The 275,082-nt window shown below is 44.0% G+C and overlaps 1 protein-coding gene across 5 annotated transcripts; it reads left to right on the top strand.

The window, feature by feature from the left end:
• Nucleotides 1–38,821: 38,821 nt before the first annotated feature.
• Nucleotides 38,822–267,759, top strand: RGS6 (regulator of G protein signaling 6). 5 transcript variants are annotated; one of them, XM_077927465.1, is made up of 18 exons: nucleotides 38,822–39,338; nucleotides 48,998–49,098; nucleotides 173,769–173,868; nucleotides 203,381–203,431; nucleotides 204,076–204,182; nucleotides 205,867–205,918; nucleotides 208,956–209,020; nucleotides 210,495–210,571; nucleotides 214,099–214,180; nucleotides 214,808–214,882; nucleotides 216,295–216,393; nucleotides 216,902–216,963; nucleotides 221,552–221,662; nucleotides 222,700–222,825; nucleotides 231,626–231,812; nucleotides 240,990–241,079; nucleotides 251,861–251,914; nucleotides 255,018–258,106. In XM_077927465.1, the coding sequence occupies exons 2-18, from the start codon at nucleotides 49,024–49,026 to the stop codon at nucleotides 255,099–255,101; spliced, it is 1,497 nt and encodes a 498-aa protein (XP_077783591.1). In that variant the 5' UTR covers nucleotides 38,822–39,338; nucleotides 48,998–49,023; the 3' UTR covers nucleotides 255,102–258,106. The 5 variants fall into 5 exon arrangements, with proteins under 5 accessions (XP_077783591.1, XP_077783595.1, XP_077783600.1 ...); XM_077927469.1 differs by lacking the exon at nucleotides 255,018–258,106 and adding an exon at nucleotides 252,824–252,965; XM_077927474.1 differs by lacking the exon at nucleotides 255,018–258,106 and adding an exon at nucleotides 262,156–267,759 and having other exon boundaries at nucleotides 38,825–39,338.
• The last annotated feature ends 7,323 nt before the right edge of the window (nucleotides 267,760–275,082 follow it).

Below are 275,082 nucleotides of genomic sequence, written 5' to 3'. Positions count from 1 at the left end.
ACATGAGCTCTCTGAGCATAATGCCAGCTGCTGCTGCTGCTGCTGCTGCTGCTGCGCTCCTTGGCTCTTCTGTTGCCATGCCGCTGCCTCTATAGATGCCTTTCAGGAAAATCTGCATTCTTCCCAATTCTGCTGCACATTTCATTATATACCTCTGGATCTAGGCCAACATCTGTGAGACACGTTGAGCAGATGGTGCTCCGAATAATTAAAGCAGATTCCTTGCCTCATCGATTTTTTCAGTACTCCAGGAAACCTATCCATCATCTCAGGCTGATACCTCCTCAAGGTGCAACTTCTTATGCAGTGCCTTACTAGCAGGCTGGAAGCAGATCCTAGTAAACAGCTGACAGGAAAGCATAAGCCTCTTGCCTCAGGGGCAATGAGGGAAGGGGATTCTCCTTGCACTTGCAGGTTGTTCTTTTAATTAAATCCCTCGCCCTCTGCTTCTAAAATACTGCTCTTTCCCATTTCTGCCAAATAAACCAACAACTAGATAAATGAACGGATACAGTGGCTAAGGGTGAGCTGTAAATTAGAAAATGCCAGTTTCTGTGTGACCTCTCTCTCTTGTGACTGGAGAGAAGGCTGCCTTTGGTTTTGGAGCAACTTCCAGGATAGCCTCCTAGAAGACTTATCCCAGTGGCATAGCATAGACTGCCGGCATCCGGGTCAAGGCAAGTGTCCTCTGCACTGCCCACCAATAGGCTGGAGAGAAGGAGAAATATCCCGGCAACCTACCTGAGTGGCAGCTGCCGTGTGAATGCTGAGCATGGCAGAGAGCAGGTATCTTTCTAAAGCCCATGCAGAGGGCACCCTAGCAACTGGACTGCCCAAATCCGCTCAGTCTGCCCATGCAAACATTGGGAGATTTTCCATGTGAGGAAGAGAGTGCTCTCTTTAAATTTTTGTTACTACTTTATTTTCCTTCTGAAAAAGAGAAGAAAAGCCTCTTCCTTCTGGCCCCGCCTCTCCTGCTCCTCTGTCTCCCAGGACCAAAAGAGGATTGAAGAGGGAGGAACAGAAGGTGAAACACAGGCGGAGTCTGCGCCTGTTTGTGCGCAGCTCGGATACGGGAGATACATAAGCCAAGGTCGGGGTTATCTGCCTCATCAGATGCACTCTCAGAAGTAGCTGAGACACATAGGACTGATGGACATACCTTTCCCTAACTTGTAAGGGTGCTTTTGACAATGAAGAGTTGATTCCTCCCTCTGGACGTTCTTGTCTGACAGTGCCGTGGCCATGCTGGCTGGTGCAGATGGGCACTGGAGGGCCAAGGGTTCCCCATCCCTGGCATAAGGAGCATGTGTTCTGTCACACACAGCATGTCCTGGGTTCAGTCCCTGGCACTGTGACTGGAAATACAGTGGTACCTCAGGTTAAGAACTTAATTTATTCTGGAGGTCTGTTCTTAACCTGAAACTGTTCTTAACCTGAGGTACCACTTTAGCTAATGGGCCTCCCGCTGCCACCGTGTGATTTCTGTTCTCATCCTGAAGCAAAGTTCTTAACCTGAGGTACTACTTCCAGGTCAGCAGAGTCTGTAACCTGAAGTGTCTGTAACCTGAGGTACCACTGTACCTTTTCCTGAAACCCAGAGAGCCACTTCTAGGTCAAAGAAGACAATACTGGGTTACATGGCAAGTAGCCTGACTTGGTACGAGGCATCTTCTTACATTTTTTTTATTTGATATAGCTCTTCTTACATTTTTTTTATTTGATATAGCACTATACACAGGTATGTATTTATTTGTAATAATGCTGACATTGCAGGGCAGGAATGGAAGGCAGGCTCCGCTTGAGCAGAAAATAGTGGTGCTGCTATTGCCTGCCAAATGTTTGTGCAGATTTGCTTGTCTTGTACTTCTGCTCTCCAATTTTCTTGAATGAGAGAAATAATTGCCGCTGACCAAGCTCTAATTAAAAGAAAATGGGCACTCAGGCAAATCCTGCAGCTCTCCCCCAAGACATTGTGGGTATAATAAGGTCTTGCCCATCATTTAAAAAGGTAAAGGGACCCCTGACAATTAAGTCCAGTTGCAAACGACTCTGGGGTTGCGGTGCTCATCTCGCTTTACAGGCCGAGGGAGCTGGTGTTTGTCCACAGACAGTTTTTCCGGGTCATGTGGCCAGCATGACTAAGCTGCTTCTGGCGAAACCAGAGCAGTGGACATTAGTGCCTGATAAATCTCTGAGCCCTTTTCAAGGAATTAGTTGTAGGGCATGGCAATAGGGCAAGGCTTTCTCCGTTGCACATCTTCTGTTCACAAACCTGGTTTTAAGTATCACAGGGCCTCTGCCTGCCTCCTTCTCCCTCCTGGCTCAGATTTCCATCTGCCCCATTCCCAGGTCTGAAGCCAGAGTGAAATTGGGATCAGATAAGGAGTATCATCCAAGACCGCCTGGTACTAAGCAGCCAGGAACACCTAGTTTTAAAAATATCAAAGGTTAGATATTAATAATTTACTTCTGATCTTCCTAGGTTACTATAGGCAGTTCAAATTATTTTTAAAAATCTTACATTTTTTTAAAAAAAACCATTAAAAACATACAATTGAAATCACAATAAAATAGAGTGTTTAAATACGTCTATAACATTCAATAAACACCAAGAGGGAGCCTCAGCAACAACCCTTTCAGTTTAAAGCTGAATAAAATAAGAGCCTGGACTGAAGGAGCTATAGCTGTATATCTCATAGGATAGGAGCCACCATAAGGAGGTCCAGTCACTGGTGCCCGCCAGCCTAACTGACCTTTAAGGTAGTTATGTGAAGCAATTCTCCAAATAACCTGCAACTAAACCAGTGCTTTGAACTTTAAAATGGAAAGCATAATGCTGGTGGTCAACAAAAGAGGTTTAAAGACTCTCAAGTCAAATCTTTAAAAAGGTAGTATAAACCCTGACAACTGGGAAGCATTGGCCTACGAGAGCTCCAGTTGGAGAACAGCCTTTACCAAAGGTGTCGTGGGCTTTGAAGATGCTCAAACTCAGGACAAAGGGAGAAACGTGCTAAGAGGAAGGCACGCTTGGCAAACCCTCACTGTGATTAACTCCCATCCAGAAACTTATGTCCCCACTGTGGAAGGACATGTGGATCCAGAATTGGCCTCCAAAATCACTCACGGACTCACTGTTAAAACCGTGTTTATGTAAGACAATCTTAGTCAGCTACGAGTGATCGAAGAAGAAGAAGACGAAGAAGAAGAAGAAGAAGAAGAAGAAGAAGAAGAAGAAGAAGAAGAAGAAGAAGAAGAAGAAGATGACGACTTTGAATTGGACCCAGAAATGCACCATCAGCCAGTGTGCAAACATGCACAGAATGATGTCTGCTCCCAACGAGGTCTCAAGCAGCTTTGGCCAGGTAACACTTCTTTACCATCTTCAAAGGCAGCTCCAGGCCAGATAGATTAAGTCAGGGGTAGAGAACCTACAGATATTGCTGAACCACAACCCTTATCTTCACTGATCACTAGCCGTGTTGGCTGAGGCCAGTGGGAGTTGTTGTTTGGCAACATCTGGAGGGTCACTAGATCCCCATCCTTAGTTTAGGCCTCTTAAGAAATAGCCTAACCATGCCCTCCTTAAGAAAGCCAGGTACTTGACTTCAGATACAATTTTATTTTTACATCAGTCATCCCCTTCCAACAAATTAGCACCAACCATGTCAGGCAAGCTGGTGAAGCAATAAGGATGTTATGCTGCTGTCACCATTAGAGTCAGGCCATGAGCTTGGCCTCTAACCCACAACCTCTTTGATTCAGTCCTTGTTTCTGCACCACCACATTTGCTGCTACACAGGCACTGCCATTTCACCACCCAAAGCGCCTTTCATAGCAAAGGGGGAAGATATTTGTGAAGGACACTGTGACAATGGGATTATTTTAAGGCAGCTGGCCCTCGCGGCAGAAAATAATTCTGGTGCCTCAACAGGTTAAGCATCTGCTGCCGTATTGGCACTTAAGACAAATGATCAAAAGCCTATTAGCCACAGACAATTCCTCATTAATGGAATAATCGATGCCAGAGTAACAGTAGCGCAGGATTGACTCGCCAATTAACTGGCTTGGACTCTCAACTGCATCAACACAGAGTGGCTTTTACCATTAAGTGTGACTTTCAGTAAAGTGTTTTCTGAATTAGCAACACAGATGCTAATTTTAATCACACTATTTACATTGGGTTCTGGGAAATCTCTATCCCTCCCTAGTGAACACAATCCAAAAGCTGCAGAGGCTTCATCAATTTGAGCAAAGGTTGCTAGCACCCCCTAGTGTTCACTTTGACACACAATATTTTATCCTTCCGAAGAAGAGGAAACTTAGCAAACACATATCTTTTCTGTTAAACATGTGACTAAGGAGAATGTGTGCTTGTGTGTCTGAGATATTCCTATTCAATGGAGGAAGAGATACCAGATGCTGCAGCTTCAGATTAGGGTCCAGGGTGGGTGATGATAATGTGATAGGAATTTTATGGTCTTAGATCTATGGAAATGTTCATAACAGCACGTACATAGACCAGCACAGGCAGGCCAACCTTGAACCATTTTGATTCCTAAACTGACCAAATGTTTTCTCTGCAAGGTCAAAATGGAAAAGCCTCCCCATTGTCTTTTCCTTCACAAATCCTGTCTTAAGGGTATGTCTGTGTTTGAATAAGGGTGTGAGCCTTATCATTACAAAAGACTGGCCAGGCTCCTCAGGAAATCCAATCAAGTAACCTGCTGGACAGGAGATAAACAACAACAGGAGAAAAACAATATTAAAATTTTTGTGATGTAGGTGGGATGTATCTGAGGGGTGGTCTTAGGTTACACCCCTCACGTGATGTATGTATGATGTTTCTGGGGGGTGGTCTTGACCTACAGGGTGGGATTTTCAAAAGTCTTTATAAGCCCTTGCACAGCATTTTTGTGGGTCCTCCTCCTTTCCTGCGAGTGAGGGGAGCACCCTGTTGCAACAGAGCAATAAAGATCAGGCTTACTAGCTGCTTTGCTTCTCAATATTCTCTGGTTGGCCTCTGTTATTTTCTCCTACCAATAGGGAACCTATGTAAGGACTCTATATGGGCTCTTGGATACCCCATAAGGGAAAAGGGCATATTTTTATTTACAACAATAGCTAGCTGCTGTTGTCAGTAATGTTGTCTTGCAGCTAAGTGCTAGGTTTTGGTTTTAAAATTGGGTTTGAACTGATTTGGGAATATGGTACTGTGTTGTAAGTTGCCTAGAGGCCTCTTTACAGTCTGAAATGGTGGGACAGAAAATGAAAATGATACTTTTAAATTAAAACAAAGGAATACCAACATCAATTTTCATTAGACACCACCACTTAAGGGCTCCCATTGGCCAGTCATAGTATAAACACATTAGTCTAGGGATCATAGCTGTTAACGTTTCCTGTTTTTTAAGGGAAATTCCCTTATTCCGAATAGGATTCCTCACAAGAAAAGGGAAAAGTTGACAGCTATGGTAGGGATGGGAGAGGAATCTGTTCACTTTATATTTAAAAGCAAACCCACTTAATTTGCATATTCCAAAACATTACATGAACCACAGCCATCCTTTGAAATTTCCACTCCACCAAATTTTGTCATGAGGTTCTTCAGCCAAATAAAGTGTATGAATATGCATATAATGGGGAGAGGTGTGCATAACCATGCAACATATTAAAACATACCATGCAACATACCATGCAACAACATATTAAAATGTATTCTATTGGGGCAAATTGCTTTGCCAAAATGTGCACATTCAACAAGATTGCATAAAACTATTGTGTATTAGGAAAAGTTCCCCAATGAATTTTCATGATGACATTTTTTAAAAAGTGAAATTGCAACCAGATGCAGAAATGTAGATAACCAAACTTAAGGCTGGGAAAATGAGACACTTGGGGAAACCTTTCTTTCTTTCTTTCTTTCTTTCTTTCTTTCTTTCTTTCTTTCTTTCTTTCTTTCTTTCTTTCTTTCTTTCTCTTCCTTCCTTCCTTCCTTCCTTCCTTCCTTCCTTCCTTCCTTCCTTCCTTCCCCCCAGCCACTCTAAGTGGCTTCCAACAAATTAAAACACAGTAAGGCATCAAACATTAAAAACTTCCCTATACAGGGCTGCCTTCAGATGTCTTCTAAAAATAAGATGGTTGTTTATTTCCTTGACATCTGATGGGAGGGTGTTCCACAGCCACTACCAAGAAGGCTCCCTGCCTGATTTCTGTAGCCTCACTTGTTGCAGTGAGGGAACCGCCAGAAGGCCCTCGGAGCTGGACCTCAGTTTCTGGGCTGAGCAATGAGGGTGGAGATGCTTCTTCAGGTATACAGTTATACTGTATGACAGCAGTTCTCTGGGTATATATATAATTGTTGCTAATTTATTAAAGGAAGAAAAACCCACAAAAGAGACTGGAAAGGGGGAGAACAAAACAACAAAACAAGAACAGAACCGTCTGCTCCCATTCACAGTACAAGAAACATCAATGCATCCATCTTTATTTACACACAGAGATTGACATATGCCCTCCAAATATTCGGAAAGGTCTCCAACTGCAATTGGTGTTTTAGAAGGTAGCAAGGGCATTAAGGTTTTCAAAGCACTGCATAACAGATGGTGGAAAATGTCCTTTCAGGCTCCAAAGTATAGGTCTCTTAGCAACCACATGGACTTGTAGCATCCATTTTTGTTGTCCTGCTGTTAGCCCCCATATTACAGGAGTATAACCCTAAAGGACAGGAACATCTGCAGCCATCAAGGAGTTCTCCAATGCAAGATTAATACAGACAGCAACTTCAGACTGAAATAGACACATTCTATGTGAGGCTCGCCTCCAGATTGTCAGGTTTTCCCCAACCCTACCTGGAGATGCGGACAATTAAACCTAGGAGCATTTGCTTGCAAAGTGTGCACCATTGCATAGTAATTTGCAGCGCATGCACATTCATCCACAGAAGCGTGCTTTGAGAGCACGGAAATCTATTGTAGAGTGGTACCTCGGGTTAAGAACTTAATTCATTCCGGACGTCCGTTCTTAACCTGAAATTGTTCTTAACCTGAGGTATCACTTTAGCTAATGGGGCCTCCTGCTGCTGCCGCGCGATTTCTGTTCTCATCCTGAAGCAAAGTTCTTAACTAGAGGTACTATTTCTGGGTTAGCAGAGTCTGTAACCTGAAGTGCCTGTAACCCGAGGTACCACTGTATATGGAGAAGATAGCAAGAAAGTAGTCTCTCTCCCCCGCTCCCCACTGACTCCCACCCGAGATGATCTCATCAGAAGACTGGCCAGGCTGCACAACACTATGTGCTGGCAAAGGCAGAATCACCATGGGGAATCAGGACTCGTTCAACTATAACTAAAGTAACATCTGTGGTTCGGCTGAGAAGTGTACCTGTGCATGAAATATGCAGATGCAGAATCGTTACTGAGGCATCAAGGCACACACTTCTTCATTTCTGCAAGGATTAAACTTCCAGTATGTGGAGCAGGGGAAGCTGTTCTGCAGCTTTGCAGACAGTTCCCTCACTTCAGAGGCCAAACATGTTCAAAACTTGTTACCCGTTCCTCTTTCACTAACTGTTAACTTGGAAGGATATCCGTCCAGAAGCTTGCAGCAGTTCTATGCAACACCTCCAGGGTGTCTCTGCTATGAAGTCTCTGCTATGATGTCTCCGTTATGATGCTTTAGCTGAGATTCCTGCATCGCAGGGGGTTGGACTAGGTGACTCTTACAGTTCCCTTACAGTTCTACAATTCTATGATTCTAAGTCCTGCAATGCAGAGAAAGAAGAAACTTCATATGCTAGCTGGCCTTCTGCTAGGCCAAGCTTTTAATTCAGAAGCTTTTGTTTTTCTGAAGAAATACCAAAACAAAAAACCACACAGTGTGATTTGCTTCGTAGGGACACTTCATTGCCCCATTACTCGCCATCATTTATTGTTGCTGGAAATTTTTTTGGTGGTATTCAATGCTAGTCCTTTATGTCCATTGAATTTAGGACTCACTTAGGTTCATTCATTTCAATGGGTCTGTTCTGAGCAGGGGCAATGTGTCCTAATTCGCTGCACAATGGAAAGTGCCACTTTGCCCTGCTGTACTCCCTATGTCCTGAACCATGGGGTAAAGGTAAAGGTAAAGGACCCCTGACAGTTAAGTCCGGTCACGAACGACTCTGGGGTTGCGGCGCTCATCTCGCTTTACTGGCTGAGGGAGCCGGCGTACAGCTTCCGGGTCATGTGGCCAGCATAACTAAGCCGCTTCTGGCAAAACCAAAGCAGCGCATGGAAATGCCGTTTAACATCCCACCAGAGCACTTTCACTTTGACGTGCTTTCGAACTGCTAGGTTGGCAGGAGCTGGGACTGAACAACAGGAACTCACCCCGTCATGGGGATTCGAACCACCAACCTTCTGATTGGTAAGCCCTAGGCTTAGTGGTTTAGACCACAGTGCCACCCAAGTCCCACTGCTGTACACAAGGACATGGCAGTTGCTAGCATGTAGTCTAATAGGCTAATGAGTCTAGAGTCCAGAGTCCAGTCAGGCCAGGTTCTCACCTCTGCAGCTGATCCAGGGATCAGGGCACCTGGAGATCAGTCCCATACACCCAGTCGTGATCTAAGCAACATGGGCAGTTGAGGAAACACAGCACCTCAGCTCTGCTTGCCTTTGGTACTTTGCCTGCTGATTGCAGCACCTGGGTTTGAAGAGGCATGTGACCCTCACCTGTTCTAAGCCTACTCCAGCTGAGGAATCACATACCTCCTCCCAGAGCTAGCGAGCCCCAACTGGTCAGCTAGGGAGCTGGGCTGTGGGCCCTTGCCTACCTCAGCCTCCTAGAGCATTCCTCCTACTGCTCCCTATGCCTCAGAACCCACCGTGGTCATGGAGACAGGGGCCCCTCTGGCTCTGGTGATGGGTCCTGCTGCTCTGGTTCCCATCCCCTCGCCATTCTCCGTCCTTCCGTGAGTATTTTCTACACCAACTTCTTCTCCATCCCCAACTTGCCCTGGTGTGTCCGAGTCATGATGACACCCCTCACTGGGATCCTCTTCCTCCTCCCTGCTATTCTGTCAGTTCATGACACCCTACCACATCTGCCACTGGCAGAGAAGCAAAGCTGCCATTGGCGCAGATTTTGGGCAAGATCACACAGGTTTCGGGTGAGGACTTGCCCCAAATCATGCATGCTCCACAAGATCTCACGTGGTTTCGGATGAGACCTCTCTCTGAATGGACACAATCTTGCTGAAAATTGGCGCCAATTGTGGCAGCACTTCAGTGGTGGAAACAGTGGGGCAGTTGGGGCACCCTGGAGAGCTTCTGCCGCCTGAAGCAGAGGCCTCATCCTGCCTAATGGTTGTGGCGGCTCTGGTTCCACTTAGTGGAATATCACCCACACTTTTTTCCTTGGCCATGCGCAAGCAAAGAACATGGAAAGTTGCCTTCAGTCTTTTCCACACTGGAGTCTATTGTGGATTTGAAGCTGCTTCTGTTTCGTGTTTGTATTGTTGTTTTTGCAGCATTCACATGGCATCCTCCTCACCCAAAAGGCAGTCTGTGCTTGCCTACGATTAAATTTGGATTTTTGCAATACATGGACAATCTGATAAGGGGGGAAAACTCAATATAAAAGCACATTACCTGATTGTGTATGACCTGAGCTGCATTGTGTGGGCAGGTTTTTTAATGTATATGGTTGCAGCTGGGCACCATCTATCACAACATCCCATATTTCCATTTTGTTTCTAAAGGAAGGGATGCAGCCTGCCTTTTCCCACGGGTTGTTGCTGAAGGGAGGTGAGCAGTATTTTTATTTTTAACAGCTCTTTTGCACAGAACTGCTCTTGCACAAAACAAATATATTAAAAATAAAAATAACATCCACCCCTAAAAATACAGGAGGCAGGAGAGGACAAAGGAAGTAAAGGAAGTGGCAACCTTTCCTGTGGGCAACGGTAAATTATTCCCTGCCTTGTGGAAACACAAATTTTCAAAGTGCTTTTTTGTGGCAAATTTGGTATATCAAAATAACTTGTATTTCAAATAAATAAATAAATAAATAAATGGGTACACACACACACACACACACACACACACACACACACACATGTGCATGCCCACACCAGAACTTAGGTCTCCTGTCTTGGGATTATTATTATTTTATCTGCTCTTTTGTGTAAATATGGTAGACTGAAAAACTTGTATTTCAAAAATACCCTTTTAAAAAAGTATTGCCCATAATGGACCTCAAACTTCTGTAACTTATGTTGGGCTGGGAAGTGCTAACTGAAGGGAGGGGCAACAACACACATTGCAAATGCACCCCACAAAGTACCGCCCATGAGCACACTTGATAGATTTCAGAGGCATAAACTTGAAAACACACATGCACACATGGAATCAATGACGCCTGCAGAGCCCAAGGCACAGTCAGACTGTTGGTCTACCCAGCTCAGTACTGTCTACTTTGACTGGCAGTGGCTCTTTCAGGAGGGGGTCTCCCCACTCCTGCCTGCTGCTGCTGGGATTGACCCTGATGCTCAATCACAGTGCTCCTTCCTCCTTCTTTTCGAATGAGGTGTGGATCATGGCTGCACAGCTCTCCTGGGAATTCATTAAAGCCGAATAGTAGTCGTGTCAATTTTATAGCTCCAGACGTCACCGTATTTCACAGAAAAGCCCTTGGCATTCTCCCTGTGCCTTGGACCACTCCGTTTTCCTCCTTCAAAAGGGCAACAGCCTTGGCATGTGCTGCATTTCAGCCACTGGGTGGCGCAGCCTACTGCATCATTGCATAGTGCAATAGCTCCCCCACCCCTCTCATTTTTGTGTCTAAACTTGGCTGCTATAATGTAGAAGAGAGAGTTTTGTTACAGAAAGTATTATGAGGAACTAGGAGTCGAAACCATCATGTAGCGCCCAGATAACCCACCTGTGGCAAATGTGTCAGCAGAAGAATGGGCAGTGGGGGTTAGTGGCACACCTGTTGGCCTCTTCTGCGATGTGATGCTGTGTGGATCCTGGCTCTGTAGCCTAGAAGAACACTTCTCTTTCATTGGGGGAATTTGTTCAGCAGTTAGTTAGATATATCACCTCGCCTTCTGATAAACATGATAAACTTGCACAGGGCTTTCTTTCAGCCGGAACTCGCAGGAACTCAGGTGGGTGTCATTGCCATTGTAAGAAAACGAAGGAGGCGTTCATGGTTAGTTCCAGCTCCTCTTTTTCTAGAAAAATAGCACTGTCTAGAGGAGCTATGTCTCCAAACATAAAAGCAGGGAAATAAGTTGGGTGTGATCTCTATGATGTAACTAATGGGCCTTTGTGACTTTGCTTGACATCCCTGCTGTTTTGGGGATATAGCTCTCTGTGTATGTGTTTGCACACACATGCCCTATACACTGAGCACAAGAATTCTCACAATCTGCTATGCCAGTGGATATGACTGTGGTGTTTGAGTGTGTATTATGTTGGGAGCAGGCAGGGGTGTCAACTTGAATAAAAAATTGGGGAAGTCCATGTAAGAACTGCCCCGCATAATCGATCACGATACAGTGTATGCATACCATTTTAATGACTATGCCTATCAACGGGGGGGGGGGGGAGGGGCTGGCCTCTTTTAGGGGGGTGGAAGACCCCTCAGACCCTAGGAGTTGGCTCCTCTGGAAGCAGGGATGGGCAACTATCAGTTTCGGTTTCTCTTAAGTTGAGTTCTCTACATTTCTGCATCAATTTACCTTTTGTTTTATGTCCCCATGAAAAGTCATCAGTGAACTTATCCTAATAAACACTCCCCCCCCCAAGCAATTCCCCTTATTCAATGCACTTTTGTATTATTTCCCCCCACTAAAGATGCATTTTTGTACACATGGCTTGGCTTGAGAACTGCACTACAAAATTCGTAGAGATGTGAATTTCCAAGGGCGGCTGTGCTTCGGTTCATGTACAGTTTTGGGAAATTGATTCACCTTTAAATGCAAAGTGCACAGAACTTCTCCCATCCCTCCTCAGGAGGAGCGGAGCCTGTGGGTGGTGTCAGGCTTCCATATCTGCAAGTAGAAAAGCCACATGGCATTATTCTGAGTTCTCTTGGGGAGTCCGTGCTGTAGACACAGTCTTGAGAAATGAGCCCAGAGTGGATTGCTTTTCAAACAGTCTGGGCTACACCTGTATTTTGCCCAACTTCACCACTGTTGTACTTTCTTACTCAGTTGTTAATATGAAAAAAAGACAAAGGTAATCAATGTGTTAAAAAAACAACCACAATGCAATTTCTTTCAATGAATCCTTCACTGATGAGCTCCTAATGAGACTGACCTTTAGAAGCCAATTAGCCTCGGTAAAACAGCATAATCACATTTAAATAATGCTTTTTCTTTATCCAAACGAAGCTCTTTGTCATTATGCAGGTTTAAAGAGCACAAGCTACCTAATTGTTCCACGCATGGAGGTCTGTTACCCTCCTGGGCTGAGTAAGCCACTAGGTGGTCACAGCAAAATGAAATTGGAGAGGACAGATGCCGAGTCTGGTTGGAGACAGGGTTCTTAAGTTAATTTTGATCTGCTCTGGTTCAACTCTCTAAAGAGATGTTTCTGCAAGGTGGGAAAGAGACTTGGTCAGATCAGGCTCGTTGCCAAATTTAAAAAGATTTGTCAGCATCTTCGTACTGGGCAAGGGATGGGGAACCTGTGGTCCTCCAGGTGTTGATGGCTGCAGCTCATAGCATCCCTGGTTGTTGCTCAAGCTGGGGGGGGGGGACAGGGCTGGAGCCCACCATCATTTGGAGAGCCATGAGTTAGTCATTGCTGCTCTGCAGAGAACACTCATCGTACAAGTTGTTGTATAAAATCTACGGTAGAAGCTGCAAAGGGGAAAATAATACAAAAGTGCATTGAATAAGGGAAATTTCACAGAACCTGCAAATAACCTGTAATCACTGAATTTTTCCGTGTATGACAAGGTTTTTTATTTTAAAATTATGTAAAAAAATTAGGGGTCGTCTTATACACGGATAGTGCAGAGGGTGGAAAGGCGATTGGTTGCTGCTGCGAGCAGGAGATTGTCAGCAATTATAGGGTGGGTGATCGGTGGTTGTGGCAAGGCTGCTGTCAATAGGCTGGTGCTGTGGCAATTGGGTGGGTGATTGGTGGCTGCTGACGGTGAGTGGGTAGTTGATTGGTGGCTTTGTCGGCATTTGCTATTGTCAGCGTTGGTTAGTCGGGTGAGCGATTTTAGGCAACCCCTCCCCAAAAAAGCTCAACAACTCTGGGGGCAATCCTCCCCCCCAAAAGTTTAACAACTCTTGGCAATCCCCCCCCCCATTTTCTTAATTTGAAGTCCCCAAAAATAGGGGGCGTCTTATACATGGGGGCGTGTTATACACGGAAAAATACGGTATTTTAAATAAAAGACTGCATCTTCAGGGCTTAGTTCCACCGAGTACTGAATGCTCTTATCTGCACACGTGAATCAAGAGCACACAGAGTCCAGTTTTTGATCACAATTAAGCTTACTTTGTCACTTTTGCCTTTAACCATGATACCCCCACCCTCAGGGTGTGTTGTAGATGCTTATTATCTGTCTTTTAATGATTAAAGATTATTCATATCCTGAAGGAGCGTCTCCACCACCATCGTTCAACCCGGACACTGAGGTCCAGCGCCGAGGGCTTTCTGGCAGTTCCCTCGCTGCGAGAAGTGCAGTTACAGGGAACCAGGCAGAGGGCCTTCTCGGTAGTGGCACCCACCCTGTCGAATGCCCTCCCATCAGATGTCAAAGAAATAAACAACTATCTAACATTTAGAAGACATCTGAAGGCAGCCCTGTTTAGGGAAGTTTTTAATTACTGATGTTTTAATGTACTTTGTTGGAAGCCGCCCAGAGTGGCTGGGGAAACCCAGCCAGATATGAGCGGGGTATAAATAATAATTTATTATTATTATTATTATTATTATTATTATTATTATTATTAATCCTGCTGTTGCAGATAAGAGAGCCAACAGGGTGTAGTAATTAAAGTGCAGGGCTGTAGCTAGGGGGTGGTGAGGTGGGCCCCCGCCAGGGGTGCAGGCGACTGGGGGGGTGCAAAATCAGCTAAAAAAATATGTCCATAAATATAAATATTGATTATTGCCTCATAAGAAATGGTTTGCTGAATGGGTGGAGGGGGGGGGGTTGGAGGAGAGACAGAAAGAAGAGCTAGTTTGTCTATGGCTAGGGGGTGCAATCTGGATGGTTCTGCCAGGGATGCAAGATCACCTAGCTACAGATCTGTTAAAGCATCAGACTAGGACCATGGAGATCAGGGTTCAAATCCCTACTCGTCCATGGAACTGACTGGGTGACCTTGAGCCAATCACTATCTCTCACTCTAACCTACCTTACAGGGTAGCTGGGAGGATGAAATGAGGTGGAGAAACATGTGCTTCACCTTCAACTCCATGGAGGAAAGGTGGCCTATAAAATGTAAGGAACAAATAATAATGAACAAAATCTTAACATCACTACCGGTGAATATTTGCTAGCTCAGACTAATCTCTGTGGAAAGGGTCATGGCTCATATGGCCTAGAAAGTGTCCTCAGCTGATTTTAAAGGTCACAGAAGGTCACAGAGAGGGCCATGGTCTCTGGGGATGTCCAAAGGTGGAATTCATTCTGAATGCTGAAGTACACTCCAGCGTTATTATTTTATTCTGGATTTCCCAACACATTCTGAAATGGTGGATCCACCCAGTCCTGCCATTCATCCAGATTTTAACTAAGCTTAGAGAGCATAGCTTGCCCCAAGTCATCTATGGAATTCAAGCCTTTGAACCCAGGTCTGTTGGAATCAGGAATACAGGAACCCATGCTGAGTTAGGCCGTGGGTCCATATAGCTTAGTATTGTCTACACTGACCAGTAGCAGCTTTGTAGGGTTTCACACAGGGTTCACAGCCTGACCTGGGACCTGCTGTAATACTCTTGCTAGTAGGTCACACCATTTATGCTTTTCCAGGCCACGTGTTACATTGGCATTGGGTTACTTGCTCATTCCTTGACCATCCACAAGACTCACACTAGACCACATCTGCCTTCACTTCAGCTTTTGTCCAAACAACCTGAGCATCTTGTGGATACCTCCAGGTCCTGCAGAGCTGTTTCTTTCCCACTTGAGCCAAAGACTCAGGGACAAGAAGAATGGTTGTTCCTGCTAAGGCCTCCAACACATTCTGCTCACAGTTTGGGGGACAAAGAGCCAGGGTGGCGTCCTTTGAGAAATCTTCCCAAGCATGATGGCATGAGAAGAGCAAGTCCTTCTGTCTTCTGCTTCCTCCTTTCATGGTATAAGGAAACAAGGAAATTTGACCCTAAAGGCTGAAGCAACAAGGGCGCAATGAAAGAGATGGAGGTGGCGTGAGGCTGCCATAGTGCCCATTGCATCCGAAAAGAATGATGCAACAGCAGTCAAGTCCCATCCTGTTTCCTTCCTCCAGCTGGGATAGTGCAGAAAAATCTGAAACTTGAAGCAGGCACACAGAGGAAGGTGACTCATTTGAATGGGGTGTATTAATACTTAATAAATGTGTCATCCATAATAAATAAGAACTAGCCCACCCACAAGGGCACCAACTGCTCATGAATACCAACGGGAAGCAAAAACAATCCCAGAGGAGCTGATCTGATGGTGCCCTTTCAGGGGAGGAAAGAAAGATGATGGCTCTAACATTGTAATTGTACAGAAAATAATTAGCGGAGAAACAAAAGGTGCACACACTTCTAACCACTGTTCTAGGCTTCCCAACAAACACCCCACCGCCACCGTCAAGTCTAGGAAACCTGTGTTGCTATCTGAAAAGTGGCACCTTGGTAAAGTGATTCATGATCTGGTCATGTCCAGACTAGACTACGTAGGCTACCTTTAAAAGACGGTTCAGAAATCTCAGGTGGTCTAGAATGCAGCTACCAGAGACCTATTGGAGCAGCCAGTCATGTAAATTCTCATTTCTCCACAGCGCTTAAAAGTGTTTAACTGGACTGTGCGCAGCAAATTTTCCCTCTACAGTATATATTTTACAAGTATTATGTATTCCTCACTACAGCATGTTTCTTTATTATCTCTGTGTGCACATTCCCCCCAGAACTCCAAATACAAAGGCACAGTGGCAGTTTAATCTCTGTTTGCCAATCACTGAAGACCTGACAGGCATTTCCAGAGGGAACTGTGCGCATTGAACTATAGCTCCTGCTACAACAGTACTGAGATTTTCATAGGAAGACAAGAAAGCAGTTTATCTGATGGTTCTGTGCTTCTCCAAAGAATAATAAGGGAGTAATTCCTCCCCGCAATCTTGTGATGCAACAGAATCTTAAGTATGGAAGAAATTTAATACAGAGGTGAAGGAACTTCCTTATCTGTATTCCTCCTGCAGTCCTTCAGATTTTAGTTCCCCCTACTTCACACACATAGTAAACCCATCTCTTGCTGAACATGTTCTCTCTCTCTTTCGGATCTTCTGGTTTTGCCTCTCTTGCTTTGTAATTTCCCTGCCTCATCAGTGGAGCCACCTGAAAAAGATACAGCAGGGGTCAGCAAAGCAGATTCTGAGAGAGAGCTCTTTCTCAAACATTTGTTTAGTCGTTTAGTCGTGTCCGACTCTTCGTGACCCCATGGACCAGAGCACGCCAGGCACTCCTGTCTTCCACTGCCTCCCGCAGTTTGGTCAAACTCATGCTGGTAGCTTCGAGAACACTGTCCAACCATCTCGTCCTCTGTCGTCCCCTTCTCCTTGTGCCCTCCATCTTTCCCAGCATCAGTGTCTTCTCCAGGGAGTCTTCTCTTCTCATGAGGTGGCCAAAGTACTGGAGCCTCAGCTTCACGATCTGTCCTTCCAGTGAGCACTCAGGGCTGATTTCCTTAAGAATGGATAGGTTTGATCTTCTTGCAGTCCATGGGACTCTCAAGAGTCTCCTCCAGCACCATAATTCAAAAGCATCAATTCTTCGGCAATCAGTCTTCTTTATGGTCCACCTCTTTCCCAAACGGAAACATTTTAATATTTCATGTTTGCACCCAAATCCTAAATATATTTACTCAGAGGAAAGTAAAAAAAAATGATTTCCAGAAGATATACATCAAAGTAAGTACATTAAGGGCAGGAGCCTTACTTAAAAGCTGATTTGCCCAGAAAAGTGGCATATAAATATGTTTTGAATTGAGCTGTAGTGCTTCAGTGCTGTCAGAAATGTGTCTGACCTCCACAAATTGAGCCACTGAATCAGCTGGCATACCAGGGTTCTGCCTAAGCCACTTTTCTCCCTCTGTATTTTTTGCTCCTTACACCAGCAGCGCTCCAGTGTGGTGTAGTGGTTAAGAGTGGTAGTCTCGTAATCTGGGGAACCAGGTTCGCGTCTCCGCTCCTCCACATGCAGCTGCTGGGTGACCTTGGGCCAGTCACACTTCTCTGAAGTCTCTCAGCCCCACTCACCTCACAGAGTGTTTGTTGTGGGGGAGGAAGGGAAAGGAGAATGTTAGCCGCTTTGAGACTCCTTAAAGGGAGTGAAAGGCGGGATATAAAATCCAAACTCTTCTTCTTCTTCTTCTTCCACCACTGGCACAGGGGTGTCCCTTTGTTAGGGTCTATTCCCCAAGCACTACCACTGTTCTACCACACCAGGTTCTGCAAGCATAAGAGCAGTGAAGGGCTGGAATGAAGAAGATGGAGAAGACAATTGCTCCAGATAAGAAACAAGAACCAATAGATGGAAATGGTAGATAATCGGATTTCTGCTAAATGTTAGCAGAAAGGTAAGAGATGTTTGACAGCTCTTCCTGTCTCAGGAGGTAGAAGTTCCTCCTTCATTGGAGGTATTTGAGCAGAGACAGTGTCTGCCAAGGATGCTCTACTTTCAGATCCTGCATTGTGCTGTGGGTTGGACTACCTCACCTCCAAGGTCCATTCCAGAACTATGATTCTATGACAGGAGTGAGTCTGACCCCATTCAGCAGGCGTAACTCAGGAAAAGAATCAGCCCACCAGCCGCTCATTATCACCACTGTCTCATGGCGACGAACTGTGATTGTGTTCCTCACGCTGACAACAATGCTTTTGTGAAACAAACTCATTCCAGATACATTCATCTGGTCCACAGCTTTTGTCCCTTCCCGTGTCCCCTGCTGCTGACAGAGTGTCTAAACATTTAATCATCCTGCCTTCTCCGGCAAAATATATGACTTGTCTAAGAGCAGGACTGATGCATCTCTGTGTTGTCAGCAGCGGGGAGGAAGTCAATTGCGCTAGCTATTTGTCGGGAGGCTTCCTGTTCAGGGAACGTACCTGCTAACAATAGCAAGCTTGCCTCAGAACGTAATGCACGTATGTGATCCTCCGGCATTGTGCACCTCTGGGCACCTCTCTGAACACTGCTTTCAGTTAAACCTTCTGCGTTTGTGGCAGTTGTTTTCTTCAGTTCAACTGAACTTACTGGCCTGTTCTCTGAAAGAGGCCCACACATATCTGACCCTATTTGTGTAGGTCACTTTCGCACCAGTGCCAATTTAGCAGCTGCTGGGTGTGTGTGGTGAGCAATCCCACTGCCTCCTCATATACTTAGTGAACCTGTGAAGGGAATCGTGATCTGAAGGACGACAGGCCTGGCCCTACCATGAGACAGGCAGCAACCTCGGGTGACAGGTACTGAGGGGCAGGAAGTGGACAGGCCTCTGTGGGCCCCCTAAGCTAACCTGATGCCCTAAAAAAGTCCCAAGACACTCTTTGGACTTGGGTACACAACACAAAAATTGCTGCATTGTTCAAGAGACCACTTTAATTTTATTTTATTTTTGTAAAAGAGCGAAAGCAAGCTGACTAGGGAAACACACTGAGCAAGGGAGTGGGAGAGGTAGGGGAATCTTTCGTTTTGAAGGTGAGGTCTAGCATACCCTCCAACATTTCTCCAGTGAAAATAGGGACGTCCCATTCCATAATGATAATTTTACTATTTATAACCTACACATCTTACTGGGTTGCCCCAACCACTCTGGGCAGCTTCCAACTTATATAAAAACATAATAAAACATGAAAAAAAACTTCCCCATATAGGATTGCCTTCACACAGCTCAGGGGTCAGATAACTCCATACCCTCCAACATTTCTCCTATGAAAATAGGGACATCCTAAGGAAAAGTGGGACATTCTAGGAACAAATCAGAAACCGGGACAGCTTCTCTAAATCAGCACTCGTCACATTGATTTGGGGGAAGAATGTTTAAATAAATATTTTCAATTGGCTCTATGCTGTTTTTTCCCACCACTTCCCCTTCCTCTTATCAACTTAAGGGAGAGATTGCTCTCTTTCCCTGAATTGTTCATTAGTTCAGTGGAACTAACTCCCAGGTTTGGGTAAGTGGGTATAGAATTGCATTTACCTGGGAGTTAGTTTGCCACTTTTATGGGCAATAGGAATCCAATTGCAGCTATTGCAGTTTTTAAAATGAATAGACAGATGCAATGTAGAAAACGCTTTCCTGTATGAAAATATTGTTAGAAAAAAGATATTAAAATGTTAGTTTAAAAATATAGATCAGAATGCGGCTAGTGATGGGAACTGTGAGTGCAGTGGGTTTGTTTTTATGTTCTGTTACAGAGATAATAGACATTTATTGAGGGTTGTAAATTTTAAGGGTGTACTGGGAAGGGTGAATTGTAGCTCTGTGAGAAGTCTCCTGACAACTCTTAGCATCTTTAGCAAACTACAGTTCCCAATATTGTTTGGGGGATGCCATGACTATTCAAGTGTGTCAGAGTGATTGAAGCCTATGGTGCGGATGTGACCTCAGTTTTTAGAACAGGCCCTTTTCTGGGGTTGCAAGGGAATTCACTACTTTTATATTTTAATGTTAACTTTTAACATGAAATGTGTTTTTTACTGTAATTATCACAAAAGCCCTGTTAGCTCGGCTGTGAATCCTACATTGTATATATACGTGACCCAGTTTTATTACTGCTGTGTATCAGAAAGTTTACAATATTGTGTTTATGTTGCAGCATATCCAAACTTAGTACACTGTTTTCTAGAATAGGACCAAAAGCTTTAAACATGTGAGTGTGTAAAACATTCGCTGCTCCATCAGCAAGTGGAATGGCTATTGCAATTAGTGAGAATGTAACTCTGGAAGTCAACCATAAAAGTGCAATTCCCAGAGGCCTTTCCCCAGTGAAAGTTTCATGCAGGCCATGCAATATTAACAAAACACAGCCACCACAAAGCATAGAGTCAAAAACCTCCATGTGTTCACTTTCCTTCAGCTATAAAGGATTTTACTCTGCAAAGCTCCTTCAATATATCTGAGAAAATAGCAAACAACAGGTTCCCTTCTGGCTATAGAAGAGGTTCATGGCCACTAGTAGCTCAGATGAAAAACCAAATAAACAGGGATTGCTGGCAGTTCAACACTGTTACAGTTAGTAGGGTTAAATTTGCTGATATACTACCTTAAGCAGATTATGGTGGCATGGAGCTAATTTCACTGTCATTGACATATAACCAGGAAGGAGATCATCTGGCCCTACAGATTTTGTTGAATGGCTGCAACTGGCTGAGCTTGATGATTGGAGTTATAGTTCAGCAAATCTGGCAGACCAGAGGTTTCCCACCACCACACTGTAAGATTGTCTGCTTCTTGTCTACATATGGTACCTACAAATCACTTTGCTGTACTAAGGGACTGGATATCTTGAGCCACCCAGTCTTGAAACGTAACTCTTCGGGAAGCTGTGGGCTCCTATCAGAAGTGATTAGCCTCCCTACAATCCCTTACAATATTCACCCCCGTCTGTTATAAATGTTTACAGGAATTTTGAGAAGTAGAAGGATAGCTATTTGTGTTCCTAAACTACTCCCTAGGTTTGGCTATTCCATCCCTGTAAAGCTTTTACTTGACTGCGGATGCATGCAAGGAATATTTGTGGGATGTGAAACACAGAGCAGTCAAGTACAACATCCCTAGAGTGGACATAACAAGGGGATGTCTGGAGCAGCCAGTTGGAACTTCCTGATTCCTCCTAGGCTGGGACAGACTTCCTCTACATGTGACCAGAGGTGGGCGTGGCCTCGCCTGTGCAGGTAACAAAAGCATAGGACGGCCGTCATCTCTCTCTGACTACATTCGTCGAAGAAGCAACATTTGCTTAACCGAAGATTTCGTGGACTACAATCTACCTCGTCAGATGCATGAAGTATCATCCTGGCTTACACAGAGACAGACTCAGGAGGTCAGAGAGAAATCCAATGCCAAAAAGTACAGACAATAATAATTATGGAATCACTAGTAGTGCTGTATTTTATCCCAGATCAGTTCACAAGTGACAGTATTGAACTTATTGATGTATTGTAATTCAGCAGTTTCACTTTTCAGTCTCCCTTTGAGATTCCTTTGCTTCGGGATGGCCACTCACTCTTAAAGTCATATATAGGGTGTCCTGGTGGTTGAAATGTTTTGACACACTGGCTTTTGAATATTGCCATTTCTGATGTCAGATATGTGTCCGTTTATTCTTTCATGTTTATCCTATCATTGCTGGCACATGTGTGACATGGGAAGGTGAGCAGTTCTGTTTCCTGTGCTGTAAAAAGAGCACTATAGTGGCCTTCTTTATGAGCCCTCTGATAATTCAATACACATCATGAAGTTCTAACTGAAAGAACTAGATGCAGCCTATCTCATGTCTCAGAGGGGCCAGCGCAGCATGGACAATCTAAGTTGTGACTGCAGGGATCTCACTTCTCATCCCAGCTCTGCTATCTTGTCATTACATTCATCTGTGACTAATGGTTCTGGTCTGATAGGCTACAGTCTGTCTCCCCTGCTCAAGGAAGCACAAAGAGGGTATTGGCAGGATGATCAGTGATCGACCTGTCTAGATAAGAGTGTATGTATCTATAGCTATATATATATCTGCAGCCAATGCCCTTGTTAAAAAAACAAAATACTGTTTTTGCAATTTAACCTCTACTGAAAACAGGAATTGTGTTCCTACCTTGTTCCCATTCATTTTGTTCCTTATGGGTTGCCCCACTACTTCTTTTGGCATGGCAGCCAACCCCACCCCCTGGCCCATTTATCTGCTCCAGATCTGTCTGCTCTGAATTTTCCTGCTCAAGGTTCTGCCCAAGACTCCTTCCCTGGCCCCAATCCAACCATGCCACATGGTCTGAAGACAAAGGAGGCTACCAACTCCTTGATGAAGCAAAGCCAGTCAGGGTCTGGTCATGCCTGGGAATCACATGTATACCTTGGGTGACTTGGGTTCCATGAAGGATGTGAGATAGGAATGTGAGAAAGTGAATCAACCAAAAGCCCTCGGTTTTGGGCATCAGTGACGATGAGGAGAGTCTTTGGGACTTGGCTTCCTCTGCACCGCTTTGCTGTGTTTCTGGTTTTGCATCACAGAACCCCAACCGAGAGTGTAGGAAGCAGCCATCTGGGCATGCTTGGAAAGCGCTTCAGAAATGGCAAGTAATATTCATAATAGATTTCACGGCAATTAATTACTCATGAGACTTCTAGTTTCCTCCGTGTTCTGTTCCGAACAGCAGCGTTGTGCAATATATCCTCATCATACTTCAAACGCTTACACAACTGGGCTCCGCAAGAACTAGGTCACATGGGAGGAAGATGCTTCTTCCAAGCCGGAAAAACTTTTGAGAGAGGTCAACAGCGCTTTCAAAGCTGAGATGCGGAACAGGATCATTCTTCTCCCAACCCGCAGAAATGAATGTGTACGTTCTCCGTTGCTTGCTCAATGGATCAAGGGTTAAAATGAAATATTTGCATGTTGGTAGCATGGAAGAGGCAACAGAGTCCGGCAACGGTTTGAAAATAGTATTGCTCCTGGATGTATTCAAACGAATATGAAACTTGCTTTCTTGTAAATATTTTTTTCTAATCCATGGCCTGTCTAATCCATGTGCTTTTAAAGGTTGTGATCCTATGGATACGCACCTGGGAGTAAATCCCATTGGAGTCAAAAGGACTTACTCCTGAGTGGACATTGAACTGCATAGAACCAACTGAGAACTGTTTATCAGTATGTATAGTTGCTGAGCTGCCTTGAGCCTGATATGTTAATAACTTTGCATCTGTTTCATTTGATTTGTTTTTAATTTGCATTTTCAAAGAGGTTTAATAAATGAAAAATAATTCTAAAAGAACTATAGTTTGATGGGAACCTCATTTCAAATATCTTCTAAAACATCAGGTTTCTGCATGTGTAGTTATCCAGTTTTAGACGGCTCCTGTCTTCCCCAATATTTTTTCCTATGCATTTGACAATCCAAAAGTGCTATTTTAGGTTGAAGTCAAGACGCAATTTTGTTGTTGTTGTTGGGGATCAAGCTGCTACTATGGAAAAATTAGAGGTCGAAAGAAGAATATGCCTTGCAATAACTCAGCTATTCTGAGTTAAATTCCTTTCATAGATCTGTTCTTTGCTGCATAATTCTTTACAAAGCTGACTCATCAGGACACAAGAGCACTTTGAGTGACGATATTGAGTCTGCTTTTGTACAGGCTGTGCATATTTTTGCAGCTAAGTAGTTAAAAGTCCTTTCCAATAAAGAAGTTTCATTATTATCAATTATTTACTCAGCGCTGTCATTATGACGGATAGGGCTGCCCAAGGCAGGACGACACCGAAGCTTCCACAAGGATCTTACTGTGCTGCACCAAAAAACAATCCCCACCAGTAAATAATGAGCGTGTGAAGCGCGCTGAGACGCGGAGACTGAGCCCAGATTGATTTACTTCTGCTTGCTTATCTAACAAGAGGCATAGTCTTAAGATGCAGGCTTCTAAGATGTTTAACAAGTAAAGCCATAACTACAGAACTGGCGTTTAAAGACCTGGTCCCCATTGGGACTGGTATGGCAGAAGGCAGGGAGAAAAACAGTAGATGAAGTCAGAGCAAATGAATTATAGAATTGTAGAGTTGGAAGGGACCCCGAGGGTCATCTAGTCCAACCCCCTGCAAGGCAGGAAACTCAGCTCAAGCATCCAGGACAGATGGCCACCCAACCGCTGCTTAAAAACCTCCAAGGAAGGAGGGTCCACCACCTCCCAAGGGAGACAGTTGCACTGCCAAACAGCTCTTACCATCAGAAAATTCTTCCAGATCTCCTTTCTTGTAACCTGAAGCCATTGGTTTGAGTCCTCCAGAGCAGGAGAAAACAATCTTGCTCCCTCTTCCATGTGACAGCCCTCAAGATATTTGAAGATGGCCAGCATATCTTTTCTCTGACATGCAGATCAGCCCACCCCTGAGTGGCTGTAAATAATAATAATAATAATAATAATAATAATAATAATAATAATAATAATAATAATAATAATAATAATAATAATTTATTTACACCCCCGCCCATCTGGCCTGGCCTCCCCAGCCACTCTGGGCTGCTCCCAACAGAATATTAAAAACACGATAAAACATCAAACAGGGCTGCCTTCAGATGTTTTCTACATGTCAGATAGTTGTTTATTTCCTTGACATCTGATGGGAGGGCATTCCACAGGGCGGGTGCCACTACTGAGAAGGCCCTCTGCCTGGTAGCAGGTTGAGGTTGGTGTGGGACTGCCCCTTTCACCCTAATGGAGCACCTTCCATTGATAGAGCCCCTTGTAGTTTTTAGGGTGGAAGGGATAGCCGCCCCCATCTCATACACCCACCCACACCCCACAGAGTGTTTTGGCTCATATGCTACTCACCTTTCAACCAAGAAGAGGAGGCCATCCTTCGATTCAGTCAACCCTTTGAGGATGCCGGGTACCTGTCTGATCAACCAGCTGATGGAGGTTCCTTGCAAGCTCCTACAAACCCTCTTGCAGTTTTTCCCAGTGGAACTTCAAATCCGTAAGTCAGCCAGGTGGCCCAGGCACCCAAGTCTAGAGGAAATGGAGCGGCTACAGAAAGTGCCCTCAGAGGTGGAGCTGGAAATGAGTCTACCCATGGGGGGAAAGCGATAGGAAGACGGTGGTATATGCAATTTGGTGACATATTTCCTATTCTGCCAAACCTTTTAGGGTGTAAGAATTTTTCCACTGAACTTGCTGTATGTTTTCACTGGTGTTTTAAGCGGTTTCGCTCTCCTTCTTCTTGCATTTTGTATTATTATAATAATCATATATTGGTTGGCACCTTGGGCTTTCTTTCAAATGAAGGGTGGGGCAAACCTTCACTGAAATAAATAATAAATAAGACAAATAAGAAATAAAAAGACAAATAATGCCCAACACATTTTAGTGCCTGATATGAAAAATCCAAGTGGAATTCCCCTACCCTTAAAATAGCACGCAGCAAAGTCCATGGGGATCTTTTCCTGTGCAAGTCTCATTGAAATAAGAGCACTCCTCATGTGTTCCATGTGTTGTCTATAGAACTGGGTGTCCAATTTATTTAAAATGTTATATATGGCTCTGTAGCAGGGGTCTTAATGCAGGCTTGCAGCGGGGTTTCTCTTAGTCCAAAAGCCAAATTAGGCAAGATTTTAATTGTATGGTTACAATCAGAATACCTAGTTTTTAAAATTTAGTTGTGTATATGTAGAGTGGGTCAGGAGTGGGATGAAGTGCATGGGGAGGGTTAATCCCCCTCCCCATATGCTATGACTCCAACAGAAACCACCCTTCCACCCCAAGCTGCTGTTAGCCTTTAGGTCAGGGGTCTGCAACCTTTAAGACAAAAAGAGCCACTTGGACCAGTTTCCGAAGGGGGAAAAAATTGGGAGCCGCAAACCGGGAAGGTGACGTCGGCACGGTGCGTGACTAACGCACGCACCGCCCCCATGCGACGTCACAGCCAGTACAGCGCCCGCCACAGTGGGGAGTGTCGGGGCGCACAATGCGCCTCCTCCCCTTGCTAGTATCCGCCCCGGAGCCGCGGCAAAGGTGTAAAAGAGCCACATGCGGCTCCGGAGCCGCGGGTTGCAGACCCCTGCTTTAGGTGGAAGGTTCAATTGATGCCAGTGGATTCCTATCTTTAATGAAAAGCAAAGTCATCCAGTAGAATTGTGTTGTGTGTTGAGTCCCCTGCTCTATGCTCTCTATACGTATGACTGTACAGCCATCTATTCCAGCAACAAAATCATCAAGTTTGCTGATGACACTACGGTGGTAGGGCTCATTTCAGGAGGGGATGAGTCCGCCTATCGGGACGAGGTGGAGCGGCTCTGTGTTTGGTGTGGAGAGAACAATCTGGCTCTTAATACGGCTAAGACCAAGGAATTGGTGGTGGATTACAGGAAAAAAAAGGCGGACATTCAGCCCTTGTATATCAACGGGGAACGGGTGGAGAGGGTGGCGGAATTCAGGTTTTTGGGAGTAACTATCGATCAGGGCATGACTTGGAGCGCAAATACCACTGCTCTGGTGAAGAAGGCCCAGCAGAGAATTTATTTCCTCAGACTTTTGAAGAAGAACAATCTGAGTGAGAGACTGCTGGTGTCCTTCTACCGAGGCTCCATAGAGAGCATTCTTACATACTGTATTTGTGCTTGGTTCTCCAGTTGTACAGCTAGGGAGAGGAAGGTGCTCCAGAAGGTCATAACCACAGCCCAAAGGATTATTGGTCATCCTCTCCCATCTTTGGAAGAACTGTACGGTTCCCGTTGTCTTAGGAAAGCAAACAACATCCTGCAGGATTCATCTCACCCGGGACACAGTCTGTTTGCACTACTGCCTTCTGGCAGGAGATATAGAAACATCAAGTCAAGGACAAATAGACTGAAAAACAGTTTCTATCCAAGAGCTGTGGCCTTTTTGAATGCTGTAACTCGATAGTGTGACCTGGGAGTTTGATGGGTGTTGGTGTGGGTGTGGCTGGAATGTGGTTTGTTTGGTTGTTGTTGTTGTTTTGCTTTTGTTGTTTTTAAGGGATGGCATCCAATTTCGTTGCACTTGTGCAATGTTGCACTTGTGTAATGACAATAAAGAATCTATTCTATCTATTCTATTCTATTCTATTCTAGAAAAACAACAACCCCTTTTGCTCTTCTGCACAGTACTGCAGCCTCCTGACACTTTTTCTCATTAAAAACAAAACAGTGAGGCTTCATCATTACATACATTTAAGCCCCCCACCCACTGCCCTTATTGTTTGTGCCCTAAACTTGTGGTTAGTGGACACAGTGAAATGGGCTCCTGCCATGCCTAGTAGTCTATGAACGTTTCAGATAATTTAAAACTCTGAAAGTGACAACCAGGGACAAAGAGCCTGAACCAAGTTTTTCTGTGAGTTGTTGTCACAACTTTGCATTCCAACATCATGTCAAACTGCCAAGCGGAGAAAGATGCATGCTTCATCCTGGCAGGCAGCGGAGCTGACATTCCTAATTTGGCCATGACATTTATAGGCTTTGCCAATCTGACACAGCTAATTGCAGGCTTGGCCGGTGTCCCAGGGCCACGGTGTTACTATGCTTGGTCTTGTAGCTGTGAGTCTCTCTCACAGCTCAACAGATCACTGCCCCCACCCCTTCTCGACTCTTTGTTATCAGATGCAGCACTCTACTCTCTGGCCTTTTCTGAGTTGTTGTTAGGGGCTGGGGTAGAGGGGGGATGACGGCACATCTTGATGCCTCCAGAAGATGGAAAGGCATTGAACTTGTGGATGAAATGAATGGCAGGGCTACGAAAAAGCATTGTCTTGTTTAAACAGGAACCTGTGGCCATCCAAATGCCGCTGAACTTTGTGGAAGCATTCACTCCAGACATTTAAACCATACCCCCCAATAATTGTGAGCGCTGCAGTTCACCCCAACAGAGCTATAATTCCCAGCATCCTCAACAAACTACAGTTCCCTGGAAGGGGCGTTTTGAATGTATAGTGTGCACACATCCTCTATCTCATCAGCCCTTGCCAGCATGGTCAATGGTGAAGGGTGATGGGAACTGTAATCCCAAAAACATTTGGAGGGCAACAGGTTCCCCACTGCAGCTGTACTTGGATATCCACATCTTCCGGGGCTGGCTCTTGTGGGAGCCAAGTGGCTTGTGAGAAAGCACGGCTCTCCAAAATGGGTGTCCTTGGGGGTCGCACACTCGTGGGAGCCAAAACAGAACATCCTGTGATCCAGTCAGAAGTCAGGATGGCTTCTGTAATTCCGGGATATCCCGCTTAAATCGGGACAGTTGAAAGGTGTGCCAGAGTGATTTGAGCCTTGTCAAAAGGACAGTCTCTTTACTACTGCTAGGACCATAATGTAAAAAGCTTTGCTTTGGTACAGTATAGCAGCTCATGGGATCAGACCAGAAGAACATCAATTGTTTGGCTTGAGTGTTTATGATGCTTCCTGTGCCCTCCAGGTTATGAATAACAAGTGCCCCCCCAACATTTCACTGCAAACCATCTGTGCTTTCATTCCTCATGTCACTCCTGAAGACTTTTTTATCTGGCCTACACACACACACACACACACACACACACACACACACTTAGTAGAAATAGTAGATTTAAACACAGTGCATTGTAGGCATTTATTTATTTTTTTAGTACCTCAAGCCAAGTGAGGGAAAGAGCTTTGTGTTAATGTGTAATAGAGCACAAAGAGGAAGAAAGCAAGCAGAAGGCTGCTATGTCTGGTGGGAAAGGAGAAGGAACAAAGTATATGAAAATATATAAATTTAGATCTTTGTATGAGGGAATGTTTGTTGCAGGCTTATCTGTTGGAATGATAAATACTTTTGAGTGTGGCTCTAAAAGACTGGTGATCTCAGCTAGCTGCCTCTGAAAACAATATATAAGGAGTGACTTGTGCTTCAGCCCCATTGATTTTCGCCCGATTTAAGCCTGCAATACACATTGCCCAGACAAGCCATCTTCCTAAATCAGATCTTTTGTAGCTGGCCTGGAAAAAACAGACCCCAAAGCCCTTCTACTCAAATGGAGCATCAGGGGATGCCTAGTAATTTCCACAGCCCAGTGAGGAGCAGCTGCGGCAGCAATCCCCAGGTCTCCTCTCAGTCTTCATTTGAGGAGGCCAATACAGCTCTTGTCTGTAAAGAAATTCTTACAGAGACATACATCTCTGGAGCACAGGGAACTGGGTAAGCTCTGATTGTGCACCAGGTATGTGGGGGTCCAGAAGATGGGTCAAAATGCCCATCTTCCTATCTGGCTACAAATAGAATAAACAAGAATTATTCCATTCTAAAATATTTTGTGGCTTCCAACATGGAAACAGAGAAAGGGTAAAAACAGGGACCTGGGGAACATATTGTAGTAACAGAGATGCTGCCCCATGCCTTGTTAATTTAACAAGGAAATTAATCAAGGCAAGCTTATCTGCTTTCCAAAAATAAAAATTAGGTGATATTTATTGTAAGATAGTCTACGCTAAATGAGAAAGAGGGAGGTAAATGTGCTACTCTGAATGGCACATAAAATCAGACATGGCTTGTATTGCCTGGAACTGTTTGTAGTAAACATAACAACTTGCTAGGAATGTAACCAGTTTCATTCCACAAAGACATTGCATTAGCTGGTTTCCCAAATAATTACTTAAGAAGGATGCCGTAAGGAACATGAAGGCGATTTGTTATTTTCTCTCAGCACGAGTGAGCTCCTCTCCCCACCAACACCTATAGTACAGGGCAAGATGCTGAGCATTTGTTTGACATATTAGGTGTTGGCATGGACTGAAGAAAGCCATTATGGCTCTAGCAGTAATGTATATAATGAATGGAGCATCTAGGTGCTGAAATGCTGCTATTTCAATTGGCCTCTTAAATCTCTCAAAACATGGGCAGCCTGAGACAGCATAACATTCCCATGGCCTCAAAGACTCAAAATAGTATTTCCTTCCCTGCCTAAGGCTACTTCAAGCCCTTGAACAAACATTCTCCTACTTACATGGCTGTGAGTAGAGAACTGAACTCATTTTTTATACGATTATGTTCTCACTACCCATAACCTCCTGCTGATAACCTGGGTTTCTGCCAGATAGAAGTCCTGCTTAAAATGTATAAAGAATGAACTTGCGTCTGACATTCAGCTCCCTCCGCATTTGCAAGTAACCAGAAGCGCTCAGTGCTTTTGAGGGAATGTCAACACTACACATGTAAACTGGTGTGACAGTAATTCCCTCTCCCCAGGGAACACCCTGGGAACTCTTCCTCCAAGGGCCAGAGGCTATGTTTTTGCTGGCAATGACCATTTGCCTGGTGGGTGGAGTTTGAAAGAGCGCCCCCAGTGGGCCAAAGCAGATGTGACATCAATGGCATGAAGTCAATGTTTATTCCAATAAAAGCAGCTGCTGGCCCGGGGGCCAGATCCGGCCCAATCGCCTTCAGGCCCAAACCGCCTGGCTTTCAATTTGAACTTAGCCTGATCTTTTATTCCCCTTCCTTCCCTCCCCTCCCCCTTTTTATGAAGATTACTTGCTCTGGGATCCCACAGCTAATTCTCCCATGGTCTCCTTGCTGGCCCAAATAGGACTAATTTAGCCAGCTAGACCTGGTGATCATCTAATGTTTATTGGATGGATTTCCCCCCTAAATTGATTTTTGAATTCTGAATTTATTGTTATTCACGTTTTATACTGTATTTTAAGCTATTTTTGTTGCATCAATTAAGTGATTTAAATTTGTTGTTAGCTGCCCAGAGCCCAGTTTTCTGAACCAGGAAGGGCGGGGTATAAATAAAAAATTATTTATTTATTATTTATATTCTAAATCCAGCCCGCGGACAGTCTGGGAATCAGCGTGTTTTTACATGAGTAGAATGTGTCCTTTTATTTAAAATGCATCTCTGGGTTATTTGTGGGGCATAGGAATTTGTTCACCCCTCCCCAAATATAGTCCAGCCCCCCACAAGGTCTGAGGAACAGTGGACTGACCCCCCTGCTGAAAAAGTTTGCTGACCCTTGCTCTAAGCTGTGGGCACCTTCTTTGATTCGCTTTCTCCCTGCCACAGTACCAGCAAATGCCATTTCTCCAAAGCTGCCATTTGGGTTTCATTTGGTGTCAGCGAAGGATTCCCTTGAAATGCAAATGCAAATAGCAGCGCTAGGGGGCAATTCTTTCTTGTTGTCAGGACTGTGTTAGGGAAAGAATTAAACTTCCCCTCCCCTTCAGTGCTGCTACATACACAGCAACAAAAATGCACATTAAATGTGTTAAAATTCCCCATGCTTTTATTTAAATAGGCTGTGAGCATCCAAACAGGACAATCGTGGAGGGGGGATGCATTGACAACTAAAGTCTACAAACTTTCCTGTTTAGCTAAGCCTAGCCAGACATGTGAAGTTGATACGTATTCTAATCTGTCATATTAGCTTGCAATGTATACTTTTGCTTTTTTAAATAAACTTGTTTTTAACATTGACTTTTATTGACAAACGTAAGGTATATTTTATATTCTATGTAAACCGCTTAGAGCTTTCATTTACATACATACCTAAATACATACATAATTTTATTTGCATGCCGCTTTTCCACAGTTCAAGCTATGCTCAAGTCAGCTCACAACATGAAAATAATGCATAACTATAATGTAACAAAAGTCGGCATAACAATAAATAAGACATTAAAAATACACAACCAAACTGAACAATGTCTACACAAATCACCATAAGATATAAAATAAAGATACAAAAAGCCAAGAGCAGCAACAGCAACTACCCCACCAACAACCCCAGCAACACCCCAACCCCAGTTAAATGCTACACAAATTTTTGTTAACAAAATAAAATACGTCAGTGGCCATTGCATGGCTGATACATGGCAACACGCATAATCACATGATAAATCAAGTGGGGCAACTGGATATGCTTTTCCACATTAAGTGGTTATATTTCTCATGCATAAAGCATGGTGAAGGTGCCATGGAGACGCAATGGGTGGTGACTTTTGCTAATGCTATAGAATGAGTGTACTGCACAACAATCAGAAGTGCTGCCTGTGTTGAAGAACAAGATGGCACCCGTAATCTTACCTCTTGAATCCGACCAGATTGGCAGTTGAATCTGACTTCCATACTGGCTACAGGACAGTCTCCAGTCTAGCTTATGGGGGCAGGACACTTTAAGAGATGCTGGCCCATCCACGGCACCCACTACCTGAGGCGCATGCCTCACTCTGCCTAATGGTAGGGCCAGGCCAGCCTGCATTTAATCTATCATTTAATTAGGTCCACGGATTCACAGGGCAGCTCTGTGGGGACATTTCTGTATTTGTGCAGATCTGCTCCCACCACTGAAAGCCGGCCTATGCGCCAGCTTGATCTGAGCAGCCAGAGTCCTGGCATGTGGGTAAAACAGACTAATAATGGAAGTTCCAAATCTGTCTTGAATCTAAGCAGAAAGTCGGAAGAATTCTTAGAGTGAAAGATTTGCTGGTTGCATTGTCAATGCTTCATAGAATGGCAGCATTCGGTGCTGCACAATGTAAGTACAATTTTTATCCTGCTTGTAAGATTTTCATCCCCGCTTAGCCAATTCATTGCCTAAATAGAGTTATTAAATATTTACAAAACAAAGAACCTTCTGCAAAGAGGTTGAGGCATTTGAGATTCTCAAATTTACAGCACAATGACAAGTCCAGAGTTATCTGGGCTGACATTTGAATGAAATTGACAATGTAGCGCAAGATGCTCAAAAACCTCTGCATAAATACAAAAGGAGATAGATGGTCATTACGGATGCCTTAAATGTAGCTGGAAAGAATAAAAATATCTCAGCAACCAGATTCCTGCTGTATTGAGCTTGAAGTAGCACCCTTTTTTCTCAGCTAATCTGATGCAGGAGGCCTAGAAACACAGATAAGATCTAGGAAGTATCTAGAGGTAACCATTCCAGTAGTGGGAGAGCTGGGAAGCTGAGCCCACTCCATTGGCTCTTCTGTGACAGGCCAGCTCCATCAGATCTCTTCTCCCCTAGGGGCAGCCATTCTATCAGGCTGCCTCACTGGGAGAGATAGAAAGCAGGGCTCATTCATCAGCTTTGCTACTGTGCTGGTTGGTCAATATAGGACCTACTGTTCAGAAACTGGTGCCTGATTTTAATTTTCCTCTTCCCTCCTTGTCCTTTTTCCCTTGTGTGTTATGCTTTTTTAGCTAGTAAGCCTGCGGTAGGGACTGTCTTGTTTTGATAGTATGTAAACCATTCTGGGAGGACACGGGTGGCGCTGTGGGTAAAAGCCTCAGCGCCTAGGGCTTGCCGATCGAAAGGTCGGCGGTTCGAATCCCCATGGCAGGGTGCGCTCCCGTTGCTCGGTCCCAGCGCCTGCCAACCTAGCAGTTCGAAAGCACCCCCGGGTGCAAGTAGATAAATAGGGACCGCTTACTAGCGGGAAGGTAAACGGCGTTCCGTGTGCGGCTCTGGCTCACCAGATGCAGCTTGTCACGCTGGCCACGTGACCCGGAAGTGTCTCCGGACAGCGCTGGCTCCCGGCCTATAGAGTGAGATGAGCGCACAACCCTAGAGTCTGTCAAGACTGGCCCGTACGGGCAGGGGTACCTTTACCTTTACCTTTACTAAACCATTCTGGGAGCCTTTCTAGCTGAAGAGCAGGGTACAAATAAATAAATAGATGATAGATAGATAGATAGATAGATAGATAGATAGATAGATAGATAGATGATAGATAGATAGCAGCATCTCTCCAGGGTTTCAGGAAAGAGTCATTCCTGGCCCAACTTGGGGACTGCAGGGACTGAACAATGCAAATGCTGTGCCATAGAGCTATAGCCAATCTGATGCAGGAGGCAAATTTGACCACTGGAATCCAAGTGAAAAGCGAAGTCATTCAACATTTCCTGCTGTGAAATTTAGGCCATGGGTAAATTAACTTTTGTTTTAAATTAAATACCCTCTCTTGATCAACTTCCTTGTCATTCTGATCTTCTGAAAGGGTAGATCTAAAGTTCTGCAGCAGTGGGTTCAAGAAATCCAGCCATTTTAAAGCATGATTCAACTGATTTGTTTCCGAGCACAATTCAAAATGCTGTTTTTGACCTATAAAGCCTTAAATGGCTCAGGGCTAGCTTACTAGAAGTACCACCTTCCTCTATAATCCAATCTGCAAATTAAGATCTCCCACAGAGACCCTACTCATGGTCCCTATGATTCTATGATTCTAGGTATTTGTAAGATAACAGCACATGACACTGACTTTTCTGTGGTGGCTCCCCCTCCTTGAGAACTCTCTCCCTCAGGAGATCCATATGGCTCCTTCACTGTTTGCATTCATGAGTGAAGTTAAAAACAACACACAATTCGTTTTTGGCTTTTGAACGCTCCTGGATATTTTGGCTGCTATGTCTCTGCTATTGTTATGTGTAATGCTTTATATATTCTTTGTCATTCTGATCTCCCAATGAAAACAATGCAGCACAAAAGTGTTTGTTTTATTAAAACTCCTTTACACCCTGCTCTCTCTGTGATGTTGGAGGCATTTCCCTGAGATTGGAGCGAAAGATTCAGTATATCCTATGGCCCCTGGGACACCCTTAAAGTGCATCTTAAAGTGCTTTAATTTGGCTGGATCTTTCCCATCACTATTCCCTTATTAGGAATCATGCTTACAGGTCAGTCAAGATAAGCCCCCCACCCATAATAGTAATAGGCAGTTTGAAGATCTGTCTGTCTGCTCCAAATAGTTTCATTGTAAATTTGCACAATGAGATCTCAATACTTTGCGGGAGGGGTTGTACTATTATGCTCCACACAGATTTTTCTTATGATGGGTAGGGGAAGAGTCACTTTATGGGAAGAATAATTTACCTGGATATGTGTGAGATTTAAGCTTTTTAACCGTGACACAGAAACAACAGTACTAACGTCTGTGTGATGCTTTGGGTAATACTGAATAATCATAAAGGACCACAGAGACCTCAAAAATAGTGAATGTGGTTCAATTGAGAAGGTCTCCAGAAAATTCACCATGCTGCTGTATTTTCCTAGCATTTACACCCCACTCCACTGAGAAAATACATTTTGTTTGGAAAACTGTTAAAATAATATGCAATGAAATTCAACCAAGGGGAAGCGAGGAAGTCACTTAACAATGTTAATAAGTGTAATTTTCAATAAGGCTATGTGTCAGAGCTGGCTCCAGGTCCCAGCTCACAGAGGACCAACGCTAGCCGGTAGTAATGTACAAAAGTCTTTATTGAAGTACAGTTTCCATTTTCAAGCCGCAGCGCCCCAGCTCTACGTCTTAGAGGCTAGACCGGCGAAGCTCCATCTGAGTCTCCACCCCCTGTACACCAGCTTAAGACTCTAACCTTACTCCACCTCTTCCGTCTCTCCTTTCTCCTCTGGGTCCTTCTGACCCCCGAGGTCTCCTCCTTTCTGGACTCTTCTGACGCTGACGCTGACCCCCCTGACTCCTCCCCCTCCTTTCGGCGGGCTTTGGGACCTGGCTCCCTATCCGGGCTGCCAACTGCGCCGCCCTCCTGTACATTTGAACTTGGCGCGCGCGCCCAGCCTTCCACCTGTTTCCTCGCTCTCCGATGGAGGCGTGGCCAATCCTGACTCCTCTCCTCCCGCTGGCGGTGAGCCTCCTGGTCCCGATACCTGGGACTCCTCCCCCCTACTGCGCTCTGGTGGGGAAGCTGGTCCTGATTTCCAACTGCTGCTCTCTGAGTCCCCTCTGGCCCCTTCTTCCTGGGGTGTCCCCCTAGGCACCCCCCTTGCTCTGACCATGGGAGCCCCTTTCTGTGAATCTTCCGATTCGCTGGAAAGACTCAGAGACCTCGGACCGCTGTCATCGCTAACATTTCCTTCGGATTCCTCCCCCTCGCTCTCTATCTCCTCCCTTTCCTGTGCCTCTGCTCCTGAGCCCCTGACACTATGATTTATGTTTGTTTGTCTTATGTGTTTGTTTGTTTATAATGTTGTGAAAACCAATAATTTTTTTTTTGGAAAAGAGAATACATTTTGATTTCACAAATGACCACCATTCTGTTACTCCTTGTGCATGTAGCGTCGTCTGTAACACACTAACTCCATCTAAAATGATGGGGTTATTTGTGACGGGGTCTGTGCATGTGTTAGGCATTTAAAAATCTCATCTAACAATCATTGATGTGTGTTTCTTGAACCTGAGGATGCCGGCTTGTCATGAATACTAAACGCTCCTTATTGTAGCAAAGTGCACCACAAGAAGAACTATGGCCTAAATGCATTCAAGCAAGTCTTCCTAACAGGTTCAGAACTCAGTGGTGGCCGGGGCCAATTGAAAATAGCAGGGCAGAAGACAAGGAGGCCAAGAGAAGGTGGAACCAGAGCCAATGGCAGACAGAGCCAACTAATTCCAGTTTGGCTTCCTCCCTCTTCCCTGCTGAGTTCTATAATGGCAACACTGAGACTAAGGAGGAGGAAGCTCACAGCCAGCACCACCACAGGGGCTGGAGGTAAGAAGGCAGGAATCTGGGGACAGTCAGAACTCCAGCCTGGGATTGTTGTGATGCGTGATGGTGATTAATGTCCACTTTGGAGAAAGTAAAACTAGTGGAGTCTTCTCCATTAAGGTGAATGGAGAAGTGCCCACCAAATTCAGCCTGCCTTAGCCAGTCCCCACCCAGTGGCAGACCTTGGTGTCTCAAATTTCAGTACTGCCCTGTTCAACACCAAAATCTGGTGCCCCCCCATCTCTTGCCTTCCATTGGACATCATAGTTGTGATGTCTGCTGTAGCGCCCCAGAAGCTCCACACTCAGTACTCGACAGTCAATTTTACAAAAATTGTATTACCACACGAAATGCTCACGTAAAAAGGTATCAGTGTTTCAGCAAAAAGTTTTCCAAACAATTTCATGAATGATAAAATCGGACATGATTCCATGCTCTAAACTTGCTCCTTTTCTGATTTATGAACTGGTATTTCCTCCTGCGACTTCCAATGAATTAATTACACAACTGATCATTGCTGTGAGACATGCAGTCGAGAAGCATGGGAGAAACTCTCTCTAGTGATATGCTGATGGAATGGACACCTCAAATTTGGCATCTCACACTGATGGAAACTGACTTTTGAAATTAGAGCGAGAAGGAAAAACAACACAGCAAAAGACTTTTATAAAGTTTGGGGAGACTTTATTTCATACGCAATGTCTAAGGAACATGGCTTTTGACCACCCGCTGTTTATGGAAATCTATGGAAAAGTACTTTGGTATAAAACAACAACAACAACAGTTTCTAGATACCTTTAGTCCTGAGCGGGAGTGGAGAAAAGATATGTTAGGGGAGGGATACATTTGTTTGTTATGTTTTGGATATAAGGGGGAAAAAACCAATTAAAATATTCTGAAAAACACACACCAGCATTTTAAATTGAGCCTGGAAACATATCAGAAGCCAGGCCAGAATTGGTGAGATGTGTTTGGGCTATCTGGTCCCTCATTCTGCCCCTCCCATTGAAGGTCATTTTTCAGGGTGACCCGGGCCAGTTCCATATCAACCCCAGGCTTGAACCCAGACTGGAATGGGTCCTATTTCCTCCAATAGTGACTGCAACTGAACTGCCACTACACTCTTAAGCACCTTACCCCAAAAGCGGGTATTAGAGACCGGACACTGTTGTCAAACCCTCAGGGTCTTTTTCAGGAGCAGGTGTACCATCAACTCCTTTAAGGCAGTTGGGATAACCCCCTCATGCAAAGATGCATTAACCAGCCCCCATCCTGACTTGCACCAACAACCAGGATGGGCAAGGGTCAAGAGGGCCAGGGATGGGGTGGGCAGCTAGAAGCACCTTGTCCACATCCTCAGGCCTCCGTAGCTGGAACTGATCCCACAGAACTATATATGACAGTGTGCTGGATGTCTCACCAGAGATTATAATAGCAAAGGAATCAATACAGTGGTACCTTGGGTTACAGACGCTTCAGGTTACAGACTCCGCTAACCCAGAAATAGTACCTCAGGTTAAGAACTTTGCTTCAGGATGAGAACAGAAATCGCGCAGCAGCGGCGCGGCAGCAGCAGGAGGCTCCATTAGGTAAAGTGGTGCTTCAGGTTAAGAACAGTTTCAGGTTAAGAACGGACCTCCAGAACGAATTAAGTTCTTAACCCAAGGTGCCACTGTATTGGTATGAAGGCGAATGGGTTTGTGCTTGAAGTGCCTAGCAAACGTATCACAGCCCAGGCCTTTGATGCTTCCAGTGCCTCATTATCCCAAAACTGCTTCACAAACAAGCCAATGCAGGCCTCTGACACCTCTTTGGGGCCAGCATGTAAAAGGCCCCGAAGCCATTCTGAAGAACTTTTGGCTGGCACTGGGAGGACACAATGGAAGCAGAGAGAAAACATTTCTTGGCTGCATTCATGGCCTCAGACCAGGCTTGACAGTGGGCACACATTTGTGTTTGATTGTATTTGAGAGTTTTCTTTCACGTGTTTATGCCATCTGAGGGAGAGGAGATGACGCTCACGAGCGATTGTGTCAATGACCTGGGCTGTCTTCATTATTCCTCTCAATTTTCTTGTACTGATGTGAAACGGGTGTTGTTCTTGTTTTTAATAATATAGTAGTGTGGATTTGGGGGAGATGTTAGCATTGTACCAGCGATTTAAAATGTGCACCGCCCTGACATTAATTCAGGTACGTTAAGCAAAACAACAAACAAACAAACAAACAAACAAACAAACAAACAAACAAACAAACAAACAAACAAACAAACAAACTTGCTGGGTTTTTTCTCCTGCACCTCCCTGGGGGCGGGCGGGCTGCGCTCTCTCTCTATAAGGCCTTCGGAGCCTTTGGAAACGAGGCTGCAGTTCCGCCCGCAGCCTGCAGCGGGCGCTGCTGCCACTCCCGCCAGCCCGCTGGCTCGCAAGGGACAAACCTGGGACTTGGAGCCTCTGTTTTTCCTTCTCCGTCCACATCTCCTCCCTCGGCTCCGCCGGGGTGGCTTCTTCTTCTTCTCCGCCGCTGGGCTGGTCTCCCCGCCACTGCCCGGCCTGGAGCGGAGCAAGACGGCGAGGGCGAAGAAGAGCGTGTGCCAAAGCCGCGGGGAAGGCGAGAGCGAAGGCGGCGCGCGCGGAGGGGGAATGCAGCGACGGGAGGCGTGAGCCGCCGAGCATGTTGAGCTGGGCTCCGCCGCTTCTCCCGGGTCCACCTTCGCCAGCGGCGCTGCCAGCCCTCCCGCGACCCCTTTGGCAGCCGGCAGGCGCCCTCCTGAAGACGACGGCGTCTAAGATCCCCTGAAAGGCGGGCGGGAGAAAGAGAGATCCAGATCCCCGGGGAAGCCGCCTCTCCTTTAACCCGCCCCCCCCCCGCCACTTCGGCTTCAACATGAATCAGGCTGCTCCCTGCCGCCCAGGGGAAATTTAAAAGCCGAAGGCGACCCACAGCAGATCCTTGGTTGCTAAGGTAAATTACGATCGCCCTTGCGCAGCGTCCTCGTTTCTTCACCCCTCTCCCCCCCCCCAAAAAAAAATCCCCAGAGCTTTGTGGGGCAACGATGCCTAGCAATGCATGACCCCCACCCCTCGCTTTCCCACGTTAAAGGGACACGGGAACTCATTAAATCGGTTCTTCGGTTCCTTAACCCCGAGCCCCAAGCAATGTGTGTGTAACTCCCTTTTGTGCAACGGGTGCGAAGAGGAGGAGCAGCGGGATTCGGATGAAGCAACCAGCCAGCTTCGCGGCCCCCTCGCCTTCCCCCTTTTGTTATTCTAGGGATGCAAATGAGTTGGAGGAGACGCACTGGATCGCGGGCGTCGCCGTTGTAAACGCGCCCTCGGCGCGGCGTTCCATTCGGAGCGCAGCTATTTGCATGCGGGGCGGTGTGCTTGGGGAGAGCGCGCGTTCATTTTAAGCGCGGGGAGCGTTTGCTTCCCCGGGGGGGGGGGGGTTGCGCCGAGAGGAAAGGAGCGGGGTTTGCGTGCTAAGCGGGGCGCTGCGAATCGGGGCCGCGGGGCGCGCGCGCGGAGGGCGATCGCTAAGCAACGGGCTGGGCAAAGGGATGGCGCTGGCTCGCTGCTGCGCCGCTTGCCCCTGACCCTTGGAGGAAACTTGGGAGCAGGAGTTTGCCGCCGGCGGTCGCTTCTTGCTACGCGCTGTTCGAATGCAGTCCAAGGGCGGGAGAGGTGGAGGGGAAAAACCGCGCTTGGAAAATGGTCGCGCTTGAATCGGCGACCTGCAGAGCTAGAGGTCGCAAGTTTCGCGTATATTCGAAGAATGGGAATTGATTTTAGAACTCAAAGCAAATAAATGGTTTTGCAACCAGGCCCCGAAGTACTTGGGGAGAGGAAGGGCCGAGGGGGGTCTTCCCAACACGACCTGCTGCGTTTTAGGCTGGAATCTACATCCACTTCCCTGGGAGTGTGCCCCGTTGAACTAAGAGGTGCTTACTTCTGAGTAAAGGCGCCTAGGTTTGCACTGCTAGTCTTTCAGCTGCTTCTAGTTGTTTAGTTGTGTCCGACTCTTCATGACCCCATGGACCAGAGCACGCCAGGCACTCCTGTCTTCCCCTCCCTCCCGCAGTTTGGTCAGACTCATGTTTCTAGCTTCGAGAACACCGTCCAACCATCTCGTCCTCTGTCGTCCCCTTCTCCTTGTGCCCTCCATCTTTCCCAACATCAGGGTCTTTTCCAGGGCATCTTCTCTTCTCATGAGGTGGCCAAAGTATTGGAGCCTCAGCTTCAGGATCTGTCCTTCCAGTGAGCACTCAGGGCTGATTTCCTTAAGAATGGAGAGGTTTGATCTTCTTGCAGTCCATGGGACTCTCAGGAATCTCCTTCAGCACCATAATTCAAAAGCATCAATTCTTCGGCGATCAGCCTTCTTTGTGGTCCAGCTCTCACTTCCATACATCACTACTGGGAAAACCGTAGCTTTCTTCTGAGTAAATGCACCTAGGGTTGCACTGCTAGTCTTTCAGCTGCTTCTTACACTTTCCTTTCGTTCCACAGAGAAGTTGAGGCTGGTTGGGCCCTAGGGATGGGACTGGAATCCTAAACTCTGACCCGCTGAGATCAGATGAGACTCTTCCAAGTAAACCACACTAGGGTTGCACTGTAATCTGGTTTTCACAGCTGTCCCCAAGAAGGCCTTTTAATGTGGAATGCATCATGTTGTGAATGGGGAGATAGGAACTGGAAGAAGCCAATTTTCAGTGGGTTAGAGGTTTCAGCTATGGGTAGCCTTTGCCTTTGAGTTGTAGATGCGTTGTCCCCTCCCCCAACAACAAACTAAAAAGACAGCAATACTTACTCACACATACTTCCATTTAGGCGGTGTACACACTATACCTTTAAATCACATTCAGAGCACGTTCTTTCGCTCAAAGAATTCTGGGCTGTGTAGTTTACCCCTCACAGAGTTCCATTTCCCAGGAGCCTCAACAAACTACAGTGCGCAGAATTCTGAGGGGACAAGTGTGCCATGCATGTGCTTTGGAGATATAGTGTGCACAGAGTCACTTAAAGCCAAGTAAGTACTTTGGCATAACTGAGTTGTGCCTGCATACCCATCAGACATATAAAGCACCCACCCCGAAACAGAATCTTGGGAACGGTAGTTTCATGGTGCTGGGAGCTTTGTGAACTACCGCCCCCATGGCTCTTTTTGGCTCTGTATGTGCTTTAAATATATTTAAATATAATATGCTGCCATGGAGTGACTGAGAACTTGCATATTACTTATCTGCACATCTTTCCAAAGAAAACCAAAGGCTCTTGCTTGAATATGAGACCGATTTCATCCCCATGCCATTAGCAAGACCTGGCTGGTGACAGAGAGAGAAAGAGAAAGAGTGCTGAGTGCAGAGTGCATCTTTCCATACTCCCAGCTGCGCATGAGTGTGCCATGCTCTCACAGCTGCATTGCATGGCCATGCTGGCCCCGCACAAGTCCCCACCAGCTCTGTGTGAAAGCAGCTGTGGAGCAGGCTTAGGTACCCCATGTTTCTGGACTGTGGGGATTAGAAGTGCTAGCAAAAGCCTTAAGATTGTGGTCCCTTAAAATTAAAGCTCCCTGGATGGGAGTTTAGTGTGCCCAGGTGGGCTTTGGAAGGGAAGCTCAGCTTTGATTGCTTGTTGAGTTGGTTGAACATTTTTTCTTAGGAAGCAGCGGTCTTGTCAGTAGCTGTGTTTCCTTATCCTAAGCACAGAACAGGCTCGCACAGCTTGATGCCTGCTCTCTGAGACTTTGATAAACCTTCTGTTTTTGCAGGTCACGATGAGACTGCTAGAGGAGCAGGGTTGTCAATTAATCAGCAGACCCCCCCTCCCCCCAGTGCATTGCCGGCATGGGCTGCGTTCATGATGCGGGCTTCCATGTTGTGCAGGGCGAGTTGCTAAGTCTCTCCATTTTTAGTAGAATCCACTTCAAGTTTATTCAAAGGATGCAGCCTGAGCACTTCACCATTATTTCCCTAATCTCATTAAATAAAATTATATAGCCTAACAATGCAGGTATATGCTTTTATTTATTTTATTTAATTATTTCTAGACTGCCCACCCTCAAAAGATACCAGGTTGCTGTATAAAAGTGTCTGTGAAATTAACTCACACAGCATACAAGTGCGGTTTAAAACCAACAAATAAGCACAACCAAATACAACAAGGCAGAGCTACGACTAAAGAGAAACCCTTATGTGTGCAGTACCAAGCACACTTGCATGCACTTAATTTCCATTGAAGCCGGTAGGACTTGCATACAAGGAGTCACCTTCAGCATCATTAGGGAATCATAGTACTCTCTTCCTCTAAATAGTTATCTTGAAATTGCACTGCTGAATTTGAGAAATACTTTTCTGGAAAGGATAATTTTATAAGGTGGGAAGGGAACTCGAGTACGTCTGTGTTCCCATTTTTTAAATTTTGCTTTTGAAGCATAATCCTACAAATCCCATTTCAGAACAATACCATGCTGTTCACAGGTTGCAGATGAGTGTGGAGGGTGGAATATCATGGCTTTTAAAGGCTGTCCTTTCAAAGGCTGGAGGATATGGGTTCAGGGGAAAGAGGGAAAGTGGGCAGCAGCAACAACAACAACAAAATCTGTGATACACAGGAGCTGGAAATGGCTTGTATCAAGTGAGTCTGGAGAAGCTTTTAAAAACATGCAAATAGATAGATAGATAGATAGATAGATAGATAGATAGGGTTCTTACCAGCCCATCCCCATGAGTTCCCAGGGTGTGTTACAAAGATTAAAAGATAAAATATTAAAATCAGTTTAAAACAAATGTTAAAATACATGTTCCCCTCCTTGACAAGGCTATTCCTTCCTCTATCCATCCTTTTTACCTGTGAACTTGGGTGGGGAGTATACTATTGCCTTTCAGCTGGGACTTCCAAGGTTATCCTGCAGAGGTTATAAGATGGAAGGGATTCATGGATGGTGTAGCAGGGCAAGGGAGACCTTATTTTGTCTCCCCCACCCATCCAAGGAGTGAAGGGCATTTTCATACATGAGACTTAAAGCAGATTTCTGATATAAATGTAACTTTAGCCAGAGTACCACTACTTGTTCTAAATGTCTTTCCTCCGCTTTCTCTTCCACATGAAGAAAGATCAGACATCTGCATAAATAGCGCAAAAGCAGCCCAAAGGCAATCTAAGCCTCCTACATGAAAGCTTTCAGAATCTGCAAGAGCCAGTGGGGTGTATTCAATGTCGACTAGAGCTGGTCTCTGCGTGGGAAGACCCAGACTTGGCCAGAAAGTTCATTGGGAAGCTGACCTTGGGCCAATCCTAATCCCTCAAACCAACCTGCTTCATAGGGTTATTGTAAGAATTTAGGTGGCCACCTACTCTGGAGTGCTTTTGCCGCCAGTTAGAAGCACATGTTTTTATCCTTCACTTTTAGTCCCAGATGCCTTTGGTTGTTACTGTTGTGATGTCTTTACTGATGATTTTAGCTTCATTGGATTTCCGTATTCAACTATTTAGTATAAACTCAATTAGAATTTAGGGAATTAGAAGGTATTGTGCAGCCTAAACAATGGGAAATTGCTTTTGAATCTATGCAGAATGTTTTCTTGGACCTGAAATTGATATTGATTCAGCCAAAATTGATATTCCGAGTATGTTGGGCTCCACAACTTTTGTATAGGAAGACTAACATACATAGATGTTGGAGGTGTAATGCTGAGAATGCCTATTTGAGGCAACTGATGTGGGCTTGTCCACTGATACATTCCTTTTAGTCTGAATTTGTTCCTTGCATCAGCTTTGTATTGGTGAAGCCCTTGCTATGGCAGATGTTCATATATTCTGAAATTATATCCCTGTAGTATGGGGACTAACAAGTGGACAACAAAAGTGGGTTTTGTGAGCCCTTATGGTGGCTAAGGGGACGCAGGTGGCGCTGTGGGTTAAAGCCTCAGCACCTAGGACTTGCCGATCGAAAGGTCGGCGGTCCGAATCCCTGCGGTGGGGTGCGCTCCTGTCGTTCGGTCCCAGCGCCTGCCAACCTAGCAGTTCGAAAGCACCTTCGGGTGCAAGTAGATAAATAGGGACCGCTTTCTAGCGGGAAGGTAAACGGTGTTCCGTGTGCTGCGCTGGCTTGCCAGAGCAGCGATGTCACGCTGGCCACGTGACCCGGAAGTGTCTGCGGACAGCACTGGCTCCCGGCCTATAGAGTGAGATGAGCGCACAACCCTAGAGTCTGGCAAGACTGGCCCGTACGGGCAGGGGTACCTTTACCTTTACCTTTATGGTGGCTAAGAGATTATAAGTACTCAGTGGTCTGAGGACCTCATTTCCCCGGCTATATTCAATCATATCTCATATTGATATCAATTTTGTATGGCTACCTATTTCAGTATCTGGAGGGCTTAATTTAAGATTCAGGTACTGTCAGTGGTCTGTTAATTATTATTATTTGTATATAATTTGTATCATTACTATTTCCCCCCTTATTCTTTTTTCTTATTTAATTTTAATTTTTCTCTTTTTCTGTTCTCCTTTTCTTGCTAAATTTGCAAATAAAAATGTAATCTTTTTTTAATAAGGAATAAAACACAAGTTGGAACATGTGGGAGTAGTTAGAGCAGGGGTCTCCACTGTTGACCTGTATTTATTTTGATTGATTGATTGATTGATTGATTGATTGAGTTACTTACTTACTTACTGCCCTATACCCTCAGGTTTCAGGCCGGTTCACTTGTGGAACTTGCTTTGATGAAGGAAATCTCATACTCTGAGAAGTAACTCAAGGCATGAAAATTCAGTGACACCCAGTTTGCCATTTGGAATCCAGATGTTTTGGACTCCCAGCGCCTATCACCCATAGCCAGTGTGTGGCCAAAGTTCAGGGATGATGGGAGTTGTAGTCCAACAACATATGAAGGGCTGCTGCCTTTTGACCCATGGCCTACAGTTTAGTTAGATTCACCTTTTCTTTGTCTTCATCTGAGGGAAGCACTTCGCACTCTGAGACAAAATACTGTACATGAGATTTGAGAACTAGCAATCCTCAAGTACAATGATACAGCATATCTCTTGCCTGCCTCTCCCGGCCTGGAGAAGTCCTTCACTACCTTCAAAGGAGCCTTTTGAGCATCTGATTACTGAACAACAACAACTTCTACTCCTCCTCCTCCTCTTCCTGCTCCTGGTTCAATCCTGTTTTGCCCCCAGCTCAGTTTGTACATACAGGTTCAATTTCAGTTTGACACCCTGCTTCAAATGGTGATGGTCCTGTGTGTGAGGCAACAATTAACTAATTTTACCAACAGCAAATATATATTGCAGTTTATCCCTGAGTCAGCCATGCTCTCTGGTAGGAAGATGTCTGGATGATCCGCACAACAAATAAATACGCAGCTGTACGTTTGTTAGGCCTTAAATTGATACTCTGAATAGACCCCCATAAAGCTAATATTCATAGTTCCTTGCTGCTAAGAAATCTTTGCAAGAATATCTGAATCACGACATCAGTCGTTGTTCAAGCCCTGTTTTAAAGTGACAAGTTGTCATGTCAGATAAAAAACTGCATCAGGGTTTGGGAATTAGGTATGTGCCTTTCCAGTGGAATAGTTCATCTTAGTCATGAATAAGCATTATTATGCAGCTTTATACTGTAACTGATGACCAACCTTCCCTTTGGGAATCAGTTTTGCCTTGATAGCACAGAACTGTAGTGGTGTGTGTGTTTAATTTCGGGAGGGGTGTGTGTGCAAAAGAACTAGCCATTTGTCTTGCTACCTAAAGTCATAATGATCTGCGTAAGCATCTCCCTAGCAACAGAATTTGATGTCATAAATAGAAGATTAAGGAATAAGATGAAAGATAAGCCACAGGTTTTATGCAAAATTGATTATTGGTGAAGCAATATCCTGCCATAGCAACGTCTTGAGCGTTATAAAGAGGGGATTTATTTAAGGACTACGCTCTAACCCTGCACTACTTCAATCCAGTGATGTCCTATTCATTCCACGTACAACAGCTTTTCCATTCACTTCACTGGAATGGCAGAGGGATGTATGAGCTGAGGGATATATGGGGAAACCATACGCTGAGGAATGTGTATCTTTGTGGTCATTAGCTTACACCAGCAGGTGAAGCAAAGCAGTGTGGTGATGGTTGGGATAGGGGATCTTGTCTGTGATCCTTGGAATGGGAAAATAAGGATTTGATTATGAGTAGGCCCCTATTTTCACCTGTGAAATGTTATAATCAGTGCTTGGAGCTGTGCATGCTCTTCCCAACATGGGATCTGGAACTGTGTGCCTTGCTCCAAGCGCTGGTTATAGTGAACCAGCTTTAGGAACTGCACCTACACAATTCACCTGCATGTGTGCTGTTCATTGTCCAGCAGGGAAAACTTCCATGTATACCTGCTTTCACTCACACGTTGCTCTTGCTGGGATCTGACAACACTTGTTTACTTTCCTGCTATTTCAAAGGAAGAAGCATGCACAGGATTCGGCCTGTGACACTATCAGCACAGGGCTTCCTTTTTGCTGACTGTTAATCTTGTATAGTTCTTCTCTTAATTTGCAAAGTGCTCAACAATATTGGTTGTATTAATCTTTGCAGTACTGTTATCCTAAATAGTAGAAACCCATTTTACAGATGCTAAAAGACAGTGACTTATTCCAGGCCATACATTTCTGCCAATCCCAGAAATGGGGCTTTAGTTCACTTCTCTGTTTTAGCTCAGCACTGGTTCTAAGGTATCTTAAACTATGTCCTGTTTTTTCACCCTGATCCAGAAAAGGAGGTGCAGGCATAAAAGCAGATATTACTTGCTTTATCAGGAACTACAGACAAGTAAATGCACATTTGAATATGCTGTTGTCTGCACGCATTGTATTATGTTCTATCGGTTGTGCATCTTGCACTATAATCCTATGCATACCTACTTGGGAGTAAGCCCCACTGAACTCATTGGGACACGCTTCTAGTTTAGAACTGCATTGTTAATGTGTATCTTCATCTACGTTCTGGGCTAGCTCGTTACACTAAAGTTGGGTCAGTGTGTTTGAATTTTAAGATAAAAACTCTGCACACACTTCCAATCTCATCCACTGTTGTCTACCATATTAATGTCTTTATTTTAATGGCCTCCGTTTTTAGATGTGGAATTCATCATGGCCATTAACTGTGAAATGTTCTAAACTGGTTGGGTATTAAGCCCCTAAAAATACATTTTTATTATACGCTTGATGCATAGCAGTTTGTTGATGCCTCTCAGTCCACTGGCATAAAATAACAGATCGTGTTCTTTGAATCTCCTTGCTAAATGATGATGAAACTATTTAGACTCTGCCAATATTGACTTTATTTTTGCATGGTCTGATGCTTTTTCTAATGTATTGTCTATTAGCAAAAGTAATGGCAAATGTTCCCTTTCTCCTCTTCTCTCCATTCTAATTAGGCATGCAGTCATGATGGAGTTGAATTTGTCTGTTGTATTGTCAACTCCTGGAAAAAGAATTAACTTCCTGATTGTGTCTTTCAATGGAAGTAGCATCCATGGCTAAGTAAATGAATATGGACCCGGGCACTCCTCCACCGCCCCTATACAAGTCAGAGAAAATGTATTAATACAAAGCTTCAAAGTGAAACCGTTTCTGGCTAAGCATTAATGTAATCACATAGTGATGGGTCAGGACACTGGGTTTACCTTAAGAACTGTTGACCAAGTAGAGGCGAGTGAATGAGCAATGGCGCAATCATTTCTGCAAAACTTTGGAGCCAGCAAGATCTCTCCTTAGGAGGAAAAACCTAATCTTTTAAATGCCAGTGGCTACTGGATGCCTGGGCCTCTGTACCCGTGGATATGAGGCTCCTCAAGTTGGTGGTGATTATTCTTTTGCTCTACAGCCTCATTCTTTGGCTCTCCTTAAGACCCAAGATGCATATTTTTGGTTCTATACTTTCATACAGATTGCCATCATCTTATTCACTTACACTACGTGTGGTATGGGCACAGGAGCTTTTGATTGGCAGGGATGTTTTTGTAGGAGAAATGGAGAAACGTCACATACGCTGTCATGTTGACTTCTGTGTTTAAGATCATCTGAGGAGGTTCTGTTAATGGCGTCCCATTATCAGAGTCTATCACATGTTCTGCTTGCAGGGTTCCTACAGGCATCTGGTTGGCAACTGTAAGAACAGGATGAGCATCGGCCTGATTCTGCAGCCCTGGTCTTCTGTTCTTAGCAAGACTAATCAGGCCTTCCCCAACTTGTTGCCCGGCAGCTCCCATCAGCCCCAGTCAACAGCACCAAGCCTAAGTTCAACATTACTTGCTTCTAAGCAAATTACTAAATAAAATACTACAAACACGCCCTTGTCTCACCTGATCTCTCATCCAAAGAAAACAAAATTCTTCTTGCCCCTTGGCAAGGCAGTAAGCATATGTTTAGACTCAAGTTTGTCAGTCTGTTATTTCATCAGTGTAATAAAAATATTTCTGTATCTCATGCCTTTCAGGCATTATATGATGGAATAAAATTCCTGAGCACACTTTTCGTCTTCTATATCTATGCTTAGTATTTGATTTTGAATGTATCTTCCTGTCTTTCTTCCTCTGGGTGACCCATTGAATAATGTTCTTCCCTTTTACAGCCTGGGTGAAAAGAAGGCAGTTCATAATGGCCCAGGGATCCAGTGACATGGAAACAGCTGATCAAGAGGAGAGCTCTCCAAATATGATTGTTTACAGAAAAGTAAGACATTCAGAATCATTCATTACTTCTCTGCCAGCTTCTGAGCTGGATGACTGTTTACATGTTTTCAAAAAATAACTTGGACTGCAGACTTATTTTCCAAATGGATTCTTCAGGTTTTGTACTATAAGATTAACGGTTTTCTGTTGTTTTTGTCTGTACTTGGGTACTCTACCTGTAAATTTAAAAGGAAAATGTAAGATATCACTGACTGCTAGTAAAATAGGTTGAATTAGATTCACCTTCGTAATAGTCTGTTGCAGAACTGGTATTTTGGTTTGCTTTTTTTAACAGTAGACAGCTACAACCAAGCTAACTGCAGTTTTTGACTGACTTCATTGGAACCTAATTGGCATAAATCACTTTGACTTTGGACTGTATTCAATATAGTGCTAAGCAAAACATTCTGTCAGTGCAAGGATTTCTCCTTACACAATGGAGTATTATCCACTTCTCCCCCCTCCGTACATCTCTTCTTGGGGTTCCTCCAGAGCAGATTTGGGGGTGGCACAGGGCATGCACTGGGAGAGGGTATGAGGGGGATCCTGTCGCAGGAGCACTAATGCTTGCAGCTGAGCAGCTATTTAGTTGAATGCTGCCCAGAGTCGGCCAACTAAAACGATTTGTCTTCAAGTTGAAGGTTCAAAAATAGTCCCATGTAGCCAGTATAAGCCACTCTACGAAAAACATTTTCTCTTCCTTCAATTTCCAAAGAAGGGGCTATGTTGGAAATGTTTTGGCACACATTTTAACAGAGATGTCACTATAATATCCTACTAGTTGATAAAGAAACAGTAGAAGTTCAAATGGATTGATGGGCATATTATAACGGCACTATTCCTTATGACTATGAAAGTGGTGGTATATAAAATGGGCCTGCAATCCTTTGCTCACTTAAACTGGAGTAGGTCCCATTGGCTTCAGTAGGACTTACTTCTCAGTAGACATTCATAGGATTGCACTGGAGCTGCATCCAGGTGGCCTTGCTGTGCTAAAATAGCTGTAGCATTTAACCAGGAGGTGGAGGGGAGGGAGAAATGGAAAATGCACCAAATGGTTCTAAGTTTGTGCATTCCAGTTCCTGTTTGAGGTTTTAGTAACTGCATCAACTGTAACAGACTTCTGTCTGCCATTTGGACTAGCGGACATCAGCATGGAGACCACCACAGCTCCTGTTTTCAGTATGTGTGTGTATCAGATATCCAATTCGCATACTTTGTTGGCATACCAGCGCAGGGGGGAAGCAGAGGAACTCTGCCCTCTGGAAACCTCCTTGTGCAGTGTGTGAGATCATGGTCATAGCGGGCCTTTATTAAAGGCACCTGCAGGTTGCTTACTCGCAATCAAAAGTCAAGAAGACCAAGCTGTTGGTTTTAACCTTTCCTATTATTACCAGCAAAGTTCTGTAATGCAGCCTAGCCTTCAGTAAAGGCTATTTTATCTTTCCATAATGAGATAGCAGAAATCCCCTTGCGGGGACTGTTCTATTTCAGGTTTCATATGGGAAGCCAATGTTTTGAAAGCACTTGCCCCCAAGTTAACACATCAGGCACTATGTCAGGATAGAACAAGACTTCTCTCTGGTAATTAAACTGTTGACACGGGGCGGTTTCCCCATGGATTCCTTGCTAGCAATCTGCACCTTTTTATGTATAGCTGGAAAGAGTACAGTCCTTGTATAAGAGCTTTACCAATATTTAATCCAAACCTTTTAAAAAATGTAATGTAGAATGCATTATCTGATTCAATACGTTCAATGTCGCATTAGAAATACTTCAGGAGATAGATTTTAAAGTTATATGTACTGTGAGAGCATTAATTTGTACATTAGTACTTGTTCATCTACGAAGAATAGTTGTTGTTTTTTAATGCAGAAACTAAACTAATTGCTTGCTGTAAACATAGCAGGAAATTCTCTTCAGTGCTGAAAGTGGAACTTACACATGAATCTGAATCAATAATCTTGTTTAACTATATATCCTGATAGAAGTGCTGAGTTTCATTAGGCTACCATTGTCAAGCACAATTTTTCTTTACACAAACACAGTATGAATCTGTATGAAGAGGATTATATTTCAGGTTCTGGTGCAGTTGAAAATGAGTGTTAATATTGGGCAGCATCATATATACTGGGAGGAGGAATGCATGATCCTCCAGATGCTATTGGGGTTCCAGTTCCCATCATCCTTGGCCATTGACCATGCTGGCTGAGGCTGATGGGAACCGGAGTTCAACAACATCTAGAGGGTCACAGGTCCCCCACTTGTAAGATACATATGCTGAATATTTATTTCCACGCTATGGACTGTTGATGTGCTGCATAGAGTCATAAAACCAGGGAAAGCAAATGTGCTGTTCTCCAGATGGTGCTGGAGTCCAACTCTCATCAACCCCAGCAGGCATGGCCAACAGCTGTAGCCCAGTGTTGACTACCCCCACATCAGCCTGTCTAAGAGTCATGACTGGTCAGAAAACCTTTAAGACAGTAATCTCTTCATTCCCCCAAGATTCTTGTCGTGTTGCTGTATGTAGAATCCTGCCCTCTTCCAAGGCACATGCTACAAAGGTTAAAGGGCTTTCATTTGAAGTGAATTGGGTTGTATTGGGGCCCAGTAGAAGAGCACCTGCTTTGCATGCAGAAGGTCCCAGATTCAGTCTCCAGCATCTCCAGATGGGGCTGGGAAATACCCCCGTCAGGAAACCTAGAGAGCTGCTGGCAGTCAGCACAAACAGTGCTGATCTAGATGGACCAATGCTGTAACTTTGTATAGGGCAACATTCTCTGCTCCTATTGCTTCTTTCCATGTCTGTCACTGTGAGCGTGGCAGAAGATGGGCAAATTCGAAACAACGCGGGGAGGATGCGAAATATTTTATTAAACAAGCAGTAAGAGGGAACATCAATTGATTTTTCATGACTGTCACTTGTCCTTGAAATCTAAGCTATACTGATTGCTTTGCTCATTTGAGTATTATTTCTCGGATCCAAATGGCCCAGGGCTTTCACTTTCCTGCAATAAAACTCATAAAAATAAGAGATCTGAGGGCCATGCCAGAAAGAAGCCTGCTTTTGTGCCATCTGGCAGAAAAGGCCACAGAACAAATCTTGGCCTCTCATTATCAGGAAGAACTTCGTAATTTTGAGGGAGTTCAGGGGAACTATAAAAAAATGGCAAAGGATTTGGGACAAATTGTATTTTAAAATGATATGTGTGTATGTTGTAAGTATGAGTAATTAATCTGTTTAGCAGCAGATAAACAGTTTGTGGGGCTTGGCCCAAAGAACACTGGATACTGTGAACTCACGCCAACCAATAAAAACTGCTTGCATTTCAAGTCCCTTAAGATTAATGTCATGTTTGTGTTATTTGCTGTAGAGGCTTATGGATATTTACGTAGAAGTTAGGTCTGTTAAATGGAGGCTGCAATCCTATACTGCAGAGATAGTCAACATGATACCATCCAGTTGTTTTTGGATTCTAACTCTAGTCGTGCCTGACCAATGTCTATGTTGGCCGGGGCTGATGGGAATTAGAGTCCAACAACATCTGTAGGGTGCCACATGGTCTTAACTCTTTCGAACTCACTTACCTTGAACTCATTGGGGCTTCTGAGTAGAACTTGAGAGGACTTTGCTGTAAGTGGATGGATCCATGGATGAATTTATATGAAAGGAGAACCTAATACTATTTCTGAATTATCATCATCATTATGGCAAAGAATGTAAAAATGTTTTCCTGGCTCAGTAAAGAATGATCTTAGCCTAGTTCAGCCTTCCTGAGCCTGGTGCCATCCATATGTTTTGCTCAACAGCAGCTGCCTAGATGGGAGCTGAAGTCCAAAACATCTGGATGGCTGGGGAAAGTTGGCTTATTCTTTCAATGGCCTTGGCCCAGTATACCTGAAGGAGCTTCTCCACCCCCATTGTTCAGCCTGGACACTGAGGTCCAGCGCCAAGGGCCTTCTGGCGGTTCCCTCACTGTGAGAAGCCAAGTTATAGGGAACCAGGCAGAGGGCCTTCTCAGTAGTGGCACCCACTCTGTGGAACACCCTCCCATCAGATGTCAAGGCAGCCCTGCTTAGGGAAGTTTTTAACGTTGGATGTTTTATCCCGTTTTAATATTCTGTTGGAAGCCGCTCAGAGTGGGGAAACCCAGCCAGATGGGTGGGATATAAATAATAAATTGTTGTTGTTGTTGTTGTTGTATGGGTGGGATATAAATAATAAATTGTTGTTGTTGTTGTTGTTAATTTGCTTTTGTATAAATGGGAGGAGTCCTTCAAATGGTCTTTGATCTCATGTTCTCAACCTGCTCCTTTGACATGTATATTAACGCAGTACTACTAGTAGTTTTTCTGAAGCTGAAGAGGCCATTTACCTAAGCTCCCCTCAGGGGTTGCAGAAAAATAAGGTGTGTGAAATGATCCTTTGCCTGCCTGCACCACAACAGGACTTAGTCAGCACTTTCCTCAAATTCATGCTAACTATAGTGTGATTTGAGGACTGGGGGGGAGGGCTATATTAGGTTTAAGTTGGAAGGAAAGTATTGGATGACTGTCATCTTCTATCACCACACAAAGCAAGGTACTGTTTTTCCCCAGGAGAGGAAAAATACAGAAAATAACTGCTACTGCTGCAATTGCCACTTGACCACCCATCTCATGTCCCTGGGCAGTTCACACTGGGGACAGCAGCACCTGCTTGATGCCTCCATGGCAACTAGAATGCAAGCATTTCCCTTTCCATCCCTGTGGAGGAACTAACCCTGTTAAGCTACGATTATCACCAAAAAGCAGTGTGTGCACGTGTGTGTAAACTGCTTTACTTGACAAATAGTGCTGTTCAGTTTCTGGAGCCTTTAAGTCAGAAAATATCTCAAAGAATGATCTACTTTCCTATAAGTTTAGGAGCTTGGCATTCCCAGCCTTTAGTTGGGGGTGATTTTACTCCACCTACTTTTAAGAAGAAGACTCTCAAATTCTTTCCTTAAAGGGAGGAGATGAGGGATTCCTTCTTAGGCCTGTAGGGGGAAGCAAGCCTCCTATATAGAGGAGAGACCTCACCCAAGCCAGTGGCGTAGCGTGGGTTGTCAGCACCCGGGGCAAGGCAAGTAATTTGCGCCCCCTAACCCATGGATTTGCACCCCCTAACCCGTGGATTTGCGCCCCCTAACCTGTGGATTTGCCCTAACCCCAGATGTTGCGCCCGGTGCAGCCGGCACCCCCTGCACCCCCCACGCTACGCCACTGACCCAAGCACTTCCTTTTCTATTCTTTCAGCATCCTGTCCTCTCACCCTTCCATCAGGGTACTTTTTGCTGGTGCTCAGTAGGAATTATCTGTTTGACCTTTGAGGGCACTTGCCTACTCTACTCTCAATGCAATTGGCTTCTGGTTGGCTGGGTTTAAGCTGGCTGTGTCACCTTTTGGTAGGTTGTGTGGGAAGGTAAGCTGAATTTAAGTACCCTCCACCACTAGCTTCCTCCTATTGTTGACCAACTTGGGTTTGTGCTCTTGGGACCTGGCACATGCCACATGCCGAACAGCGATGGTGGCTAGCACAGCTCAGGTCCCTCAGGCCATGACTTCACTTTTGGGGAAGATGCTTTTTGCCTTCTACTACGCCTGCATTGGTGATGAAGTTCCTCTGGGGTAGTTTGGCTTTCAGAGGCAGGCAGGAGATTGTACAGATCATTCCTGTCTACAATTGTTTGGTACGATTGGCACAAGTTCTTCTTCATTCCAGGTCTGGTTTAAGTGCTAAGCGTTATGTCTGTCTGGTGTCAGATACCATGGAGCAATGAGGGTTAGGAGTTGTTTCAGTACCACGGATAGCTCTCAGTGAGCAACTTTCTCTGACACCCTTGTAGAGAACTCTTCGTTCCTTAAAGAGCCAATCCTCTGGTCTGAAGATGGGCAATCCTCCTATGTGCCACCTGCCTGGTGTGTGCCACTGGAATGATGAGGTAGTGGGCTCCTCAGGCTCAGAGAACTCTACAGGTCCTGGTTCTGTGGGAGGTTTTTGTGGACTGTCAGCTACATCCCTACTGGTCTCCACATCTCCAGCAGCTGCCTCAGATCCTTGAACCTGATCCTTGGCTGGTGCCTCTGGCATCTCATGTTTCTGTCTGGATTGCTGCTGGACTTGTGTGTGTGTGTGTGTTTGTATGTGTGTGTCACAACACTAAGGTTCTAAACCATGGGTGAGGGACCTGTGGCCCTTGTTGGACTCCAACTGCAGTCCTGTCAGTCCCAGCCATTGTGGCCGATGGTCAGGGATGATGGGAGTTGAGAGGCCAACAGCATCTAGAGGGCCACAGGTTCCTCACTTGTCTCCTAAAAGTTACTGCAGTTGGATAACCAGTGTGACTAAGCAACTGCTGATGTGAGTGATCTGCTCTTATGAGCAGTTCAGGTTCTGAACTTCATGAAAAATTGCAGCAGCCGTTTCCACAACGGCAAAGATTGCAAAATAACATGTTTCTTCTTGCAGAGGCAGCCCCTGCAATCTCCCCGGATCCTCCCACTTCAGACTCCCAATTTCAGCATGAAAATAGAAATGGGAAATATTTTGACATGTAGCACTCATGCTGTTTTTTAATTACTGATCACTCTGCATAAGTGACAAATGAATATATATTATAAGTAATAGTTGGAAGGACAGTGCATATTTCCTGTTATAGACCCCACGGGAGCGTATGAGGGAAATTGTGTTTCTGCATTGTGCTGTGAGAGAAGAGAGTGCCTTGGAATTACTAGGATTAAGCAATGAGGAGAAGAGGAACATCAAAAATGAGATATGGGGGCTAGGGACTTGAAGGCTAAATCCACTGCAAAGAAGATACAAGATGCAAGTGAATGGGGAATCAAAGGTATATAAAAATTGAAGGATTAGCGCTATCTGACTTAATGACAGTGCTATATCAGAACTGGTTAGAGGAAGGCAAAATTCTGAGGTAATATGCCAAGAGGGATTTAAAGTAGCTAGGAGGCAGTTTTACTCTATGTAAATCCCCGTTGCTGTTTCAGATGGATAAGACAGTCTGCTTTGAATCTGCCAATGGAGAAATTTCAGATCAGCTGGGATTTGCACCAGCATTGCACACTTAGGTGAGGAAAATAATGTGCTGAGTTCATAGAATAGCTTGGTGCCCGGCTGGAATCAATTGGCTGGGGAGGGTGAAAGAACTCCATGGCTAAAACTCAACCCTACCAAGAGTAGAATTTCTGTTTCTACCCCACAGTTGCAATAAAAGAATTTCAGGCTGCAATTAATTCCAGTACCAGAAGTGACACAGGAAGCTGCCTTGTCCTGGGTCAGACCATAGGTCTACCTAGCTCAGTATTGTCTCCTCTGATAGCAGCGTTCCAGGGCTTCAGACAGGGACCATTCCCACCCCGTCTGGAGATGGTGGGGATTCAACCTGGGACACGCAAGGCAAATGCACTACAGCTCCTTCCCAAAGCTACAGTCTTTCCTAGTTGGCAAATGCATCCAGCACTCCATGTTTTGACTATGCAGATGTTCGTGGGCCATCAGCTCAATTTCAACCACAGCATCTGTCTGTTCTCAGAAGACAGCCTTGGTCAGTCTCCCCTCCAGTGCCAACTCGACTGTCAAATAGCAGTGCATCTTGTGGAATGTGGAAACCCTACCTCTCAGTTTGTCCTCTGTGGAGATGGTTTTTGGTGACTACAGTGGCTGGACTTCAGTAGGCCTCACCCTAGACAGGGTGCAACGTATTTATCTACTTGCACTCTGACGTCCTTTCGAACTGCTAGGTTGGCAGGAGCAGGGACCGAGCAACGGGAGCTCACCCTGTCGCGGGGATTCAAACCGCCGACATTCCGATCGGCAAGCCCTAGGCTCAGTGGTTTAGATCACAGCGCCACCCGCGTCCCTATATGCTGCCTACTAGCTCCTATATAATTTGTATTAAAACCACTATGCCACACCAGCTCAACGCAAAATTTTGTGGTGAGTATCAGAAAGGGAGGGAAGGGGATTAGTTACTCTGAAATCGTGCTGTGAAAAGCACACAAAAAATTGCCAGGGCATGTTTTGCTCATTGCATCAAGGCTTTAGAGAAGTGTGGGATATGATCCATAAGCCAGTCACATCCCTGCACCCTGCATGGGGCATGCACTTGGCTTTGTGACATATTCACAATTCCAGAGAGACAATAATGCATGGATGTCAGTCAGGTCATGGTTCCTTCTCTTAGTGAGTCAAGAGTGCCATCTCTGCTCCTGGGAAATGGTTGCATATTTAGAGAAATTGTTTTGGGTGGATCTTGCGCTTCTTTTACTAAGAGTTTTTAAAATGGAGAAGCACCGAGAGAGGAAGCCAATGACCTGGAAAACAAGCTCAAATTAAGACATGTCAGGTTGATGAGGACTCCCCAGGGGTTTCAAGCAGGAGTAGTTGAGATTCTTTCCTAAATGGAATATGAAGGAAGTGCAGCGCGGACTTCTTCCATTTCTCGTTCTATTTTAATTTTCCCCACTCCATTGCATACCTGGTAAGGCAGGCAGGCAGGGCTTCCTTTTAAGCATCGATGGATTTGTGCATATGTTTTTGGAATGAAAACTGACAAACTAAAATGAGGGAAATAGTTTTATTTTAAACATGGTAAGTGGAGATAGTTTAATGCCTACGTCCTTGGCTCAAATCCAGACTGTTGGAAGAGAACAGAGTTATTTATATGAAAGCAAGTTAGTATCTCCATATATAAATGTCACAGTGGTTAATGGGACCTGCTCCTGGTAATGTGCTTCAGCCTGCAGTCCTATGCACACTTACCTGTGGGTAAGCATCTCTGAAAACAGTGGATCTTGTAAACATGTGTAAGATTATGCTGCATGGCACACAGGGGAAAGACACAGTGAAATAGCTTAACTATTGAAGAGAAGCTAAGTGGTTGAAAGAGGGCATTCAAATATGTATTTCTAATTTGAATGCCAGAGCTTTCTGTCACCCCTCTATAGTTGATGGTGCCAGGAATGAAATCTATAACTTTACTTGTAATCTTTCTGATGGGTAATGTAATGGCTGGGAGACTTTTGGATGCTGCTGCTTAATTAAACAGTACGTTGAACAGTGTCCAGTGGTATTTTCATGCCTGAGCTGGAAAGTCAAACTGACACCCTTTCCAATTTTGCATTGATTTATTTGAATGATTTTAGGAACTATTATGACAGTGTTGCACTATAGTAAGAAAACACCAGCAATAGTCATAATAACCTGCTGCTACTATAAACCAGGCTTTGCCAACTTGGTATCCTCCAGATGCCTTGGACTGCAGTTCCCATCAGCCACGGGTGATGTCTGTACTGGCTGAGGCTGATGGGAGTTGTAGTTCAAAACCTCAGGCGCTCATCAGCCTGCCAAAGGCTGCAGTTAATACTGTTGTTATTGTTATAGCTATTTGCTGCTTGTAAATCGTGCTAAAAGTGACAATGGCATAAAAGGTTCAGCATAGAACAGCAGATTGGATAAAATCATCACACAGCCAGTTGATACTACATGCTAAAAAGACTGGGTGGCTAATAATAAAAAGGCCATCTCCTGGCAGTAGAATGACATCTCAGCTGGTCCCTGATGAGCTTTTCCGGACAGGGAAGCAAGCACTAGGACCTCGAATGGTGCCTGGAAATGCACCAGTATCCAGAAGTAGTGATATATGTTCCATGTAGCTGGTCGCAGATAGGAAACTGACAGCTGAATCTGAGAGACCTCTGTTCTCCTCACAGAGCTACAGTTCCTGGGAAGAGGGTATGACCATTAGACCACTCTGAGAATTGTAGCTCTGTGAGGTGAATAGGGATGACTTTTATTACCCTTAAATAAACCACCATTCCCTGGATTGTTTGGGATATAAATGAAATAAATAAGCTCTTCTGCTTACCTACTTAAGAAGACTGGAGGGGCCAGACAGATGGAGATGTTGGTCGTCAGTCTGGCATTCAGAGAGCGCCATGTGGTCGCAATTATACCCACGCCAGTTTCAAAATGCGCCTGATGCCTGGCTAATTTCGAACAGTGCTGAGAACTCATTTGAAGCGAAGCTTCTGCTTTGCTTCATCACACACAGAACTGGAATTATCCTCAGCTGTAATCTGTGGGTTTCAGCTGCTGGTTGCGACTCAGTAGTGGGGGGGGGGGGGGAGGGCAGCGGCGTAGCACTTCACCTTGAAGTAGAAGCCACAGGTGAGCAGCTTCTGGATTGACAGCTGAGCTTGTGCCATTAGGTTAACATGTGATGCTAAACATTTTTTTTCTTCCAGGGAACTACTCTATCACTGACATTAAGTATTCTTAACTAATACTGGGATCCGGTCCAAAGAAATGCTTTTTACTTCAGCTCAGCATTCAGTATATAAATCTCAAATTACTGCTGACAAAACAGATGCTAACTACAAATCAATGAGCATTTTGTTCCTTTGCTCTCTGAGACGAGCTCTGTGAAAAAACCCCCTCAGAAATAGTTAAAATGAGGAGACGTGTGTATATTCAGCAACTTTTTCATGCCATGGAACAAATTATTAAGTGGCTGACTGGTAGTCTAAATATTGAGTAGTTATTTGCAGGGTATACAGAACAATGCTGTATCTTCTTCTTTTTCCGTTTGGGTTATGTCCTTTTAGATTCCAAGTCTAAGGGCAGGGATGGTGTTATTGTTTATTTTAATATGTAAGCCTCCCTGAGACCCTGATTGAAAAGTGGGGCATTAATGCCCCTGGAATAAATAAATATCCTTCAGCCGCTTACTATAGCTCAGTTAAGATGTATCACCCGAAATGTGGTTTGGAATTACACGAACGAGCATCAGGGTTTACCCTTCTCACGTTCACCAGCACTTCCAGGTTTGTAGCTGTAGTTTGGCCTTATAAGTTGAACTGGAATACTATGCACACGAAAGCTTATACCAAGAACAAACTTAGTTGGTCTCTAAGGTGCTACTGGACAAAATTTTTATTTTTTTACATATTTCAACTGCGTCAGACCAACACGGCTACCTACCTGAATTTGGAATACTATGGTTGTGCAAGCCATGGTTTGTCCAGTTTGGATGCGATGGCAAACTATGGCTTGACAGAAAAGAAGTGGTGCAGGAGGGGATTGTACAGCACAAATAGAGGAGGCTTGGTGTTAGGAATGTAAGAAGCTGCTTTCTACCAAGCCAGACCATTGTTCCATCTAGCTCAGTAGTGTTTATAGTCCAAGCAGCTTCTGCCAAGATTTCATACAGGAATATTTCTTAGGCCTACCCGGAAATATCAGGGAATGATCATGGAACCTTTTGCCTGCAAAGCAGATGCTCTACCACAGAGCTTTAGTGGAGACTACCTGTCATGACAGGAGAAACAAGAAGCTGGCATATTCCAGCTAGGACACCACAGGCCAAGACTCTACTCCGTCAGGTCAATAACTTCCTGCTGCATTTATAGCCACTTTAAGGAAGGTTTGCCCACCAAGGCTTTTTTTTTTTGAACTTTTTGCATATAGCCTGTTTCAATCCAAGCTGGTTATTATAAGAATGTTGTAGCTTTAAGAATTTGATGCCAGAGTTTGCTTGTTTTCCTCTTCCCTCCCCATCACTTCCCCCCTTTCGTGCCATGTTTTAAGCCTGAGGGAAAGGACTCTGTTGTTTTTATTGATTTGTAAGCCACTCTCAGTGCTTTTCTGACTGAACAGTGGGGTATAAATGCTTAGAAAAAATACATTTAATATTTTCAGCTGCAGTAATACTTTTTTTTTTAAGTTGGGGCTCTTCCATTTTCTCTCTTAGTTTGGGGTCAGGTCAGGGGTAATGTGGCAGCAGATGTGGAATTAAAGCACTCTTTTTTTCTTTTTTGCACCCATGTATTGTTGAAATAAAAGCTTCTTCTTGCTGGAAATTAATTATTGAGTGTTGCGATGCTTTATAAGATATTTATATATTCTCTTGAGCCCTGTCTCTTTCTGTATCAGAGTGCTATCTAGAGAGCAGTTCAGGCGAGAGAACTGCTCAGCTTCACTTCCTGGTTCTCCCCTCTGCTGAACTGTATCAAGACAACACACTAAAACAAAGGGGGAGATGAGCCAGAGAATAGATAAATATTAAATTACACTGGTTGGTTTCATCTTTGGAAGGATGGTGACCTGAATCTGCACATGTAGCTCTCTCTCCCTCTCCCCTAGCATTTATTTGGATGTGCTGTGCTCTTGGATTAAAGCCTCCAAAAATTAAAATGATTTTAAAAAAGGCAGACAAAAGTAGGGCCCAACTACATGATCTATTCAGCCATAAGTTGTGTTTCATCCCAGCATTTTCTTTTTTCTCAAAAGTAACCACCTACAAGGCAGTTCTGAAGAAAAACAGTGGAGGGGAAGGATGGTTGCTCCAAATTTTTTTCTTTCAGGTTGTCTCCCCCCCCCCCCCCGCTCAGTCTTTCCTCAGATTATCTCTCCCCTCCCCCACCGCTTCATAGGTAACAAGATACAGCGAGCTACTCATATATTTCCCCCCCTGCAGCTTGCTGGAGGTGGGGGAAGCATGCTTTTGAGCAGAAAGCCAGCCTGAGGAGACAGGGTTAAACAAACTGTAGTAATTGGTATTTATAGAGTTAAATATTGTCTCCAGCAGTTAATGAGTTGGACTCTCTAGCATGTTATTTTCCAATGTAGTTGAATTTTATTCTGTTCATCAATAAGCAGCCTCCTGTTCTGGACCTACAGAGTAAGTAACTTTGCTTTGTGTTAAATACTGTAAATACAGATATCTGTCCTCTTCTGCTGTATCTCTTTTTAAGTCTGCAGCATACCATGAGTTAACTTTTTTTAAAAGAAAAACCACTGGTGAAAATATAAATGTGTATGTGTGTAATATGTAACGAGTTGTGGTATTGTTGACAAGATATATTGCTGTCCAATTGTGATTAGTGCTGAAATATGCATGGGTCTTTTTCTATTTTTTAAAAAACTTCAACTGCAGGGCTTAGCAAAAATTTAGCAGAATTATGATGTGCAGGGTTGTGGGGACAGAGAAAGCATATATGTTTTGGGGAACCTTGTGAGAGAGCGCTGTGCACAGGACCACCTGTCAGGGGAAATGATTTTTCTTTTTGGTCCCAAGTTGCAGCGAGAATGTGATGGAACTATGAGGAATGTGTATATGCACCAAAATTAATTTCACAATCCTGTATTTCTTTCTATATAAAGATAATAATTTGCCAAAGGTGATCAATATTCAAGTGAGACAATTGCAGAGCCTGAGTTTGAAACCAGATTTTTCAGCTTCTAACTCACGTACTTTTTCCACTGGACCATGCCAGCTGCAGACAGGCTCCGGAGTACTGAACATTAACAGTTTACAAATTGGTTGGCAGCAGTTTACATTAGTGGTGTTTATTTTATTAGCTAAGCAACTGCTTTATTGGGCTATTGGAGCAGTGCCCTTTCCCCTTCTAGCAAGCATTTAATTATTTTTACAAGCCACAGTACTACAACAATCTGGCTTATGCAACTATTCAGAAAGTGACCTGCAGTCCTCTCCTCCTTCTGGGTAACTAGGCTGTGAAGGAGATGCATTATCTTATGTAATTCTTATATTTTGACGCTTAATTTGTAGCCTGAGGCCAGGTCCAAAACAACTGGTTAGCCTTCCCTGAGCCCCATGTATGTGGAGACTGGTTCAGATGATTCAGAATAGCACTATGCACATATCCCAAGGCACTCTTCTTGTGCTTGTCAATGCACTCTGTGGCTCTGGGGCCAGATCCAGAGTGCCCTTTGACGATCCCCTTCCTTCTTTGGCAGATTTCAGATTCAGTAAACTTTGCCGGGTGATTCTATGAACGTTTGCAAGAAGCAGAGCTCTGACCCGGAAGAGAACTTAAGCATGTGCTTTGGGGTTTTGATTTAGGACCAGAACACTTATCACAAAATCTCCTCCTTCCAAATTTAAAAACACAGCAAAAATCTGCTTCTGTTTTGGAGCGTTCAAAACCATTCACAGAGGGATGACATAAAATATTTGCCTTTCTGTCAGTTAGGCTCCGCAAGGTGACTTAGGAACTATGTAAAATCAATACAATTAAAAACGTAATAAGACAACAATGCCACAAGTCTTCCCTGGAGCAAAGTTCTGCTGTTCAGGCACCAGTCAAAATCCCATTTGGGATGAAGCTGAGATATGAAGAAAATAAGAACTTCATTGGATGTGGCAGGCAATGTGGCAGTAACTGCATTGCCTATAATTACAGAGGTGTGCTTCTTGTTCTTCAGGTAAGCAAATATCCCATTCTTGCACTCCTGAGCATGCAGTTCAGGTGTAGGACTGAAAACACAAATGTAGTAGAACGTGAAGATAAATGAGATGTGCGAGAACAAAAGGTCTGTGGGCTCTTTGAGATTTAATGTTATGCTCTTTCTTTTGTTACTTGTATGTTTCGTAAAACCTAAGCTTCCACTTCAACAAAATGCAAAGCTTTTAAAAATCCCTTCCAGCTGTGAAGCTATCAAAAGCTATGTAGATAAGTGCATTCTTGCTTGTCTTGGCAACTTAGATCTTTCAACGCAGTCAGTAAATTTCGTAGAGGACAACAGAGTTGTTACTTATTGCAGGATTATCATTCTGCTTTTAACATTAAAAAAATGACAGCAGCAAGGCATCATCATTGCCTCAGTTGGCCACAGCAGGACCAGGTATTCTAACTAAAGTAATTCACTGAACAGACCTATGCATACATACTCAGAAGTCTCTGCATATTAAATGGTGCTTAGTCTCAGGTAAATATGTGTAGGATTGGAGCCTTAGGATTTGTACCTTAAACGCCAATGCAGAATGCAGATTTCTTTGAAATCTGGGTGTGGGAGGGTTTGGACAGGTCCAGCATCTACCGTGTTTTTCGCCCTATAGGACACACTTTTCCCCCTCCAAAATTGAAGGGGAAATGTGTGTGCGTCCTATGGGGCGAATGCAGGCTTTCGCTGAAGCCTGGAGAGCGAGAGGGGTCGGTGCACACCCACCCCTCTCGCTCTCCAGGCTTCAGGAAGCTATCTGCAAGTCTTGCAAGCCCGGCGGGAGTTGCCGCCAGGCTCGCAAGGCTTGCGGATAGCAGACTGTTCTGGGGGCTGGGGTCGGGGGAAGCTTGGGCTGGGGGGGGGGAAATATTTTTTTTAAATTTTTTTTTATTCATCCCCCCCCCCCCAAAAAAACGAGATGCGCCATATGGGCCAGTGCGCCGTATAGGGCGAAAAATACGGTAATTCTTCCTGGGGTGAATTTCCAGACTGCAGAAAGTCTAGTAATTCCTCATTACCTGCCCCTGAAGTTTTCATGATATTTTTGACTTCCTTCAGCCAAGAGTGGACAGATTGGTTTTGTTTCCAGATATTTTTTTAAAAAAAAGAATGTCTAGCCTACAATTCAAATAACTATACATTATTCAGAGCTGCTTGTAGCAGCTAAAAGAAAAAAAATGGAAAAACAGGTTTACTTGTTGCTTTCAAGGTATGTATGGAGAGAACCTTTATGACATTTGTATGAGTTAAACATGAGTTAGGAAGTACACAGGGGGAAAATTAAACATTTGCTGTGAATATAAACAAACAACGCATAAATACTATTGCAGCAGCAAACTTAAATGAATGAACTCACTTTGCTGTTGACTTTATTGTTCATTAAACCGACTTTTCAATATGTTGAGCAAAAACTGAGCATATATTAAGGTGTGCTGAATTGTTACCTTCATGAATATGTTAAATGCTTCCTTCATACCATCAAAATTGGTATCAAAGACAATAAAGGAAATAAACAGGGAAGAAGTTGACTGTAGTGCTTTGAAAGTTGCCGTAATTGATTACAAAATATATGTGGTTAAAGAAGTCCTTGTCATGGTAAAGGTAAAGGACCCCTGGACTGTGATGTCCAGTCAAAGGCAATTATGGGGTTGTGGCACTCATCTTGCTTTCAGGCCAAGGGAGCCAACGTTTGTGTGTTGAGACCCCGAAACCACCCTCTTGCCAATGTATGAGACACAGGGACACGGATATTAGGTTAATGTTATTGGGCAAAATTTGGCCACAACTTTATTGGTTACAGAATGTGAGCGGTATTGGCTTAGGCATTGGAGTTGACCCAACTATATCTGACTCCCGGCCGTCACGCAGGGAGTCCAGTAAGGGTCAACCACCAATAGGGGGAGTCCCGTTGATGAAAACCAACTTGAGCTCCCCCAGGGTTCCCGACTGAGTTGTGACATGGCCCTAGCCCAGCCCTGGACTTCGGACAAGATCCACACCCCCGGATTCCTTTAATGGAATACTCTTAAGCTTGGAGGGGCAGATAATGGCCACACCTCCCCTCTTCCATCATAAGATCAACCAATGCCTAACCGCCAAACCTTACAGAGTTGTGATGATTGCGATGAGGTAGGCGAAAACCAAATGGCCCTTGCCAATCTGCCAAGTGGAAAAATTCCTACCAGGCCCCTCAACGGCGACCAACCGTCGTCTGTAGCAAGGCCAATGTCGAAACCTGCAAATTAGGGAGGGCGGGTGGGAGATTGAGGAAGCAAGCTGATAGAAAGCTCTCCAGCTCATGCCTTTGTTTAAATGGGGCCCAGCCATGCCTCCCCAGCCAGCGGATTGGCTGGCTGGGTGATGGCGTGGCAGGGAGCCTCCGGGTGACGCAGGACTCAGTCCCCCGCCCCCGGAGGGGAGTTGGTGGCCATGTGGTCCACTTCAACTCCTCCCCACTGCTAAGTGGAGCAGATTTGTCCACAGACAGCTTTCCAGGTCATGTGGCCAGCATGACTAAACTGCTTCTGGCACATCAGGACACCGAGATGAGTGCCAGAGCACACGGAAATGCCGTTTACCTTCCCGCCACAGCGGTACCTATTTATCTACTTGCACTGGCGTGCTTTCAAACTGCTAGGCTGGCAGGAGCTGGGACAAAGCAATGGGAGCTCACCCCGTCGCAGGGATTCGAACCACTGACCTTCCAGTCGGCAAGCCCAAGAGGCTCAGTGGTTTAGACCACAGCGCCACCTGCATCCCTATTTGTTGTGGTAGGATGAGAGGTACTGTGAGTGGACCCTTCTCATTCCATGGAGAAAGTGATATTAGAAACTGGAGTCCAAGGACTGAAAGTCCTCCAGATGCCAGTTCCCCCACCAAATTCTGGGTAAAGCATTGCTGGCATGGGGAGGAGCCAGAGCACAGGATCCTCCCATGTGCACTGGGGCCTTTGACCTAATCTTCATGGTAATGGATGGAGCAATGCTGCAAAGACCTCCCCCACTGTGAAGGCAACATGGAAAAATGGAACAATGGAACCGTGGCATTTATCTTCTGCCTTTTAATTATTTTTAATCCTATTGTTTTCAGTCTCCAGGAGGCTTATTAATGCATATCTTTTAAAGCAAAGGAGAGCACAAGTAGGAGTTTGTATGTAAGCAGCTGAATTTATTGGCTTCTCCCTAATGACTTTGAATTAATAATTCCCTGGCACTGCCCCAGCAGAATCAATAAAAGTAAACAGTCTCTGTGGCAAGAGTTTCTTTGCTGTGTGGTTGCAGTCTTAATTTGGAGCCTTGTGTCAGATACGCACAGCATTCGATCTGTGTTTTTCCACACCTCTGCTGGGTGGTTGAATATGTAGTTTTGGGTTTTTCTTGAAAAATTGTTTTCCATTGTTATTTGAGCCCAGCTCTAGTTCATTACTTTGCTATTGTCAAAATGTCCTACTGACAGGTGAAAAATGGAATCCTGTGCCTTCATCACAATGTTTGCTGCTTTGACGCACAAAACCTTTGATGAGCTTACACCAGCAAGCATAGTTGTACATTTTAAACCATGGGCTGTTTATCTCTGCTACATTTTGCTAGCATGTTGCAAATATTTGGGACTGGGTTACTTCATGTTACCATTTTCCAAATCAATTAGGAGTTCCTGGGAATGGTCACTGCGGCTCACAGAATTGGTGCCATTGTTGATGCAAGGAGACCCAGGGCCCTGACTAGCCCTGAGCTCAGGCTTAGCACAGCCATTGTTGAACAACATTCTGAAGGAAGGCCAGGGCTAATGGGTGTCTCTTCGCTGATGCTGTGTGTTTAATTGTTAATCCACCGAGTCATCAACTGGTGGAGGTAGACAATCATTATAATATTCAGGGAAAGTTGTTTGAGCACCCCTTTTTTGTGTGTGCATTCTGTAACATTTGTTTTCAAGGCAGATAGTTTGTGTGAGCTACTGTCATCACACTAAACAGCACTTTACTCTATTCCATAGGGTTGCATTGGTTGCAAATATGCAAATGGGTTTTGAATTGCGGGAGGTTAAAAGCATAGAACTATGGAGTTGGAAGGGGCTGTGAGGGTAATCTAGTCCAACCCCCAGCAGCAATGCAGGAATCTTTTTGCTCAGTGTGGGTTTGCTGCCAGCCGTACCTGCCATTCATTCCTAGCAAACTTATGCTTGCACAGAGAAGCAGACACACGGCACTGCCTGGAAGACCTGGCTAGCAACAGGGGGTGTCTTCCAGGCCTTGCCCTTAATACAGTGGTGCCCCGCAAGACGAATGCCTCGCAAGACGGAAAACCCGCTAGACGAAAGGGTTTTACGTTTCTGAGTTGCTTCGCAAGACGATTTTCCCTATGGGCTTGCTTCGCAAGACGAAACGTCTTGCTAGTCTTGCGTCCCCCCCCCGCTTTCCCCCCCTTTTTCTAAGCCGCTAAGCCACTAATAGCCTTTTAGCAGCTTAGCCGCTAAGCCTTTAATAGCCGCTAAACCGCTAATAGCGCTAATCCGCTTAGCCGCTAATAGGGTTGCTTCGCAAGACGAAAAAACCGCTAGACGAAGAGAATCGCGGAATGGATTCTTTTCATCTTGCGAGGCACCACTGTATCTGGGTGCTGTTGAGCAGGTGTAGCCAATGTGGTCTCTTCAATATGTTGTAGACTACCACATTCGTCATCTTCAAGCTTTGACCATGCCGGCTGGGGCTGGAGGAAGTTGGAGCCTAGCAACATGTGGAGGACTCCATGTTGCCTACCCTTGTTGTCTTAATGTCTGTTTCCAAGCCAATAAATTCTGTTTCTTGGTACTATTGTTTGGGAAGCAGCAGGGGCTGAGTGGTTTGGGAAATCCTCCTCTGAGCTCCTTTCAGTGAAGGGTGAACTTCCTTTATAGATATGATCTTCCTTTCTGAACCTCCAGAAAGATCTAAGTTTTTCCAAGTGTTCTCTGAGAAAACTCAGAAATCCCGGAGTAATTACAAAGGGAGCCGAAGAGAGCTTGTTCATGACTGTTTGAATGTAGCTGGCACTTGCTTCTGCGGTAGCCAAAATTCCATTTTAGAATAGCTACTGGAGTCTTCTCCATTTCCCGCTCTCTGCTGAGTCATGTTCTACACAGCAGCTTTGTGTGATGGCTCTCTGCTGTGGCTGGACATGGTGATGCTGTGCCAAGTCATGTCGCTGCATTAATTGGATGAACTGAGGAAGCCAGTGTTTTGAAGTTCTGCTAATGCAGTTTAGAAGTTCTGCTAATGCAGCAGTTATTGCACCTCATCCCAGGCACTTATTTGCCCCTGCAATGCTTGGGAGCATCATGATCTATGCACTGGTTGATGTTTTCATTACTACCTAAGACAGTGGGCAAACTGTCCTTAGTGTGTTGTTTTTCAGTGTTTGAAACAGAAATATGAAGTAGCACAAAATGGTTTCCATTAGGAGTTGTTTAGTAAAACCCAAACTGTTTGTATCTGGCATAGTCAACTTTAATAAGAGAACTACAATTTATTGGCTTTTGTACAGTCCAGAGCTAATTATTTATCCCATCAATGCAAGATTTCCTGCTTGATTCTTGGGGGGGGGGGGATATGCTTTAAATGTGTGAGGTGTACACAGCCTTACTGACTGAGACATTGTTCCCATACTCATTTATTGCATTTGTTTCCAAAACAAGACAAAACCAAACCCTGGTACTCCTTGCCAACATAGTAAACTTCATGGCAAGGAAATTTGCGGAGCAGAATTGAGTGGAAATTTGGTGCGTATGTACGTACAAAAAGTGTGGCTTGCTCTCAGAGCAAATATACAGTGGTAACTCAGGTTAAGTACTTAATTCATTCCGGAGGTCCGTTCTTAACCTGAAACTGTTCTTAACCTGAAGCACCACTTTAGCTAATGGGGCCTCCTGCTGCTGCCGCGCCGCCAGAGCACGATTTCTGTTCTCATCCTGAAGCAAAGTTCTTAACCTGAAGCACTATTTCTGGGTTAGCGGAGTCTGTAACCTGAAGCGTATGTAACCTGAAGTGTATGTAACCCGAGGTACCACTGTAATCTGTGTACTATATGCTGGCGGTTTATGCTTCTGCTTGTCATTTTGCAAGTCTCATTTGCCACACATCTGACCCATATAAAAACATGACTCTTGCATGGACAGAAATAAGCCCCATTCACAGTCATATGATTCAGTCCTGATTCTTTGACTTTGAGTCACAGATTTTCTCAGCTTCTCACACTATAGCTGGTGATGATAATCCTTCTTAAATAAAATATTGAATATATTAGTCCTGAAGTCCAATCTGTCATCTTAAAAAAATAAATAAATCCTGAATCCTCAGAGGATTGTATATTGTTCCGAAAGGTCTTATACAATAAAAGAGATTAGGCTTCCTATGTTTTCTCTAAGGAAGAGAATAAAGAATCACACTTCCCTTTGAGAAGAAGAATTAGGATTGTGTAAAATAGGTCAGAGATGTATTTAATTTCAGAGTGGATTTGGTGGGGGTGAGCAGGGGGAGAGAATTAGATTTTCCAAAACTCAGGTAACCCTGAGGTGTGGTTATCATGAAATAATTACACACAAGGGGTTATAGGCATCCAATGTTGCTAACGCCCGAGGGATCTGATTAACACAAGATAATTAAAGCATTGATGGGGAAAGCACAGACTGAAATTGGGAAAGTGTGAAAATTAATGTGTGCACCTAATACGAGAATTTTGGTCCATTTTCTCCATTTCCTGCTTTTCACTGTTGAGAGGCATCCTGAGGATGACCCAAAATGCTTTTCACTTAGTGCCCTCAATAAACTATATATTAACTATATTTTCCTCTGTTGTCCAGCTATGTCCAGATTTGGCAATCCCACCCACCATTGCACCCAATGTGTTTTGACTATACACTGTTTTGGCATTATACATTGTCCCTGGAACATAACCCCTGGGTAAGTTGCAGGTCAATTGTATGGCATTTATCTATATTGAAAGATGCAGGCAAAGTTGTTACCCTGTTATCGGCTTGCATCCAGTAGCTGGGACCTACCCTCAGCCACTGGTACAAAGGAGCCATCTTATGAAGCAGAATTCCAATGCATCCTTCTCTCAGTCTGAGAGGTGGGTCAACACAGCAGAAAACCTGCCTGCTTGCTTTGAGGCTAGTGAGACACAGTCTCCATCAGATGAGGGAATGGCCCCGGTACCAAGATATTAGAATCATAACATATGGAGATGTTCGTTTGTCCATTTGATACTTCAGGTCTAAGTAACACCTCCAGCAGGCTGGTCTCCTTTCATTCACTAAGTCAGGAAGAGAAGACCCTTATTCTCAATAAAGAAACTTCTTAGCTGTAACTGTGTCCATCTTCAATAAGCCACTCTCCTTCAACATCCTCAGTAGCAGGAATTTCTTGATAACAATTTCTACAATAGCCTCATAGGAGTAAAAATAATAAAGAGTTTAGTGGCACATTTGAAGACTAACAAATTTATAATGGCATGCATTTCCATGGAACAGAGTCCATCAGATACATGATGATGATGATGATGATGATTTATTTATTTATACCCCGCCCATCTGGCTGGGCTTCCCCAGCCACTCTGGGCGGCTTCCAACAAAATACAGTGGTACCTCGGGTTAAGTACTTAATTCGTTCCAGAGGTCCGTTCTTAACCTGAAACTGTTCTTAACCTGAAGCACCACTTTAGCTAATGGGGCCTCCTGCTGCCACCACGCCGCCAGAGCATGATTTCTGTTCTCACCCTGAAGCAAAGTTCTTAACCTGAAGCACTATTTCTGGGTTAGCGGAGTCTGTAACCTGAAGCGTATGTAACCTGAAGCGTATGTAACCCGAGGTACTACTGTATTAAAATACAGTGTTGCATCAAACATTAAAATTTTCCCTAAACAGGGCTGCCTACAGATGTCTTCTAAAAGTCTGGTAGTTGTTGTTCTCTTTGACATCTGGTGGGAGGGCGTTCCACAGGGCGGGTGCCACTACCGAGAAGGCCCTTTGCCTGGTTCCCTGTAACTTGGCGGCTTCTCGCAGTAAGGGAACTGCCAGAAGGCCCTCGGCATTGGACCTCAGTGTCTGGCTAGAACGATGGGGGTGGAGCCGCTACTTCAGATATACTGGACCAAGGCTGTTTAGGGCTTTAAAGGTCAGCACCAACACTTTGAATTGTACTTGGAAACGTACTGGAAGCCATGACATGTTATCCTACGTTTCTCTTCAGATAGTATAAATCTTTCGCCTTTTGCTGATGTCTTTGTTTACGTAAGTTCTCCCAGCCACCATTCTGTGTGAAGTAAACAGAGGATTTGCGCCAGGAGATATAACTTCATATGAGCAATATTCCAGCTGCCTAGACCATGAAACTGCCCAGTCTCCCAGCTCTCATGTTTTATGTTTTCTCACTCGCATGCACCTTCTGTGGTTGTCAGCACAGGAGCAGAAGTAAGCATTGCTTGAAATGTCCCTAGGAGAACATACTAGTTAGACTAACATGTACCAAGAAGAGGAGTAGAAGGAAATGCCCAAGTGGATAAAAGTTAATGGTATATCTTTAATTGCTATGACTGGGGAACAGAGATGGAAAAATCTTAGGGGAAGCTTTGGAGGTTACAAATGCAGTGCACACAGTTTAATGGGTGATTTTAAATTTTGTTTATGTTAACTGTGCAAATGTCACCTCTGTGTACAATGTGGAGAGTGCTTTAAATACCACAAATGACTACACTTTAGATGTGGTAGCATTGAAAGCCACATGATGAGAGGTTGCCATTTTTAAAAAATGTAAATGGAGCACAGTGGTGATGACTACAAATGTGCTTGTATTTTTGTAAGAGGGCAGAAGGACAGATACTGGAAAATGCAAACAAATAGCCACCACAGTAACATTAGGCTTCAAGAGGAACTGGAGTTAATGAATGAGAATGCTAATTAGAGCCATTTAAAAGGGCCAGTTACAAAGCAGAACTGCCTCTTGCAATCTAAAACTATTATAAGAGGCTCAGCATAAATATTTAATAATAATAAAAAAAGACAATTCAGTATAAAAAAGGAACACATGGCTAAGCAGGGCACTGAGAAAGACTCTTTTGAATCAAGCTAGCAGCAACAAAAACCCTCAAATAAATAGAAGGCAAATGAGGAACACAGGAGAATGTATAACCTCCGGCAACTAACATAGAAAATGATTACAAGGAAAGCCAAGAAGGCATTTGAGGTAAAGACATAAATCCAAATACTGCTCTCATTTCAGACCATCAAAGCTAGAAATCATGCCAGAAAGTTAATGGGACCATTAGTCCATCAGGATGTCTACATGTGCACACATGGAGGATGTTGCGCAGACTGAATTGTTAAGTGAATTGTTTGTATGGGGGCAGTGGTTTGGAAGGGGTTTGGTATGCAGCTAGCACCTCTCTGGGTCTACAAATACTTGTCTGTTCACTGGTGTGACAAAGGAGATTCATTGTGGAAGGAAAAGTTATTTCCTGCCTGATTTGAAGCACTAAAGCACCAATCAAGGATCACATGAGCTCACTGATTTTGAACTGTCTTTGCGTTAACTATGAAGGAACCCACATAGCTCAGAGTACACACAAGACCCAGAGCTGAGCCCTTGGCAGCTCACGTCTCCAGTGAAAGGATGTGGGTCAGAAACCTTTGAGAGCTGCTAGCAGAGTAGACCAGAGGGTGTGTGTATGTGGAGTATGCTCTGCCAGAACAGTGCAGAGTTCCAGACTGGGGTAAGCTCCTAAGGCAGGCGAAACCCTTCTCTCACCACCTCAAGGACTGTGTATAGGCTTCTTGCAAGACAACTGTAACTTATCTACACCAAATGTGTGTGCATGTGACTGTATCCCTGGTCGTCTCTCCCTGAAAAGGAAGCCAAGGTGGAGCTGCTGAATTACAACCCAATCTCCTTTCATTTTGATGTCTCCTGCACAGTATGAAAATCCTCAGCTGAAACATTAGATAAAAATAGAAACAGCCAGTTCTCAATACTTTCCGATTTCTCCCACACTAGGCTTACATAGCTTTTGATCCACCGTGCGAATGCATCCCTCTATGTACTTAGGGTGGAGAGGTCAGTAATGTCATGTATTATTCCTCTGCCCATGCCAGTCTCGATTAGAACCCCAGTTGAGTTCCATGATGTGCTGGGGAGGTGGGCTATAAACAGTGTTATTTTTCTAGGAAAAGAGGTGCTGGAACTCACCGTGAACGCCTCTCATGTTCTCTTATAATGGCAATGGTGCCCACCTGAGACATGCCGGAACTGTTTCCATGGCTGGAAACAAAAAGCCTTGGATATAGATAAAATAAAGCATATATCAAAGAAAGATGATGCATGCGATCTGTATAGCTGTTCTTTTTGGTAGTAATGTTTCTTTTTCTGGCCTAGGATTGAGAATGTATAACTGACCATTTTGTCACACACACACAGTTGGTACATGGCAATATCTTCCTTATCGCTTGGCAGGATAATATTGATCAGCCTCAGTGAATTTGGTGTTGTCCAGATGTTTTGCACTATACTTTTCCTCAGCCTCAAGTCACGCTGGCTGGAGCTCCTAGGAGTTGCCATCCAAAATATCCAGAGGATACCAAGTTGAGGAAGGCTGATATAGACAAGCTTTTGCTTCAGGAGAATTTGGACTGGTGGTTACGTATATGGCACAAAGATGGAGGGCACAAGGAGAAGGGGACTACAGAGGACGAGATGGTTGGACAGTGTTCTCGAAGCCACTAACATGAGTTTGACCAAACTGCAGGAGGCAGTGGAAGACAGGAGTGTCTGGTGTGCTCTGGTCCATGGGGGCACGAAGAGTTGGACACGACTAAACAACAAGAAGTATATGGCAATGATACGAACAGCTTATTGAAATAAGGATTTGGTTTCATTAACTAACAGTGCCATCCTATTCTGAAGTAAGTCCTATTGAAATCAATGGGTCTTCCTCCTAGGTAAGTAAGGTTAGGCTTACGGCCTGTTGATAGTAGTTCTGAGTAACAGTGGAAACTATGGACAATTTAGAGGCCAGCTGTGCTGCTGTAAAGCTATTGAAATATGCCAGATTACTCCTGTGTAAGTGATCTGTGAATCATCACTATAGAACTGCGTATCTTATGTTGACCTTTACTTCTAGGACCCCCTCTTTGAAGTGGGCTCTGCTGTAGAAGTCCTAATGTAGTTGTGCATTAGGCTAAGGAACAGAGCTGTTTAGAGATGTCTGCGCAAATGAAAGGAAACAGATGTTTATGGCAAACTGTCTTTCTTACTGACAGCTTGAATAGAGTGTGGCAATTGCTATTAATTGTAACAAAGAAAGGAGGTGTTGCCTCTTAAGTGAACACTTCCTCCAATTGTAAATTAACTCTATTAGGGTAACTGAACACATGGCATTACTTTGAGTAGCGTTTGGATGAACTGAAATTATTCCATGGAATTGAAAATTTGGGGGAGGAGATGTGATTTCTACATTGTGCAAGCTGAAAATGCCTCCCATGCTTCTCCCTCACCTTTTCTCTATTTGAATTCTCTTAATTTAGGCTGCTTCCCTAGAAGAAAAAGGGAGTGATGCCATTTTTAAATCGGTCAAAGTCGGCTTTGGAACAAGAGCTCACGGCTCTAATTAGCAGCAGCGTACTGACTCTGCTAATAATGTTGGAGCGGTGTATAATCTTTCACCAGTTTCTTCCTGAAACAGTCCCCTAGCTACTATCTTCATCTTATCAGTGTAATTGCAGCAGAAGTCTGCCGATATTGATTTTAAACCTCTTGTGAAAGGTGGTGGTTGTTTTTGTTAAAAAAAATACCTTCCATAGTCTTTCAATGGAGTGCTTGTTACTGAGTCACCATATAAATGTTGTTCACAGGTAGCCAAATGTCCTCAGTGAATTAGAGCTTTAGCTGTGCGTGTCAAACTGCGCCTCTTCCCTTTTTTAGTTGATCAGCATATGGATGAATAACTGGTACCTGGGTGATTATAAGGAGAGCATTTGGGGATCGGCTGTTGCTCAGTGGCAGAGGCACATGTTTTGCATGCAGAAAGCTCCACGTTCAACCCCTGGCGTCTCCATGCAGGGCTGGAAAAGACTTCTTTGAAACTCTGTCAGTCAGTGTAGACAATACTGAGCTTGATGGACCAGTGACCTGACACTGTATAAAGCAGCTTTCAGTGTTTCCATGTAGGTGAGAGGTTTGAGTAGTTTTAATTGTTGTAACCTGTCCTGGGACCTTAGGGTAATGGGTCGGTAGTAGTAGTAGTAGTAGTAATAGTAATAGTAATAATAATAATAATATATGTAGCTCTTGCATCTTCAAAAGGGGAGCTTGCAGGAACATTTAAATTTTGAACAGAAACTATAACCAAATATATTAGTATAAATGTGGTACAATATGTTGTTCCTGTGCACTGGTTTCGTGAGAATGAGAGATAAGACAGAAGAATTGGGTGAATACAAATGACCATTTACCAAATGGTAGTGGTCAGGTCTCCATGGTGCTTGAAGCAAGTTTATCTTATAAACAAACAAACAAACAAACAAACAAACAAACAAACAAACAAATGCCATGCTTATGTCTCTTCAGAGTACTTTAACGCTTAGGACCTGGGCAAGTTCAGCTGGTAGAGCATGAGACCCTTAATCTCAGGGTTGTGGGTTTGAGCCCCACATTGGGCAAAAGATTCCCCCATGGCAGGGAGTTGGGCTAGATGACCGTTGCGGTCCCTTCCAGCTCTACAATTCTATGATTCTGCAGCAGGGGAAAAATGTGAATGAAAGACATTCTTTTAGCAGTGTCAAAGGGCACATTCACACCATATATTTAAAGCTCCTGTGATACCACCTGGGACAGCCCTGGCTGTAAGCAGCCTTATCTGAATCGCGGTCTGGAGGGTGTGAGGAAGCCGGAGCCTAAAACAGAGCAAGCATTGTTCTGTTGATCAGTTAAGAGGCAGGCATAACCAAACCAGCGCCTTCATATAGTTTGTACTTTACTGTTTGCAATTGACAAGAGGACAGCCCTCTTTTGAAGTGATGTCCAGACCAAGTCTGGTTTTAAGATAAATAACAACAAGCCCATCTGCAGTTAGCAGAGCACCTAGAGAGCAGGCTGAGCAGACCTACACAGGTCACATGGCCACTGTCTTCCCCATTACAGGCAGGTATTTTTTTCTATTTACACTATAGCAATCATTTCTATATTTGCATTTTTGATTTATGATATTTGAGCACCCTGGTGACAATAGGCGCGATACAGGGCAGGAGATCCAGTCTCCAAGAATGTATCACCTGTCACCACAGTGTTCTCCTTGGAGGCCAGATCTGCCACCTCCTCCGCAGGCCCCCTCTCCAATCCTGCTTCTACAGCAACATCTTGATGAGTAAAAGGCACTGCTGGCCCCCTTCCACTCTTGTTCCCGATTTTTTATTCACTCACCCCTTCTTCCCTGCCTGGGGTGAGGGCATTTTGTGGTTCGCCTCAGGTGCCAAAATGTCTTGGGCTGGCCCTGGTGTGATACGTTTTCTGCTTCCTTGTCTGTGCATTATCAAACATGTTTTAAGCATGCTTCAGACCTTGCCTACCTCTTGTTTTAGTGAGCCTGGAAGCTGACACAGTGAAGAGGGCCTTCTCAGTAGTGGCACCCGACCTGTGGAACACCTTCCAATCAGATGTCAAAGAGATAAACAACTACCTGACATTTAGAAGACATTTGACGGCAGCCCTGTTTAGGGAAGTTTTTAATGTGTGACATTTTAATGTATTTTGTGGGTAAAAGCCTCAGCGCCTAGGGCTTGCCGATCGAAAGGTTGGCGGTTCAAATCCCTGCGGCGGGGTGCGCTCCCGTTGCTCGGTCCCAGCGCCTGCCAACCTAGCAGTTCGAAAGCACCCCCGGGTGCAAGTAGATAAGTAGGGACCGCTTACTGGCGGGAAGGTAAACGGTGTTTCCGTGTGCTGCGCTGGCTCGCCAGATGCAGCTTTGTCACGCTGGCCACGTGACCCGGGAGTGTCTCCGGACAGCGCTGGCCCCCGGCCTCTTAAGTGAGATGGGCGCACAAGCCTAGAGTCTGTCAAGACTGGCCCGTATGGGCAGGGGTACCTTTACCTTTACCTTAATCTTTGTCGGAAGCCGCCCAGAATGGTTGGGGAAGCCCAGCCAGATGGGCAGGGTACAAATAAATTATTATTATTATTCCTCACTGGTTCTGCCCTGGTTGGCATAGCTGTAGATTGCAGTGCTGGTTTCCTCTTTCCATTAAGCCCTACCGCTGCCTTCCAGGGGTTAAGATCACAGTCAAAGTGTATAGTCCAGGCATAGGCAAACTCGGGCCTCCAGATGTTTTGAGACTACAGTTCCCATCATCCCTGACCACTGGTCCTGTTAGCTAGGGAGGATGGGAGTTGTAGTCCCAAAACATCTGGAGGGCTGAGTTTGCCTATGCCTGGTATAGTCCAGGATACATGGGGTGGGTAGCCTATGCCATATGTGACTATTAAGCATGTTGTCCTTCTATAACTACACTTCACAATCTTAAAACCTTTAAAAAACTCCCCTTTAAGCTATTTTTGTGAATAACTATTCTAATTATAACAGTGGTGGGATTATTGCTAAATTCCCCAATGCAAGCTAGACAATCATGACCATTGCAATAATGCCTGTGGTGCACAGTCATTTCCAGTGAAGATTTTGTGAATCTTTTGTGACTGTGAGACATGGGTTCCCAGGCACACATGCACTGGCACACAAGCAGATTTGCTAATACCCCTGCCCCTCCACACACACACACACACACACACTTGAAATTTGGGGCCCACAGCTTTCCCAGGTCCTGTATCTGCATACCGTATTTTTCGCTCTATAAGACACACTTTCCCCCCTCCAAAAATGAAGGGGAAATGTGTGTGCGTCCTATGGGGCAAATGCAGGCTCTTTGGCTTCAGCGATAGCAACGTGATGCCTCCGAAGCCTGCGCTCCGGAGGCCTCACGTTGCTTCCGCTGAAGCCAGGAGAGTCTGCTCTTTGAGGCTGGCGGTGGGGGAAAGCAGCGCTTCCCCCATCGCCAGCCCCAGAGGATGTGGGGGCACAATCTGGGTCGAAAAGCCCGCAGGAGCCGCACTCTTAAAAGCTCTTAAAGGGGCTGCGCGGCTTCTACTGGCTTTTCTACGAGGTGGGGGAATTCCCCCACCTCGTAGAAAAGCCTGCAGGAGCCGCGCAGCCTTTAAAGAGTGTGCTGCTCTTGGGGGCTTTTCCCCGAGGAGGGAGAAGGAACTGACTGGCCGTTTCAGTCCCTTCTCCCTCCTGGTCGAAAAGCCCGCAGGAGTCGCGCGCGGCTCCTGGGGGCTTTTGCGGGAGGTGGGGGAATTCTGCCACCTCCTGCAAAAGCAGGGAGAAGCTCTTGGAGTAGCGTACAGGCTGCGTGCAGCCTGTCCGCTGCTCCCACAGCTGCGGGGGGGGGGGGAATCATATTTCCTCCCCCTGAAAACTAGGTGCATCCTATGGGCCGGTGCGTCCTATAGGGCGAAAAATACGGTATTTTCAAAAGGGAAAGTTTCCAGAAACAAACCTTTCATAACAGACAGGTGTGTGAGGAGTCTCATTCGTGGCACGGCCCTGTTCTGTTTCCTGGATTCAGACAATTTATTTCCCCAAACTGATTGCGTACACTTTTGTATATTTACAGTGCAACTGCTCTCAATATGTTACTAGTACCTCTTTACTGAAGCTGTGCCCCAAACATTTTTCTTTAACATGTTTCACCCATTACACCAAATTTTATTTTAGAACTGAAGGACATTTCACTCTTCCTAATTACGATGTTTGTTCTGATTTTAAATCATGCAAACTGGGCACAACATGTGATTGTCTAATGCAGATGCAGGTCTTTTCAATGTAATTAGCCCAGGGTTGCCAACTTGAATAAAATACTGAGGGGCTCAGGTAAGTCCCGGCCTGCAAAATCAATCACAAGATGCAGCACATGCACATCATTGGGATGGCGATTCCCATTACCTTGGGGGGGGGGGCTGGCCCCTTCAAATATTCTATGGGGGGGGGGGGTGAAGGGACCTTGGCCTCTAGGAGTTGGCTCCTATGAATTAGCCCAAGTAAGCACCAATGTTGTCAGAAATGGATTTCACTTGTTGCTTGTTGGTGGGTGCCTGTCAGTTGGATATTCTGGGGGATATAAATATATCCGCCTCTGACTCTAAAGAGCTGACTAATCACACAAACTGATATATTTACGTCTCCCGGAAATGTAAGCACCATTTAGTACTTGATAGTCTTTAATATTTATCAATCCAACATGTTGGAATCTGTCAGAATCCTGTTGCAGCATAGTTGGTGCAGTTTACATATTACAAATGAAACCCACCTAATTTAGTGTTCTGTAGGTTGTGATGTATATTACAGCTATTCTTTCCAATGATGAAGCACTTTCATTACTGGATATCCTTGGACTAGGCATTCAGCCAGTTAGATCACTTTGCTTTAGCAGGATTTTGACAATCATTGTAATACAGCTACCTAGCTTCTATAATAACTCTCTTCTCCACTGAGATTGCCCTTTGGGGTAGAACAGAAGATGGAGGGTTTTTAAAATAATGTTAAATTTTGTGTACTTTCTTTATTTTTAAAAAAAGTGACAGAAAAATAAACTCTACAAGGGCCAACAAATGTATTTAATAAAATAGGTACATCTAGCCACTCTATCCATATCTTATACAATTACAGTGGTGCCCCGCAAGACGAATGTCTCGCAAGATGGAAAACCTGCTAGACGAAAGGGTTTTCCGTTTCTGAGTTGCTTCGCAAGACGATTTTCCCTATGGGCTTGCTTCGCAAGACGAAAACGTCTTGCAAGTCTTGCGATTTTTTTCCGCTCCCCCCCCTTTTTCTAAGCCGCTAAGCCGCTAATAGCCTTTTAGCAGCTTAGCCGCTAATCCTTTAATAGCCGCTAAGCCGCTAAACCGCTAATAGCGCTAAACCGCTTAGCCGCTAATAGGGTTGCTTCGCAAGACGAAAAAACCGCTAGACGAAGAGAATCGCGGAACGGATTCTTTTCGTCTTGTGAGGCACCACTGTATTGAACAATAAGCTCAGCTCTGTGCCACAATAAACCATCTTGTAAAGTTTGTGTGAAGCATTACTGCAGAGAGTTGCAGTTCAGCAACCTCTGGAGGGCCAAAGATTCTCCACACCTACACTAGGGTCTCTCGCAGAAAACAAACTTTCTCTTAACTGGCTCTAGTTAAGGTTTGCATGCTAATGAAACTGACTGGGCGTAACTTCCCTGCACGTATATATGTCTAAGTGTGTTTGATTTGCTGCCTCTGTAGCTGTGTCCTCTCTGATCTGAGTTCATGCAAAAAGGCACCTGGTTCCTCAGTTACTGCATGGAAGAGACACACAACCAGAAGTTGTTTTTTTTGCACTTAGATCAGTAGGGGAACAACTGTGGAGACAAAAAGCACAGATACGCATAAAGAATTTCAGTGTTCAAAATGTGAGATTTTTCCATTGGGCACCAAGCTCCTTTTAAAGGAGCTCATATTCACCTGTCATTGGGAGTACAAAGTATTCTGAAGGCTGCCATGTAAAACAGCTCCAGGAAGGTGAGACTCTTCCACTTATCAGAATCTTAATGTTCTTGCACTTCCCCTAACATCTTCCTTATATAACGAAGCTATTTGTAACTGTAAAATGCATATATTAAAATATAACAAACAAGTATGAGGCTTCAAAGTGTTATAATTAATCCTTATTAGGTAAGCTTGTAAGGTAGGTCAACAGTACTACATCATTTGTCCCATATTAGGGGTTAGTCAGGTTCCAACATTACCCAGTTTCCCCACCTCCAGTGTTCATCTGTTCACCTGTTAGTCATGTAATCTTTGTGCATAGATTTCCTCCTGCAGACATCAAGAATCAGGGGAGCCTCATGACAAGGGTGTGTGTTCATTTAAAATACACTTCTTAAAATACACACGTTCTACAGACTTGACATATTGATGTTGCTTCCAACTGAGCCTCCATGAGCACACAATTTATCTTGGTCTTTCAGCACCAATCCGTTTCCTCTGCATCTTGGATCTGGCCCAAATAATTTTGGACAGGCTTAGACATAGATCATGTGCTCACCCCCTCCCGCAAACGCTCAACTCTGTGTAATTGCTTCCTGACATAGTTGCTGGAATTGCCTCCCAACCTGTCTACTGGAATATTTCCTATACATTTCAACAATGGGTGTAGGCAGGGGGGCAGTTGCCCTCCCATCAATAAAAATCAATACAAATCTGAGGTTCTGACCCCCCAACAAAAGCCTGCCCCCCCAACAAAAATCCTGGCTATGCCCATGGATACCCTAAGGTTTTGGGGGGCCTGGGCAAGAGAGTCATTGTGGCCATTAAAGGTATGAAAGCAAGTCAGGCATGAATAGAGCCAATTCTATACACAGAGCTGCAATGAAAGTACAGATAAATGATTCATTAATACATTCCTTGCCAATTTTCATTACAACTGGCGTGGAGAATATTATGTAAACTGGGTCTCTCCAACCTTTTCAGACCCATGTTTAACCCAAACATGCATTTGGAGACCCATTTCGTAACCCTTTGCCACATATTTCCATGGTGATAGTGTTATGACCCATTTTGGATCCAGCTGCAACTCACTAGTGGGTCACTATCCCCCAGTTGAAGACCTCTGATGCAAACCATTATGTTACCACCAAACTGTAAATACATGAATGCAAGGCATAAACAAATTGTTAACTTCATACACAATTCTCCTTTGTAACCAGAAACAGCCCCAACCCCCCCCAACCCCACAAAGTGGTGTGTTTTTTTAAAGGTTTTGTATGATATGGTAGGAAGGATATACTGTATGGGGAATTTAGTGATAGCCAGTTCACTGAAAAATAACATTATAGTGATTAATCATGTAAGAGTCAATGTTTTCATTCCCTGTTTAGTGAAATGAAAAATTGTTTCACCTTCTTGGAAGCAGAGTCCTCAATCAAATTTCTGTAATCCAAACTTCTCCCAGTTCAGCTGACATCAGTGCTAATCCTACTGGATGTTCTTGCAACACATACTTCTTTTTATAAGTTCCAACTTTGAAAATGACCTCTCATCAGACATAACAGTTACAGTGAGAATCATTTGAAGTACTACACATAAATTGGGGCAAATAACTTGACTGTTACCCTCACAAATCAATTGAAGGGCGGCCAAAACTTTGCGTCTTTCTTGAACTCGGGAACCAGGTCTTGGATCTCAGCAGCACAGCAACTAAGCCACCCAGCAAGGCGATGTGATTTGGCTTCAGTTTTGGAAGCGTGTTCAAATGCTAGCAATGGCTGCTAGCCACGATGGTTGTGTCTGACCTCCACTGCCAGTGTTGTTGTGCTCAAGTCTAGCTTGCAGGCTTCTCACAAGCAACTAGCTGGCCACTGTGTGAACAGGATGTTGGACTAGATGGGCCCTTGGCCCAATCCAGCAGGTGTCTTCTTATGTTCTTAAATGCTGAACATTTATGAAATGAGAATGTTACATAATTTGACTATTATTACCTTGTTGAGGCCTATTTAGGCTGTTGTTCAGACTGTGCCTAGCTTACCCTAGGCATTACCTGTCTGCTTCCATCACAAGTGAGATACATACCGTATTTTTTGCTCTATAAGACTCACTTTTTCCCTCCTAAAAAGTAAGGGGAAATGTGTGTGCGTCTTATGGAGTGAATTCAGGCTGCGCAGCTATCCCAGAAGCCAGAACAGCTTCTGGCTGCGCAGCGATCCCTCTTGCTGTTCTGGCTTCTGGGATTCAGAATATTTTTTTCCTTGTTTTACTCCTCCAAAAACTAGGTGCGTCTTGTGGTCTGGTGCGTCTTATAGAGCGAAAAATACGGTAAATAGTTAAAGTCCATGTGGTTCTATGAGCAGGTTCCATTCTTCACTATTAACTATCATTTCTCCGCTCTTGGCGTTCTTCTGATCATTACAGAACGAAAAGCAGGTGGGTGGGTGAAGTGTTTCTGGGCTTTCTCTGCCTGCGATTCAAAGACCCCTGGATTTCTCACTCCCAGGCCTCATTAACTGCATGTGCTAAAAATCATTAAAGCCTGGCAGTTAATTTGAAATAAACTAAAATTAATCCCCGTGGAGCAAGCAGAATTTCTCACCCATGAAGGATAATTATTGTGTTGCTTTTCACTGTGGAAAGAATCTGATTTTGTTCCTTTTCAGCACAATAGCTCTAACAGCATCCGTAGAAGAGTTATTGTTAGAAAAAGGAACCTTGGGCTTACTCCCAGGTAAATGTGGGAGCAGGGGTGGGGATCTGGCTTCTGGGCCAGATCATTATCTCACCCACCCCTCACAGGCCAATTATGATAGGTTCCCAGCTGCCAATCACCTGCTGTCACAATGGCTTTAGGTGATCTTTTTTTTGCCCACGGAAGTCTTGCAGAGAACTTTGTAAGATCCCTGCTCAGGACCTGATAATCGTTTGATTAGTGGGTCTTGCTGAGCTCCTTTCAAAGCACAGAACAAGAGAGTGCTTTGAAGGACTTCCAAAGACCTGAAACTCCTTTCAAAGCACTATTTTGCACATAGGGCTAGGCCAGTGTTTCCCAACCGGTGTTCCGCGGCACACTAGTGTGCCGCGAGACGTTGCCTGGTGTGCCGTGGGAGGGAGGCGGGCGAGTCGGGCGGCGAGAGGCGGGGCGGCGGCGGCGAGGATCCGCGTCGAGCCGGGGGCGGCTCCGCAGTGGTGGTGCCGAGGTTTCTCTCTCCATTCTCCCCTCACACACACACACAGGAAATAACACAGGATCAGCTGACAGGACCCGGCCAATGGGGCGGCGGCGGGGCAGCGCGCGCAAAAGGGAGGAGCGCGAGACAGCGGACGAGGAGGAGGCCGGCATGTCCGGGCAGCAGCAGCAACAACAGCAGCAGCAACTCCCGGCGACGGCTCCTCAAGCCCCGGGCAACCCTACTCCCTCACCGGCCTCGGCCGCCCTCCTGCTCCACCCGCCGCCGCCGCCGGCCACCTCGGCCCCGCCGCCGCCCCCTCCTCCGCCCGCTATCGCCGTCACCACCACAACAGCCGCCGCCGCCTCAGCTGGGCCCATGCCTGCCGGGAGCAGCGGCAGCAGCAGCAGCAGCAGCGCCCCGGCGCCCTTCCCTCCCGGCGTGACGCTGCGCGCTGACGTCACGGGGCTGTAATGGTGGTGTGCCTCGAGATTTTTTTCATCAAACAAGTGTGCCTTTGCCCAAAAAAGGTTGGGAAACACTGGGCTAGGCAGCTGATCAGAGGTGCCTCCAACCCTCCTTTTCACCTGAACCAAACTTTTACCTGCCTTGCACCAGATGCCATCAGGGGTTGGGCCAGGTGGGCATTGCCTTCCCCAAAGGGCCTTGTGGACCTAATTAGACTCAGGGTATGGGACGCGGGTGGCGCTGTGGGTTAAACTACAAAGCCTAGGACTTGCTGATCAGAAAGTCGGCGGTTCAAATCACCGTGACGGGGTGAGCTCCTGTTGCTTGGACCCTGCTCCTGCCAACCTAGCAGTTCGAAAGCACGTCATAGTGCAAGTAGATAAATAGGTACTGCTCCGGCGGGAAGATAAACGGCGTTTCCATGCGCTGCTCTGGTTTGCCAGAAGCGGCTTAGTCATGCTGGCCACATGACCCGGAAGCTGTCTGCGGACAAACGCTGGCTCCCTCGGCCAATAAAGCGAGATGAGTGCCGCAACCCCAGCGCCAGTGACAACTGGACCTAATGGTCAGGGGCCCCTTTACCTTTACATATGGAGGATTTTAGCCTCAAGCTTACCCTTCTAGGGTGAGAGGTTTTGAGACAGAATGGCTCCCTTTCTTTGACCTCCCCCTTTTAAAAATCCAAGCAATACAAGTTTTCTGCCTTCTTGCAGGGTAGTTTTTAAATCTGCTCTCATCCTTAAGCAGGCTGGAAGACCAATGTCCCATTCTGTCGCTCCCCCAAAGCCTCATGTTAGAGCCTGTGTCCAGGGACCTGTTCTTTTTATATCTGTTCGGTAATATTACACTTTTATAAATAATAAATGATTGTAACCTTTACTGAAAAACTGTTTGGAGCTGTTGTTCCTTCTTTTAAGAAAAGTATAAAAAATGAGCTCCCGCTTTAAGGACCTCAGTACCTAAGTACTTACTGGCCATTTGCAGAGGTTTTCAAACGTTTAAGAATTCTGGCCATTAATGCGCTGTGGGTTTTATTGCAAAATCTTGCTTTGGATCCAGACTTTAAATTACAGCCATTTCTCCACATTAGCAGTAGCTGAGTCAAGGGATTTGGTGCTTTGAATGTCTTTCCAATTTCCACATTTGGAAGACTTTGGCTCAAGAGAACAGGGATGGTCAGAGACAGGGAGACAAGGCAAACTCCCCTGTGGGGAGCAGCCTCTTCCTAGGGCAGCGTGGCTGTCTGCGTCAGTCTGCCAAAGAGGAAGAAGAATTTCCCCACGCAGCAGCAGGTGCAGCTGTGCGAGGAGGAAAATGGTCCACTCTGAACCACCCAAGTGTTATACCAAATTACACACTGCTTTTGGAAGAACATGGCATTAACTCTATATGCTACATGAGGCTCCTACAGTCTGGAACTCTCTGCACCTTGACATTAAAGTAAAGTAAAGGTAAAGGGACCCCTGACCATTAGGTCCAGTCATGGCTGACTCTGGGGTTGCGGTGCTCATCTCGCTTTACTGGCTGAGGGAGCTGGCGTACAGCTTCCGGGTCATGTGACCAGCATGACTAAGCCGCTTCTGGCGAACCAGAGCAGCGAACGGAAATGCCGTTTACCTTCCCGCCAGAGTGGTACCTATTTATCTACTTGCACTTTGACATGCTTTCGAACTGCTAGGTTGGCAGGAGCAGGGACCGAGCAACGGGAGCTCACCCCGTCGCAGGGATTCGAACCGCCGACCTTCTGATCGGCAAGTCCTAGGCTCTGTGGTTTAACCCACAGCTCCACCCGCATCCCTACCTTGACATTAGGCAGTTGCTTTTCAGTATTCTTTTTGGAGCCTGATGAAAACGTGTAAAGTTGATGTGCACTTTAATTTCTCATTTTAGCTCACCTAGGGAGGCTCACCTGGTGCCTTCATTATACACTTTCGGGTGCCGGGCAAAAACATTCCTCTTCAACCAGGCCGTTGGTTGATTCTTTTGTGGGAGGTGGGGTTATTTGTTTGTTTTGTTTTCATTCTTATTTTCATTATGTGTTGTGGTTTTTTATGTTGTATTTTTAGGCTGTGAACAGCCCTGAGATCTTCCAATGAAGGGTTGTATACAAATCTAATAAATAAATAAATAAATGTATACTTTTAACTGTTGGTGTTATTCATTTTGCTTTTTTTTAAAAAAAAACCCAACTACTTGCTTTACCATCATTTTTATTAACAATTTTAATGTATATTTTATTTTATATATCTGGCTCCTATGTCCTGTCAGAGCAAGAATTTCTGCACAGAACAGATTTGGGGGTGTGGCGTGGGGAATTTTCTGTTGCTCAAGTAGAAGTTCTTGCTGTGACAGGAGCCTTACATTAGATACAAGTATTTGTAAACTGCTTTGAGGTTTTATTTTATTTTATTTCATAAAATTTATATACAGTGCTACTGCGGGTTACATACGCTTCAGGTTACATACGCTTCAGGTTACAGACTGCGCTAATCCAGAAATATTACCTCGGGTTAAGAACTTTGCTTCAAAATTAACAGCAAAGTCATTTACAGTTATGTGGCGTACAAATTTTGATGAATAAGTTTTAAAAGTTTCTAAAGCGACAACCCCATCTCTATTACCTTAGTGGTTTTGCTCATGTCAATAAAAATATTTATTGTGCAGTATGATGACACAATAAACAGTAATGGATGGCCACACCGACTCGGCCCTGGACACACTGACCAGATGCTTGGAAGCTGTGGCTGGATGGTTTCATGAGAGCTGATTGAAACTAAACCCTTCGAAGAAAGAGGTCCTATGGCTGGGTCGGGATGGCATGGGGACGAGTGACCAACTCCCTTCTCTTGCAGGGGCCTGATTAGTGCCATTGCCTTCCGTTAAGAGTTTGGGTGTAATCCTTGACACCTCCCTTTCCATGGAGGCACAGGTTACAGCAACAGCCAAGGCGACATTTTTCCACCTTCGCCGCATCAAGCAGTTGATCCCTTAACTTTCTCGCCCCGACCTGGCCATAGTGATCCATGCGACGGTCACCTCCAGGCTTGACTACTGTAATTTGCTCTACGCGGGGCTGCCCTTGAAGCTGTCCCAGAAACTCCAGCGGGTGCAGAATGCTGCAGTGAGGCTCCTCATGGGGTCTCTGCCATGGGAGCATATTCACCCAGTGCTTTTCCAGCTGCACTGGCTCCCAGTGGAGTACAGGGTCAGATTTAAGGTGCTAGTTTTGACCTTTAAAGCCCTTCACAGCCTAGGACCCTCGTACCTACGGGACCGCCTCTCCCGGTATGCCCCATAAATAGGTCCATAAATAGCAACACCCTAGTGGTCCCAGCCCCTAAGGAAGTTAGATTAGCTTCAACCAGAGCCAGGGCCTTTTCAACACTGGCTCCGGCCTGGTGGAACGCTCTGCCTCATGAGACCTGGGCCCTGCAGGATCTGATTTCTTTTCGCAGGGCCTGTAAGACAGAGTTGTTCGGCCTGGCCTTTGGCTTGGAGCCAATTTGATTCCCTCCCCCTCTTTCTTTTTTCTTTTTCCTTTCTCCTCCTGTGATGAGGCTGCATTTTAATATTTTAATGTTTCAATATTTTAATGTTGTATTTTAATCTTGTTTTTAAGTTGTATTCATTCAACTTGTTTTTATTATTGCTTGTTAGCCGCCCTGAGCCCGGCCTTGGCTGGGGAGGGCGGGGTATAATCATGAATTTGAATCATGTAGCATCAAGGAAGCTGCAGTATTCTTTTACTGCTCTTTTCACTAAAAATTGCCCTGAAATTATCTTGCCATTACACATAATGTCAGCCAGCAGTTACCTGCCCTTTTCAGTTGTTGAGGCTACCCGTGCACTTAGCTATGACTGCTGCGGTTGCCTAATAAGATTTTCTTATGATAATTTATCACCAACGTTCCAGAGTTATTCTGTCGAATCTGAATATAACAGGAGTCGTAGTATTTTGATTCTTTGATCTGACTCTTCACCCTAAAGATATATTTATTTTTAATTAAGGCTGTTCAGCCTCCTAACAGCATTTAAATATTATGAGTTTGGGAGCAAAACAGAGAAATAGGAATACCTGCTTCCAGCCAGTACCTTGTTTTGCATTAGAATTCAGAGATTCCCTGCAAAGAGTTATAAAAATAGAGGAAGCAGGACAAGCATCACTTTATTATAGGTCTCCTAAGGCAGCTGATGAATTATAGAGTCATCCTAAGAAACAGAAGGCATTAAATAAGCCGATGATGAAATACATGCAAACGCATAACTCCAGTTTGCTCCAAGCTACAAAATGATTTTTTCCTGCCCTTCTTTTGAGGGTTGGCATAAACGCATTTAGATGTATTTTAACACTCCAAGATACAGCCTTGGGTGTGTGGTTTTTTCCCCTCCCACCCCCCTTTATTATGTGTTTGACTGCTTCTGTATGTAGATTGCTGCCACCTTCCCCTGATTTTCTTTTAAAAGCTGCATGGAAGCACTCGTGCTGAAGACAATTCTTTTCAGAATTAGACTTGATGCAGATATAGTGTGTTCATCTTTAAGCTACTTTTCTATGTATCTCAGCAGTAAGATTGCCGTATTGAAAACTCCATCATATGGGGCATTCGCAGCTGTGGGGGAAATGCAGTTGCAATTTATCTACTCCTGGCTAATATTATTTGGATTTATTAAATTTCTATACTACCCATCATCCGCGGATCACAAGGCTGTTTGCAGTATAAAAACACAGAAATACACAACATAGTAACAAACAAAACCACTGAGTCCACAGTCTAGAACTGCCTTCCCCAAGGGGTGATTTCCAGATATTTTGGACTACAACTCACACCAGCCCCACCCATTGTAGACCAGAACAACTGGAGCCTGATTTAGGCTGGCCTTCAGCAAAGAAGTACGGGAGCCCTTTTCAGTATACCAGCTATAACTGGGAAGTGTGCTTTTCGTCACTGTGAACTGCTTGCGGCAGAAATCTGAGCAGCATGGAAAGGAGGTGGAGACATGAGTGACGCAGAGGTTACAGAGAAGCCGTCTCGTCATGTACTGAGGAGGTGCAAGAAGAATATGGAGCAGGAACTGCACAATGCTGAGAATTTCAATCCATCCCACGCCAGCGCACGAAACAGAAAAGAGGTTTCTGGATTTTAAAACTCAGCTGATGTTAACCCCTTTAATGGAAGCCATATCAGAAAGAGCTTTGTGTCTTAACTGCATTCATGTGAAGTTGGGGAGAAGCCATGGCTTGGGGGGAGAGCACATACCATGTAGCAGAGTCCAGGTTCTGCTCCCAACATCTCCTTGTCCAAAGGAACTTCATGTAACAAGACTGGGGAGGACCCATGCTTGGGACGGCCACAAAGTCAGAGCACGCAGCATTAGGCCAGATGAGCCAATGGTCTTGCTCATCACCAGGCAATTTCATATCTAAATTGCAGGCTCCCTTTCCTCCTCCATCCCCCAGGCCAGGCACAACCGCCCTAACACTGATTTCTTGGAGAGCTAATCAAATTTCAGAAAATGAGCAATGCTTCATTCAAGGCAGATACCCAGCAAAACAATGTTTGTGAAAACTATATAAACTGTATTTGGATAATTTTTTTGCATAAAGCTTTGTACAGTATTAGTGTTTTAAGACTTAACAGCCTTTGTTTCAAAAGACTTAAGCCCTTTTTCTTTCCGCTGCACTCAGGTTTGGGGGGTGGAGCGTGACATTGGCTTGTTAGAGGGCTTTCTCGGTGGTAGCCCCAAGAATATGGAACTCCCTTCTCAGAGATGTGTGTTTAGCACAATCTATTACACTTTCCACTGGTTCCTAAAATTGCATCTCATACCCTGGCCTTTGAATTTTTTTTAAAGTGATGTTGTCAGTGTCTTCCCTGTATGGATTACTGATTTTGGGATTGGTTTATGATTTGGAGGCAAAGATGTGGGGAAAACTATTAAATGCTTTGGCACCAAATTTCAGGATGTATTATGGGTATGGTGGATAGGCTCCATTTTGGATATAGTTGGATACGCCAATCTAGCAGTTTAGATTGACCCCAAGTTTGCCATCAGAACAGACTGATGAGTCACATTCCAGGAAACAGCAGGTGTAGCCCAGATAGAGTTTCACACCTATTGTCTCAGCCATACTTCTTGCCGGTCTGATGTGTTAACAAGTCATAAACATGTCTTGTTAAACTGGGGTGTTAAGGGACACCAGGGCACTTATTAGTGGTAGTCTTCTTACATGCCTCTTTGCACCTTCAGCAGTTAACAAAACATTAAGAAAGGCCAGGTTTAAAGCTAGCTTCCTGATTGGCCAGAACCAAATCTATTGGAGTAACTGGGCATGGGAAGGGGTTAATTTCTTTCATGAGCTTAAATCACCCCATGGATGAGCTAACTGCAGGTGCAAGATCACCCAGCCCAGTGTCCCTGACTATATCTGTGATTAATGTATGTCCGCTCAATTGTGTTCATCAGTGTGAGTCAGAGTCTGTGTTATATCTTGAATTGCTGGAGTTTATTTGGAGCAATGGAGATACATTGTTCTAGTATGGATCTGTAGATATCTGTATCTTCAAAGGCCGACAAGCTGTATATATCTATGTCCTGAACTGTTTTACTGAGCCTTATCTTCTGCAGCAATAAACTATTTGGACCTGCTGCTGCTGCTATGTGGTGACTGGTACTGGGAGCAACTTTCATTGCATGGGCATCTCATACCAGATTCCCAACAAAATCTATAAGTACCACTAAACCTGATGGGCCAAGACTATCCCTTGAAGAAGAAGAAAAGGTCTCCTCCCAAAGTCCCCTTCTGAGAGAAATAGTTTTTTTCTCTATATATATTTGGGTGGGAGAAGAGAAATCACTTACTCTGGAGCAGGCATGGCCAAACTTGGCCCTCCAGATGTGTTGGGACTACAATTCCCATCATCCCTGACCACTAGTCCTGTTAGCTAGGGATGATGGGAGTTGTAGTCCCAACTCATATGGAGGGCCAAGTTTGGCCATGCCTGCTCTAGAGAGATGGCTTCTATCATGTTGCATGTCCAGATGTGCTTGTGTAGATGCTGACTTTAGTAAGGTTTAGTACTGGGTCAGCAAAGTACCAACAGTTCGGAGCCGGAGCAGAAAAGCTACATTTGGTTTCTTTTCTAAATTGCCTGCATTTCTTGAAGCCTTTTGTCTCTCTGTGCTTCCAAAAGAAAAGAAAAGAAAATCCTATTAATCAGGGTTGGTGGTGTCAGCTGAGTGGAGTTCTGCATGCTAACTAATACACACCTGTATGCTTATACTCTTAGGATAAGGTCTTCTCAGTCTTATTTAGTATGACCTCCTCTATAGACCATTCATATGTCTAGGCCCCAGATATTCAAACGGTCTGAAGACCCTATCCAGAGTTTGCAGTCGTGTCTCCAGGTAAGCAAATATTTTTTGGGGAGGGGGAAATGTGTCCATATGAATTTTGTTTTTCATGCTTTGTCTGTATGGTAAATTGATTTATTTCACTGAGAAAACGTGGAACTGGTTGTTACTGGAGATTGTAAGCTGCTTTGTGAAAGAAGTTCCTCAAAAAGCAGGATATACATTTTAAAATAAATGGTACTAACTGGAAGAATCTTGCCCGTTACATGATATGAAATTGAACTCCATAAATATTTGTATTGATTGATAAATATTACCAAGTTTTCAGATTTCAGCTTACATGTTGAAGGCTTGTAGTTCAGCATCTTCTGGAAACTGTCAAAATAAGCAATATATTTTGTGATAGGTTTGTGACTGTGATAGGTTTGTGACTGTGTGTATTGGATCGTTTGAACACCACCACCCCTTCATCCATTCTTTAAGGGACCTCTCCCAATTACCTTTCATATTTTAGGAAATATTCCACCTTCTCATCAGAAAAACCACCAACCTCCTACATGACAGCTTTTGGTAGCTGTGAAAACATCCCACTCACCATTTCTTCTTTCGGCCAAGTGCAAATCTGTTTCTCAAGGCAGGAACATTTGCTGTCAAGTACTAAGTCAATCAAACAAGTGAAAACTTGCGATTCAGAAGAAAGGAGCACTTAATGAAAGTGAAAGGTAGAACAAAGAAAAGGAAAAAGTTTTTAATACAATAGAAAGTAACAGATGAAATCAACAGGAAATAGTTCCACTAAACAGATTGGAAGAATTAGTTTGAAATTTGAACACACAGTGCTCACCATGTTAAACCATAATACTGTGTTATTCTACTACAGGCAAGCCTAAGTTATACACCCTTAGCTAATAGAATATAGGTGAGGTCGGCACTACAAAGAAAAAATGGCTAACTGCCCAATTTTTAAAAAGAACCACACAGGACTTGACTTACTCTCAGTGGTTCCTTTTACTTGCACCTGACCAGTGATTATCTCACTTTGTTGCAAGGAATTGTTGTTTCTAAAGCAGCAATATTTAATCCTGAAGAAACTCATAGTGTTATAAAACAGGCTCTCTCATGACACAAGATTAAGTAGAACAGACAATGAAATTTATAAAGTTAGCTCAAATCATGTTTCCACCCCAGTGTTTTTTTTTAACCTATTTCCTACATTTTAAGTAAGGCTTTTCTAGCCAATGAATATCAATTAGTCACGTGAATTTATTCTCGACTGCCAAATTCAGTAGCTTAGAAAAGGACTAATGAAACCACTGGCATCCTGATTTCTTTCATTTGTAGGCCCAAACTTCATCCTCTTTCTTCTAGAACTGTGGGGTCAATAAACCAATCCTCACATCTTTAGAAATTAACTGTTCATTATGGCCTGGCTCACATAGCAATGGAGTCTGTTGACTGATGACGATAATAAACTTCTGTCCCACTTTTACTCCCAAACGAACCCAGGGTGGCCATCGGCAAAGTATAAAACAGTACAGTTGAAACTAAATAACACTAAATAAACACTAAATAAAACTAAACTACAACCCATTTAGAACATTTTTTAAAAGTTAAGAAATCTAAAAATATTTAAAAACAACCGAGAGCATATTGAAATTTATTAAGCACTGCCTTTTGATATTCATCTGTTTTCACATACAGTCTTTAAGCTACAAAGCTGAACTAGAAGCCAGTTAGTGAAAGATTACACTTTTCCTTTAATATATAAGAACAGCAAAACTAAACATATTTAAAAAGTGCAGTAGCTATCAATCAACAGCTTGAACTCTGCCCATATGTTCTTTGTATATAAAGAGGTCTTGCAGAGATGCCAAGAAGTTTTCTGGCATTCGGTTCTGTTTTCCTTTCATAGTTTTCCAGGATTAACAAGGCCTCTCTGACACTGTTACTTCAGCGGCTTTCTGTAGTTTGTTGGTGTCTCAGCTCTGTTGCACTCTGTCCCCAGCCTGTCATTCTTCTCTGCTAAGGGTCAAATCACAACGTACAGTTTCTCAGAAATGGGGTCACGCCTGCAAGTGAGCCTCATACCAATGTTGTGTAGAAAACGGATATTGAGACTCACTGAGTGCAGGTTGATGTGGAAGCCGTTCTTGTTCTTAAAGCATTTATACAATTTACTTCAACAGAGGCAATAGAAGCACAGGAATCTCTCACAGGAGGATATCTATGCCTGTCAAATATAATATGTCCCTTATGCTTTTGACAGAAGCATCACACAGAATGCTAAGCCAAACTATGGTAAGCAACGAAGCATACTGGTGGACATTTAGAAAACGGTGTCTGCTTCACTACTGCGACTGCCATACTACTGTTTGTCAGGATGCTGTCAGTGGCTCCCGGCTGGTTTTCCAGAAAAGTTACAAAGACAAGGAAAAGTCTCTTACTGTCCTTCTTTATTTCAGTCTTACAGAGAGAGGCTATAGAACCCAGTTTCTTGGATAATGGTGGTGTCGCGAGTAAATCTCCACCCCCCCATCTCTCCCACTTCCTCCTTCGTCATTCTCATGGACTCTTCTATGGATGCTGCTACGTGCCCTTTGTCTTTGAGCTCTTTGCTCTCCTACTTTTAAGGCTTGCCGGGTTCTGGGAGATGGGGAGTCTGGAATGCTTTGTTGTTGTTTTTTCATGCATAATTTTTATTGGTTCATACAAAAAGATGATACAAAAATTCAATATATTATTTTCACAGATTTTTAACTTTGACTTCCTTCAACCTCTCCACAAATCATCCATAACCATTTTTTATCAGGTTTCGCATTTCCTATTTTGTATTGACATTACTCGTCTCTCTTCTTCCATTTTTCTTTAGACAATACTCTTATCTTTCACAGAACTCCTTTAAAGCCCACTAGCGTTATCTGTCCTTCACTTCGATTCTCCAGATAATATTATTATTATTATTATTATTATTATTATTATTATTATTATTATTATTATTATTAATTTATTATTTGTACCCCGCCCATCTGGCTGGGTTTCCCCAGCCACTCTGGGCGGCTTCCAACAAAGATAAAAAATACACTAAAATGTCACATATTAAAAACTTCCCTGAACAGGGCTGCCTTCAGATGTCTTCTGAATGTCAGGTAGTTGTTTATCGCTTTGACATCTGATGGGAGGGCGTTCCACAGGACGGGCGCCACTACCGAGAAGGCCCTCTGCCTGGTTCCCTGTAACTTGACCTCTCGCAGTGAGGGAACCGCCAGAAGGCCCTCGGAGCTGGACCTCAGTGTCCGGGCAGAACGATGGGGGTGGAGACGCTCCTTCAGATATACTGGACCAAGGCCGTTTAGGGCTTTAAAGGTCAGCACCAACACTTTGAATTGTGCTCGGAAACTTACTGGGAGCCAATGTAGGTCTTTCAAGACCGGTGTTATATGGTCTCGGCGGCCGCACCCAGTCACCAGTCTAGCTGCCGCATTCTGGATTAATTGTAGTTTCCGGGTCACCTTCAAAGGTAGCCCCACGTAGAGCGCATTGCAGTAGTCCAAGCGGGAGATAACCAGAGCATGTACCACTCTGGCGAGACAGTCTGCAGGCAGATAGGGTCTCAGCCTATGTACCAGATGGAGCTGGTAAACAGCTGCCCTGGATACAGATTTGACCTGTGCCTCCATGGACAGCTGTGAGTCCAAAATGACTCCCAGGCTGCGCACCTGGTCCTTCAGGGGCACAGTTACCCCATTCAGGACCAGGGAATCCTCCACACCTGCCCGCCTCCTGTCCCCCAAAAACAGTACTTCTGTCTTGTCGGGATTCAACCTCAATCTGTTAGCCGCCATCCATCTTCCAACCGCCTCCAGGCACTCACACAGGACCTTCACCGCCTTCACTGGTTCTGATTTAAAAGAGAGGTAGAGCTGGGTATCATCCGCATATTGATGAACACCCAGCCCAAACCTCCTGATGATCTCTCCCAGTGGCTGCATGTAGATGTTGAAAAGCATGGGGGAGAGGACAGAACCCTGAGGCACCCCACAAGTGAGGGCCCAGGGGTCTGAACACTCATCCCCCACCACCACTTTCTGAACACGGCCCAGGAGGAAGGAGCGGAACCACTGTATGACAGTGCCCCCAGCTCCCAGCCTCTCAAGACGGTCCAGAAGGATGTTATGGTCGATGGTATCAAACGCCACTGAGAGATCCAGCAGAACTAGGAAACAGCTCTCACCTTTGTCCCTAGCCCGCCGGAGATCATCAACCAGTGCGACCAAGGCAGTTTCAGTCCCATGATGAGGCCTGAATCCCGACTGGAAGGGATCCAAATGGTCCGCTTCTTCCAGGCGTGCCTGGAGTTGTTCAGCAACCACTCGCTCAATCACCTTGCCCAAGAATGGAAGATTTGAGACTGGGCGATAATTGGCCATCGTGGCCGCATCTAAAGATGGTTTTTTAAGAAGCGGTTTAATAACCGCCTCTTTCAGCGGGTCTGGGAAGGCTCCCTCACGGAGGGAAGCATTCACCACCCCACAAAGCCCATCGCCCAGTCCTTCCCGGCTAGCTTTTATAAGCCAGGATGGGCAAGGATCCAGGAGGCAGGTGGTTGGCTTCACTCGTCCAAGCAGCCTGTCCACATCCTCGGAGGTAACAGGTTGGAATTGATCCCACACAACTTGACTAGACAGGACTCTAGCACTCTCCCGCCCTGGCTCTGCTCCCACGGTGGAGTCTACTTCTTCCCAAATCTGAGCGATTTTATCTGCAAAAAACTTTGCAAAATCATTGCAGGAGATCATGTGGCCCATACTGGGCCCAGGTGTCGCAGGTGGTTCCGCTAAATTGTGAACCACCTGAAAAAGTCTCCTGCTGCTGTTTTCTGCAGATGCAATAGAGGCGGCGAAGAAGGTCTTCTTCGCCGTCGCTATCGCCACTTGGTAGGCTCGACGTTGAGCTCTAACCTGTGTCCAGTCAGATTCGGAATGGGTTATCCGCCACCGGCGCTCTAGCCGTCTCAACGATTGTTTCATTGCCCTCAGATCCGTGGAGAACCACGGGGCTCTCCGGGCTCCATGCACTCGGAGAGGGCGCTTTGGAGCCAAACAGTCAATAGCCCTGGTTAACTCCACATTCCAGCGGGCCACCAGGGAATCGGCTGAAAGGCCATCAACATGGGATAAAGCATCCCCTACCACTCTCTGGAAACCATTTGGATCCATTAAGTGGCGGGGGCGGACCATCCGAATTGGATAATCCGAATTGGATAATCCGTAAATCTCCCCCAGTCATCAATGAACCTTTGGTCTTTTACATATCTGATTTTCCCTGTCATTTTATCCAACTCCGCATACTCTTAACAATTTGGATCTACACTCCTCAATTGTTGGCAGTTCCCCCTGTTTCCAATATCGAGCTAACAAGACTCTTGCTGCCGTTGTTGCATACTGGAACAATTTATGATCTTTCTTCTTAATCTCCCTTCCTACCAATCCCAACAAAAAATACTCCGGTTTTTTTTCAAAGGTATATCTTAAAATTTTCTTGATTTCATTATATACCTTTTCCCAAAAATCTTTTACCTTTTGGCATTCCCACCACATATGGTAGAAGGACCCCGGGGAGTCTGGAATGCTTTCTAATGACAATGTGTCAGCTGCATGTTGTTCCAGCTGTCCAATGATTTCCCAGCTTTTCCTCTTATCTGCCTCTGAGCTGTGACCTCCCTCTAACCCCTGTTGTAAATCTGTACTGCCTTCCTCTTCCTCCTCCCTGGAAGGGTCAGGATGGGGAGGCGGTGTTCACCATTCCTCCTCTGCCCAGTCCTTGATGCTACTGAGAGCTAAGTCACTGCTTGATTTAGTGTTTGTTCCAAGCAAACACAGCTTTGTGGTTTGTCTTAGACAGACCATGAGTGGTAATTCAAGAACAAACCTTGTTGTTAATGCTACATTTCTCAGGACCTAGGGGAAATTCAGTTATCCCAAAAAGTTCACAATAGGACACACAACCAGGGAGAGTGACCCACATAAAGCTGACACACAGTTCCTCAACATTTGAGAATGTGTGTCATGGGGTGGGGGCGACAGGATCAGTCCACAGGGCTTATCTTTCTCTTCCCAGTGATTTGGCACCAAGAGCACATCACTTACCACATCCTTCTGTGTAAGAATTCCCACATCTCCTTCCAAGTGGACGTCTAGGGCTGAAGAGCAGAGAGGGCATTCACATACATTAGAAAATACTTTTGCTTATGTCAAATGTAGAAAGTGTGTTAATCTTTAATTTCTATGGGGATGCATAATCCACACTGCAAAATCAAGTATTTACAGAAAACCAAAGATGGATCGAGTCTACTAAAGGTATCACTTGTATTCAAAACAACTGTATGGAAGTTCAGCTGTAAAAAATGAAGATATTAAATCTTGTTGCTGGTAACGGAAAAGTCAAAAGATTTGAAATATTGTCATCAAATTTGCAGGAGTGTGTGGCAGTGTGCAAGGTCATGTGCAATTATATTGTTTGCATACATGATGTGCCGCAGTGTTTCTGATTTGTTGTACTGGTTAGGAAAACACAATTAAACTAGAATGAAGATGATAATATATGTGCTATGTGCAACAATTATTTGAAGATGTATGCATGATGCATATCTATTATTGTACATAACACTGATATCATCTTCCTGTGAGTTGCATGAAATAGTCACCAAAATGAAGGGACAAGTTTTATTCATTCATAATGATTATGCATTGTCAGCCCAGGGAAATATTTCCCCCTCCCCATTGGGGAGTATCAATAAGAAAGGACCCACAGCTTGCTTATAGAAGAAAGTTTTGCATACTAAGTTTACCAAAATCCCCTCTAATCTTTAATTTCTTTCTGCCAGCAAGCCCACAGAAATGTCACAGTGTCAACTGACCATCTGCTCTCAATAACTAGAAAGGAAATTGTCCATAAAGGCCACACTGAGACTATTAACGGGAGAGGGAAATGGAGAGAGCACTTTCTCTAATTAGCACTTCATTATGTAGAATCAGCTAATGAGTAGAAATGCACCTAGCAGATAGCTGTGCATCTTTGAACCTCTAATTGCTTAAGTCAGAAAAGTGAAAATGTATTGTGAAGTTCCTTACACTTTGGACGTATTTCTTTTTTTTTTTGAAATTTTTTTTATTAGTTTTACAAAACATTTTAAACAATACAAACAAATAAAAAGACATACAAACATGTATAATTTCATAACATTTTTTTTCGTATCCCTCACTTCTCAGACTCCCCCAAACCTCCCCTTCCTACATCCCAATTTCCAAAATTATTTCAGCAAATTCTAAATAGTTTTATCAAATATATTCTTTTTTATTCTTTTCTTTAACTTAATCTTATGTCGCTGTAATCTCCTTTTCTTTCTCAAAACCTCGACATTTTAGCATTCATCAATTTTATAATAGTTCTTAAGATAGATTTTAAATTTCTTCCAATCTTCTTCCGCCGTCTCTTTCCCCTGATCACGGATTCTGCCAGTCATCTCAGCCAGTGTCATATAGTCCATCACCTTCATCTGCCACTCTTCCAGGGTGGGTAGATCTTGTGTCTTCCAATACTTTGCGATGAGTATTCTTGCTGCTGTTGTAGCATACATAAAGAAAGTTCTATCTTTCTTTAACACCAATTGGCCGACAATGCCCAGGAGAAAGGCCTCTGGTTTCTTAGGGAAGGTACATTTAAGTACCTTTTTCATTTCATTATATATCATCTCCCAAAAAGCCTTAATCTTTGGGCACGTCCACCAAAGGTGATAGAAAGTACCTTCAGTTTCTTTACATTTCCAACACTTATTATCGGGCAAATGATAGATTTTTGCTAGCTTGACTGGGGTCATGTACCACCTATAGATCATTTTCATGATATTTTCCTTTAAGGCATTACATGCCGTAAATTTTATCCTGGTGTTCCACAACCATTCCCAGTCAGCAAACATAATATTATGACCAATGTCCTGTGCCCACTTAATCATAGCTGATTTAACTGTTTCATCTTGTGTATTCCATTTCAGCAGCAAGTTATACATTCTTCACAAATTCTTAGTATTGGGTTCTAACAATTCAGTTTCTAATTTTGATTTCTCCACCCGGAAGCCAATTTTCCTGTCTTGTTTGTACACCTCCATTATCTGATAATAATGGAGCCAATCTCTCACTTTGGATTTCACTTTCTCAAAACTCTGTAACTTCAAGTTATCTCCATCTTGTTCCAAAATTTCCCAATACTTTGGCCATTCGGCTTCCATATTAAGCTTTTTCACCGCCTTAGCCTCCATAGATGACAACCATCTAGGGGTTTTATTTTCCAACAGATCTTTATATCTTATCCAAACATTATATAATGCTTTTCTGACAATGTGATTTTTGAAGGCCCTATGCACCTTAATTTTATCATACCATAAATATGCATGCCAACCAAATGTATTATTAAAACCTTCTAAATCCAAGATATCTGTATTCTCGAGGAGCATCCACTCTTTCAGCCAGCAGAGTGCTGCTGCTTCATAATACAATTTTAAGTCCGGCAGGGCAAATCCCCCTCTTTCTTTTGCATCCGTCAGTATTTTAAATTTTATTCTGGGCTTTTTGCCCTGCCAGACAAATTTCGAAATGTCCTTCTGCCACCTCTTGAAACAGTCCATCTTGTCAAGAATTTGCAATGTTTGAAACAAAAATAACATTCTGGGCAATACATTCATCTTAATAACTGCAATTCGTACACTTTGGACGTATTTCTGCCATCTAGCCTGTTTTTTCCCTGTACCAAAAAAACTAGTACTGCATGTTAGTAGAACTACTGATATTACAGTGTGTGTTGGTGACATAGCAGTAGTAAGGGGGAAAACAGAAATGTTTTCATTTACATGGAATAAACACATGCATTTTGTAAATCAGAAGAGAAACAGCCATTGATCTTGGGATATCCAGGCACTAGAACTGATTTCAGGGATTCTAGGGTGGAAGGACTTGCAGAATGATCAGAATGACAACCAAAGTTGGAAGTTTCCAAAATTAAAGAATTTTATTCAACCAACTTCAATAGTAGAGCTATTGAAATTAATGAACTTAAGTTAGTTACAGCCAGTGCTATTTTTCTAGAAAAAGAGGTGCTGGAACTCACCATGAACACAACCCTTGTTCTCTTGGAATGGCAATGGCACTTACCTGAGAGGTGGCGTTGCTGAGCTCTGGTGAGTTCCAAATGGGGAAAAAAGCCCTGGTTACAGCCATTAATCTCAGTGGGTCTACTCTGAGTAAAAGTGAGTTGAATACAACTCAAAGTAATGGCAATAGTGTCTGCACAATCCATTTCAAAAAGTGAAAACCAGAAATTTATAATTTGGTGCTAAACTAGGAACCTTTTAAAAAATGACAATTCAGCTGCATCATCTGTGCTAAAGCTAGCAGGGACTGTAGTCTTCGTTTCATGTTTTGTAAGATGGTATTTTTAGGAGGTTTCAAAGAATGAAATATATCGGGAGTTTGGCAACCCTCCCGCCACATAGTAGTAGCAGTAGTAGTGGTGGTGGTGGTGGTAGTAGTTTTAATTTACCATCAAGGTTAATCCCTGTAGAGAATCCTTGAATTTGCTTTTAAAAAAGTGGTGTGTGTTTTTTAAGCTGTCACTTATCTGTTGCTCTAGCTGGTAGCACTGAATAGCTGAATGTTTGTCCTTTGCTGACTGCTATTTAAAAAAAAAATGCTTTGTGAGGAAGTGGTACTATGGAATCATTATATTGATTTGTTCAGAAGTACCTTACCCTTTAGCAGTAGAGCAGGTTATGGAACCGCCAAAGGTTGTGCTTCCCTAAAAGCAAAACCAGACCCAAAATCCATGTGTAGTTTGAACATCAGAGGTTTTTATTTGTTTTGCTTTTAAAATTATGCTGTAAAATTATCCTGTTTATTTTAAATAATTATGCTGTTGTATTAAACAATTAATACAACAACGTTCAGTACCACTTCCTAAAAATGAGATGAAAACAAAACATAACTGTATATTACAATTAAAACTGAGCAGTGTACAAAGCAATACAGAAAATAAGGGTCAGAGTCTGGTAGAGCTTGGGTAAACACAGAAGTTGTAAAGTGGTTTTTAAAGGTCATTACTGCCTCTGTCACACCAGGAACACGAGGGAGGGAATTCCAGAAGGTGGATGCAATCACCGAGAAGGCCCTTTTCCACATTACCACGAAGTAGAAATTCGTCTGCTCAAAATGTCTTAAAGATTGCCTTGGTCTGTGCTAGGGGAAGCAGTTTTCTCGGTATCCTGGTTTCCTTAGAGCTTTAAATGTCAACAGCAAAATCTTGACCCTTGTTTGTTAGCTAATAGGCAGCTAGTGCAGATCTTTCAAGACTGGCATAATATTTGTAAAGTTCAGTATCCCACTAAGACGCCAGCAGCTGAATTTTGCACCAGCTGCTGCTCAATAGTGCTTTAAAATGCTGCAGTGAAAGCAACATCCTCTTTAGCTGCATTGGATGCATCCAGACAAAAGGACACTTCCCATATCCACCCAGATGCAGCCATGAAGAGCAGATTTGCTTCTGTTCTTAATTAAGCACCATTTAGTATTATGTCTGAATACAAGAGAGTGGTTCATTTGCTGAAACTAGCTAGCCTTATAAACCGTAGCTGGAAGTTGATTTGTTTCAGTACACCATAGTTAAAACTTCAGTACACAGTTTGTCCAGGTCCAGACTATCATGCTAACCTGCGGTTAGTAGAAATAGAAGTAAAAGCTTTGATCTCTTCTTCACAGCTATACCAGAGGAGGAGGAGGAGGGCCGGCCCAAGATATTTTGGCACCTGAGGTGCACCACAAAATGGCACCCCCTCCAGGCCAGGGAAGAAGGGGTGAGTGAAGTTCTGCATTGGGAACAAGTGAGGAATAAAGATTTACACTGGGAACAAGGGTGGGAGAAGACCAGCAGCACCTTCTATTTGCCAAGAGGCCGCTGTAGAGGCAGCATGTGGGATGGATCTTGAGGAAGTGGCTCTAAGTGGCTGCAGATGACACCCAGCTCTACCTCTCCTTTAAATCAGAACCAGTGAAGGCGGTGAAGGTCCTGTGTGAGTGCCTGGAGGCTGTTGGAGGATGGATGGCGGCTAACAGATTGAGGCTGAATCCTGACAAGACAGAAGTACTGTTTTTGGGGGACAGGGGGCGGGCAGGTGTGGGGGATTCCCTGGTCCTGAATGGGGTAACTGTGCCCCTGAAGGACCAGGTGCGTAGCCTGGGAGTCATTTTGGACTCACAGCTGTCCATGGAGGCACAGGTTAATTCTGTGTCCAGGGCAGCTGTTTACCAGCTCCACCTGGTACGCAGGCTAAGACCCTACCTGCCCGCAGACTGTCTTGCCAGAGTGGTGCATGCTCTAGTTATCTCCCGCTTAGACTACTGCAACGCGCTCTACGTGGGGCTACCTTTGAAGGTGACCCGGAAACTGCAATTAATCCAGAATGCGGCCGCTAGACTGGTGACTGGGAGTGGCCGCTGGGACCACATAACACCAGTTCTGAGAGATCTGCATTGGCTCCCAGTACGTTTCCGAGCACAATTCAAAGTGTTGGTGCTGACCTTTAAAGCCCTAAACGGCCTCGGTCCAGTATACCTGAAGGAGCGTCTCCACCCCCATCGTTCAGCCCGGACACTGAGATCCAGCGCCGAGGGCCTTCTGGCGGTTCCCTCATTGCGAGAAGTAAGGTTACAGGGAACCAGGCAGAGGGCCTTCTCGGTAGTGGCTCCTGCCCTGTGGAACGCCCTCCCAGCAGATGTCAAAGCAATAAACAACTATTTTACTTTTAAAAGTCATCTGAAGGCAGCCCTCTTTAGGGAAGTTTTTAATGTTTGATGCTGTATTGTTTTTAATATTCAGTTGGAAGCCGCCCAGAGTGGCTGGGGAAACCCAGCCAGATGGGCGGGGTATAAATAATAAATTATTATTATTATTATTAAGGAGTGGGGTGCAGGAGGCAATGCACTCCATGGAGGCTGGATCTGCTGCACCTATGGATCCTGCCCCCTTCCCTCAACTTGCTTGCCTTGAGGAGAAGCATGCAAGTCCAAGGCTCACCTGGGCTTATTCACATAATGATTATAGTTTATTTGTGCATCTAATCACAGTGTCTCTGTGTTGCTAATTTGGATTTCCTGCAACAGACACTCACACGCGCACACACACACCCCCCCCCATTGCACAAGCCGCATCTCATTTCATAGGAAAGGTCATTGTACAAATAATGAAAGAATATTTGAAGCTTTCTCCATTTGAGGGGGGAATATGTACTGCAAGCTCACATGGTAGAGGATCAGGACCTAGCTGTGAATGCACATGGGACAAGTTTGAATGAAGGTCGCTCATTTGGAAAAAGTTGTGATATGACCGGAGAGGAGATTTAATGGGTGTGGTGCAAATGCAACCTCATTGTAACATCTCATCTCCACTCCAAAAAAGTTAACCCGATGCCCCCAAAAGGATCACTCACTTCTTTGGGAAGGCAATGCACAGAATGGGTAATATTTTAGAACACTGGGTTACCATCTTGATCAAGCTTTCTACTATGACCCCAAGCTCTCATTCCTGGTCAATCACTGGTCAGTCAATCAATTTCAGCAGACCCCAGGAGTGTATATGTGAAAGTATATTTTTTTGCCTAATATGCATCACTTTATGTTGGTTTACACTGAATTGCATTTGCATTTTGCCACCCATTTACTCAGTTTGGAGAGGTCCTTCTGGAGCTCTTCACAATTTCTTTTTGTTTTAACAACTCTGAACATTTTCACAGACTTCAGATACTTGAAGTATATGCCACCCACCCCCACAATTAAAATTGGAAGCACGCTTTCCCCTCTTTTCTTCCCCTCACACATATCTTCACGTAATTCTCTGGCAAACAGCCTCCCTCTTTGCTTTGTTGTACTTGGCCTAAGTGATGCCAATTAGATTTGGGAATCTGTTAAAATGCTTTGCCTTCTCTCTGTGATTGGCTACCTTCCACTGAACTGAAGCTGCTTTGGCTTCATCCTTCACAGATACCTAATTTCAGTTTCCTCACCTGTAAGCAGAGCTTCGACTGAGATAGCCTTGTCTCCAAACAACTTAGCCAAGACTTCTTTCCTCCATGCTTCTATTCTGGCCATCTGTGATTCGCCCATTATTCAGACCCTTTTGCAGCAGACACCCACAAAACAAAACAATATAAAGCTCCTAATAAGCAGCTCACTTTGACAAGCGGCAGGAGGTGGACTGAGGGCTTATGAGTTTCTTCATCCTGTCCAGCCCTGCCTACAACTCCGCCCCACTGCTGGAAGTATGTGAATCCTTAAAGGGAGAACCCTGAGGGGTTTTTTCTGTAGCTCTTACCTGGCATGCTCCGTCCTTCATTGGACATGCATGCTAGCATGGAAGGGACTCGACTCCTCAAACTGAACTCAGGAAAATGTGAGGCCCTTTATCACTAGCCTCAGGAACCCAGCCCAGTTTCTCAGCCAGTGGTACAACATCCCCAGACTCAGCCAGCTTACCTTCCTCTCACCTCTGAGCTTGAGGCTGCAGCCATGGCACCATTTCCCAATATGACTGGAAGAGCAAGTGGCAAGTGTGTTCTAATGTAGTGAGTGTTCAGGTGTGTTCAAATGAGCCAATGTAGGCCAAGTTCAGCTTGTGCAGGGATTTGGGAGAGAAAGCCTCTCTCCTGGAGATCTAGAAAGCTCCCCAAACTGTAGGTAGACCTCCCCTGATCAGTGAAGCCTGATTGCAGGTGTGGCTGGAGCAGTGAATTCTGGGAATGCGTGTAACTGCCTTATATTTAGACCGTTGGCTAATAGAGCTTATTATTCTCCACACTGGTGGGCCGTGGCTCTCTAGGATTTCAAATCTGGAGATGCTGGGGATTGAACTTGGGCCCTTCTGCATGCAAGGCATATGTCTTACCATTGGGCTGCAGACCACCTCTTTCTGCAGAGACTCAGTGGACACTATTCTCTGTAGAGCCCTGGCACCACCACATAGCTCAGGACGCTTCCAGGGCCCACACCAGATGTTTTCCATGGGACATCTTGAAAATAATCTGACTGAAAAACCCTCAACCCCTCAGGCTTGCCTTTGTAGATGGTACCTTGAATCCATGGGAGCTTTTAATTCTTTAGCATACTACAGATGCAAGCTGTTTGTCTCGCAAGTTCTTGCTGAAATTAGCTTTTTTTTGTCTTCTCTTTTGGAACATTTGCCTTTTCCTTACCCAGATCTTTGCGAACAGAAGGGTTCGTGCTTTCATGACATAGGAAATCAATCTTTTTGTAAACTCATCTCTTTCAGCATAAGATTTGTCAAAAGGAGTATGCTTCACGTTGTTTTATACTTCTTCCTTCTCTGGGGGGTAGAAAGCTCCAAGCGGCTTTTATTGAGTCGTTTCCCTTGTGTCAAAGATTAAAGTGGGTTGTTCTCCTTGCGATTTTTGTGCATTTGGACAGAGTGCACAGTTGCACTGTGTGCGGTAATGTAAATGCTGAAAGAACACGCTAACAGAAGACTACGGAACCCATTATCCAGTCTGGTTGTATGCAAAATTCATGTCCACGGAAAGATGGAGCATGTGCCTTTGTAAGTTACAGGACCAGTACAAATGGGGCTATCTGAACCTGAACAGGCAGCTGGACTTGTTTGACAGTTTGCTATCAAATTCTTAAAGATTGCCCTGTAATAAAACGAGCCTATGAGTGCGTATATTTTATCAGTCTTGTATTTAAGCACTAGCCTGGTAGCTTTTAGCCGCCAGAAACGCCATGCAGGCAAATGTGCAGACTGGCAGAGAAGGGGTGGAGTGCTCCATCCCTCCCCTGTGCTGAGTAGAGAATCTGAGTGGTCCCCTAGAGGAGGGAAGCCCCCTCCTCCATATTCAGCATAGAAATGCAGGTCTCCATCTCTCTTCTGTCAGCCCACCAGCAGGCATATACTGTAAGCCTTTTATACAAGCTAGTGACTTTAGCAGGGAGGGCTGTATCTCAGCAGTAGATCATCTGCTTTACATGCAGAAGGTCCCAGGTTAAATCCTCAGCATCTCTAGCTACGGTTTGGGGAGAACGCTGCCTGAAACCCTAGGGAGCTGCTGTCAGTCAGTATAGACAATACTGAGCTGGGTAGATCAATAATCTGCCTCAGTTTAATGCAGCATCCTCTGTTCCTCTGGGGCTTATTTATGAGACTGATCTGAAGCCTTGCAATGACAATCTGTTTTCAGCTTCGTTTATACTCTCTTGGCTTTGTATTCCACTGTTTCTCTTTGTTTTATTGCTTAATCAAAACAGCTTGAAGTAATACAAGAAGACTGCCCTAAAAATACAGACACGAACACTGCTTATTTATGTTTATGAACTTCACAGTCATAAACACTATCTTCCACCCACCCTGTTTTGTTCAGCACCATATCTTTTGATTGGTTCTCACCTCCTCTTCTGCATTTTTACACAATTTATTTATGTAAGAAATCACATCTAAGGTGAGCTTCTAAACGTGCAGAACAAGGTGGTGGCCCTCCAGCAGTTAATAGAACAGAGTTGGAAGCAGGAACTCCCACCTTTTTGAGACAAAGTTGTTGAGTTGTATTTTAGAGGCAGCAACCACCTACCGCCGCTTTCGGTGCCATCAACACAAAATAACCCCAATGCCTTTTGCAGCCGCCCTCCTTAACCTCATGTAAGGAACACAACTAAAACATCCATGACAGATAGCCTCCAAGGAAGGAAGGGAGACCGTTCCACTGTCTAACAACTCTTACTGCCAGAAAGTTCTTCCTGATATTTACTTGGAAGCCATTGGTTTGAGTCCTACCCTCCAGAGCAGGAGAAAACAAGCTTGCCCCATTTTCCATGTGACGGAAGACAGAGAAGCTCATCCTGGCAGCTTTCAAGCATATGCTGAGATGAATTCTGCACTGCTGTTTGTATATGTGAGCTAAATGGCTTTTAGAAACCCTATGGTGAGCAGAGTAGTGAACATGGTGCCCCTCAGATATTTTTGGACTACAACTCCTATCATTCCTGTCCTTTGGTCATGCTGGATAGGACAACATAAGAACATAATGCAAGTCTGATGTATCAGGCCAGTGACCCATCTAGCCAAACAGCCTGGTCTCTCAGTGGCCAACCAGATGCCCGTGAAGAAGCCCACTATCAGGAGCCAAGCACAAGAGCGTTCTTCCCTCCTACAGCTTCCAGCAAATGAAGGGGTTCAGAGGCATAGTGCCTCTGACAGTGGAGGTAGAGCATAGCATCAGTATTAATAGCCATTGGTAGTCTTCTCCATGAATTTGTCTAATTCTCTTTTAAAGCCATCCAAGTTGGCGGTCATCAGTTCCCTTTTTGGGAATGAATTCCATAGTTTAACTTTGCGCTATGTGAGGAAATACTTTTGAATCCAACATTTTTTTGATAGAGTTACAAGCCTGGTGGATCAGAGGAATGCTGTGGACTTGACAAGGTAACTGTTAGATGGATTTGTAGCTTGTTGACTGGCCCAACCCAAAGAGTGCTCATCATCCTGGAAAACAGTGGCAAGTGGGGTGCCACAGGGTTGTGCCCTAGGCTCATTGTGGTTCAATGTCTTTATACACAGCGTAAACAAAGGAATTGAGGGGAAGTTTATCAAATTTGCAGATGAAATCAAACTGGGAGAGGTAGCTAATGCCTCAGAAGACAGCACCAGGATCCAAAATGACCTTAACAGATTGGAGAACTGGGCTCAAACTATCGAAACAAATTGCAACAGGGACAAATGTAAAGTTCTGCACTTAGGCAGGAAGAACCAGATGCACAAATATAAGATGGGGAACACTTGGCTTACCAGTAGTACATGTGAAAAGGATCTAGGGGGCTTAGTAGACCACAAGCTTAACACAAGTCAACAGTGTGATGCAACAGCAAACAACAACAACAACCTAATTGTGTTATAGGCTGCATCAACGGAAGTATAGTGTCCTGGTCAAGGAAGTAATAGTACAACTCTATTCTGCTGTGGTCTGGCCACACCTGGAATACTGTGTCCAGTTTTGGTCACGACAATTTAAGAAGGATATCTTCTCAACCTAGTAAGGTATGTAAATGTTATTTGAATTTACTGTAGTTCTGGTTATGATCTTTCTCCATCTTTAGACTGTGACTAAATGTAATCCTTTGATGTTAACAACAAACCAACTTTTCTCACCCCCACCCTTTGCTTCCTAACCCATTTCATAGGGTTGTTGTGGGGGTTAAATAAGGAGAAGGAGAACCATGTGTGCCTTCATCAGCTCCTTGTATAAAAAGGTGCGATATAAATGAAATCAATATTGCCTGATGAAAGGGTTTGGAAAAATTCAAAAACTCGTTCATGCTTTTGTGATATTTTGGTTGCTCCTAGCAAAGTTATTGCCCAGTCATGGATTTTCGATTGCCTTCACTCTTTATGTAGTGATTATTGAAAAATGCACGTCGCTTATAGAAGATTAAAGCCATGGCCTGCAAACCAACCTCTTGTACTTCCGGTATGACTCATTTGAAGTCAGTGGAAATGCTTCAGATTAAGTGGTTTGTGGATAGCACCTAGGGCTACAATCCTGCGTTCCTATATATGTTCAGCAAGACTGTTTGGGAATAATTATGTTAAGAATTGATGGCAAAAGGTATTCGCTTCAATATCTTGGCCAAATTGCAACTGGGATAATTGCATTTCAAGATCTGCTGTGGTTTTAATTAGGCAAGTTTGTTTTGCTTCCTAAATGCTTCAGTAAATTGTTTTGGAGGTTGCCAGAATAGAATGGCTGCCACGTCTCACCTAAGGGGAAGTCTTCATTTCAGTGATGGGCAAATTAATTCCTGTGTCAACATTCTGAAAGGCATTTGCCATTCTGTTGGAGAATAGCAAATGGGGATGACTCAGCAAGTGTATTCAGCCAGGTAGCTTTGTTTTGTTTCAATTTAGCCATAAAATGTTTAATTTTAGATTTGTTGGCTAGCAGCAATGAGATGATGTGAAGATTGAGTGATTTGCAAGTAATAAATGGACCACAAATTGTTCCACAACATTGAAGACTCTGTACTGATGACCCTTATCCTCTGAACTAGAATGATGATCATACATGTAGACTAGAAAACATTCCAGATGCATTGAAGGGGAAGGTTTGCCAGTTCAAGTCATCTGATGACAGGTGACTAGCATTGATCATGGATTTGTTAGAAGTCTGGGAATTCTCTGTTACAGATCCCTAATCAGAGAGCTCCCCATGCCTCTCTTTCACAGAGCAACTGTCTGTGAAGATGAACTGGCTATTAGACTGGGGAGAGATGGAGATGGAGATGGAGATAGTGATAAAGATGCCCTAGATTACTTTCTGTTCAATCCCTTATGCATTTCTATGCCAAGTGTAACTCAAGGGTTTAAGGAATAAGTAACAAGGCATGTTTTGAGGGAGGGTTACCAATTGAGACTTGCAAGTACTGCCTAATTCTTTGTGCCTGAGTGGGACTTGTTCTGTAACACAGTTCCTGTTTGGAATTGTCTAAACCGTTGGCTGATGTTAAATAGAATGGTGTTGGTTTTGCTGTGATATGGCCATAATGTTTGTATTCCTTAAAGATTAAGCATTTTAAGGACAACATTGTAGTAACCTACTCTGTGCAAGTTTCCTTGGAAGCCAGCCCCCCTGGACACAGTAGGACTGACTTCTAAGTAAACATGCATAGGATTGTGCTGCATATCTCGTAATCCTCTTGACTATATGAGCTGAAGGAAAATGCTTATTATATTATTATTAATGTTATTAAATTTGTATACTCCCCTTCATCCGAAGATCTCAGGGCATTTCACAGCATAAAAATGCATCATCATCATCATCATACCATTAACCCCCCCCCAAACACATTTAAAAGGACATAGAATGTTAATCAGCCAAAGGCCTGGTTGAAGAGAAACAATTTTGCCTGGTGCCTAAAGATGTATAATGAAGGTGCCAGCCAAATCTCTTTGGGGAGAACATTCCACAAATGGGGAGCCACTGCAGAAAAGGTCCGTTCTTGTGTTACCACCCTCCGGACATCAGGGTGTGTATTATAGTCTTAGGTAAAGGTAAAGGGACCCCTGACCATTAGGTCCAGTCGTGTCTGACTCTGGGGTTGCAGCGCTCATCTCGCTTTATTGGCCGAGGGAGCCGGCGTACAGCTTCTGGGTCATGTGGCCAGCATGACTAAGCCGCTTCTGGCGAACCAGAGCAGCGCACGGAAACGCCGTTTACCTTCCCGCCTGAGCGGTACCTATTTATCTACTTGCACTTTTGATGTGCTTTAGAACTGCTAGGTTGGCAGGAATTATAGTCTTAAATTTACACAATTTCTATTTTGTGAGTGTATCAATCTTAGCTACAGGAAAGAATAACGTCTTGAGATTTAGTCTGTGGTAGCATCACAAGCATGTTCTTAACTTTAGGACATTTGTGTACACAATGCCAAAAATGTGATATCCCTTAAATTTGCAACAGTTTACATCTCTCATTAGCAATGCAAATAGTGAAGGGGGGGGGGGGGAAGGCTCAAGGAGCTTAGCAATGTGTGGAAAAAAATGTCCTGTGTACTGCTGCTGTAAGCCCCATCTTTACTCAATTTATTCTCTCCCCTCAGTGCCTACATTAAAATGTCCAGAAGAACAAAAGAGGAAGCCATCTACAGACAGATTCCACAATTGCAGCATAATTTATAAAACTCCCATGAAGCTCACATATGCTACAATTATCCCAATGAAAAGATGTATTGTAGGAACAGGTCATAGTTCAGTGTTTGCCTCTAAAGCAAATTTAAATGTTTCCAAAACAGCATTTTTTACAGATTTCCTAGTCATTGTACACCTTTTTTTTAAAAAAAAAACACAATACCTTAATATTTTGGTGTTCTTAAAGGTCCTGACAAAAGGGATTAAAAGTAAATTTATGCATTTTACGCAAAGTGTTTTTGATTCCTTTGTGATCAGCAATTAACATGTACAAGGAATCTGAATGACTGTAATTTCATTCATCCTTAATAAGGCTGTGTGATTTCTCCCTTTCTTAAAGATTAGAATCTTTGGAGAATTTCGGCTTTATTTAGATAATACATGCCTCCAATTGTAGTTCTTCTCAACCATATCTTGCTCTATGCCAGTAATCCTTTATCTTAAGAGTTAAAGTAAGCTAACGAGAATTGGATTTCCTCCAATTGCTCCTTGAATAATTTGCTGGCAGCCAAGAATAACCAATCAACTGCCTCTTGCAATTCTTCATCTCTTTATTTGTATTCAGCCAGCCTACAATTAACAAGCTCAGCTGAAGAAAAATCTCAAACTGGCCACTTCCCTAGTGCATTCATGTTAAATTAGTTTAATCCAATCTGTTTTATGTTTTTGCCAGGCTCTAATGAGGAGGCACCTTCTCTGATGAAAAATTGTAGTGGGAAGAAGTGGGAGTTGCCTTCTATTCGATAATTTAATGGGGTGTACAAAAGAGTAATACAAGCAAATTAGGTAACAGCTTGCAGTAAAAGCTGGAACCAGCAGCTCTTGATGCAGCACCATCAGGTAGCCCATGTGAATTTATGGGCCAGTGCTATAGTGCTGGCATATCTTAGTCACCATCCTATGTATGCAAAGTGGAAAGCAAAACAATGTTGGTAGAAATAGCAACACCGACAGCCACTCGCACAACAATACTGACCAACACTGCCACCACCCACAGTGTTGTGCACCAATAATGAACCCAAAATAGCCATGCACGGAAAGCACAAATCAACACGTTGTGAAGTCAGAGGTGTGATTCCCCACCCCCCCTTTCTCTCTCGCACACATGCTGCACCAAGTATTGTGCAAGCAAGGATCCTCGGTGCTTCTGCTGTCAGAGTTTCGAAGTTGTCTCACTGGTTAGAAGGTTATCAAGTGACATTTGTAGCCACAAGCTCCACAGCTTTCCTCAATTCTCTGTGCAGTCCAAACACAGCCAGCAGCAGCCTTCAAATAAATCGTTTGCTGAGTTAGATGAGGAAGAAACAGGGGGCATTTCAATTGTGACCAAAAAGGTAGGGGGCCTGCAGGTAGAAACCATTGGCTACAGGCTCACTAGGAGAAGCAGAGAATCACTGAGAACTCTACTTTCCAGGATCCTCTATAGCAGGCTACTAAGAATCCAGACTCTGTAAGAATGAGACTCTGCACCTTCCACTTCAGCCTACCCTGCCAGTCTCTGCTCATCAGGATACGCTTGGCAATTAAGAGAGCCAGCAGCAGGGAGTGAATGAAGGGGCACTGCCAGGCTGATCCTGGGGCAGACCAGGTTCGAACAAACAGGCAAAGTTTTGGCTTAGCTTGTAATGCTCATTGCTTCCTGAATTGGGGTGTTAATCTCTTAAGTCCTCCCTCTTCCATTTTAGATTGCCACCATCTCTACGAGCATCACTGCTTATTTTGTTTATAAAGGGGCACTCACCTCCCAGACCTCCAGGCCACAGAAGAGACAACCGTGACAAAGATGTAGGCTGCACCCTCATAGAAAAATGGTCAGAGATCCCACTTCCACATCAAGTGAAGAACTGGACCACCGGATCTCAAGCGGGCTCAAGCTTCCTGTCCACCTCTCAGTACAATGCAGAAAGACCCCTGCCTACTCAGATGTCCAAATCATGGTGGGGGGACCACACATCCCCCTGCTAAAGAGGGGGAAGAGGCTTTTCAAACACAGAGATGTGCATGCTATCACAATTATTCTGAAGCTTTGGATCCGGCATCTTCCCATTCATTTCCTAGCTTCCTATCAATGCTGGAGAAGAGAGTTTATCATTGTTATGAAGCCCAGGCCTGAAGTACATACTCTAATGAAGTCAACAGTGCCACCTACAGTGTCTGGGATTTCACACTCTCCAGTGAATTCTGAATTAACAGCTCTCCAAGGCCTTTCCTCTGAATAAACATCCAGGAGTTGCTGCATTCAGTTAGCGCTTGCTAGGCCTTTTTAAACATAAGGTCAGATTCATTAGGGAGGTAGATCTGATTTCTAAATAATTATCTAATGGGCCAGTGGGATCAGAAATGGAGATTTTTTTCCACCGTTGGACAAAGCAACACTCTGGGCAGATACGCACTAAACATTTACAGTACATGACTTCCCCCAAAGCATCCTGGGAACTCTAGTTTCCCCCTCAAAGAGCTATTTCCAATGCTATTTCCAAGGAGATACACATTAGCAGGATTCCTTGGAGTGGGTCATGTGTTTTAAATGTATAGTGTGGATCTGCCGTCTTCTGCCTTAGTCAGGAAGCTGGTTTTTTTATAGGATTCAGATTCCCACAAAAATAGGAAGCTATACTATCAGTCTTCTTCCTACATCCAATTAGAAATCCAAAAGTGCCCTCTCTCAGAACCTCTCTCTTTTGCAGATGCTTTGAAACCTAAGACTGTGCTCAATCAGGTAACACATAGCTTGTTAAGTTAGATTGACTTTATTGATTTTTTTTGGTAAGTCTCTCTGTGTGATTCTTGCCTTCCCTTTTCCTTCCCCTTTCTTCTTCTTTTCTCTAATAAAATTGTTTATATGTTGACACTTGGCTTCCTTGGTTTGAAAGGGCAATTCTTCAGAATATTTTACTAGGATATTCTCCATGTGTTAAGACAGCAGGGTTACTAAAGCTATCCCTGGGTTTTGAGGATATTTCACAGGATTTTCTTACAATCTGCATCTGTCCTGGGTGTGCCAGGATATACAGTACATCCTATCTGCTGACAGACTGTTGTAATTCTCTGGGGAGGGATCTTTATACAGAATGGGCTCCAGCCAGAATGACAAAAGCCCACCACTAACCTGTTACAGTTGCCTACCTCATGAATACCTTTATACCATTTTCCTAACAGCATCCTACATTTCAAGTAAGGTCCAGTGAGTCTGGTGAAAAAGTAAAGTTGCAAGTGCATATCCTAAAACCACTGTTCAGCCTCGTGGTTTTTTTGTTTGACCACAGCCTGGTACAAAAGCAGTTCACTTCAATATCAGCTCTCCCCATTCACAATCACCCTGAATCATTGTTGGTTTTTGGCTGAGTATACACGGCACCTTTCTGAGCACCATTCAAAGTGTTGGTGCTGATATTGAAAGCCCTAAACGGCTTGGCTCAGTATACCTGAAGGAGCGTCTCCACCCCCATCGTTCTGCCCGGACACTGAGGTCCAGCTCCGAGGGCCTTCTGGCGGTTCCCTCACTGCAAGAAGCGAAGTTACAGGCAGAGGGCCTTTTCAGTAGTGGCACCTGTCCTGTGGAACGTCCTCCCATCACTTGTCAAGGAGATACACAACTTTGAGAATACATCTGAAGGCGGCCCTGTACCAGGAAGTTTTAATGTTTGATGTTATATTATGTTTTTATATGTATTGGGAGCCGCCCAGAGTGGCTGGGGTATAAATAATAAAATTGCCGCTGGTGCTGTTTCCTAACAGGCTACACGGTCTGGGATTCTTTGAGGTGAAAAATGTGTTTTAAAGGTAGAGTATGCATGCAGCCTTTGTACACCCTGGCAATTTGTAGAGTTGGTTTAGTGTGTAGCCTCTCATGTATAGCTGGAATTTATATCTGATTTAAACACACCCACACCCCAATTGCTAATTCAGGTAACTAACATGGAATTCAAGGAACAATAAACACGGTTCAATTGATTATGCCTGCTCGTGAACATATATATTTTAAATGGTCAATTCTAACATATAGAAAGTTACTGCTTTAGAGGAAGCTTTCTGGTTTTCTTTTCAGGAGAAAATTCTCAAGCACCTGTCAACGAATATATTTTGTTTCAATATTTGGGTTCGGGGGTGGAATTCAACTTAATTAAATATTAGGCACCACCATGGTTGCCTTTTCAGCACCTGTTAAAGATAATACCTTTTTCAGCAAGCCTTTTAGACTGAGACCTTTCCCAGTCTGCATCATATTGGAATTGCTTTTAGATGTTTTTATTGTTTTTTACTTTTGTGTGTTTGCCGTACTGGGCTCCTTTGAGAGGAAGGCAGGGATATGAATCTTAGCAAGAACAATTTGAAAATAAATGTGAAAAGGGAGAGGAAATGCCATACAGAGATCTGAAGGAGCTGGTGCCTTTCACTGGTGTGGAAAGAACACTGTTCTAAAAACATTCCATTCCGTACAGCCCTTTGGGTGATTGGTCTCTGAAAAGAATAAGGGAAGGGATAAAACACAATAGTGTATTTCATGCAACAAACTGATATCCACGCAGACATGAACCAACTGTAATGGAGAAACTGGTGCAGATTCAAAGGACCTTGAGTAGATTGTTGCTGACAGATAAACCTTATGGTTGTAGTCAGTTCCTGTTTACCTCCAGTTTCAAAATCTTTGTGGGTGGCAGAGTTGGAATACACACCTACTTTTCCCTGGAAGCATGCTGGCTCAACTTTATAACCTCTTTCCTGCCCTGTGCTGCCAAATTATATTACCTAAATTTAAACTGAGGTATGTCAAGCCAGCCTTCAAAATGCCAAGGGACTTTTGTCTCATTTTTGCCTAAGCTCGAAAACATGGGGTAGCCTATTTTTGTCTGCTGTACAGAACCATTCCATTTGTGCACTTATCACGACGGCTTGGCCTCATTTGAACACAGCAGATGTATTTAAGGTTCGGGCAGCATAACAGGAATCGATGAATTGGTGTGTTCCCTTTTAAGAAAAAGGAGAAGCTTAAATAGGAAAAATGGCCATGGGGAGTAGAGAAGGTAAAAGAGAAGGGGAGAAAAACAACTTATAGAGCAGGGATGGGCAACCTCTGGCCCTCCAGAGGTTGCTGGAGATCAACTCAGAATGGTTGCCACCAGTCCCTATAGAAGAGGTCGGGAACTTGAGGTCTCTTAGATGTTGTGGACTGCAATTCCCATCAGCCTCTGCCAACATGGCGAATGGTCAACAATGATGGGAGTTAAAGCCCAGCAAAATCTGGAGGTTTCCCATTTCTGTTCTAGAGTTTGAGAGTCTTGCACAGAAATCTGAGCAAATACAGGATAAATGTGGTTCCCTTGAATAACTAGAGTGTGGTATAACTTTGTTAGAGACTCCTGGCCTAACAAAGCCTTTACAGAGCATCTGCTATTGTACATAAGACATGCCAAAAGAGAGTGAAACTGAGGTGTCAGCATAAATATATATTTTCCTTTTCTATTAGGGCAAACAAGGCAGGATATCAGCTAGGTATTAAAATGGCAGGCGATTATTTCAGATGATGGAACATCACGTCTCTGACTTTATGAACTGACTTCATGAAGTTATTATGGAGTTTTGCTGAAACTAATGCTCTATACCCATTCCTTAGTTTTGGGATATTTAGATAAATGATTTTGTACAGTAAAGGTAGAGCTGCAAAAACATGTAAAACGGTCAAGAAAAATAGAAGCCACCCAGTGGTGGAAGCTGGTAGTCCTTTATTAGGTAAGAAACCCAAAGCGCAGCACTGATTTGCATGCAATATGAAACTGTTGTGATAAGATAACAATACTTGGATGCTTGTACCTTCTTCCCAGCCACTCTCATTAAGTCATAACTTGTTTCTCCTTGAGCAAAAGTGGCACTGGGAGTGCAATCCTAACCCCCACTTACCTGGGAGTAAGCCTCATTGAATTTAATGGGATATCCTTCAGTGTAGATGAGATCAGGATTGCAGCTGAATAGCCCTCTTCCCTTGTGGGGTGAAGATTATAGAGCTGAGTAGTTGCTGTTGGACCACTTCACAGTAAGAGCTGAACTGTTGTTGAGCTGAACTATTAAAGAAGAGATTTGCCAACCTGCTTTTTCCCTGGTGGGATCTTGAGCCAAGATGAAAAGAAAATAACCCTTTTTATGATTTATCTGGCCCTAGGTGCTGACCCAAGGGTTACAGTACGTCATTATGAAATGATGACAACATATTGTGCCACTGTTTTATTAGTGTAATATATGTCTGTTTAAGATATCTGTCCTTTGATTTAAAATACTCCAAAGCATTAATTATGGATACAAAGTGCCTACAGACTCCCAGTATCCCCTCCTGTACTCTTATTGCTGAATTTGTTAAGCTATTTATGTTCAGGGGTTTTTTTAGTTTACAAATGGGGAGGGTGCAAATTTGGGATTTGCCGGTGGTATCTGAAAAGACAGGCTTTGTCGTTGATGGCGCAAATGCATCTCCTCCGCTGCCAAACACACCCTTCAGATTGGCTCGGGATAAGCTGTGCTATTCACTCCCACCTAAACAGGGAAACAGTATTGTCTATTCCAATCCAATTTGAGTTTAATTAGCAATGGAATCTGATCTTCCCATGAGCTTCCAGTTCCCCTCCCCCCTCCCTCAAACCTTCCATATGCCATTGTGGCTCCCAAGGCTGTGATGGAAGGGAGCCCCTTCCCTGCACCTGATGCTTCCTTGGTAGAATGCCAGGCACCAAGAATACTGAGAACTACAGTTCCCAGGAAGCACTGTAAGGGAGCTAAGTTGTAATGTGAAATAATTAACTAAATAAAGCACACGGTTGAACATAACCCAGCAAAATGAGATTAGTTTTCTAGCATCCACCAGTCTGTGAGGAAAATCTCTTTTTATTGTCAAGGGTCAAACTGCTATGAAATTCTGTTTATGGAATATGTGCAACCTTTCCCTATTGTTGGCTGGCAGAAATAAGCTAAAAACTCCCAACGAGCAGCAGCTAAAAGCACCAACGTTCTGTAATTCATAGTAAACAAAAATCTGTTCCAAATTGTTCAGGGTCTGAGGAGAGTTCCACATGAGAAGTCTTTGTCCATTTCCTGGCTCATTTTCTGAGGTAAATTCTTTTCCTGGGCACAAATAACCACAGTGCACTTCTCTCCCCTTCTCTCTACCATAACTCACACTGCCCTTCTTTTAAGAATCAAGTTTACTGTTGGACACATTTGTGCAGTTTGATGCAGTGTATGTTTCCTCAGAAGTAAGTCCATTTTGTTCAGTGGGACTTACTCCCAACTAAGTGTGCATAAGATTTCAACTCACAATAATACATGGGTGAAAATAAACCTACAGGTTATTTTATTTTACAATATAAAGCTGTTTTATAGTAGAATTTTTAATGAGCCTTTAAGTATATCCAGATATTCTAGCCATGAAATCTGTCACAGGCTCAGCATAAGTTCATTGAATATGTGGCTTGCTTAACATTGCTGTTACACGTGGCTCCTCCTTTTCCTACTTGGTTGAGAGCTACCGTATTTTTCGCTCTATAACACGCTCCCAACCATAACACGCACATAGTTTTTAGAGGAGGAAAACAAGAAAAAAAATATTCTAAACAAAACAGTGGATGTATGATTTTTGTGGTTCATGCTGTGGCCACAGACATGTGATCTAACGATGAGTTTGGGGTAGCCCAATGCAAAAATCCTGAGGATCCATGTGGATCCGTGCTTTGTAACCACGTGAATGAAGGAACTGTCAGTAATGTATGGTATCTCCAATACAGTGATGAAGGAAGAGGGGGGGAGCTCGCACTTGTCCTAGGCAAAGCAGCCAACTCCTATAGGCCTAGGTGCCTTCACCCCCTCCATTAAATATTTGAGGGAGTCATCCTCCCCCCATGCTGATGGGCATTGCCATTCATATAAGGTACCAGTGTGCATGCACTTTGTCTTGAGATCATTGCAGTCTGTGAGATGGGGCTTACCTGTACCTGCCCCCCCCAATATTTTATTGAAATTGGAAGAGGGAGGGAGGGAGGGAGGGAGGGAAGAGAGATGGAGAGCTCACATTTGTCCTAGGCAAAGCAGCTAACTCCTATGGGCCTAGGTGCCTTCACCCCCCCATTAAATATTTGAGGGAGTCATCCCCCTTCCCCCATTGTGGTATGTGAGTGGGGCTTACCTGGCTGTCTCCCCAATATTTTTTGAAGCTGGAAGAGGGAGGGAGGGAGGGAGGGAAGAGAGAGGGGGAACTCACATTTGTGCAGCTGCCTTGCCTCGAACTGAAGCAAAAAGAGGAGGAGATGCAGGGACACGAGCCTTGTAAGCTGCTTTGTTTGAATTTACCGGTGAGGTGCTGGGGGAGGGATGGAAGGGGATGCCCTCTTTGTCCCTCCTTCCAGCTCATTGTAAAGAAAGCAGAGTAAGAGCCACTTACATGTGTGTAAGGGAGAGCCATAGAGCAGGCAGACACTGAGAAAAAGAGGCTGTCTCCCTTCTCCCACCTTGGCTTTTACAGCTGCAGGCAGCTCTTGCCGGCTTCCAAGCTGCCTCCCTTCTCCCACCTCGCTAAAAAGCCATAGAGCAGGCAGACAGGAGGGAGAGAGGCTGTCTCCCTTCTCCCACCTTGGCTTTTACAGCTGCAGGCAGCTCTTGCCGGCTTCCAAGCTGCCTCCCTTCTCCCACCTCGCTAAAAAGCCATAGAGCAGGCAGACAGGAGGGAGAGAGGCTGTCTCCCTTCTCCCACCTTGGCTTTTACAGCTGCAGGCAGCTCTTGCCGGCTTCCAAGCTGCCTCCCTTCTCCCACCTCGCTAAAAAGCCATAGAGCAGGCAGACAGGAGGGAGAGAGGCTGTCTCCCTTCTCCCACCTTGGCTTTTACAGCTGCAGGCAGCTCTTGCCGGCTTCCAAGCTGCCTCCCTTCTCCCACCTCGCTAAAAAGCCATAGAGCAGGCAGACAGGAGGGAGAGAGGCTGTCTCCCTTCTCCCACCTTGGCTTTTACAGCTGCAGGCAGCTCTTGCCGGCTTCCAAGCTGCCTCCCTTCTCCCACCTCGCTAAAAAGCCATAGAGCAGGCAGACAGGAGGGAGAGAGGCTGTCTCCCTTCTCCCACCTTGGCTTTTACAGCTGCAGGCAGCTCTTGCCGGCTTCCAAGCTGCCTCCCTTCTCCCACCTCGCTAAAAAGCCATAGAGCAGGCAGACAGGAGGGAGAGAGGCTGTCTCCCTTCTCCCACCTTGGCTTTTACAGCTGCAGGCAGCTCTTGCCGGCTTCCAAGCTGCCTCCCTTCTCCCACCTCGCTAAAAAGCCATAGAGCAGGCAGACAGGAGGGAGAGAGGCTGTCTCCCGACACTCAGCTGTTGCTCAGCTGTTGCCGGCTTCTCAGGGAGCCAAGCAGAGGAAAAGAGGCTGCCGAACAGCCAGCAAGAGCGGCTCCTCCTGCCTGCATTCGCTCCATAACACGCACACACATTTCCCTTTACTTTTTAAGGGGGAAAAACTGCGTGTTATGGTGCGAAAAGTACGGTATTTGGTGGCCAAGTACATAGGAAAAAAAATCTATCACCAGTTCTATTCACCAAGTGATAAGGTATAAAGAGGACAAGAGAACCCTTATTTCTCGCTAGAGAGAGGCCTTTGCTGCTTTCCTGCGGCTTTATCTATGAAAATAAATGCATTAATCTATGCTTACTTGAATAAGTTCAAGGAGAGCATTTATAGTATATGTTCAAATTTACATTTTATACATTTTACATTGAATTTTCTCCTTCAGAAGTGTTATAAGTGTTGCATATCGGTTTGTTCTCAGTTATCTGCTCCCAAGCCTAAGACCTGAACTACCTGAACTACATGGTGCAGCCTTCCTAGGATTGTACCATTTGAGAATGTAGGTTGAACCAGGCAGAGGGCCTTCTCGGTAGTGGCACCCGCCCTGTGAAATGCCCTCCCATCAGATGTCAAGGAAATAAGAAACTATCTGACTTTTAGAAGACATTTATGTTTTTAATGTTTGATGTTTTATCGTGTTTTTAAAAATGTGTGGGAAGCCGCCCAGATGGGCAGGGTAATAATTTATTACTACTACTACTACTACTACTACTACTACAATAATAATAATAATAATAATAATAATAATAATAATTTATTATTTATACCCCGCCCATCTGGCTGGGCCTCCCCAGCCACTCTGGGCGGCTTCCATAGAAACCAAAAATACAGTAAAATATCACACGTTAAAAACTTCCCTGAACAGGGCTGCCTTAAGATGTCTTCTGAATGTCAGGTAGTTGTTTATCGCTTTGACATCTGCTGGAAGGGCGTTCCACAGGGCGGGCGCCACTACTGAGAAGGCCCTCTGCCTGGTTCCCTGTAGCTTTGCTTCTCGCAATGAGGGAACCGCCAGAAGGCCCTCGGCACTGGACCTCAGCGTCCGGGCAGAATGTTGGGGGTGGAGACGCTCCTCCTCCTCCTCCTCCTACTACTACTACTACAGGATACACCATATTAAAAATGCCCCCTCCATGAACACATCAAGGTAAATGCTGAGCTATACATCCCAGCAGCAATGTGTTCCATGTATGGGGAGGTGTTTCGTTGAAGGTGGGTGGCATTAAGTCATGCAATTCTCCCACTGTATTCTGAAGCAATACAGCCTAATAATATTTCTGAATGTGCTGTTTTGATTAAACTACTTAGCATCTTCCCAGACTTGGTCCTTTTCTCCCAGCACGCATACAGAAGCAATGCTGTTGGCAGTGATGCTACCAGCAGATGAGCTGGTCCCCCCTCCCCCATGCACTCCCACCTCTTAAGATATGCTGTGTGAGCGACCTGTAAGTTCCATTACATATGAGCCCAAGAGCGTTCTTACAAGTTAATTCAACCGGAGAGCCCCTGAGAATATACATTATTCATAGGTTAATATCCGTTTTGATTACATTGATTTTCCCCTCCGCAAAAAGTTAAATGTTAATTATTTTTATCTGCAGGGCTTTGGAAGATGCTGATATATGACCACATCCATACTGGTTTTTACAAGCCTGCTGGCAATCAATACATTCTAATACTTAATGGGTTTAGATTGGACCCCAAAACATCCCAATCAGCGTAATGGCTTCTTTGGCTTATCTTGAGATGTGCCTTGGAACATTCTTGCAAGCAGCTTGCTTAAAACTGCTGTTTATTAGAACAGTAACTTTTGAGGGACCCCTGCCTATCCCGACCAATGAGTGTTTTATCTAGTGGTATGAGCTAGGTCACTTCGATACAGTGGCTCAGTTTGATGCAACACTAAGCCAATCCATGACTGAGCATGAATAAGCATGCACGTGGGTACAATACTTGGAGCAAAAACCATGGCCACTTCACTCCTCTCCTAGTCCTGCTGCTGTGAGTCAATGTTTGGTTAGCATTACGTCCAAACCCAGGCTTCAGAAAAACCATGAGCAGTAGGACAAGAACAAACTTAAGACAAACCATGAGCCTGGGTTTGGAGGTGATGCTAAGCCAAACCATGGCTTAGTTCTGGGTAGTAGAACAGCAGCAGGACTGAGGAAGGAGTGGAGCAGCTGTGATTCTTTGTCTCTGAGTACCTTCACACTTCCTTAAAAAATTGTCCAGTAGCACCTTAGACACCAACTAAGTTTGTTCTGGGTATAAGCTTTCGGGTGCAAGCAGATATCAGAACAAACTTAGTTGGTCTCTAAGGTGCTACTGGACGATTTTTTAATTTATTTTGACTGTGTCAGACCAACACGGCTGCCTACCTGAATTCACACTTCCTCGTTCAAGCTAAGCTATATTTTGGCTTAGCATTGTTTGTGAACCAGGCTATTGAGAGGAGACTAACTTGTAAACCAAGAAGCCATGATTAAAGGCCACCCCAGTACCAAAGCTATGACAGTATTCCTAGGCAACTTACTGTATCTTATCATCATCATCATCAGCGGAAATGTGGGTTGTGAACTAACTACAGGTCAACTAACAACTATGATAAGAAATATAATCAAACCTGGTAAACAAATAAACAAAAAGAGGGTTAACGTAATAATTTTTTCCCTTTCAAATATAAAGTGGTATAGAAAAATGAAATGAAAAGAATAACAGTAACAATAACTGAAATATAATGTGAAGTGCTTTGAAAGTTCAATATAGCTTCTAAGAGTTGTTGTTTGGTGATGATGGGATTTTGATTATAAGAGACAGCATTCATCCTGCATCTAGTCTGTAAACTTAGAATGGATATTTGTCAGACCTGTCAGTCCACTCCTTTCCAAAAATACATTTAAAAATGCAGATACTTTCATTTTTAAGTCCCTTATTAAAAATGAAACAGTCTTTTGCCTCGACTTGAGAAATAGATGCGACCTGACTGGAGACATTTTAAAAAGCACAGCTATTTATTATTATCTAAAACATTTGTATCCCACTTTTCCAAATTTTGGCAGTGGAATTAACTTCCATTTTAAAAATGCACTATAAAGGGGAGGACTTCCTATAGGTGGGGCCTTTTCAGTTGTTGCACCCCAAATCTGCAACAGCCTCTCCGTGGAGGTCAGCCAGATCCCATCAACTGCTTGATTTTAAAGGGGGAAACAAAACAACTGTATTCCAGACAGTTTTTTTTTTTTTACTATACCATCTTTAAATTGTTTTTAATGCTCCTGTTGCTTTTAGGTTTTCAGTCCTTATTTAGAGTGCTTTGTGGCTTAACTGATAGTTTTGTAGTTTTTTATTGTGCGCTGTTTCTGTTCTAATGGCAACCTGCCTTATGCATTAGAAAAATTGCATACTTATTCTGAAAACAGACAAACATGTTTATGCTCTTGTGATTTCCCTCAGCAGTACTCTTGGGAAGGTCCTGCCTTGGAGTAAGATGGTTTGTGATGGTTATCTTCTAATTGTTTACAACCCTGTCATCCTCTCCCATCCTGTGAGATTTCCTCTGACTCCCTTCTTAATAGTAGCATCCTAATTTGTGTATATTAAAGAAGTCATTGAATGTGAAACAGTAGGCCATAGATATGACACTTAGAACCAATCCTGTATAACTTTCTTAAAAATAAATTACACTGTGTTCCGTGGGATTTACTCCCATTGTTGGGGATTTGGCAGACTTTTGAGAGAAAGCTTTTGTTGGTGGTGGTGTTGATACTGCATTTGTGAAATTCTGTTCCTCATGATATCAGGCCCTATCCCTATAAATTGTATGCATAGCAGCTTTTGAGCTACCCAAGATGAGCATAAATTTATTTGCAGTGAGTCATTTATTAAGTAGACAGTACATTAATCAAACCAATACACCATGTACAGATATAAGCCATAAAAAACTACCAAGAATCTTGTGGCATCATAAGAACTAACAATTTTTTTTATGATAATAGCTTTAGCTGCAAGAGACTAATATGGCCACCTGCACCGGAAATAAGCCAGAAGGACACTCGTTGGCAATTTAACCCAGCAGCAATTTTGCACAAACAGGTGGCGCCTTAGCATGAGAAATGTAATATAAACGGAGCAAACAGATCTGTAAGTGTTTTGATTTAAGGATATAATAAGAAAGAAGGGCAAGCTAAAGAGTGAAATGTGATCTGTGGCTGAAAGTGTATGACAAAGGCCTAATCTAGGCATTCCGGGGGTCTTCTACAGTGGCCTGCAGAGACTTGTGATGGGCTTTCTTAGCCTATGGGTATTGCTGATGGTACATTGCTGTGCTGCAACTGGGAAAGTATATTGTGATTTGGCAGTATTTTTTCTGCCTCTGTTTTAGAGATTGACATAAGACTCACCTAAGGGTCAAAGGTGTGCAGGGATATGATTTGGTGGTGCCACACTGCTGCTTTTCAAGTATGATAAGGACAGTGTCTGAACAGGGCAGGGTGGTGGCACTGGATAGGCATTTGGGAGAGGGCATTTTTGGTGGTGACCCTGCGTTTGTGAAATTCTATTCCAAGTGAGATCAAGCAAATCACATCCCTATAGGTCTTTAAATGGATCTTGAAGACTTAACATTTGTTTCCTGCTGCTGTTTTGAACTGATTTCCAGTGGCCTTCTGATGCTCTGGTGCTGTTTTTAGTCTGATTACATGGGGTTTTTATGGTTTTACTGAGCTGATTGTTTTAACGTGCTGGCTCTTTTAATGTTGTTAGAAACATTTAAGTTGTGTTGTGTTGTGTTCTGAGTTGATATAATATTTGTGTTTGCTCCTTTGTGAGGAAATCCTTCTAACAGGTGGAATGTAAATCTCTTAAACTAGGGGTCCCCAAACTTTTTAAACAGGGGGCCGGTTCACTGTCCCTCAGACACTGTTGGGGGCCAGATTATAATTTGAAAAAATATATGAACAAATTCCTATGCACACAGCACATATTTTATTTGTAGTGCACAAAAAGCAGGAAAAACAATACAATATTTAAAATGAAGAACAATTTTAATCAACATAAACTTATAAGTATTTCAATGGGAAGTATGGGCCTGCTTTTGGCTAATGAGATGGTCAGTATCGCTAATGCTCGTCCCTACATCCCAGCCTACACATGGATCACCCCCACGGCCCAGTCTCCATGCAGGCCTTCCATGCCTCCATCCCCACAACCCAGCTTATACAAGTCTCCCTAACCCCCTTCCCCACGTCCCAGCCTATGCATGTGCTTCCCTAACCCAGATCCCCATGACCCAGCCCGCACCCGTGTCTCCTTAAGCTCCGTCCTCACGACCCAACTTGCCGGTGTGTCTCCTTAACCCCCATCCACACACTCCAGCTTGCATGCCTGTCCTCCAACCCCAAATCCCCAAACGCCAGCCTGCTTGCGCGTCTCCCTACCCCCGACCCCCATGGCACGGCCTGCCCACATGTCGTCCGTCCCCACAACTGCCAACTTACTACGGGGGCAGCTGCAGGGCCAGGCCGCCCCTCCTCTGGAAGGTGCCATCGACGAAGATGCCGTTCTTGTCCACAGTGCGGCTCTGCAGGCACGGCTCCCTGGGGAGGGGAGGTAGGTGTGCCAGGAGGCAGCAGAGAGAGCACGGAGTGCTGCAGCGCCAGCAAGGCCCTCGTGCTGGGCCCGACCTCGCCTGCAGCTGCAGCCATCTTCCAGTGCAGCGGGCGGCGGCAGACGAGGAAGGCAGGGGCGGCCGCTGACTATGCACCACTGACCTCTGGGGCAGGGAGGCAGGTGGACAGGCAGGGAGAGGTGGTGTTGAGGCTTTTGCGGCTTCCGATTGGCTGCAGGAAGCTCCAGTGGCGTTTCGCCTGGCAAGCTGGATTTATGAGCCTGGCGGCCCGGATGCGGCCCGTGGACCGTGTTTTGGGGACCCCTGTCTTAAACAGATAAGGTGCATACACATCTTTGAATGCAACAGACATGTGTTTTCAAATGCATCTGTGCCATACAGATTAGATTGAGATGGTACCCAAATATAGAATGCGCTCCCTCTTGGAGATATAAAACTCGTACCAACTCTCCTAACTTTTCAGCATCAGTTACAACGTACTTTTTTCATCAGGCCTTTATGGGGGACTTAATCATAGTTCTATTTCACTATTTGGAGGGGGGGGACTTAGGATTTTAATTTTTATTAAGCACGGTTTTGACTTTCCTTTTGCATCAGTCACTTAGGTCATCTTAAATCGACATCTGATATTTTTTTTTGATAATCTATGAAGAATGGTCTTGTCTGGCCATCTGAAATGGATCGCTGAAGGTATAGGAATGCAAATGTTGAATTTAAACACCTTAACAGTTTTGTGCAGTGGAAAACATCTAATCAGAATGGGTTCCTTCTGAGCAACATTTTGTAAATAGACCACAAATCAAAGGACAATGAAATTTCAGATCACTTCTTGTTTTCACAGCTCACCTAGTTTCATGTTTAATTAAACTCTTTAAATCAGATGCTAACAAATGTAGATATAAATAGTAACCTCAGGCTCAAACACCAGAAAGTGTGCCCTTACAAATGGCCCTAGCTATAAAGAAAATAATAATTAAAGTCTGCTAAATATATAAGAATTAAGAGCCTGTAGCTGCCATTTTGCTTGGTAAATTCTGACACAGAGACCCCTCCCTAGGTCCTAGTTAGTAGATTACTGGAAAATCTCTCTCTTTCATGCCCCCCCCCCACTTGAAGTATGTTCTTAATCATTGTTACCTTCTCTTTCTCTCTATTCCACCTCCTCTCTCACATGTTTCTGTGCCTTGCATGTGTGCTCTGTGACTGTTTTGCATTTTATTTATATTGATTCATTTATTTTTGAAAAGTATCCTACCCCCCATCAAAACTGATTTAAAGAATTAAACAACACAAATACATATACATTAACAAAAGACTTAACACTTTGCATGGTACAATCGCTATTAGTCTCTTACTCATAACGGCTGTGCACATTTTCCAGTATCAGAGTTAGTATGGCACCAGGCAGCAGATGCTGGGGGTGGGGGCAGCAGTCCCCTTGCTGTTCTTCCCAGGTTTCCTGGCCTTTCCCTTCTGTTGAGGATGGAGCTGCAGATGCACTCTATTCTCCCAGAAAGTTTTTCCTACAAGTCCCAAAACGAAGAATTCCAACCCACTGTAACTCCTAGCAGAGCTGTCATTGTGGCTGCCCCTCGGGATGAGATACGACAGGCATCAACTATCTTTACTTTTCAGAAGCGGTTGAAGACATTTTTGTTTCAATATGCCATGTGTATTATTCTATTTAGTTTTTCCAGCAACTTTATGAAAACTTCTTTCTGCCTTGGTGCTCATTTCGTGCTGTTTTTAGACCTGTCTAGCTTGAGTTCTGCGCTACTGTTTTCAGAACTATTTTCAGATGTTTTGATGGCATTTCTGTCAATTGCCTGGAGGCATATGCCAACTGCTGCAGGTGTGGTGAAGGACATGACCCCATCACCTGTGTTGAATTAGGAACGGACTGCCAGTCCAGTCAGCTTCTGTAAGTGGAGTGGAGAGAAATGAAGTCTTGCCCTTTGCCTCAGGCAGCAAAATGTGTAGGGACAGCCCTGAATCTTATGTAGCCAAGACAGTGAACACTGGAATATAGGAAGTTGCCTTATGCTGAGTCTGACCATGGGTTACATCTAGGTCAGTGGTTCCCAAGTAACTAATTACTGAGGACCCCATATTTTTCAAAAGCCAAGCCACGGACCCCCTACTTTTGAAAATTCTGATAACTCTATGGCATGGACATAGCTCAGGGGGGCAGGCGGGAAGCTGCCCCCTCCAAACCAATACAAATCAATAAAAATCTGAGGTTCTGCCCCCCCAAGCCTTCCCCCCTAAAAAAACTCCCCTCAACAAAAATCCGGGCTATGCTCATGCTCTGTGGTAGTTACCTCTGCAAAGCAACGTTTTGAACAAAATATGGGGTAGCCCTAATAAGCAAATGATTTAAGATATACCAAAAAAAAAAAAAAAAAAAAAAAAAAGAACGTAAAATTTGTGATATTGCCAGGCAAAAATGACAAAAAAATAGTTGGGAGGGAGGCAAGGGATGGGGCCGTGGATCTCCTGGGTGCATTCTGCGGACCCGCAGGGGTTCCCAGACAACTAATTGGGAACCACTGATCTAGGTCATTACTGTCCACACAGACTGGCAGTGACTCCCCAGGTTTCAGACCACAATCTCAGCCCTACCTGGAAATGTCGGGGATTGAATCTGGGACCTTCTGAAGGCAACGCAGATGTTCTAGCAAGAACATTATGTTTCTGTCCGGGCCATTCATACAATTATTGCAACAGCTATTCACATCAGTGTTGGAAAGTAAATGTGGCACTTGTCTCCCTTACAGCTTTGTTCAGTTATTGGGATGCTGCCACTAGCCACTTCTGTGCTCCTCTGTCATTGAGATTATTTGTGACTTAGTATTGCCTATCAAAAGAAAGGCCTGCTCTTCTTCATGCAAGGCCAGCCGCCTTGGCAGCCGTCCTGAGAGGCACAGCCTCACTCTTGAATGCTGCAAGCGGATGAGTGCAGTTGCTCCTGTGACATGAAGAGCTGAAGTACTTGGACCACATTAGCATCCTGGCCTCACTCCAGCAACTGTCTGAGGATCCATGTAGGGTAGCAGCTTCAGCAAGACTCATTTCCACACTATCTTGGAAACACAGGCATGGAAAAAGTCTGAAGAACATCCAGTCCTATTGAGACCATGAATAAGCAGAGAATAGGAACAAGGAAGGTGCCCACAAAGCAAGTCGCTCCAGAGGGTGAACAAGCTTTGCATAGTTCTGTCTCCTCCCTCCCCCTTGTTTTGCTTTGTTCTGGGTTTGTTTCCTTTTTCATAAAAGCAAAACCCAAGTTGCTTTGAGTCTTCAAAGTGATGTAGTAACATATCAACTTTAAAAACACTAAGAAATAAAAATAAAACCAGCACACACAAATACAAACGACTGTCAGAGCAATAAAGCAGCAGTCAGTAAAATCAGAATACAGTGGGAACATAAATCAGTTAAAAGCCCTGGTGAATAAAATGGTGCCTGAACGACTGTAATTTAGGCGTCTCACCACATTTCTATGCCTCCCAATAACAACATTCTCAAGGAAGCTTAAAATATCAATGAAATATTAAAGTACAGCAGTGAAGCCGTGGAATTATAAACTGTGTACCAAAGGAAAAGAGGACCAGCCCAAGACATTTTGCTTCCTGAGACAAAGGACAAAATGGCACATACTGTAGAAGCTGACTGACAGGTGAACCTTGGGTAACAGTGATGGGACACCATGCTCCACTGCACGTGATGGCAGCAGGCCAGCTTAAGGGGCACAGGGCAGGCTTCATGGATCTGTCCTCTGACACCTGTCCATCATTCACTGCTCTTCTTGCTCACTCAGACAAATGATGCAAAGTAGCGGTAAGGCCAGCATGCATCTTGAGAGCAGATGTTCTGCTGGATTGTGTGGTGTTGTCTGGCCGCCTCTTTTCCCTGCTTGCTTAGCTGGTGGCTGTTCCCAACAGTGCTGTCTGTAGCACATTGGGAGAAGGCAATTCAGCAAACCAGCCAAGCCAGTCCACCAAAAACCAAACATTGTTGCTTGCCAGCTCAGGTGGAGAGTTCAGGTGGAATGGCTTGGGTGTGGGTGGGTGTGCTGCTACTCCTGCTGCTGCCTTTGGTGGTTGCCATATTCTGCCTAATGGCAGGACCAGCCCTATCTCTCATACTCAAGTCCAGTCCCACAATCTTTCCATAGTTATTTGATAATCCTGCACATATCACTACCATGCTTGCAGCCAAATAGCCCTTTGCAATCACCATTCACAAGTTCAAGCTTTTTGCATGCTATTGCAAACTTATTATTTATGCCGGCAGGCAGAAACTTAATCCTGTCAATTCTAGTGGTACAGATTTGGCTGGCCATAGGCAGGGAAGTGGCACATGAATAATTCTGGAACAATTTCTCACTGGCTGCTGCATGTCATGCCTTGATCTTTAGTATTAACTGGCCAATTCAATCTGTGAGGCAAAATGCCTTTCCCCTGCTCCTGCTCCAAATATAATGGTGATATTGCTGCTGTCTAGTTTCTATCCAGCATACCCAAGGAAGTACCTACTTCCTTTCTCTGCCTTTTAAGATCAGCAGAGGAGGCCCTGCTGAGAAAAAAGAGCACGCAGAAGAAAGCAGTGTAACTGCCCAACATTTCCCAGATGAAAACAGGCACTATGCTTGTGCAACACCTCTATCATCACACCAAATATCACCAACCGTGCACCTTAAGCCCTTCCTTAAACACACGCTGTAGCACATTATTGAACGCTGTTCTCTGAGTCCTGTATGCTGTATTTATTTCCTCTGTAGCAGCCTCCCCTATACTTCCAAAGCCATCCAGGTGTGAGAGCAAACACATTGAAACCATTTTTTAAAAATTGTTTTAACTTTTGTTGTGGCCCAGATATCCAACAGCCACCAACTCAGAGAGAGGGAAATGCCACTATTGCTGCCTGAGAAGGTTCTGAGCCCAAGCCCAACAACCAAAAAACCATGATTCCTAGACCCCGAAGACCAGATGATCAGTGACTACTGCCCCCAAGACATCTTTCACCAAAGAGCTGCTTTCCTTATACCCAAGACCCTCATAGTTAACCATTATGTCTCATCAGTGGAGCCAATGTGACCAGCATGACCTTTCGGAGAAGGAATGTCAGGTTCCTTTCAGGCTCTGTATTGTCAGCAAGGAAAGGTAGCCCAGGGAACATTAAAGGGTTTAGTTGAGACTTAAGGCTCCTCCAGACTTAAACTTCTCCTGCCACTTCCCATCAGGAAAATCCAGTCTTTACCACTGAATTGGAGCAAATGTCCATCGGGTTTCCTGTGTATCGACGTTTGCTTTGATTCAGCGTTAAAGAGCAGTTTTTACAGGGAACGTGGTGGGGCAGAGAGAAAACTGCTCAGATCCATGCCTGGAAAGCACTGGAAAAGCGGAACTGTAGAGGAGCCCTGAGCTGATGTAACAAGGCTATCTGCTCCCTGGGCTCTGTCCATGGTCCTGAAGATCTCTTCCAACCCTACCTGGAGATGGGACCTGGGACCTTGAGCTATAGCTTTCCCCCACGGATTCTCCACAGGATATAGTGAAACTATATCATATTCCAATATGGTCTTTCATTTTTATTTTATGTTTTTGTTATGGCTTTGTACTAAAAGACATCCAATAAATAAATTTAATCATGCTAAAAGGCAAAACAAGGACATCCATCAGTAAATACAGAAGCACATCTGCTTTGGCTATAATTTCCACCAGCCTTTTGAATAAAATCATTATGGATACCATCTGAAATGATACACAGATATATTGAAACAAATGATACAACCTGCTGCTTGTTTGGAGAACAGAATGAACAACAGAATATTGGTTGAAATTCAGGAGCAAAGTGAGAGTAAGAGAATCTTATTAATGCTGAGTGATTGAATAACATTCATTCTAAGGCAGACTCCTGCCCGCTAGAGTTGGGAACCCAGTCTGGCTGCTTAGCTGGTAAGTCTAGAGCTCATGATTCAACATCTTGGTTACCTCTGGCCCCTGGCACTCAGTTATCCATTTGCTGTTCAAGGCAAAACATATTCATGGCCTCCCAATTCTTTGAGCTGTTATTAGTCACCAGGGCAGCGGTGGTGGTAATTCCTGTCTCCTCCTCCTTTATAACTTTAGGTGGGGTTTAAGTTTGGGAAACAGTGTGTGGGCAGCATCCCAGCCCTAGTCAAGATTGGATCTCCTTGTGTCTGCTTTTAATGCCACCTATAGTTGGGCCCACAGGCTCTCATTTATTATAGAAACTCTTCTGGATTTCCTTCTTTCTTTTTTAAATTTAGGATCTTCCTTATCTAATGATTTTTGATATGTCAATGAACTCATAGCCAATTCCACCATTCCTTCTGCCCTATGCTTGTTAAGTCCTTTGTAACTTCTATACCACGGATGTTTGAAAGCGGTGGAAGCTAATAGGATCTTACAGTTCTGAGGATGAAAGAATATATGAATGAGGAAGGTAGTACAGGTGCCTTTAGATCTGAGTCACAACAATCTCTAGTGGAAAAATTAGTTTAACTGAAATTTAATTTTCTTCCAATTATAGAGAACGAAACACGGATAATAACCACCCTTTCTTTAAGAGAGGGTTTGGAGAACAATAGCTATTCACACACAATCTTTTCATGCGTAATAATATTATCATTTGATAGCTTTAGTCTGGCACTCATATAAACGTTTAAGTGTAATTGGAAATGGTTTATACCTGTAGCAGAATAATCAGTGTTACAGAAATCCTGCCTTAGAAAGTTGAAAGAAAAAAAGCAGTGGAACAAGGTGGACAAAATCATCAAGGTTTGAGGACCATGTAGCCTTTTCCTTTCCAAAGTGGGATCTCTAATTTTGCAGCTCTCTGAGAGTGATAGCTCTTTACAAGCATCTTATAATTTTGGTTGTATTGGTACGTGATTTAGTTTTTTGAAAAGCAATTGCAGTGCCGATGGGAATGTACGTTCCCAGCCACAATAGCTCAGGCTATGCACATGTGCTTATATTTGGATCAAGAGTATTTTGCCAGTCTTAGCAAACTTAAGTTATGGCATATGAACCTTCTCATTCTGCCCTCTCCATACCCTTCCCACTATGTATGCATACACACATACACTTTTATCACATGTCACAACTATGCAGACAATGCTGTGCCTGAAAAATATCATTTGGGATAAATAGAGTAATCAAAAGATTAAAATATTTGTTATCCAACTCCACCTGTCTGTCTGTTACCTGCACTGGATTTAAGAAACGCAGTGCTTGAAAATCAGTATTCCACAAGCCTGACTCAGTGAAGCCCTTGACTTTTGCAGTCAGCCCCAATTTGAACATCTCCTTGCAGCTTTATTTATAACTGAGTGTGAGTGAGATAATTGAAATGCACGTCAAGCAGTGGAATGGAAAACATACCTCACAGCTAAGGCTCGTTACAAGAGACACTGTAGCTCATTTTGGGTCTGAAATTGCACACAGGCTGCATAAATCTGCTTCTGTCCAGATATTTTTAATGCTAAATTTCAGGTCTTAGGGAAAAAGCCATCTTTCTCATTAACAAAATTGTGCTCCAGGCCAAAATAGAGGACGACATCCAACTAACACATCCCACTAGTACAAGGATTTCTGCCTCTGTAATGGGACTTTCCTAGTTCCTCCCCAGATCTGCTCAAGAGGTTTGGCTGGGGGGGAGGGGGGAGAGCCCCAGGACAGATTTAGGGAGGAGGAGGAATGTGGAAAGCAAGTTCTGTTGTTCCAGCAAAAATCCTTCCGCTGATGGAACCATGATATTTTGCTACACTGGATACAATCCAGAAATATTTAGATATACTGTATATACTAGAGCATACGTCGACCCGAATATAAGCCGAGGCACCTAATTTTGCCACAAAAAACTGGGAAAACTTATTGACTCGAATATAAGTCTAGGGTGGGAAATGCCGACGGCGGCAAAGGCGGAGGAGGAGGAAGGAGTATCCTGAAAGGGCTGCTTTCAGGCTCCCCGTTCCTCCTCCTCCACCGACAACAGCCTCTGCCGCTCGCAAGGGCAGGCACAGGAGTCGTGCTTGGCAGAGCGGCGGCAGCATGAGTGGTGGCAGCAAACAGTAAGTGGGACCCTCACTCGAGTATAAGCCGAGGGGGGCTTTTTCAGCATTAAAAATGTGCTGAAAAAGTCGGCTTATACACGAGTATATACGGTAGGTGGATATGTCTCAAGGTAGCCAATGTAATGACCTCCAGGTAGTATTGGAGTCCTCTCATCTATGACCATGGGCTATGCTGATGAGAGCTAGTGGGAGCTGAAGTCCAACAGCATCTGGCGGTGAGAGGGAGGCACTCTGGTGTTGAGCAGCAATGCTTTATGGAACGCCCAGACTTCTGAGTGAGAGCTGGGTTGTTCCCGCATGCTATGTTGCTGCTAAGCTCCAGCCTGTGAGGAAATAAGCCAAGCAGCAATGCTGTGAGCAGTGCCCTGGCTCTCCCTAACTAAGTTTGGTGAGAGCCAGGGCGTTCCTGCATACCAGGTTGCCGTTCGGCTTCCCCAGCCCCCAGCGCCTGCCCGGCACTGAACATACCTTATTATCTCATGTTTCCAGTTGAATGAAAGAGGCCCTGTGCTTACTCCCCCCCCCCCCCCTTCACTTTACAAGTCCCAGAAGAGGAAAGTTTTTCTTTTCCACTTTATTACTTACTTATGGACTTCATGTGTTGGACGTCAGAGGCCTTGGAATGCTCTCAATGCAACTGCCCCCAATGCTTTTTCAGGGAACTATATCATATACGTACAGATTCTTCCCTAGTCTGTATGAGGGAGAAAAGTGAGGTGGGAACCTTTCCTTTTTTTTACAGTACATTTCTCTTAGGAATGCTTATCTTCAAAATCTTCCCCTGATGTAAAGAGAAAGGTTTCATGGTTGGTAAACAGGATTGAAAACAAACATGGGCTTCAGACAGATTTGTTCGTTGACTGCATATTATAATTTCCAACTGCTCCTACAATCTTTATGGACATTTTGGAAAAATATTTAATTTCCTTCCATATAGTGGCATGACATGAAAGAGACTTGCTCGTCTTGATCTTTTGCCGCCGTGCTACAAACCAATCATTCGCTTAATGCCAAGCAAGTGAATCTATTACCATCTCTCAAATTGCATAGGCTGCTCTCACAAATCACACACAATGGAGGGAAGCAAGGAGAAGCAGTGCTGCTAAGTCATCCAGCAGCAAGGACGAAGGTTCAGAAAACTGTCAGAGGATCTTGGTCAGCAGCTTCCCAATGTGGCTTAGACTTTGGACTTTGCCAGGAGCATCTGTTTTGATCATTTGCTTTATTTGTTTTTATACCGCCTTTTCATTCCCTGCAAAATGGAGAGCCAGCCAGGGCAGTTAGAAGCAGCAAAGATCAGAAAGCCTCACAAACCCAGACATAGCAGATGAAAAAAATATGTGGATGGAATAGATAGGCAGACATAACTATACTTCCACAGAGACTCCTCTCACGGTCTCTTCAGGTATCCATTAGGGGACAGTATGTAAGAGGAGCTCTCAATGGTGGCTTCTTCTCAGGAATTTCCTCTCTTGGGATATCTAAGGCTCCTTCACTGCTTGTATTATTATTATTATTTTATTATTATTATTATTAAAAATTTATATTCTGCTTGATTGTGGCTTATAAAAAATAAAACAAACATTCTAATTATCAATAAAAGACAAAGTTAAAAATAGAGGTGGTTTTGTTTTAAAAAAACAAACCCTCAAAATAAAAATCAGCAGTTAAGTTAAAAACAAATGAAAACACATGCCAGCTTCTATGCGTCTGGATAGGTTGCCTAAACAAAAACGCTTTTTAGCAGACACTGAAAAGAGTACAAGAAAGCTGCCTGCCTGATGTCAATAGGCAGGGAGTTTCTCAGTATGGGTGCTGCCAGGCTGAAAGATCAATTTCTAACCAACATGGACAAGTCACAAAGTCAAAATGTCACAAAAGACGGCAGACTACCCAAAACTTTTTTTGAAATGACAGACAATATGGACTTGATTGACATCTGGAGGACAAAGAACCCCTTGGAAAGAGAGGGAACATTCTTCTCTGAAGCCCAACTGACCTGGACAAGAATCGACCAAATATGGATATCTAGAGGTCTGGCACCTAAGGCTAGAAAGGTGGAAATCTGCCCAAAGACCTGCTCCGACCACAATGCAGTAAAGATGGACATGACACTGTTACCAACCGGCTCTTTTAGATGGAAGATGAATGACAATTTGTTTAGAGATCAGGAGATTACCAAGAAGGCCCAAAAAGCCTTGAAGGATTACTTTGAGATAAATATGAACACCACGGTGGAAAAAAGAATCGTCTGGGACGCAAGCAAAGCCGTTATGAGGGGATTCTTGATACAACAGAATGCAGTAAAAAGAAGGACACAAAATGAGAGAAAAGACAAGATTTTGGACAAAATAAAAGAATTAGAGAAGAAGTTAAGACTAAACCCGAAGTCACAGCCAACTCTGAGAGAAATTAAACTCTATCAAGCACAATATTCTAAATTGATAAACCAGGAAATAGAGTGGAAGGTTAAATTGATGAAACAAAAAACGTTTGAGTCGGCGAATAAATGCGGAAAACTGCTAGCTTGGCAGTTGAAGAGAAGACAAAGATTAAACACAGTTACAAACTTAGAGGTTGAAGGAAGGAATATTCAGAATCCTGTGGACATTAGAAAGTGTTTCCAGAGATATTTTTAAAAATTATACACTCAAGGGCCACAAGACGAGGCTGAGATTAAACAATTTTTGGAAAAAAATGGACTACCAAAATTGTCACAAGAAAATAGGACAATCCTGAATTGCAAAATAACACGACAAGAGATTGAACAAGCCATTCAGAACATGCAATTGGGCAAATCTCCAGGGCCAGATGGGCTGACCTCCAAGTACTATAAGACACTAAAAGATTATTTGATACAACCTTTGATGGAGGTCAGCAATGAAATTATGGAGGGGAAGAGGGCGCCGGAGTCGTGGAAGGAAGCGTTTATCACATTGATACCAAAGTTGGAAGCTGAAAAGACACAACTTAAGAACTATCGTCCCATCTCTCTTCTAAATGTGGATTACAAAATATTTGCAGACATTTTGGCAAGTAGACTTAAAAAAGTTTTAAATGAAGTAATCCACAAGGACCAGGCAGGCTTTCTCCCAGGTAGACATTTGTTTGCTAATACAAGGAATATTATTGACATTTTGGAACTTCTGCAAACAGATATAAACACAAAAGCAGTTTTAATTTTTATAGACGCGGAGAAAGCCTTTGACAACATTTCCTGGAAATTTATGAAGGGGAACTTAAAAGAAATGGGAGTGGGAAGGGGTTTTGAGAATGGGGTTGAGGCGATATATTCAGAGCAAAAAGCTAAACTGATAGTTAACAATGTGGTTACAGAAGAGTTTAAAATTGAAAAAGGAACACGACAAGGTTGCCCCATCTCCCCTTTGTTATTTATTTCGGTTCTGGAAGTGCTCCTGAATATGATCAGAGGGGACCGGTTGGTGGAAGGAATTCAGGTCGGAGAGAAACAATATAAACTTAAAGCTTTTGCAGATGACCTAGTTTTGACCCTGCAGGAGCCAGAATCTAGTACGAAAAGAGTATTACAACTGATTCATGACTTTGGTCGGGTGGCGGGATTTAAACTAAACAAACAGAAAACTAAGGTTTTGGGAAAAAATTTGACAGATACAGAGTCAGAACGGTTTCAGAGAGAGACAGAACTAAATGTGGTTAAAAAAGTAAAGTACCTAGGGGTAAAACATAACAGCAAAAAATCTGAGTCTATTTAAAGATAATTATGAAAAATGCTGGTCAGAAATTAAGAGAGATTTAGACAGCTGGACAAAATTGAAACTTTCTTTGTTAGGCCGAATTGCTGCTATCAAGATGAATGTATTGCCAAAAATGTTGTTTTTGTTTCAAACACTTCAGATTGTGGACAAGACGGAGTGTTTCCAGAAGTGGCAGAGAGATATTTCTAAGTTTGTCTGGCAGGGCAAAAAGCCCAGAATTAAGTTTAAGATATTAACTGATGCGAAAGAAAGAGGGGGCTTTGCCCTGCCGGACTTAAAGTTGTACTATGAGGCCGCAGCTTTCTGCTGGCTAAAAGACTGGCTACTTCTTGAAGACACCGATGTGTTGGATTTGGAAGGGTTTAACAATACTTTTGGATGGCATGCATACTTATGGTATGACAAGGTTAAAATCAATAAGGCCTTTAAGAACCATATTGTCAGAAAATCAGTGTTTAACGTCTGGACAAAATATAAAGACTTGCTGGAAAATAAAACTCCAAGGTGGCTCTCACCTTTGGAAGCTAAGGCCCGAAAAAGACCCAATATGGAGGCCAAATGGCCAAAATATTGGGAAATACTAGAAAAAGATGGAGACAATTGGAAATTGCAGAGTTTGGAGAAAATGAAGGATAAAGTGCGAGACTGGTTACACTACGCTCAGATTAAGGAAGTCTTTAAAAATGACAAGAAATTGGGGTTCCAGGTGGAGAAATCGAAACTAGAAACAGAACTGTTAGAACCAAAGACTAAGGTACTTTCTAGAATGTATAACTTGCTGTTAAAATGGAATACACAAGATGAAATGGTTAAATCGGCCATGATAAGGTGGGCGCAGGACATTGGGTACAATATCATGTTTGAAGACTGGGAAAGGTTGTGGAGTATTGGGATGAACTTTACTGCATGTAATGCTTTGAAAGAAAATGCAATGAAAATGATATATAGATGGTATATGACCCCAGTCAAACTAGCAAAAATGTACCACCTGTCTGACAATAAGTGCTGGAAATGTAAAGAGAGTGAAGGAACATTCTTTCACCTCTGGTGGACCTGCCCTAAAGTGAAGGCTTTCTGGGAAATGATATATAATGAACTGAAAAAGGTATTTAAGTATACCTTTACCAAGAAACCAGAGGCCTTCCTTTTGGGTATTGTCGGCCAAGGGGTGGCAAAGAAGGACCGAACATTTTTCATGTACGCAACAACAGCAGCAAGGATACTTCTTGCGAAGCACTGGAAAACTCAAGATCTACCCACACTGGAAGAATGGCAGATGCAACTGATAGACTATATGGAACTGGCCGAGATGACTGGCAGAATCCGTGACCTGGGAGAGGAGAGGATGGAAGAGGATTGGAAGAAATTCAATATATACCTTCAAAAATACTGTAATTTGATTGAATGTTAAGCAGGATGCTAGATCATAAACAATAGAGCACCACTAAACTAGATGATTTAGGATGATAAGTAAGATCGAGAAAACATAATTTTTTTCGGAGAATTATTAAGTTATAAATAAATAAATGGGACATAAGAATGTAAACAAGATGATAAATTGCTGGTAAAAGTTTATAACGATGAAAGTGGGAGCGGGAGACGTGAGGGAGTCCAAGGAAGATGTGAAACTATGTTATGACATATGTTACATTGTGTACTATATATATTTGTATTCTAAACCTTAATAAATATTTATTAAAAAAAATGAAAGATCAATTTCCTACATGTACAGAATAAATATGTGGCACCTTCCGCAGGTCGGAGCGGTTGAGTGTATAGGAAGACTTTTTCACTTTCCTAGACACTTTGGCTACTGAGCATTTTGTTTGCTGTTACTTCTTCATATTGGGCATGTGCAGGTGTTTGCCTGACTACTGTGGACGGATGCAAGCCATGTCCCTGATACAGCAGAGCAAAATGCACGCTGCATGACCGCTTTGATTGATCGTTTCTGGTTTTGGTTCTGCTGTTCCATTATGCGTTGCTCCTTGTTGATTAAAAAGCTTTGGTTCCCCATCCGTGATGTAGTCCAGGGGCCCTGTTTGTCTTAGTCACAGACTGTTGTTCTGGTGACCGCAGCCGTGTCTCCGGGTTAATCAGTGGTTGGCTGTGTTCACCTTCTAGAGCAGAAGTGGCATGAGCAAAGCCGTGAAATGATTGCTGAATTTCAGATACAGCTCCAACCGGAAGCATTTCTGCTCTGCAGTATTCATTAGGTGTCATCCATTTATCCTCTCTTGCACATCTGCTCCTCAAGGCCATGACAGGTCACAAGCATGAGAAACATCAAATATAAAACAACTCTGTTCTGCACTTGATAGAATATTAATGTGCCTTTCAAGACAACCAGGTCTGCCATTACTAATTTATGCTGCTGCTTACGTTCTTCTGCATTTATGCAAGGGAACTTGTATTTGTGTACGTTAAGATCAGGGCAATATGGTCATTTTTAATGAAAAAATAACAGGTTCATAAGCTCTTTGGAAAAAGCCCCTTTTGGAGGGTGTATGAATGAAAGGAGCATTGCTGAAAGAAACCAATGGCACGATAAGGAGTGACCCCATTTCAGAAACTTAGAAGAACAGAACTCAAACTTCAAATGATGACAGCCTTCTCTAAAACATCTGAACTCCAGAGACATGCCAGGCTTTCAGAAGTTCAGTGCCAAAAAGTGCTCGCTTTATTAACAGGTTTCTGTGTGAGGAGGCTTTCTATAAAGATACTATTCTCTATCCTTGGCTCTGTGTAGAAGCTGGAAGACTTCACCATGATTAATCTGAAAAGGTTTCAAAGCAGAATCAAATGTAGATGTGTCTTAAGGAGGCCAAGATGTAGCCTTTTGCAAGTTTCTAGGGTTTCCACCCCACTTTGAGAAGACCTTGGAAAGTTTTAATAGCATTGTAGGTTCTTAAAACTAGTAAGAAGAGCGGGGGGAATTCAAAGTACTTCCTCTCTCTCTTATCCTTTAGGTAGAAATAATGAGTGGCAATATATTGAAATTGATGCATCTAACTTAACCATATCTATAACACGTTCAGTCAATAGAGCATGAGACCCTTAATCTCAGGATCGTGGATTCAAGCCCCATGTTGGGCAAAAAAATATATCCTGTGTTGCAGGAGAGGGGGTTGAACTAGATGACACTTGTGGTCCCTTCTAACTCCATAATTCTATAATCCTGTGGGGCAAGTGAGCAAAAGTTAATTGAATACCACCCAATATAAATGAAATGGCCACCTTTTACCGCTACAAAGGCACAGGGGCTTGGCTTTGCTTTCTTGACTTGCTGTTCAGCACCGAACTGATTGATAAGTCAGCATCAAGAGCATGTTAGACAAGAAATCAAGCTGGAGCTGATGGTGAAGAGAGAGAGAGAGACTTGCAACACAATACTAACCATGTGAACTCAAATGTAAGCCCCATTAAATTCAGTTGAGATTTACTGTCAGGTAAATGGAGTTAGGGTTGCAGTGTCAAAGTTTAAAATCAAAGCCGCATTTTACTTAATTTATATGTTTAAAAACTGATTATCTGGGGAGTAGCAAAATGTCTCAATTTAGCATCATCAAACAGCATGAAGGTTTAGATTTCAGGTTTTGCACAACTTCTGAAAGATGTTCAAGCTCCTTGTTGGCAGTGAATATCTTGGGGAAGATAATAACTTGTTCTTGCCTTCGCACTACTTCCACTTTAGAAAAATCACACATAATGACTTTGTTAGTTTTCATTTCTTGCTCCATTGCCCATTCAGATAAACAGATTCTGTTAGAATAGTAGATACCTTGGTCATTTAATTGCTACATTCATTCCTCATACAAATCAGAAGTGTTTAATTTTCAAAAGTCTATTCCAGTTTTTCATGTGTGGGAGAGGGAAAAGCAATGGGGAAGTTTGACAGCAGGGAGATGCAAGTAGCAACCCCAAAAATCTTCCCCCAAGGAGCATAGCACAGAGGGTGGAATTGTTAAGAGGTGGGTGACAGAATAAAGGTTTTCAGATACAACAGGCTGCCCAGTGTTTCAGCTGGTTATCACTTTGCTGGCCTGATCGTCTGATCTGCAGTGGTGCTTGAGATCAGCATCCCTATCCATTGAATAGCACAAGTGTAGTATAATGAAAGAAAATATGAATGCTTTTCATTTGGTGAACAGGGAATTCTCAAGTTTTAATTGAATGAGGACAAGTTTCGAAGGCTAGCATACCTGTCAGCTTATTTCCACAGTGACTCTTGTGTTTTATTTTGGAGCTGCAGGGCATTGACTGTGACCCTGAGGGGCCTGCCAGAAGAAAGAGGTATTGCCAGTGGCAGAGAGCAGTAACAAACAGCTGGGAATTGGTATTATAAGCTGGTAATAGTTGTTCTGGGAGCAGGATGCAGAGCCTCAGTGGAATCGGGAGCTGCAAGACCTGAGATTGCTCTACGGAAGCAGATAGGTTGCTCTGACAAGATGGAGAGCTCATGGTGAACCCTTGTGCCCTGATGTGCGTCTCTATGGCCATCTAAGTCCTGCTGCTTAGTGGAGAGTAGAAAAGAATTCAAATGAGTAGTGCCTTGCCTTAAAACCCTGTACTCTTGCATCCTTTAACAGCATCTTGAGAGCTCCGTAAATCCATATGTGGGCTTGCCAGTGGTGAGCACCCTCAGTTGCCTAGCACAAAGATCCCCTTCCCACTGGGCTTTTGCAAGAGGCACCAGGAACATTCCTCTGCTTATGCCAGGCATAGGCAAACTCCGGCCCTCCAGATGTTTGGGACTACAATTCCCATCATCCCTGACCAGTGGTCCTGTTAGCTAGGGATGATGGGAATTGTAGTCCCAAACATCTGGAGGGCCGGAGTTTGCCTATGCCTGGCTTATGCTGACTCTTGCTCAAGCCCACCATGCAGGACCGAACCACACTCCTTTGTTCCAAGGTGACCCCAGGGGTTCCTCTCCCTTTCTGTTGCACTTTTGCAAGAGACACAATCATAATAATAATGAAGGGCTGCTGGTTGTCTCCCGCAGAAGCCCTGTGTGAGGGGAAGAAGGGTTAGGTCTAGAGCCAGGAGATCTGATAAGAGAAATGTCAGCAATACAGCAAGCATGAAGAGTCTTTAGATCATAGATTTGATTTAAGCCCGCCCTCCAATAGTTACACATTGAACCCACCTGTTGAGCTTCTGCTGAACTCAGCGGGGTTTACTCCCAGGTAAGTGGGATTAGGATTGCAGCCTTAAGCACTATCTTTCTTTGGTTTTGCAGGATCCGCTGTTAGATTCATCTCGAATTTTCTTTATACTTTCCCCTCTATTTTTCAAATTTCTGTTGAAAGTTTAAAATGTTCGTATTGCATGTATACCGTAAGTGCATGAATCAAGAATTACAGTATATTGGGTGGAATTCAGCGCCCCGCTATTACAGCTTGCCAGGTGGAACATTCCCTCCTCTCCTCCCTCTGTGTGCTGTTCTGGGGCTTCTCCTGACCCCCCGCCCCCGCAAGCCAATTTTAGGGGACAGAAGGGGGGATGGCAAAGAATAGGGGGAATTCCCATTGTGGAAATGGAAGCCACCCTGCAGGGCTTTCTCCTGACTCTACTGAGTCGTTGAATCCCTCCCATTGCATTTTATATTGGGGCAGTGGGGAAGAGAGCAGTAGAATGCAGCAGATTTTTTTTTAAAATCTAATCTTTAAATTTGAAAGAAACGCATTTACACTTGAATTTACCCTACAGGTATTTCCCCCTAACATTAGGAAGGGTCTGTGTTCTAATTAGATTACAGCTCAAGAATTATGTGGTGGTAAACTCACTGAGAGGGACACGGGTGGCGCTGTGGGTAAAAGCCTCAGCGCCTAGGGCTTGCCGATCGAAAGGTCGGCGGTTCAAATCCCCGCAGCGGGGTGCGCTCCCGTTGTTCAGTCCCAGCGCCTGCCAACCTAGCAGTTCGAAAGCACTCCCAGGTGCAAGTAGATAAATAGGGACCACTTACTAGCGGGAAGGTAAACAGCATTTCCATGTGCGGCTCTGGCTCGCCAGAGCAGCTTCGTCACGCTGGCCACGTGACCCGGAAGTGTCTCCGGACAGCGCTGGCCCCCGGCCTCTTGAGTGAGATGGGCGCACAACCCTAGAGTCTGTCAAGACTGGCCCGTACGGGCAGGGGTACCTTTACCTTTACCTTTAAACTCACTGAGAAATGACTACGTACTCATTGCATGCAGAAGATTCCTTCTGAATGCCCAGCACCTTCAGGTTGGGTTGAGATTGCCCCCCAAACCCTGAGAGCTTCTGCCTGACAGTCAAGACAATACTGAGCTACATGTACCGATGGTCTGACTCTGTATAAGGGATCTGCCTCGGTCCCTATGTATGCTGCATTCATATTTACACATTTGTGTAAAGTGTAACGTGGGAAGTTGAGACCCACTTCCCTGATACATATTTCCAGCCTGCTGGAGAAATAGAGACTGAATTAGGTTAACCTGGGCCAATGACATGCTGAAAATACTGCTGAGGTAAAGCTCCGTTGCTAGGCATTATGGGTATAATATACTGCAAATTGCTGTAGCAACGCAGGAACTATTTTCTTAGCTTGAAAACACCAGCTGAAGGATTAGTCTGGCCTTTCATTATTAGAAGCTGAGTGTTTGTTCTGAAGTGATTTTCATCGGGATTATGTAGAGCTTCAAACACTATAGAGCATGTATTTGCTTCAAATAAGTTCAGGCATACGAAAGGGAGAAGAATAAACAGATGTCATGGGCTTTGGATGAATAAATGTATTGTAAAGTCCTTTTTTTACTTTAATTACAGCTGGGAGTACAATCTCCTGCCAGGCATTAAATTGGGTCAGCAGCAGTTTGAGAACAGTCACTGATGAATGCAAGTAGTGTATAGATACAGAAAATAAACTCCAGTGCAGTGCTAGGCTAGATAAGCCTGTGGGTATCTTGTAAGGCCCCCATTAACATTCAAGTAAAAATACATGAGAGAATTTGTGGCTGTCAAAAGATAACCAAAACTTTAAAGGATGTCAAGGCAGCACTGGGTTTAGCTGATTGCATTTAATCCCTTGGAAGGGGTGCCCCATAAAGCCAGTTCACATGCTTGCCAAATGGAGGAACATTGTATGTACCATGAGATATACGCTCATGGAAGAACAACGGAATGTGTGAAACAGGCAAAGTATACGTGCTTGAATCCTAAATTCCTCTTATGAGGTGGAAGGTCAGGCTTGGGCATGAGGTACATAAGGAGGGTTCTGATAATTCTGATAATTACTGCTGGGAATGCTGGGATCTATAGTTTCTCTTCATCCTGACTGGATTGAGCCAGGATGAATGAAAAGCTGCTCCTTGCTGCAATGGAAGCACTCAAGAATTACTCAAAATGCTGCTGGGAATCCTGGCAACGTAAAAACAGCCCCTCTTTTTATCCCAGCCTTCACTGCCACCACTTTTCACCCTGACCTGACCTAGTGGGAAAGCGGGGGATGGATGGATGGAAACTGGAAATAGAAGAGATAGACTTACCATGACTGGTGCTCAGATATGCTAAACCAGACTTCAGAGTTTGGCTCACTTTGTAATTGGCACAGCTTTTCCAGGATGGGGGAGTTTGTTCTGAATCTCAGCCCTGTTTAAGCATTCATCAACATGTGATTAACATCATATAGAGCAAGAGAACAGGGCTACATCCATAGACCCCAATCCTCTACCTCCTCCACCACCATTCTCTGCAAGTGGTTGAGAACTCTGGTCACATGGAAATCTAAATCTTGGCAGAAGCCTGCAGTAGGCTACTGACTTTCCCCCAAGTCATGGATAATGGGGGCGGGGAGGAAGGGGAGGGCCAACAGGAGGCATATTGGCAGGGCTGGACCAGTGAACACAGTGCCACCATGCAGGCTCTGCTCTGTTCCAGATGCTGGTGCCATCCCTACAATAAAGAAGATAGACTTGTGCTTATCATGCACTTGTTCCAAATATTATAGATTTGACTAGTCATCTCTGAACTGAACTTTATAGTTGAACACAGATAGCAGTTTCTGTGTCAGCTATCAGCATCCGTGCAAAGGGCAGAAATGTGCTGTGTGATTTCAGTCTACCTTGTGCAGAGTAACAGTGGAAATGAAGGGCATGTGAAACATCTTGCTAATTTTACTTAAATGAGGGGATGAGACATCTGCATGTCCTATGGTTCCTGTTTAGAAGGAAAGAAGGGGTTTGTCTTTGTCAAGATGGATCGTGTGTGTGTGTGTGTGGACAGGACAAGCGGAAGGCTGACATTTGTAATTTTTTTACCAGAAATTGATCATATTTACTTGAATCTTGGAAGAATAAAGGATCAAGCTACCAAAATATAGCAAGGCTTTGTATATGCATAGAACTTTCCCATTAAAGTCTGAAATATTTATGGATTAATCATCACAACACTTGCTTTAAGAATTGACTGATGGTGTTCAGTTCTTTCTAGAAGGCAAACTGCCATGGGGCCCAGTGAGTCACAGTACTTAACACTATGGTTGTAGTGAAAGAACAGTGGGATGTGAATGATGCATGGAAAGTTTATCAACCTCTGTATGAAGTATCACTGTGTGGACCTCAAAAGCTTACATTATTTTCCATCAAGAGAAATTGTCTAATAAAATGCATTACAATTATCTTTCTGAACTTACGGTGTCTAGGTCATTCATACATTTTCTTTTAATTTGTTTCCTTCTGTTGCTGTTAATTTTTAGATTTGTCATTCATTTTTCTCTCCAAATTTCCCCCTTCCTAGTTGTTGTTTTTTTTAAATGCCTTTTCCCCTCAAAAAAAGATAAAAAATTATTTTACCATCTCATCATTCTTCAGGTATGGCCATTTATAAGGACCTGTTTCAAAAGTCTGCTTTCAGCCAACTTGCAGCTAAAGATCTATTTCTGATCACTATGTATTGTGCTTCTAAACAGTGCTAAAGGTTATCTTGGGAATAACGGACCAGGAGAATTAGAAGGCCTGCCAGGCCACAATGCAACTGTGCTCTGATTACTCTCTTGTTAGAATTCCATTAAGTAAAAGGGGTGAAAAGTGCAAAGGCAACAAGTTAAATCAAAAGTGCAGATTTTCTTCACACATTACATGCCTTATGTCTGACACTTAAAAGAAGGTCCTGGGCTAAGCCATAGATATTTTTATCCATCCATTTGGCTCCTGGGCTTCTTCTCCAACACATAGATGACCACTGCTTTCAGGATTCTGAACAGGTGATTAGCAGTGTCAGAGTGGATAGTTCCACTCATTTGATTGGCAGTGCGCATGCATTGGTACATCAAAGGGGCAGATTCAGAAGGCTAATAATCAAAACATGTTGTTGTGTACCTTCACTGAATGAAAGCAATTATATTCAGATATGCTGAAGGATGACTGGTTATTCCTGAGAATGAGTCTAATGGCATTGAGTCATGTGTATAACATGAGTAGGACATGATGCAAGAGTATCCTGTTTGAAAAAAAATATTATTTATTGGAATCGGCCTCTTTTGCTATTCTATGAGTGCTCTCTGTGTTGTTGTGGGGATAGCTGAGCAACTCCTAAAGAGTGAGATATGTATTCTGTGGGAAGCCAACTTGGACATTTGTTTTCAAACAGGTTAAGCTTATATTGCCATTCATTCTTTCAAGTCTTGGTACCATTAAAATATCACATTGAAAAGCAGCCTGAATTTATCAGGGTAGCCAGACCTACTGTTGAGTGTACCTTCCTGTCTTAACTCGGGCATTGTTGCTTGCCCAATAACAGTGAATCTTTTCTCACAAGGACTTTCGGCTTCCAAATTGAACTTCCAAACATACCTCCTGTGTGACTTTTAGATCAGTGCATTCTTGCCATAACTAACAACCCTAAACTCTGCCATTAACAAGCAAGCAGCTTGTTGGAATGATGTGGGATTTCCCCTACAATACCACACCATCAGAATTTAGAATTCAAAATTGCATTAAAGTTGCTTCTGTGTTCGTTTTGGTGGGCAGATTTAGACAACTGGTAGCTTCTGGAATGCCTCATCTGAGGAAGTGGCTATAGCTTGCAAACATGTGGTTAGGCCCGCTGTCATCTCACCAAGCGGTGGAAAGTGAGATAGGTACCCTGGGCTTGCGGCACAATTCTGTGTGTCAGAAGACAGCCCCTCCATGGGGCGAACACCCAGATAAGTGCATACAGGGTTGGAATCTTAATCACTTAAACTTTCATAGACCTTTTGCATATTGTGAGAACAAGTGCCATTGCTTCGAAACATTCCTGATGGGATTTGGCTAAGGAATTGAACGAGGTAGATATTTTTTCCATCCCCTTTTGGTGGCTGCAATCTCCTTTTCATCTCTTTCACAGTGTTTCCTAGCCGTTCGCTCCTAATCCTGCAGAGCAATGCAGTGCAGCATGTATTCACACAAAAATCGTCTTGAAGCCCATTAAGAATTCCAGCCACCTTTTGAAAACAGCCAGGTAGTCCTCTGCTTTTTATCCATCTAGCTGTTTTAACATTTATTATTGATGACCTTTCAGCACTTCCTCTCACCTGGTGCTCTCCAAACCCTTGTGCACCGCTGTGTAGGAACAGGTGGATGAATAGGCATGAAGCCCTGGATGTTGATCACCGGCCTGTCAGGGCTTGTTTCTTTTCAAGGCTGCTTGCCAGCACTTACATAGGTTTCTTCTCAGCACCGGTATAGTGGTTTTGAGGCAGTATTCGTTCTCATAAAAGAGATTTGGGTGATTGTGGTCATAAAAAGTTTGAGCTACCCCTTTGCTTATTTAATTGTACCATTGGAATTAGGGGAACTTATTTCTGACCAACATATGTAGAGAATTAGGAATTTAATTAGGCAGGGAAGAGCACATGGGAGTTTTCTTGCGATTTGAGGGGCAGGGAATCTCTCTTCCTTCCAAAGTGCAATGTGAGAACCTTGTTTCAGCTAATCAAAACCTAGAATAACTTAAAAGTAGACTCATATCCAGACATAGTTGTTTATTCACACTGCGGTCTGGGCTTACGTGCTGGGAGAAATAGTGACTGAGTTTCAGACAATTGGACCGTTAAAAATTATAGATAATGAATTATTATAAAAAGGCCTCAAACTGTGATTGCACAGGGCTCCGTGTTGGATGCAAGCCTACCCATCTTCAGCTGTATTTTTGTGGGGGTGGCGCTGTGGTCTAAACCACAGAGTCTAGAGCTTGCCGATCAGAAGGTTGGCGGTTCGAATCCCTGCGACGGGATGAGCTCCCGTTGCTCGGTCCCTGCTCCTGCCAACTTAGCAGTTCGAAACATGCCCCAAAGTGCAAGTAGATAAATAGGTACCGCTCTGGCAGGAAGGTAAACAGTGTTTCTGTGCGATGCTCTGGTTCGCCAGAAGCAGCTTATTCATGCTGGCCACATGACCTGTACGCCAGCTCCCACGGCCAATAAAGCGAGATGAGCACAGCAACCCCAGAGTCAGTCATGACTGGCTTTACCTTTACCTTTTATCCTTACAGATGTTCATGAATAGAGATCAGGGGATGGGGCTAGTCAGCACAAATGATGTCAGGGGTTTGCTAACCAGCACAAACCCATCCCCTTCTTTGTGTTGGTCTACGCAAGAGTTATAATGCCTGGAAAGGGCTATTATGAACTGTGATTGCATCATAGGACTAGGCTTGGCTATATTTGTGACAGTCATCTTGGAAAATTGATGCCTTTTCTGTCGCAGTTGAAAATCACATTTATTTTTTCCCCTTTTTTGGTCTAAGGGAAACTATGCTGAATGTTTAGTTACTGCTAAAGTCAGTATTTGAACACCATAGCAGCAACCCGTAATCTAAAGGAGAAGGTGATTTTAATCACAAATGTAAGGCTTGCCAGATAATGATGCTGCACTAAGGTCTACTGTCAGACCTGAACACTAATAAGGTTTGACAACAGAGTGGGACATGTTAAGATTCCTGATGTGCAGCTCCCTATCTCTGAAGACTTAAAACCTTCTGTCTCAAGGTCATAAACATCTTTCCTTTCTTTTTTTTGAAATTTGAAAAACGAAAATGATTCCATTCATTCTCAAAAATAGCATTTATACTTCAGTGCTGTAAAATACTTGAATGTTAATTGGAAGGTGTAATCCAAGAAATATGAGTAATTTCTGGTGTGGTATATACATTACAGCTGTCTCGTGGAAAATTGTTCCACATGAGTCAGGTTGCTGATGGCAAATCCTGCATATTTATCCGTATCAGCATAAAAGCTGGGTTTTCTGGTTATCATTGCTCAAGGATCCAGGAAGAAGAGAAGAAGAAGAGTTTGGATTTGATATCCCGCCTTTCACTCCCCTTCAGGAGTCTCAAAGCGGCTAACATTCTCCTTTCCCTTCCTCCCCCACAACAAACACTCTGTGAGGTGAGTGGGGCTGAGAGACTTCAAGGAAGTGTGACTGGCCCAAGGTCACCCAGCAGCTGCATGTGGAGGAGCGGAGACGCGAACCCGGTTCCCCAGATTATGAGACTACCGCTCTTAACCACTACACCACACTGGCTCCTAAGGAGTGAAAACACTGGACATATGGGGTGCAATTCAACATGGTGCTAAGTGGGGTATGCATGGGGGGAACGAGGTCCACTCACACAATGGGACTACCCTTCTCCCCCCCCCCCATTCTGGGAGCAGATTTAGAGGGCACACGTGTAACAATGTAGTTCAATCCAACCCTAAGGTTGCATTTGACTAACAATTAATTTGTAGGTCTCACAATAAATACAGTTTTACAAACTGGGCAGTCCTATGGCTACTAGTCATTTTTCAAGCTGAGTCTCCCCCCACCCCCCACCCCATCTGCTGTTCTGTTAAAGATTTGCTTGCTTGCTTGCTTGCTTATCTATCCCAACATAGAGTCTTGTGAGCCCATTTGGTGAGAGAGTGGTGAGATCTTGTGTCTCCTTGCCAACCTCTTTTGGATGAACCTCACCTTAGCTTCAAGTCTCAAACAATAATGTCTAAATGTTTTTGGGTGCACTAAGAGTCCTGTCAGCTATAAGTAGCAAATGCATATCCAGGAAATTTGGAGGGAAATACCAAATACTGGTTTTCCCAGTAGTGATGTATGGAAGTGAGAGCAGGACCATAAAGAAGGCTGATCACCAAAGAATTTATGCTTTGAATTATGGTGCTGGAGGAGACTCTTGAGAGTCCCATGGACTGCAAGAAGAACAAACCTCTCCATTCTTAAGGAAATCAGCCCTGGGGGCTCACTGGAAGGACAGATCCTGAAGCTGAGGCTCCAATACTTTGGCCCCCTCATGAGAAGAGAAGACTCCTTGGAAAAGACCCTGATGTTGGGAAAGATGGAGGGCACAAGGAGAAGGGGACGACAGAGAACGAGATGGTTGGATAGTGTTCTCGAAGCTCCCAGCATGAGTTTGACCAAACTTCGGGAGGCAGTGGAAGACAGGAATGCCTGGCGTGCTTGGTCTATGGGGTCACGTAGAGTCGGACACGACTAAACGACTAAACAACAACCAAATCAGAATCTTTGAAGAATAAGAGATTAAATAATATATTGGTAGTTATTGTGGGGAGGGTTCAGCCGTAGTCCACCTTTGCTCACAGTGAAGGATGATTTTGTTGTTGATGATGATTCTTAGGCTTATATGTCACTCCTGGACTCCAACAAGAAACTACTGTAGTACAGTGGTACCTCGGGTTAAGTACTTAATTCGTTCCAGAGGTCCGTACTTAACCTGAAACTGTTCTTAACCTGAAGCACCACTTTAGCTAATGGGGCCTCCCGCTGCTGCCGCGCCGCCAGAGCACAATTTCTGTTCTTATCCTGAAACAAAGTTCTTAACCCGAGGTACTATTTCTTTAGTTCTTCAATAATATACAGTGGTACCTCGGGTTAAGTACTTAATTCGTTCCGGAGGTCCGTTCTTAACCTGAAACTGTTCTTAACCTGAAGCACCACTTTAGCTAATGGGGCCTCCCGCTGCCGCTGCGCTGCCGGAGCCCGATTTCTGTTCTCATCCTGAAGCAAAGTTCTTAACCCGAGGTACTATTTCTGGGGTAGCGGACTCTGTAACCTGAAGTGTATGTAACCTGAAGCGTATGTAACCCAAGGTACCATTGTAATGAGCATGTAAAGACTTTGTCATCCTGGCAAATCCACATACAGTAGTAATTTTGAGGCTGTATCTATAGCTGTAGGCCTCAGTAGGAGGGTCTACACAATTTTCCTCAAGCATTAACAAAAGATGTGAAGCCATGTTGGCTAACCTTATGAAGGGCCACTGGATGAACAGCTGTGTGTGTGGAGGGGGGCGGAGAGGGCATGGCCACCATGTGCGTTGATGGCACTGAGGCATAGCTGTCAACTTTTCCCTGTTCTTGCAAGGAATCCTATTGGGAATAAGGGAATTTCCCTTAAAAAAGGGAAAACGTTGACAGCTATGCGCTGAGGCTATTTAGCACAACCCTGTCACACCTTATTTTGGCAAGGTGATCCGAGTCAACCCTCTAGCATTTATTTTTCTTTAGTTGTTTTCAAAGCACTAACCCTGGGTCTGAAATACGTAAAGTCCCAAAGCGCTTGGATCAAGATTTTCATTCATATTATCCTTTTGCTGTTGGGAGATTATTCACATATTTTCCTCCCCTATGAAAATGTTCTCTTTACACATCTGAGCAAATTGTAGCTACGGAGTCAGGATGTGGAGAATACAGAATGAAGTGAGGCAATTAAAGTACATTAAGCTTCTCAGTAGTAAAATAACAAAAGACGACTGTATCGCTTAAGTGGTGTGTATGGAGGCTGATGTCTCTCTCCTCTTGGTAGCAATGCCATATGCTTCAAAGGATGGCACAGGGCATTACATTATGAAACAATTTGACCTCAGAGAAAGTATCTAGCTTCTTTATTCAAAGGTTGGCGTCTTATGTAACTGAATTATAGTTACTGTGTTGTGTGCAACCACGTGAATCTGGGTCTCCAGTATCTGAAGCCTTCGACTACCAAGCACACATAAGTATCCCTCTCAATTATTCTTTTATCCCTGCATAAATGCTTGTCGATATTCTCCAGTGGCCAACTTGTCTGTTGCACAAAATATTCTGAATCAGAGCTGTCTGACTAAATTTGTTGTATCTTTTTCCTTTTGTGTTTTTCCTATTAAAAAATAAGCTGCTTGCATAGTGTTGTACCCATTTGCATGTAACATGGAGTTTGGCCCTGGAAGAGCAACATTAACAATCCTTAAAATCAGGTGGGTTAACAACTTCCTGAAGCCTAAGAAAGTGTTCAAGTACATTCACAGAATGTGAACTGGCTTGCTGATGACTGTGCTTGGCATATTGCGCAGTACAGTATTTGGTTTTCTTGTCTCTGAACTGAATTTGTTTTAAAACTTCCATTTCAGTTACTGTAAAATTTAATTTCTGGATGACACCCCACTCAGGCTAATTTTAACATGCACACTGGTCAGCTTCAAACTGAACCCTCTTGTTGGAGGCTCTCTAATGTTAATCTTCTCAAGCTTTGGGTCACAACGATAGCATAAGAACATGAGATCAGACCAATGACCCATCTAGTCCAGCAGTCTGTCCTCACAGTGGCCAGCCAGTTGCCTGTGGAAAGCCTCCAAGCAGGACATGAACACAACAGCACTCTGTCCACCTGTGATTCTTGACACCTGATATTCAGAGGAGCACAGTGGAAGTAGAACATAGCCATCATAGCTAGTAGGCTTCATTCATTCATTCATTCATTCATTCATTCATTCATTATACCACCCTATACCTGCAGGTCTCAATGCGGCTCACAGAATAAAATCAGAATATAAAACCACAAAATACATAATCAAAATAACAACAACCCAGTAAACCCCCCCCCCCCATTTTAAAAGGGCATAGGATGTCAATCAAATTAACCAATGGCCTGGCTAAAAAGGAACGTTTTTGCCTGGCGCCTAAAGGTGTATCATGAAGGCACCAGGTGAACTTCCCTGGGGAGCGCATTCCACAGACAGGGAGCCACTGCAGAGAAGGAGGCACATGAAGGAGGGCCTCAGAAGATGATCTCAGGGTCCGGGTGGGTTCATATGGAAAGAGGCGGTCCTTTAATCTATATAATCCTCTTTTAAAGCCATCCAGGTTGGTGGTTATCACTGCTTGTAGGAATGAGTTCTACAGTCTAAAAATATGCTGTGTGAAGAAGTAATTCCTTTTTCAGTCTTGAATCATCCCAACGCTCAGCATTGAGGTTTGTCCATGAGATTGTGTTATGAAAGAGGGAGCTTTGTTTAGGTGCTCAGTTCCCAAACATGTATCACAGGAGAGACAGTGGGAATGTACTTACTAGCTCTGCCTCCTCTGTCACATCCTCTTGCTCAACCATGCCACTCTCCCATGCACTGGAAGGCAAATATGATAGAATCATAGAATACAATTCTATAATTCTATGTTATTTGCCTTCCAATGCATGGAGAGTGGCATGGTTGGAAGGGATCACCCAGGGTCATTTAGTTCAGCTCCCTGCATTGCAGTAATATGCAGGTAGCCCATATGGGAATTGAACCTGTGACTTTGGCATTATTAGCACCAGACTCTATAACCAACTGAGCCAGTTTCTACAGTGGCAAATCTGCTGTACTCTCATAGGTCCTCTGGAAACTTGAAAACAGGGATGGGAACCTGTCACCTGCCGGTTGTTGCCTGAAATAAAATTGTTGTTGTTTAGTCGTTTAGTCGTGTCCGACTCTTCGTGACCCCATGGATCAGAGCACGCCAGGCACTCCTGTCTTCCACTGCCTCCCGCAGTTTGGTCAGACTCATGTTTGTAGCTTCGAGGACACAGTCCAACCATCTCGTCCTCTGTCGTCCCCTTCTCCTCGTGCCCTCCATCTTTCCCAACATCAGGGTCTTTTCCAGGGAGTCTTCTCTTCTCATGAGGTGGCCAAAGTATTGGAGCCTCAGCTTCACGATCTGTCCTTCCAGTGAGCACTCAGGGCTAATTTCCTTAAGAATGGATGCGTTTGATCTTCTTGCAGTCCATGGGACTCTCAAGAGTCTCCTCCAGCACCATAATTCAAAAGCATCAATTCTTCGGCGATCAGCCTTCTTTATGATCCAGCTCTCACTTCCATACATCACTACTGGGAAAACCGTAGCTTTAACTATACGGACCTTTGTTGGTAAGGTGATGTCTCTGCTTTTTAAGATGTTGTCTAGGTTTGCCATCGCCTTTCTCCCAAGGAGCAGGCATCTTTTAATTTTGTGAGTGCTGTCACCATCTGCAGTGATCATGGAGCCCAAGAAAGTAAAATCTCTCGCTGCCTCCATTTCTTCCCCTTCTATTTGCCAGGAGGTGATTGGACCAGTGGCCATGATCTTTGTTTTTTTTGATGTTGAGCTTCAGACCATATTTTGCGCTCTCCTCTTTCACCCTCATTAAAAGGTTCTTTAATTCCTCCTCACTTTCTGCCATCAAGGTTGTGTCATCTGCATATCTGAGGTTGTTGATATTTCTTCCGGCGATCTTAATTCCGGCTTGGGATTCATCCAGCCCAGATTTCGCATGATGAATTCTGCATATAAGTTAAATAAGCAGGGAGACAATATACAGCCTTGCCGTACTCCTTTCCCAATTTTGAACCAATCAGTTGTTCCATATCCAGTTCTAACTGTAGCTTCTTGTCCCACATAGAGATTTCTCAGGAGACAGATGAGGTGATCAGGCACTCCCATTTCTTTAAGAACATGCCATAGTTTGCTGTGGTCGACACAGTCAAAGGCTTTTGCATATTCAATGAAGCAGAAGTAGATGTCTTTCTGGAAATAAAATTAAAATGATAAATAAAAATATGCAACTCCATCCCAGACCACTGGCTGAGGCTGATGGGAGCTGGAGGGCATCAAGTTCCCCACCCACAATTTCAGAAACTGATTGTGCAGGATCCTATCCTTGGGTGACTCTCTGGGTTGGTTTAGGCTGAGGAGGACACTGCCCTCTGAGGCCAGAAGGCAGTCTTCCTTTGTCCTTTTGGAAGAGGCAGGGCTGTCCCTCCATCCCCAGCCGACCTCCCACCTCATGTCTGTGATGCAGACGCAGTCAGTGCTCCTGTGATTCAAAGAGAGGCTGGGGGAGAGTAAAGACCTTTAAATCTTGTAAATTGACAGAAAGAACGGTGGGTGAAGAAATTCCCCCATCCCAGATTGGCACACAGGGAGATGTTTCAGAGAGAGATCCAGACTGCAGCTACTCCCACTCTGTCTCTCATTGGCAACAGCTCCAGAAGCAATAGGGGGGCTGAGGTTAGCTAGTTGTGGAGCCTCGTTCAATTCTGGTCATGTGAACAGTTTGAATATGGCTAGTATGTGAAGGGAATGAGTGAACAAAAAACTTTCATATACATTAACTGTGCCTCCATATGGCATTAAATTTACAGATTGGCTTAGAAGTATCTCAAGCCCCCAAAGTTTTGAGACAATGCATTGCTATTCTTTCACTTATTTAAGGTGATGTATACCACCTTCCATATAAACAGATGCCAGCTTGTTTCACAGCAAGAAATGGCAGTAAAATACAATTGCAGTATTGTAAATTGTGTAAATTGAAGTGTTGGCAAGTGTAAATTGCCAACAACAAGAACTCAACAACCCGTGATTGAAACAAAAGCATTTTTCAAATTCACCACAAACAATTCAGGCACCCAGAATCAACAGACTTGAAAATATAGCTTCCTTCTTCTTTCTTAGTATACATAAAAAGGCAGTGTGATGCTGCTGCCTTGGCCCCATTGGACTTGTCTTGGCCCTCTTAGGAAGAAATAAGCTCAAGGAACTGGCCTGAAGAGTTGCCATTGTGACTGTTTGGTTGAAGTTTTGGCTGGTGGGTAAAGAAGTTGCCTCTCAGCTCTTCATTCAAGCTGCAACTCCTGTTGCTATGGCAACATCCTTGCGTAAAGGGCCGAGAGGCAGGAATAGGGCAGAAGAGAACTCTGTTCACCTTTTGGCCTGTCAGCCAAGCCACCCACCTGTGCCCTGGTCACACCTGTCTCCCCCTCAGCTCCATTCAGTTTAAATATTTCAGCTTCACTTTCTACCATGTGATCGTAAGCCCTTCAGAAAACCTGAGAGGAAATGGGCACCGCCTTTGCTTATTGAACCCTCAGCTTCACTCTGTGTTGGTAAACAGACTCTCTCTTATGCCTTTGGGCCAAAGCTTCACTCCTTTTACATCTGCCTTTTGCCAATTTTCAGACTTAATTTTGGCCATGGTAGATTGCAGTGCATAGCATTAAATGATGCATGAAATGACCTGTCACACTGCATTATGTGGCGCAGAAAAGCACACAAAAAGGGGAGGGGGAGAAAATAGTGTGAGGGGGGAGAGAAGAGAGTATTAATGGAGCACTTGCTATTCACTGGAAAAATCTATTCGCGCGGAGTGGCTTTGTTAATCTGTATGAATTTAGCAACAGCAACATAAAAGGAAGGAATGATTGGTACAGGTTTCCTCCACTAACTCGTTGCTGTAACTGGTAGCTATGATACTGTGCTTTTTTTCCTATGTGTCATTTGTTACAAATGCAGCCCTGCCAAACTTAGAGCTTCATGCTGGGGAAGTGATGGGAGCTAATACAAAACCTAATTGGAGTTTTCTTGTAGCGAGGGTAACGCTGTAATTTATTAGATTTCTAACCTGCCCTTCCCCCAAAGGCTTGGGGTGGGTAACAATATAAAACTAAAATCTGTATAAATAAAGCCCACTCGTTATAAAAAAACACACTATCTCGAGTTTAATGTAATAATAACAGTACTTCAGATTTCACCAGTCTCCATCTCCCAAGAAATGGGCAGAACTTGTTCGTAAAAATTGCCCACTTTTGTAGGAAGGGAAACATGTAACTCAAGGGTGGGGAACTTGTGGCACTCTAGATGTTCAGAGAATCATAGAGTTGGGGAGGACCACAAGGGTCATCCCCCTGCAATGCAGGAATCTTGCCAATGTGGGGCTCGAACCCATGACCTCATAAATCTCATGCCCTTCCAACTGAGCTATCCCAGGTACTGGATTACAATTGGCCATGCTGGCTGGGGCTGAGGGAGGTTGCAGTCCAATAACCTGAGAAGGGCCACCAACTGCACTGGCCCAGGTTTGGTTTTCAATACAGTGCTGAAAGTAGGTAAGAGATTTCAGAGGCTCAGGTGGCCTCAGTGGCTGGGACTGTCTTTTTCCAGTTATGACTGGTTTGCCACTTTTGGACAGAAGTGACTTGCCCACTGTGGTGTAGTGGTTAAGAGCAGTGGACTCGTAATCTGGTGAACCGGGTTCGCGTCTCCGCTCTTCTGCATGCAGCTGCTGGGTGACCTTGGGCTAGTTACACTTCTTTGAAGTCTTTCAGCCCCACTCACCTCACAGAGTGTTTGTTGTGGGGGAGGAGGGGAAAGGAGACTGTTAGCCGCTTTGAGACTCCTGAAGGGGAGTGAAAGGTGGGGTATTAGGTCCAAACTCTTCTTCTTCTTCTTCTTGTACTCCATGCACTGGTTCGATGTGGGACTACCCTTGAAACTTCTATTGGTCCAAAATGCAGCCACCAAATTCCTGGCCGAGGTTCCATTTAGATCGCATATAACCCCTCTTTTTTAAAAGCTGCATTGGCTGCCGGTTTGTTTTGGGGCTTAGTTCAAGTTGGTCACGTTAGTGTTTAGAGCCCTCAACAACTAAGGACCCCCCCCCCAAAAAAAAATATTTGAAAGACCATCTCCTTCCCTACAGGCCTTCTTGGATCTTCAAATTTCATACAATTCTGATGAAAGGGAAAAGGCTACAGCCTTTTTTTCTTTTTAAAATTTTCCTATATCAAATTTGAACCCTGAGCTGAGTTGAACAGACTTCAAAGCTTTTTGGATTTTATTGGGCTGTTTTCCAAAGTCCTGAATTGGCACCCGAACTGAATCTTGTAATTGGTGTGCACCCCAGTACATTATATCCATATGCTACCCATCAGCTCCCATATAGATACACACCCCCATGTCGGAATTATGTCATGCCGTTATGTTATGTCGTTGATTTCAGTCTGTTTCAGTCCAGGCATGTTGATTTAGGATTACAGATTGGGCTGGTAGGCTGCCATTCATAACCCACTCACTCTACAGCGACTCATTAATGCCTTGGCTGCTGTTGCAAAAGGGCATCCCTTTAGTATTATACAGTATCTTCATATCCTTTGTGGGCAAATGAAAAGAAATGTGGATAAAGAGTCGAGGGCAGGTGGTTTGTGCACTTCCCACAGCTCTGCCCCCATTTCTGTTGCATGCTATTGTTTCAGTCATTGTTACATGAACTGTCAAAACACAAAGACCTGCCTATCTTTATGTTATGTTAAGATATTGAAGTATTACACCAGAAAGCTGCGCCTGTTTCCAAGGCAACAAGTGCAAATAAATGTTGCTTTTACAGAGAAGCTGTGGATTTCCCTTCTGCCCGTGTTCAGCCCATGAAGAGTTTAGCAAAGCAAAACTATCACTCTCTCTCACACACCTTTTGCAGTTTGCAAAACCCAGTGGTGTTTCCCCTTTGGGTACTCATCTGCGTAGCTTCATCATTTGCATTTGAAATCTTCCCTGTGTCTTATCCTGCATTTGAATGGGAGAAGACATATCTAGGTCACTATTAAAATATAATTACTACTGGTCAAAAAAGAAAAGAACCTTAATTTAGTTGTTAAAATAAGTCCAGAAGGGTAGCCATTTCAGTCAGTTGTAGCAAAAGCAACACAAAAAGTGTCTTGTGGTACCATAAAGCCCACTGCATTTAGTGCAGTGTAAACTTTTATGGACTTAGAATTCACTTCATCAGGTATATTATATGTTACACCGTATATACCTGCCAACACAGGATAATGTTCCACAAAACTGATGAGGTCAGATCTCATCTAGGAAATCTGTAATAAATGTCTTGGTCTTTAAGGCACCACAAGATTTTTTGCTTCTTAAAATGAAAATGCTGTTAGCTTGTGAGAAAAAAATTGCAGGGGTGTTATCACCTGCCATGATGACCTTTATAATCTCAGAAGAGAGCTCAATGGCATCAAACATAGAATATAGAGAGAGCCACCCATCTATGGATGGGTATAGAGAGAGCCACCCATCTATGGATGGGTTTGCCTTTGCTGCCCCTGTCTTTCTCACACGCATGCACACACCTGCACACACAAATGTTCTCACAAGTGTAACACTCTGTCCCAACCTATTCAGAGCCTAAATCTAGAAGCAATGGTTATTTATTAACAGATTCCAGCTCCAGAGTACAGCATCCTCCTAGATGCCCCCAGTACAAGCACATATCGTGAGAAAGAACTGCTTTGACTCATCAGATGCCTCTGTCTATACCAGCCTGCATTCATGCCTTTCGTGAAGCATGAGCATAATCTGAATCCCACTGGACAAAAGTCTTATTCAATAAAGCTTCAAGAATAAGGGAAAGCCTGAAGACCAGAACTCCCACAGGTGAAGCTATGCTAGTCTGTGCTTGCAAAAACAACAACAAAAACTTTCAGTACCTAAAAAGCTAACTATTTTTAAAATGTTGCAAGTCTTAATGGATGAGAGTCTCCACTTCATCAGATGCATGAAGTGCTATCCTCAGTTGGCAGGTATACAAACACATGAGAAGGGAATGTAAAATATGGGTTTAAATAGTAATAAAATACAAATATTCAGAGGGAATTCATTTGGAGCATATGCGGGGGAAAAGAAAAAAAAGAGCAGTGACCATTCACTGATCATACAGCAATCATTGGTGACAATGTGTCTTGCCCACATTGCTAAATGAATTAAAACCTGTTGCGTTGAATTCATTCTCAGGTCACATCCAGGCTTGCACATACCTGCCAAGACCTGCAGCAAGGGAACGAGCCCCATAGCAATCTTATTGCTGCTGGTCCTCAAGCTCAGCCAAGACAATCTAATTTGATAGTGCATGATAAATATTATTGCTGGCATCCGTTTGTTTTGGGAGACAATGGAAGAGTGTGTCTTTGTGGGTAAAGTAAAACCGTTGGAGAATTACAGCGCTTGTAATGGCTGTAGAGACCAATAGGGGAGAGATATGTTTTGTTGCAGTTGGGGCGGATGAAGGTGTCCGGTTGTTCTGCTACTGATGTAGCATGGCATTTCTTGTCTCTGTGTTCCTCCCAGGGGTCATTCCTCTGGTCACTGCTATGGATATGCAACCCGACTGTCACCAGGAACTGCAGTCATCTGCAAGGGATTCCCACACAACAGGGTTGCTGCTGCCAGCTTCCATGTTTCATTTGCAGACAGCATTTGCAGAGTTGCTTTGCCAACAGGCCCGGTGCCTGAAGCTAGCTCCCTGTCCTTGGGGATCCTGCTGTCTTTTTTTTAAAAAAAAATATTTTTTATTGCGTTTCTTTTCGTAGTTTTGTACATTCCAAATAGTACAGGAGGAACCAAATACAAGAAACAATTTTTTTGATTTTTTTGAACAAAAAAAAGGAAAAAACCTTAATGAAATTATAGATATATAAACATTCCACTTTCCATAAATCCCCATTGGACTTCCCCGCACCTTCCAAATCTGCGTTCTTTGTAATAACAATATCAGCAATTTGTTACCTTATTTCAAACCTTGTTACAACTTTCAGTTATTATGTCTCCGTATTCAATATGTTGTATCTCAATTTTAATACCTTTAAAATAAACATAATATGTTTGGTTCAATTATCTTCTTTTCTCATTTGTGACTTATTTTACCATTTGCTTAATCATATTTACTAAAGCATAACATTTCCAATAACATGCACTATCTTAAGATTCATACAACTTATAATATTTTTGCAGATAGTCTTTAAATTTTTTCCAATCCCCCTCAACTGATTCTTCATCCAAATCTCGGATTCTGCCGGTCATTTCAGCTAGTTCCATGTAGTCCATCAACTGCATCTGCCATTCCTCCAACGTGGGTAAATCTTGTGTCTTCCAGTTCTTTGCAATGAGTATTCTTGCTGCTGTGATAGCATACATAAACAACGTTCTATCTTTCTTTGACACTTTCTGGTCTACCATGCCCAGCAGGAAGGCCTCTGGTTTCTTAGGGAAGGTATACCTAAATACCTTTTTCAATTCATTGTAAATCATTTCCCAGAAGGCCTTCACTTTTGGGCAGGTCCACCAGAGATGAAAAAATGTCCCTTCTGCCTCTTTACATTTCCAACATTTATTATCAGACAGGTGATATATCTTAGCTAGCTTGACTGGGGTCATGTACCACCGGTATATCATTTTCATAATGTTTTCTTTCAGGGCACTACATGCCGTGAATTTTATTCCGGTGTTCCATAACCTTTCCCAGTCTTCAAACATAATGTTATGTCCCACATCCTGTGCCCATTTTATCATGGCAGATTTAACTGTCTCATCCTGTGTGTTCCACTTAAGCAGCTAATTATACATTCTCGATAGTATCTTAGTTTTTGGTTCTAATAGTTCTGTCTCCAATTTCGATTTTTCCACTTGGAAACCAACTTTTTTATCCATCTTAAAAACCTCTTGAATTTGAGCATAATGTAGCCAGTCTCGCACCTTATTTTTTAGTTTGTCTTGGCTCTGCAGCTTCCAATTGTCTCCAATTTTTTCAATTATTTCCCAATATTTCGGCCATTTGGCCTCCATATGGGGCCTTTTTCGAGCCTTGGCCTTCATCGGTGATAGCCACCTCGGGGTTTTACTCTCTAGTAAGTCTTTGTATTTCATCCAGACTGCAAAAATTGCTTTTCTCACAATATGGTTTTTAAACAATTTATGAACTTTAACCTTGTCATACCATAGGTATGCGTGCCAGCCAAAAGCATTGTCAAAACCTTCCAGATCTAGGACATCCGTGTTTTCTAACAAAAACCAATCTTTCAACCAGCAGAAGGCTGCAGATTCATAATATAACCTCAAGTCCGGCAGGGCAAACCCCCCTCTTTCTTTCGAGTCAGTTAGTATTTTAAACTTTATTCGGGGCTTTTTGCCCTGCCAGACAAACTTAGATATATCCTTCTGCCATTTTCCGAAGCATTCCACGCTGTCCACGATCTGTAGGGTTTGGAATAAAAATAACATTTTCGGCAATACATTCATTTTTATAGCTGCAATTCTACCTAACAAGGAAAGTTTCAATCTTGACCAAATTTCTAAGTCCTTTTTAATTTCCAACCAACATTTTTCATAATTGTCTTTAAATAAATTCAAGTTTTTGGAAGACAAATAAATCCCTAGGTATTTCACTTTTTTAACCACACTTAATTCTGTTTCTCTCTGGAACCCCTCTGTTTCTGTAGATGTCAAATTTTTGGTCAAAACCTTAGTTTTTTGTTTGTTCAACTTAAATCCTGCAACCCGACCAAACTCTGCTATAAGTTCTAACACTCTTTTTGTACTGGGTTCTGGCTCCTGTAGTGTCAAAACTAAGTCATCTGCAAAAGCTTTCAATTTATATTGTTTCACTCCGACCTCTATCCCTTGTACCAACCGGTCCTCCCTAATCATGTTCAGCAACACCTCCAGGACTGATATAAATAAAAGAGGGGATAGAGGGCACCCTTGTCGTGTTCCTTTTTCAATTTTAAACTCTTCTGTCACCACATTATTAACTATCAGTTTAGCTTTTTGCTCTGAGTAAATTGCCTCTATTCCATTCTCAAACCCCCGTCCCACTCCCATCCCTTCCAAATTTTTTTTCATAAACATCCAAGAAATGTTGTCAAAGGCCTTCTCCGCATCAATAAAAATTAACACTGCTCTTGTATTAAGGTTAGTTTGCAAGAGTTCCAAAATGTCAATAATGTTTCTAGTGTTTTCGTATAAATGTCTACCAGGGAGAAAGCCTGCTTGGTCCTTGTGAATTACTTCATTTAGGACCTTTTTAAGTCTACTTGCCAAAATGTCTGCAAATATTTTGTAATCCACATTCAGGAGTGAGATGGGACGGTAGTTCTTGAGCTGGGTCTTTTCAGATTCAGTCTTAGGTATCAATGTGATGAAAGCTTCCTTCCACGTTTCTGGTGCCCTCTTCCCATCCATAATCTGGTTGCATACCTCCAACAAAGGTTGTATCAAGTAGTCCTTCAGAGTCTTATAATATTTGGAGGTAAGCCCATCCGGGCCTGGAGATTTGCCTAGCTGCATACTTTGAATGGCACCTTCAATTTCCTGTGAAGTTATTCTAGAGTTCAAGATTGATCTTTTGTCTTGAGTTATTTTTGATAGTCCATTTGTCTTTAAAAATTGGTCTATCTCAAATTCTTTCTGAGGCCCCGGGGATCCTGCTGTCTTTCATTCTGTGGACATGACCAAACCTCCGTAGATGTTGCTGAGACAGGAGTGTGAATGTGGGCTTGGAAGAGCACATCTTTGAGACTCTGTCCTGCCATGTGACGCCCAAAATCTTCCTGATGCAATGCATGTGTGTGGAGGTAATGCTCCGCTTATGCTGAAGCACACCTCGCACCTGGCATGCAACAGTGTGCCAAGGAGCATTGCGCCCACTCTCCCTGAACTCTCGCCTCTTAGCCAGAAGACAGGGTTTTCCCCAGACCTTTTGGAGATGTGGAGGTAACGCTCCACTTGTGCTGAGGCACACCTCGCACCCGGCTTGCGCCCACGCTCCCTGAATTTCTGCCTCTTGGCTAGAAAACAGGGTTTTCCCCCTGACCGTTTGTCCTCTCACAGATTTGGTTACTGGACATAACGCTTGGCTGGAGCATGACCGGGGACGCAGATGTAATCAAGTATCGGGGAACGTTTTAGGGAAACACCTGCTGACACGTGTATTTGATAATGTTGGAAATGTGCTTAGATGGAAATACGTCATGTTCAGAGTGGTTTCACTACTGTTTCCAATCGTTGACTTCTGCTAATAAAAGGAGTCTCTGTGGAACTAGCCGGCAAGCCTGCTTGGAGCATGCTTGTCAGCTTGCTCCTGCACAGCTCACCTGCGTCTAACCTCCTGTCCTCATTATTCCTACAATGTGGAAGGGGCAGTTGTAAGGTGCCTATGACTCACTTCCATAAAGCAGTGTGTTCAACCTGCAGGCCTGGCAGGCCTTCATCTTGGCACTGGTCGTTAGCAGCACATTCTCCCATACCCTTTTGGAGAGGTGAGCCATTGCCATAACTGCCTTGCCAATACGCTTTCCCAGCGCAACGTTGATGGAGAAGTTGCTGGTTATGGTGGAATCCAGGCAGACAAAACCACCTACCACTTCAAGTGTGTTGCCACCAGTGCTGATGCGTGGAGTGCTGCTGACATCCCAGCTCAGGATGTTGGTCTTCATCAGGCTGGTGATAAGGCCAAACTCCCTGTAGTCTTGGGCAAAACACCTGACGATTCTTTGTAGAGATTCCTTGGAGTGTGCTGTCAAGGTTGTGCCATCGGTAGACAGCACCTCTTGGATAAGGACACACTCCACATTTTTCTTGGTGTGGAGATATTCCAGGTTGACCGGACCCCAGTGATAAATATGTGCAGTAATTTTAAAACATGGCCATCTGCTTGTAAGGTCAGGGTGTACATGAACCGCAGCATGAGATTAACACCTGTGTCAAGTGCAAGAGCACAGCAGAAATGAGTGTAGGGAGGAGCACAAGAAAACACCTCTACCATCTAGTAATGGCAGTTGTATAAACTCAAATATTCTTAGACAGAGTCTTCTACCTTTGCTTCCATTTGAAGCAAATTAAAGTCTTTCTAAAAGTCAGTTGAGGATAAAGAGTGTGTATTCATGCATATTCTTCTCTGGTGGCATGTCTGAGGTCATTTACAAGCATTAGTGAATTAAGTTCTACCTTACTTCCTACCTAGTGAATTATTACACCTTTGGAGAAACAAATCTGTTCAGTTTCTGTTAATTGGTTCTCGTGGGAAACTTGCAGATTCTAGCTTCGCACAATTAACTCAAGCTGGTGTCAATTTACTCTTGGCAGAAAGCCCAGGTCTGCCTGACCTAGAAACTACTCTGATTGGTTAACGACCAGCACTCTACTCTGTTATCAAGGGTTTGCTAGCTCAGTTTGAAGTGAGGTGTTGTTAGGAGTAGAAGTGCTGTGTATGGTTTTGAGAGAGAGAAAGAGAGGATTTATTTTGCTTTGATTTGTATGCAGAAACTCTGCTGGTTTTATTTTTCCTTTTTTAATAAATCCTGTAAATAGTTATTCTGAGTCTAGCTGACTTGTCATTACTGCCGCAACTAGCTTCTTCGCTGTGCAGGAAAACTCTGCTACGTTTGGGCTAAAGCCAATAGGGCTATGCCTGACACTCCAAAGTTCCATGAGGTTATGGGTATTGTGCTGCCAGCCTGAGTTGCGGTGGTGTCAGCATCAACGGCGTTGGTTCCAGTAGTTCCAGAGGTTGTTGTTCCTGGCTGGTTCCTGACCGTGGTGAGCTGGTGACGCAGTGGACACAAGGACAACAGCTGCAGCGTGTGAGTGCTGGGTGCTGTGGTTCCTGTTCTCTCTCTCGGTGGTCGTGAGTAGCTGGTTCCGGGTTCCAGGGACATCGCTCTCAAGATGGCCTCACAACCAGTTCAGATGGCTTTTGAGCGTCTGAATGACTCCAATTACTTGCTGTGGTCGGAACGCATGCAGGCAGTGCTGCAGAGGGATCGTCTCTGGCAAGTGGTGAGTAAGTTTCCTGCGAAGCCTGATGATGAAGACCTCGATAAAGACCAAAGAGCAAGGGCCACAATTGTCTTGGGGCTGGAAGATTCCCAGTTGCCGTATGTGAGGGGAATCAAGACAGCTAGAGGTGTGTGGCAAGCACTTAAAGAACTCCATGTGCGTGAGACAGCGGTTTCCAAGCTGTTCATTCGCAAGGCATTGTACAAGGCAATGTTACAGCCTGGGGTTACAATGCAGGAACACCTACACAGTTTACAGTTAAAGTTTACTGCGCTACAGGAAAGAGACTGTGCGTTAGACCAGCAGGAGAAGGTGGCTATTATTTTGAGTTCTCTCCCAGAAAGCTGGGATAATTTAGTTTTGTCTCTAGAAGGCATGCAGGAGCATGATTTATCCGTCAGTTACGTTACTGGGCGTTTGATTGAAGAATGGCAGAAGAGGCAAGAAAGGTCGTTGGCTGCAGAGGCTTCTACAGGTGGGCGGTTTGGAAGGAGTTCTCATGCCGTGCCAGAGGTGACGCAAAAGCAGCGTACCGGTGAGGAGTCAGCGTTTGCTGTTAGGCGTTGTTTCCAATGTGGGTCCTCAGCGCATCTAAAACGACAATGTCCGGAGTTGGTCAAGTCTCAGTTGCCGGTGCAGGAGCAGACGAGATCAGCAGCAGCAGCAGCGTAAAAAGAAATTCTTCAAACGAAAACAGTCGGCTCAGCTGGTGACCGGCGAGGTCAAGATTGCTGATGAGAAACAAGCGGTCTGGGTGGTCGATTCGGGAGCATCTCGCCACATCGTGAATTCAGATGAATTGTTTGTTTCCAAGAACTCAGCACAGCGCAGCCAGGTGGCTCTAGCAGACGGAAGTACTTCCGAAGTGATTTCGGGGGGTGCAGTTTTTGTTCCTTGTCTTCGTGAATGCCTGCAAAATGTACTTTGTGTGCCTTCATTAAGGAGCAATCTGATGTCTGTAGATTGTTTGCTAAAAGCTGGGTTTAAAGTGTATTTTGAAGGAGACAGTTGCATTATTAAGAAGGCTGGTGAGATTTTAGGCACTGCTAAGTCAGAGGGAGGCTTGTTTTGGCTTAAAGCAGGTTCTCAAGTTGCAGCAGTAGTCAGTAAATCTCAGCCTGCAGTGAATAACAAAGCTATACATGACAACTGTGTGCACTTATTGCATAGGAAAATGGGGCATGCTTGCTGGAAAAGTGTACTAAAAATGTCTGAATTGGCTGATGGGGGTAATTTAAAGAGTTGTAACAAGTACCTTGATTGTAATGTTTGTAAAAAGGTCAAAACCCACAGAGTCTCTTACCCCAGAAGTGACAGAGTTAGTGAGTCACCGCTACAGCTGGTTCACATGGACGTAATTGGTCCATTTGCTGTAAGCAGGGGTGGATCGCGCTTTTCACTAACAATTGTGGATGACGCCACACGTTATTCTTGGGTTTTTCCCATGAAGAATAAGGGTGACGTGTTCACTAAGTTTAAAGGCTGGGTGGCATCTGTGGAAAGATTTCTGTCCATTAAACTCAAAAGGATTCAGACGGACAGAGGTGGCGAATTTATGTCAAATGCCTTTAAAGATTGGTTACAAAAGCGTGGCATTGGGCATAGAAAAACGAAAGTTTTTTCCCCAGAGGAGAATGGCGTTGCAGAGCGGAAAAACAGATCTTTGCAAGATATGATGTTTGCCATGCTTGACGATGCTGATTTGCCCATGTCTTATTGGGGGGAGAGCATGCTCACCGCGTGTTATCTCCAAAATAGGCTCTTTCATCAAACAATAGGTACAACCCCGTACTTTAAATTGTTTCAGAAAAAACCCAAAATTGACCATTTGCATGTGTTTGGATCAAAAGCCTGGGTATTAATTCCAAAACAAATGAGGAAGAAGGGAGATCCTAAGACCAAACAGTTAGTGTTTGTGGGTTACCAGGAGCTGGGAAAAGGTTTCCGCTTTGCTGAAGGGACAAATGGCATTGTGATCTCCAGGAATGCCAGTTTTTGTGAACATAGTGGCTGGGAGAGACTACATGCCAATACTGAGTTTTGGTTTGAACCTTCCCAGGAGCTTCATGACTCTGAAGGTAGACACAGGAAGTCAGAGTCTGAGGGGGAGGAAAGTTCAGATAAGAGCTCTCAAGAAAGTGAAGTTAGCCAGAGACCAGTGGCTATGCAACAAAAGAGAGGTCGTAGTTCTGAAGAGGAAAGTGGGTCAGAAGAAAAATTTTCTCCCAGAAGATCTAAAAGACAAAACAAAGGAGTGCCTCCGGTGCGTTTTTCCCCAGATACTGCAAATGTGTTTAGTGTAATTGCAGAACCCAAGAGTTTTCAGGAAGTGTTAAAGTTACCAAAAGAGGAGGCAGAGCTCTGGAAACAGGCAATGGAGGAAGAGATGTCCTCTCTGAATGAGCACAAGGTTTTTACACCAGTAGCAGCGCCTGAGGGGGCAAAGATTGTAGGCTGCAGGTGGGTGTACAAACTTAAACCTCTGGTGACAGGAGAGTACAAATACAAAGCTCGTTTAGTGGCTCAAGGATACTCTCAGAGGCCTGGAAAAGATTATGACGAGATTTTTTCCCTTACTGCTAAGGGGGACAGTGTAAGGCTGATTTTAACACTTGGAGCAAAGAGAAAACTCCTGTTAAACCATTTTGACATTCAGACTGCATATTTACATGCGTCAATATCAGAAGACCTGTATCTAGCCGAACCGCCTGGTTATGAGACAGGTTCCAATAGAGTGTTAAAATTAAACAAAGCTCTATATGGTCTCAAACAGGCTGCAAGATCTTGGAACAAATGTTTCCATGAGGCCTTAGTGTCATTTGGTTTCAAGCAGAGTACAGCTGACAATTGTGTTTATGTACGTGGTACAGGCAGTGATCAAGAGTTTTGTCTGATTTATGTAGATGATGTTTTGTATGCCTGCAAAACAGATAAACAAACTAAAAGGTTTGCCAAGCAATTGTCCAGTAAGTTCAAAGTGAAAGACTTAGGCCCGGTTAGGACATATCTAGGGTTGGAAGTGTGCTGGGCCCAAGATGGCAGCTGCCTAATTAGTCAGCAGAACAAAGTTAAACAACTACTGACTACATACAGGATGCAGGATTGCAAAGGGGCAGTGGTGCCTATGGATCCAGGTTTCATAAAAACACTTCATATAGATGAGAGTCCTGAATTTGAACATCCTGATGTATATCACTCTGTAATTGGAAGTTTATTGTATCTAGCACAGTGGTCCAGACCTGATATTAGCTACGCAGTAGGCATATTAAGTAGATTGGTCTCAAGACCCACACTAAATGCCTGGAAAGGGGTAAAACAAGTTCTGAGGTATCTCAAACAGACAATTGGCTATATGTTACAATTAAATTCTTCAGAGGATGAAATGTTGAGTTGCTTCTGTGATAGTGACTGGGGAAATTTGCCGGATAGAAAATCTGTCACAGGACTAGTCATAATGGTCGGTGGAGCTTTAATCAGCTGGCGGTCACGCAAGCAAGACGTTGTAAGTGTGTCATCAACAGAATCAGAGTACGCCGCATTGAGTGAATTGTGCAACGAGGTGATTTATTTCAAGCATTTGTTAGCAGATTTAAATGTAAATTGTGGAGAACCAGTACAAGTTTACATTGATAATCAAGCTTGTATAACCTTAAGTAAAACAGAGGGTTTCAAATCGCGTTCCAAACATATCTCTGTAAAATACCAAAATGTACGTTGCTGTGTACAAGACAATGTAATCACCTGTACTTATGTATCAAGTGAAGAAAATGTAGCAGATGTATTAACTAAACCATTGGCAAAGATAAAGAACAAGCGAATGTGCAAGGGTTTAGGTTTGCTGGAAAAATGATCTCCTACATAGGTGTATTTGATGTTAATTGTTCAGCAGAATCTGTGAGGGGGTGTTCAGTTTCTGTTAATTGGTTCTCGTGGGAAACTTGCAGATTCTAGCTTCGCACAATTAACTCAAGCTGGTGTCAATTTACTCTTGGCAGAAAGCCCAGGTCTGCCTGACCTAGAAACTACTCTGATTGGTTAACGACCAGCACTCTACTCTGTTATCAAGGGTTTGCTAGCTCAGTTTGAAGTGAGGTGTTGTTAGGAGTAGAAGTGCTGTGTATGGTTTTGAGAGAGAGAAAGAGAGGATTTATTTTGCTTTGATTTGTATGCAGAAACTCTGCTGGTTTTATTTTTCCTTTTTTAATAAATCCTGTAAATAGTTATTCTGAGTCTAGCTGACTTGTCATTACTGCCGCAACTAGCTTCTTCGCTGTGCAGGAAAACTCTGCTACGTTTGGGCTAAAGCCAATAGGGCTATGCCTGACACTCCAAAGTTCCATGAAAATCTTTATAGTAAGTCAAGAAGCGCTGGGGATAGATCTTCTAAAAGTTCATTCAGCATCATTTCATTGGTAGCAAATACTTTTCCATGATAGCTTTCACATTGGCACCTCTGGTTTTCTTACCTTCACACCTTGAGCCATCACAGGTAGATCTTTGGCACCACCGAACTTCAGAGCAAACATAACAGTTTTTGATTGAGACAGTTCCTACATTTAAAGGCTGAGTCAAACGTTAAGTAATATCGTGATGCAAATGCTATATATCTCTACATCTCTATCTGTCTATCATCTATGTATTTCCTGCCCTTCCTCCTAAAGGAGCTCAGGGCAGCAAACACATCCACAATAATAATGAAAAGCATTCTAAAACAGTTAACAACTTCCAAAACAGGTTCAAGTTAAAAACATTCTAAAAATAGTTACAGTTAAAAGCCTACTTTGTACATATATGCAACTTCCACAGTAACAGTAAAAGTTCATTGCATGCTAAAAAAGCACCACAGATATCACTAGCAATAATTCTCATGTATGTGATTATGTGTAAATACAAAAAGACAGCAGTGGGCTAATCAGTTATGTAACTTTATAAGATGCAAGCTGAAGTTGCTGACAGTAATAAGGCTGGCGCATGATGTACTGTGTAGCTTTGAAATAATGAGTCATCATCACCCACATGTCTCCAGAGACATTATTTGGAGCAGAGCAATGACACTGGTTTCAATTATAAGCTTACTAGAAGGCAGTGGTAAAATGTAATTATGGGGCGCTGAAGTCATTAGACTGAAGACTGTGGATGGAAACTCCCAGGAAAGCAGAGAATTAGGTTTTTCCAATTAGAAACTTTAGTGTTTTAGGAATTTCCACTCCCCCTTCTTTCAGTAGTCCAGAGCATTTTGTTGGGATACATCTGTCTTGAGAGACAAAGGAGTACTCCTCTGGGATTGAAGTCAAACCGCTGCATTTGCAGCCCCAAATTGACCTCCCCAAGGCACAAGCTTGGATTGTGTATATGGGAGGTCCTGAGCTGCCCAGACAACAAGAACCCTCTCTCGGCCTCGCTGATGTGGCCCAGTTCTATGGATGGACTTCATCAGCAGCATACATATGATCCCCTCCTTCACATTTTTTCAGGACATGCTGACATAGGCGCCGACTCCATGGGGCTTGAGGGGGCCCGAGCCCCCTCAAAAATTCGTTTGGGGGGGCTCCGCCCCCCCAATAATCTCCGGCGCCCCTCCAGCAGAGCGCCATCGCCGCCCCTCTCCCAGCCCAAAATGCACAGGGAGGGGCGGGCTGCATGCCTCCTGCCCTCCCTCCCGAGCAAAAGCTCCACCCAATTTCCTTTGGAGCTGATTAATAGGCACAGCACGCTCTCCCCTATTCGCTCACGAGGAGGCGGCGCCACTTTATTTGCATATTCATGAGCTTATTTATTATTCATGAGCTTTCCCGGGGCCCCCCCAATATTTTTTATAAGTCCGCGTCCCTGCATGCTGACACTATTTTTCTGTTCTGGTTTGTATTTAGATAACATTTTTGTGTTATGAAACATGTGTCTGCTTCTATAAATTTAATGTCAGTATTTTTAATTACAGATAGGTAGCCGTGTTGGTCTGCCATAGTCAGATACTGAGTGTATCTGAAGAAGTGTGCATGCACACGAAAGCTCATACCAAGAACTAACTTAGTTGGTCTTTAAGGTGCTACTGGAAGGAATTTTTTTAGTATTTTTAATGTTCATGTTTTAGGCTTTTTTATTTTAAGCCACCTGATGGTGATATTGATGATGATAAAAATAACAATGCACTTCTTTGTAATTCACAATCTTGCATTTGATTCAACAGAACTTGATTTGGTAAAATGCTTCCTTATTTCTGGCATGCATCATATTTGTTTTCAACTATCTTGATTTACTTGCTTTTATGTTATCAAGATAATGCCATTTCTAAAGACTGGTCATTCATTCTTCTTTTTCTCCATCCTTCTGGCAACCAAATTAAGGTTCAGCTGGTGCTATTCCTTCAGCTCTTCTCTTCTCTGCCTGCTCCCTTTGAGCATGGTTCCTTGTAACACCTGAGATGTTGGTGAAGTGTTCCTAGAACCGTTAAATATGTTGCTGCAGTCTAAATCTCTATAGTCAGTCACGTGCTTTGCAAGAATAATATTCATTGTCTCTTGCTTTCCAGATTGAAGATGTCATTACAAGAATGCAAGATGACAAAACAGGTGGTGTGCCCATCCGAACAGTCAAGAGCTTTCTGTCAAAAATCCCCAGTGTTGTCACAGGTATGTATGCTGTTTGAATTGTAACACATTGCCATTCAGTTTGTTTCAAATCATAATAGTAGGAAGAAATAGGAAGTCAGAGCACTGGACCATCTTAACTCAGTACTATCCACGATAAGGGTGGCTGATTTGTAGCCCTACCCATGTGGTTCGACTACAATTCCCATCATCCCTGACCATTGGCCATGCCTGGAGCTGGAGTGCATCAACATCTGGAAGGACAGAGCTTAACTACACTGACTGGCAGTGGCTCTCTAGGGTTGCAGACAGGAGTCTTCTTCAACCTGGAGATGCCAAGGATTGGTGTGTAAATTGAAGCTCCCTCATGGCAACCCAGGTGCTGGATTTTGCTATCCAGCCATGCAGGCAACCTAAGAGACACATGCATTCTTCTCAGTACTACTATGATAATGAAGATTTTCAGTTCTCCTGGGACTTTCAAGCTCATCTGCAATCTCCAAATACTAAGTGCATAATGTAGGCCAGGGTCAACCAAAGTGGACATCAGTCCCAGGCAGCATGGCCAATGGCCAAGGATTATTGGATGATTATATGTACAACAAGATCTGGAGGGCACTTGTTGACTATCATTGATGTAGCTATGTATACAGAGTATGAGGGCATGAAATTCATGTTGACAAACTTTGTATCTGAATGTCCTTTGGTTAAAAAAAGCAAGTGATTCATCTCTTTTGAGAATGTATCCCATCAGCTCAAGTGAGAAAGACACAAGTCAAGATGACTTAATGTATATTTAGCTAAGAAAAGGGATTGCTTATCTTCTTGTTTAATATTCATGGGCTTTATTTAAGCATTGGAGCTAGCCATCACTGTTCCTTAGGAGGACAAGGAAGGAAAAAGAAGACAATCATTTCTAAGCTTATTATACTTATCCTTATGCAGGATCAGGCTTTCTGAAAACGGGTCTTTTGCATTCCTAGGAATAGCTGCAGTAAGGATTTTCTTGGCATTAAAAATGCTATCACAACCTGTTTGTTCTATAGGGTCAAGATAATTCCCGACAGCACAGTTGATATGCTTCACTGCATTTTGTACTGGCGAAACTGTGATTCTTCCCCATATATTGTTAGGTGGGAATTTTAGACTTTGGGCTTAAGGGTCTTAAAAGGGCCTTTCTCCAACTTTAGACGTGTAATGTGTACTATTAGTCCACTTACTTCGAAATTTGATAAGCCAACCCTTGTGCATTTGGGGGGCCTCCTCCTCATTCTACTGAGACATTTACCTCAAAGTCCTATCTGAGTAAGTCAGTGTTGAGCCCATAGGTTGACACTGGTTGCTGTGTGGAAAGCAGTGTCACTGGCACCTATTGTCTACATTGTGAGGTGACCAACAAACATAAATAATAAATACTCTGTGAGTTAGGCTGCTGTCAAAGACTTAAAAGCAGGACTTCTAAAAAGATTTGGTAGCCCTACTTGACGTTCCTCACTTGTAAATCCCATCATCTCTGACCATGGGCAATGGTGGCTGGGTCTGATGAGAACTGAAGTCCAACACCACCTGGAAGGTCACAGATTGACCACCTTTAGTTGGCAGTAGAGAAGAGCGGTCCATGTAGCTAAGGGAAGGAGAGATTCATAGAATCCTGCCATTTACCATCTTGCTGTCTTTGCCCTGACCTTCACTTAAGCAAACAGTATGCTTTCTTTCTAGAATCTAACCCCAGCCTATTACACCTCCTTCAAATAAAATGTATGTAGAGGAGCTGCTGTGCCCATGAGTCAAAACATGACTGTGATGGTGGTGACTAAATGAGTTCCTATATATAGTGGCAGAAAGGAAATGAGAAAGCAGACCGTGGTATCTCATCCAAGATCAATTGTAATAGCTCAAGATGCTCATGTAACCCCTTAGAGTGTGTAATCTTAAAATTCATGGGACTTCCTTTCTCAACAGCACACTCTGGTGTAGAAGTAAACATGATGAATATTTATGTATACTTTCCCTAAATGCTCTCTGTACTTCACATAAATTGTCTCACTAGCAGGCCAAAATGATTGTTTCGGAATATAGCGAAGGGGCTGAGACTGAAAGATTGCAGCTTGCTTAAGGCCAATCAGTGGCCTGTTGGCTTTGGGGCTGATATCCAGCTCATTAAATAATGGTGTCTGCACTTGGAACCGGTGGTCTAATTGCTGCCTACAAAGCAGGATTTGAAATCAGATTAGACCAAGATTTCCAAGTGAAAGTGGAAGCTGGCTGCATGAAGGGAGGGCCAGGGAGGGACCATACAGCACACAGCTCAGTCTCATAGCCATAGTTCAGGGTGTACCAGCCTGAGATTGTTACATCGCAACCGAGCCAGTGAGTTCATGGCTGGATGGAGATTTGAACCAAGTCTATCCCCCCTTTTTATTATTAAGTAACAAATACTACATAAAAATGAAGATAAAAGCAAAGACCAGAGAGGTACAAGCTGGAGGTTTACAAATACTACATAAAAATGATCATAAAAGCGAAGACCACAGAGGTAGAAGCAAGAGGTTTACTAGCAGCATCTAGCAGTAATCCTAAATTCTGTATTAATATTGGTTTTGCTTCTGCATCCCAAGTTCACCTATCATCCCTTCTGGACAATTCATAACTGTGATGTACAGATAGGCAGGTATTATTCAAGATTGATGACCAAGGCTATCCATAATTGAGTTCTTCCTCCACAGTCGGAAAAAACAGGTTTGGAAAGGTATTGATAGTCCTTCTTTATATCTGCGAAGGTTATGAAGTCAGCTTATTTAAAGGTAAAAGGATCCCTGACCACTAGGTCCAGTCGTGGCCGACTGGGGTTTTGGCGCTCATCTTGCTTTATTGGCCGAGGGAGCCGGCGTACAGCTTCCGGGTCACGTGGCCAGCATGACTAAGCTGCTTCTAGCGAACCAGAGCAGCGCACGGAAACACCGTTTACCTTCCCGCTGGAGTGGTACCTATTTATCTACTTGCACTTTGATGTGCTTTCGAATTGCTAGGTTGGCAGGAGCAGGGACTGATCAACGGGAGCTCACCCTGTCGCGGGGATTCGAACCGCCGACCTTCTGATCGGCAAGCCCTAGGCTCAGTGGTTTAACCCACAGCGCCACCCATGTCCCTCAGCTTATTTAACCAGGGACTCTTAACCACTGCACTTAGTGTGCAGATTTTGCTCATCTGCCTCAGGGCATTAAATACTGTGAAGGTTCTTTAGAAAGGATTTTCCAGCACTTGGGGGGGATAATAATAAAAAAAAGAGTACTCAAATATTGATGAAAAGGCTGTGGGTGCCAGTAAAAAATGGCTGCTATGGACGACAAAGAAAGAGGTGCTGGCGCTTTGTACCAGTGAGTACTATCACACACAAAAAGCACTGGATGCTTCTATATGTCAGATCAACATTTTAATTTTTAATGCTGCATACTCCCTTTTCACCTGCTTCTCAGTTGGAAGATCACATTGGTCATTGTCATACTCATTTATACTGATCCTTCAGACTTCCCCATCCCCCTTTCCCCCTATTAGAGATTTCTTTTATCTTGTCTTCCTCTGTACTTTCAGGTCTCTGAGGCCTGCACACCAAAAGCTGAGGATGACTATGACACCTAGAAGAGATCAGACATAGCATACAGTGAATTAAAAATTCAGTATTTCCATTGTTCCATGGCAGTAGTGGGCTGTGATACAATTTAAGAAGTCACTACTTCAGCTTTTAAAACATTTAGAGGGAAGGGTAGGGTTTCATTTCTGAGTTTATGATTCTCTCTCAGTCAGAGGGAGGAAAGGAGAACCAAAAATAGAAGACGTGGATTGGGGGGGAATGGGGAAATAGAAACTACCATTTTGATCCTTCAGTCAAACAAAGATAACCAGTTAGTTCTTGACTCTGCCAGATTATCCCCAATATTTAGAGAAGAAATAAAATGTAGAATAAAGACCTGTGTGATAGCTTTAGTCAGGTAGCACTTAATAATATTTTACTCTCAAATCAAATAGACCAATTCCTATTGGCAATAATGTTCAAGTTCTCCGGATATATTGCTGTCAGCATAGGAAACATACGTATTAAAAGGAAACTCAGAGCTTTTAAAGGAGCATCTCTCTGGAATGTTTCACATGGTAGGTAGGAAAACCAAGCCCTTTGCCTATTTGCATATGCTAATTATTACTGTCAGGGGTTCAGGGACAGAGGCACAGGTGAGGGAGGAGACGGAGAGCGAGGGGGAAGAATCCCAGGGCAGCGAGGAAGAGGATGACAATGACTTGAGGGATTCCATGAGTCTTTCAAGTGAATCGGAGGATTCCCAGAAGGGGGCGCCTGTGGTCAGGCCAAGGGGAGTCACAGGGGGGACTCGTCAGGAGCAGGGGACCAGCGGGGGAACCCAGAGTGGGAGCTGGGAGTCGGGACCGGCTTCTCCGCCAGAGCGCAGTGAAGGGGGTGGAGATTCCAGAGTGACAGGAGAAGCAGGTCCAAAAGCAGAGAGGGAGGGGAGATCGGAGCAAGACATCCTCCCAGAAGAGGAGGGGAGTAGTGCAGGGAGTAGTGTAACTGTCAAGAGGAAGGTTAGAGGTTGCGAACGCGCGCCAAGTTCAAATGTGGAGGCGCGCGGAAGTACAGGGAGCCCGGAGGAGGAGCCAGGTCCCAAAGCACGCAGGAGGGGGGAAGAGCTGTCTGGGGATTCCACGTCAGGGGAATCCAGGAGGGGCGAAACCCCAGGGGGCAGGAAGACCCTGCGGAAAAGGAAAGAAAGGAAGAGGTGGAGCAGCACAAGCCTCTTAAAGTGGTGCAGAGGCGGGACTGACTCAGAGGGGACTTCAACGGTCTAAGGTTACAGACGTAGGGATGCACGCCACGGATGTAAAACCGACAATGAACTTCAATAAAGACTTTTGTATATAAAGAGACACTGGCGTTGGTCCTTTGTGAGCTGGGACCTGAGGCAGCCCTGACAATTACCCTTTATTTCAAAAATGCCAGCTAAGTGAGCGTAACAGAACATGTGAGTGACTTGATCAAGATGTCCACAGAAATGGAGGGCAGGCTTAGTGCACTGATGTGACGATGTGGGGGGTGGACAAGAAGTATGGTCCACTCCTGCTTCAAACCAACATTGCCATATGTAAGAGTAATAATAATTTTATTGTGTATACCCCACCCATCTGGCTGGGTTGCCTCAACCACTTTGGGTGGGGCTTCAATGCCTGGATGTGGTTCAAGCTGTGTGAAGGCTAAGGGACAGAGGTAGGGAAACATACAGCAAAATGTTATCAAGGCATAGAATGTTTTGGTAGGTTTTTCAGGGGAGAGGAGAACGTAATCAGGATATGCCTTTGTGTATAAAGGTAAAGGGACCCCTGACCATTAGGTCCAGTCATGGCTGACTCTGGGGTTGCGGCGCTCATCTTGCTTTATTGGCCGAGGGAGCCGGTGTACAGCTTCCGGGTCATGTGGCTAACATGATTAAGCCGCTTCTGGCAAACCAGAGCAGCGCACAGAAACGCTGTTTACCTTCCCGCCAGAGCGGTCCCTGTTTATCTACTTGCACTTTGACGTGCTTTCGAACTGCTAGGTTGGCAGGAGCAGGGACCGAGCAACGGCACGGGGATTCAAACCGCCGACCTTCTGATCAGCAAGTCCTAGGCTCTGTGGTTTAACCAACAGCGCCACCCACGTATACCAGCAGCCAACTAGTCATTGCTTAGTATTCAGGCTGAGTTTAACTTCAGCCAGATGGTGAAAAACCAAATGCTTTCACTTAAAATGCCTTTTAATGCCAGACACTGTCAAGTCAGAGAAGCTGGAAATAAACTGGCTCTATCGGATGCAACAGAAAGCCCACTGCCATTGCTGTTTGCTGCCCAAGAACAAATGATTACAGTGCTTTGGGGCAGGAACCACATATAGTTGTGCTGTGTGTACTGTGATTATGCAACAATCTGATTTGAAACACAGAAACTCCCTTCTTACTGCTAATGCCTTAAGATGGGTGTATTTCCTGATCCTAATTCTCCCCTGGTGACCCTGCTGAACTGTGGTGCATCTCTCATAAAATGTTCATCTAATTGGCTCCCATGTGACAAAGCTGGTGTCAAACCACTGTAATTCCAGCTGTGTGTCCTGCGGGTACTAGTTCCTCAAGGATAAGGGTTTACAGCAAGGGCTGTTGAAAAATGAATCCTCTAATAGTCTTAGAAACCGTAGGCTTTCAAGTTGGGTATTAAAACAAACAATGTCACAGATGCAGAAACATCTTGAGCAAATTGAATATATCTAAGCAAAAAAAGGAAAAAAACCAATTTAAGCATTTCCTAAAACATTTCAGTGTCTTTCAAAACAACTCCAAATATTTGCATTTCAGCTGGAAGGATGTTTTGTGCTTTTTATAGAAGCTCTGCTGCAGCTGTGTTGAGATGGACTTTCTAGGTGGCATGGTTTGATAGTGGGTCTTTTAATATTTTTGTGCGCGCACGCACACACACACACTGTGTTATACGATGAGAGGTGGTAGAAGCATCTATGATGAGGCTAAGCAATGGCTTCAAACCAGTCCAACCCACTCTGACTGGAACTGCCTCCTTGATCTGAATAGGACTTCAAGAATAAATAACTGAAAGTTTCACCAATACATTCTCCCTCCTGTGTCAGAGGTAGTATGCCTCTGAATACTAGTAGATGAGAATTGCAGGTGGGGAGGGACCTGTTGTGATGCTCAGGTGATGATTTGGGGCTTTCCTGGGCATTTGTTTGGTCAATGTGAGAGTGTTAGACTAGAAGAGCCTCCGGCCTGATCCAGCATGCTGTTCTTATGTACTTACGTTCTTATTCAGCGTAGAGTCTAGGCAGTATAAAATCTAGATTGAAAAGGCTTCTGGAGAGGATATAGAGCAGGCTTCCTCAAACTTGGCCCTCCAGATATTTTGAGACTACAGTTCCCATCATCCCTGACCACTGGTCCTGCTAGCTGGGGGTCATGGGAGTTGTAGGCCAAAAAGATCTGGAGGGCTGAGTTTGAGGAAGCTTGATATAAAGGGATGTGTGCTTATTCTTAGCCCAGTTGCGCTGAGCAGCTTTCCTGAGCAGGATCAAGCAAGTTCAGGGATTGCATAGCTTTCTTGCTCTCAAGACTTTCCCAAGGAATTTCTCTGACTTGAATTCTGTGGATTAGCTGAGGAACTGCGCAGCTCCCCGGAGCCTTTAAAATCAGCCTTTGTGGGGGTGGGGGTAGTTTGCAGAGTGCTGTCTGAGCTGTGATTAATGTCCAGGACAAAAAACAAACAAACCCACCCAGAGAAATACATTTGACCATGCTGCTGTCAAAGGAGGTTCATCTGGACTTCTCTTTGATGGCATTTCGGAAACTGGTGAAAACAGCAATATGAAACACAGTCTAACATTACAGTTAAAAACCTATCTGTCACATAACCCCTGACTTATTCAGAAAGCCTGTTCAAAGTCCTGGAGAGTGAGAACCGCCACTGGCCAATGGTGAAAAATAGGCAAAGCAGGCACCAGCCAACATTCAGTGGCTGGGATGGGTTGGGGAGTGGCATTGCTGAGAAGGCTCTCTAGCAGGTTGCAGGCATCCTGACATCAATTGACGTTGGCAGAAGTAGCCAACTGCAGCACCCAGGCAGGACAATATAGGGAGAACAACTTTATATTTCCTATTTATTTCAATGGATGGTAACTGAATTTAAATCTTAAAATTTAAGGTTGGTGGTTGTTTTAATTGGCTCCAATTGATTTTTAAAAATTACGTCTTAAAATAAAAAGGTAAAGGGACCCTTGATCATTAGGTCCAGTCGTGACCGACTCTGGGGTTGCAGCGCTCATCTCGCTTTATTGGCCTAGGGAGCCAGCGTACAGCTTCCGGGTCATGCGGCCAGCATGACTAAGCCGCTTCTGGCGAACCAGAGCAGCACATGGAAATGCTGTTTACCTTTCTGCCGGAGCGGTACCTATTTATCTACTTGCACTTTGACGTGCTTTCAAACTGCTAGGCTGGCAGGAGCAGGGACCGAGTAACGGGAGCTCACCCCGTCGTGGGGATTCGAACCGCCGACCTTCTGATCGGCAAGTCCTAGGCTCTGTGGTTTAACCCACAGCGCCACCCGCGTCCCTACGTCTTAAAATACTGCATCATTTATTCAAAAATTAGACTAAATTCTCTATATGGTACTTCCTTGTCTGTGCTTTCTGTTTCTTTGTGTGCATATTTGTTGACAGGGGCACAAGCTGCATCCAAACTGAGCCACTCTCTTGTGTTTGGAGCGCAAGTTAGCTGAAGTTCCAATCACAGCAGACAGACAGCGCTTATCAGCTATGCGTTTCACACCTCAGTATATCCCTCCTGACATCAGTAAAGGCTTCTGTTTCAGGGTCCAAAAGTTCTTTCTCCCTCAGTCCTGGAATCAAATGGAGGAGACTGTAATCAAAAGACAGAACTTCGGGACTCTTGACCTTGAACAGGGACTCGGGTTTTTAAGGAGGAAGCTCTTACAGGTAAATTAGTCCATTGAGCCATCTTCCTGTTTTCTTTCCCCCCTCAATTAAGGGAAAGGTTATACCTGCTCTTTAGCCATGAGACTTGGAAGACCTGCAGTGTCCAATTAGGGTGAGCAAGGAGAAGGAATTCCTGACTCCTCCTCTCTTCCACATCCAGTGACTTCTTCCCATTTTGCCCAGCTACATGGCAGCAATTTCAGTATAGAGTAGTTTTACTAGGTCATATCCTTAGTATCTCCTCAGAAATACTACATGGAAATTCATGTCCAAGTTACTCATTGAAATTCATTTTCATTTCTACCTATTTTATCTGTTACAATATCTGGCTGGCTGTCGTTTCTTTTTATACATGCTTGGTTAGGGCTGCCATTTCAGGAGAGTGGAAGCTCCTTTCCCTTAATTGCATACACACACATATTTTTTTCAGGCCTCAGTCTCATTAATGCTTGGGAAGACCTGCTGCAGGTATGGGGAGCTTCTGACCCACAAGGCCCTCACCCCCTCCCTGCCCTCCGCAGCCACACTCATACAACATCCTTTGCAGGGCAGGTAAAGCCACAACTGCAAAGAAGCATGTGGGTGTCTTAAAGTCTGCGTCTAATTCCTCTTTTGCAAGCGGGGCTTGCATTTGGTGCCCTTTAAGTCCCAATGTGATTCGTGTTAGCTGGGTGCACCTGGCCACAAGCAGAGTTTGCAGTGCCGGATGCAAGTGCAACTTCTGAGCACCTGAGTGGAGCAACTCCATGAAAAAGAACACTTGTCCATTGCAGCCCAGCTGAAATTCAAACTGGTTTATAAACGGAAAACGTTTCAATCAAACCACACAGGCAGAGGAGCATTTTTCTTTTGTAGACTGGCTTTTATTCAAGGGAGACGCTTCATCTGACATCATAGTGATGTCATCTGACATAGTGATGTCATCTGACACCATGGTGATGTCATCTGACAGGTGGGTGGCCTGGCCCACGTATCAAGATGGGCCCTACAGGGTGGGATTAGCATTTGGCCCACGGTTAGATTCACATACCCCTGTCCTACTAGCTTGCCATACTGAGCTATAAACAGGCCTGTGCACTGCTGTAACTGGGACAGCAAAAAAATCAAAATAAAATTTAAAAGCTAGAAGATTATTCTTTAAAAAAAAAAAAACCTCTCTAATATTTTTGTTACTGATCATTTCTTTCTATCTACTGAATACTAATGAAGCAATTAGGCCCCATCAGAAGTGTGACTGTTTTCACTGGAGCAATGAATGAATTTTAACTGAGCGTATACGTACATAGCATTTATACATGGCTTTCAGAAACCCCTTATTGAAAAGTCTATTACCATCAAATTATTGGGTTTTGAATAAAATTATATTTCTCTCCAAATTACTACAGCTACTGATCAAATAGAGCAGATTAAAGCTGTTTCTTAAGTGGCACTTAAATCCATTTGTGTAGTTCAAGTGGGACCCAAACAATCTCACACACGCACAGAATAAACCAGTTTTGCTAATACATGGGTCTTCTTTCCTTACCCCATGTAATATAAGTATGGCAGTCTCTGTGCCCCCTAAATGAAATAGGCAATGGTACTAATCATGTGGGTAAGATCTCTCCACCCAACCACCCCTCATTGAAGACACTGCTTTTGGCTTTGGCTTTTGCTGTTGGGATGGAAACCCACAGCATGGGGGGCTTGAAGCTCACAGTGAATTTAGCAAAACAACTGAACTGACCCAAAGACTCATCTCTGTCATTCTACCCTAAGATCTAGGATGGCCACTTAAAAGGTAAAGGGACCCCTGACCATTAGGTCCAGTCACGGACGACTCGGGTTGGCGCTCATCTCGTTTTATTCGCCGAGGGAGCCGGCGTACAGCTTCCGGGTCATGTGGCCAGCATGACTAAGATGCTTCTGGCGAACCAGAGCAGGACACAGAAACACTGTTTACCTTCCTGCTGGAGTGGTACCTGTTTATCTACTTGCACTGTGTTCTTTCAAACTGCTAGGTTGGCAGGAGCAGGGACCGAACAATGGGAGCTCAATCCATCACGGGGATTCGAACCACCGACCTTCTGATCGGCAAGCCCTAGGCTCTGTGGTTTAACCCGCAGAGTAAGTGGATGGCCACTTACACGTCACCAAAAAAGAAGAGTCAATGCATTGGTACAAAGGAGGACACTAATTTGTCAAACGTTTTCATAGCTTCATGCACATGTAGAGTTGTATATAATTTGAGCAGAAATACATATCACCATATGTGAAAAAGACGATGAACAACAGGCCAATGTGTCTGCTAGATCTGTTGTCCATGAATTAGTGGTTTTTGGACCACATCAAAGCCATTTCTAGATTCCCTTCTTAAGCTCTTTTTCTTTAAAACAGGCTTGGGCTGGAAAGGCCTTCAAGCCAGTGTTTGAAACTCCCATTGTTCTAGGGGCATTTTGTGACAGGGAATTTAGCGCGAGCAGTTTCTGAGCTCTGGGCACAGTATTGAGCCTAAGATTTCAAATTAAAACTGCAGAGTGAAAGCAAAGGAGGACCTTTTTTCTGCCTCCCCACTTCCAACTACTCTCTGAAGACTCAAGAAGGGACCCTCATAAGAATATTGGGGGGGGGGAGGACTAGAGCAAGTGAAAAATGAACATAATATTTTAGCTGCAGTTCATTCATATTCAGCTTTGTATTCTTCTTATAAAAAGGACGCCTAGACATTCCGTTGTTGTGCCCATAACCTAGGTTTAAGGTGCCATTTAGCTCCCAGCTTTCATGTCTCAGTTTCTAACACTGCTTCAAGCAGAGGGCCCATTCAAACAATGGACTGTCCTTTTACCATCCTTCTGACAGTAAGCTGCCCTTTGTAAAGTAGGACACATAGAAACCCCCTGCCAAGATCCTACAGCAGGGGTAAGGAACAACATCCGGTCCGCAGGCTGGATCCTGAGCTCCTGCACTCCCTACAGGGCATTTTGAACTCAAATTAAGATCCTTGCCAAAAGCAGAGATTGACTGCACTAGGGAGTTCATGGTCAGGAACGCCATAGCTCAGCTGATCCCAACAGGGCTTGTGGACACTGGCGGCTGATAGGCACTGACAGCAAGCCCCATTTGCCTAGGAACAAGCAGGAGTGCGCTTTAATAGCTCCTTTGCAGCTGCATCTTTACTTGCCCCATACCTGATGTCACAAATGGTGTGATTGGGGGCAAACAGGGCTTGTGGGCCAAAACCTAATTTGGTTGATAGGTGGCTCCCCATTGCCCTCCTACAGTGATACTGCATTAATGGCCAATTAGTTGTGGGTAAAAGCCTCAGCGCCTAGGGCTTGCCGATCGCATGGTCGGTGGTTCGAATCCCCGCGGCGGGGTGCGCTCCCACTGCTCGGTCCCAGCGCCTGCCAACCTAGCAGTTCGAAAGCACCCCCGGGTGCAAGTAGATAAATAGGGACCGCTTTCTAGCGGGAAGGTAAATGGCGTTTCTGTGTGCGGCTCTGGCTCGCCAGAGCAGCTTTGTCACGCTGGCCACGTGACCCGGAAGTGTCTCCGGACAGCGCTGGCCCATGGCCTCTTGAGTGAGATGGGCGCACAACCCCAGAGTCTGTCAAGACTGGCCCGTACGGGCAGGGGTACCTTTACCTTTACCTTTAGTTCAACATAAAAGCCGGTACTGTTCCATTTGTCATGATCAGTGCTTTTTAAAAAAATGTTTAGGGGTTCTCTCATTTTGACTCAAGACAATCACCATTTTATAGTTCAAATCAGGAAAAATAAATACAGTAAATGGACAAAAGTACAAAGATTAAATAAATGTTTAGGGGTATGCATACCCCCAGAAAAAAGCCCTGGTCATGATGGTTCTGTCCTCTTCTGTGTTTATTTGTATTTATCTCCTTCCAGTCTTTACGTGCCTCATTACTGGGCACTGACCCATTGTTGAGCATGCAGTGATTTCTAATTTACAGAACTTCTGGGTTTTAAATTTGCTCCAGATCTGCAACACAACTAGAACTAACCAATGCTGCCTTGGTGGTGAGGATCCAAGTAAGAACTGTGTACCAATTCCTTTGTGCGTGAATATATGCAGCATGGCATCAGATAATGTGAAGCACTGGCAGAAAACAATATTAACATCTCCATTGTGCCCTAGCTGTTCAAATAATTTATGTATGCTGGACTCTGATGTGTCTCTGTACAAAGAAGGTTAAGTCCATAAATAAGCCATATAGAGAAAGAACAGAGCACACTTTGATTAAGAATTGTGGCTGTGACGTAGAGTAAGGAGACAAACCTTTGAGTCTTACCAGTGATCTATATGAGCTAAGTCCTTAAAGAGAAAGGGAGATTCCTCTTGAGATTTTCTGCTATTTGATCTTCCTTCAATTGTGAAGCAGTTACAATTACTATAGCCTGTTTCTGGAGGTGGGGGGAAAGAAAAGGGGGGCAGTTCATCTCGTGCGCGGAACGGTGCGGAAGGCATTGTGATCACTTAATGATGTCCCAAGGGAACTACATTCCCAGCGGAGGCCCTCGCAATCTCAAGGTACACTGTACAGCCACTGTAGGTGGAAATCTGCTTTGGCAAAGCTTTGCCATTTCCCTGACACTTTTCCTCCCAGGATGTTCTTTCGATACTTCAATTTAGCATGCATGGCTTTGTGACCATTTGAAACGAGGATTTCCCACCGCTGCATTGCAAAGCTCAGATAGCTTTCAAATTAGCTATGTGAGCGTGTGTTTGCCGAAAGTGCACACACGTATGGTGATTTGCAATGTAAAGGGTTTTATCAGCACAAGCTTGTGATGGATGTGTGATTGATGTGTTGCTAAACTGTAAGTGAGATATGTACGTCAACACATAGGCATATTTGCAAAACCTTCCTGCTGTGCTATCATGTCTTTGGATAAGAAACATGGAGAGCATAAATGAACAGGGTGGGGGTGCTCAGGAATGCATGGCAGTGGTTGAGAGCAGCCCTTGTCAACCTGGTGCCCTCTAGGCTGGAAAACATTGGTGGGCTGATAGATAAAGGCTGCTGTAGAGGCATAGAATCTCAAGGAGGAAAATATTCAATGGCTTCTAACAATGGCCTAGAGTAGTGTTCCTATACAGACTATGTAAACATAACCTGATCCTTAGATGTGCAGATGAGGCTGTCAAATGAGAAATGACCAATTTTCTTACTGTGGTTTCTATCTATCATCTACTATCTATCTATCATCTATCATCTATCTATCTATATACCAAATCCATATCCAATCACTTTGAGAGGGGCAGCTTTCCTGCTAGGCATCTCAGATAAAAACTAAGGAAATTTAGAACAGCAATCTATGAAACCACATTTTTTAAATAAAAAAACACACCTTGGCAATAAAATTAATAGATGGCAATACCCCCAAATTCATTAACTTAAAACAGCACTCAGCCCAGTAAAACCATCAAATCACAGACATAATGTAAGATAAAAAGAACCAAAATTATAGCAGCCGGGCTGATTCTTAAATCATGGGAAGGCAGCAGTGAACAGGTAAGTTTTCCGCCTCTTCTTAAAGGCCTGAAGTGACGGAGCCTGTGGAATCGCAAGTCCACAATCTCCACAATCTCAGTGTATTTATGGTCCCCCACCTTTCTGCCCACAAAAAGAGTGGAGACTTTTTTTAGTTTAGTTTATTAAATTTATAAGTTGCTTCCCACAACAGACAGTTTTGAAGTGATTTGCAAAAACAGAATGCAGTGATACAGAAAAAAGAAACACAAGCATAACCAGAGTAAAAACATCCAGTCATTGCTGCTGCCCAAATTCCTGGGGAAACAAAATGTCTTTTCGTGGTGCCAAAAAAGTGACAAAGTTGCCATCAGGTAGGCCTCTCTAAGGACAGCATTCCATGGACAGGGAGCTGCTACAGAAATGGCCCTGTTCTCTTTTTTTGCTAACATCCTGACCCCCCTCAGAGGTAGCACATAAATAAGAGTCTCACCTGGTGATCTCAGGGTCTTCTTCGTTGGTGATCACTCGTAGCCTCGTCAGATTGTCTTCCATGAACACGGTCTTAACAGTGAGTCCGTAAGTGACTGTGGGCGCCAATTCTGGATACACACGTCTTTCCACCGTGGGTACATAGGTTTCTGGGCAGGAGTTGATCAAGGTGAGGGTTTGCAAAACATGCCTTCATCTTAGCAAGTTTCTCCATTTCGTCTTAAGTTTGAGCATCTTCAGAGTCCATGACACCTTTGATCAAGGCTGCTCTCCAATTGGAGTGCCCACAGGCCAGTGTTTCCCAATTGTCAGTGTATATACTACATTTTTAAAGATTTTCCTTGAGAGAGTCTTCAAGCCTCTTTTGTTGACCATCAGCATTATGCTGAAAGGCAGCCCTTTAGGTCATAGGGATCCTGAGCTGCATAAGACTTCAAAGGTTGAAACCAGCACTTTGAGAGGCCCACACTCCTGGCTGTTTCATCTGCTGAACCAGATCAGTGCCAATATTAATACAAGTTATTTCTGTACTGTTGCACTCAAAAACACTATATACAATGCTAATTATTATTAGAGGATAGGAACAGGAAATAAACAAGGAAAGAGCAAGCTGCATGAGCGCCCCTTCCCCAAATGTATCCTTTCACTAGATCTGATAATTTCATAATAATATTCTAGGAATACTTCCATTGAAAGGAGACATACAACTGTTTAAAACTAGCAAACAAATAAAAGACTTGCCTTGCTCATTTTATGTTCTCATGCCTATGATGGCCTATGAATGAGCCTGAACTTTTGGCCTTTGCAACAAAACATCCGGTGGTTGTTTCTTCCCACCGCAGACAGATTGCTCCTAGCAGTAGCAGACTACTGTAAATGCACATTAGATCAGTTTTCGTATAAATTCTGTTTACGCTGAAAGGGCAAGCAGCATGTTGAAGTGTTAATGACTGCTAATTCAAAATCAATGTGTCCAGAGATGCCGGCAATCCACCTTAGCTAACACACACAGTATGTAGCACGTTTTTAAATAAATAAATAAATAAATAAAATAATGGAAAGTTTTAGAATCAGTGGGACTTTGGCTTTCTATTTTGTGTACAAGTCCACCATCTGGTGGCCAAGTTGCATTACTGTTTCTGGAATGGTGCTTTGCTGATGACATTTTTCTGCAGAGTCAAGTCCTTATCGTGTGTGTGTTTAGCAGAAGGGAAGTTTGAGAAATTCAGCCTTTGTGAATTGCTATACAGACTCATCAAGTCTGCACCTCCTGGACTAAGGTGCAGGTTGGGAATGTAGTTGTTAGAATGCAGGTTGGAATGTTGGTCATTCTTAGTATTCCACACTTTGTATTTTGCAATGCTATTCTCAACTAAAACTGTAGGAAAATGCGGTTAGAAATCTGCAATTTAATAAATAATAATTTTGAGAAAATATATTCAAAAATATCTATTTGATACCAATTATCGTGCAGATTTTTATTTTATATTTTTTTAATTTGCAATTAATGTGGAAACAGAATGGAACAGATTTATGAATGAAGGCATTTCTCGGACAGTAATACATAAAGGACTCTTTAACAGAGGATTTGTAGTGAGCCACTTTTTTCTATCAGGGCCCCATTCCTTTGTGGGTCTTTTGTTGGGGGCCACACAATGGCCAATTTATAGATTTACGCAGAATTTGGGCCCCTTGAAGCTAGAATTCAGCAACGGTAATCCACTGTTTGTAGTCATGTTCCAAAGTCACTGTCTCAGATAACAATGCATACTAATAACTTGTGGGCCCCTCAGCTTTCTGCTTTCACCCAAATGCTCACTGCATCTGGTGTGCAGGCATAAAAAAAAGCCCTCCTGCCTAACTTCAAAGGTGTCTTACTAGAGAGGAAGCAAAGCAGGGAGCAAAGGAATGAGAAAAGCTGAGGAGGAAGCTCTGTGTGTATGTGTGCAATGAACGGATAAACAAAGGGTTGTGCAGCTTATGTTCTATATGAGAACATAGACTTGAATGTGATGAGCAGAGATTGCCCAGTACATTTTTTGCCCGAGGCAGAATTGATTCATACTTCTGCAGGAGAGGTGGAGTTGGACAGCATCCCGTGTGAGATTTCGCCTTTCTAGCATCTGATACTGGAATTAGGGTTGCATTTGCACATACTGTAGCGTGAGGAACTTCCCGCAATATATCTGTAATGATTATAGGGGTTGCTCGTGCGTAAGTTGCCGCCACTCCTGGCTAGTGTGCCTGGTTAAGCCTTTTCTGTCTGGACAGCCCTTCACTTCGTGGCTGTTTCAGTCGCTAGCAGAATCCGTCAGTGGGCGTTTCTTAAACCTTTTCCAGCATAAAAGCTGTTTGACTCCAAGTCTCCTCCTACTCTCTCTGCGCGGAAGTCTTCTACGCAGAGAGGGTGTGGGTAGCGGAGGACCCGTGCTCTCCCCGCTGGTCTCCGGCGAGGAGTCCTGGAGCCCCCTCGGCGATTCTCCCATCTGCCCCCCTTTATCCCTGGTGTTACGCTCATTTCCTTCCCCAGCTGATGAGCTGCCTCTCTCCCTGCTGGGCCCTTCTCCAGCATCGCTTGGGAGCCTTGCCTCCGCCTCTGGCTCCGATGTCAGTTCCCTGACAATATCTGTCCACTGTTTTTCATTGGTCTGGCACAGTATGGCGGGATAATGTAGATGGGGATTTGTGGCCTAGGAGACTGCACCTCTTTCAGTGGTACTTGCATTCTTTTGTCTAATTTTCGTTGCACTCCATGTTTGCACGTTCCTGTAAGAAAATGGTGTGATACTGTGCATTTTTGTAAGAACATAAGAAGAGCCCTGCTGGATCAGCGACCAGTGTCCTGTTCCCACAGCGACCAGAGAGCAGGACCTCTCTCCACTTCTGATTCCAGCAACTGGCATTCAAAGGCAATCTGCCTCCGTATTTGTGATTCCTTGAACCTGTGGGACTAAGTGGTTACTTGCCGCATACGTTGTTGTCTTGGCATATTCCAGTGCTTTCTTTTGGATGCATAAACTTCCCCTCACAACTTTTCCATGTTTGTTGGAACACACCTTGGCCACCGCCTAGAACAGGCATAGGCAAACTCAGCCCTCCAGATGTTTTGGGACTACAGTTCCCATCCTCCCTGACCACTGGTCCTGTTAGCTGTGGATGATGGGAGTTGTAGTCCCAAAACATCTGGAGGGCCGAGTTTGCCTATGCCTGGCCTGGAACAGAGTTAAGAAAGATCTGGCTTGATATGTAACACTAAACCATGGCTTGGCGTGATTTGGGCAAGCCTCCACAAACCTAAGCAGCACATCGGGCTGACATGTTCCCCCTTCCCTTCTCTTCCTCCTGTATGGTTGAAAGGACCACTGCTTCTGAGTTTACTTTTTATTTCAAAGAATTTCAGCTTAGTGCTGTGTACTTTCTAACCGAGCAGACCTCAAACCACAGGTTATGAAGCTGGCTTATATAGGTAAGCACTGTGTTGTGGTTTGTTTTTGTACATAACACAGTTGTCAGAGCTGGCTCCAGGTCCCAGCTCACAGAGGACCAACGCTAGCCGGTAGTAATGTACAAAAGTCTTTATTGAAGTACAGTTTCCATTTCCAAGCCGCAGCGCCCCAGCTCTACGTCTTAGAGGCTAGACCGGCGAAGCTCCATCTGAGTCTCCACCCCCTGTACACCAGCTTAAGACTCTAACCTTACTCCACCTCTTCTGTCTCTCCTTTCTCCTCTGGGTCCTTCTGCCCCCCCGGGGTCTCCTCCTTTCTGGACTCTTCTGACGCTGACCCCCCTGACTCCTCCCCCTCCTTTCGGCGGGCTTTGGGACCTGGCTCCCTATCCGGGCTGCCAACTGCGCCGCCCTCCTGTACATTTGAACTTGGCGCGCGCGCCCAGCCTTCCACCTTCCTCTTGACCGTTTCCTCGCTCTCCGATGGAGGCGTGGCCAATCCTGACTCCTCTCCTCCCGCTGGCGGTGAGCCTCCTGGTCCCGATACCTGGGACTCCTCCCCCCTACTGCGCTCTGGTGGGGAAGCTGGTCCTGATTTCCAACTGCTGCTCTCTGAGTCCCCTCTGGCCCCTTCTTCCTGGGGTGTCCCCCTAGGCACCCCCCTTGCTCTGACCATGGGAGCCCCTTTCTGTGAATCCTCCGATTCGCTGGAAAGACTCAGAGACCTCAGACCGCTGTCATCGCTAACCTTTCCTTCGGATTCCTCCCCCTCGCTCTCTATCTCCTCCCTTTCCTGTGCCTCTGCTCCTGGGCCCCTGACAACAGTCATACAAGATTCTGTGTAAATGAAAGTTAAGATGGCCTAAGCCACATGGGAGGAGGCAGAGGGCATGAACCTGAGGCATTGTGTTTGGACCTAAGGAGGCTCATCCATGTAGCATTAAACTAAGGACTTACATCCTCCATATGTTGCTGGATTTTATTTGGGCAGATTTTCAAGAACTAGTGGTTGGGCTGTAAATTGCTGAGTTGGCTGCTGCTCATTAGTGCCTTTATGTTGCTGTTGTTTTAAGTTTTTAAGGCAACGAACTTTGAAAGGATTGATGTTAAACATACATCAAAAGTCTCAGAATTGTGAGACATTTCAAGGGTGCAGAGCTGATCTGGGTCTGGTCCCCCCCCCCCACAAAATAAGTTCAAATATTTGTGTTTATTTACAAATATAGAAGACAGAACATAAGTGGAGGTACACCTTCAACACACTGAGAGATATCCCAAAACCCTTATTCTCCTATTTCTCAGAGAACCACCAGCATCCCAATATACTTCCAGAGTACATGGTCACTTCTGTCCCTTTAGAGGACATCTATTGAATGTTCCGACGGCACCTGACAGGACATTTGTCAAATGTCCCATTGTGCAGCTTCAGAAGCACAGAGCAGCTGAGTGGTGCAACTATTATTTTTGAAAAATTACGAAAAGAAGCTCCTTAAACTTCAAACAAAATTGTACCACCTTCAGGCATTCCCCAGGCAGCTCCCATAGGCAGTGATTCCAAAAAAAGTTTGTGTGGCATCCTCCTATGGGCTTTCCCATGAGTTTGGACAGCCAGGGAGGTTGTAGGGCACAAGAGAATGGTGCAGGCATTATTAAAAAAGAAGAGGACACTTCTTGTTGTTGTTTAGTTGTGTCCAACTCTTTGTGACCCCATGGACCAGAGCACGCCAGGCACTCCTGTCTTCCACTGCCTCCCGCAGTTTGGTCAAACTCATGCTGGTAACCTCGAAAACACTATCCAACCATCTCGTCCTCTGTCGCCCCCTTCTCCTTGTGCCCTCCATCTTTCCCAGCATCAGGGTCTTTTCCAGGGAGTCTTCTCTTCTCATGAGGTGGCCAAAGTATTGCAGCCTCAGCTTCACGATCTGTCCTTCCAGTGAGCACTCAGGGCTGATTTCCTTCAGAATGGATAGGTTTGATCTTCTTGCAGTCCATGGGACTCTCAAGAGTCTCCTCCAGCACCATAATTCAAAAGCATCAATTCTTCGGCGATCAGCCTTCTTTATGGTCCAGTTCTCACTTCCATACATCACTACTGGTAAAACCATAGCTTTGACTATATGGACACTCCTTAGGTACCTCATAACAGTATTATGTTGATATTAAGGTAAATGACAAAGCGCAGCAGCCTAGAGAATTTAACCAACATTTCCAGCCTCTTTCCGCAGAATTAACCCAATGAATGGATGGGAAATAACAGACCAAAACAGACATCACAGCACTGGCTTAAATATCAGAGGCCTTAACGTTTGGTATCCACAGCACACACTAGCCAGCCAGTCTGAATCTAGGCATGGCAGTAGCTTTCGGCAGAAACAACCCTCTTAGTGGCTTAGGGTTGAGAAACTTAGATTACAGTACAGGACATTTAACTCGCAGGTTGAAACTTCAGATTCAATTTCTGGCAAGTCTCAGAAGGACATGAAAGGATTTCATGCTCTTTCCTTCTCAGCTTTCCAATTAATGCTTCTGGTGTGCCACAGAGCTCAGATCCTGGGCGTAGCAGTTAAAGGTTTCCTGGGACTCTGATGTTGACAAGAATTCTATCAAGGAATAAGATGAAAGAAGATTCCCCCTTCCTTGGAAAAACGAGATAACGATTCCATTTCACTACTGCTAATAAATTGAATGATGTCCAGCCCAAATCTTGAATGTATTTTATTTGCAGGCAGCTGATTGGGAATTTATTCACTAATCTTGGCTTTGGTTTTGAGCCCACCTTCCAATGTGAATTCCTTCTCAATCTAGAACAGGCCTCGGCAACCTAAGGCCCGTGGGCCACAAGCGGCCCACCGGGGTCATTTAACCAGCCCACGAGCCACCCCTGAACTGAACCGCCCACCTGGTGAGTCCCTGCACACTGCGTTAAACCAGACTCACTTCCACAGTGCCAGAAATCGCATCTGCGCAGACACAGACGCTGGAAATCGTGGGTCCGCGCACTCATGCTTGCGCACAATCCAGCCCACAGAAGGATCTCTGCTGGAGTGAACCGGCCCTGGCGAGGTAAACCTTGCCGACCCCTGATCTAGAAGGTGGAGATGGCACTGATCTCGACCCATTTCATAAAGACTCCTGGTTTTAATCCCTCTATTGTTGCTATCTTATTCACCAAAAAAGTGAGAAGGATCAAGAAATCACAAGAAAGGGAACTGAACCCTGAGGGAGAAATATGCCATATAAATATAATATACGGTGTGTGTGTGTGTGTGTGTGTGTGTGTGTGTGTGTGTGTGTGTGTAAAATGGAAAAGGGTCAACTCTCTTAAGTAATATTGAATAATATTGTACAAAATATCCAGTTCTGATGTTACGCTGTCAATTTCATATTTCATTTCTGTTTGCCATTGTGATATACTGGTTAAGTGTCTTTGGACCAAGGCTGAGACCCATGTCCAACTCGCCCCTCCACCATGAGATTGTAATACTCTGTTTCTTGAGTCATTTTTGGAGAAAGCAATTTATATATTCAGTCATCATCATTATGAACAACACTTGGTAACCTTGGTGCACCATCTCTTAGCCAAGCCTACCAACCAGGGTTGTTGTGAAGATAAATGGAGCAGGGGAAGAACTATGGAAAGAACCAACACTGAGCTTATTGGGGGAGACATGGGATACATAGTTAATAAATAAATAAAATTATTCAAAGCATTTTGGAACAGGTAGCAGACAGATTGGTGGTGTGGCACCACTCCACTGACCTGGTGCTTATCAGGAGGGGTGAGGTGGTGGCCGAATCAGGGCAGTGCAAACACACCCGTGCCAGATTGTCAGCACAAGTGCGTTTCCACCGCACTGACCTTGCCTCTGCCTCCCAGTAAGCAGCAGTGGCAAAATCAGCTGGAGGCCTCCTCTGCCCAGTGGAAAGAAGGCAGCCTTTCAGATACAGGAGGCCTCAGCCTGACTCTTCTTGATATGTCATAGGCAGTGCTGCCATGACACACCCCAGAGGCAAGGTGCAGAAAATAAAGAGAGCGCTCTGCTCTCATTGCTCAAACGCTCCATGCTGCTGTTTCTTTCTTGATGCATCTGGCTGGCAGCAAACAGAGCAATTACCACATGCTGATACTGAAAGTGAAGCAATTACTGCACTTTCAGATGGAAGTGCCAGGATTTTTCATGCTGACATGAGCAGTTATTTACATATGAATTACAGGGGGGAAATACTATTAAATGGTTTTCGGACATTGTGGCGCAACATGGTGTTACATGGAAAATCCCTTGTCTGGCAGGCGAATTAGGGGGGGGGGGAATCATAAGCCCCCTGATAGCAGGTCCCACACATTCTGTCTTGCTGATGCACTCTAAGGGCTTCAAACAGGAAAAGAAAGAAGACAGGCAGCAGACTTGGGAAAGAGCTGGATGCTGCATCAAAAGTGCTTTGCCTTCCCTTCCAGCTGAAGACTGGATTTTGTGGGCAGCAGAGGAGGCAATGTTATTAACCCTTCTTGCCCTAACCAGGATCAGGTTTTGGAAGGTGTTCCCCACAGCTCTCTCTGCTAAAGCTGCAAACAGAGAATGTTAGCATCAAGGCAGTGATGGGAGCTGCTATTTCCTGTTTTGGAGATACAAGATAGACAATTTTGGTCTTTCTAATTATACCTTATTTCTGCATGCAAATGTTTGCCCCCAGAGGGAACTTTAATGACCTTTGGTAGCTGCAATAAAATGTTTGACATGACTAGCATTTGTATAGCATGAAATGTGAAAATTAGCCTTAGAATACTGCCTAGTCTGCCGAGACTAAACCCCACTCTTTAATTTTCCAGGCCCTTTGTGGGCATTTTTCTTGTACTTGCAGTTATGCTCTGCACATTTAATAAGTAGCTGTTGCAGTAGTAGCAGCGGTAAAATGATAGTGATGCTGGTGATGATTTTCATGGCAATCCATCAACAAATATTCTCTGGAGCAAAAAGCAAAACAAGGTACAATTAAAAAAAGTATTTAAATACAGAAAACAATAAAAATACAAAGGTAAAGGGACCTCTGACAATTAAGTCCAGTCGCGAACAGCTCTGGGGTTGCGGTGCTCATCTCGCTTTACAGGCTGAGGGAGCTGGCGTTTGTCTGCTTCTGCAGACAGTTTTTCCAAGTCACGTGGCCAGCATGACTAAGCTGCTTCTGGCAAAACCAGAGCAGCGCACAGAAACGCCGTTTACCTTCGCACCTATTTATCTACTTGCACTTTGGCATGCTTTCAAACTGCTAGGTTGGCAGGAGCTGGGACTGAACAACGGGAGCTCACCCCGTCACGGGGATTCAAACTACCGAACTTTCAGTCAGCAAGCCCAAGCGGCTCAGTGGTTTAACCCACAGCGCCACCCGCGTCCCAAAAAATACAAAATGTTCCATCTAATGGGAAAAGAATATAATCACGAGCAGTTCTTTTTCCACACCAGAAACTATGTAGACTGTTCCAATATTATAAATGCAGTAGCCAGAAACACATTGCCAAAAAAAGAAGAAGTGCTTAATTCAGAAGAGACCACAGATTTGCATAACATTTGAATGCACTAGAATATATTAATATCTATGTATAGATGCAAATTTAGAAAATGATTACTGTAATTTAACCAGAAATACAATAAATTCCATCCTAGTGGGAAAAGCTTTGACCAGGTGGCCTGTGTGCTTTGTCTCCTTTCAAGGTGTTAACTGTATGGGCAACTTCAAGGCCTCCTTTCTCTTTAAGCATGACTTGAGCTGGACATCCCTGCGGATAGAGGGCTGTCCTCTGTAAAGAAGGGCGCATGGCTACCCTAACTGTGAAGAAGTATGGGGAGGGAGACAGGCTCAAGAAATTGTGGCTGATTTCTTGTGAGCTTTGCAATCTTCCTAAAAGTGATGGGACATAAAAACAGTGTATCTCAGACAGTGGTGATTCAAATCCATTGTATCTATAATTCCTCTAGCTCTCAAACTTGATATTTCCATTCCCCCACCCCACCCTCTTTCCTTGATTGCCTTGCTGTTTGTCATTGTGACAGACGCTTGTCTGGTTACATTTTCAAGGAACAGTGGGATCTAATATTTATGAGGAAATAGTTGGAGATATAGAGCTGCTATCCTGTCTCCATAATACTTCGTTAAATGAATGAGCGACTTGGCAGTTTATGATCTGATTCACCGTTTTCTCAGTGATATGTAAGTTCATTTTTGCAGCGCAACGCTAACAAGTAAGGAACAAGCACATCTCATAATTGCTGCTTCTTTGGGTATTACCCATAAATGTTGTATTGAATTATTTCTGTAGGATAACATCCTTGAGATGTTTGATTTGGCCACAGAGCGACATGCCTTAGTCACCCATTTGGAATACTGTCCCATTTGGATTTACTGTAACACGCCCTATGTGGGTCTGCCTTTGGTCCAAGCTATCTGACAGACTGTATTCCCTCATATCAACCTGCCCAGGTTTTGAGATCTCCAGGGGAGAGCCTTCTCTCGGTCCCTCCACCTTCACAGCCATACTTAGTTGGGATGCGGGAAAGGGCCTTCTTGTTGGCTTCTCCCGGACTCCGGAACTCCATGCCTGGAGAAGCTAGACTGGCTCCTCTACTAGTTGTCTTTCTGCCAACAGATGAAGACTTTCTTGTTCCAACAGGTTTTGGGGAACTAATGGCTTTTAGTAAAAGAGCTTGTGCCGTGCTGCTTTTATTGTAATTATTGGTATGGGTTTAATAGATTTATGTAGTTTTTATTCTATCAATGTTTAACTGTTTTTAAATTATTATTATTATTATTTTTCTGTTTTAAGTGGTCCTTATTTTTATCTGAAATCTGCCTTGAGCCCCCACCAGGGGGAAAAGGTGGTGTGTGTGTGTGTGTGTGTGTGTACGTGTGTGTGTGTGTGTGTGTGTGTGTGTGTGTGTGTGTGTGTGTAACAACAACTTGTTTCCTCCTCTTTTTTGTTTGCCTTACTTTGTTTTGTTTTTTTAACTACTAGGGGCTGCTGGACCTCCTATATTGCTTGCCAACCCTGACTACCTCCCTTGCCAAACTTCCATCCTTTACCTCTTACCCAAATTTCCAGTCACTGTGACTCCTTCTGCCCCAGCCACCCCCACCCTAACCCTGCCAATCCACCTCCCTGTTGCCAGTCCCTGTTTCCCTGCAGGCCACCCACAGGTGTCACCATCACCACCCACAATTTGCCCCAAACTCCCCTATCCACTCAAAACGTGCTCTAATCCCAAGATCCCGCTGCCACCCACAGGAGGAGAGTTTTTCTCCTCTGTGCTCCATCCTGCCAGCAGAAGTAAGTGGGTTGCAGCATGAGGTGAAAGACTTTCTCCTCTTCGGAGGACATGGGAAGGCCCACCTGGGCCATCTTTTGTCTGCTCACTCGCTCAGCCTGTTTGCTTTGCTTGATCGCCTTGCCTGCTGTTGTCATGCTGCAGTTGCAGCACATAATGACAGCCTTAGGTTTTGTATATAGGAAGAATTTTTTTTTTCCGAAAAAAAGAAAGGAGAGGAATAAGGCAGGGGTGGGAAACCTGTGTTCCCCCAGATGTTGCTGCACTCTGGCTCTCACCATCTTTGGCCATTAGCTACACTGGTAGGAGCTGATGGTGGTTGGAATCCAATAATAATAATAATAATAATAATAATAATAATAATAATAATAATAATAATAATAATTTATTTGTACCCCGCCCATCTGGCTGGGTTTCTCCAGCCACTCTGGGTGGCTTCCAACAAAGATTAAAAATACACTAAAATATCACAGATTAAAAACTTCCCTGAACAGGGCTGCCTTCAGATGTCTTCTGAATGTCAGGTAGTTATTTATCTCTTTGACATTTGATGGGAGGGCGTTCCACCGGGCAGGCAACACTACCGAGAAGGCCCTCTGCCTGTTTCCCTGTAGCTTTGCTTCTCGCAATGAGGGAACCGCCAGAAGGCCCTCGGCGCTGGACCTCAGCGTCCGGGCAGAACGATAGGGGTGGAGACGCCAACAACATCTGGAGGGCAGCAGATTCCTCACGCCTCCTATAAGGGATGAAATCAGAAACGTTGCCTATGTAGCTTCCATTTCTAACCATGTGTGCTAGGTATAATAGCTGCACAGAGCCAGGAAGAGTTGCTCCCTTGGTCAGTTCTGGGGAGATGAATGTTGCCAACTTTTATACTGACCCTCCTCCTGTACATGAAAAGCAGGCTGACAGCAGCAGTTCACTAGCTGAGGCCTTGGCCTTGCACATCACTTTATCTTCATGCTGCAGAGCCAGTGAAATCGTTGGCAGTCACATTTGTTACTTGTGGCCAAATGGAGTTGCCCGACTTCCTAACATAGGCAGGCAGGCTCCCTAAGATTAAGAGAGCCACAATACAATATTCATATAGGTCTACTATAAAACAGGGGTGAGTTGGAACCTCAGGCTCAGGAGCCAAAGGAGGCCCTTCAGGTCTCGCTTTCCTGCTTTCAGGAAATGGGAGTGTGTGTGTGTGTGTGTGTGTGTGTGTGTGTATAGAAACTTCCATTACCCTGATCACTGGTGTGTGGTCTAGAACAGTGTTTCCCAACCTTGGGCCTCCAGCTGTTTTTGGACTACAACTCCCATCATCCCTAGCTAGCAAGACCAGTGGTCAGGGATGATGGGAATTGTAGTTCAAAAACAGCTGGAGGCCCAAGGTTGGGAAACACTGGTCTAGAACATCCCTATAAAAATTTGGACTCTCTCTCTCTCTCTCTCTCTCTCACACACACACACACACACACACACACACACACAAACACACACACACACACACACACACACGAAAGCATGCAGTCATTGCTGACATCTACCGCCACCCAGTTGCCCCTCCTTCCCAAATCTCCCGCTGTTTATCTCTCTGTACATCAGCCATTACCGCTGCTTTCCTCCTAAAAATGCAAGAGATTTGGAAGCCAAATAATGGCCTCTCTTGTGTGCTAATGCCCTGGATAGCAGCAGTCCCTTTGTCAGTCGCAGACACCAGTGGGCCCATTTTTATCCTGTTTTCTGCATTCTGCTGGCTTTGATTTCAAAAATATGCAATGGGGGTTAAAGCTTTCTGCTTCTTTCCTGCATGATTAAGAAGGGCACCACGACTAACATATTCATTATAGAACATGTTTACAGGGCCAGAGACTTGAGAGGGAAAACTTTGGTTCTGGAAGGCATTGTAGTGGATAAGAAGATGAGCTCCATGGGAAATTTAACCCTGCTTGCTTGTTATGAGATAAGGAGGTTTGTTTGTCTGTTTGTTTTTGTGTTATAGCCCACTCTTTTTTTGTAGAAAATAAACTGTAAGTCAGAGGCTTTCAGAAGACTTTTATTTTTTAATAGTTCCCATAGGAATTAGGGAGTTAGCTGACCCCTGGCAGATTGCAGAAAGCAGTTTTCACTGCACACAGGTGGTGTAGTGGCAATAAAGGTTTATTATTATTATTCTTTATTTTAGAAAATACAGCAGTTTTAGAAAAAAAGCCCATGAATAGCATGTAATAGCATATGATGCAGCCTGCATAATCACACACATGCACACACATATGTGAGTGTTTTCTTTGTTGGATTAATGGCATCTGGGGAGGAGGGTGTGGAGATATGTCTGTTTTCTTGATGAATGCTGATCAGACACATGAGTATTAGCAGTGACACTAATTAACAGGGGGAGGAAACGCTTGTCATTATCCTGAGGGTGAGTAATCATTTTTGGCAGGTGATAATTAATGGTCTGGCAAAGTCAACAGGAAGATAATCTGTCAGCCTTGGGGAAAGCTAGGGACCCACCATAAAAAAAAAACTACTTTTGTTTCTCGGTGCATCTCAGGAGTCCTTTGGGCTTTCAAAAATGGTACACATAAAGGGGTGATTGTGCGGTGTTTCTGGAATTATCTTTGTACAAGCTTTGCAAATCTTCAGAAACTCCAAATTGTTTTGGAGTGTGGAAGGATGGCTGGCTGACTTGATTGAGTGACTGATTCATTGATTGATTGGGAGGCATAAATATTTGATTGACCAGAAAATCTGGTTGCTGTCCTAAGCAATAAGTTGCCCGAGACACTGAAGGTATTGCTGTGTGCAATGTTTCTAACTGTAAACCGGGGACAGCAAACACTGTACCCTACAGATACAACTCCCATCAGTCCTAGCTAGCATGGCCAATGGCCAAGGATGATGGAAGCTGTTATCCTGCAACATGGGTTCCCCACCAATGCTGTCACATCGCACATCCAACAGGTAAGAAGACGGCAGAACAGAGAGAGTTCTGCCTCCGGTGCCAGAGGCAGCATGGCTCTGAACAACAGTTGATGCTTGTGGGGCTCCTGTGGACATCTGGTTGGCCTCTGTGAAAACAGGCTGTTGGCCTAGGTCAAGGGTCTGCAACCCGCGGCTCCGGAGCCGCATGTGGCTCTTTTACATCTTTGCCGTGGCTCCGGGGCGGATACTAGCGAGGGGAGGAGGCGCATTGTGCGCCCCGACACTCCTCACTGTGGCGGGTGCTGTACTGGCTGTGACGTCGCATGGGGGCGGTGTGTGCATTAGTCACGCACCGTCCCGACGTCATCTTCCCGCCCGCTGTCAGATCGCGGCTCCGGAGATATATTTGTTTTAAATGTCGCAATGGTTTTGCGGCTCCCAGTTGTTTTTTCTTCGGAAACGGGTCCAAGTGGCTCTTTTTGTCTTAAAGGTTGCAGATCCCTGGGCTAGGTGGACCACTGCTCTGATCCCGGTTCTTATGAATGAAGGGGGTGCATGAGTGCGTGTAGAAACTAGCCTCCTATAAGATAAAGGTAAAATGCACATTTGTTGCTTTACTCATCTTTGCTTCTGGCCCTGAAGGCTGGTGTGTGGCCTTCAGGAGATTGCCTAGAAGGGAGGGCAGCCATTGGGCTTAAGAAGGTTCCCTGGCCTTCCCTGTTTTACAGTGGTACCTCGGGTTACATACGCTTCAGGTTACATACGCTTCAGGTTACAGACTCCGCTAACCCAGAAATAGTGCTTCAGGTTAAGAACTTTGCTTCAGGATGAGAACAGAAATCGTGCTTCAGCGGCGCATCAGCAGCAGGAGGCCCCATTAGCTAAAGTGGTGCTTCAGGTTAAGAACAGTTTCAGTTTAAGTACAGACCTCTGGAATGAATTAAGTACTTAACCCGAGGTACCACTGTAATTAGAAACGGATACAACATTGCCAAGAAGTGTCAGCATTTAAACTGACAGCGTGACAATGGGAACCACATCAAAGAAAAAAAGAAAGATGCATCCTGCCTCTTACTGACTATTCCTTATTTGCTGACTTCGTCTTTGCTAATCTGTTGCAAGAGAACTTGAAAGTCTCGTCCTCACCTACCAGAGCGGGGGTGGTGGTGTTCTCCTCCTGGTTCTCCTCCTGATGACAACATTGCTCCTGCTGTAAAAAAAAACATCCTGGAGCCGCACCCCTCCCCACAGCATTTCATCTCCACCACACCACTGAAAATAGTTCTTATTGCTTATGTATTCTTTGTCTCATTCCTTTTGGCTTTCTTCCTTTCCTTTCCTTTCCTTTCCTTTCCTTTCCTTTCCTTTCCTTTCTCTTCTCTAGGGACTGACATAGTGCAGTGGCTCATGAAGAATCTCAACATTGAAGACCCAGGTAATTTGTTCTTTCAATGCCAAAAAATATATAAGCTTGGGGCTTGGTATTATCTATGGCTTGCAATATTGTATGCTATAAAATTAAACTCGGAATCTTGTGATTCTGTGGCATCCCAAACTGAAGGGTTGAGAATTTGTTGCCAGGTTCTGGGAACGCTGTTTCTGAGACCCAGGTGGGAAAAGTGACCACAAGGTGAAAGAGGGGTTGAAAGTTGTTTCGTGCCATCCCTAAATGAATTCATTTTCTCTTCTGAGTTCTCCAGAATTCTTTCTAGCACCATTTGGATTGATGAAAACCTTAGAGAAGGATAGGGAGATTATAGCAGAACCTGGGGTTGCAATCCTGTACCCACTTACCTGGGAAGAAGCGCCAATGAATTCAGTGGGATTTGTATGTCTCTGAATGAAGGCTCCAGATGCACCTCTGTGGGGAAGGACTCCCACAGCTTAGGGCCTATCACAGAGAATGTCCTCTCTTGGGCCACCACCACCTGCCAATTTTAGCACCCAAGCGTGTCTGTAAGGAAGGAGATGTTCATGGCTCGGGGATTGCTGTACCAACAAGGTCCTGCCACCCTAGGCCTTGGGAGATGTTGCTTTGTATAGATATTTGACACATATTTTTTCTGCCTTAATTTCCAGCTGAAGCAATACATATGGGAAGTCTCATTGCAGCACAGGGATACATTTTCCCAATCTCAGATCATGTACTTACTTTGAAGGATGATGGGACTTTCTATCGCTTTCAGGTAATTTGGATTACACAACGACCCAACACCCTCCTTGATAAGAACTTCCTGCTTTCTCCTTGACAAGAGGAATAAACCTAGAGTAAAGGCATTCCATCACACACCTGCTGCCTTCTAACTTTTGGAGGAGCTGCTTTAGTTGTCTGACAGTGGCATGGAAATGCTTAACTTTTATTATCACTAAGCAGCGCTGTTGACATTAACAGATGCTTATATATAAAGTTAAGTTTGGGGGGGGTTGGTTTGTTTTAACTGTGACAGAGATTCCTTTTTAACTAGTAGGGCTAGGTGTTGAGTCTCACACCTTTTTGGTTGCTAACCATGTGTTCTACCACATACTTATGCCCCGTGGCATGGCATATTATGATCAGTCTCATGCCCAACTTATTTTCCTACACTTTCTACCTATTGGCAGCTGACAGACCCACAATGCAATGCAGCAAGGGAAATTATAGTACTGTTCCAGTCTGCCTTGGTCAGATCCCATCTGGAGTACTGTGTCCAATTCTGGGAACCACAGTTTAATAAGGATACAGTGGTACTTCTGGATTTTTGACTTTCGAGAACCGAAATGTACGACAATGGAGGCGTTCAGGAACTTAGGTACCAGTGTATTAATGACCAAGATGATAAAGGGTCTGGAAACCAAGCCTTCTGAGGAACAGTTGTGGGAGTTAGGTATGTTTAGCCTGGATAAGAAGAGACTGAGAGGAGATATGATAGCCATCTTCAAATATCTAAAGAGGTGTCACATGGAAGATGGAGCAAGCTTGTTTCTCCTGCTCCGGAGCCTAGGACCTGAACCAGTTACAAGAAAGGAGATTCCAGCTAAACATCTGGAATAATTTTCTGATGGTAAGAGCTGTTCAGCAGTGGAACAGACTCCCACAAGAGGTGGTGGACTTTCTTCTTCCTTGGAGGTTTTTAAGCAAAGGTTATATGACCATCTGTGTTAGTTGTGATTCCTCCATTGCAGGGGGTTGGACTAGATTACCCTCAGGATTCCTCCCCACTTCCTCCCAACTCTAAAGTTCTAAGATGAGACTTGAGTCTGCCAGCTTGTTTTGACTGCCCAAACCACATCAATACACACATTTCTGGGGGGGAACTCGCCATCTTCCTGCTGGAATGGCTATACATTTTGGTTACATCACATGACTTTATATCAGTTTTCTTCATATGAGGAGGCAATGAAAGAAAATATAATTCTCACAATATTTTACAACTGATCAAATCTTGTTTTTATGAATATTTCTCATTAACATAAGAATGTCCTTTATACCTGAAGGAGCGTCTCCACCCCCATTGTTCAGCCCGGACACTGAGATCTAGCGCCGAGGGCCTTCTGGCAGTTCCCTCATTGCGAGAAGTGAGGTTACAGGGAACCAGACAGAGGGCCTTCTCGGTAGTGGCGCCCGCCCTGTGGAACGCCCTCCCATCAGATTTTACACACACACACACACACACACACACACACACAAATTGTTTTTAAAATTGTTTCTATACATACAATTGCTTTAACTGTTTTTTATATGCGTAACTGTTGTAAATATGTTTTTGTTATATTGTAAATTACTTTGGGATGCCTCATGAGAAGCGATTCATAAAATAAACATATTAATTATGATAACAGCAATAATTATATTTGAATGCATCATAGTGATAAAGATTCACTGTTTTTCAGGCTCCATATTTTTGGCCTTCAAATTGTTGGGAACCAGAAAACACAGACTATGGTGAGAATTTGGGGTGATATCATTTTTTAAATGTTATTTGTAAATGTATCTCCAGTGACCAAGTTGTTCTAAAAAGAGATGGTTCATTATATGACCCACATTGCTTCTCCTTTCCCATGTAAGAAACAGTTCTATTCGCATGACTAGAGCTGGACTGTCTTTCAGTTTGGATGATAATAATAATATTAACCTTCATTCAACTGACATGCAACATCTCCTGGAGCAAATTCATGATATATAAAATGAGCAAGCACAAGAGAAATTAAGGGATGAATTATTAAATTAACAGTAGATTTTTTTCAAGATCAGTATTTCCCTCTTCCTAGCTGAACACTTGAAAATTGCTGAGGGTCTTGGTGGCCCACTTAATGATATCACTTCCTGTTGTAGCAATTGTAATATGCTGTGCTAGGTGCTGAATTATTTTTAATTGTATTCTTCTGGCTTCTTTTATTTCTCATAATACACTTACTTTATGTAATACAATTTGAAATCTATGGAAATTTAAATTTAATGCAACGGATGTGCATATTGTGTTAAACATCTTAATCCTGGCCTCCCATTAACTTTTAACTAATATAATATATAAAAGAACGGCAGATATATGTCAACAGATCGCTCTAGTTTTTAATTACTGTGAATCATTTCTCCAGGGCTCTCTCCAATCTCACAGTGTTTGGGGAGAAGATTTAAAAACTGTTATGTTTTTCCTGTGTACCCATGCCTTATCCAGTTCTGCCACTAGGGGCCCCAGTGCTCCAGAGCTATCCTGAGTTGGGGCCCCAGAGGCATTTGGGGAGAAATTAAAACCGTGGGCACCAGCCACAATGTTTCAGTGGCTGTCAAGACCACCTCCCTCCCCTTTTTTTGCTTCTGCTCTGTTGGCGCCCAGCTGCCTCAAGGCAAGCAGAGCTGAGCCAAAGTCACATCACAGTTCTGCCCCCAATCCCCATACATTAATTTTACACTGGAAACATTACAGTCATACCTCGGGTTGAAGTTTCTTCAGGTTGAACGCTTTCGGATTACGCTCCGCTGCGACCCGGAAGTAATGGAACGCATTAGTTTTGGGTTTCGCCGCTCGAGCATGTGCAGACGGTCAAAATGACGTCACGCGCATGCACGGACGCGGCGAATCGCGACCTGCAGATGTGCAGTCATGGGTTGCGTTCGCTTCAGGATGCGAACGGGGCTCCGGAACGGATCCCGTTCACATCCTGAGGTACCACTGTACAGTGTTTTTCAGAGCCAACCCTACTATTAAGCTGGTTTTGGGTGCCATGATTGGGCAGCAAATTGTTAGTTGTTTAATTTATTATTGTTGCATTTTTACTATTGGGGAGGGGTGCTTGTGCAGTTTGTGCCTCTAATGCCAAATAATTTGACAGCCTTTGTTACTAAGCACCTTGATTTAGGATAGGGGCACCACTTGTTGCTCCCCTTGGGCCGGCCGTGGTGATATTAATTGTTATGTGAAAAGGTCCTTGGGCAGACATTAAGAGTAATTTCAATAGTGCTGAGCCGTATACAAAATTGCGTACAGAACAGAGCAGAGATTAAGTTAATATGGAAATTAAGATAGGACTTTGTTCAGATGCAACAGTGTCGATCTACAGCTGCAGATATGAATGCACTCCCTGTGTATAAAATGATTGCATTGTAAAATGCCTTAAGGTTATTGCCATCTAGCATCATTAGTATGGTTTTTGTACGAAGGTCAGACTGTGATCTGTGGATGAATTTGGTGTTCTGTACGATAAATGATGATGTAGCCTGGACGCTAATATATAGTCTGGCTGATCAATAAACTGTTCTCTAACCAAAATTAGAAATCCCTTAACAGCAGTAAATGAAAATGGCGTTGCATTGATGTATAGCGGGGGGAAAGAAGAGTGATCAGTTTATATTAGCGGCTGGTGTCTGGCGTTGGGAAAGAAATAACGTGGTTTATGAGCTAATAAACCACAGAATTCTCTATTAAATGTCTGAACAGCTTGAGTACTAATGCATAAAAGGAATATGTCAGCATTGTTATCTTTAGCTGTCTCTATGCGTTATTGCTGTCTCTTCTACAGCCTTACTCCTCTCACGCTGAAATGATAAAATCAATTTTTTCATTCAACCGGGGCACTGGCAAAGGAAATGAATATACCTGTGCTCATAAAACAAGGGCTTTTGGCAGTGCTTTTTTTTACAGGTTGACCAGAAGCAATTTATGACCACACAAAACAAACAAACAAAAACCCTTTCTTCCCTGTCACTGCACAATTTTTAATAAATATATTTTAGGATTTGTAGTTATAGTTGGAAGCAGAGTTGCCATCACTGTGGAAGTCATATGATGGTAATCACATTTAATCTCTTATTTAACTGTTAATAACTCCAACAAGTCAGTAAGAAAAAAAGATGTATAACAAACAATCCTTCTCCTTCTATAGGCATTGAGTCCATTGTGCAGCTGTCTAAGCTGTTCTGAGTCCATTTTATTTCAGTGGGAGATATTTAAGCAAGTGCTTCATGCTTAAGAGATGGCAATTTCTGTTCCCTTATAACTGGCAAAATCCATCCAGTCGGTAACTCAATACATTGCTGCATTTGCATTGCAGGCTATTGGACCAGATGAGTTTTGGGGCTGCCATTTTAACCATGGGCACATTTTTTAAGGGAAATACATCCTAGCGCGTAGAGCATGCACAGGGAACCATCTCGAAAGACTCGCACTCACCGTCAAAATTCTTCTCCCATGTTATTCATGTTGCCGTTTTGCTAAGATTTATTTTATTATCATTTATTCTGTTTGTATCCTACCAATCATCATGAAGTAGCTCAGGGAAGCATTTGTATGATACACACAACAATTCTACAGACATGCTCAGAATTTCTGGGTACCCAGAAATGATTTTTTTTGTGATTCAGGCATCTGAAAAATGTGATTTTGCAGTTATGGGAGTTGGTCCACACCTGTGGCTGGGTTTATTTTTCCTGTAGCAACTGCCCTTGCCTTAATGGTGACATTTTGTTTTCTTTCTCTCCATAGCTATCTATCTTTGCAAGAGGACCATGCAGAACAAAGCGAGGCTGGAGCTGGCGGATTATGAAGCCGTAGGTATACTGATTTTACAGTTACAAAGTGTAATGTTGTCCTCTAAAGCAAACCTCTTTTCTTTGTACAACAAACTTGAAGGTGGGATCTGTGCTTTCTAATCGTTGCTTCTATCTGGAAACTCTTAAATAAATGTCAAGAAATTCATGCTATTTCACTTTTTGGATGCTTGTTAAACCACAGTGGATGTTTATTCCTTCACAACCCAGTGCTTCCTCTGGCTTGCTAAACAGATACACATTCCATCCCTGCAACCCAGGCAGAACTGCCAATTGACTCTAACCACCAACCATGGTATATTAAATTTTTTTATACACTATATTATCACTCTTTACAGGGTTTTACTCCCACACATTTCCAACTTCATTATTTATAAATTCAGTTACAAATCTTTGCTTACTATCAGCTAGTCAATTGTGTGGGTTATAAAGCTTCTTTATGAATCACAAAGGGTTTACTCAGAGCCAACAGTCACGCTCTGGTATACATGCAGAGAAGGCATGGCACCAAAATGCAGTATTCTGGGGCCTATTGAGAGCAATAATTATCAGACAAGGCCAAACGATTAGATCATCTTTTTTTTTTTTTAGGAGTGATTTTGTTTTTGTGGTTGCAAACAAACCATTGGATATATTACTGCAGATGTTTTGGAGGTTTTTGTAATTCCTTTTTTTTTTACTATCTGATTTTCCTTTGCTTATACCTTCTTTTCCCATTTTGTCTATATGTGAGTTCGTATCTATTTAATTTTTTTAGGCAAGGCATGTTGTCTGCATATTCTGGCTCACGGTGGATTTGTCGCTTAAAATGGCTGGGCTTTAATATTTAGTCCACTGTGTTGGCAAGGCCAATGATGCCTTCCTATACAAGTCAATATGTCATTTTAGATAGTGAACTTACTAAATGAGATTCCCGTTGTGGCATTTCCATAGTGTAGGTTGCTTCAATAATACATTGGGGGGGGTAGAGAGAGAAAAATACACATAATAGATACATTATATGGAAAGAATTGAGCTAAAATTGAGTGCTTTCAAGTCCTACTGACTGGATTGAAATGTTAGGTAGATACTTGAAACGCTCCCATTTAAGTCAATGGGACTCTAAAAATGCCGGCTCAAATCCTCTCTACCAATGCCACACTGACATCAAGACCATGGGACTCATCTTATGTGAAGCGAACAGACAGCAGCTAAATAATTCCCAAAATACTGGGGTACATGAAACAAAGGGGGGTGCACACCAGTAATACAAGAAAGGTGGTTTCATGCCCTGCTACAACTCAAGGTATTGTGTTATGTTCTTTACTCCTTTATGCCCAATGCAATTTCCATTCTTGTCATTTCAACTGCCGCCACCATTGCTTTGTGACTGTCCGGCTTTGCAGATACACGTGACTGACGTTATAATGAGAGGTTCATTTTGAGCACGAGTTGGTATAATTGGTGGCTCGCCTCATCTTCCTCTCTCGTTTAGGAGAACTTGGCAAGACTCCAGAGAGCTTTTGCAAGAAAGTGGGAATTCATCTTCATGCAAGCTGAAGCTCAAGTGAAGTAGGTACCAAGTGAACGAATCTTCTGGGGAGAGAATGTGTTAAGGCTAACCGTTCCTTCTTAAAGCTTAGGTTTCAAGGGTACGTTTCCCTTACCCTCTGCAAAGTGGAGGGAACTAAAAGATGCATTCCGTTCAGGATCTGAACAGTTAACATTCCTTCACCGCATAGCTGGCTCCATTCACAAGGAGAACCTCTCCATTAATGGCATCAGCCACCAGACATGTGCAGCTCTGGCATGATGATTATGTGGTCTTCATATGGTTGCCTCTTCACCCTTCCCCCTCCCCCAAAAATGCTGTCTTTGGATGAAGGGCAGTATATAAATTTAATAAAACAAACATAAACATCACCCATATTTTCTGTGGGTGATGCCCAGTGTCGCACAAGCAGATTTCCACTTGTTCAATGGGACTTCTCCTTCCTCTGCAGTCCACCATGTGTGCGCATACACACACACACACGTGCGCACCAATTGTCTCTGGTGGGACCCTCATTGGATATCACCCTGTGCATGGCTTGTACATGGAAAGGGCAGGTGGGAATGATGGCATTAGGCCTAATTTGTCATCGTAAATAGCTGACTATTGAGCCATCACCTGCTGTTGAACCAATGAATCATTTCAGTGATTTTGCATATTCTCAAAACCATAATACATTAATTTGTCTGAAGATGAAGCTCCCTGCCCCCTCCAAAAAAAGAGAAAATAAATAAAGATGCCTTCTGCAATAAACATGTCAGCTTACAATTTGGTAGACAAAAATGATCACACCTTGCTGGAGGGGATTTATTTATTTCATTAAATTTGTGTTTGGTTGTGAAAAACCTGAAAAGAGAATAAAAAAGATGACATTATTGGTAAAAACAGTTAAGAGCAACTGCTGAAAACGTTAGAAAAAACACAAATTTTGCAGCAAACTAAAAACAGATTAAAACATACAGTCTGTATTACAGCACCATCTTTTCCCCCCCATTCCCTATTATATTAACACACCAGAACAAAAATAGCACACACAAGCACAAGCCCCAAATAAATGTTTGCCCTTAACCTCCATTCTTGCCAGTTAAAATTGGGCCCTGCCAGTTAATCCACTGAACTCTTACAGCACAACCCTGTGCATGTCTTCTCAGAAGTCCTGCTGTTCCATGAGACTCCCAGGTAAGCGTGAATCTTCCCTGTCAGTTGCTTAATCTCCCGATTAAACCTTATAGTCCCAGTGTGGTGTGAAGAACTTTGAGGCTAATCATAATTAAATAATCTACTTTTGTCACTTGCTGCAAATTGTCTTATTAATACGGGAAAGGTTTTAAAACTTCATTTGACTCTTGCCTTCTCTGATTCTCTTCTCTTCACTTTTTTTTTTTTTTTTTTTTGGCCATCCCTACATATTTGAGCAGTGGAACTGGGATAGAGGGTGTTTGTTTTGCCTGTTCCTGGCCACCTTCATTTGAAGGCCTCTTCTATGACAGAGGCTTCTACCCCCATCCGTGGGGTATTCCCAAAGCCGCAGGCAACATTAAATGAGCCACATTAGTCAGTGTCAACCGCAGCGATAAGTGTGGATGCTCATCATTAAACTCTTGCTGCTAAGACTGTTAGATTTATGTACCTAATATTAAGTACTTAGGTTTAACAGTTGTGCCTACCATGTCATTACTTACTCTGTATTTCCCTTCTGGCAGTTGTCAACATTGGGGGGGGGGAGGGCAAAAAAGCTTAGTTCATAACTGGGCTGCATTTGAATGACAAACACAGGTGTAATGGAGCCCTGCGAGTGGGTGGGCATGTGTCCCGCTTTACAGTGGATAGTCCTCTATTTGAGGTCCTTTCTTTGAATAGCTATCTGGTCCAGGTCTGGTTGAAAGGTAAGGATCCATCAGCAGAGAGAGCAGAGACCTTGAAATTGCCCATCAGCTGTTACCACTTAGACAGCAGATTGAGCAGGCGAACAGGTCACCTGGGCACAGACTTAACCACTATGGTGTAATGTATTTCTGTTTAAATTATAGCAATTATTTCTAAATTTGCACCTACAGATGTAAATTAGGACATGCCAGTTTTGTGCAATTTTGTGTGCTCCTTTTTGGTGATATGTAAATGGCCACCCGCAAAATTCATCTAGGCATTTGTTGTTGTTGTTGTTTAGTCGTTTAGTCGTGTCCGACTCTTCGTGACCCCATGGACCAGAGCACGCCAGGCACTCCTGTCTTCCACCGCCTCCCGCAGTTTGGTCAGGCTCATGTTTGTAGCTTCGAGAACACTATCCAACCATTATGGCATTATGTATGCTTACTAACTGCTTTCTGCCCCCATGTTATTCTAAAGGTAGGGTGAATGTAGCCCCCAGATATTTTTGCTTACTGCTAAGGAATAAATTCATGTCATGGTTTCAAGGCATGCTCTCTGTTGTGTGAAAGAAAATATGGCAATTGCTTCTTGATACCACAGAGAGGACTTGTAGTATAGTTCTCATGGACAGGTTGGATGCAGAGGAATGTGGGAGGAGCCAGCTGGGGAACAACTTCTTCATAGAGGCAAGAACTATCAGAGATGAGTTGCTGTGGTCATAAGGCCTGACACTCCTGTGCTGATCGCGTTTTTTGCTACTAGTTACCATAGATTCCGGCGTATTAGGCAACTGGGCGTATTAGACGACTGCCCAAATTGGCAGCTGAAATTTGGGGGTTCGTCTTCTAAGCCCAGTCGCCTAATACGCTGGGCAGCTCCGCACCGGGAGAAAGCCGCCCGGAGCGGAGCACAGCCCGCCGCCCCTGCTGCTGCTTCCAAAGCAGCAGTGGGCGGGCTCCACACTGGGCGGCTCTCTCGCGGAGCGGAGCCGCCGCCGCAGCAGCAGCAGTGGGGGGGGGAGGCTCCTCTCTGCACCGCCCATACCCGGTGTATAAGACGACCCCCAACTTTTTAACCTCTTTTCCGGGGTTAAAAAGTCGTCTTATATGCCAGAATCTACGGTGTAATTTACTGCTGGCTCGCTCCTGACAATAATGCACATACAAGTCCACCCAACAGGATGCAATGAGCACCATGTTTTTGGTGCAGAGTTAGTGACAACAGCATTCCTGCAAAGCCTTTCTAATCTGACTACCAAAGTCTAGCAAATTAGCCTCACAATCCTATACATGCCTTGTTGAGTTCAAGAAACCTTGGGGAAGACAAGAATTTTGGCCCAGGGTAGAGAGCATTTGACCCTCCAGATGTTGTTGGACTCTGGAGGGCCAGAGGTTCCCCATCTCTGCCCTTTGCTAACTCCAACTAGTGAAATTGTGGTCTGATTTCATTGTGGGATTGTCCTTGTGGAGGATTTTATGAACTGTTGTTGGTGCTTAATATTACATTACATTTGTATTCTGCCTTTGCTTTTTCTATATAGCAATTGTGTTTGTAATGTTCCGAAGGTTATTCAATAGACCCTAAAATCCAATCAGTCAAAACACCACACTAAAGGTTAATCTAGATTCTCATATAAACCCCAATCAAACTTTTGTGATTTTCTTGTGGTTTGTTTTAGAATTGACAGAAAAAAGGATAAAACAGAAAGGAAAATTTTGGATAGTCAAGAAAGAGCCTTCTGGGATGTCCATAGGCCAGTGGTAAGTTAAATTATTTGTTGCTGCTATACACTCCGATGACATGTTCTATTTTGTTTTCACACATAGATATCACGTGAGCTTGCATGTTTTCTTTATTTCATCCTATTTCCTATAGTATGGAAGAATTGGCACAATTCTGTAGATTATTAGTTAAAGCCCCTTCAAAGCTCACTTTTTGCATCAGAGAGCATGAATCTTCCCACTGGGAAGAGTGGGGAGGCAGAAGCATTTCACCACACAAAGGAGAGCAATGCCACTGGCAACGTATGAAATTGAATTCAGTTGCAGCTAATTCGTCCTGGATTGTACCTCATAGTGGCCTTTTGAGACTTGAAAAGCAGAGATGAGGAACTTTTGGCCCTCCAGAAGTTGTTGGAACTGCAGCTCATATTGTGCCTGATCACTCATCATGCTTCCTAGGGCTGTTGAAAGTTCAGTAATATATGGAGGGCAGCAGGTTCCCTGTCCCTGCATTAGAACAGCTCCTGTTTTTAATAACGGCACTTTAAATAAAGGACAGCAAAATTTGGCTGTGTGGATCATGGTTTGAAATTACTGATTTTTAGAAAGCAGAGACAGTATGAAAATTAAACGCAGCCAGTAATCTCATAAATGTGTGTTTTTCAGCCGGGCTGCGTGAACACAACAGAGATGGACATCAGAAAGTGTCGGCGTATGAAAAATCCACAGAGGGTCAAAAAGGCAAGATTCCTCCCCCCGCCTCAAAAAAGTTAACGTTAAATTATGCCATACCTTTACAATAAGAATATCAGAGTTTCATGGGATGTTTTTGTTATATAGCAGGAGGTACGTGGCCATGCCAAAGATACATACATATAAGTTGCTTTTCAGTTTCATTGAGGTAGATAAATTGTGAATACTCTGGTTTCACCTCAGATCATATAAATCTTTTGCCTTTTACTAGAGGTAGATAAATTGTGTGTACCAGTTGTGAAGAACCATACAACATAACGTGTAGACCTGATTACTGTATTTTTTGCTCTATAAGACTCACTTTTTCCCTCCTAAAAAGTAAGGGGAAATGTGTGTGCGTCTTATGGAGCGAATGCAGGCTGCACAGCTATCCCAGAAGCCAGAACAGCAAGAGGGATTGCTGCTTTCACTGCGCAGCGATCCCTCTTGCTGTTCTGGCTTCTGAGTTTCAGAATATATTTTTTTCTTGTTTTCCTCCTCCAAAAACTAGGTGCGTCTTGTGGTCTGGTGTGTCTTATAGAGCGAAAAATCTTTTATTTATTTATCAGGTTTCTACCTTCATTGTAAGGTCCTGAGGTGGCTCAGAGCAATATAATCATGTAATTTTTAAAAAAGTAAAATAATTAAAACAGTTTATATGCAATCATAAAAACAAATAAAGCCTTTCTAGGTGAAAGCTGCATACTATAGATTAAAGAAACAGAAGAAGTTGGCACCACAAAAACACCTTAAATGACAAGTGTATGTCAAGATGTGTGTTTTCAGGATATGACAAAAGCTGTGCAAGACGCACCTCTGTGTGGAGAAAGTTCCACAATTCAGGGGATGCCTAAATTTAGAAAAGTCACTCTCAGGCTGCCATTCCTTGCACTTCTGAGGATGGTGGAATGTTAACACCCAAGAGAGTCGGTAGGGATGGAAGTGATCTTTCAGATATTTGGGCCTAAGCTGTTTACGGCTTAGCATTATATATAGGGCTGCTGATGTATATGGTACTTTACAGCGTAAGACAACCTCCCCCAATATGTTGGCCTCTGTTTCTTTTTGACTATCCACCCCATTAGCCCCAGCCAATGTAGCCAATGGTCAGAGATGATGGGAGTTGTAGTCAGAAGCACCTGAGATTTAAGGCTGAAATAACATAATAATTAGGGGGAGAAAGGATAGGGCCATACTTAGATATTTACTGTCTAAATTTTTACAAATAGAAATGACCACCAATGGATGGTAGGGGAGGGGAGGAAGGAAAGGGAGGGAGGTATAATTGTCCTAAAACACATTAACAACTCTAGTGTTTAAAATCATAATCCGCTATTATTATTATTATTATTATTATTATTATTATTATTATTATTATTATTATTTTGCTTACCATACTGTTTCTCACCTGTTCATTGCAGTCAGTATATGGAGTTACAGAAGACAGTCAGTCCCAAAGTCCTGTACATATGCCCTCCCAACCAGCTCGGAAAACAACAAAAGATGATGTCCGGAAGCAAGTAAGGAATCTTCTCTGTGACTTCTCATGTTCCTTTTGGAGATATTCCACCCTTTTTCTCTTTCCATGTTACTATAAATAGGACAGAATATTGAGTAAATATGAAATTGGAAACTTGCCTCTCCCTCAAAAGAAAACACATGTGCTTAGAGTATGTCATAATCTGCCAATTTTTAAAGTTATAATTATATCTCTTGTACTGTTGTAGTTTGCTGTAAGCTACCAGGGATCCCCTGATGCTAAACACATTTCTTTGAAAGCAAGTCAGTTTATTTCACAGACACTTGCATTCCTATAATCAACTTGTTCCTTCTTGGACCATTGCACTTCTCCATTCATGTCATGTATGGCCATTGACAATTCAGCAAATGGGGAAGTCTGGGTTCACAAGGTCCTCCAAATGCTCACCAGAATAGTCAGGAAGGTTTGGGTTGGGAGTCAGCATCTTTAAGTATATTACAGTTAAGTCATTTGAAGCATTAAGAGGTGTTTTATTTCCCTTCTGCCAGATAACATTTCTGAACGTGCAGATAGACAGACACTGTTTAAAAATGTCTAAAGTAGCAGAAAGGTAAGACTTCCCATTTACATATGTTATAATTGTTGTTGTAATGGTTCTCTGCTATCTGTTCTGTTTCCCCCTCTCAATAATAATAATAATAATAATAATAATAATAATCATTATCATCTATTATTTATACCCCAGCCACTCTAGGTGGCTTCCAACAGAATATTAAAATACAATAGTCTACTAAACATTAAAAGCTTCCCTAAACAGGGCTGCCTTCAGATGTCTTCTAAAACTCTGGTAGTTGTTTTTCTCTTTGACATCTGACGGGAGGGCGGGCGCCACTACTGAGAAGGCCCTCTGTCTGGTTCCCTGCAACTTGGCTTCTCACAGTGAGGGAACCGCCAGAAGGCCCTCGGCACTGGACCTCAGAACAATTGGGGGTGGAGACGCTCCTTCAGGTATACTGGGCTGTGGCTGTTTAGGGCTTTAAAGGTCAGCACCAACACTTTGAATTGTGCTCGGAAACGTATCAAATGATTCAAGACTAATTTCGTATCCAGGAATGAGCACCTGAGCTGGGCATTTCTCCCTTGACTGCTGCCCTCCCTTGCTCCTGTTGTATGCCTACTTTGGCATGAAGATCCTGATTTGTATTGAGTCAGAGCCCCCCGTTACATCCAAACCAGCAAACTCTGGTTTAATGTGGATTAACAGTAAGCCCCGGTGCCCATCTATCCTACGTGGGGGTGTAGAAAAGCCACTAAGAGAAGCCGCTCATGAAGTAGCAATTGCTGGCAGGGGCGGTGGAAGGAGGTGGTGGGGGTGGACCGCCCCGGGCGCACTCACTGAAGGGGTGACATTTGGCACACCGTGTGCCAGCGACTCCCAAGCCCTACCCTGAGCCATCGGGGTAAGGGGGGGGACTACACCGCTTTGCCGGCAGCATTCTCCCCTTCCTCCTTCATTTTGACAGCTTGGAGGAGGCTTGGGAGTTGCGGGCGGGCGGTGCACTGAATGTTCACCATGGGCAGCTCGCTCCACCCCCAGCTGCAGGGCGCCCACACTGCTATGAGCACCCAAGTGGCTATCCTGTGCCTGGGAGGGCACCCTCCGCACCGCGCCCCACCCCTTGGGAGTGTGCCACGCCCCCCTCTGGAGGGGCATATGCTCCGCCGATGTTTGCTGTCACTGTACAGGATCACACCCTCCCACTTAACAGCTGTGTGACTCTGTTAAGCAGAGACATTGACCCTGCAGGAAGGAGAACTGCATCATGGGGTGTACCTTCTCCTGAGAATTAAGTAAGTAAGTAAATATTACATTTAAACTAACTAAATTTCCCCCCAGTTTATTACTTGATGAAATTTATGCCCTGCTCTTCCTCTCAAGGGAGCCCAGGATGACTCTGGTTACTTTAAAATACAGTGGTGCCTCGCAAGACAAAATTAATTCGTTCCGCGAGTTTTGTCGTCTTGCGATTTTTTTCGTCTTGCGAAGCACGGTGTCGGGAAAGTTTTGGGAAAGCTTCAAAAATCACCAAAGTCTTTAAAAACCTCAAAAAAGGCTACCACACCGCGTTCTAAGAGTTGCTCCTCGAAGTCAAGTTGCAACTGTATTAACGGTGTTAAGAAAAAGGAAACAAACTTGCAAGATGTTTCCATCTTGCGAAGCAAGCCCATAGGCAAAATTGTCTTGCGAAGCAGCTCAAAAAACAAAAACCCCTTTCGTCTAGCGAGTTTTTTGTCTTGCGAGGCATTCGTCTTGCAAGGTACCACTGTAAGTGGCAGCTTCCAATCTCCTCTTTTCGACTGCACCAGAGGAGGAAAGTGGGGGGCGGGGGGGACATGTGAGCACAAGGCATTTCTTTAAAGCATCATTTAGTGTTACATGTCAGAGGCTCACAAGAGTGAATTAGGATGAAGTAGTTTTAAAGCCAACCCAAACAAGATCCTTTGACCTTAAAGTCGGGATAAAATGCTGAGCTCAGCATGGCCAGACTTGTTGATTACGATGGAATTGTTGTTGTACGGTAGCCTTTCAGACTGAACCCACAGTTTAATAGCTTATTGTTTCCGCCGGGAATGTGGCAGATTAGCAGATCATAACGCATGAGGGCTTCTTTTCTCTTTATCTGTGCAGCATTAATTCCCAAGACTATTTTCCCTCCTAGAAGTCTCCAAACAAATTTTGCACTAGCAGTAAAGGAGACTTTGGCTAGAAGGAGACAAAGAAGAGCACATTGCAGTGTCAGCAAATCAGAATACCGTCCTAGTTGCACAATTTATGAGTGTGTGTGTGCCCTGAATTCCAGTAGCTATTAGGGATTGGGATGCAAAATGCCATTTTAAACAGCTTTTCTGTTGGTCTTCCAGAGGCCACGAGTATCGTAAAAAACACGTATAGAATCACAAAATTTAGAACCGCAGATATACAGCAAAAAAAAAGTGAGGAAGCCGAAAGATAAACAGCGCTCCTGTTTAGTGCAGAAAGAGATTCTGTATCATTCAGCAGGGTTGGCGAGCATCAGAGGAAGTTTTTCACCGGGGAGAAGGAAGAAATTCCTTGTGCAGTCGCAGAGAAAGTAGATGGTGACTTTCCCAGACTTGCATGCTCCTAGATCTGCCATGTAGCATTGCACCAACACTGAGGAAAGCGCCTGCAATGTTCAGGTGCAGAACATGCCTGAAATATTCAGTGGATCCAGTTTTCCTTCCTTCCTTTCATCCCTTATTTTTCATGTCTCTGCAAAACCAAGGCTGACTTTACAATTTGCCCGGTGCGATTCACAGCCACTCGATAATAGGCTCATCAAATTCCATGAAATGGCTCTGAAGTAAACAGCTTGAACTGCAACCCACATTATTTTTAACTCCTTGTGGTGCTCGCCGTTTCATTGGAAAACATTTGAATTTCAGAAACTATAGTCCTCAATTGATTTTTTTAAAAAAAGAAATCTTCCCCCCCCCCCCCCAATGCTTCAGTTACTGTGAAAGTTGAAGCTTTTCCTTCCTCCAGCTACTGATCCATGTTGGTCATGAAATGTTATTAATGAAATAAGATAAGACAGGGAGGGACCAAGGACCCCGAGGCTTTATTGGTAGGACCTGCATTTTGTTACGAAATGGTGTGATTGTAATGCCTTGTGAAATAACAACAACCTTCCTGTGACAGGCTGAAGGGGAAAAGAGCTGCACACCTCCAGCTCCACCATTTCTCATTAACACACACACACACACGCAAGTGATATAGCCTGTATAAGAATTAAAGTAAACAATTGGCCAGTGTTTGGAACCTAGACTAATCTCCCTAGCGACAGTTTGATTCTTGATTCTTATTCTTAGCTACAGTCCGTGCACAGTCTTAACAGTAAACATACGCGTTTTAGTAAATGCTGGCGTTCACATGTGGGTGCTACAAACGGGGCGGGGGGGGCGGTCTGCATGGGGTGTCACCACTGAGAGGGGTGACAAAATGCTGGGTGGCACTCACGTGGGGCCTGCAGTATGCCCAAGCCACGCGTCTCTCCTGGAAGTGACGCAGTGGCTTGGGCGCCCGCAGGCTCCGTGCTGCCGCCTCCCCCTCAGCTGTAGGGTGGCTGAGTGGGAGGAGGCAGGCAGACTCCTTGGAGGTCCTATGGAGCACCCTGCCACAGTTGGCCCCACCCCACGGGTGGCTGGCTCCGCCCCTGGGCACAGGGTACACACGCTGCCCCAGGCACCCAATAGCTTTGCTCCGCCGCTGGCTGCAAATCCCAGCTATGTGCCCATCAACATTCGCCCGAGCAATAATCTGGCAAAAAATGTTGACTTGCCTTACGGAGACCAAATGAAAACAATACAACTACTCAAAGTATGCATGGTGAATGGAGCATTTGTGGGGGGGAACTAAAATGATGTATCTTGTTGATGCAATTATTATATTAAGCGGGACACTAGAAACCAGTGCGCACAAGTCTACAAAACTTAAGTGTTTAACCTTCCCCATTGACATCTATTGGACAAAGCACCAGTTAATTTTCTGTTGAAATCAATGCTTAGCTCTGTCCAATAGAAGTTAATGGGGGCTTGCTTTTGTCCGGCTGTACTATATCTAGTTAGCTACTTTGTTTTTGATCAAAAACAATCATCTGCCTAACCCAGGGGTCAGCAAACCTTTTCAGCTGGGGGACAGTCCACTGTCCCTCAGACCTTGTGGGGGGCCGGACTATATTTTTTGGGAGAGAAATGCATTTTAAATAAAAGGACACATTCTACTCATGTAAAAACACGCTGATTTCTGGACAATCCGTGGGCTGGATTTAGAAGGCGATTGGGCCAGATTTGGCCTCCAGGCCTTAGTTTGGCTACCCATGGCCTAACCACTTCTTTTTTTTAAGGAATGGAAACAAAAGTTACATTCCTGTGAACTTAGATAATACAAGGTAGCATTGTTTGTTTTGTAACACCTACTGGAAGACAAACACTTTGGCATAGACTATGTATCCTATAGGAACCAGCCTTTTTACTGACACTTGTGCAGTGCATGGGCAAAAAATGAATACTTTTCAGATTAATATACTTTTTAAAAATGGCAATACATGTAATATTTAATGAAGTTATACGCACAGCTTTCATCTCTGTATATTTTCTTTTCTTTTCTCTTGTTACAGTTTAATTACTTATTCAGATCAGTACATTGACTATGACCCTTTTATAACTCCTGCTGAACCTTCTAATCCCTGGATAAATGATGACGCTGTATTTTGGGACTTAGAAACAAGGTGAGATATTAATATTTTTCACACTTCTTACTATTAATCATTTCTATACAGCTTTATATTTTTAGGGGGGGGGTCTCAAAGCTGTTTACAACCTATATTGCAGAACTCTTTTGGCTGCACAGTTTGCATTATCTTTATGTGAAGGATTGACACCTGCCTATAACAGAGGGAGAGGTGAGATGGCAAGACCTTGCAGAGAACAGCTGCTGGCTGGCTCCTCTCTTCCCAGAACTGACTCCCAAAATCCTAATAGTCATTGTAACAATTATTATTATTTATATAGCACTATCTATGAACAGGATGGTTTATTTACAAAGGAGGGTCCCTGCCCAGTTATCTAACATTATTATCTAAATTTGCTTCTCCTCCTCCTTATAGATTCCTTTGTCCCTTATTGTATCCCATCTGTTACATTGGATGTCATTATTTGAATTTAAAATAAGGGTAGTTAACTTTTCTGTCTCAGGCTGCATACAAGCCCAGAAGAGGGATTTTGTGCACTCCCTCAAACTTGTCATTAAATATATCATTAATTTCTTATTTTCTGAGATAAGAAATTTATTAGAGTAAGAGACCCTTCTGAGGAAAAGAATACGGCTGCATACTTATCACTCTCAGATTCTCCTTTCAATACATAAAACAGATACTGAATAGGAAATTATGCCCCCTCCCTCCCCAGAAAATCATAACTCACCCCAAATATTGCAGGTTGACATTTTCCTCTCTTGGGCTACAGAGTCGATTTCTTCAAATTATAAGCAAGTGTTTCTCTCTGATATCAGCTTTGTATCCACAAGCAGAGAACTACCTAGCTTATCTTTTTCTGACATTTTGACAAGGTAACAAATCATCTGCTTTCATACATACAGATTTCTCTACTCTTTGAAGTCAAAAGGGTGTGTGTGTCCCCCTTTAATTTAAATTATCACTACAGGCTCACTAATGAGCATTTTGAATTAAGCTGTCACAGAGAAATATACGTTGGGAGACTGGGGAAAAAACCCTGGCTGATCCTTATCTTTGTATCCTTTGAATAGCAAGGAGCCTTCTCAGCACCGGGTCAAAAGATGGGGCTTCTCTATAGATGAGGTGTTGAAAGATCCCGTTGGGCGTGACCAGTTTCTTCGGTTTCTGGAATCGGAATTCAGTTCTGAAAACCTCAGGTAAAGACCCTTCAGATACTCTAAAGATTTAGTGCTCCAAAGGTTGCAGTACTTGCTCTGCAGAAAAGTTCACTGATGTCAAGAGCAAGGAATGTGGGAATTGGACTCCTGTTTGGAATGCTATAAATTAGCATGACAGCAGTGCTAGTCTGTATCTAAAAGGTACCCTTAAGGTACCATTAAGGAATTTGCCAAAATCTTTGTTAAAAGGCATGCTGGTTGGATTTTGACAGAAATCTACAATTCCCTCTAGAAGAAGGGTAATTTTCCATATATGTTGGACTAAAATTAGTTATGATGCAAAGCAAAAGCTAAACGTGAGCGATCCCTGTCACCCTGTTATCATCATAACAAACACAAGCTGCAGTGACAGCTCAGTGTCAGTCTGTCAGTCATTCATTTGCTTAGCATTACATGCAAACTCACATGCCTCATCGTTTTCAAAAGGGGCAGGAACAATCTCTGGACAGAGATCTGAGACCCCATCTAGTGTTTAACAGACAGCTTTGTTAGTAGATTCCGATAATACATTTATATGCTTGTGTCAAACGGGGACAGATTTTGAATCAGTGTTACTGAGTGAGCTAATTCACAAAGAGAACAGAACAGGCCTTATTACTAAGCAATGTTTTCTGGGACGTCACATAAGGCCACTGAAGTATAGCTTTGCTTTATTTATTGATAAAGGATGTGGCAGCACCTTGAGAACACTGTTCTGTGACCGCTCCTGCAGCTACAGCTAAAGACTAGTTTCAGAACCGCTACATTAGATGCTCATAGTTCTGCAACAGATATCTTGGTGAATGCCCACACATATATCCAGGGCAGGAAGAAGAAAGGAATAACTGATATAGGGATGGGCTAGTTAATAGCCAAAGGATCTCTGTGGTGCTTGAAGAATGCAGTACTTATTTCACTGAGCCTACAACTGAATGTTCAGTATAGATGGATGAGACACAGCATGTTGTGTACTGGTTAGAGTCTTGAACTACAGTGGTACCTAGGGTTAAGTACTTAATTCGTTCCAGAGGTCCATTCTTAACCTGAAATTGTTCTTAACCTTAAGCACCACTTTAGCTAATGGAGCCTCCCACTGCTGCCACGCCACCGGAGCACGATTTCTGTTCTCATCCTGAAGCAAAATTCTTAACCTGAAGCACTATTTCTGGGTTAGCGGAGTCTGTAACCTGAAGCGTATGTAACCCGAGGTACCACTGTACTAGGACCAGGGAAACACAAGTTCAACCCCCACTTGCTTATGGCACCTTTGGACCATTCAGTCACTATCACTTAGCCTAACCTACCTCACAGTGTTGTTGTGCGGAGAGATGGGGAAGAGGTGTGCTGATGTGAGCTCCTTAGAGGAAATTGCAGAATATAAATGCAGGTGGTGGTGATGATACCGGAATAGTGAAGGGATAGTCCAATCACAGGGGAGGGGGCAATTGTGGAGTGCAGTTGTGGCTGATGAAGGAAGACCTCATCAAAATGCAACAGCCCCCAGGACCAGATGGGCTGCGGAAGGAGAGGCTGCTAGTTCTGGGAGTTCCAGGATCCTGTGGGAGGGAGAAGCTATTTCAGTATTTTGCCTATGGCGACAAAATGCCTAAAGCCAGCCCCGAGGGGGAGTTTCACCAGCTGTCTCCAGATTTTTCCTGTCAGAGTTTTTTGTGTATTCGAACCAGCTGGAGAAATCTCCAACGTCACAATTGGAACTCTCTTTCTCTCTTTATATTAACCTAAGAGTAAGGTAATTCCTGAACCTTGAAAGCAAACATGTATGAATGCTGAGAAAAGGGACATTTGTGAAGTACCTAAAGACCTTAAGGGTAGTTATTAAAAAAAGAGGATTCACAAACACAAAAATAATGGAAGACAAGCAATTGGGCGGGGGGGGGGGGGCTTTGTTAGGTTTACTAAATTCCCTTAATTTCAGATACTTTTTTATTTCCTTGTTTATTCCAGTGGGTAGCCATTTCCTCAGAACAGCACAGTGTTGTGAAAACAACAAATGCCACTCCTGTGAACACATCAATATTATCCTTACCTGATACACAGGATGCAGATTTAGCTGCACCTTCCTCTCCCTCCTCTCAGTGTGCTTAGGGCAAGGAGGAAGGACCAAAGCTCAGTGGTGGAGCACCTGCCTTGCTTGCAGAAGGTCTCTGGTTCAATTCCTGGCATCTCCAGGTAGGGATAAGAAAAGCACAGGACACACAGGCCTACTGAGACCAGGTTCCCAGAGAGGAGCTCCCAGCCGCTTTGCCCCTTTTTGCAGCTGTGTAAGACAAGGTTTGGCTTGGTGTGCATCCAGCCTGGGGCTCCTAGTTCTGCTCTCGCCTCACTAACCCTCAGCTGTAGCCAGTGTTTGACCTCGACTCATTGTCTCTGTACCTACTGCCTTTGACAGCCTTGGACTAAAATGCCTGTCAGCTGCCGCCATGTGCATAGACACCTCAGCTGGCAGTAGAAATGGTTAGTTGTGAGGCAAGGCAAAAGCTAAACGTGAGCGATCCCTGTCACCATGTTTATCATCGTAACCAACACAAGCTGCAGTGACAGCTCAGTGTCAATCCGTCAGTCATTCATTTGCTTAACGTGAAGGTTCAGCACAAAACTGGAAAAGATCCAATTGCCAAGACAAGAAATCAGCAAAAGTGATTAAACAATATACACTATGTATATGCTTAAAAGTATGCCTTTACCCACCTGGTGTCCTCTAGATGTTTTGAACTACAACTCCCATCAGCCCTAGCAAGTGGGAGGTACCAAATCTGGAAGGTACCAGGTTGGTGACCTTATATGAAATTACTTCCAACATGATAACAGGAAAAGACACTACTGCAAGCATATATGTGTCTATAAAGAGGTGAACAACAGCAACAAAACACATTTTCTTGACAGTGAAAGACGGGTACTAATCAGACTCCTAAGGCATCTTGTCCTAAGAGATGGTACAAAAGGTAATGATTACTGTCTCTGTGTGACCTTTTAAACTGTAGTACAAAGAACACGAGGCCGAAATTCCAAGGAGCTGAAATAACTTTGCTGTTTGTTGACATCAGCGTCTGTAGTTTCTTAGCCACTAGAGGGTGCAGATGCTCTACAGGTACTAGTTTCTGCTAAATTCAGGTGGAAGATCTCTGACATCGTGTGGATATGAAAAGGAGTACTATATTTCATAGGCCTAGAGAAGAACCCGAAGCCTGACTGATTGTAGAACTGTTGCTACTCACCAGTGTTCACAAGTTATACTGGAAATCCTGTAGAACTGAAAATTATACATGGAAAGCTTGCCACACACCTCAGAACTGAGATGTAAATGTGAAGCATGTTCTATTTTCCTCTTTTAGGGGATATCATAGATGCAGTGTCCTGAGCCACACTATGTGAACAGGGTCCCAATAACAACCCAATTATAGCCCACCTAATACCTTGAGATCTCAAAGTTTTTGTTTTCTACACCCAACATAAGAAAATGCTCCTAGTCTCAAGAGCTGGACAATCTATTCTGGATGAATCATACATGCTTTCATGACGCCTGCAAGTGTCTGAAGCTTTGGCACTGTAAGCCCATCTGAGAAGCAAATCCAAGCTGCACTGAGCTCAGAGAATTGAAGAACAGGTGTCACAAATAAATACTTTTCACACACAGCAGGTCCTGATCAGAGCAAGTATGATTCATTATATTTCCCAGTATTTGGGAGGGGGAAATGAGTTCTTTTGCAAGGCTGTGGTTTTGATTTTTTATAAGGCTCAATTAATATGAGCCTTATAAACATAGGAATTTGGGTGCCTGGTAGCTTAAACGAGATCTGAGAAGGGCAACGAACGCAAACAGCAGAATCCTTGGCATATCTTCTCAGAATTAAGCCCCACTTAATACATACATTTTATTTGTATGCTGCCTTTCCATGCTCAAGGTGGCTCAAAACATGAGCATATATATGTGGGAATCACTAATGACAGCTATCACTTCACTGGAAAAAAAGACAGCTTTTGGATTGCCCTTATCACTTTTCATTCAAATAGATTTGGTATATATAAATGTTTCTTTTGATGAGCATGCTTTCAAGAACAACTATTACCTTACTATGAAGAAATGGAGAATATTCTCCCTTCCGGATGGTATAAATTGCATTACATGGTTATCTTTAGCAGACACTCAACAGTGATTACCGTATTTTTTGCTCTATAACACGCACCCGACCATAACACGTACATAGTTTTTAGAGGAGGAAAACAAGAAAAAAAAATATTCTAAACGAAACAGTGGATGTATGATTTTTGTGGTTCATGCTGTGGCCACAGACATGTGATCTGACGGTGAGTTTGGGGTAGCCCAATGCAAAAATCCTGAGGATCCATGTGGATCCATGCTTTGTAACCACGTTTTTGCACCACTGCGGCCCCAGGCAACAGTGGGTGCATGATTTTTTTGGTGCAAGCTGAAGCCATGGACATGCTATGTGATCTGATGGTGAATTTGGGGTGACCCAGTGCAAAAATCCTGAGGATCCATGTGGATCCGTGCTCTGTAACCACGTTTTAAGTGGGGAGGGAAGGAAAAGCACTCAAGGGACAAGGAACACGCGTGGGGTGGGTGGAGAAGGATACTGTTAATAATGCAGAAGAGGGGTATAAGAGGAGAAGGCTCCTCTCCTCTCCCGCTTTGCTCCTTTAAAGCAAGCAGGCTCTCTGTCCCTCTCTCCTCCCCACTCAGCGGCTCTTCTCCCGCTTTGCTGTTTCAAAGCGATACATGGAGGAGGGAAGGAAGGGGAACCATGGATCCTCTGCTCACGACTGCAGCAGATCCCCCCGTCATCCGTAGGCATTCGCTCCATAACACGCACAGACATTTCCCCTTACTTTCTAGGAGGAAAAAAGTGAGTGTTATGGTGCAAAAAATACGGTATATAAGAAGGGGACATTATGTAGAACATATTTCTGCCACATCCTGGTAGGTTTTGAATACTATTCTCACAAGTAGCTCCTCTGACTTCCCATGATTTGAATGTCTTTGTGAAGACTACAGAATTAGACTCTTTGGCTAGAAAGGGTGCAATCTACCGAAATGCAGTCCCTCATTGGATGTACGTTAAAATAAACAGTAAATATACCCTGGGTGGGTAGATTCTTCCTAAGAGGCAAAAGGCAAAGCACATCCTCGATTTCTTCTGCGCAGATCCTTGCTGGTAACAGCCAGTAAGGAATTTGACTAGCAGTAACTTAATTTGTGGTTGTGGTTAATATTAAAACTCCAAACCCACCTTTCCTTCTTTTCCCCCAAATACTCACAATGGCATTTGTCATTTCTAAATGTGTTTCTTTCTTATGGCTGTTTATTCCAGGTCTGCGTCCTCTTTGTCTGTTGTCGTCGGTTTACGTTCTATTCTGCCTGCCCACTGCCACAACTGTGTGCTGTCTGTAAAGAGAATGTAGCGAGGAATCCCTTTCCTCTGGCTAGGCAGAAACCTTTCTCCTCAGGCTGACTTTAAAGTGTGGGGGCAGCCATTGTAGCAGCAGAATAGCTTTGTCCTATTTGCTGGGGGGCTTTCCATGCCTGACCTTGCCTTGGACCGTCACCATGTCCGCTCCTTATCCCATAAAATGGAGGTCCATTTTAGAACCCTCCTTTCTTATGCAGGTTTGCTGATTGCATTGCATACTAGTCCCGCATTTCAGTATACAGAGGAGATCATGTAGTAATTTAGGCTGGGTTAGGTGTTTTCTTCCAGGATTACAAGCGCTCAAAATGGGTCTGTGTAAACTGTGGCTCCCAAGGACGGGCTGCACCACAGCTGATCATTAAAGTGTTCCATATCTCAAATGGCTTATCCTCCTTCCTCTTTCTCTTTGGTTGCCATGGCTATGGGGGAGGAGGACCGGAATGGACGGTCAATCAAACTGCAGGCGGTTTTGAAAGGCAACTGTGGAACAGCCCACCAGATCCTGTCACACAGATGGCTTTAATACTTCTTGCAGGGTGGAGAGATTGTTAAGAACAGGAAATGGCAGAATACAGCTGCCTTTTGGGGGGGTAGGGGGAAGTACGAAAAGAGAAAACTTCACAAAGCTCAAGCCAAATGAATGGAAAATGTCTTTTTTCCAGCGTTAGCAACATGGCTGAGGTTTGTGATTAAAGAGAAGAGGGCAATCTTTACTGTCTTAAGTGGTGGAGAAGGAGAGAGGCACAATGGATGTGCTTGTTTGCATCCCACTTTCCTTCCATCACAGAAAATACATGTAGTCACCCATCCAGCACAGAGCAAGGCACACACCTTCTGAGCTTCAGCAAAGCAATGGCCTCGTGACCTTTTAACGCCATGCATTTCTCAAGCTGCTCATAAAGGGTTTACCTCCAAAGTACATGCAGCGTAGACTCCTTTCGAGATTTATTTAGTTGGGGGGTCACACATATTTAATCATCATTTGGCGACTTGCACATTGAATGAGTTGTCACAGACTGAATACCGCAGATTGCATTTCCGTATCACCTGACACATAATGTTTCTACATGGTGCAGTTTCAGCTGCCAGTGGTGAGAAACCATAGTAGACAACCGAGCCAGCCCCTCTTGTACCACCTACAAGAAAAAAAGCAAAATGGTGACAGAGCATGTGATTTGCACGCAGAGGCTCCCAGCTCCAGTCTTGGGTGTCCTCAGTTAGAAAGATCAGGTAGCAGGTTCTGGGATTGCCCTTTAAAACCCTGAAGAGTTGCTCCTTATACAATTGCTTGCCCTGACAGTTCTTGTCTAGGGTTGCCCAAATTGGATGGAAGTTGCAGTTATTGTGAATGCCCACTGGGTGTCATTATCACTTTGTGCAGATTCCCGACAAAGCACTTTCTTGGCAGTAGGAAAAAGAGGTTTATTTCTACAGTTACTTTTAAGGGGCACCTGGGGGGGGATATTTTTGTTACGCATGTGTAGGCAACATCCACCCCACACCAGTGTGAACACATCCAGTTGCATCGATATGTCATGTTAAGCATTGATAAAATGTAAATGCCTCATTTGAGTTTCCTCTGGTGTGTTATCAGCTCCAGATGATTAATATTGATCCTGTTGGACAAGCATATGAGCACATTATAAGCAGTAAGCAACTCAGGCACGCAGTGTAAAACAGCAAATTGTGTATGGCAGATGTACATGTACAAATTATTTGTTTGTTTGTTTCTTAGATTTTATACCCTGCTTGATTGTAAAAAAAAAAAAGGCGGTTTACAAAAGATAAAACAGTAAAATCAAGAAAAAAATCATAACCCTACTTTAAAACATACAAAAGATAAAATACTAAAACAGATTAAAATTACCTTGGCATTCTAGGCATCTGTGTAGACTTTTCTAAACAAGCATGTTTTTAGCAAGTGCCAAAAAGAGTACAGTGGTACCTCAGGTTACATACGCTTCAGGTTACAGACTCCGCTAACCCAGAAATAATGCTTCAGGTTAAGAACTTTGCTTCAGGATGAGAACAGAATTCGGGCTCCGGCGGCGCGGCAGCAACAGGAGGCCCCATTAGCTAAAGTGGTGCTTCAGGTTAAGAACAGTTTCAGCTTAAGTACGGACCTCCGGAACGAATTAAGTACTTAACCTGAGGTACCACTGTACAGTGAAGGCGCCTGCTTGATCTCAATAGGCAGGGAGTTCCAAAGTCTGAGGTACTGCCACACTAAATGATCAAGTTCTCTGTTCAGTATAATGGAAGGAGCGTCTCCACCCCCATTGTTCAGCCTGGACACTGAGGTCCTCCTCCAAGGGCCTTCTGGCAGTTCCCTCACTGCGAGAAGCGAAGTTACAGGGAACCAGGCAGAGGGCCTTCTCAGCAGTGGTGCTCTCCCTGTGGAACACCCTCTCTGCAGATGTCAAGGATAATTTTTAGAAGACATCTGAAGGCAGACCTGTATCAGGAAGTTTTTAATGTTTGGCATTTTACTATGTTTTTATATGTGCTGTAAGCTGCCCAGAGTGGCTGGGGACACGCAGCCAGATCGGCAGGGTATAAATGATAAAATTCTTGTTGTTATTATTAAATGCAGAATGGGTATTAGGTGGCACCTGTAGTAGTGCCAATTCTGCCGATCAAAGTGGTTGACAGGACACCTATTGGGTTAGGCCATATTACAGTATAGGTAAACTGGTCCCAAGTTGTTAAGGGCCTTACATATCAATAGTAACACCTTGAACTTGGGCCAGCCTCAGATTGGCAAGCAGTGCAGATCTCTGAGCATGGGCGTTATATGCTGGCAACCCTGCAACCGTGCCGCAGCATTCTGCACTAACTGCAGCCTCTGGATGAAGCACAAGGAAAGCCCCTCATAAAGCACATTGCAGAATCTATCTTGAATAAAGGCAATTTCACAGATGAAGATTTTTATAAAATAAATCCACTGTGTTTTCTATCAGTTCTTTACATGAATGTAAACTCCACATTGGATTTAATGCACATTCCATCTCAATTTATCACCTACCTTAACAGCATTTCCATATTGGCTCAAACCACAATAGACTCAAATGCACCACAACTGCGACCACTTTCCTAGTGGTTAGACCTATCACATTTTGGTTCTTGCAAAGTTTGTTTTACGAGCCACTGAATTAGTGTAACTGAGTTGGGTTTAACATAATTTGAATATTGGCTGCATAACATGTCAGCTTCTGTTCTATAAATGAATTTTCTTATTTTCTTTAATGTAAAATTCAGTGGAGCTAGGACTGGGATTAGCCAGTGCCATGGTAGCTCAGGTTGAAGCACATCTCTGAAACGAATTTCCCCTGTCTTTTCCCTTGATATAGGTTTTGGTTGGCTGTCCAAGACCTGAAAAAACAACCATTGCAAGATGTAGCTACCAGAGTGGAAGATATCTGGCAAGAGTTCCTCGCTCCTGGGGCCCAGAGTGCCATCAACCTGGACTCTCACAGCTATGAGATAACAAGCCAAAATGTCAAAGACCCAGGGAGGTACACATATGAAGATGCACAGGTTCGGACTTGGGTGTCATTCCTAATAGTGCACTAGAACAGAGGAGGGGATGTAACTTTTTAATTTCAGGTTGGGCAAGAATTGTGTCAGTAAAATGTACTTGTGTTTAGCCAGTTAATATATACAATGAGGACTACGGGCAAAAATACAAGAGCTGGATAAGCCAATTCACACTAGAAATGTATTCTCAAAAAGGAACTAATTGGATATGCTCCCAAACCTAGCTCATTCACAAAATCCATGGGACTTTTGTTGAATTTGCTCTTTCTACCAGAAGGTTAGAGTGTGTTGCTGATAATACCAAGGTTTATAGATTATAGATTTAATCCCTATATGGGACAGCGGCATAGGGGGTTGGTCTAGATGATTCTCAGGGTCCCTTTCCAGCTCTGGGATTTTATGATATACCCCCTCCCCAAACCTGGCACCACACTTCTCTATGTCTCATTAATGCTTGAAAAGGTTTGAAGCAGGAACTGAGAGATAGTTCTCCTTTAGCATGAGATAACCAGTGCAAACACATTATAATGACGTATCACGTTTTCTGGGGGCTGAGCCTTGGCACTGAAAACAAATTTCAGGGGTGAGACCTGGCACACCCTGGCTCAAATTAAGCAGCGAGTTCCCACAGGAGTTCACAGACATCGCATTCCTGTGCAATAAGCCAGGCATAATTAGGTAAAAGAAAACAGTGATGTGGTAGGGAGGATATGAGGGTATTCTATTAAAAAACTGTGCAACATGGGAAAGAGAACAAACAATGGGAACATCCTTGGGTTGGCTGGGGGAGGAAAAGGTTTCGCTATGCAGTACTTATCTTTTTAAACTGAGCCCTCCCGTAAATTGAACAAGTTATCTTAAGCCCTAGAATGTGTAGAATCTGCATCCAAGGGAAGATCAAATGGTTCTTGCCTGCTTCATATCAGCTCATTGAACATCATGCTTGCATAGGAGGCAACGCACAATAATTGCTCCATGCACCCCAGATTTGGTGGCTATCAATGGCTGGACAGAGCCTATGCATCCTGGGATCTACCAGAGTGGGCCCCTGTTGCAGAGTGTCTAGCACATGGAGAGAAGGGCCCTATTTGCTTGCTATGGCTCTTCTCCATGCGTAGAATAAATATGTGCGTGGTAGGCAGCAGCTGGCGCTACCTACTGCCATTTGCACCATGAAAAGCCCATCACCACACTCTGCACAGAAGTGATGGCAGGGCTCCATGCAGCGAGGAATTCCGAATCCTTTTGGGGTATGCTTGTGCGTGGGCCCATGTAGCAGCAGGAGTGGGAATCTGCTGCCACCTCTCATAAGTGCATTCATTCTACATGTGGAGAAGAGCACAAATGAGTGAACAGGGCTCAGAGGTATGGCCTGGAAGGAGATGGGGTTAGTGAGTGCCACGCCCCTCCTTCACTGCAGGTAGGCTCTGCATGCATCCACATAAGGCTTTAGTCCTTAGCTGAATTTAAGGAAGCCTCAGTTACTTGAACTATATTGTCCTACGGAGATTATTTATAGGAGCTAAATTCTGATCGCTGTTAATCTTGCTTCTCATATTCACGCACACCTACCATATAAAGAGTTACCATTTTTGCCAAGCATGTGCAGAAGGCAGCAAGTCCAGTGGGATGAGTTTCAGAGGTGATGCCCGTCACTGAAAAATAAATAAATGCAGATAATGCCTATTTGATTAGCAGCATGCCAAAATGTAACTGGTGTGGCTGGATCAGCTGAGACATAGAAGTGGGAAGCAGCCAGGCATATATCTAAGGGAAAGAGAGAAGAGCTGTTGCTTTAGAAGGCAATGGTGCCTGGAAAAAAGACATAGCAGCCCAGATTGTTTTTCTATACAGGAAATGAAAAAGGATTTCCCCCAAATGAGTAAGCGCATAATGGTAAACGCATCGTTCAACATGTTGATCTGCACTGTGTTTCAGAGGCAATGCACTGTGGCTTTGCAGCATACGATGTATCTCCATAGTGGGCTTTAAAACAGCATTTGCCAATCTTTACAAGTCCCCCCACCCTGATAACACAGGCATACGGCAAGCCCAGATGGTAGTTCTGTTCTGAGAATTACCCCACAGCCAAAGCCTACACCCGCAATGTGGTTTTGCCCTGCCTTTCAAGGGATACAGATCCGTATCCATTATACTCCTCTGCATATGTTTTTCACTTCTAATTCCCCATAGACGTGACCAAATATATCATAGTGCTGACACTTGCTGGAATGTGGCCTACAGTGCTGACAAGTTATTGTTGTAATGTAGAATGTTTGCTATTGTAGGCTGTTTGAATAAAGCCACATCCTGTCCCTCTACTCCCACTCGAGTGCCAAAAAAACCCCAAACTGCAAGAAAAATCACCATATTTCCCCTGCAAATATTTCAGCTTGTGGGCAACATGCTCTTCACAGAGGAATACATGGGGAGGATAAGGATGTTGTGGTTTCTTGGCTACTGATAAGATTACTGAGTCACAATTTAAAATAGAGACAGGACAGACATTATACGGCTGGGGACCCTGCAAAGAATCTGTACCCTTCTGTTGGGCTTTTGTGTAGGTGAACATTTTGAAACCTAGAGCCCTTCAAGCGTTTTGGAGCCTGACTGTGGGCTATTCTGGCTGGGGCTGATGGGATTTGGGAGTCCAAAGCATCTGGGGAGGGGGCACCAGATTGGGTAAGGCTGGTGTGAACTAGCCTGCTTCATTCCTGCCAACGTTTCATAGGTGAATCCTTGTGGAACCTTTGTTTTTTACTCCCAAGGAAAATGGGGTTGCCGCTATACTGACACAAAGGATTCATTGACTGATCAGCTCTCACCATCCCACTTTACAATTACACATTTTCCTTCTCAGTGTAGGGGGAGATTGAATGGTATACTTGAATAACTTACACTGTTTATGATATGTACATACGATGCCACAATATATAACTGCTGAACTAAATCTCCTGCTAACAACTCATGACCTGGATCCTGCCTTCTTAGACTCAGTGTGTACCTGGATGAGAATTCAGTGTACAGTGGTACCTCGGGTTAAGTACTTAATTCGTTCTGGAGGTCAAACCTGAAACTCCTGCTGCTGCTGCTGCTGCTGCTGCTGCCGCACCGCCGGAGCACAATTTCTGTTCTCATCCTGAAGCAAAGTTCTTAACCTGAAGCACTATTTCTGGGTTAGCAGAGTCTGTAACCTGAAGCGTATGTAACCCGAGGTACCACTGTATACAGTAGGAAGAATGAAGCCAGCTCTCAAAGCAGGCGCTGACTCTGACCATTTCTGGTCTTTGCATCTCTACAGGAATGGTTTTGTCAATAGCATTGCTCTTTACAATAGCTTAAAACGGTTTCCCCTCCCTTCTGTCTGACGAAAGGTTCAGTGTCACCTGGACAGATGCACACTTTGGCTGCAACAGAAATTGACCCAGGAAAAAATGCCACATAGTTCCAATTTTATGTTCTTTGGTATCTTGTATTGCAGCCGCAGGCTGCATTGCCGCTGAAGGGACAATATTGTCCAAGCCTAGGTGCTGACACTCATAAACTATCTAGAAACAGAAAATGAACTCGTGGTACTTTTTTCTTCTATGACTATGTAGCTACAAGTCAAGCAGCAAATGTATTTAATCCAATAGCAAAGCCAGCTACTCCTATAGTAGAACTACTACCATTGAATGTTTAAAAATGCGGCTGCAGGTGGAGTTAGAAGAATAAGAGTACATTTAGGCAGCTGCCTGCTTGGCCTGAAGTACTTACATGAGACCAAGCCACTTGTGACACAACAAATTGAGCACCAGTCATGAACCATTTATTGTGACAGCCTCTCTGACAGCCTCCATTTTTGCAGTCTTGGGCAGGCAGAAAAAGCAAGAGATCTACAGAGCCCTAATATGGGCAGGCACAACTCCAGGATTACAGTGCTCTAAATATGGCTTCCTTTGTCATGTCCCTCATGCTGGTGGATCATCCCCCTCACTGTTGCCAAGTGGTTAAGGATGCTTTGTCCTCCTGTTTATTTCCAGGAGGAACGAGGGGCCTGTGAATGGGACCTTCTGCCAGTGGTGGTGATATTAGTGTCAGTGGCTGCCATTATAATTGCCCATGATGCACCAGAATCGCATGGTTTTGCCCCGGGGCCTTTTTGGCAATTACAGTAGTGGCCACAAGCCTATTGGCAAACCAGGTAAGGGGTCCCAGGATAGTGGCATGTCTCTTGCTTTTCCAGAGATGTTATGAAAGGCAAGGGAAACCTCTTTTCCCCTTGTTCTTTCTTCAAGCGCATGAAAAAAGAGTGGGGGGGAGTTCTTCGGTTTGCACAACAAAAGGAAAATAGGGATGCTTTCTTATATTCTGATTAGCTCTGTTGAATACTCAGCGCAGAAGACAGAGATAAAAGTGACACAATTTTAAACAGCTCAGCTGTTCCCAGGATGTTTGTCTAGTACATTCAAGGCCCTGACTGACTGGCTGCTTGCCCACCCTGTGTCCTAGCCAGGGTTGTTGTTGTTCAACGGTTGTGTAGGAGGAGAGGGAGCCTTGAGATCTTCCTGCCGTGGATTGATTTGAAGCAGGTGCCTTATCGGAGCAGCCTCCATCTTATCCCACCTCCCACATACCCATCTGGAGATCAGGGTTGCTGTGGTTTTGTGTTCCTTTCCATTTGGTTCTAGAAAAATGTCCTTCATCTCTTCCCAGAGATATGGCTTGTACGTAACAGGAGGGAAATGCGGGAGCCATATCTTTATAGCAAGGTTTTACTTCCCTCCCTCCTCAGTTGTCAGCCTTGGTGCTTGGAGATTTCCTCCTAGACTTTTCTGACTGATTTATTAGCATGGCGGGGATGGGGCATAGGTTATCAACCATTGTATCTTCGTGTTCTTTACTCTTTATACTCACAAAGTCAATCATATTGCAACACCAACCAACAGCCCCATCCCATTTTCCCGCCTGATGTGAAACAGGAAAGTGCTGCCGCCCTGCCAAAGCCTCGCTTGCTGGGATTGCGCAATGATGGCTTCCAGTGTGATCTCATGAGATTTGTGGAGCTCTCACAAGATCTCACTGGAAGCCACTGCCATTGCTGCTTCTTGCTTCTCCAGAGGCGGGTGCCTAGGTCTTCCGAAAGCTTTAGTTCTTCAAAGATGGGCCTTCAAAGTCTAGTCTGCTCTTCTGGTGGGGCACTTCTGGTGGTTCCCCGTGCCCCTGAGGTTCAGCTGTCCTTCACTAGGGCCAAATCTTTAGCATGGCAGTCTCTGCCCTGTGGAACTCCCTGCCAGTGGAGGTTCAGCAGGGAGCTATCCCTGCCTTCTGAAAATGGCACTATTTAGGCAAGCCTTTGCAATATGGATTTCTCTTTTTAACCAATCATATATCTACTGGTGTTTCAAATAATATTTTATGGCTATTTATGGATTGAGTTTAAATGTTGCAGATTAGAAATATTTAAATGAATGAGTGAGTAAATGAATAGTACGACTTCTAGAAGACATCTGAAGGCAGCCCTGTATAGGGAAGTTTTTAATGTTTGTTGTCTTACTGGGTTTTAATATTTTGTTGAAAGCTGCCCAGGGTGGCTGGGGCAACAAAGTTAGATGGGCAGAGTACAAATAAAATAATAAAACTATTATTATTATTATTACTATTACTATTATTATTATTATTATTATTATTATTATTATTGGTCTGCCTGACAGAAGATATGAATGGGATAGCACAGGCTGTCATGGTTTTGTTACTAGGCCTACTCTGGTGTCTTTAAACACCCTGATACATGAAGTTTTTCCCCATCCCATTCTTCTCCATGCCAGAAAAAGGGGCAAGAGAGAGACCAGCTGGACTGAGTTACATTTTCAGTAGAAACAGATGTAACCTTCAATGGTGATAGAATTACAGTAAGGTCTGGGAAGGTCAGGCCCCTTTGCAGCATTAGGGGCCTCCTGGCTTCCCTTCAGGACTCAGAGATACGCATTTTGTACAAAAAGAAGGAGCCGAAGGAAAAGAATTCTCCTTTGTTTCACCCAGACTGGTGTTCAGAGCACATGGAGCTGAGACAGGGAAAATAACAAATTCACCCTAAGAGCTGTGTGAGGCAGAAGCAACGGGCTGAAAAGGGTAAAAGTTTCCTTCAAGTATTCAAGGCAAATAAAATCATAAATATCTAACACAAGTTACACAGGGAGAAATTGCATCCGCGTGCTTTCAAATCCTCTCAGACTGGGGGGGTTTGGATGTGTACTAGAAATCCACATATCAAAACTGAAGTTAGAAAATATGAATTCTGAATTTATCCCCTGCCCTCGGGCCGCTTTTTCTAAATCTTTCATTTTTGATATATCCACATTAGCTTCGTACATTTGATGTAATGTGGATTCACACATCGGTGTTCCTATAAAAATAGCTCTATCAAAATCTATAAGCCATGGCAGCTAAATGGAACCTCCATGTTCAGGGGCAGTTTAGCTCATTGATGACAGAAACTGATCAGGAAGGGCAAACAGTCTCTCATGCACAGTAGATTTTTGAAAAGATATTGTGATCTTTAATGGGTGCTATGGTGTCCGTGGGCACCATGCTGGAAACCCCTGCTGTTATTGGAAACTGCTCTATCCAGGTGCTAGGGTTCAAGTCATTACTTGGGTCTTTCAAAATGATGATGTAATTAACTGTGAGTAACAGTAGGTGCCCTGGGACAGGTCCAGAGGGACAAAAGGAGAGAAGACTTAAACTGGCTTCACATATTTCACACAATCAACGCTTTGCCAACTCCCCTGCCCTTGCAATCTGTTGTTCCATGCCAAGAACTAATTGCATATTTTCTTTGTGGGCTGCGCACACATTTTAGCAGTCCTGTAGCATCAGCAGATATTATTGGCATCTCCATAGGGGTGCAGACTTTAATCAATATAATCTGTTACCCTAAGAGTCTCTATCCACTGCCTGCATAAGGACGGCTTAACTATTGCTGAAGCTATAATTCAAGCCGGAGCCCTTGCAGGCGGCTGCTCTCTCAGGTAGGACAGCGAGAGCGAGGCTGAAGCAGCGACAGCTGGAGGGCACTCTCTGCAGGTTGCAAAGGCGAGTGCAGCTTCCCCAGCAGAAGTTGCACAAAGGATGAAAATGAGTTCTGCTGTTCTTGGGCCAGCCCTTCATCTGGAAAGGGGAGCTTGCAAAACTTTGCCATCAGAGACTGCAATCAGATGACTGTCTGCCAGTCATTTGCCAATTTCTTCCTTCAGTGTTTTCTCCATGAACATTCCAAGCTTGGGAATAATTTTAAACAATTACTGCCTGCCGGTGCTATTTTTATAGAAAAGGAGGTGCCGGAACTCGCTGTGAACGCCTCCCTTGTTCTCAGAAAATGGCAATGGTGCCCACCTGAGAGGTGCCAGCACTGAGTTCTGGCTGAAAATAAAGCCCTGCTGCCTGCCAGTGAAAAGAATAGAGTTGCAGTGGTTTACCAGTCCCAAGATAGGCAGTTCTTAGAGACGAGTCATAATTTGGTTATCTGCAAAAATAACTATTCATCAGTTGGCTTGGTGTTTTGTGGTTTGTTTTGTTCTGCTGCTGCTGCTTTTTTTTTTGAGCAGTGCAATGCGGATGTAGAAGACTTGTGTGACAACAAAGAGGCACTCTGGGGAAACTAAGGCACTGGGAGAATCTGTGGCAGAGAGAACTCCAGAACAGTGGCAAAGCTGCACACTCCAACACCGGGGGTGGAGAGCAGGCGGGGGCGTGGCTGGCACACGTCCCGGGGGTGTGGCCCGCTGCCCGCAAGGGTGTGGCGTGAGTCCCAGGGGCGTGGTGTGGTGCCTGCAGGGGCGTGGCACTCAGTGCGGTGGGGGGTGCACAGCATGTGTCCGGGGGGGTGTGGCCGTGATGGTACCCCCCTCCCTGATGGTGCTGGGGGCGGTACGCTCCCCCCGCCCCCTTTCCTCCTCCAGTGCTCCAGAATCAGGCAGAAGCTGAAGCAGGCAAGTGGGAAAGGGTAAGGGGCAGAGATGAGTCAGGCTGGTGAAGAGTCACAGGGATCTCCCTCTCTTGCTGCAACAAGCTCCCTCCCTCCCTGACTCCCAGAACCACAAGCGGCATGAAAAGTGCGGAGCAAAGGCAGGCTGCACGCAGAAGTAGTATCCGATTGCTTGGGAAAGGCCCTGGAGAGGAGGAGACATACATTAGATGGCTTGGGGAGGCGGGAACCTTTATTCTTGGCAACTGGTTTCATGGAGTAAGAACTACAAGGAAGGAGCTGGTGTGCTCAGGAGGCCTGACACTCAGCCAAGTCGGTGAAGATTGTATTTTTGCTAATAAAGTGTTATCACCAACTTTGACCTGTGTGATTTGCTGCCTGGCTCGCTCTGTGACAGATATCAAGTGCAGGTGGTATTGACTGGTGACAGGAACTTGTAAATATGTGCAATAGCTTGATGGAATAGGGGTGGATTGAATAGGAAAGGAGAACTGTGTATATGTTTGAAGAGGGGGATTGGGGTTAGTGTTAGAGCCATATTCACAGCCAGAGCCATGAATATGCATACATACGCATTAGCATATGCAAATAGGCATTTTAAATACCTAGCCGATGCCCCTGGATACAATTCAAGGGGAATCTAGCACATTACGTGTGCAAAGGTGTTTCTGTACCAGGATCATTCACTCTACCTCAGCCTTCCCCAACCGAGCACCATCCAGGTATTGTTGAACTACAGATCTTTCGCCATGCTGGTTGGGACTGGTGGGACTTGGAGTCCAACAACATTTGGAGGGCATCAGGTTGGAGAGAGCTGCTCTAGCTGGACTACAGCAACAATGTTTGTACTGTAAACATGCTCCAATGGCAGATACAGGTCTAGAAGATTCAAAGTGTTCTCAATGGCACCATCTTCACCAGTAGAGAACATCTGTGTATCAGTAGCTGTGTTAATCATCTGTATTCTGGGTGATCAAGTCTGTTCCTGAAATGAGTTCTATCCGGCTTCTGATAGGATGCTTTGAGGGTCTGCTGACTGAAAGATGAGATGGAAATGTTTTAGATAAATGCGCAAATATTGTATAGTATTCATAAATGCCTGCTTCGTATCCAGGAAGCCTCTTTGGTGTTTCTCTTTTCTAGGTGCCCAGGAAATGTTGACTAGTGTCCAGGTAACAAATCTCAGCCCGTTGTTTCTTCCCTTCCCACAGGAGCACATTTACAAGCTGATGAAGAGCGACAGCTATGCACGTTTCCTCCGTTCTAACGCTTACCAAGACTTGTTGCTGGCAAAGAAGAAGGTATCTGTCGGGAAGGACATGCTTGCATCTCTGAGCACTTCTTGACTCCTGCCTGCTGCTTGCTGCTGTGTGAACATGAAAATTAAGTTATTTGGGGGGCTTCTTGCTGACTGAAAGCACTTCTCTCTTTCTTTCTCCTTGAAGCTCCATGTTTGGCATCCCTATAAACAGCAGTCAATGTGAGGAAGACCTACCCTGAGCATCCTCTGCGAGGATCATGTGAACTAGAAGCTGCCAAGTTCTGAGCCTGGTCAATGGGAAGGGGCAAATGGCTTGACTGCCAAAAGGTCAGGGTTCAATCCCTGGTGGGACTGGGAAAGACCCCCTTTCTGAAATCCTAGAGAGGTGTATTGTCAGTCTCTGTGGACAATGCTGAGCTCTATGGACCAATGGTCAGACTCCGTATAAGGCAGTTTCCTAGGCTCGTACATCAGTGGAGCACACTGGCTGTCTGCCCGATCCTCCTTTCTCAACTCTTCTACCTCAGGGTCAAATAACAAAATACACTTGATGCACAATGCACAGCTACATCTCTGTCTTTTCTTATTTGCACCCATGGAGGACCCTGACGTTGCTGGCACTGTTCAGCTCATCCCTCCCTAGGAGCAACACAGCTATGGGGATTAGTTCAAAAGTTCCCACTGGCACTAAGTTCTCATTGCCTCCCCTCCCCACCCGTTGCAGTTCTAATATCAATCCAGCGGAAGGGGCACACCTGCAATTACATAAGGGGAGAACACCTGGAGCCAGAGCTGCACGCTAAGGAGGAGGTGTAATGTGTAGTTTGACCCTGAGGACCTTTAACTGGAGATGTGAGAGTTTGACCCTGGGACCTAGCATGGGATCCACTGTGGAGTTACAGCTCGATCCACCGTGGAGTTACAGCTCCTTCACAAGGATCTCTCAAACTAAACATAAGGCATTAAAGTCCCATTCTAAACTCCTTCAGGATAAATATGTGATCTTGTGTAACGTTACCTATGACTCTCTATTTTTCATAACCATGGCAGTAACTAATGACTGGGAAAAGTAGCACAAACCCTCTTCCATTTAGTGTCTTATGTCAAGCCTTGTAGCTTCTCGTAAGGGATGCCTTGCATGGAGACTTCGTCATGATTTCTTATCAGCTCCCCTCCCCTCCTGTTTTACCTGCACTTTCCTGTATGTGGTTTCTCCCCTCCCACTTTTTTCCATTTAATTTTAAACTAATTACAGTAAGACTGGGAACTCCTCAAAAGCGGCACACCTTTCCATTCCTTTCTGCCTTTTTGGCATCTGCATGCCCATTATCAGCAATATGTTTTCCATCCAGGTCAAAATAATAAAGGGTTTATTGTTGCGCTGATAATCACCTGATTATCCAGGTGGGGAACAGAGGTAGTTTTATCTCCATTTGTGGCTGTGTTTGAACGTCTTTCAGAAGCTCCTCCACCTAGAACCATGTTGGATAGACATCTGAGAGAATTCCCCACTTCTCTCATTTGCCTTTGACCTTCAAGACACTTTGTGCAGAGTTTTCCCAGCTTCTGCAGCTTGGGTTTACTGCGGTTTCCTATTGCTTTGCTCTTTGCTGTCTCCATCCTGCTGGGGCTTCCATATGCTGCCAAATGAAAGTTAGCCTCCACTGCAGCTCCAATGTGCTCTCGATGATTAGAATGGATTTCCCACAATCCAGCAGTCCCTTCTGTGTTCAGGAGCTCAGAGGCACAGCTGGAGTTACTGAGCAAAGCCTTCGCACTTCTGTTAGTGTGGCGGCGGCCCCTCATGCACTTTGGAGACAACTAGATTGGATCGAATGTGTTGGAACAATTGGGCGAAAACTGTTGTACTCTGAAGCAGCCCTCACTTAGCTCCAAGAGTGTGCCAGGTATTTTCCAGAACCATATTTTCCATGCTGTCTGCCATTGTGAATGCTGTATAGAGGCAACAGACCAAATAAGAGGTTCTCTTATACCAGACATTGACTTCAGGCAGGTTTTAGTGGCATAAGTTGAAGTGGGGAAATGCAGGTACTGTGGTAAGGTCCTATTTGCTCTGTGTGGTTTTCTTGTTTCTCTTCAGACTGGTGGGTTGCTGCCACACATGGACTGTGGACTTGATGGGTTACTGTTTCAAGAGGCTTTCTTTAAAGTACACCTTCCTTTTAGTGTATGCTTCAGGGTGCAAAGTGACTACCTATGAGCATCGTTCTGCTGCTTCTGTTGGAATCTTGTCAGATGATGCAAAGCATCAGATTTTATTTAAGGTATACATGTAGCCCTAGTCCGCATCTTGAATTGGTTCCACAGACTCCTCTAGTAGTTTGGTCCCAGAAGGGGTAGCCTTCTTAAATAACTGAACTGTGGGTGCTGGGTGATCAATCACCTGTAGTGGTTTTCTTTTTCTTTTTTCAGATGTAGGGTTTTGTACCCAAGTGCTTTCAGGGGATCAAGTAACTAAAGTACGGTTGGTTGGTTGGTTGGTTGGTTTGCTTGCTTGCTTTGTTTTTTAAAGAAAATGAAATAATTAATGGGATTGTAAGAGGTTGTTTCAGGAGGATGTAAGCTTTGCTGGAGTTCTGTTTCAATTTCAAAACTAGAAAGGGTATATAAGCTTCGCTGCTGCAGAAGGACAGCAAAAAGTGTTTAGTCACTTAAAAAAACAAGAGTCCAAAACAGCTTTGGAAACAAAGTGAGCTCTGAAAAGCAAAGCATCCCAAAGGAAAGCTGTAAGGATGTGTTGGTGCAAAGTGTGCTTCAGCTGGAAGGCACAGGGGCACAACCCCATCTCTGAGTCCTGACTGACTGGGAAGATGGTTGGATGCGACACTGGGAGGCAGCATTAACTGAGCTACCTCACAGCTGTTAGGGCAACGCCTGCCTACTGCTCCCTAAGAGTTGATGAGGGAAACATCTAATGCAGGCATGTCAAAAGTCCATTTCGGGGGCCTAATCCAGCCCACCGGTCAACAACAACTCCAGCTCCAACTCTAAAAAAGCTCAAAAACTTCAATCCTAAAAAAATCAATCCTAAAAAGCTCAACAACGTTTGGTTGGCCCTTTGGTCGGCCCCCACGGCCCTTCATTTCATCAAATCTGACCCTCTTTGAAAAATGTTTGGACACCACTGACTAATGTATATTTTTAAGAGTGAGAGTAAAGTGTACCTCTTGTTTTAATCCATCAGCAGGCAAAGAACTATAGTCATTACATCTTATTTCAAACTCCATGGTAATATAACACTATTTCATTGTCCCATGATAACATAACACTATTTCATTGTCCCATGATAACAACCATTGATCATATCATTTTTCATCCCTCTATCTAAATTTGAATGTTTGGTAAAGGTAAAAGGACCCCTGAGCTTTAGGTCCAGTCGTGGACGACTCTGGGGTTGCGGTGCTCATCTCGCTTTACCGGCCTAGGGAGCCGGCGTACAGCTTCCGGGTCATGTGGTCAGCATGACTAAGCCGCTTCTGGCAGTGCACAGAAACAACATTTACCTTCCTGCTGAAGCGGTACCTATTTATCTACTTGCACTTTGACGTGCTTTCAAACTGCTAGGTTGGCAGGAGCAGGGACCGAGCAACGGGAGCTCACCCCGTTGCGGGGATTCGAACTGCTGACCTTCTGATCGGCAAGCCCTAGGCTCTGTGAATGTTTGTTAGTATCAGCTAAATTTGCTCTGATGGGTTTTAGGTTAGCCCCATGGTGGGGTTTCATTGCTGTTGTAACCTAAGTCTAAGGCTGCATCCACACCATACATTTAAAGCACCTGGCTTTCCCCAAACAGTCCTGGGAACTGTAGCTCATTCTCACAGAACTACAGTTCTTTTTATATATAAAAAAGATTGTGCTAAGAGTTTTCATAAGACATTACAATAAAAAACAAACTAAACAAAAACAAAAAGAAGATGAAGAAAAGAAAAAGACAAAGTCCTCTCTCATGGGTAGATCTTTAACCCTTGTCTCACAAAGAAAGAGGTGGGCCCTCCCATTTCTCACCTGGGAGCTCCCCTTTCTCTTCCCCTTCCACTCTGGAAGAGCTTCCCTGCCTCTCACACAGGGTCCTTCATCAGCCAGCCATCACCTTCACCTGCATCGAATCCCCTCATTGGCCCAGAGAATAACAACAGCAACAACAACTAGAACAAAACAAAACAGAAGCAAGAGCAAAGCAAAAAAAAGGAAAAGTAACAAAGATAAAAGTAATACAGGAATGAGAAAGCAATACAAGAATAAAAAAGGAAGATCAGGAAGAAGAGAAAAATGAAAAATAAATGAAAAGGACTTCCAACTATCCGTCTGTCAATTGTACATACAAGAGTTCTTTAAAGTCTTCAAAATGTTTACCCCAGGGTGGTATCCAGCTGTTCCTCCTTCTGCTAGGTGATGTTTTTCCCAGTCTTCAACTCCTGGCGTCTCAAGTACAGAATTACAATTCTCAGCACTGCTAAGAAACTACAGTTCCCAAGATTCGGCTGGGGGGGAGTCATGTACTTCAAATATATGGTGCATATGCAGCCTACCATTAAGCTGAATGGGGTGGCTGCCTCCAGCAGTTGAATTTGGTTGTCCTGAAAAGGCAGCAAACGGATAAATAAAATAGCTTTTATTGTTGTGTTTTAAGGCCAGGTAGTGGGAGAGGGGAGTTGTGAGGTTTTCTGCATCAGGCACCAAAATAACTTGGCCAGCCTCTGGAGTCCTGTGCACCTTAACCTGGGAAGGGGCATTTGCTGCTCTGCAGCAAAATGACTTGGATGTGAAATCCCCTGCAGGAATGACACATCCTGGCACTAGGTCTTGTATTCAAAGAACTAGCTATTTGGGGGTTGGAGTAGGAGCAATCAGGTCGTGTGGCTAAAGCAAAGCCAGGGGAAAGAATGCAGATACGGCAGACCTATGGACCCACATTTTCTCATCCCCTTGCAGCTAACTGGAATGAGCGCTTTCCTTATCAAAGCATTTTTACTTTACATAGCTATGCCCAACTCTTTGCTACAACAATGGGTTGATTTGTTCTCTTGTGGCAACTGCCCTCCCCCCACAACCCTTTTTTTTTTGTTTTTGCATGTTTGAAAACTGCATAAGTGAGCCCCTGCATATTTGTATGTGCTGAATTCTGCATTTACAGAACTTAATGAGTGGAAATGTTAACATGCTGCCGCAGACAGAACGGTTAGGTTTGTAATTATTCGCCCTGCTTTAAGAGAGGGACACACAGAACGCTCCAATTAAATTCATCAAGGTTTATGAAACTGTCCCCAGGATGTTCACTTTTCAGTGGACTCAAGCAAGCAACAAAGATCTAGTCACCCACAAGTTATCATCTGAGCATACTTTGTTAGGCAGGAATACTGTTGATAACAAAATGCACACTTCCTTTTTTGATCTGTGTCAATCTATTTGTCATACTTGCAGTGCGATGCTATGCATACTTACGTGGAATTTACGTTCCCCTATGTTTTAGCAAGTGTGTTTAGGATTGTGGCCTCAGAATAGCCTCGCTCAGGCGTGTTGCCTTAGCAGGGAATGTCAACATGAGCAGGGAGGTGTGGAAGCTTGCATGTTCACCCCACCCCTAAGGCCCCCACATGCATCAGCTCCACTTACTCCACCCACAACCTTCCCACAATGCACTCAGAGTCCTATTCATGAACAAGCACTCTGATAGCAGAGGGGCTTCCTGATTGCAGGAAGGCATCTAAAAACATATTTAGTCTAGCATGCCTGGAAACCCCTTCCAGACTTTCCTGCTCAGCTTAGGAAGGTTGGGGTAGGGCAGGACATTGGGGAATTGCCCTGCCTGAATGCCCCTTACTTGTATTGGCATTTCCTGTTCAGGCCTAATGCCTAAGCAAGGCTTACGTCTATAGTACCTGTCCATTTTCAGAATGCTTGATGTGCAATATTTCAGCCATCCTCACAAGAACCCGGTAAGGTAGGCCAGAATTATTGTTCCCATGCTTCAGATGGAAAGAGGAGGTACTGGTGAGGAAACCCACTGTTTGCCTAATGCCAGCTAATAATTCTGTGTCTCAGTTTGAACTGGAAATGTCAGAACACACACCCTTTGCTGCATCATTACATCAGCTCTGAACTGATTTGGTCTCAATCTCTTTCAGCACAAGAAATGGCATATAATAGGTTGTATTCATTGCTGTTCCCCCTTGAACTGATGGAAGGTTATTTGACACAGCAGAGGCTTCGGTCAGCACAACAGGAAGGAAAACAATTTTCACCGCTTCCCTCTCCCCCTACAGACTGCACCCCACCCCCCAAAAAATCTGCTCCAGATGGTTAGGAGCAGTGTTGTGGGGCAGAGGGGTTTTTGGTTTTGCAGAAAATTCAATTTTATAAGTTCATTCATAACAATGGATTAATGCAAAGTGCAAATAAACATTAGGCAGGTTTTTAACTTTGTTTACTAAATACCTGTAAAATAAACTAACTACATTAAATAGCTCTCTGGGGCATCATATAGTATTCTGTTGCAACCTGAACATTTCCCAATGAACATTTTCTGATGCAAATTACCTTAATCTGCATAGGAAAGTTTTCTAGACAACTTTCCCAGAAAACCCACATCCCTGTTTGGGGGACGCTTTGGAACAAGCCTGGGAGGTGGCACAAGATGCTGCAGGGAGAAGAGGGAATTAGCCAAAATAAGCTCCCTCCTTATTTTGGAAATCTCCTGTTTCATCATCTCCTATTGAACACCATTGGATGCAACCCATTCAGGGATCTAGAACCAGCTGTGGTTTAATGCAATTCTATTCATAGAATCATAGAATCATAGAGTTGGAATAGACCACAAGGGCCATCGAGTCCAACCCCCTGCCAAGCAGGAAACACCATCAGAGCACTCCTGACATATGGTTGTCAAGCCTCTGCTTAAAGACCTCCAAAGAAGGAGACTCCACCACACTCCTTGGCAGCAAATTCCACTGTCGAACAGCTCTTACTGTCAGGAAGTTCCTCCTAATGTTTAGGTGGAATCTTCTTTCTTGTAGTTTGGATCCATTGCTCCGTGTCCGCTTCTCTGGAGCAGCAGAAAACAACCTTTCTCCCTCCTCTATGTGACATCCTTTTATATATTTGAACATGGCTATCATATCACCCCTTAACCTCCTCTTCTCCAGGCTAAACATGCCCAGCTCCCTTAGCCGTTCCTCATTTCCCAAAATCTATACTTAGCTGCCTAATGCGCAGTCAGGCATCCAACTCAGTGTTATCCTCACTGAGGGGCAGCAGTTCTCCAGAGATTCAGGCAGGAGTCTTTCCAAGGCCTTCCTGGAGATGCCAAGGACTGAACCTGTTTCCTTCTTAATTCAAAGCATGTGCTCTATCACTGAATGATAGCCCCTCTCCACTGTGCTATGTTGGCCCAAATAAGAAGGCCAAGAGACATCCCTTCGGTTCATCAGGGCCCAGATAAGCATCATTGCACAACTTGAGCTGTGCACATCATCCCCAAGGCCATGGGCTGCACTTTCAGGGCCCTGCTTTCAGATGCAGGGTCTTTCTGAACCGGTGTTTTGCAACAAGTGTTAAAATAGGATATGGAACGCCTTTAGTCTCCCAAAGCAAGACACTTCAGAAAGCCCTGGAAGAAAATCTGTATATTTTAAGATTCTCTGATCCCAAACCTCAGCTTTTCTTAATTACGGATACCTAGAGGTCCCACTTGCAAAGAAGAAGCTTTTCTTTTAAAAAAAGTCTTGCTCTACTCTTTGATGCTGAATGCAAGGCAATTTGAAGACCATTCAGAAAAGGTTCAGAGTTCAATTCCTCACCATCGAGGCCTAAAATATTTTATTTACAGACATCTTTTCTAATAATTGCTGTGCTAAACTACCAATGCAAAGGTCATCTCAATGCATTCTTTAATTGAGCATTTAATCTCAAGCGCCAGAGACTTTGCCATTAAGATTCTATTTTGATGTACACGGAAAACTACCAGAACCAGATGAAAAGAAGTTGAAGGAAAGGCCTCTTAGTTCAGGGGTGGAGCATCTGCATAGCAGCAGACACAGTGTCCCGGGTTCAACCCCCAGCATATCCAGATGATACTCCACTTAAATGGTCAGGCTGCTCCCTATGTAGCACAACCCTAAGAAGCCGTTATGATGAAGCATCTTAATTTTTTCTTGTGCTCATAAGTTTTGCTGGTGTTGACAGCAGTTCCCATTTTTTCTCCTTGCTTCTTATGATATGTTTTGATCCGAAAGATGTGTTTCTTCCTGTTTGTACGGCTGGCTGCATGTTAATGCCTTGTATCTGATTAATCCCTGCACTCCAGGCATGGAAAACCTGTGACCTTTTGAGATGTCTTTGGATTCCAGCTCCTGTCTTCCTCAGTCCATATGGCCAAAGGTCAGGGATGTTGGGAGTTATAGTCCAACAACGTCTGCAGGGCCAAAGATTTCCCATCCCTGACATAAAGGGTTCACCAGATTCTCCCTTGCCTGCTCCTACAGACTAGTATTGAACCCATCAGCCCCAGCCACCATCTGGAGGGCCAGAGCTTCCTCATCCCTATTCTAGGCAGATTCTTGAAGCGATCTTTTATCACCCGCTTTCACTTCTTTCTCTTCCATCTGCTCGTAGATCTGATCTGTAAGTCACAAGCGCTGATTTTATCTTTTGTATTCGGAGGAGTAGAATTGGTTGTGCTAAAAGAATGAAGAGAGTTCTCCAAAGAACTTGACCCTTTGCCATCACTCTTCTCCCTTCCACACCCCAATGCAGCACCAACTGACAGGAAGTTTTCAAGTACAGAAACATTCACTTGCAAAGCAGAGTGTTTAGTAAAAGGTAAAGGTACCCCTGCCCGTACGGGCCAGTCTTGACAGACTCTAGGGTTGTGCGCCCATCTCACTCAAGAGGCCGGGGGCCAGCGTTGTCCGGAGACACTTCCGGGTCACGTGGCCAGCGTGACAAAGCTGCATCTGGCGAGCCAGAGCCGCACACGGAAACGCCGTTTACCTTCCCGCTAGTAAGCGGTCCCTATTTATCTACTTGCACCCGGTAGTGCTTTCGAACTGCTAGGTTGGCAGGCGCTGGGACCAAACAACGGGAGCGCACCCCGCTGCGGGGATTCGAACCGCCGACCTTTCGATCGGCAAGCCCTAGGCGCTGAGGCTTTTACCCACAGCGCCACCCGCGTCCAGAGTGTTTAGTACCATTATGCAAAGCCCTGCTCTTTAGGTAACTTCCCAATGTTCCTAACTCCCTTCAGCAAAAGTGTCCTTTTGCTAGAAAGGATTTCCCTTTCTTCCTTTGCTTAGAAGGGTGGCAGTTCTGCTGTTTTTCTCTGATTTCTTGACCCTTCATTTTAAAAGAAAGTGCAGATTTAATAAAACCACCAAACACATTCATAATCCCATGTCTCTGTTACTTCCCAGCCACAAGTGAACTGGAGGTAAGATAGTCCCCCCCCCCCCATGGTGTGCTGATGGTTTCCCCACCACCACCACATTTAATCCCTTTATTCAACAAAATGGCAGGCTTGCTAGCAAAATTACCTCTTCTTTCATAGTTCCTAGGATTTGTCCTATGCCAAATGAATCACGTCACTTTGGAGAACAGCAACATGCCCAAAATGTTGGTGGCTTTCTTGTTATAATGAAATTATATTATTTATATGCTCTAGCAGATAATTAATTTGTTTTTTCAACAACAACAACCACCACCACCACAACATCATAGTCTCATCCTGGTGCCTCCCCCCGCCCCCAAAGCCATGTACAGAAACTGGCCAATCCTGGTGGCTGAGACTTTCTACCAACACTGGCAGTGGGTTGACATCAACCCAACACACCTGAGGGCAGCAGGGCAAGCCAAGTGATGGACAGCTCTGTCTCCCAACATCTTGCTGCTGCTCTCCATCCGCTACCCCTCACATTTGCTGTCTAATGGCAGGGTTGGCCCTGGTCTCATCCTTGCTCCCTTACATCTGCATATTTTAGGATAAAATAAATTGGTGGTGGACAGTCCTGTTTATTATGGAAACTTGCCTGCCATTACTGTCCTTCTCACTTAAGAGATTCCTGATAAACCTACAAGGAACCCTAGGGTTCCTCATAGCACAGTCTAAAAACCACTGTTCTATAGCCATTGTATATGTTGAGTCTCACCTGTGTGTAGAGCTATACAACAGCATACTAAAGCTATAAGTAGGTCAGTCTTGAATGATATTGGCCCTGATCCAGTCACGAGTGGTTCATGGTTCCATAAGGCATCAGCATTCAAATGAAAAGACATCCAACATGCAGGGTGAGGAGAGCAAGTGTGTTTCCATGGGTGGCTCCTTCATGTTGGATAGGGGCAGTGACTGTTTTTAGTACCATATTGGTTCATTTTATAAAACCAATTAGCCTATCCTGAATGGTAGGAGACCACCGTGTGCTGATTGGGAAAGTTTAGGCTCTATCCTGAACCACAGAAGGGAAAGCTCAGGGATTGATTGAATTATTGAAAAGACAGATGCAGAGTGCAGCATTACATATCTTTCTCTTGAGCTATGTAAGTTTGGACTAGAGCTACCTCCAGAGCCACATTTTAAGCACAGAGCACAGGATACTTCCCAATGGGAGAAGCTACCAGAATATTACAATACAAAAGTTAGCTGCTTTGCTCTTGCAAATTGTAGCTGCCATGTTTTGAGATGTTTTATCTTTCTTCTTTTCTTTTGCTAATGTTTTTAGATCAAAATTTAAGCTGAAGGGATTCTTTTTTTTTCTTTTCTTTTCTTTTTCAGTAGTTTTTCCTTCCTAACTTTTTTTTCCCCTTCTAAAGCCCGAGAATGAGCAAGGTCGTAGAACTTCTCTAGAAAAGTTCACTCGCAGCGTGGTAAGTTCATTTTGCTTTTGCTTTTCTTTCTTTTCCCCACCTTCTCTTTAGCATTTTCTTTTATTTCAGAAATTATTTTATTAAATTTTATAACAACTCCTGTGTAGTTTACTCCTGTGCAATAAAAAGGTAGAATTTCATGATATGCAAATTTCGGCCAGTGAAGGTACCCCAGTCTAACATAAGCAGAATTCTCCCCACAAGGCTCTAGGTTTAAGTAAGAGATGTTTAATGAACTTGTTTCAAACCAGTTGCCCAATAATGGACAACTTACAATTTTCATTCATAAAAGTGCATGCAGATTCTGAACTCAAGCCCAAAAATCTGTTACAGTTCTGTTGATCTAACATGGGCCTCTAAAATATCTTGGAACGGTCAGCTATGATTGAATAACGTCAGCTATCCTATGCAAAGATGCGTGAGACTAGTTCCATGAGCCTGATAGTATTTCATTAAAAAGTACTTTTTCCTCACGCAGCAGCACATGGCAAATTGCTTTTGAAACGGAAGAGAGCTTCAAAAGTAATTTGCGATGTGCCTTTAGTGGTTGGCAATTCAAAGAAAAAGAAGAGGACAAAATAAACCCAGACTAGCAAAAGTGTGAGCTTAAGCTGCTCTTTGAACCTGGCTGTAGAATAGAATGTATAACATTTCCTCAACCATTCATGAGAACCATAAGAAGAGCCCTGCAGGATCCAACCAAAGGCCTGTCTTGTCTGACATTCTGTGACCTACCACAAGCTTTTGAGCATGATAGCCTTCTCCTGCTGTCATTCCCCAGAAACAGATACTCATGCTTGCCTCTAATCCTGGATGTAGCATACAGCCATCATGACTAGTAGCCAACGACAAACTTATCCTCCATGTAATCCCCTTCCAAAGGCATCTAAGCTAGTCTTCTCTTTTCAGTCACCTAAGTGGAAGACACTAGCAGAGGTGGATCTTGAGGTCAAGTCTGAAACTTCTTTCATTCATACCAGCAACCACTAATTTTCTTTTAACTTTTCTGACCACGTGGGCTTCATACTCAGGTATGAATGCATGAATGGGGGGGGGGGGGAAGCAAAGTGGGAACCTGTGCCAAGTTCCTATTGCTGTTACACAATTTCACTGCCTGGATATTATTCTATGGAGAAGTCCTCGCCACATTATGAATCACAGAGGACTTAACAGCAATCCCACATCTGTTTTCAATTTAGGCTACACATACTGTTTCCCATTTCCCCAAACAGTAGAAAGTTCCAGGGACAGCTGCTGTAGTATCGTATTCTTTAGAAGGGAGAGAATGCTGGAGGTGATTGTCAATTTCTGAACTATGTGTTTATTTACAAATACATCATCTGACTGTGGAGGAAGTAGACAAACACCCAGACAGCTAGAGCAAGCCTTTAAACCAGCTTCCGTTTCCCAAAAGCAAATAGCAGGCCTTGAAAACCCACCAGCCAGTTGCAGAGATACTCAGAGGAATTTTATCTCCACTATCTGCATCCTAGCTGCCTCACTTCCCGGTCCCCTTGCAAGCAAGTGACGTGTGTCCTTGCTAGTAATCAACCACCCAAAGCCATTGAAGAAACATCTTGTAAGTCATTACTCTCCATACAGGAAAAATATTTAGCTGTGAGCTAAATAGGGGGAAATAATTTTTTGATTTGATAGCCATTACAGTTACAGCTGTGTTCTTTCATTGCCAGATTTCCCTTGAAGTTAGCAAAGATGATGCAGCTGAACGATAACTAAAAACATTTGTACTCCTTTGGTTCTCTTTGGTGCCCTAGTGGGCTTCTGCCTTCTTCTCACTTGCCTTCACGATCCTCTCCCTCATTTGCCCACATGGCTGCTCAGCCTGTTGGCTGTGGAGATGTACAGTACAGTGGTGCCTCGCAAGACGAAATTAATTCGTTCTGCGAGTTTTTTCGTCTTGCGAGTTTTTCGTCTTGCAAAGCACGAAAGAAGTTTTGGAAAAGCTTCAAAAATAACCAAAGTCTTCAAAAACCTCAAAAAAGGCTACCACACCGCGTGCAACTGCACCTCTTCAAGCAATGCACCCTGGGTATTAACGGTTTTAAGAAAAAGGAAACAAACTTGCAAGACGTTTTCGTCTTGCAAAGCAAGCCCATAGGGAAATTCGTCTTGCAAAGCAACTCCAAAAACCAAAAACCCTTTCGTCTTGCGAGGCATTCGTCTTGCGAGGCATTCGTCTTGCGAGGTACCACTGTATGTGGCCTTGTTTGCACCTACCCAGGATGTCCTTAGGCAGCACCACAAAATCATTGCTAACCTCAAGGGGGTCCCCAAGGCCAATCAGATTAAATGGCAGCTTGGGGCAAATGAAGCTGACGGCAGTGAAGACAACGAAGAAATAGTCCTGAGAAGAACACACCAAAATATGGAAAACACTTTTCAATACACTTTTGGAAGCATGAATAAGGCAAGCAGTTCCAGCTTAGCCCTTATTGCTTTCTAATTGCATATGCCACCATGTGAATCAGGGAGGAGGAAGCTGTGGCCCCCCAGATGTTGCTGGTCTACATCTTCCCTAACCATCAGCCATGCTGGCTGTCTAACAAGGTTTCCATCCCAGATGTAGAATAATGGATAAGGCTCCCTACTTGCTTTTGCTTCTCCTTTAATTGTTTAGATTCCCTCCCTTTGTACTTCTACTGAGGACAGAACTGCACGATATATGTTCTTCCTTTAAAAAAAAAAGTTGCTCTCCCTCACATCCCACCACCTTTTGTGTCATGCAGCCACTGAGGTTGCTATTTGAAGGGAAAGGTTGGTATGGGAAGAATGTGACTTCTGCTTTCCTGCTGAAAAAATCACACATACCCTGAAGTTGCTCCTACCCTTGACGGAGAAAATATATGTCTGTCTTCCCCTTCAAATCTCAGCTTCAGTGGATAACAGCGTGCAAAAGAAACGAGTAGAAATGGCCACAGTGAACCTGTTCCATGAGATTTGAGCTTGGCTGTCTTTCTCTTAATAGAAGTCCTCTGAACTGTTCTTTAGTGTGGAACGTCCGTGGTTCAGGCCGGTGACCCTTTGGATTCTTGCCTTTTCTTTCTTCAGCTAGCTTTTAATGCATCTTCGATTTCCACCACAGCAAAGAAGCAGATTCAAAAATGGGTTCCAGAAACCAAACTGCTTTTCATGCACGCACAGAAAAAGAGAATATATTTTTTTCTAAGCTCGGTTGGTACTATAGCGACAATGACATTAAAAACATAGACGCTGAATCAGAACAAAGACCTATCTGGTCCAGAATCCCATTGCCCACAGTGGCCAACGAAAGCCTACAGGAAGCCCTTGAACAGGACATGAAGTTTATCCTATTGTCTATCCTGAATCTTCTAGCATTCAGGTTAATTGGATGACCTCATGTTGTAGTATTACCGGGGGGGGGGGGTTCCCTGCTCCCTATCCATGTTGTCTGTACCATGCATAATTTTCTGCACCACTCTCATCTCCCCTCCTTACCTTTTTTCCCTCCAAGACTACGATGGACCATCTCTTTCCTCTTTCCTCCTTGATAATTGCCCTTTGATTGACCTGTGATGGCAGTGTAAGCATAAAGGGGTACCTTTATGCTTCTGTATCCTGCCTTGCAAACCCATCCCACTTCACTGGCTGGGGGGCAATGGCAACACTGGGGAAATCCCACTGGAGGCTTCTCTGAGAAGCTGTTTTGGCATCCCATGTGCTGAGGACCCCAGGAAATGGTGCCTGAGACCTTAGTTCAGATGTCAGTCACTCTGGACTGGGATACTGCCCAGACTCTTGTCTCTCCTACACAGAATATGTGAGGTTTCTTACTTTCTCTCTCTGATCCTGCATGTTGAAGGGACAAATGCCTCCTACAGCCAAAACACATTTTGCAAGGATTAGCTTTTCTTTTCTAATGAACCACTGCCAGCGCCTCACCATGGCTGAAGGGCATTTAAAACTAAATAGCTCTATCTTGTTTAAGAACCATTGCTGGCTCCTAAGAAAGGCTTTGAATGTTTGCTCACTAGCAAAGCTTCCCAAACGGCATGAAACAGACTCATGTACACTCGACTGCTTTGAATGCAAAGAGGAATGTACTAAATGGTGTCTTTCAGTTTTTTCTGTTATTTTATATATGCAGGGTAATGGATTTTCAAATCAGTAGTGTGTGCATATAATCAGGACTGGAGGAAAGTGCTGAAGGCTCTTTAGTATTAATATTCTCTTTACTGACCCTGGTGGGTTTGAGCAATCACACCTGACATGCAGTTAACACACAGCAGTTCATTTAATTGGGGTGGTGGAGCGGGAGCTGGGGAAACAGGGGAAACTGCAGCTTCCTTGGGGTGTCACAAAAGATCTGGGCTCAAAGTACAACAGCGCAGGCTTCTACATTTACCGGCCAATAGGAGGCCTGCACAGTTTCAAGACTGTGTTTGGCCTTCTTCTCATGGTCTTTCCCACAGAACTACCTTGCCTAGCAACAATCCCAGGGCTACCTGTTTCCAAATCACTAGACTGACTCTTATTCGTCTCCAAGTCCCCACTGGGGCTTCCCCAGCCCCCACAGAGCTGCTCTCAGGCTGCAGTCCTTTTTCTGTCTTTGCTTTCCCACCTTCTAGTTCATGGCAGGAGGTGCTGGGAAATGTATCCCCAAACTTGCGAGGGCAATGGGGGAGGGCTGACATTGCACATGTGATGTCATGTGCATGACTTCAGGACTTTGGGAGGAGCCAGGGGCAGAGCCAAATGCAGTGGCCACATGACTCAATGGCTGGCGGCTCCTCCTCTGACACCATCAGCAGCTTCAACCCTCCTTCCCCTCTGCACCAGGAGAAGGAGAAGGAAGAAGCCGGCTGCTGCAGGCATGCCACATTTGGTGATTGGCGGGCCCTGGCACCTCTCCCCAAAATATAGGGGGAGGCCAGAAGGGCCCGGTCTCTAGGAGCCAGTGCCCCTGCTCCACAGTCCTACAATTCAGGAGGAAAACTGCATTCAAAACTGTTATATTAGGGAAAATACACACTAAAACACTGACAGAAACATTTGCAAAGTGATGCAGAAAGGTGGTGAGCAGAAGATTGGGGAAATGAAAACTGAGGGGAAACCCAAACTGATGGGTTCATCCATCCCTTACTGCAACAGACTTAATGTTTCACTGAGGTCTTGCATGCAAAAGTTAGGAGCTGAGGTGTACTTGGATGTTGCGACAGCGCTGCTGTGTGTCTCTCTGTGCCCTGATCTTCGTAACCCCTCTAGATAAGCACAATGTGTGGTTTTCATCAGGACACTACAAGAAAGGGGGGAAGACGTGAAGCTGGCACAGTTTTAGTCTCTTGTAGCAGAGGCATCAAAACAGTGTTTACGTGGCACAAGTAAGTTGGATGTTCTCCATCACGCCTGCAAGTACACCTGTAATACTAATATGAAGAGCTGCCCTTAAGGGAGGACACACAAAGAGGCTGTTTTTCAATGGCAGAGGGGACAGGTGTGTCTGCATGCTTGGTAGGCAGCACACCAGGTAGCAGGGGTGGATAATCTGTGGCACTCCAGATGTTGGAGTTATGCTCCTATCATCTCTTGACAGCCATTGGTCTTGCTGGCTGGGGGCCAGTTTTCATTCAAAATGTGGAGGGCCGCAGGTTAGCTATTCCTGACATACAGTCATTGCATTTGTCATAGTGACTGTGCATGTACACCATCAGAAAATTTACCTTCTTATAGCAAGAGCAGTTAGATGCAGCTGGAAATGAAAGTATCGGGCAGTCAGATAGTTACTGTGCAATCTCCGGGCACCAGTAGGGTAAGTGTGACATACTTGTACTTAGTGAGCTGACATTTGTACATCCAGATTGTGATTCTTCATCTAGGTAAACGTGTAATTTCCCTGGAAATAGTATTCAAGACATATGCTTTTGACTTTTTAAGAAAGAGAATCTATATAAGGCTTCATTTTTATGTTGTTACCCATTATTTGTTATATGCATGCTAAATCGATTCTTCTTTTGATCTCTTTTCATGTGAATTTATCTGTGTAGATTTTATGTTCTCTTGACATTACTTTTCTTTACTGTTGCTTTTTTTAAAAAAAACTTACTTGAACATTTAACTTTGTTTCTTTTCCTAGTTTATGTTACCCTTCTTATGTTTATGGTGTGTATCATTTCTCCCCCAGCAAATGCTAATAAAAGGCTGTTTATAAAAGGATATGGTCCTTAAGATCTTTAAAAGAATTTTGCATTGAAAACACATGGAGATTTTGGGGGTGTCCTATGAAAAATCCTGGTTCAATAAGAAATGGTTATGCATGCCCTGTGTTTTTTAGGATTTGTTGTCAGTGCAGATTCTGAGAGGCCCAATGCACCACATGGCCTGAATTAAAGAATATTTTAGTTGTAGGTGTAAGCCCCCAGAAACACAGCCTCTTTATTTCCCTGTATTGTCATTGTGGGAAAAGTTTACAGTCTATCAAGAGGCTGGGTGCCTTCTGGGTATCTGTGAGGAATCTAATATTCAGTGTGAGTAGAGTTGATCAATCAGGGAGGGGGAGTTATTCGCATAAGAGTTTTTGCTCTCTGTAGCAAGTACAGGAGACATTGTGTGCTATCAGTGCAAGTTGCTATGTGGCCTCCTGCCTGAGGAGATGTTAAGGGTCATCATGCCCCTCACAGCCATTTCCCAGGGTATTGAAGAATAGCAGTGTTGGAAGAGTTCCTCTTGTGGATCAGAATTGGTTAAGTAGCAGGAAGCAGAGAGCAGGAATAAATGGACAGTGCAGGGGATGTAGAAAGTGGAATCCCCCACAAGGATTGGTCATGAGACCTGTGCTATTTAACTTGAATCATGAAAATTAATATCTATTGTGAAGAGCTCCAAAAGGACCTCTCCATACTGAGTCAGTGGGTGGTAAAATGGCAAATGCGATTCAGTGAAAACAAGTATAAATCTATGCATGCCAGAGGGGCGGAAATCTTAATTTCACACATGCTCATGGTGACATGATAGGCATTTATCAAATTATGGATGTTCATGGATGTGGAGCTTGCCTTCATGGTAGTACGCTGTCCACTCGTGCCTGTGTGCACGAGTTTAGGTCCTCTAAAGAGTTTGGGCCTGTCACTGGTTCCTTTTAGTGGCTATACCATGCTTCCTTTCAGCAGGACCACGGAGGGCTGAGTAATTCATGTTGGCAATTGGAATTTGATGTATTATAGGATGACACTCTGATTCCCTTCACCAAATATAAGACCCAATGGATAGACACTACCAGTGCGTGAGACGGTGGACGAGACAGATGATCACAAGAAATTAAATCTGTTCAGTCATTTTAAATTTCTGGGGTTTTAATGTAAGTTTTTTTATTCTGTGTGGTGCATATTTGAGAGCCATTTTGAGACCTAGATAATTTTTTAAAAACAGGATATAATTTTAAAAAACAAATAAAATAAAACTTGGGGCAAGGAGGGAAGCACATAGCTCACAGCTGCTTTCAGAAAGTCAAGTCGCTATTCCAGGATTTCAAAGTCCAGCATCCTGCCTGACACACAAAGACTGAGGCTGCCAATATTCATGTAACAACTCTTTGAAAGCTTCCTCCATTGAGGCCTGTAGTCATATGGGGAAGCAAATCCCCCACATCTTGCCAACACAGTTGAGCTCAATGTTACCACCCTGCTGCTGCAGCTGCTTAGAAATAAGAGGAAGCAGGGAGATGCTGAAGTTAATGTTCCAAAAGGGGCTAAATTAGTCTACGTATTACAGAAGACACTTCTGCTCTACTTTTGACCTTCAGTTTAACTTTGATGCTGTGCTAAGCACCGTTGAGACAGTTCAGTGTTTGAGAAGTTAACTAATAAATGAGATTGTTCCTCTTCTCATTTCTGAAATCCAAAGCCAGGAGCCAGAGGCTCTCTAGGGATAAAGTCAGCCCTGGCAGACCTACCTTCAGCTTCCTTCAGGACCCTGAAAAGAACAATGGTACTGGAATCATGGTCAGGAGAGGATGCCCATTCCAGGTGTCTAAAGACAACTTTATCAGACAGGGCATGGGCAACATCAGGGAGGCCTCAGCCATAGAGTGCTCCTACATGCAGACAGATTAGGTGTTTGTTTGTTTGTTTGTTTGTTTGTTTGTTTGTTTGTTTGTTTGTTTGTTTGTTATAATCCAGACCAGATTCATTTAGATTAGGAATAGCCAATGAATGCCCTCTAGATGCTGTTGGATTGCAACACCAAAGCACCATGGATGATGGAAGTTATAATCCAACAACCTCTGGAGGACATCACAGAATCTACTCCTCATTTAGATGGGTAACCAACCAGAGGTGTCTGGATAAAGGAAATTTATAAATAGTGGCAGAGTTGAAATCATGGATGCCTCCTCCCTCTTTTTGATAGTTCCCAAGAAGCTTTAGTTGCAATCCTCTATCTATTTACCTGTGAGTGAACTCTATTGAACACATTGGGATTTATTTCTGAGGCGGCGCACATCTAATTGTTCTGTTAGAGAGGCAAAAGCCACATGGGAGTAGCTAGGATTTATATTGGGGGGGGGAGAACTGGGGGGGGGGCAGAACTGAGCTATCTGAGACGTGATTAGTCAGTTATTTTTATTTATTTACTTGATTGGGAGGGGCAGATGCCCCCCTCCCTGCCTTCCCTTGGCTAGGCCCATGAAAAGCCTTTCTCAGCTTCAAATGGGTGCAAGAAGTTCAGGAGGAGGGGAAATTTTGTGTGCCCTCCAAACAACAGTACGTTGATCCACACAGATAGCTGCGGGCAGAACTTCCACATTCAGTTCGCAACTAGATCTAGTGATTGCAAGCAAATGAAGAAAAGAAGACTATGAGTTAAAGTACAGAAATGAATGATAAAGCATGTTATGGATTTTTCTGATCAGGGTGAACATTACCTACTGTATTCTGAGAAATCTGTTGCATTCTGTTGGCACACATTCTGTTATTTTGCATGCACCAATGGCTGCATAAACAAACAAAGCTAAAAATAAAATAAAAGAAACAGCCATAATTTGCATTACAACCTCAGAATAGTAGCTCTGGGAAGAATGCCTTGAGATAACTCTGGAATTTTATCATGTGGATGCCCAGGTAGGTACTCATTGTGGAATTACACGATCATGCAACTTCAAAGTTGCATCTATCATGTAATTCCAAATGTCAACTGTTCATCAATTTTGAACATGTGAGGTACTTGCAACTGCCGTTAAGATTGGTATGAAAGTGCTTAGTTTACCTTCCAGTTGGGGCTTGGCCAGTATCTATGTATGCAGGATTGGGATGCAAATGTAATATAAATTGGGCACGGGCACACTATAAGCTTATTGAATCAAGGAATTCAGAGAAAAGAGGAATTTCAACATCAGTAGGTTGGAAAGAGTATCTCTTCTCAACCAAGGGAAGGAGTAACGGTCGCCAATAAAGGTTAACTATAAACATCTTTGTGCTTGTTGCTTAAGCAGCCACCAATTAGATCAATATGGCGCTGCTCAGCAAAATAGCCTTGGATTTTTGTGAAACATTATACACTTGCCATTTCAAACGATGCAAAAACACACTCGCACACATACAGGCACAACCAGATTGCCCTGAGCATCTGGGCAAAGCTGAGAACAGTTCTAATGTATTTGTAAGTGTATGGCAGGACTCTTTGCCGCACAAGTACAACAAAGCCAGGATTAAACAGGAGGCTTATTTTGCAGCCAAGTAGGACCCTTTGGCAGGGAAAAGATGTGGTGGGATTAACTATACTTACCTAGCCTACTCTACCAGCTGGGATGTGCTCAGCGACCAGCTCTCCAGCCGTCCTTGCAGCTATTTGAAGTGTGCTGAATTAGCAAGTTTGGCACCTGGGGTTTTTAATCACCTGAAAGAGCCACAGCATAAGAAAGGTGTCCTCCTGACTCCCATACAGCCCATCTGGTGCCATCCTGATCTACAGCTTATATCAGGCTCAGCCAGCATGGACTTCTGGCTGGAACCAATGGGAGATGTAGTCCCAAACAAGAGGTCACCATGGCCTTGCTAGGTGGGGTGGACGGGAGTTGTGGTTCAAAACATCTGGTGGGCCCTAGGTTGATGAAGGAGGCTGCTGAACTATCACTGCCTTTCCTTCTTCCTGTCTGGTCACTGTGCTGACCTCCCAATCACTGAGCAATCTGGCCTGTTTTCCCGAGTAACTGGGATATATTCACATCCTTGGCTTTCTTCCCTCCCTCTCCCTTTTGTTTGTTCCTCCAGGGGAAGTCGCTGGCAGGCAAGCGCCTCACAGGCTTGATGCAATCTTCTTGACAGCATCGTCTCAGCAAGCGGTCGCTGGCATCTCCGAAGGACAGCTGCACTCACTCAACCTCCTCCACGGCGGAAATATCATTTGGGGGCAAATGGGTCACTGTGTGTGTGCGTGTCTGTGTGTGTGTGTGTACGGCTGGGAGTGCAAACGAGATGGGAAGAGAAAGAGACGGAAGGGAGCACAGGGAAGGCGAAGGGAACCACGAGGGAGAGCCTGGCCCACCCGGAGGTTCCTCTTTTCATAGTTTACATCAACACTTTTCTACTTGTACAGCTTTGTAATGGCACTGAGTTCAATCCAGATAATTCTCTGTTTCTCGTTTGATTTCAGAGGAGCACAACTTGCTGTATGCAGGATGCCAACTTAGGCAGAGATGGTTGGGGGGACTGACTATGGGTGTCATTTAATGTAGGGGCCCTAAGAGAAATCTTGATAAAGATTTGGTTGAGATCCGTATTCGTAATGCAGGCACTTTCTCACACTCATATCTCCTCTTGCTGCTGCTGCTCCTGCATGTGTACAGGCAAAAATATCCATCTTCTGCATATCTTGGTAGCCCTGGCGTTAATTCTCCCTAGCCATGGATAACGGCTATTGCTGACTTGACAGTAACTTCTCAGATCTGGAATCCTTTGTGAAACCTGAAGAGGTTTTTTCTCCGCCTGAGAGAATAGTACGCAATACAGGTGTTGCCATCCTTGAGTGGAAATGCAGATTAAAGTAGGCAAAGGGGAATCAGAGCAAGAAGAAAGGGTGGTCCAAAATACCTTTGCTCCCTAGCCACAGAAAGAGCTCTCGCTGATCCTGCCACATGTCCCCTTTCATACAACCATTCGGGTCCAGTAAAATAATAATTGAAAGTTCCCTAAGGATGGGAGGAAGAATTCAGTTTTACCACGATGAGATAGTAGACATATTATCATCCACTTTTTAAATAATGGTTTTTAAAGTGCTTTTTAGCTTCATCACTCACTGTCAGTAATATCCGTCCAAAAATATATTTTGGGGTCCTCAGCTGCATAGAAAGGGGCAAAGCTACTGACTGCCAGCTCAGGATTTGGTCCATAAAGCCAGACTCTAAGCTTCCTGTGAGGGATCTGATTTCAGCAGACTTGCTTTGCATTTTGCACAAGTAAAAAATGTTGGCCCTGGTTCTTGGGCGATATGATCAAAATGTTATGCCAGGCCTGCACAGCTTGTGTAGCCCAAGCTTATAGGGTGGCCTGCCAAGTGTTTGGCTGTCTGTCTGTTGTTGCTTTGCAGTTCCAGGAAGGCAGCAAACATGGATGGTTTTCTGAACCCCACACTATCTGTTGCACACGGCCAGTGGGCTGCATTCAAGTTTGTTGTATCACAAGTTGTGCTGGCCTGCTTTATGCACACATTCTGTAAAAACACCATATTTGAAGAGGTGATACTGGGTTGGGAAAGAAGTCTTGTCTTTGTTGTGTGGTTGCACTTTCTGCATACTTCTTCCCATTTTGTCTGTCTCACGATTTAGTCACACAGAGTAAACCAAGCTGATGGGAGAATTTGAGACATCTCCCTGCGCTTGTAGGAAGAAAAAGACCCTGTTAGGTTTATTTGTTCATTCCTGGACAACTAAGTCGTAAATAAGTCCCCTTTGTAGAGAAAGGGACAAATCAGCCTACAACACTTTGGCTTGGAGGTGAATGGCTTTTTGCTCAATGTAATGGCATTTGAGCATCTCTCACAATGTGGCAATAAGTGAGGATGGATTGGAACTGTGATAACTCAGCTAGGTATGGAAATAATATGGCTGGTTTCTCAGAATTGTTCTCAGTGCTCTGAGAAATGGGAGCACAGGCGAACTAGCTAAAAAAAAGTAGTAAAAGGAGACAAAGTACTACTTTAAGTGTAAACTAAAACAAGTTCAATTTGATTTGGACCTACTTAGCATCATAATGATGATCTAAGGCAGTCTTCTTCAATACTTGGTCTCTGTCTGTTGTTGGACTCCAACTCCCATCATCCCCAAGCAGTATGGCCAATGCTGAGAGATCTGGTTCAATAACATCTGGGGACCCAAGGATGAGGAAGGATAGTCTAAGTAGTGTTGATATTTTTGTGTTAAAAATATTTCATAATACCTATATTCACAAAAATCTTCTTTCCACTTTAAATGCACATTAAGCTCTTTTCTTGGCAGTAGATGGATATATCTCTAATCATGAACTCTTAGTGTGGTGGGGAAAACATTCCTGTCCACCTTCTGGTACAAAAAGGCAATGTGGGTAATTTTCTGTCAGACATTGCACTGCTGGTTCTTAGATGGACAAGTTATCATTATGTATGTTGATCCAGTGCACAGCACATTGCAAAATAACAGTGTCCCAAGGAGCATACAATCTAAATTTATCGACAAGTGGGACAATAAAGGGTAGAGAGGAAGATGGAGCTGAGGGGAAACAAAGGAAGAACCACTTAGAACAAGAGGAGTCAACCTTTTTGGACCAGGAACACATTTCAAATCCTGAGAGAATGTTGTGGGTGCCAGTCACAAAACTGTTGTTAGGGCAGGGCATAACTCAAAATGGCTGCCATGGGAGTGGCATAATGCACTTGCTGCCACTTGTCCCCACACCACCCCCGGGTCAACCTCATGCTGGTCCTGATTGTAGAGCTCATACAATACTGATTTTTTCACACTCCCATTTCTCCTCTCTTTACCAAAGTACATCTCTCTCTCCCTTCCTCATAGACAATACCATTCAAACTCCCCACCCTCTTTCTTTCTTTCTTTCTTTATTTCTTTCTTTCTTTCTTTCTTTCTTTCTTTGACCAAGTGTATCTTTCTCACACACAAACTACACATAAACACAGAACACACATATATTCATATTTCTCTCTCTCTCTCTCTCTCTCTCTCTCTCTCTCTCTCTCTCACACACACACACACACACACACACACACACACACACACACCATACCTGAGCAGCACCCCCTACATTCAGTCAAGAGAGCCTTATGCTATGCAATACCTGGCGTGTTGTTTAGGCATTTAAATGTGCTTATTCTGCATATTAGGTTCGGCGCAAGGTAGGAGAGCATACCTAGCACAATAAATAAAGTTCAGTGTGATCTGATCCTGATTTCACTACACTGGTGACCAAAATGTCTGACTGCCTTCTGTGTAGAGAGATAGTTTGCTTTCTAACGAAATTTCTGTTAAAGCAAAAGGCCAAACATGAGACACATTTGCTATTTGAAAAATCTGAACCATTCATTTTGAACCACATCCTCTCTTTATCTGTCTTCCCCACTCCTCAACCACAGTGATATTTAGACACAAGTCCTTCCTCAGCTTAGATCTTTCCCCATTTCCCATTCTTTCTCATGCATATTCATGCTATATTATTATTTCAAAACATTCCACTGGATATCACAGCTGGGCTCTTATGTGCCTCGTGAGTGCCAGAAACTTCACCATTCCCACAGTAAATTTGCAAATCCTGCCCCCACATTCCCATCCATGCTCTACGCAAAGCTGTTTTCAGAGACATGCCTTATCATCTTATTTTGTCTATCAAAGCTTCTGTATCCTTTGTGCAACCCCTGAAACAGTGGCTGTGAAATGCGGAGGGAGAAACTAATGTGCTTCCATGTCACACCAGGTGCAGAGAATGGCCACTAGATGTGCCCTCAGACAAAATATTAGGAGATTTGGGTTCCGCTAAGGCATAACATCTGCAGGAACTCAACAAAAGCTAAATGCACTTTGGTAAGATTAATTTGGTAAATTCCAGCTATGGCAAAAATCACATTGGCAGATGGTCCTACATCATTGTAGCGATAAGTTACTCAACTAGAGAACAACAGAAAGCTTCTAATATATCCCTTAATTGTCAGGTATCATGAAATACTGTGATATGTAAAGTGGTGTCAAGTCATAAGGGGGCCCTATATGATGGTGTAATTCGTCTCCGTTTGATTGAGAGTCTTAACCGAAGACACTTATCTAGGTTTTCTTCCATCCAGTTAAAGAAGGAAGGACAGAACTCCATTCATCAAAGTATCAAATAATAGATATCAGTGGCCAAAAGGTGAACCTTTCATATCTGCCCATGTTGGAGGCTTATAGGCTCATCTTTTGCAAGATTGCTCTGGTCGCCTTGTGTGCCCATGAGTAATGCATCCCATTATGCAACAGCATGGCCTTTCGTGGAATAAGCCACTATTATGGAAAGCTCTATGTGATGCTCACCCCTGAAAGCTTCATCATCTTGCCGTGAGATCACCTTGAGCATCACACAATGCTCCCGTTTTCTGTGATTAGCCATCTTGTCATTTGGGATGTTGCAAGGGCAGGTGCTCAACTGAGTTTATGTCAGATTGAGTTTAAACCGATTCATGCATGCAAGGCTGAAGGAAGAAACCTTTTGTTTTTGAGGTTCAGTTGAACGTGGGTCAGTTTCCATTTCCATATCAAAACTTTCCTTTTTAATAAGGCGGGTCATTGCTTAAAAGTAGACAACCTGACCAGGGACTTCACAGTTCCTCTTGAAAGACTGGGCAGCTTCTTTCAGTATGTACCTTTAGGGCGTACAGGGAAGTGGACAATTGGGGTTATAGGGCAGTTTTCACCAACGTGGCGCCCTCCAGAGGTTTTAGCCTACAGTTTCAATCAGACATGACAAGCATGTCTATGGTGTCTGGGGCTAATGGGAGTTGTAGCCAAAAAATTTCTGAAGGCACCATTTTGGTAAAAGGTGCTGTAGAGCTCCCTTAGACTCATCCTTTTATGGCTCTATGGCCTTTTGGGGTTTTCCAGAGAGATCCCCCCCCCAATAAAAAACCTAGGGAAAAACAATGCTAATATTAGCTGTAAGTTACCAATCATGGTATTTATAAACTAGCTAGAAAATGGGGTTAGGCGCAGGATGCTTCTTGCAATGCATCCTGCTGAGGCCTCATAACTCTTCGGCTCAGGCACCATATTTCTGCCCTCATTCAGGAGAGAAATTATGTGCGCACAGGTAGGTCCCCTTCCTCTGCATCACCAGAATCACACCTGGGATCCACTGCAATATAAATCAACCGATTGAACCAGAGGCCAGTTGCCCCACAATGAGGATACAGCCACTGTTCCCTGATTAATTACTGTCTTCTCAGCAGGAAGGAATTTTAATGATCAATCTCTACATGGCTTTGTTGGCGCCACAAGATGTTGGAGGCTAACAAGCCGGAATGGATAATGGTTTTGTGCCCTCCTCTGTGACTCTCCCTGAGCATCTCCCTGGTCATAGTCAGATGAGAGAGTGCTACTCTAGACGGGCCTGTTGGTCTGATCTAGCCTTTCCTGTTGATTGGAGAATGAAAGAGGCAGTATAAAATGGTATCGCTTACTAGACTTTGTGTTTTCATTATTTATTTATGTATTGATTAAATTTGTATACTGCCCTTCATTTGTAGATCTCGGGACGGTTCACGGCATAAAAACACAATATACATAATTAAAGCAACAACAGAACAATACCTCCCCCTCCCCCTTAAATTGCTTAAAATTAAAAAAAAAAAATGCTTAAATTGAACCTTTGGAGAGTCTTCTTCAAGGATGCAGAGCAAGAAAATAATAATAATTTAGGACTTCTAGGACTGCATCAATTCAGGCTGCAGGTGGTCGATTGTACATTTGAATGTTTTCTTGCATCAAAAGTATTTCTGCCTGTGGTAAGCTAATACACCAGGGAGACCATTCTAGCCCAATGCTCTCGTTGGCATCCTAGTTTTCTATTTGGGGGAGCATTCAGCCATGCACTCCTCCCACCTGTGATCTGAAATGGTCCAGCCCTACAGCACAGGCAGTGTTATTGTTCACATTGTTGCTCAAGGGCTTTTTGCCCCACTTGCTTTTCTTTTGTGATTTTCTGCGCAGGGTTGTCTAGCTCTTCTCCAAACGCTGCTCCCATAGTTGTGCGGGAAGTGCCAGAGCTACCTAGCAGCGACCTTGGAGCTGACAGCCTCCCGGTCCAGCAGTGCAGAGGAAAATGGTGCCAGTGAACAATTGGGGCTGTCAGCATCGGGCACAGAAATTTGCAGACAAAATTTACCCTCTGGCTACTTCAGGCAGGAGAGCCTCAGGCCAGCTGGAATGCACCAAAACACAGCTGCGCCTCCCACCCCAAGCAACTGGGCGGCGTGCCTGCTGCTTTTGGACTGCAGAGAGGAGCAAATGTGTGCAGCGATAGCACATCCTGCACAGCAGAGCATCTGTGCTCTCCACCTACCTTCTGGAGGTAATTCAGCTCTTATCAACATGATTTGGGCATCCTGTTGATGTTAGACAAAAGCATATAATATTACAAAAGGCGGGTGGGGGAGTAAAATATTTCAATACAAGGCTTTTTATGTAATTGTGTAGTTCTTCAAGCAGCTAAAATGGTAGATACTCAAATTTACCCCTTTGGCCTTTTGCAATCCCGGGCAGGATCTCATTATCCTTGCCTCACTCTTTGATTCCAAGCACATCCCTCAGAACTCCTGCCGGTTATTCTGCTGGCAGCAAAAAGACTAATCTCTTTCCGTTTCAGTTGCCCAGAAAGTAGCAGGTTAGTGCAACCATGAAATCCTTTGGATAACTCCAAGCACGTCCAGCAATCTGGACCAGTGATGCTGCAGATGTCAAAGATTTGGGAAGGTCCGCTTTCCGTACACCTTTTACAGAGACACAGTTACCCAAGCTCAGCAGTCGTGCTCTGTTCAACTCCTTTCTTAAAGCATCCCTTGCCTTGTGGCACCTACCAGTATTCTGAAAGAGGTGAAGCCTTTGGGTAGCTCAACTCCACCTTTTGTGATGTAGCTGTGTCACTCATGCCACATCTACATGGATCTTATTTAGAGGAAAACAGGATGTGCCATTCAGTATACCAGGTCAAAGAGCTGCTGGAGGCAGTGGTCTCCAGCAGCAGTACCAATGGAGAGAGAGAGAGAGAGAGAGAGAGAGAGAGAGAGAGAGAGAGGGGATGCATAGCTGACTTAGGGCACTGAAGCATCCTGAGATGTATGATGTTTGTGCTTTTCAGGGGCATTTCTGTGCCTCTGGCTCTACCTACGATGCTTAACCAGGAATGTGGTCCATGGGAACATGCCCCAGTACTAATTCACTCACTTCACTTTCAGCTCCTGTGTTGCAAAACTGCTCCACGCACAGCTGCCTCAGCCACGACTGTGTCTGTGGTGAGTTTCTTTCCACTCACTGCGGTTCTTGGGGCAAAGCCCTTGGAGTCCCCTTGTAATAATGCCCAACCGTGATTGCATGCATATGGAACTGGCCAGGGCAGGGGCTTTGGGGCAGCAATCCAGAGCTCCAGAATGAGGAGGGTCCCCAAACTACAGCAGGGTGAAATGTTATCTATAGAATACCCTCCACATGAACAGTAGGTCCAGAGTCTAAAATGACCACTGGCTCTGAGGGCCAATGAGTAGCATGGCTTGGCTGACAGTTTTGTTTCCAGTGCCATCCAAGATTGCCTATGACACTTGTCCCAAGGGGACCATCCTATTCCCTAATGTTTCAGGTTCCAGAATCTTCCTCTCCTCATTCCTCCATAGAAAAAGAGTGTTGGCCTCCCATGGGTCTGTTACATTGGAAGGTAGGACACCCTGATTCTGGAGCTAACCTTTACTTAAAGGGCAGCTTGCTCTGTTGGTGAAATGCTCTCGGGGTTTGGCAGTTTCCCTCTCATGTTGAACATAAATCTGCAGGCCTGTAACTTAAACTCACATTTCTCTGCTCCTATCCTAAACAATGTTCCTCCTGAATAATCATTCCCCTTCTGCTTTCTGACATCCTTTAAAACATTTATAAACAGGGAGCCTGCTGTCTCTCTTAGGATCCTCTTTCTGTGGATTGAATATAAGCAGCGTCTTTAATAGCCTCCCCCGCAACACACACCTTGCTCTGAATAGAGATGCTCTTTAATCTTGGAAGAGGCATTCCCTATTCTTTCTGAGGCCAGGAAGGGTGCCTTTTTGGAAATGGCATCTGTTGTTTAATCAGTACTACAGTCATACCTCGGGTTAAAGACGCTTCAGGTTGTGTTTTTTCAGCTTACGGACAAGCCAAAACTGGGAAGTACCAGAACGGGTTACTTCCGGGTTTTGGTGGTTGTGCACATGCAGAAGCACTAAATTGCACTTTGCGCATGTGCAGAAGCACCGAATCGCAACCCGCGCATGCACAGACGCGGCGCTGCGGGTTGTGAACGCTGCGGGTTGCGAACGTGCCTCCTGCACGGATCACATTCGCAAGCCGAGCGTCCACTGTATACTAAAACCTTTTAAAAAAAGTAAATCTACTGCCCAGTTAATCAGAGACCTTTTTTTAAAGTTGATTCAACACATTTGGATCAATGTGGTTTTTTCTTTAACCAAGTCATCTGATTAATGAATCAGTTAACTTGCACTCTGCTTTGGAAATGGAGCAGGGTAACTTGTCTGGTTCTCTTCATGCTTCCAGCCCCATCACTCATTTCTGCTGCTGGAAGTAGCCTTCATAGCCATGGCAACCCATGGCAAACACTTCTCCCATCATCTTACATGGTGGAAAGCACCATAGAAAGCGAAGGAACATCTCAAGCCAAACATGCAAAGCTGCCTTTGTTATTGATCAGGCCAGATTGCATGGTTTTTATTTCTGTGTAGGAAATTCCACAGTCAGAATTTGTAACTAATTAGCTGCAGCTCTGAGAGAGTGGAGAAGAACTTAGGTGGAAGGGAGAGTGAAACTTAAAAGATTCCCTTGCTCCAAGCCCAGTTGTGTGTTCCTCACTTTCATTGGAGAACAATAACAACCTTTTCCCTACTACTTCCCAGTCAGTGTTAAACAGATACCCTACATTGGGGAGAGCCAACATGGTGCCTCCCAGATGTTGTTGGGCTCCCAACTCACATAATCCTTGGGTCTTATGGAAGTTGAAGTCCACCAACATCTGGAGAGCACGGCATTGGCTACCCCTGCCCTCTGTAGACCCATGTGCCTTACTCAACTAGCTGTGATGAAAATGTCCATGGAGGACACAGAGGGCCACAGCTGCTTTTTCACAGTTTTCCAAGGCTGAACTCCATCAGCTGAGCAATCTGCATGACTAGTGAAGGCTCAATCTAGGCATGTAGTGAAGTGGTCATGCAATTGCTTGGTCATAGCCCCCACCTCCCCACTGCTTCAGTGTTGACAATGCCAACCCCAGCCTTAAGCCTCAGCTCTCAACCCCATTTCTGCTTGCTTTCATGTGAGTCGTGCAAATGAGTTCTGGGCTGCACTTGTGAATACACAAATACTTCTCTTGCTGCTGCTGACTTAGGGAAGCTTAGAGCAAAGTTGGGCACGTGTCTTAAATATCTCTGGTTCTTGTCAGTGTTGCAGTCATTTTGCCTGGTAATCCTGCACTGCTCACTCACCACCCAAAGTCACATGGAATTAAGTTAATGGATGGACTCAACTTGACAACACATAGAGGAATGCATTAACTTTAGAGTCCATATCCCAGTCTCACCAAGTATCTAATTGCTAGGCCTTTTGTTTGCTCTTGTTGTGTCAAACAGGATGATTGATTTGGCCAGACAGGAAGATAACATGCAGAGGTCTCGATAGCCAATCTAGATCCCTTCCTTTGGGCCTGATGAATCTACACCTAGCTATTAAGCATTTAACTCCTTTCTCTGACACTGAGTCTTCTTGGTGTCCACTGCATCCTGTCTCTCCCATCATCAGTCTCAAAGGCTATCTATTAGTGATTCACAAATGGTAAACAGGGTTCTATACAAAACCAGAGAAATACATTCCCCCCCTCCTCAACTAGGACCAAAGGATTTGCAGCTAAAATAGGAGGTGCAGATGAGTTGCCTTAATCAAGAAATTGCAACGTACTGTATACTTTTTCCTTTATATCTAATGATAGACAATGAATGTCTTGATAGTTCTGCATTCCATTGCTCACCCACAGAGGTTACTCTTCAAATTTCCTCTTCGGTCATGGATCATTCTTCCTACTGCAGCACCCTTGATGCCCATAGCTCAATTTCCTCTGATATCACAGTAGGCTGGCTTGTGTTGTTCTTGCAAACCCTAGCTCTAGGATTACAAGCCTAGCTGTGGCATAAAAGGACTGGGTGGAGCTCTGAGAAGCCACATCTATCAAACCAGCTGGTCCGCTATTGCAAAAGGCGTGTTGCAACCTTGGGATAACGCAGCTGATTGATTATGGGGAGCAAGTAACCCTGCAAGTGTGAATTATGAGTTCCTTAAGCAGCTTCTGATAAATTAAACAGTGCGAGCGTTGTATTTACACCATGGGTTTTCGCATGACACCTGCTGTTTGGCAATTCTTGAGGCTTATGTCTATAGATTGACCCAGCCATTCTTTTTCATTCAGTGTCTCATAGCCATTACACTTGGGGGACAAGCTGTTTGAGATGGACAGTATTATGAACAGGGGAAACTGCCTTATACTGCATTGGACCATTGCTCCGTCTCCCCCAGCACCCTCTACACTGACTAGTAGCAGCTCTCTAAAAAGAGTTTCAGGCAGGAGGTGTTCCCAGCCCTACCTGGAGATGCAAGGATTGAACCTGGGGGCTTCTCTCCTTTCCACCAGTGTAGGGGGGAAACGGGGGGAGGCATAGGTCAGTGGCAGTGCATCTGCTCTGAGCGCAGAAGGCCCAAAGTTCAATACCTGGTGTCTTCAGGTAGGGCTGGGAGAAAACTCTGAAATCCCAGAGAGCTGCTGTCCGTTAGTGCACACAATGCTGAGCCAGGTGGAACAATGGTCTGATTCGATTGAAGGCAGCTTCCTAAGTGTGGGCGCAGAATGTGTGCCCTGCAGGTTCAGAAGGCCGGAATATCAAGATATCCCGTATTTTCGGTGATAGAAATTTGTATGCAAAGAGGCCAGGTCAGTTATGTGAGCCGTTACCTTTCATTTTTCTGGTGTTCTACTGCTAAGGCATTCCAGTCTGCCTATACTCTAGTTTTCCCCCCTATAGGATTGTCAAGGGCACACTTTTGCATTGTCGGGGGGATTCCAACTGGGGAGCCACCTTTGAAAGCCTTCCCCACTTCCTTAAGAGCCAAGCAAGCTCTGTCAATACACGCCTTTTGGCTCCCAGTCAAAGGAGGCGGGTTAATAGCACTCCTGGTGGCTCTGCAGGCAGCTCATGTGACAAGGCTCCCGCCTCTCCCTCTCCTCAAGGAAAGTGTTTCCAGAAATGCAGCTGTGTTACTATATTAAGGTGTCCCCACCTGCCTTTGTTTCTAGGCCATCCCAAGCCAAGCTGCAGGGCGAAAGCAGAACATAATGGGGGGGGGGGAGCCTAGCAGCACCATATAAAGAAAGACATTTGAGCTTTCCCTCTGCATGGTTTCTGACATGATGGATTTCCCCTTCCGGGAAGACAGTTGAATATTAAATAGAGCTGGCAAAGGCTGCATTAGAAAAATTCCCTTTCCCATCACTTCCATGGCATCCTGGAGGATAAATGAGGCCAATGGCTGGCTGCGCTGCTCTTGCAGACCCTCAGAATAGCCAGCGTCTTTTGTTTTGCTGCACTCTTATTCCAAGCAATTGAAATCACGGTGGTGGCTTGCCTCTTTTCTTTGAATCCCCCGTCCTTTGTTTTCAAGTGTTTGCTTTACTAAAAAGAACCTCCTGTTTTAAGTCAGGTTTAACTACTCTACCTGCCTTGTGCAAGCTATTCACATGTTCCTAAATTTATTTAGGAACTAGTCTAGTAATGCTTGTGTATAATGCATGTGGGGAAAAAATCTGTTCTACAGCAGCAAGAAGCACAGCTGGTTAGCTGAAGCCTGCCCTTCCACAAAAACACCCTGCCAAAAATGTGCCAAGTGTTTAGAAGGCCAAAAAGATATATAGCATGGGAAGTGCAGAATCAGTTTGCTACCTAGCAAAGTTTTAACTGGACATCAAAATTGTATGGTCGTTCTTGAGTGACTTTATATACCATTAGTTCCCCAAATTTATAGATGAGTAGTTAGAGCAGCCATGATGCATTTGGTGGCTGGTGCTAAGCTAGCCCTGTTTTGCTGCTTATCAGCTGCGTCTGCCGAGTAACAAATGGCTGCGAAATGCCGGTGCCCATTCAAGTGTGCAGAGATAACAAGTTTGATCCTTCCTGGATGATACACTTCAGATATAAATTTCCTTCTATATGGAAATCAAGCAGTTTAAGGAGAAGGCTGGGCTAAACCTCTTTTTCCCTGGCATGTCAATTTCCATATGCAGGGAGAGGGTTGTGGAAATAAGTGGCTTCCCTATCTGATACAGCCCAGGAAGAGCTACACTACATATTATTGCTTGCTATCCAAAAGAGCCTTCAATCAGGTAGGGCTGTGCTTGCCTAATTGGCTGAATCATGTGGGGGGGGGGGGGACTTTCAGGTTGCTGTGCTGCTGACTGCTCTGAGACCCTGCTCCCACCTTACTTCAAAAACTCCTCTTCTCCACGCTCGCTTGTGGGATGTAGTGGCTCTCCACACCATTGCTAGAACATGTCTTACCGCCATACAGTGCCTTGGAACAGCTTAACACTGCATTTTAATGCAGATACAAACCGCAATGCTGGGCTGGGCTTGAAATTGTACGCAGAGAGCAGTGAGGCAAAGAACCTCTTTTCCAGAATAAACATTGTGCAGCAACTCTCCAGTGTGCTTTAGCAGAATTGCCAGTGGCTATTGTAGCAAAGGATCTGACCATGGTGGCAAAGTACCAGATATTCGCTAGAGACTTTTCAAGGACAGTTAGGATCACAAAAACAATTGTATTTCTGGATATATTGTGTAACGTAGTAAAATGTACCTCGGCGACCCATGGATATTTTGGAGGCTTCAGCTTACAGATG

Source organism: Podarcis muralis, chromosome 1 (assembly GCF_964188315.1).
Source record: "Podarcis muralis chromosome 1, rPodMur119.hap1.1, whole genome shotgun sequence".
Taxonomy (NCBI): Eukaryota; Metazoa; Chordata; class Lepidosauria; order Squamata; family Lacertidae; genus Podarcis; species Podarcis muralis.
The sequence above is the reverse complement of the archived record's forward strand: the minus strand, read 5'-3'. Positions and strand labels throughout refer to the sequence as shown.

Coding starts and splice junctions, on each gene's coding strand:
- RGS6 (XM_077927465.1), top strand. CDS start 49,024: ATGGCCCAGGGATCCAGTGACATGGAAACAGCTGATCAAGAGGAGAGC. Junction 214,883..216,294: donor ATCCACAGAGGGTCAAAAAG/GCAAGATTCCTC, acceptor TGTTCATTGCAG/TCAGTATATGGAGTTACAGA. Junction 222,826..231,625: donor TTCAGTTCTGAAAACCTCAG/GTAAAGACCCTT, acceptor CCCTTGATATAG/GTTTTGGTTGGCTGTCCAAG.